Raw genomic sequence first — 288,358 nt, 5'->3', positions numbered from 1 at the left:
TGTGAGGAGCAGACTGACCTACAGGAATGGAAGTAACTGGTGGCCATTTTGAAGACCATCTACCACAACTGGGTTTTCAAAAATACTTTAAAAATCTACCTAACAAGACAACCATGAATCCTGGGAATCTGTCGCTATCATACTGAACATTTCTAATTATGTGAAATTTCTTTAAAATAGAATTACTGGCAACTGTTTTGTCTACTTCACAGGGTGTGGTAGCCATGGATGATTGTGGGAAGATCTCCCTTACTAAAATGGAAAAACTGCCAGGGGAGAGTGCAGTTAGCTAGCAGCTTCCAGATGCTGCATTTTGGCCATCTGTGATAGTATTCATTCTGGGACCACACCCTCCCCAGGCTCTTCCTAGCCAGTGATGGAGTATGGCAGTGGAGCTAGAACCATACCATTTCTGCTTTGTCACAGGATTCTCTAGCAAACACTCTGTTCAGGAGCTCCCCATCAGCCCAGTAGAGACATACCCAAAGCTACACTGCAGTCTGATCCTCTTCCTACTCATCTCTTTCCTCCTCTGGTCCTTCCAGGTCCTTCCAGGTCCTTCAGACCTGCATTGTACTTGAAGTCTCTCCCCGGCCACCACTGTTCTCTCTCCCCTTCGTCGTTCACAGGCATTCCCCTCAGTAAATCTCTCACACTTCTAATTTCATCTTGCCATCTGCTCCCAGGAGGACATGTCTTGACACACAGAATGCTGCGAGGATCAATGAGATCATGGAAGCAAATCGTCTTTGAAAACCATAGCAAGAGGACTAAGCATTAGGTATTATCACTTAAAAAAAAAAATACAGGGGCAAATTATTTTATACAACTCAATAGCCTTTTAGAACTCATTGCATCACTACTTCATTCATTTATTAATATTGATATTCTTTTTGTTGTTGTTCAAAGAATATTGATATTCTTAGTGATAGCACTCAGTTTAAAAAGATTAGATTTAATAGGCCCCATGTAAGAAAGCATCTAAATTTGTATTGAACTGAAAGAGATTCTCATCTAAAAGAGAATTTACTTCTTAAAGAGGTAAGTTTCAGTTATCTGGGATATTCATTCAAGGTCAGAAGCTAAGAGTCTTTCTGTGTTTGGTCCTCTCCCTGGGATGCCACCTTTTCTGGGGAATTGGGGACTTGCTGGCTACCCTGGATTAGTAACCTATGGCTGAAGCCCCAACCAGAAGTTCCCAAGATGATGAGGATCATTCCTCCTCTTTTTATTACAATAACCTGCAGAGCAGAAGTCCTCTATAACCAGCCTCTTCCCTGGATCTGCTCCTGTCCATTGTATTCTACACTTGGCAGCAAGGGTTATCATTCTTCTACTCGATATCCTTATTAACTTAACTAAGACTTTTAAGACTAAGTCAAAATGCCTTGGTCTGACCACAGGCTACCACTTGCTCACCTCACTCTGCTCCCTGCAACACACACACACATACACACACTACAGTCTGCTTCAGCCATATTTCATCATCCTTGGAGATGCACATTTTTTTTTTCACATCATAATACCCTTGAGGTTGGGATACATCTGAAAATCATTGTAAAACAGGAAAAGTTGTTAACTCATAGTTCTGGTCTTACATGCACAAGCATGAAAAGCACCAGTTTCAAAACTGTTAGAATGGGTGTTAGTTTGGAAGAAAATCCCAGAAACAACAGTGGACCACCCTTTTAACCCATAGGTACCAAATGTCATGAGGAGGTTGTGGGGGGGTGGTGAATCAGAGGCATTTAGCATCATTACCTAAGGAGAAATCAAAAGTAGGCTACTTCCAGATATGCAAACCCAGCTTAAGGGCCCAGCCCCAATGGCTCAGTTCTTCCATGAATTCTTTCAAGAAATGCTGTATCAGCAATGCTCTATCACCAATGTTCTTCACCATATTGTGTGCAAAAGCTTAGAGTCACTGCATCTGAATGAAAAACACCTTTCAAAAGGCTCTGACTACTCTAAAAGTGAAATTTTAGGAATACTGAGAGCAAAGTATTTTACATATATATTATTTTGCTATATTTGATAGAGTGTTATTTGGTAAAATGTATGTCCAATTAAGAACTAAAAAGACATGGAGCCTGGGAAGATGGTGGAGTAGAAGGGTCCTAAAAATTTTTTTTTTAAAAATGCTCTTTCAAATAGTATTTACCCTAAGTTATAAGAAAAGTTATGCCATATTTAACTGGCAGTATTTTTCTCTTTCTTGGGGGTATATAAAATAAGGGTTCATCTTAAAATCAATGGTGTCTCAAAGTATATGAGATACAGTAGAACCACTTTATTCTCTTGCTTTCTCTGATCTCTGGACTTTCATGTGTTCTGCTCTTACTTTCTAGAACACTCTCTTTGCCCAGTTAACTCCTACTCATCCTCTGGGTTTTAGCTTATCATTTCCATGAAGTCTTCCTTAACCTCCCCACCCCCACCCTCAAACTATTGAGTTCCCCCTGCTACACATGGGTCTCCAGCACTGACGCTGCAACTCTCCCAACAATTATCACCCTCACTGTCACTGATTGTATAATTTTCTGTCTCCCCCACAGGCTGAAAACTCCTTAAAAACAGGGAACTCCTCTGTCTTGCTCACTTTGCCTGGCATAGTTGGCACTCAATGAATATTCATTCATCAGAAAATAAATTAGCAAATGAATAAGTGCCTCCATTGCACAGCATATAAGTCAATTCATTCAATCTTAAATGGCGAAGCAACAAGAATTTTATCTCACAGATGGGGAAACTGAGGCACAGAGAGTAAGAGGATAGTTAGTGACGGAGCCAAAACTAAAATTTCCTAAAGCCCCATGTTATAGTGACACCTAATGTTTATTGGGCATTTACTATGCCCCGCACTGTTCTGACTTCTGTGTATGTAGAGTCTCACCTGACTCTCTCAAAAACTCTGTTAGATGGGAGTGATTAGTATCCTCATTTTATGGAGAGGGAAATTGAGGTGCGAAGTTGTCAATAAAATTTCCTCAGATAAAAGAGCTAATAAGTGGCACAATCCAGATACAAACCCAAGCAAACTCCAGAGGACTTTCCACAGCCTTAGAGGTGCTGGTAAATGGAATCAGAAAGGTAGCAATAGTAAACACTATTAGTTACCAGCAGATCAGTTCTTAAGAATGTGTTTTCAAGGGGCGCCTGGGTGGCTCAGTCCTTAAGCATCTGCCTTCGGCTCAGGTCATGGTCCCAGGGTCCTGGGATCGAGCCCGCATGGGGCTCCCTGCTTAGCGGGAAGCCTGCTTCTCCCTCTCCCACTCCCCCTGCTTATGTTCCCTCTCTCGCTGTCTCTGTCAAATAAATAAATAAAATCTTAAAAAAAAAGAAAAAAAAGGAATGTGTTTTCAAGCTAGTCCAAGACAAAAGCTTTATTTCAGTGGATATTGATACCAACAAAAACAATTAAGTCTAACATAGTTGAAAAGGCGCCCTCAGTTTGACACAGCCAACTCTTCAAGTAGCTCTGAAGTCCTAGATGAAGAAATTAAACAGTTTCTTTTCACTAGTTAAAAAGAAAAAAAAGGTGATTCAATGCAAATGAATGCTTAAAATCCTCTGATAGGGTCTGTCACTTTATCTCAAAGCAATTAACTGGTACACCAAGTGGGAGCAATCAGCCATGATTAGTACACTACGCCAAATATTGAATTCGAGGATGTAACTTAAACTCCAGTGTTTGTTCTACAAAATTCAAATAATGTTTGGCAAGGTGAAGGGCTCTTGATCCTCCTCCCAAAAGCACAGGTCTTTAATTCCAGACGTGGACTTCTTTTCCTTTCCTGCTATTGACAGTGTTTGCCTTCGCCGGGAGAGGGAAGCCCAGACTTGTGTGGACAGAGTTTGACTGGTGGGGAGAAGTACATACCTGGAGGGCTAATAGTGCTTAACAAGAAACAGGGCATCGGACTGACTCATTCAAAACGAGGCCTCCCTCACCGTTGCTTTGTTCCAACACTAGATCAGAGGCGCAGGCAGAGACTTGCTGAAGTTAAACACTATCAGAAACACTCCAGCCCAGCTATGCTGGGGAGGAAAATGAGATCCTCGCCAGGTGGGTGTTCGTGCCAAGGCTACTGAGAAGAGCTGGAGACACATGCCAGGGCTCCGGTGAGGAATCAGCCCACACTCTTCAGGGTCACACGGCTGCTGAAACCATATTGATAGTCATCCAAACCTTTGGGAAATGCTTTTCTGACAGGCAGTGGTACCCATTTTCTATTTCTTTTTTTCTTTTTCCTTTGGCTTTGTAGGGAGTAAAAGTCATTTTAAAGCTGCGGCTCCAAGGCTGTATTTCTCTTCCAAGGTATCCAATGTTTTCAGGCGTCATGATCGCACTTCGAGCTAGATAAATTTGGGTGAATCTCTCAACTTCTTTTTTTTTTTTTAAGATTTTATTTATTTATTTGACAGACAGAGACACAGCGAGAGAGGGAACACAAGCAGGGGGAGTGAGAGAGGGAGAAGCAGGCTTCCCGCTGAGCAGGGAGCCCGATGTGGGGCTCGATCCTGGGACCCTGGGATCATGACCTGAGCCGAAGGCAGATGCTTAAGAACTGAGCCACCCAGGCGCCCTGATCTCTCAACTTCTTAAAGGTTGAGTTCTCTTGCCTATAAGATGAAAATAATAGTGTCCACATTCGAGGATTCAATGAGATAACAAGTACACCTAACATATAGTGAGCTCAATAAGATGAGCTCTTTTGTGATTCCTTTCATGAAAGAGCACCTTCAGGTTAATCAGTTTTTGATCCTCCAAAACCAATCAAATTTTGGGAGGAAGGAAGCTCTTCTACTAAAAGATTTTCTAAAAGATTGTTTTCCTGTGGCTTAGGAAATACCTCTTGTTCACATAATTAGGACAAAAAAATTTTAATAGAGGGATACAAATATAGAGAAATTGCATTCCCAATTAAGGATGTATTCATTCAATAAGCATTTAAAAGCACCAGACTTTGAATAGGGTATTAATTACTTCCTTTTAAAGCACTTTTAGCTTACATTGTTTTTTTTTTACCAAGATTCTTTCATTTGATCCTTGACCATGCTCTGTGGGAATAGATGGGGATCCTTGTTTACCTCTTATAGGTGGGAGTGAAAGTCATAGACAGCACTAGCAGGAGTCCTATAAGATCAAAGTCCTTGATATCAGACAGACCTGGGTTTGAGGACTGGGTCTGTTACCACCTGTGTATCTCCTTGAGCAAGTTACCTTTCTGCATCTCATTCTCCTCCTCTGTGAAGCAGGAATAATACACCTATCTCATAGAACTGCCGTGAGGATTCAGTGAAGTAGAACATGTAAGGTACTTATTACATACAGTCCCTAACACACAGCTTAACACACTATCCGTTAGTGATCATCATGGTCTTATTACAGTTTTGTTTTTTGTTGTTGTAATTGCTCAAAGCCATCCAGCTGAAATAGCAGAATTGGCTCTAAAACCTTTGTTTGCTGACTTCCAATCCAATATTTTTTGCCATACCAATAGTTTCCAAACATCACAAAGCATGGAAATCCCTCTTTAGGGAAACAGGCACACGAGTATGTAAGAGGGCAGAACAGCTCTTGCAGGAGTTGGGGGGGGGTGGGGGCTGAAGTCTCTCTGCCCACTGCCACGGACAGAAGTCTCTCCCTAACCCCCACTCCATTACTACCAAGTGCGCTGCTTGCAGTCATCATGGCCTGAGCTCACCAGGGACTCAAAGAGTGAAGATGGCATTTGGATAACAATGTTTCCATTTGCCTTGTTAGTATCATCTGCGCCTCTTTCTACTTGTCTTGCCCTGCTCCTCATTTCCTATTTCCCTTGGTCCCTTGACCATCCCATTGTTCTGGCTCATGAACTCCATCAATTCTACCAGTTCCTGACTGTTTGCTAGGACCAGAGCCCCTCCCATTTTGTTCTGCCAACCAGCATCTGTGTCTGCCTGTTTGTGGAGGTTCATCCACCTCCCCCTGTGGAAGAGGGAATGTTTCTGTCCCTCTCCTCATGCCATGCAAACTTCTGCCACCCCCTTCTAGCTCCTCCCCTCACCTTTCAAGAGAGGATGAGTTACTAATCTGACTGATCAAAATTCTAGATCATTTTTCATGTCACATGTTCTTTGGGATCAGATTACTGTGTGTTAAAGGTACAAACCCATTACCTCCTCCATGTGGTTGGGAGCATACAACCAGGCAGATCAACTGTATCTCCATATGCATGCCTAAGCATGCTGGCCCTTGTCTCTCTAGATAATTGAGCTGGTCAGAAGGATTCAGACTCAACTCTATGAGACTAAAGGCCCAACTTAGTCTTCAAGCTAAAGTCAGTGCTTTCCCCAGAACTCCATGTTGAGGGTTACTGCGTACTCCCAGGGCTAATTAGATTCCTATTTAGCTGTTATTCCTTGACTCTATTTCCACTGGAAAATCAACTGGGAGGAGAAGTGACTGGTAGAGTAGATCTAAACTTTTCCAGGTCCCTGGACAAGAAACTATTAAAAAGCCCACCTTAATTCCTAACACCTCTGTGACCTTCCTTTTTTGTGCCTGGCCCCTTTCCTTTGCCCCCAGCCATTCACAGGTCCCTCACCTTATAGCCATCCTCTGGTGAAACAGAACATTGTAGACATCCCAGCCTATGCTCCCCCAGGCCCTGAGCCCAGAATGCCTTTCCTGGCTTTTTTCTGTCTAAATCCTACTATCCTTCAAGGCTGACCACAAATCCCTCCTCTACCTGAAGTCTTCCATTATCCTGTTGGAAAAAGTTCTCCCTCCTCTGGCTCACATAACACTTAATTTTTCATTCAGTTATAGCACTTACTTCATTCTGCCTCATATTCCAAAAAGTTGTTTACAACAGCTCAGTCTTTCCCACAAGACTGGAAGCAACTCAAAAGCAGGGAGGCTGATTTGGTCATTTCTGATACCATTCAGCCTCTATCACTGTGCTTTGCAAACCGCTAGTGCACAATAATACATTGCAGTGTGGGAACCCAATAATGTCCCAAGAAAACTGATCAGAACCTTAATTTATATTACTATATATATAATATAATAATACGTATTATATATATTGCATCTGTTGTTTGCAAAGAACAACTGTGTGTGTGTGTGTGTGCGTGTGTGTATTGCTTGACCAGTACATATATTGGTGATCAGGTTGAACTGTTAAAGAACCCAGTGTTAGAAATTCCAGGGGCATTGGACATCTTGTGGGCCTCTGAAGCATGAAGGGAAAACACTTTGCCAGGAGCAGGAAGGAACTCATCTTTGGCCTATTTGTGAGTTCACTTATTTTCCTGTTTTTTTTTCTCATTTTTAATTACGAACAAGCTGCCCCACGTGTTTCCCACTTCTGCTACCAGAATGCACTGTCCGTGGGCTTTGCGTGTTAGTCAGAACGCTGACGCAGGAAGTGCCAGCCATCAAGGCCGGGCCTTGGTGCCCCAGGCATGCTGAGGGATTTGGACCCCTCGCGCCAACAGTCAGACTTCCTTATGATTTCCTGCTTCTCTCAGAAGACGATCTGGGGGCTTCTGAGAGGCAGTGGAAAGGGCACAGAGTGTGGAGACTGAAGATTCCAATCCAGTTTTGGCGGGTCCCGGTTGTACAAGTTGCTTAACATCTCTGAACCTCAGTCTTCTCTTTTCTTTTTTTTTTTTAAGATTTTATTTATTTATTTATTTGAGAGAGAGAGAGAGAGAATGAGCAGGGGGAGAGACTGAGGGAGAGAGAGAGAAGCAGACTCCCCACTGAGCTGGAAGCCTGATGTGGGGCTGGCTCCATCTCAGGACACGGAGATCATGACCTGAGTAGAAGGCAGACACTTAACCGACTGAGCCACCCAGGCATCTCCGAACCTCAGTCTTTTCATTTGTAAGCTGGGACTGATGAGACTTGAATGAGTTTTTCTGCAAAGGCAGGTATGGAAATGTTTTGTAGGCTGGCTCTCTGGAAAACAAGGTGCTCTCGTTCTCATGAGTCAAACAACTGTGTCTGCTAAAGCAATGAATGTGTCTCTCCCATAGAGAAAGTTGTCAGAGCCCAGTCTGGGATGAAAGGTAAGTAATCACTACAAAAAGACAGCTGGGAAGAAGAGGTTGGATACTAAGTCTCCTCAGGGAACTCACCAAAAACGCAAGTGCTTAGTGACTGGAAAATATGCCCTTTTGTAAATAAGCTGTTGCTTCCATCCCCCTCTTCTCCAAGACTCTCTCCCATCATTAAATTGACTCTAAGGATAGAGACCCCCAGGAAAAAGAAGCCCTGCCCCTGGGTACCTCTGGAGAGACTGGCATGTTGCTGTTGGCTCCCCCGCCAAGGATCTTCCGTCGAGTTCAGTTAAGGAGGCCCAGGACAATGAAGCCGTGTTACCACCTGACATTTCCTCACTTGCTATCGGTAGGCAGGTCTGCGGAGCCAGCAGCCCACAGCTGGGTTTACAACCTCACATCACCCTCATTAATTAAGGAATTCTGAGCCTGTTGCTCACCTTGAAGAGATTTCTGTGGCATGAGATGGTGGCAGGTTATCCCTGCAGGAATGCCACACAGCATCTGGGCACTGTTAATTGGGGGCAGCGCAGGGAGTGTTGTGGGGATGGGTAAAAAGGGTGCTGAGAGAATGGAAAGCAAGCTTTATGCATGAGAGCTAACCATTGGCTTCTCCCATTCTGTACATGCTCATCAAGTTCAAAGAAGCCCTCAGCTTCAGTTTCCATGACTTGGAAAACATTGGCTCCCACATTACAAATGTACAGCACATTTCAGATCAAATGCCATACAAACTGTCCCACTTCCACTGAAATATCATTTATTCCCTGGATTGTAGAATGTCCCAATAAACCTGATCAGAAGGGTGTAAAGAAGCAGCTACCAGATCCCATGGTAGTTCCAAGGGAGAAAAGAAGGCTATCTCATTTTCTAAAAGTCTCGCTTCATAAGAGACGGTCCTTGGAAAGCGCTAAAATCAGAAGCAGGAAAACTGAACTAGAAAATGACCTCAGTTTTCATAGCTTTACTCTCTGAATATCTATTTGTGTAATTGTAATGGCAAATGAATTACATCCTCAAACCAGGTTGCTCTGTGTGACTAGAGTAAAAAACATGTTGGAGTAGAATGAGCACTGGGTGTTATATGTAACTAATGAATCGTTGAACACTACATCAAAAACTAATGATGTACTATAGGCTGGCTAATTGAATATAATAAAAAAATTAAAAAATAAATAAATTGAATTGAATTCCACACACACAAAAAATAAATTTCCTTCAAGAAACAAAAAAAATAAAATAAAAATTTAAAAATCAGCTGCGCTAAAATATATATATATATATATATATATATATATATATATATTCATCAAGTTTTAGAAGATTACCATAAACAGAAAAAAAAAAAAAACCTTGATTTTCATAAGAAAAGAGATTGTTTCTGTTGTTTGGAACATAATAGATCTAAAGAAGTCCTTGTGAGTACCTAATAGAACAAAAGCCCACAATCCCAGATACCTAATGTGCATAGTAGAACCCGAAGTTTTGCATTCTGGTTCTGGCACCAGCTCAGCCAGCTGTGTACCCTTGAACTATTCCCCTCTCTGTCCAGTCTTCGCCTTCTTCATCCACAAAAAGATAGCAACAACACCTGGCCTGACTCCTTCACTTCCCAAGGCCGGTGATTTCTAACAGAGGATGGATGGGAAACTCCTTTGCAAATACAAAGCATGAGTATGATGGCGGAAGATTCTACTCTAGGCAAGAGTTTCAAAAGTTTCATTGTTGTTTTTATTGTTGTTTTTCTCCTTTGAAGGAGCCTTTAGAGCTCTTTCTTTCAAAACGTATTTTGTTTCAAAACACATTTTTTAAAGAAATTGTTTGATTTTGTTCCACTTTGTAATGTTTGGTGGGATGGAGCAGATACGTACTTAAGGGTTCCATCCAAAACATGATTTACAAAGATAGTTATGGAATGCCATCCTTTAAAAATATTATTTTAAAAAGAAAAATAAAGGAGATATTAGCCTAATAAAGGGAATATGAATAAGCATTTTTTGAAGTAGAACAAATACCAAGTGATAATTTAACTCAAGACCATCAGGCTGAGTGTCTAGGAAGTAAACTCAGTACACGGTGTCACATTTGAAAGAGCACAGATATTAATATATTTATATATTCCTAGAATAATTGAGAATCTTAACCTTGATAATGAGAAATCTTTTTCTATGGAGTCACAGAATTTCATATTGTCTATATAGCTGGGAAACAAAGAAAGAAAAAAGCTACTAAAATGCAGTTAGTAAAGGCATGGTGAGTGAAAGAATCCAGTCTCAAAAGTTACACACAGGGGCACCTGGGGGGCTCAGTTGGTTAATCATCCAACTCTTGGTTTTGACTCAGGTCATAATCTCAGGATCATGAGATTGAGCCCCACATCAGGGTCTATGCTCAGCATGGAGTCTGCTTGTCCCTCTGCTCCTCACCCTGCTTACTCTCTCTCTCTCTCTCTCAAATAAATAAATAAAATCTTAAAAAAAAAAAAGTTACACATAGTATGGTTCCATTTATGTAACATTCTCGAAAAGACAAGCTACACATCTTCCTCAACTTAGGATGGGGTTACTTCCCAATAAACCCTTTGTAAGTTGAAGATATCATAGGTCAAAAATGTACTTAATGCACCTAACCTACCAAACACCATAGCTTCAACTAGCCTAACTTTAATGTGCTCAATGTACGTTAGCCTACAGTTGGAGACAGTCATCTAATATGAAGCCTATTTTATAACAAAGTGTGGAATATCTCAGGTAACTTATTGGATACCATACTGAAAGTGAAAAACAGAATGGTTGATGGGTACAGGATGGTTGTGAGTGCACTGATTGTTTACCCTCTTGATTACGGGGCTGACTGGAAGCTGAGGCTCATTGCCCTGCCTAGTTTCACCAGAGAAGACCATACTGCTTATCACTAGTCCAGGAAAAGATCCAAATTCAAATTTTGAAGTACAGTTTCTACTTAATGTCTTGCTTTCCCACCATCATGAAGTCAAAAAACTACCAAGTCGAAGCATCATAAGTTGGGGACCATCTGTATGGTGACAGAGATTAGACCAGTGGTCACTAGGGATTCAGGACGGGGGCAGAGAGGGCTTGTAGAGAACTAGCATGAGCAAGTTTTTTTATGATGACTGAATGGTACTGAGTCCTGACTGTGATGGTGGTTCATATAAAATTCATAGAACTGTACAGCAAAAATAAGTCAATTTTACTGTATGATCATTTGAAAATAAAATTTTTAAAAGGGGAGAAAAGAAAAAAAATCACAGCATGGAATCAATGCAGCAGAATGCAGGCTTTGTCCTCTGAAATGTCACATTTGCAAATGTATTTGTAAATAAGCTTTATAGCAGCACCTTTCTAACATTAATGGGCACACAAATCCCTTCAGGCTTTAATTACGATGAAGATTCTCCTTCAGTAGGTCTGGAAAGCGGCCTGAGTTTCTGCATTTCTGTGAAGCTCCCAAGAGACGCCCTTGCTTCTGTGCCTGCAGACAGCACTGTCGAATGTGTATGCTTTGGAGAATTTAGCTCAGTTGGAGCAATTATGGCAATTATGTGGCATCACACCAACCACCCCCATCCTTTACCCATAGTGGAGATCACTAATTGTTCAAACGCATTTTCCTCCTGAGCCTAGGTATGACCATTATGGGTAGAGCACAATACAGATGCTACTCCATAGGAATAATTATGTGAGATGAAGCCTATTGGTCACCCTTGAGCTTAAAAGTGCTGATGCGAGTCCCATCCACCAACATTACAAAGAAATCCACTTAGAAAACCCACGTCCTGTCTCAGGCCTTAGTGCCCTAGCTCCAAAACTGTGTGTCCTGGACAAATTAGCCACAGATCATTTATAGATGTATCTTTCCTTCCAGCCGAGATAAGCAAGCTTGTCTTTCCACCTAGGCTGTAAATGGCTTGAGGGCAGAGACAAATCATTTACTTCTTTTAGTAACACCCTTAATATCCTCTGAGCCTCAGTTTCTTCATCTACAAAATAAGGATAATTATACGATCTCATGAGGTTGCTGTGAGAATTAATAAGAAATAGACATGAAGCACTTAGAATAGTGCTCTGCAAAGAGCAAGACTCAGTAACTGAAAATTGTTATCATTATCCCTAATAATGCCCAAAACTGGGTCATGGCCAAGGCAAATGTTCAAGAATGACTGCTATAGGGAACCCAAGATGCAGAGAAGCGTGAGCACTGAACAGGGAGCCGAAAGATAGAGGCCACAATGCACACCTGTCCCTTTACCTCTTGAACTTCCTTTCTTGGGTGTAATGAAAACTTGGATACACTATTTTTATGATTAATTTCAGCTCTGACATTCTGGATATTGATAACATTACAATAACACTCATTCACAGCACTGTAGCATTTTAAAAATCTGTAGAGAATACTAAGTATCCAGTTGAGAGCAAAAAGAAAAGCATTATATAATACTTCACAAAATCTATTTTAGGCAAAAATTCCGTTCTCCATTTTCACTGAGTTACTGGTTTTCTACCACTGGAGGGCGTGCACTGCTTGGTTGTAAAATATCCTTCCGGGTTTTTTAGCTCTCTGGCTCACAACTTCAATTTCAGTCAATCAAATCGGAATCAGAGAATCAAAGAAATTGCCTCCTTCATATGACAGAGTTAACAGATGAAGGGCAGCTCGAAGAGATTATGTGAATTGGCAAAGTCAACAGAGAGAAAATTTTACTTAATCAGCCTGGTGCCATTTCTATTACCTTTTTCCCCCTTTAATATTAGCCCCAGACAAACCTTCACACCGCAACCTCTCAGCTCAGTTTTGAGCCCATCCTTTCTCCTCCTTATTCCTGCACATGGCTTCTCCAGCTTCCCTTGTCTTTTTCTCAAATCTCCAAAGAAACTAGATCTTGGTCCTTTTGAATATGTTGAACAGGTTTAGTTCACAGATAGTCCAAATCCATTCAATGACCTCTAAATGGTTTGCTTCATTCTTGATCTGGGATATGAATGGTGCAAAAGATGAAAGAAGGGTGCTTTCCAGCCAGCCAGTGTTTACTGAAACCCTAGTGTCCACTAAACACAAGGTATGGGTGGTACCAAGGAAATGAGACATAGTCCCATCCTTTAAAGAGCTCCCAAACTAACTAGGGTGATATATGGAATGGGAGGGAAGGCACATAAAGAATGACAAAACTTGAAGGAACTTGCAAAATAAAATAATAGAAGTATTATATTTTAAAAGATTTCCAAAGTTGTAGTCCACTCATCTTCACTACTGTATAGTATTCCATTGTATGAATGTACCACAATTTATTTATCCATTCTACTATTGATTAATACTTGAAGAATTTCCAGATTTTCATTGTTGTTGAGAATAATTCTATCATGAACATTTTTTGCATGTTTCCTGCTACAAGCATACAACAATTTCTCTAGAGCAGTAATTCTCAATAAGGACAAGTTTGCCTCTCAGGGGGCATTTGGCAATGTTTGGATACATTTTTTGTTGTCACAACCAGGGGGATGGGTGGAGGAAGTAGAGGCAGAAAGCTGATACTGGCTAGTGGATAGCAACTAAGAATGCTGATAAATAGCCTAAAATGCACAGTACAGCTCTGCACAAAAAAAGAATCATCTAGTCCCAAATGTCAATAGTATCAAGGTTGAAAACCCCTGTTCTAGAGGATATACTTAGAGTGAAGTTGCTGAATTATAAGTGTGCTCATCTACAAATTTTTAAGATAGCATCAGATTCTCTGCTAAAGCGGTTGCACCAATTTATACACCAATCAACAGTTTCTATGTCTCATTATTCCACATTTTATGCAACACTTGGTAGTTTGATTTTTTTAATATTGGCCAATCCAGTTGGAATAAAATGGATAGCATGTAGTATTGAATACTAATAAGACTGAGTATGACTGTTGGCCATCTATGTTTCCTCTTCTGTGAATTTCTTGTTCGTGTAATTTGCCCATTTTTTTTAACTATTTGTTCACATTCCCATGACCTTTTTAGTGCTTTGGTTCCTCTCCACACCCTTCAAGTTCAGGACCTCTCTCTCCATTCTGGCAAATATGCTCATGTCAAAGTGCTAGAGACTCACCACTCCCAACCCAAGAAACCCTGCTTTCTTGGAGGACTCCAGGAAGAAAAGGAAAAAATTATTTATAAATGGCAGAACGCCAGGCATGGATGGACGCACTGGAGATTTTTCAGGAGGGTTCACCCAGACCCACTCCAGAAAGAGTAGAGGCAGCTGCCTACTTGTAAGGAGAGAGACACATCTCTCCACACTTCTCGTGACTACAGAAGAGGCTGTGACAACTGAACCTATGGCTCCAGCTGCCCAGTTCTCAGTAGTTAGCCGTAGTAGCCAGAAGCAGAGATGGAAGTGAGGAGAGTGCTCAGGGGCATGCTGGAGTTGGTAGCACAGGCTCCAAACAGCCAATTGTGTACAACTTTTCCCCATTTGCATTCAGTGACATTAAACTTGGTAGCTTGAAATTGACCATTGTGGGGGAATATGCAGCATGCAATTGGTGAACACTAAACTCTAGGCTTCTCCTTCCTACCCAGAGCCAAGTGTTAATCATTTACCAGCGCACCACTGAAAATACAGCAACCCTACCCAGTTGTGGCCCTCGGTTAACAAATCCCCAGTGATTATCCCTGTCCCTGGGACAATCCCAAGTCCAAGTCAGTGTGTGAGTCTCTATTCAAACTTAGTCCCTTCAGGGAACAAAGTATAGTCATATTTTTCCCTTGAGCAAGTAGCACCCAGCTCTCAAGCTTTGTGTTTTCTTTGTTTCTACTTGCAAGGAGGGGCCTTACTATGGAATCCTGCTCTGGACCTTGCCTCCTTTAGCAATGGGATACTGTGATAAGGTATCCTATGCCTAGGAGCTTGGAATTATTCCCTCAGAAGAGGAAGTGGTTACCTATGAAATTCCTACAATCGTCCCAAGATAAATCTGGGCCATACTCCAACAGGGGTATATTTGTTTGCTTGTTTGCTTTGAAAGGAGCTTATTCAAATTTCTGTATATTGGCAGAAAGAATATCTAGGACAAAGGAGGTTCCCTGGCTTAGCCACTAGCTCCCTGTACAACCTTGAGGAAGTCTCTCTCTGTCTCTGAGCCTCAATTTTCTTAGCTGTCAAGTGTGGTTAGATTAGATTAGATTAATTGTTTCCCAATGATTTTTGGCATTGGAACCCTTTTATGAAATGCAACCTTGGGCCCAATTGCAACATATAAAAGAGATGAGTGGGGGGGTGCCATGGCTAAAGGTAAATTTGAGTTAAAGGGTGTTCCACTTGGGGGAATAAAGGGAATCTAAAAGGATGATTGTGAACGCTGGAAATGTAACAAGATGCAAAAACTGTTTTCCAGAATTCTTTCTGGCAGTATAGAGTGTTACTGGAAAAAGTATGGTAACCACATGAGATGGGAGTGAGACCTCCCCCACCCCCCACCACAAGGTGTACTTCCTTTAAATTAAGGGTTTAAAGTCATAAACTATTTCCTAAACTGTGTAGGGCCTGTGAGATAGAGTTTTCTTTGACTGAGCCACTTTGTAAGTGTGGGGCCAGAGCCGAATTGCTTTTGGTAACAGCGGAGAAGCTAAACATTGTAACCTCCTATATCACCCAAAAGGCAAGGCTCTCTCTCATCTCTATATGGTCAACAAAAATGTAAAGATACTCTCTTTAAAGGAATGCAACATTATCAGCCTGTCCAGGATGCCTCAGACCTTGATCAAGCCCTGGTTGGAAGGAAGGCCAGAGAGGTACAGACCTCCACCTGTCCAGTCCTCTGCTGGCCCTGACCAGCCCTGCTATCCTTCATCTGAACCCATGGCTTTACACATGCTGTGTTGAAAAGTCTGGACTCTAAGTCTTCCCCAGCTGAGATGCTCTATTCCAGTTCCTCCTTAGCTCAAGCTACCATAGCTTCTTTCTTGCCTGGATTTCTACAGCAATAGCTTCCTAATAGATTTCCATCTCCATGCTCTGTGTATCTCTGTCCATTCTCCTCATTATGTTCTTTTAAGCTAAACCATAATACTCCTTTGCTCAAACCCTTCAAGGGCTTCCCATTGCACTTGGAACAAAATCCAAGATGCTTATCATTGGTCCTCAAGCCCCTGATCAATCTATCCACTGCCTATTTCTCCAAACGTATTGTCTACCATTCTGCTCCCCCTCACTAAGCTCCAGCCACATGGACTTTCTTTTCCTTCTTCAAACTTACTGAGGTCTTTGCAGTTGCAGCTTTATGAGCCGGGTATGTTCCCTCCCCAGATCTGTATATGGCTGCTGCCTCCTTCTTATGTCAGTACAAATTTCATCTTTTCAGAGAAGTCTTCCTCGATCACACAGTCAAATTCCATCCATTCCACACACAGTTATTCTCCCCCAACAAGGCATTCACTCTCACAACATTCTGTTTTGTTTTCTTCCCATCCCTTATCACGAACTGAAATTATATTGTTTTCTGTTTGCTTGTTCCTTTTCTGTGTTTTCTTCCAGGCTGTAAGCACCATGAGGTCACCCTATCTGCTTCACTCTCACCTGTGTCTCTAGCATCCAGCATAATGCCTGGCACATGGTAGACACTCAATAAATACTTGTTGAACAAGTGAATTAATTTAATATTGTTGAATATCTTGATGTAAACGGTGGCACCAGAATCCAAACAGAGCTATCTTGGATGCTCATAAAAGCTACGTTTTTTCATTGTTCTTATGTTCCAGTGGGAGGGTTCTGCTTGGTACTTATACTCTTATCCCCTGAGGGAGATGTTAACTTCACCCTGAACTGACCAGAAGTTCAAAGAAACTCCAATGCTCTGTGCTACAAATAAAACCACCCATGCTCTTAACTCAATTCTTTTCCTTCCCACATGCATTATTTTCTTGACTTGAACGATGCTGGGAAAAGGTCTGGGACCTAATCAGAGAAACTATTTGGTCCTCCAAAATAAAGCTACTCTACAGGGAGGATCCCAGCATGTAGTCTCATTCTACCACTCCAGTGCTGTGCGAGTGCTCTCTGTGAGCTGTGCCCTATTCTGTCTCTCCAACTATGCATATGTGTCCCTCTGATTCTCTGCAGCGATTGCCAAAGATCTCTGAATCTCCTTTGGATATAATCTCCTGTTCTATTTTAGTCTTCAAGTTTTTTTTTTTTTTTCCAACCTCAAAGGAAGCCTAAATTGGGCAAAGCAGGTTTGCTCAGCTTATTTTCAAATTCGCCTGAAGGGAAATCTTGGTACCAATCATATAAGAAGATGATACTCTTCTTTTCTTGTTCTAAAGAGAATCCTAGCCTCTAATCTGGACCCCAAAAGCAAGATCTGGCCTTTAAAGCTTAATACAACCTTTGGTTTTCTCAAGATCCCCCTGTTGTATCTGCTCTCCAAAGAGTCTGTTAACCGAAGATGAAAAAAGTGACTAACAGCTCTGTTATGACCACAAAGACAATATACTCTACCCTGTCCACATTGCTCTAGGTTTTGCAAAGAACATTCCCTGAATTCACTCCTTTCCTTAATTATGACACATGTTGCTACTAAGAAATTTGTGTTCTGTATGAGTTGTCCATTAGGAGATTTCAATTTCAATTGGATAAGGAGTTCTGACTTTCCCTCGAGTCCTGCCCCCACCATATTAATAACCTAGCTATTTTGAAAAGTAATTTAAAACAACTTTTATACTCTAAGAGCTAAAGTAAACTCTTAATATTTGCCCAATATATGTCCTGAGACCTTTACCAATCTCTAATTTTGAGACTACTCATGGCATATGATTATTTTCCCTGGTAAATGTATATTTAACCTTGCAAAGCAATCCTCCTCTTACTTGATCCCAATTGATATAATTGACCACTCCCTCCTTTTTGAAATATTCTTCCTTTAGTTTCCATTCTGATAGCTCCCTCTCAGTTTCCTTTATTGGTTCTCCCTCCTCCACTAGACTGGTAATATTGGAGTCCTCAAAGCACAGGGCTGAGTCTTTTTCTTCTCACTTGACATTTTAATCGTAAGGGCTTTTATTTGGGGATGCCTGGGTGGCTCAGTCAGTAAGTGTCCAACTCTTGATTTTGGCTCAGGTCATGATCTCAGGATCTTCAAATCGAGCCCCGTATCGGGCTCTGTGCTGGGTGTGGAGCCTGCCTAGCATTCTCTCTCCCTCTGCCCCTCCCCCACTCTCTCCCTCTCTAAGAAATAAAAAAAAAATTTTAAATTAAAAATAAGGGTTTTTATTCATTCCCAAGGCTTCAAAGACCATCCATATGCCAACAACACTCCTATTTATCTCTCCATGTCAGATAGCTCCTTTGACCTTCTAATCCATTCCTCTAGCTGCTTCTTGCATGCCTGTGCTTAGATATCTGCTAAATGTATCCATATTGAACACTTGATTATCTCCTTCAGGCTTTTACTCTGGCAGTCTTCTCCATTTCAACAAATGTCACCATTATCTATCTAGTTGCCCAAGCCAGGAAACCTGAGTCATCCTTGACTCTTCTTTTTCCCTCACCATCCTATATCCAATCCATTGCCAAATCCCATAATTCCTACTTCTAAAATATTTCCAAAATCTCTTCACTTCTCTCCATCACCATTGTCACCCACCCACGTCTAAGATGCCATGGCCTCTTCTGTCCCCTTCCAATGCATTAACTATACAAATATTAATTACAAAAAGCAGCCAGGATTATCCCTTAAAATTATACATCAGCTCATGTCACTCTCTGGTTCTAATCTCTTTGGACTGTAATAAAACCCCAGATCCTTTGCAGGTCTCACAAAGCACACTATGATCTGGTCATCACTCCTCTCCTGCCTCATCTGCCATTCTCCTGGCACTCACTTTGCCCAGCCACACTGTCCTTTCTGTTCCTTGAAATGTATCAAATCAATACAGAGAAACCTTAATGAACTGGAGTGCCCTGGGTAAATTGAGGAATAAGCAAAACCAGTTTTGTGTTTCTTCTATTTTCGGTTGAAAGTCTTTCCAAAAAAGTATGAATCTACTGTGGTGCTCTGGAAGTCAAAGTTGGCAAAAATGACAGTAATGTTCTTCATAAACTGAAAATCTGACAGAGTATTGGCACTGTTTTTCACCAGTAATAACTCCACCAGTTACTCTTCACGGGAGTGGGTGAAGATGAAAAATATATAGAAATGAATCTTTGCTGTTTTCACAGAATACCAGGATTGGCTGTTTGCTATTATCAGTATTGTATTTTGGAGGGAAATTATGCTATTTACCTAGCAGTCTACTAATTGGCCTCTTGCTCTTAACCGTAAAGTAGAGAGAGAGAGGTTCTCCATTAACACACGTTGTTTATCAATCCCACTCAGTCAAGATCACCTTCATCTGTGTATGTATGAGTATTTGCATGTGCAGCTCTGGGTCATAGGAAAGTTATTTAAATTTTCTAGCCCTCAGTTTCCTTATCTGTGAAAGGGGATGATAAAATCAAGGTTGTTGTTAAGTCTATATGAAAGCATTTTGAATGGTAACCCCTAAGTTGGTGGTTATTATTGGCAAGTGTGGAGGGGGGGTGTATGCATAAGTAAATCTCCCTCTTTATATTTTACTTCATTTTCTCCCAAACCAAGACTATCTCCCTTTGCTATTACCAGTTGTTAAGATTTTAGGCTCACAAGTACTATATAATTTCCTTTCCCAGCAATATCTTTATACTTTCCAAAATAGACACCCCAGGGCTAGGCAGTGGTTAGGAAGACCCTATTCATGCCACAATGGCCATGCTTTGGCGCCTTGCAAATTCCTCTTTCTGGACATAGATGCTTTTGAAACAGTACATTGTTATCTCAAGGCCTTGCCCCTGTGTTTTAGATAAGCTGGGACTTTCCATCAATCTTCTTTCCTGCTCATGGTAAACATCAACTCTCTCAGAGTATGCCTTGTCTCTCTCGTAGGGCTCCGAACAAGTCAGATGTTCAAACAGAAGGCTCCTGACACTGCCATGAAGAACGATGGCTCTGGGAGTGGTTTTCTATGTTACACCAGATTTGAAGGCCAAAGGGTCAGCTTGGGCAACTTAAGTCCTCCATCAATAATTCCAGCCAGGACAGGATCATCAATTCCCTTCATCTCAACCAAGACCTATGATCACTCCATTGGAGGCTGAGCCAATGGCCCTGTATAATCTAACATTCGTTCCCTTACTATATTAGCCTCAAATAGAACATCATGGGCCTATCCAAAGCCAGCAAGATTTAAAGAAAGCTGGGGAGTTTCCAGCTCCACATAGAAAACAACAGCTTCACAGTATGGGAGATAAAAATGCAGGGCAGACCCGTACCTCTGAAACAATACATTGTATGTTTAAAAAAAAAAAAAAAAAAAGATAGTAGGAAGGGAAAAATTAAGGGGGGGAATCGGAGGGGAAGACGAACCATGAGAGACTATGGACTCTGAGAAACAAACTGAGGGTTCTAGAGGGGAAGGGGGTGGGGGATGGGTTAGCCTGGTGATGGGTATTAAGGAGGGCACATACTGCATGGAGCACTGGGTGTTATACACAAACAATGAATCATGGAACACTACATCAAAACTAATTATGTAATGTATGGTGATTAACATAACACAATAAAATAAAATTTAAAAAAATGCAGGGGAGAGGTAGATCTCTTTGGGAAAACTTACTGAACATTTTCTTAAGATTTATTTATTTATTTGAGAGAGAGAGAGAGAAAGGGAGAATTCTGGGGGGAGGGTCAAAGGGAGAAGGAGAGGGAGAGACAAAATCTCAGGCAGACTCCGCTGAGTGCAGAACCCGATGCGGGGCTCGATCTCACAACACTGAGATCATGACCTGAGCCGAAATCAGGAGTTGGACACTTAACCAACTGAGCCACTCAGGAGCCCCTACTGAACATTTTTAAGGAGTGAGGGTATAGGGATTCAAATGTCCAATGCAGGAGAAAAAGATCATATGGATATAATCTTTAAGCTCCATAATGAAGTTATACTGAAAATCTTTGTAAACAATTTAGTTATAAAACCACAAAATGTAAAAAATGGCCCTTCTATTTCTTTAAATAGGAGATACATGCTAGCAGATTAGAGACCACTGACCAAACACAATGCTGACTACTTCAGAAATTCTTGAATACAATGACTATGTCACTCCTGTTTTTATTAGTATTCATTTTTAAACAAAAAAGTCAATAAAACACCTGGTCAATGTGTAAGACACTGTAAGACCAATTAGTAAAAGCTGCATGTACCAGAAGGGTCATGGATATCCTCAGTTTCAGTTATTAAGGGAGGAAATGCACACATGTGAAACAAAAAAAGGATAGTCTGTAGCTCTAGAAGAATTGGAAACAGAGATATTTAAAGAAAACCAGTTGTCAACTGCATAGCAACATTGGTGCGATACATACTACTCTGGGATTCATTCTGGATTGGTGACAATGTGAAAGAGATATGATATGTCACCGGGAGATTTCTGTCCTGACAACAGATTACTGGGTCCCTGGATCTTGTATATGTGTCTCAGTTTGTTATGGTAAAGCAACCTAAAAGAGAACAATCATTTTTTAAAAGGTTTGTGTTTATAAGGAATTTTCTTTTTACCTTCCAGAAAGCTTCCGTATCTGTTATTTTCTGCCACCTTCCCTCCAGGGTCCAGGCAGAGAACTGCCTGTGAGCTGAAAGATAAGAGTGAGGCTCCAGGTTTTAGAGGGACCAGCTCTGGTCACATGTGACGTAGGAGGTCAAAGTTTTAAGACTCCTTGAGTTTCCTTCTACATGATGCCAAAGAATGCAATACAATACAGACACCAGAATTTAAGATAATTATAGGATTGCTATAATTTTTTTGTTTCTAACAGTTCATGCAGAAAGGTGAAAAATATGTTCAAAGGAGCCTTTGCTTCAGAAAAGGACTTGAAAAACCGTGCTCAAGCTTTCAATTTCCCTTCTTTCTCCTATCACTTCTTCCCCTTCTTTCCTTCCCTTCATTTGCTCTTTCTTCATGAATACCCATATCTTTAACTTGTTAGATTTTCAAATATAACATCCTTTGCAGAACTCAACAGACAGTTGATTTATCTTTAACCAGAATGCAATGCATAATATTTCATTTCCCAAAACAAAGTCAGACTATTATTATTCATTTAATATTTTAAATGGATGAATTTAAAATGTAAATAGAAAAATGTGAGTGTTTTTATTTTTAAAAAATCTAAATTAGGAAATTTTTTTTCCAGAATCAGTCACCTTTTTTTTTTTTTTTTTGGTCCAGAGCAGGGGAAAAAAAAAAAAAAAAGGAATATGCAATTAAGTTTGCATGATGAGGTCAACAACACTTCTGGCTGGCCCTCTGTTTTATCCTTAAGCTCCCTCAGGTTTCTATATGAATACCAACACAACAAGAAAATCCCTCTCTACCTATAACTTTTAATTTTAAGAAGTAAATAATGTATGCAGACACAAACAACCATGTACTGTCTCAACTCTCCCTTCTTGCTTCCTAAAGGAAGCAGGGACACAAGGTTGATTAAAGGGAGAGGGGCTAAAAGGAGAGAGAACCAGAGTGGTTTTCAAAAAAATCAAATCTACCCATAACATTCCCCTTCTCAAAAGCCTGCATGTCTATCAACAGCCAACAGAAGAGCCCAACCCCTTTGAGAGAAATTCAAGAGCCCCACTCTTATCCGTTCTCTGTCTCATCTCCCATTGTATGCTTCGCTCCAGCCACCCCAGTCTGCTAGCATTTCTCCACACACACTCTGCTCTTTCATGTCAATCCCCCAACATACAGTGGGGTTCCCACAGACAATGGCTAGTCTTCGTAGTATCTGTATTCTTGCCAGCTTGCAGAATGCCTCACTCATATTATTGTCCATGAGTGTTTATTAAATTGAAGTCTCCAACTTTGTCAGGTTTTTTTTTCACACTACTTCTTAGTAGGTTGAGCAGTCACTCTGCATGGGCTAAAGCCTTGGGGAAATGCACAGTCATGGATAAAATGTAAGTTAGTATAACTTTTCAGAAGAGGAACTGAAGCATGTATTTTCAGAAGTGGAGCTGTCACTCCTGGCCTGGCTTCCGAATATGTATTCTAAGAAGTAAGCCTATATACCTACAAGCAAGTTTATCACAGGAATGTGTATAAGATCAAAATGTCATAAAAAAACAAAATGCCCAACAATGAGAGATTCATGAGCTAAACTATGGCGCACTCATACTATGGAATGGAACAGAATCTAGCAACAGAAGAGTGTGTATGCAATGAAGGTGGGGCAGTGAAAGGTGAACGGAAAGGAAGCATTTGCAGCTTTGAATCGATGGCAATATTAAGAAATAAAAAAATGTAGTCTGCATGTTGTAATCACACTTTTTAAACAAAGAAATATAGTTTATCCATGGAAATGTCTAAAAGAACAACATATGATTATTTTTAATTAGTTGGGTAGCTATGAGCGTATTAAGTGAAAAAATAAGATACTTGATGTCAGGTAAACATTGCACCTTAATAGGAACATGTCAAAGCGCCCTATGCAAGCTTCCATCCGAATGAAGCAAGACAGAAAAAGGCCATTAGCATAATGTCTTCCAGCTTGCAAGCCACAGAAGAGTCTTAGCCATGTCAGTGGGACAGCATGGATATAAGCTAGAAGACTCCCCACTGGGGAAAGTGATAACACCCCCTTTACAGAAGCAATAACAGTCCTTCTATCAGCTCATGTATTTTTAAAAGAACTAAGAATTTTATTGCCTTTTTCCCCCAGAATCCTCCTTTTATTATTGCACCCATTTCACCGCCCACATGCTCAGCTCAATCACTTCATCAAAGCGGGAATGAAACGGTTTTCCTACATCCCACTACCCCCAATCCCATCTTAATCGGGTTAGCTTGAAACCCATTCATCACCCTGAAAAATCTCAGCTAGAACATCCTAAAAACACACAGAGAAAGATAAACAGAAAACCGAATTACACTTTCTTGGACATTTCAACCCCCAGTGGGTTTTCAAATTCCATTCTAGGTCATTATTGGGTAGCTGCATTGATTCACTACTAACCAGTCACCCTGATGGCTTAAAACAGAGCTCTCAGTCTGCAAAAATGAAGATGTTATCACCAAGAAAGTGAAGGGCTTAGGAGACAGCTGGTTGCCTTTACAGGAACTGACGTATCTGGAAGGAGACTCAGCTTGGCTTCTGAATATAAACAGGAATTAGTAAGGTAGAAGCAGAACAAATAAGCACAGTGATTGAGAGACCTTTTCCAAAGAGCAGGCCCCTGTGAAGGAGGGAAGAGGACCAGACACCCAAACTTTCCCTGAGGTTTCTGCCAGACTCAGAGTTAGGGGAAGGAGGACAGGCTTTGGAGTTGACAAAACCAATTGAGAATCCTGGCTCAGCCACCTCACAGTAGTACGTGCTGGGCAAGTTACAAAACTCTCGAAGCCTCAGTTTTCCTGCCAGGAAAATGGGTGCAATAACCCCCACCTCACAGAGTGGTTGGGAATAATTAGAGCTAATATAGGAACTCCTAATACCTGGCACGTGGTGAATACTAAATAAATGGTTGATTTTATTACTTGAGAAGGGGAAGAGAAGCCAGGAGAGATACAGGAAACATTTTGGGGGAAGAGAAGGTTTCCAAATATTCTCTTCTAATTTCAGATCAGCCCACATCCAACCAGAGTAGAAGGCACCAGCAGAACTCACTCTCTCCATTCAGCTAGAGGTCAGTGTTACTCCAGTCTCCCTGAGGAAGAAAGCAAGGATAGTACAGCTTGTTTTTAGAGAATCTGTCTGCCTTTCCAGCCTCAGGCTCTTTGGTGTCTTTTCCTACAATTTTCAGGATGGGTTCACCATCATCAGGAAGCGTCTCCATGTCATCAGAAAATTTAATCAAACCCCCAACTCGTGGCTGTGCTTTGAGGGATTTTGAGGCACAACTTAAAAAAATAAAGGGGGGGAAGGGATTAAACAGAAAAAGAGCTACCAGTTGCAACTGGCTTTCTTCACGGATGGTGCGTTTGAGTTATTGGAGTTTAATCATAAACCCATCATTTGGAAATGCAAAACTCATTGATGTTCAGGGGCCTGACATTTTGTGGCTTGCCTACTCCCTGCCAAATGAGATCTCACTTTCTTGAATGAGGCAAGAAGAGAGACCAAGGTCGTTTCCAGGGGCCTCCCTGGGTCATTTCCCATCACTTTGCATGCCAGCACAATCTCTTTCCGTCTGTCTCTGTTTCTCTCTCCCTCTGTCTGTCTCTTCCACTCTCTGTCTCTCCCTCTTTCCCTCACTCTGTCTCTCTATCTCTCTGTCTGTCTCTCTCATACACAGACACACACACACACACACAGACACACAGACACACACACACACACACAGAGTTCTCAATGAGAATGATAAAAGCAATGGCTAAAGCAAAGTGACAAATAGCCTTCCTGGAGCAAAAGACTCACTGGCCTGGAAGGAATCTCAGACATCATGTCCCCTATCTGTCTGATAAGATTTCATCTCAAACCCTTCCTGGCTGAATGGAGATCAGGCCAGTCTAAAAGATCACCATAACCTCGATCCTCTCACATTCATTCATTCATTCTCTCATGCATCCCAACAACAGACATTCATTAAACGCTAATATCATAAAAGTCTACAATTATTAAGCCCTTACTATGCATCAAGGATAATGGTGAGAAAAACAGGCAAAGTGCACAGAGCTAAAGGCCTTCCATAGGAGGATGATATTAAATAAATAACTACAAGTAAAACGTTATAATTACAACCTCTAGCAAAGAGCTGTGAAGGAAAGGTTCGGAGAGTTATAAGAGTGCCCAAGGTAGAGAACTGACTTCATCTGGAGAATACGTTGGTTTGTTCAGGGAATTGGTCATGTACTCAGAGCAAGTGGATCAAGAGTCCAGAGAGGGCAGGGGGCTGACAGTACCAGCCTCACGAAGCATAGAACGGATTGGTCTCAGGACGCGCTGGGGGGTCTCAGTCAGTAAAGCGTCTGTCTTCAGCTCAGGTCATGATCCTGGAGTCCCAGGACCAAGCCCCGATCAGTGGGGAGTCTGCTTCTCCCTCTGCCCCTCCCTCCTCTTGTGCTCTCTCTCTCTCTCTCACTCACTCTCTCTCAAATACATAGGATTGGTCTCTATCCTGAGCAGGGGGAAGACACTGAAGGATATCCATGGAATTATATCTTAAAATAAGGCAGACAGCATATGGCTAATTATATCCACTTCATCAGAGCTCAGAGCTCTGGAATCCAAGGCTATAGAGTTAGACCCCCTGAAAGTTAAACAGTGTCACAGAGAGATAACATTCTATTTGGATCCCCCATGTCAGCCACCATTTCTCAGAGGCCATTTGTGGCCTACAATCATTTGACTCTGACACACTTATTGAATTTCCCCTGACCTCCACCCCATGCCTGACCCTGTGTTGGCAGCTGGGGAGAGGTAAGTAGTCAAAATAAGACACAGATAAATAACCTAAATCCAAGGCAAAATAGTACAGGTGTTATAAAAGGGGTACTGAAATGGAGTCAATAAGGGAAGCAGAGTTTGACCAAAAGATGTAAGGTCTAGACCCTGGGTCCAAATTGTGAGTGTGCCATTTATTAGCCCGGTGACCCCAGACAGGTCACCTCTATGAATCTAAGTTATTTTGAGGCCCTGAGAGTGAGTTCTGTGTAGTGAAAAGGCTATTGAGAAAGTTATCTTGGATTTTTAAGTCAATTCATTTATTAAAGTTATACATGTGTTTTCTTCTTGGTTTTACATTTCATTTACAAATCTAATTTTTCTATTTAGAAGTGGAGCAAGTTTTCTCCTACTTTTTTTAGTCATTTCTTAAAGGTGGTTTTATTAAAGCACAGGAACAGGGCCTGGGGGCAGGAAGAGCTGCCTTTTTTTAGTCACTTTTAAAGAGCCTTTGACCAATGTTTGGTTAAGATTGCAAACACAAGTCACTGAATCTTTTCAAATAGTTTAAATTGCATTTATAAATTCAATTTTCATTTTTAAGCACATCAATTGTCTGATCAACAAATGTTCCCAAACATTTAATCTAATAAAGTCTGCTTCTAAATGTGAATGACATGAATTTCTACTTAAAGTTGTGAGTCTCAATAATTTGTTAGTTATACATTTTAAATTAGAATTATGAGTATCATTTAAATAGGCCAAATTTTCTTAAACATTGCAAGCTTATAGAATTATGAAATATGGCCTGACTCTTTAATACAAAAATATTTATACTATGGTTTTGATTATTTTAGACATGTATATATGTAATCTAAAACTTCCAGGAAATGTAATATGCTTACCCAGTAAAAAAGACAATCATCCCTGCTAACTGAAATTACCTTACACAGAGCTATTTGGCTGGAAATATGATCTGGAAATTCAGGCTTCCTGGGTGGTGCACTTTACAAAAACTAAGAAAACTATTAAATCATCTCAAGAAGTAGGGGGAGTTGCTATCTCAGCATTCCTGGGATTACTAGTGATCAGAGATTTTGGTAACCTTGATGTGACATCCTGAACTCTATTTTTAAAGGTTATGTCAATGATTCCGTAACTTCAAAGTGGGGCATGGTCACATCCTGGGACTCAAGTTATATGCACATGGTAATTCTACCTCATAAACATCTACTCACAAATGTCTACAGCTCAACTCAGCCTGGCCTCTTGATTAGACTATGCATTTTCTTTGGCTCTTAAGATCTCTGCATGTCTCTTCCATTGAATGTTATAGACTTTTGAATGTAATAGAATCTAAAGTTATGTGAATGTCTTTTCTAACTCTTAACAGAATGCTGCATTCTGGGGCACCTGGGTGGCTCAGTTGTTAAGCATCTGCCTTCAGCTCAGGTCATGGTCCCAGGGTCCTGGGATCGAGCCCCGCATCAGGCTTCCTGCTCAGCGGGAAGCCTGCTTCTCCCTCTCCCACTCCCCCTGCTTGTGTTCCCTCTCTCACTGTGTCTCTCTCTGTCAAATAAATAAAATCTTAAAAAAAAAAAAAAGAATGCTGCATTCTTTGGCTACTGAATTTTAGAGATCTCATAAGATTTTATCTGACTTGTAGTCACAATTTATGAAGCTAATCTACTAATGTCCTCATGTCTCTGGCCTCTGTGTTTCTGTTCTTGGTAGCATAGAGTTGCAAAGAATTAGATGAGTAAATGCACATGAATGTCACTTTGTGATCCATAAAGCACTGAACAAATATTAGTGCCCAGCAGAGATCAAAGCACAGGATAAATGATGATGATAGATAGATAGATAGATAGATAGATAGATAGATAGATAGACAGATAGATAGATAGATAGATAGATAGATGATAGATGAAAGAGAATGAATTAAGTGCAACATGAGAACATGGGGAAAGGAGTGATTACTCCCAACTGGACATTCAAGGAGAGCTTCACAGCTCTCAATGGAGCATTGAGATGGACCTTGATGAATGGATAGGATTTTCTTTAAAGATTTTATTTATTTATTTATTTGAGAGAGAGAGAGAGAAAGAGAAAGAGAGAGCACGAGCGGGGGGCAGAGAGAGGGAGAAGAAGGCTCCCCACTCAGCGGGGAGCCTGATGTGGGGCTCCATGAGGGGCTCCATCCCAGGACCCCGGGATCATGACCTGAGCCAAAGGCAGACACTTAACCGACTGAGCCATCCAGATGCCCCCAAATGGATAGGATTTTAGCTGACTGGTATAATGATGGGGAAGGCTGCAAAAGTCCATTTGGCAATCTTTACAAAAGGCATTCAGCATAAAGCTAGCACTGAGTTTCAGGAAAGAGTCAAGGCTTCTCTTGGCATGCAATATTCTTCCATCTACCACCTCTCTGATCCTCCTAGACTTCTCATTTTCTACACTTGAATGCAGTTTTAATTCCATGTCTTCATTACCTACAACTTCTCTTAACACGTCAAACATGCTCCGAAAGAACGCTGAGGGAGGCCCAATGTTCTCTCCTGAGTAGGCTGATAATGTCCATACCATTAGCTCTGTCCAACATGAGGGTTTTCCATGACCTCAGATATAAGGACTTCTTCTGAGTGATAAACTGGTAAAATTCATATGCAAGAAGAATGAGTAATAAGTGGGAATCCTCCAAGTAACTGCTGCAAATGCGTAATGATGCTTTTGGGAACATGCAAACTCCCATCCAGACGATTCAGGTATCCAGACCCTTTCCATGTCTTGAGGCTCATAGTAAATTTTTAAAAAGAAATGCCAAAATAGTTTTAAAAAAATTATCCTATGCATAAAATGTTTATATTTAACAAAGTTAGACTTTTAATCCTCAGTCAGTGGAGCATACGACTCTTGCTCTTGGAGTTGTGAGTTCAAACCCCATGTTTGGCCTAGAGCTTAGTTAAAAGATAAATAAAAATTAAAGTAAAATGTGATATCACTATGTTCTCCCAAGGTTAATTATAGGATTCATATATTAACTCATAGTATATAGGTACAGTGGTTCAGTATTGGAACATACGTGTAAAGATGTATACTGAACACCTTCCTCTTTTAATCCTATGTGTGCATTTCTAGATAATGTAAAAAACCCAACTTTGAAAGCTTTCAGGCTCTATGACACTCAAAGCTAAATGACCTCCCTAGCTCCCAAGGACCCTCCAACTCTGATAAACCCTAAGCAAAACTTTCATAGCCCAGGAATTTAATAAGCAGAAATATTATTCATGTGCATATGGTGCAAGCATTGTTCATACGTTTAGTGAAGCTTAATTAACTTCCATATTTACAAAGAAGGTGATCAATAGCTACTTGGGAGCTCTGTGTACCATAATGAGTCTGAAACTAGCAGTCTTCCCTTTGTCGTGATTAAGCAGCGAGCTACCATCATGCTGAGGGATCCCCTAAATTCCTCAAGAGGAAAGCCATTTGTCTAGGGCCATCCAAAGTCTTCAGAGAACAACACTTTAACTTGCTTGCCTTAGGCATGGATCACCAAGGGTCACAGTGCAAGCATGGACAGCCACCTATTCTGAATACAGACAGACTTACCATTAAATGCCTTGTTTTCAACACAATCTCTTACTCCTACTCCTTAAACTTTTTTTACTTCCTCATCCTTGCCCAGGTTCTGGAAGAAAGATGAGCCCCCTCCTCAGCTGAGGTGCCTGAACCATAGTTCCCTTTCTTTTGTATCTTCAGTCTGTCTTCCACCTTCCAGAGATGTGTTCTGCCTCACCAAGAATGCACATTCCCAGATATTTCATGACTAGTGCATTCTCAGCATTCAGGTCCTAGCTCAGATATCACCTCCTTGGAAAGGAAGGCCCCCTATCTAAAGTAGCTCTCCATCCCCAGCCCCCCTCCCTTGTCCCTCTGCCTTCTAGTCTTCACAAGGCATTTATCATTCTCTATAATTACCTCACTCATTTATTTATTGCTCTCTTTATCCCTCACCAGAATTCAAATTCCAGGAGAACTCAAATCTTGCCTGTCAAATTTTGAATTGTGTCATCAGATTTTAGGCCCCTGGCAAACAATTGGCATTCAGTAAATATCAGTTAAATGAATAAAATCACTCATTTCTTTACACAGCAAATGTTCATTAAAAGCATGTTAGGGAGGTTCCTGGGTGGGTCAGTCGGTTAAGCATCTGCCTTGGGCTCAGGTCATGATCCCAGAGTCCTGAGACTGAGCCCTGCTTCGGGCTCCCTGCTTAACTGGGAGTCTGCTTCTCCCTCTGCCCCTCACCCTACACACTCTCTCTCTCACTCTCATTCTCTCTCAAATAAATAAATAAGATATTTAAAAATTTTTTTAAAAATTAAAAAAGCATGTCAGGGGCGAGGAGTTGTGTCCATAAAGGAGAATTTCATCCATTTATGAAAAATGTCTCCTTGCTTCTCTACCACTTTCTGCCATACTCTCCCTCAACCCCCACAAATAGACACACACACAGACTGGGCTCTCCCTTTGTGCCTTGTGGCCCAAAGAAAAGAAACCCAAAGATAGGGTGACCCTGTCCCCGTGGCCAACTGCAATCAGAGCTGGCCCTGGCAGCTGGCCAGACAATGGAGGCCCAATGTTTCTTGGGCCCAGCCTAGTAAATATTCAGCGGCAATAAAAGCACGGTCCAGTGAGCAATTAGAGAAAGAGGCCCAGGTGTCCCTGAAGGAGCTGGTCCCCATTTACAAGAACGTACAGACGCTGGCTAGGACACAGCCCTCCTCCTCAGCCTTGACTTTATCCCAGCAAACAGGCCCGACCTAGAGCTTTCCTCCGGACCCTGGCAGCCGCCTGGAAAATGAGTGTGATAGTAAACACATGTTGCTTCGCCTGTGACCTGACAAATCAGATTACCTGCCTCAGACACACACACAGGAGCTCTACTGTGAGGCAAGCTGGAAATCCAGCTCTCTGAGTGTACACTAGTACAGTGCTGGTGTGTGTTGGGGGTCCGGAGTCACTCAGAATGCCTTGCAGTCACGTGGAACAAAAATATCTTCTATTTATTTAATGTCCCCTCTTCCAAAGGAGCTAACAACAGCCTTGTTCTTGTCAAGGAGCCCAAACATTCCCATTCAAAGACTGTATTTACAAACGAGGCCGAATGGCCATAAAACTGATGACCTTGCTGCTTCTGGAATCTCATAAAAAGTTTCCAAGCTGCTCCTCCCTGGAGCAAATAAGGGTGTTGCAGTTGCTAGTGCCCTGGCAGGGTTCCAGCTGGGGCTATTACATTCCTCCCTCATCAGTTTTCCTCCTAGCTCCAAATGCAGACTTGTCTGCTCGGCAGGGTGTTTAACTCTGGAGGTGCTGCTGCACTTGGAATATTCAAACCCAGACGTGGGGGCAACACAGAAAAAAAGAGAGAGAGAGAGAAGGGAGAAAAGAGGCAACATTAACTGAGAAGCAGTCACACGCCAGGCACTATGCAAAGGATTTCCCCATTCAAGCTAGCCGTCACCGGAAGCTTTGACCCATGTGCAGCGTATTGAAGACGTTTGCAGCAGACATTGCTCATTTTGTGGGGGTCGCTTGGATACTGTTTAATAAAATAGATATATATTTTCCAATGCCCTGTGCTGTCAAAGCAGCCAGGTGATTCAGATCAGATTCAGGTCAGTGGGAGGCGGTGGACATGTGTATGGGTGGGTTTCTGAAAAACTATTGTCTTATTGATAAAAGGAGTCACACTTAGCTGGTATGTGTCTTTTGCCCTTTCTCACTCTTCCTTCTTTGAATGAGGAGGTGACACTTAAAGAAGCAGCACCTATCTTATGATCAAAAAGATGAAAGATGATAAAACAGTAAGAAGTAAAGAGCCTGGGGTATGGATGGCAATATGGGAATGCTCCCTCATCCCCTATCTGTGTGTGCTCAGGCTTCTTGTTACCATGAAAAATTAGGCCCTTTCCTTGTGGTGGTGGACAGATTGGAAAGTGGTCCCCATGATCCCCATCTACTGGCGGGGGGGCATGTCTTTGTGTGATCCACTCCCTTTGAATATGAGTATGACTTGCTTTTAGCCAATAAAATATGGCAAAGGTGATGGGATGTCACTCCCACGATTACATTAGGTTATGTAAGGCTTCATCTTGTTAGCAGACTTGCTCTAGAGCCTCTCCTTGCTGAATTAGTAAAGTCGGCAGCCATGTTGGAAAAGCCCATATGGCAAAGAGCCACAGGTGGCCTCTCGTAACTGTGGGAAGTGCCTACAAACCGCAGGAGGCTTCTAGGAAATCTGAACAGCCTTTGGGGGCTGACAGTGGCCTCCGGCAGCAAAATCCAGGGCCCTCAGTCCTACAGCTATGAGGAAATATACCCTGCCAACAACCTGAATGAGCTGGGAAGTGGATTCTTCCCCAGCCAAGCCACCAGATGAGAATGCAGCCCAGCTAACACCTTCACTGCAGCCTTGTGAGACCCTAAGCAGAGGACCCAGGCGAGCCATGTCGAGATTCTTGATTCACAAAAACAATGAGATAATAAATGCATAAATTTGTGGCAGTTTGTTTTGCAGCAACAAATCACTAATACACTCATTTACACTGCTCTGGTCCGCTCTCTGTTACGTGCAGATACAGCTGGCAGAGACACAGACGAGCACTTAGGGACACTTTCTGAAAGTGTTGAGAGATGGGAGTTGATTTTTAGAGAAGGCTGAAGAGCAGGGATTGTTGGCAGAGGAAGAGAAAGCCAAGGTCCTAGATTATTCTTCAAATAGAACTGAGTCTTCTCATTTAAAAGGCTTTCTAGGGGCGCCTGGGTGGCTCAGTCGTTAAGCATCTGTCTTCTGCTCAGGTCATGGTCCCAGGGTCCTGGGATCGAGCCCTGCATCGGGCTCCCTGCTCCGCGGGAAGCCTGCTTCTCCCTCTGCCACTCCCCCTGCTTGTGTTCCCTCTCTAGCTGTGTCTCTCTGTCAAATAAATAAATAAAAGCTTTAAAAAAAAATAAAAGGCTTTTTAGCTGCTGACTATATAGCTGCTTTTCAAAGTATCACAGTGATTAAGGACTAGAAAAAAAGAACATTTGTTGAATAACCCTTTGGGATAAGTCTTTGAATTAAAGGCGGGAGAACAAACAATATATTCCTCTTCTGACCACTTTTAGTTTTCTTGGAGGTAGTTTTGTAATTGGAAAATAACAGCACCAACTACCATCCCTTGAGCACTTTCTGTGTACAAAGTGCTGTGCTGAGCCCTTCACCTGGATTACCTCTTTGTGCTCACAGCCATCCTACAAGCTAGGAATGATTATTACTCCCACATGACAGATGAGAACACTGAGATTCGGAGAGGTTAAGATAGGTCAGTAGGCAGTCTGGCTCCATACCCAGCATGCTTAAATACCATGCTAGTCATTCATTTGTAAAGGACGGAAAACAGAGAAAAAGTAAGAAGGCAAGGAACCCTATTTCCATTCTCCAGACACCTGGGAACAAGCATGAATAATTTTTTAATCTCTTTCCTAACAACACAGAGATTAGACTACATCTACAAATAAGGATGTATCCTGCATCCTTGTTATTTTAGTTAACATACTAGTCACAGTTTCTCATGTTATTCAAAGCTCCTTGTGAGTATAGGCTGCCTTATATTCCATTATCTGGATGTCATCATTTACTAAGTCTTTCCTTCTCCTAATACAGACAATTTGAAATGACTTCCACTTAGGACTATTATGAATAAGGCTGCAACTAGTATCTTTGTGCATAAAGTTTTTTCCATATTTTGAGTTTGGGGTAGAATCCTCCAAGTAGTGTGACTGGATCAGAAAGGATGAGCACACTTAGGGCAACTGACACTCCATGCCCAGTTGGCTCTAGCTCAAAGATGCCACCGTGAGACTTTGGAAACAAGAGAAGGGAGACATGTCTCTTGAGTAGGAATGGCCCCTCCCTTGAACATTCCTGTGGGTTAGTTTCTTCAAAAGTGACATGAGGGGCTATGTACCTTTAGAAGGCCAGATTTTTATTGTCATCAGGAATACAGTGCCTCTTCCAGAAGCTATAAAATTCAAGCCTGATATTTGGTAAACTTCCCTGGTGTTTATGTTTCATAAACTGTCTCATGGCCACAGTCTCAGCCCTTTTTATACGTTCCTAAATAAACACCAGGGCCCGCACACTATCCCTGGTGTGAGCAGACCCCCGTGATCTCCCAGCCTTTTCGTTCTCATTGGTACCCACCATGTTTCCCATTTTTTCCAGATGTTCAAAAGGACAAAATGTCTCTAACCCCAGAGGCACAAAAATATGCTTCGTTGCTGAGGAAAAATAACTGAAACTTTCAAAAAATTTCAGCATGGTGGCTAAATTACCCGAGAAACCAGTTTTTCATCCCATCTGCTGCAGACATGTTTTGAATTGAGGTGATGGACCAGATAGTGGAATGGAATGGAACCTTAGGCACCTACCTAATAATGAAAATAGCTAACATTTGCCAAACACTGACCACGCGCCAGGCACTGGGCTAAGCACTTTACATAGATTGTTTCCTTTAACCTCAGCACAACGCTATCAGGTTGGTAGACTTATTATCTCTATTTTGTGGATGGGAAAATGAAGGGACAGAGAAGTAATAACTTTCCAAGGTCACAGAGCTATTGAGCCACGTTGTTAAAGCAGAAGAGATCTCAGAGACCAGAGCAGTCTTAAATTCAGCTCTGGGTCTCCAGGGACAAGTGTGGGAGAAAGAGCTGACCAAGGAGGGAAAGCTAGAGAGAAAAGCTCCTACCCACCCCACTTTTCTCCCTGTTTCGTGGCAGGTAGAATAATGCCCCCCCAAAGATGTCAATGCTCTAACCTCCAGAGCCTGTTATATGTTGCCTTACATGACCAAAGGGACTTTACATGTGATTAAGTTAAGGACCCTGAGACAAGGAGATTACCCAGGATTATCCAAGGGGGTCCAATCCAATTGCCCAGGGCCCTAAAAATGAAGAACCATTCCCAGCTGTGTTCTGAGGGAGCTGTGCTTACAGAACGATGGTCAGAGAGATGCAATGTTGCTAGCTTTGAAGATGGAGGAAGGGCCATGAGCCAAGAACTGTGGCCTCTCAAAGCTGGAAGAGGTAGCAAAATGGATGTTCCCCTAGAGCCTCCAGAAAGGAATGCATCCCAGCCAACAGTTTGATTTTTGCCCAGTGAGACCCCTCGGACTTCTAATTCATGGAACTGTAACATAATAGATTCATGTTGCTTTAAACCACTAACTTTAAGGTAATTTGTTATGGCAGCAACAGAAATCTAGAATATCCCTGCTTCAGTCAGTCCCTCCACCATTACATTTTTTGTGATATTTCCATTCTCCTGTTAAAAGAAAAAAACAAGTTGAAAACTAATTCTTCTATCTCTTCTTTTTGTTTTATTTTAGAGGAAAAATGTCGGTGCCCAGAGAGAGACACATTTTGCCCTTGATCACACAGTGGCAGGGCAACTGGCCCATCCCCCCCTCAAGTGCTCAGAGATTTCCTCCTCTGGACAGGGCTGCAACTGTGGGCTTTGCCACATGACCCAGCACTAAATATGCGATGAAGAACATTTGTCACTCAGCCATTCAACAAGAATCTACCAGGATGGATCAGGCACTGTGGCGGCATTGGCAATGAAGAGGTGCACACACCCTGGTTCCCCCTCTGGGAAGCGCAGGAGTTACACTAAGTGACTATCACTCTGTGATAAGCAGAATGTGAAAAAGCACAGAGAAAGGCTGCCTTGCCCATCCTGGGGGCCAGGAAAGCGTTCCAGAGGAAATGACACCTAAGTGGGGGCCTGAAGGGTAAGTGAAATTTGGCCAGGCACCAAAGGGAAAGAAGAGTGTTCTGTGCAGAAGGACAGCAATGCAAAGGTGAGGAGAGAAGAAATGGCAGCTTCTACACTTTGAGAATGTATGAAAGTGGGATTCAATGAGAAGGGGTTGGGGGAGAGGTGAGACTAGAGAAGAAAGTCAGGATGAGTCCAAAGGACCTTGTGAGCTAAGTTAAAAATTCACCTGAGTTTACCTTCTGTGAACACTCATTACCCGTAGACAATGGGAAGCCATGGAAGATCTCCCTGATGCACACTGATACCAAGCATGGGCCAGGACAGAGCATGGATGCAGTTAATATCTATTGACTCTGAATGCAGTGTGGTGATTCATATAATCAAGGTGTGTGCAAAGTGCAATGGGAGCAAGAAGGAGGAACCATCTAGCTCTGCCTGTGGAGGATGGGAGGGTCACAGAGCCAGTGAAGACCTGGGACTTGAAGGATGAGCATTTTCTTTTGGCATCCACTGATTGTCTTTGGAATCTATCACATTCCAACAGACTTTCCTGCCTTGAAAATTCTGCAAATTCACACCTCCATCTCTGGGTTTTTAATTTTGTATTAATGATGTGCCTTCATAGTGTTATGCTTAACTAACATTCTAAGTGTATATGGCAGAAACCATTCCCTGCTCCCAATAAACTTCTCCATAGCCAGCAGAACATCAGTTTTATTCAAGACAGCAAGGTGTCCAGACCTGAGGGGGTTGAATCATAATGGGTCTAAGTCAGACATTGCTATTCCATCAACATTTGCCAGCCACTCACTTTCCCAGACTTCCTTGCAGCTAATGTGACCCGGTGCTGATTAATAATATTCTGGTGAATTACACTTAGTGTAAGTCAGCTGGGAAAGCTTCTGAGATATTTTTGTTCCTTCAGTGATAAAACAGCACAGTCATACCAGGAAAAGGATACTTTGCCACATCACACCCCTACCCCTGCCACCTTTCTACCTTTGAATAAGGGTGTGATGTCTGGAGGTGTGGCAGCCATCCTGCAGCCATGAGGCAACAAGCAGAAGAATCAATGACCTATATGCCTCAAGAGGATAGAAAAGTGCCTGGCATCTTGATGGCACTACTGAGCTTCTATTCTCATTTTAGACTACTTACCTCTAGACTTCCTATAATATGAGATAATCAAACATCTTTATGGCTCAGGCCACTATCAGTCCGATTTTTTGTTGCTTGTTGTCAAATATATCCTAAATTATAAAGTTGTTTCCAGAAAGAGGACCACCTTTCTTCTTACCAGAATTATGAAGCTCTGAGACTGTTAACAAAGTGATAGTCTGTGACCAACTAGCTACATGAAGATGTAAGAGAACATTTCTCCAATCCTAGAAGCAGAAAACTTTCTTCCTCCAATCCTCCCTTCCCAATGATTACTCTTCCTTGGCTAGGAGGATATGTTTGCTCTTCTGATTTTATGCCTCCAAATATTAACCATTGCTTTACTGCCATTTTCATTTGGCTAGGTCTGTGTTCAAGGTGGTCTCTCTGGAGGGTCTGGCTGGTTAGGAAAGTTGAACTTGTCAAAAAATCAGAGTCAGATTCTCCTTGGCAACTGTAAAGGTAAGCTGTCACCAGCCCTGTCAACAGTCACAGCAGAAAGAGAGCTATTTATTCATCTAAGACCTTCATGAGTCACAGTCTAAACATTCTATGAACCCTCCTCTGGCAAGTCATACCCTGCCCCAGTCTCTGGAGAGAGTGCTTCCCACCCAGCGCCACTTCAACACAACAGACTCTTGGCTTTTGACTGTTTAATCTTTGGGCTGCACAAGTGGTCATGTTATTAATGACTCTGAGTCATAATTTAGAACATTCCATCTGGAATGTGTGTGTAAAAAGTAGGAGGAGGATAGAGGTCTACTCTGTCCTGGGCAAGATATGAGTCTTCCTATGGCTATGCCCCTGCCTAACTGCATCCCCTTCAAAGTACAACCCATTCCTTATATGACAAGAATTCAAGTCTCTCTACTTTTTGGTGAACGCTTCTTTTAAATACTCTCTTGTTTGTCAGTGTCAATCAGGACTTGAAGAATTTAACCAGACCCAGGTAGGTCTGTCCAGGGCTGAGTGTGAGGGAGATGGAAGAGAGGAGCTCTGACCTTTTTAAATTTTAGACATGAGTCTTCAATTAGAATTTTTCAACTTTGTTTTGAACTTCTGCTCAGTCCCCACTTATACAGTGAATGTGACTATGCCTTTTGGAGTAAGGAAATGCTCAATACTTAATGACACAACTCATGGAATGCTTCACTCTTTACCAACTCCTCACATGTGTGGATACCATCTGGTTGTTACTTCTCTCAGGTAGTCTACCTTGATCTTGTTAAGTGGTGTTCCATTTATGAGTCCTTGCAACAGCTGCTACTTCCTTGATGGGAGTGCTTATCATACTGGCAATTGCCTATTCTCGTGTCAGTCACCTCCATGGAATTCTGAGGTTTGTGAAAGCAGGGTCTATCCCATGTCACCACCATATAGAACATTCCCTGACACAAAGTAGGCACCTCAAGTAATACATATTGAGCAGATAAGGTAGAGGGAAGGGACCATCTTCTGCAACTGGGCAGACACCAAAACTGGCTTTCAGGTCCCTGAACTTGGAAAGAAGGGATATGACCAAAGGGATATGTCAGATGTTCTATCCATCTGTGTTCAGGAATATATCAATACCGTGGGAACATGGACCAAGTCTTACACTCTTTTGCCCCAAAAAGGGGGGTTCTAATCTTCCTTCCCACCTCTAAGTGGTGATTAGAGCATTGCTTGAGGTGTTCTATTTGCATAACAACCTTGAGTAAAATGTTACAAGGACACCAGCACAGACAGACTTCCTCCAGAGCCCTGGGACAAACGCTGTAGAACATAGACGAATAGGCATCCACAGGGAAGACTTCTTGATGGGCAAGGACGCCATTCAATAGAAGGAGAAATTTAAAGTTCCAAGGTTCTGTCCTGAAATGCCATTAATTCTCAGTGGATTGGTCATATTTGTGAGGGACCCTGCATGGTGCTACTCAAGAGTCCTCTAACCTAAAATCTTGCCTGCACCTCCCTTGAAATCCCAACACTGGTCAGGGAAGCGCTCCTCAGGAGCAGGTGGCCAAAGTTAGTGGAGGGAGAGAATGCATACCAACTCTGTTAAGAACCCATAAGTGGGAGAAATGACAATAGCCAGCAAAATTTATGGCTACCACTCAGACCATAAGAGCTTTCCAGGACCCTGCCAGGGAAAAAGGGATGTGGAAGAGAAAGCTCAGGAGCCCAGAAAACATGCTAAGAGAGAAAGCCAAGGAGTCAGAAATCACTGGTCCAGCCCTCCTGTTTTCTAACTATTTGACCAACTAGTTAGTTACTCCATTTTCCTTAAACCGGGATTCTTCATCTATAAAATGGAGAAAATAAGTCCTAATATAACAGGCTTGCTGTAGACATTAAAAAGGATTACATGTTCACAGCTCCTGACCCACAGTAAGTGTTCAATACATGCAAACACTATTATCACCACCTATGCAGGGTCTGAGAACCCAAGTCAGTTTTCCTTCCTGTTACAATGTGATCCACTCCCCACCCCCCAACCTGAAAGTTTGCCCCCAGGCTGGTGTGGCCAGGGAATTCCAAATTTTATCTGGCTGCCTTCCAGTGCTGAATGTACTACCTGCACCCCATCTCCACCCTCTGTCTTTAACACCTGGCACTCTCACACCACCATGTACCTCCTTTTTCGTAAATTCAGGTCATATATCTCTAATTGGGCTTATCTGGAACCTTCCTCACTCGGATCTTAACCTTCTCCAGATTCAATGCAGCTTTTCAGTTTTTATGTATAATCCCTATCCCTCCTGACCTCATTGGACTTTGCTTCTGGACTCTCTGGAGAATGATTCCAAGTAGCCATCATGGACTCTGGCTTGGGCTTATCTTGCCAGCTCTTCTGGTTTCCTGCTTCCTTAATAGCAAGCCTTATCAGGTCCTCAAGTTCCCAAACCAAGGCCACAGCCAACCAAGCAGCTGGCTTCCTGGTTGAACAGCCAAAGCCCTTGGTTCAGAAAGCTGGCATAGAAATGGTGCCTAGGTACACAGAATCCAAGTATAAAGAATCCGATGGTCTCATGTTCATGTTCACTTATAGCTCATCACTGGAAGAGGGCTGAGACTCTACCTGCGACATGGCTAAAACCTCATAAAAAATGGTCATCGCCTCAGATCAAAGGACAAGGAAATTGCTCTTTGATAGACAAATATGAGTGTGGAAGTGAATCTGAAAACTATCAATTACCCTGACCTGAAAAAGACTTTCAACAAATAATGCAGCTTATCTGAAGAACCCAGAGAATAAACATATCCCAAACCAGCTTCAGGATGTGATTGAATTAATAAATTCAAGTGAGTGAATTGATTAAAATTGATTTAAGTTATTGATTAAGTTAAATAAATTCATCTTCTTGGGACCATGATAAAAAGGGGAGGAAAGAAACTCACTGAGTGCCCACTACGTGTCAGGCATTTTCTCATGTAATCCGTACAACAGTCTCTAACCTTGACAGTGCCATTTTTCCAGTGAGCTACGAAACTCAGATCAGATTAGAATAACTTACCCTGACAGTCATACATCAAGTAATCGAGTCTAGATTCAAATCCAATTCTGCCTCCAAGCCCAAATCCATCTCTGCACTCCCATTCCCCAATACTAGCCATAAACATGGAAGGCTCACCTTCCAACAGCACAGTTACCACAGAGATCTCATATCTCCCTGTGGCAGCCATTCTGCCCTCCTCCTTCCCCACTGAAGACTGTTGAAATCCTGGCCAGCTGGCAAGGAATGGGGTGTTTTATTCTTCTTAAAGCCTTCCCCAACCCATGCACTCCCTACCTGGAAAGAAAGTATAATATAGCATAGTCATTAACACTGATTCCAGAGCCAGGGAGACTGCGTTCGAATCCCAGCTCCGCCACTTAACATCCGTGTGACCCTGAGAGAGGCGTTTAGCTTTCCTGCATTTCAGTGTCCTCGTGCGTAAAATAGCGGCAATAATAGTAACCTATCTCATAGGCTGTTGCGGAGCTCATACAAGCACTGATACACAGTAAGGGCTCAGTAAGTTCTAGGGACTGTTACTACAAGTCAATGTGACAACACTTTGATGAGGTCTTATTCAATTTCATCGCACAAACAAAGGAACTGAGGCAGGGAACAGTTACTGTCATGCCCACGGTCACATCGCTCATTGGAGGCAAGGCTACGATGAGAAAGGAAGGTCTCCCGATTGCTCATCCAGGGCTCCTCCTGCTCACTGAACCGAGAGGCAGAAGAAGCAATTAAGCCATTGAGGCAAGGCGTAATCTCTCCCTGCAGTTCACCCTGTCACATGAACCGCGGTGAAGTCACCACAAACATCCATTTATTTATAAACCTACAACGTTAACCTCCTCACTTAAAAGCCTCTTGGAACCTGGCTGGTTAAAAGCATTTCAGATTCTGTCAGAGAAACTCACAGAGAAGCTCACACTGACATCTTGTCTCCATATGCCTTTAAAACCTGTTCAGAGCCCCCTAATCCCTTACCAAGAGACGTTCCCCCACACTCCATTCTTCTAAAGTTTCCACCGTTGGGTGTGGATATTCTCTGAAAACTCTCTTTTGAAAAATTCCCGTGCTTTGAGTCATGCCAAACTCTGAGGGAAGTGACTGTGGCCAGAGGTTTCAACATTTACATGAGCTCTTAATCAGCCCTCCAGTTCATTACCGTGTGATGTATCGATTACACTGCTGTCCAGGAGAGGGAACGGGGTCTCTGAGTCTGCTGTTTTGATTTAGAGAATGCAGAAGGGCCTTGGAAAATGGGGCTCTGTGAGTGGTGGTTGAACTTTAGGAACAGGTTCCAGCTTCTCCCTTTTTAAGAGTTTAATCTTGCACTGCATTCTTATTTATTCATTTAGTACATATTTATTGGTTTCTTATTATGGAAACCATACTTAGTGCCAGAGATACGATAATAAGTAAAATAGATATGACTTCTGGTTTCATGGATCTTATGCCCTAGATGGGGCGACAGGCAGTAAACAAAACGAAGAGTGGTATGAGACTGCGGGGGGCCGGGGGGGGTGCACATACCTGACCACATCTGGGTCAGGGGAGGCTTCCCCTAGTAAATGAGTTTCTTTTACCTGTGATCTGAAGGTTTGGGAGTGGAACCTCTAGACAGAGCACATACAAGCAGGATAGATGAAGTGAAGAGAGAGCAGGAAGGATGAAGACAGGAGATGAAGCCTATGAATTAAGCACATCTTTATTCTAGAGCAGTGGGAAGCCGCTGAGAGGCTGTAACCACTGTACCTAAGGGCATCACCATCCCAGTTATTAGAAGGTATTCTCCCTTATAATAGTTCTCTTTCATTTTATACCAACTGTGTTAATAGCTATCATTTTTCTAACCCTGTACCTTCTATGCTATTTACATTACATATATTATCTCAGATAACCCTCACCTTAACCCTATAAGGAATGGACTCTCATTATGCCCATTTTACAGGTAAGAAAAGTGAGGCTCCAAAAGGGCAAATCATTTGCCCAAGGTCACACAAATGAGATGAGATTGGAATCCTGGTCTCTCTGACTACAGGTCCAAGTTTTTAACAGCAAGGGAATATTGCAAGTTCCCTGCAGGCAGGAGCTGAGTCCTTCTGATTCTGCTTGGTCTGCTAGTGCCCGGCCCAGGATCGGAGCTCATTTCAAGCATGTGGAACTGCTCACTTCTCCCACCTTCCTGACCATCCCCCACCTAATCACAGCAGACACTTCTGTAATGCTAACTGCTCACCAGGTACACTTGATATGTATTAGCCCGTTTTCATTTTTATCACTACCTATGAAGTAGGTACTCTTATTTTCATCCTTTGCATTTTGCAGACAAGAAAAGTGAGTCACGGCAAGGTGAACAGCTTGGGCAGAGGACCCACAGTAAAAAGTGGCGTGGGCAGGCTGGACCATACCGACTGTGACCACTAGATGCTATTCTTCCTCCCACTCTCCAGCCATCAGGACCACCTTGATGTTTCTTGGAAAACATGCATTCTCCCACCCCCAGCCTTCACAGATGCTAACACCTCTTCCTATACACTCTCTCAGCCCACAGCCTGACTTCGTCTTCCCTTGGGCTCTGTCCTGTCCATCCGCCAGGACTCTTGGTCAGGAGTTGCTGTTCTTGCCCTTCACCGCCCTAAACTTCCCAGCACTCACCAAATAAACCGGGTAGTCAACTGCTGGTTCCCCCGTCTACCTCCCACATGGGGCAGGGCCCACGTTGCCGAGTCCTGGCCACATCCACAATGCTTGGAACTTGGCAGGAGTGCTATCATTATTATGAAATGAGTAGATAAATACATAACTTAATGAGTGAATGCTGAATAATTCCTTTCTATACCCCATTGTGCTTGGCACATAGCAGGTCTCATTCAATGCTGCTGAATGAACAACCAAATGCATAGTCTGATTCCAGAATTTATTTTTCCCTTTGGCCTCCCTGCCCTCTTTCTCCTTGTTTGTTTAAAAATCCCAAAGAAAGATGACAGTCCTACAGAGATCAAGGACGAGGCAGTTGGTTAAGAGGAAGGATAAAGAAAAGTGAGAATCCGGAATTTTTCCTCCAGCTTCAATGTGGGGGAAAAATATATATCCCAACGTGTGTTCTAGACTCTAGAGCCCTGCTCTTGCTGTCTGCCTGTCCCTGCCCAAAGCAGCAGACCCAGGGGCTCTGCCCAGAGTGCCTGAGGCCCTGCAAGGAGTGAGGAAGCTAGCTGAGCTGTGATTGTTCCTGAGCTGTGGGGACAGTGGCTGTTCTGGGCACTTCAGGAAGTACTTGCTCTAAGAGGCCCTTCCAGCTATTGTTGTTCAGCCAAGACTGCTGGGCTGGCACTGGGACAGGGTGCCCCTCCAGGCCAAAGGTCTGCCTGGGGCGCTGGGGGCGGGAAGGTGAAAGGCAGGGATTAGTACTTGAGCCAGGAAGGGGTCTTGGGCTCAAGCTTCTCTATTTTCGGGCTGTTAAATCCAGGAGCTGGGTGCCTCGACATGTCTTTGTGTCTCCTCTGGCCCTGCACGCTCTGATTAGATAAGCCAGATGCTGCGGGTGATAGGGTGGCCAGGCCAGCGAGAACTAGCTGGGGCCGGGGAAGAAGCATGGACTTGGGAGTAGGGGCTCCAGGCCTGAACGCTGGCTCCGCCCCTCCCTGCACCCTGGGACACTTCTGCATCTCCTCTTCCTCTGCCATAGAAGAGAAAGAATCACCAGCTTGAGAGGTCATGAGGATGAGCTGAGTACGATTGATGACCCTGTCAGGTACACAATAGCAGTGGGAAAAGGCTGGTTTCCTTCCTTCTCCTAAGCAGCGGGACAAGGGCGGGCCGTGTGGGGATGCGTTGGGCAGCAGATGTCACGTTTCACTACATTCCTCCCCGTTACAGGCTGCTGGCCTGGGCGCTGAGCCCGCTCCTGCCTGAATTCTCCCAACAGCTGCCCTACTTCTTTGCTTGGCCTTGCCCAAGGCTCCTGTTGGAACCAAAAGCCTCTGCTCTGCTCCAGTTGCAAAAAAAAACACAAAACAAAACAAAACAAAACAAAACAGGAATGACGTAATATGTGGCTCTCATGGCCACCAGCCACAGAGAAAGTCCAGGCTTCCAGATCTCTACCCCAAATTCATGCCAGGGTTGCAAATCAATGCTCTCTTGTTCCCGTGACTCCTGGGTAACTCCCATGCCACCACTCCACCCAGCAGCAGCTCTGCCACCCCCTTATCTCATGACAAAGGCCACCAACCCAGCCACTGAGGCACAAAATTGGCTGGGAGGGGGGGAGGCAGGGAAAGGGTTTGCAAGTACCTAATCCCTGCAACCTGACCCTTAATTATAATAGCAGCGACACTGATTGAAGACTATGCACCCAGCATCATTCTAAGCTCTATATTAACTCATTTCATCTTCACCAACAGATTTTGAGGTAGGTACAGTTTATATCTCCATTTTACAAAAGAGGAAACTGAGTCTCAGGGGGAGTGACGTCAGCACCATGGCAGCGTGAGACATTCCTCCATTCTCTCCCCCTTTTTCACAGCAAGTTAAACATCCGTTTGCAAACAAAGATGTCTCAGAGTGAGTTGTGGGAACCAGCACCATACACCAAGGGACCGAGGAGGACTCTCACCCACCCATGCATCCGAAAATAGGCAGACAGACCTTTTGGGAAGGGCTGTGGAAACCGTCTCAGAGGGTTCAGTGGCTGGCCCGCGGCCACAGAATTGACGTGTTGCAGGTAAGATTTAAACCCATTTCTGCAGCTGCCAAGTCTAGTGTCTTTTTCCCACCAGGCCACTGATTCCCAAACCAAACCAAACGAAACTGGCAGCCTGGACCCTTTCAGGGCAACACCGCAGAACAGAATTTCTCCCAAGCAAACCTAACTTGTCAAATCCCAAACTAAGTTTGATGAGCAAAGCAGGGGCCTGGGTGTTCCTCAGAGGGAGAGAAGGCAGTGATGCGGGCGGGGAGTGGGATCCTGGACCCGCCACTGTCCCCCTCTGATCTTCAGGACCCTCACCTATCCAAGGAGCGGATGAAATTAATTTGGCTTCAGACAAGCTCCCTCCCAACGCTGGCATTCCAGGATCCCATTTCCGCGGTGCCAAGCTGAGTATTTTATACAACCGGCAAATAATCAATCGCAGTTATTTGCCGGGCTCTGCTGTCAATACCTTCCCTGGTCTTCGCTCGTTCAATCCTCAGGACGGCCCCGAGACAGGCGTGACGATCTGCACCCCCTCCCAGGAAGCTGAGACTCGGAACAGTGATACACACTCACCCTGACTCACCCAGCCCGGCAGTGATGTTGGTGAGATTTGAACTCAACCTGTCTGCCTCCAAAACCCACGTTTGTCATCACAGGACTACTTGAGGCGCCTCCCCCACCTCAGCCAGGGACAGGTGCCAGGAACAGCGCTATTGTTTTTTGCTTATCCCACTGCCTGTCCATCTGCAGTTGCTATTTTTCCATTGCCATCATCAATCACGGCGTGACTGACGCGGGTCAGGGAGAGGGTCCTGCAGCTGCCCGTGTGTGGCTATGGGAGTCCGCTGCCCACAGTCCTTCCTGTTGGCTCCGTGGGGACATCTGCGGAAAGCCCTTTCTTTGAAAATAAACTGATCCAGTTGGGGGAGTGGTCCCTCTTATTTATTTAGTCACAGCCTCAAGGCTAAACTGGTGGCCCGGCAGCTCCGAGTATTTTCCCTGAGCTGGAAAGCCAACTCCAAGCACGGGTGAACAGGTTGGGAAACTGGAGAACAGCACAGACGTCGGGGGAAATTCCACGTGCGGTTGCCTGCGGTGGAAGGGCTGTGTGGCCCAGCGTTCCTTCTCCCCAGGGAAACTTGCAGGCTGCCCCCTGCTCTCCCCCACCAAACTAAGTGAGCAGAGAGACTCCAGGCCTGAGGGAGCCGGCTTCTCCAGGAAGACGGAGGGGAGGGTGCAGAGGCCCAGGGGCCGTTTGTCTCAGGGCACTGGGTCATTCAGAAGTCACTGACCTGCTCGCCGGGGGCAGATCTCTCTGGCTTGGGCACAAATCCCACTAATCCCCTGGGCTGGACTGCCCCAGCTGCCTGCGGACAGGAGCCAAGATGGGGTTCCTCCCAGTCAGAGGAAAGGTCTCTGGCATGACCTCATCAGGAGGGCTGCTGAGGTGCCGTTCTTGGAGGAGCCATCCAGAAGCCAGCAGAGTTTGAACTGAAGAAACTTCCAGTAAGAACGCCTTCCTGCGAAGGGCGCCTGGGTGGCTCAGTCGGATAAACACCCGACTCTCAACTTCGGTTCAGGTCATGATCTCAGGGTTGTGAGGTCCAGCCCGCATCCAGCCCCCGCGCACGCGCCAGGGCTCCGCACCCAGCGGGTAGTCTGCTTGGGATTCTCTCCCTCCCCCCTCGCTTGCATGTGTGCGCGCACACTCCCTCGCTCTCTTTAAAAAAAAAAAGAATGGCTTCCTGTGAGGTCACTCACTACCCCCAAGTTCACCACGTTGCACTGTGTTCTGCTCCCTGAAAACATTTTCTAACATTCATTTAGAGCTTTCTTTATTGTGTCACAGTTGAAATTGAAAACAAGCAAGCAGTCATCTCTGGAACAAAACCACTTTAGCAAACAATGTGGACATGGCAAGAATTCCATCTCTTGCCCAGGGGAGGACACGTCTTGACGCCAGACTGTATGTTTTGGTCACCAAGGGCTTGCTCCGCTGCACGACAATGTACCTGGACAGCACTCAGTCCGTGCCCGTTGGCCTTCAGTCACACTCGTGTAGTTTCATTCCTGGGCCCCAGAGAAAGAGAACAGGCTTTGGAGTCACAAGGGTCTGATTTCAAATTCCAGCTCCACCATTTTATTTCTTCATGATCCTAAACAAGTCACCTAGGCTTCCTGGCCTTGGTTTTCCCATCTGTGAAGTGGGGCCAGTGCAATCTATCTTGAAAAATTGTCATTAGGCTGAAAAGAGACAATGTTTGTAGAAAGCATCTGGCACATGGTAGGGTGCTCTATAAATTTAATTCCTTCCCCCTTCCTTCTCACACCAAGCAAAGGAAATACGATTAATAAAATATTTAAAAAGAAAAGTAAAAAGGAAGGAAGGAAAGAAAGAGGAAGAAAAGCCTTGCAGCCCAAGCCCCGCTCCCTTCAAGGTTGACTGTGATTCCACCTTCATTTCCTAATCTCACTGCCTGTGCCCTACACCCCCACACTCTGGTCCCTGTGCTAAGAAAATGTCTGAAAGTCTCCTCCTCCCCTATGTCTATCAGGACAGCTCGTAGGTGACACAAGAAGAAGGTTGGGGGTCTACACTGTCAAGTCCCTCCAAATGTTTTCAGCCACATGCACACGCCCTTGCTCCATCAGATGTCTCCGTGACTGGGGCTCTGCAGTGATGCCCCCACCCCCGGATACCAGAGCAATATCTGCCAACATCCCTCCTGGAAGGACCATTTCACGTTCTCTCAGAGAGAATCCCATCTATTCCTTCCCAACCCCACCCCCATCTTGAGAAAAGCTTTATCACCACAAAGAACAGTGTTCTTTTAGCAAAACTGATGAAGATTTCAGGATCTAAGGTGAAGCAGCCTCGGTTTGAACCTTGGCTCTGTCCCTCACCTGTGTGACCTTGGCCAGGTTACTTAACCACACCAAACAGAGTCACGCCATCTATGGGATGAGGACAGTACAGTGCATACCTCACTGGGCTACCATGACAACTCATTAAGATCATTTATTTAAAATATTTAGCATAGTACTTGGAACATAGTAAACGCACAGTATACAATTGTGTTTTTATGACCTCGCCATTAAAAATTTATAGACCACCTGCATTCCTAAAATTCCGATTTTGCAACTCTAACCAAAAAAATGTTGGGGAGAGGGGAAAGACAGGATAATAATATTTAGAAAAGAAAATTTTCTAAGACTTTTTTAAAGAAAAGTGAAGCATGTAGATTGGTCAGGATTTAGGCACTCTACATACCTTCTCACTCAACTCTTGTGATACCTTTTGGAGTAAACTGGAGGGGTAAGTGGAGGAATAGTTCAGAACAGACTGAGTCTGAACTCTGATTTGGCCACTTTGCTGTGTGACCTAAGGTAAGTGGCTTAACCTCTCTGGGCCAATTTCTCTATTCAGTAAAATGAGAATAATGATTACCTATAAGGTAGTCATGAGGACTGAATGAGTTAATGTATGCAAAGCAGTAAGAAGAGTGTAAAGCACATAGTAACCTTTTACTCATGACTGCTGTAACCTTTTAGAGAGCCTGAAAGAGAGGTTCAAGAAGGTTAATTAATTCACCCAAGCTCACATGCTGGTAAGTGCAGGAGCAGAATTCAAATCCAAGTCAAACTGATTCCAGAGCCAGTAGAATGCTTATCCCACTACTCTTTATCATATATACCTAGTAGGAAAATAGGACTTTCTCTGGGCAAAAAAGATAAGACCAAACAAAGGGGAGCCTGGGTGTTGGGGAGAGTGATGGTTCATTTCTAGCAGAAGTAACAAAGACAGAAAAAGGAAAGGTTTGGAGAGAAAGAGGGTCAATTATATTGTGACATCAGAAGCTAACTCTGCAAATTAAAAAAAAAAAAAAAACGTGTTTTAGGCCATATTGCCTCCTGTGAGTACAGCCGGCATTCCAACCAGTTTGAAAAAGCCCTTGTGGGAGAGTTCCAGACACTGTTTAAATTCTGATGCAGGGAGGGGAGCCCTGGTGGCTGTGTGTTTCTGCAGAGCTGGTTTTCCTGTGCACAGACCCTTCTCTGGGTCCAGCCCTCAGGGGGACATCGTTCCAAAGCACTGAACCAAATATGTTATGCCCCTCTGCTAGGCCCAATGCCCACAGTTCTCAGAACACGAAATCCTGGTGCATGGGGCCCGGCTGGGAGTGCTGGGCAGGGTGGGGCATTCAGAGACTCCGGGCGACTGTTGGCTGTAGGATTAGCAGTGATTAATTTTTCTTTTTAGCGTTTGCTTGAGCATTGAGCATATATGGCTTTGGTGACTAGAAAAGAAATTGTTGAAACAAAACAGTTAAAAAACCACATGTGGTCATCTCTGGGTTGTGGGATTACTGGTGATTTGTGTTTCTGCTTCTTTCCTTTGTGTTTTTTCTGTTTTACTTCATTTTCTGCTTTGAACATGTAATGCTTTAGGATTTAAAGGAAAAAAGAATAAACGTTATTAAAACTCAAATGAGAATGATTTCACGTGAGTGTGAGCTCCAACCACCTAGGCCTCCCTGGCTCCTGTCACAACATGTTGAAGGTGGAATTCCATAACGTCCTCCCTCAGCAAAGAGAAAAACCTGCCAAGAAGGGGTGACTGCTCTCCCGGGGTCCGGGGCTCAGAGAGCTCACTCCACCAGCACTACCACACTGAGCTGTGAGCGCCTCTTTTTTTTTTTTTTTAATCTTGTTACTGTTCAATTGACTTGTCTGATTATTTTTTTACCAAATGAAAAAAAAGTGTGTTTCCACCTGATCAAAATTCATGTTTTGTCCATTAGCTCCATTCTTTAAACTCGGAAGGAAATGTTCAAGTTTCCTAGACCTTTGAGGGTTGGTGATTCAAATGCAAATACATGTGAGCTCCTCAGGGATATACTTTCTGTCAGGAAAGAATAAAATGGGCCAAAGTCAGTGCTCTGGTGGTTTTTTGTGTTTCTTCTCTGGAAAGGAAAAAAAAAAAAAAAGAGGGGAAGGGGAGGGGAGAGAGAAAGAGAAAGAGAGATGGAAAGAAGAAAGAGGGAAGAAAGGGAGGAAGGAAGAAGAGAGGGAGGAATGAAGAAGGGAAGGAAAGAGAGAGGAAAGGAGGAAGGAAGAGGGAAGGAAGAGAAAGAATACAAAGAGAGAAGATATGGGGAGGAAGAGGGAGAGGGAAGGAGTGAGTTTAGAAACATCAAGGAGATCAGTGTTGACAATTAGAATGCAATGGGAATACCTTGAACAAAAGTGGCCTAAAAAACAATTCTTTCCACCCCTGTCATTTTCCATATGAGAAAGCTAGGCCCAGAGAATTCAGTAATTTACCCATTTCAAACACTTACATGATAATAGAAGCAAGATTACAAGCCAAATTTTCCCAATTCCAGACCTGGCCCACTTTCAATTCAACTCTGTGCACTCTGCCTTTAGGTGCAGGGAGGTATGTGTGACCTACCCAGCCTATTACAAAGGCCTTGACATTTAAAGGATTAAACATTTGGATGATGCCTTGGGAGTATTCCTTCAAAGACGGTTCTCTCAAAAGAGGTGGATCAAAGAAGACTGGTGGAAAGAGGGGTCTGTATCCGTTAGGGTGCTTTCAACTGCCAGCAACAGAGAATCTCACTCAAAGTGGCTTAAGCAATAAAGGGCATTTTGTTGAAAGCGCCACGGTATGGTGACCTTCAGAGGAGGCTTGTTCCCAGCAGCTAAATTAAATCACCAAAGATTCAAGTTTCTCTCCATCTTCTTGTTCTGCCTTTGGCAGCACCATCTTCCTCCTACAACTCACTCTCTCTGTGGCCCTAATGCAGGAACTCTCAGGCCTGGTCCCTTCCTTTCCCTTCCCTGCCTTGGACCTCAGTTCCCTGATCTGTCAATTGATGGGGCTGGTCACTGAACGAGCTCAAACTGCCCTTGCATCTCTAACGGATTTTCTCAAAAGGTGGTCCATGGGCCATTTGTATTAGAACTGTTGCTTAGCCTGTTTGTTTAACCAACCATACAGTTCCTACACTCTAGCCCAACGCCGCTAAACCATCATCTCTGAGGAACACAGGGCTCTGCGGCGTCAACAAGCTGGCCCAGAATATCCTTGTGCCCATTGAAGTTTGATAAATATTTGTTCCCAAGAGAACCTAGAACAGGGAGTAAACTATGACTGCTGAGCCAAATTCTGCCTGAGAGTTAAGATGGTTTTTACATTTTTAAAGGGTTGCCTTTAAAACAAACAAACAAACAAAAAAGGAGAAAAAAAACCAAACTCACGCAAAGAAGAATATGAAACAGACCTTCCATGTCTCCCAAAGTCTGACATATTTACTACCTGGCTCATGACAGAAAAACTTTGCCAACCCCTGGCCTAGAATAATGAGGTCATTGGATGGTGGAGAGAAAGGCAAGGGGTGGATCTGGACAGTTTATAGGGCTGATGAGGCCAAGAATTCCTGGGAGCAGGAGTTTGCAATGTTCCATCAGCTCCATGGAGAATCAAGCAAGTCAAAAATAAAATGTGCTCAAGTTCTGGAATTCAGTTTAAGAAATATCTTTTCCAGGAGACCTCCTGGAGTCTTTAGTTGGGCCACCCAATGTCGAATATTGACCTAAGGGCCAGGGCGGGGGGTACAGTAAAAGCTCAGGAAGGGATGATGTCAGCATGCAACCTCTTTGCTCTGACAGCCACCAGTCAGCGGTCTCCCATTACATGGGGAACATTTTGGGGTTAGCTTGTGTGACTCATTTCTATGCCTTACTTCCAATCACAGAGCAAACACTTATCAGCTAAGGATATGGTGCTCAAAGAGCCACCCCAAGTCAGGGAGGTAATTTCCCGGGGACCTGACCAGGAAAATATCCCAGTGCTTCTCGGACAATGGGCAAGCGATGCTCTATGTTAGGAGCAATAGCGGACAAACCCATGGTTTGGGAGTCAGGCAGACCTAGGGTCAAGTCCTGCCCCTGAACTTACCTGCTCTATGCATAATTTTAGACCCGCACTGTCTGAGATGGTAGCCAGTGGCCCCATCTGGCTACTTATATTTAAATTCATTAAAATTAAATAAAATGTAAAATTCAGTTCCTTGGTGACAGTAGTCACACTAGTAGTCACTAGTCAACTCACTAACTACATGTGGCTTGTGGCTATCGTATCAGACTGTGCAGATGCAGAACTTTACCACCATCACAGAAAGTTCATGGGGCAATGCTGCTGTAGGCAATCTTTTCTGGGGGGCAGCGGAGTTTATTTAAATTCCAGCTAGTTAACATACAGTGTAATATTAGTTTCAGGTATACAATTTAGTGATTTAACACTTACATAGAATACCAGGTGCTCAGCACAAGTGCACTCCTTAATCCCCATCATTATTTCACCCATCCCCCCCACCCAGCTCCCCTCTGGTAACCATCAGTTTGTTCTCTATAGGAGTCTGTTTCTTGGTTTGCCTCTTTCTTTTTTTTCCTCTATGATCATTTGTTTTGTTTCTTAAATTCCACATGTAGGCAATCTTTTTTTTTTTTTTTAAAGATTTTATTTATTTATTTGACAGAGAGAGAGACAGCGAGAGAGGGAGCACAAGCAGGGGGAGTGGGAGGGGGAGAAGCAGGCTCCCCACTGAGCAGGGAGCCCGATGTGGGGCCCAATCCTAGGACCCCAGGATCATGACCTGAGCCAAAGGCAGATGCTTAACAACTGAGCCACCCAGGCACCCCATGTAGGCAATCTTTTGACAATCATCTTTGAATCTATCCTCTGGCTTTCTTTCCACCACCCAATGGCCTCATTATTCTAGGTTCTATTGCTTTGGGGGAGAAATGGTTATCAAACTCCAACCCAAGTTTGCACATGCTCATTTATAAAACAGACATAATAGTATATCTACCTGTCAGGGTTGTTGTGAGGATTACAGGAGACAGAACAGATAGAGTGACTAGCACAACACCTGCCACAGAAAGAGTGCTCATCGAAGGGCTCTCGCTGGTATTGTGTGCAAAATCTCACGCTTGGTTACTACTAATACTCTCCCATCTTCCTCTAGACCAGTGGTTCTCAAACTCCAGCATGCATAAGACTCACAGTCTGCTGGGAGGGTCCTATCCCCAGAGTTCCTGATTCAGGAGGTTTGGGAGCCTGGTAATGTGCATTCTAACAAGTTCCTAAGTCTTGTTGATGCTGCAGCTCTGGGAACCACACGCTGAGAACTGCTGCTCTAGACAGTTCTTCTTCAGCCATTGCTGCCTCTTTCTGTTAGGGAGTTGTTACTTCTTTGTCATATTGTCCTTTCCTGAACATAACTTGCTAAGTTATGCACCTGCCTGCAACCAGGCTATTTATTCCCTCTATCCCTGAGAAACCTTTATCTGCATTTTCCAACCCCAATCCAGACTCTGATAAGCCTGGTCAATGGCTTCCCCCCCAGATCTCCACCCCCCGAGTTTGTCACTCATCCCTCTGTGCTGCCTCTTACATTTTGCTTATTGTTTGTTTGCTGTGACATAACGGTTATTTCCTTGTCCGTGTCTCCTAAAGTGTAAGGAGATGTTCCACTGCTGGTCCCCGAGACAAACTGTTGTGGCACATCAATAATTTTAGATGGTACACAGAGAAACAAACAACACTGAACCACAAAACAAGACAGTTCTTTCCAAACTCCCATTACATCTGGGAGAAAGCCTTGGTCTGGGGCTGATGTGTCTTCAGCCCCTTGCTAATAATGCTCCAGCTCAGAGCCCGAGTCAGATAACCCCATCACCATGCCGTCATCATCATCATCATCATCACACAATGGGGGCTTAAATCCATGTAGTGCTTTCTGGGTGCCTGCCAGTGTTGTAAGCTTTACACATGTTTACATAAATTAATTGAGTGAATCCTCGCAACCCTTTGAAGTAGAATAGAATCGTGATTTTCAGTTTAGAGATGAAGAAACTGAGGCACAGAGAAGTTATGTGGCTTCATCACAGTCATACAACTGGGAAGCAGGAGAACCAAGATTCCAACCTAAGCAGAGCACCCAGTGTAGTCTCCTAACCACAATAATCCTGGGGCAGAGTTTCACAAAGCTGTTGTTTTCTTACCCTGTCTTCTATCTTGGGCAAGTATATTCATTTTCTATTTGGCTGGCGATAAAAGCCTCTTTTTTACCTGAAGTAAAGTAGCTTACTAGGTGTGCGCTAGCGGTAAAGCCGGCTCTTGGATAGAGCAGCTGGGACATGGCATGCACCTGACTGATATTTGGGGTAACAAGTCTAAGCAGATGGTGAGCTTCTTGGGGGCAGGATCCTGTTAGTGTCAGTCAGGATCCAGCCAGAGAACAGATGGCACATGCAAAGACTTCACTGGAAAGAGCATCATGAAGGAGAGCTCTGGGATGTGGGCGAACAGGACAAGAGGATGGCAGAGGGTAGTGATGTACCAGGGACTAGCCATGGAGGGAGGCTGTTACGCCCCTGGAAGGAACAAGGGCAGAAAATGGCCTTACCAGATTATGTGAGAGCCATCCCCAACTGCAATAGTGGAAGAAGAGTCACCAGACAGAAACTGTGGCCAAAGGAGAACCAGCTAGGAGTAGGGAGGGGTGACCTATTTCTCCTCTAACCGTCTACTCTCCGTCCTGTGAGTCCTTGCCATAGATGGACTCCAACGGGAGCCCAGAGGGCAAGAGACCAGGGATGCTGGCAATAAAGGTGGCCTCCCAGGTGCAGACCAAGGCCGAGGAAAGCAGGGATGAGTATGAGGCAGCCCAGAGAATAATCTGCACAGCAGTAGGCACAGCATGGCACACAGAGCACCATGCACAGCGTGTGTGTCTAGGATATGCACAAGACACATTTGTTGCTTTAAACAGAACTGAACTGAATGGAGAAATTGGTTTCAAGTAAAAAAAAAAAATGCTGTGTGCTAAAAGCAACTGGACCCTGGGGGCACCTGGGTGGCTCAGTCGTTAAGCATCTGCCTTCGGCTCAGGTCATGATCCCAGGGTCCTGGGATTGAGCCCCACATCGGGCTCCCTGCTCCACGGGAAGCCTGCTTCTCCCTCCCCCACTCCCCCTGCTTGTGTTCCCTCTCTCACTGTGTCTCTCTCTGTCAAATAAATAAATAAAATCTTTAAAAAAAAAAGCAACTGGACCCTGGACCTCGAGGTTTCTACTTCCAGCTTATTTGGACGCACGAATCATGAGATGCCACTGACCTCTTGGAGCTTGAGTCACACACATGAGGAACTGGGTTACTGGTGCACAGAGTGTTTCAAGGTGTAATTACATCCTCCACCTCGTCAGGGTGTCTAGACTAGATTGTGAGACCTGGGGGAAGAAAAGACTACAGCTTTCTGTGGCCCTCGAACAAGTGGGAATTACTGGCAGAGTCCTTTTCCCAGAGTACACAGGAGCAAATCCCCGACAAGGCAGCAACCTTGGCCTGAAGGGTGAATATAAAAAGGGAAAAGAGGTACTGATGCACAAGTCTCAATAGGAAAGAGAGTCCTGGGGGCGCCTGGGGGGCTCAGTGGGTTAAGCATCTGACCTCTGCTCAGGTCATGATCCTGGGGTCGGGGGATCGAGTCCCGCCCTCGGGCTCCCTGCTCATCAAGGAGTCTGCTTGTCCCTCTCCCTCTCTCTCTCTTCCCCTCCCCCTGCTCATGCTCTCAGATAGAGCAAAACGTTGCTTAGTAAGGCAAAGAAAACACGGGTTTAGCTTAAGTGATTGAACATGTATTATGTACCTGCCACTGTCTGGTACTTAGATCAGGGCTGTGTATCACAGCAGCTGTCAAAGTGAGGTTCGTGGAACTCTGGATCCCAGAGCTTGACAGGGGACCCACAAGGTCAAAACAATATTCAGAACAACACCAAGACATTATTTTTTTCTTCCAATGTATTTACACATTGGTGAAAAGAAAAGGTGCAAAAAGCTGCCACCAAACTATGCTAGTGGTCATTGCATTCTCCAAAGTCACGCACTTACAGTAGGGAAAAAAAATGCCATTTCACTTAAGCATGTCTTTGATGAAGCAGAATAATTATTAATTTTATTAAATCTCAACCCTTGAGCACATGTCTTTTTAAGACTCTGCATGAGGGGTACCTGGGTGGCTCAGTAAGTTAAGTGACTGACTCTTGATTTTGGCTCAGGTTGTGATCTCCCAATCATGATCCCAGGGTTGTGAGATCGAGCCCCACATCGGGATCCACGCTGGGCTTGGAGCCTGCTTGAGATTCCCTCTCCCCCTCTCCCTCTGCCCCTCCCCCCACTTGAGCGCTTACTCAAAAGAAAAGGACTCTACATGGGGAAATGGGAAGATTGAATAATGTATTTCTACACATGTCCAAGTACCATGGTTGTCTCAAGGAAAGGCACCTGCTCAGTTGTTGGAGTTGCAATCCAAACTAAACTTTTTTCACGGATTACCATTTGTACATGAAGGAACAAATGGAAAACTATGGGCATTCAGACTTGAGTAATGGGCAGACATGTTCTCAAAAATTAAGTAAATGAGCCTGTTATGTAAAAGAAAACAACTGACAGTATTTGTTACCAATGGTAACATTCAAGCTTTGATGTGGAAATTAGGATTTTGGAAAATATATATGCCATCATTAACTTGCCAGCTTCCCAATACCTGAAGATTTTTCTGATGAGATCTGTGGTGGCATTAATGAAAGTGATATTTTGATGTCATATAAAGAAATGTGTCAACACCTGGATGATCTGCATAATTCAGTGAATCAATATTTTCCAAATGCCCAATACATCATATTGCAAAAGTACACACAGGCAAAACACTGATTTAAGTGCAAAATAGCCAATGGATTTTAAGGTAACATAGTATGAAAATTTCATTGATATGGTTTCAGATTCCACATTACAACCAACTTTGACGAAACTGGCAGTCAAGTTTTGACTTAGTATCAAAAAAGTCTATTAAAGTACCTTTCTCTTTCACAACTACATATCTGCAAGAGGCTACATTTTTTTTATACTGCAAGCAAAACAACATATGGCAACACATTGAATGCAGAAGAGGTTATGAGAATCTGTCTTCTATTAGGTCACACATTAAGGAGATTTGCAAAAATGTCACTTTCCCCACTGAAATTTTTTTGGAAAATATAATTATCACCAAAAATGTTAATTATGTAACTTTTAATCAGTTAGTTAATTATTATTTTAAAATAAATTGGTAGATAAATGATCTTTCAATTTCTCAGTTGTAATTTCTAATACAATAAATATTAGTAGATACAACCCACACTTAATAAAAAGGTTCTTTGGGGCCCTCAATAATTTTTAAGAGTGTAAAATGGTCCTGAAGCCAAAGTGTTTGAGAATTACTATTGTATAAGAATCTTACCAGTGCAATGAGATCCCAGAGGTAAGAGCTTCTAGGAGCCTAGAAAAATTATGAGACCCAGATAGAAAAACAGTTGTTGGCTCCAACTCTACAAAAGAAAACAATAAATGTAAAAATTAATAAATGCTTAATTAAATGTCTACAAAATGTACCAACATGCCAGCTTCATTCACTGTTAAATTAAGCATTCATAAGGATTTTATTCCATCAAATACAACTTATAGGTTCAGTTTTCTCACTTCACAAATTCCCCTATTCATAGTGGACACAGTAATTGTTGGGAACTCATAGCCAATCATAAATTAAATGAGTGACATGGCGCCAAATAATTTCTAAAGCACAAATATAAAAATCCTACAAAGATTCTTAAAACAAAAAAGCATATTTAATGTGGGATATGAGTGCAGCTGGTATATTTGATATTTTGTGTGGTGGGGACTCCAAAGTCAGAACATGCAGGGCTCATGAAGGTCCTACAGCATCGCGTTGTCTGTAAATCATAGCCCTCCCAAAACATTTCAGTGATCGGCGGTATCTTCACCGGGGAAAGGAGACATCTTCACCAGGTGAAATGCCTCCGCCTGACCTTTGGCAGGAATGGGAGAGAGAGACACATAATGAAAGTACAATAAACGGGTCAGCAGAGGAGCAAAATCACACGTGCTCTGTTGTTTGGGTCTGAGCAATGGCACAGCGGGCCAGGCCTCTGAATTCTGGGCAGGCATTAACACTGCCCTCACACCCAGACTTTCATCATTAGGTGTGAGCAAGGCAGGGCTGATGGTTTAGAAGAGCCCTGGGACATCTCACCAGAAAAGGACGAAGTCTGAAAGCAAAGGCTGGGGGCACTCTCTCAAGGTTAGGCAGCTTGAGGCAAGAAGTCACCCAATAATGGTCACCACTTCTGTTCCACGAGACCCTTGCCCCCTCACTGGCACCTCAGAATTACATGCCCTTGTCAAGGAGCGGTGTCCAGGGGCACCTTGGTGGCTCAGTCAGTTAAGCATCCAACTCTTGATCTCAGTTCAGGTCTTGATCTCAGCGTCATGAGTTCAAGCCCCATCTACTTAAAAAAAAATAAAGGAGCTGTGCCCAGTACTGCAGAGATGTCTCTCGACTTCACTCCCTTGAAAAGTGTCTTCCTTACCTTTCTGCCATGCTCAGCTCCATTAACTGGAGCAAGGCAGTGTTGGCCCTTCAGCCAACTTTGAGATATCATGAGTCTGAGACAATATGGAGATCTTAACAGGGATCTCCAGTGATGGGATTTCCTGCAGTACTGCAAGTAACTTATTTTCTTCCTCACTTTATTTTTTATAGTGTCTGCTATAATGAATTTACTTTAATTTTTTTTTTTTAATTTTAAAGGATATGGGTAAAGTAACTGGCTTATAATAGGTCTTTGATAAAGAGTAATCACTATTATTTGGGAATTAATCAGGGAGTGCCCTAACATTTCCTGCATTGAAATTGGGAGCTCTCCACTGTTAAGAGAGGACAGATTGACTTCCATTTTCTGGAGCTGCCTAGTTTAATAAAAAAGTAAAATAAAAATAGAAAAATGGAAAAACAGGAATATAAAACATATGATACATTTAAAATGTTTCACTTAACAAATCAATGTTTTAAACATACATACATATGCAAAACCACAATACAATAAAATCATGCAATTGACGATATATATCAAGATTTATGAAAAACAAATAATGCATGGAGCACACATTGCGTAGGCAATGTGGCCTGGGAAGGAGACCAAGATGTCAAGCTCTCCATGTACAAAGTCTTCTTTCAGTCATGTCAGTGAAGCTCTGCCACTCAATGGTATCATTTAGAGATAAAAACAAGTCTAAAGTTGAGTTTCATTGCCAAATTGCCTTCCTTGGGCACCTCTTCCCTTCACCAACACCACTAGATTCTGATTGCCATCAGCCTTTATTCCTTGTATTGATATCAGCATTTCTCAATGCAAATGTCTGAACTTCCCAACCACAGGGAAAGGGTCATATACTCTGCTGTGACTTTTCGTGCTTATAACAAACATGTAACCTACTAATCGAATTACTGATACTTTTTAAATATCAAGTTTTTTTAAGTGCTAACAGAAATATCCACTATAAATGCATATTTTTTATCTTCCAATTTGCACACACCCTGGAGATCTGCATCAACTCTCCAAGCCTACTCTATCATATTAAAAGATGAAACCTCAAGGGCGCCTGGGTGGCTCAGTTGGTTAAGCGACTGCCTTCGGCTCAGGTCATGATCCTGGAGTCCCTGGATCGAGTCCCGCATCGGGCTCCCTGCTCGGCAGGGAGTCTGCTTCTCCCTCTGACCCTCCCCCCTCTCATGTGCTTGCTCTCTCTCATTCTCTCTCTCAAATAAATAAATAAAAAATCTTTAAAAAAAAAAAAAAAGATGAAACCTCAAATCAATCTTTTTTTTTTTTTTTTTGGCTTTCTGTCCAACCCTTTTGAGCAAGGATACCACCCTTCCTCTGCCTCCCCTCCACGGAAGGCCAGCAAGGATCTCTTGGCAGCTGTTCCTTTCATCTCTCCAGGGTCAGACACCTCCTTGCATTGTTATTTCAGTTGATCCAGTTGTGACTAAGCCATCAAATGCACTTTCTCTGAACATTCAACTGCTGATCACTGAAAATCAAGAGGTTTGGATGATGGTCTCTGGCGTGAATCTTCTCCCATCTGGTTCTAGTTCAGGGCTGGCCTTTGGAGAGCCCTCTGTCTCACACCATGACTCTAAGTGGGTGTGGAGACTAGTTGGCTCTCTTGCAGTTTGAGTGGATCCAAGGAGAGCTATTTGTTTTTCTAAGCAAGAACAAGGAGGGATTTTTTGCATCATGTAGATGTAAGCTTATCACCAATTTCTTCATAACAGGTGTGTCTTATTTGACATAAAGGAAGATCTGTTATCAAACACAAAGGCCTTTTTCATTATGACTTTAAGGGAACAACGGTACTTTTAAAGATAGAAGCAACTGGTGTCTTCATATATCCGTTGAGGATATTACCAAAAGATCCATCCCATCCTTGCCACTTCCTCATTCCACTCCCTTTAATTGAAGCCATTACTTCTTGTCTAGAAAACAACAGCTCCGTGGTTGGTCTCCCTGCCTCCTCTCTTGCCCTTTGCCATCTTTCTTCTCTTTGCTGTAAGCACAAATTTTTTCAAACGCAAATATGAGCCTAACCACCCTCCTTGTTCAAATAACTGCAATAGCTCCCCCGTGCTTATAGGAGAAAACATACATTCCTTAGCAAGCACACAAGGCTATTTATAACAGAGGAAGATAAAACAATACAAACTTGTGAAAAGTGGGTTTTTTTTAATATATTTTTTTTCTCTTCAAAGAAGTTGAGCCACACCAGGCATAAATGTTATGTAATTTTGGTCCATGGTGACAAGTTTAAAATTCTGACTCTAGGTTGTCACTCATGCCACTCCCAGTGCCTAGAAGGACCTCAGTGCTGCTTGCCAATCTTGCCTCCTCACCTAGCTCAGTATATATCTCATAGAACTCAGTTCCAATGCGGTCTCTTCCAAGAATTTTCCTGGTAGTGAGTCGGGGTTAAATGTCCATCTTCTGGGCTCTTGGTCACCTCTGGTCCCTCGGTGACAGCAGTAACCACACTATTACCTGCCTGACACCGCTCTTCCCAGACTCCTCCATTAGACCAAGACTTCCTTGAGGACAGTGAATGTCTTACACCTCCTTGAGTAAGTACACAAAATGAATGCATATTATAGACATGTATTTTATCTAGCTAGGACCTCCTCTTCCCTGTTCTTGGAAATAGCAGCTACTACCCTCCTTTTTAAGGAACTGCCCCTTCTCTACTCCTTATGGTTCAGGCAAGGCTGTTAAACCAGAGGACTCCACCACTATCCTAGGGAGGGCTCATGACCCGAAATGGACCCATCAAATTCTTTTACCCAGGAATGGACAGGGCTCAAAAAGAATAAAAGGCAACTGGAACTATGTCATCTGCTGGCAGCTCTGTGGAGGAGCCACAGGTGACCCAGTTCCTGGATTCTATTCTTCTCAAGGCTTTTGTACTAGTGAGCTTTTGCTGTATAACAAATAATCCCCAAAATTAGCAGCATAAAATAATACCCATTTATTTATCTCAAGATTCTGGAGGTCAGCAATTTGCACTCAGCTAAGCTGGGCCTTTCTCCTGGTCTTGGAAGGATTCATACATCATCTGCAATCAGCCAGTGGTGAACTGGAAGCTGGCTGGTCTATGGTAACCTCAGGTGGAATTATCTCTTTCCTATATGGTGTCTCATCTTCCATTGAATTTATTCACAAGTAGCTGCGCAGAATTCCAGGAGAGGGAGTGGAAGCATGCAAGACTTGCTGAGGTCTAGGCTCAGACATGGCACACCATCACTTTCACTGCATTCCATCAGCCAAAGCAAGCCACAGGACCAAATTCAAGAGGGTGGGAGCTAAGACCTACTCCTTGGTGGAAGGAGCTGCAAAGTCACAATGCAAAGGGTGTGGATACAGAGAGGGGTATAAAAACATGGTCATATCAACAAACTACCACAACTTTGTTATTCAGTTCCCTGTTAATCTTCCAATATATCCCTTTTTATTTTTTTTTAATTTATTTATTTATTTGAGAGAGAGAACACAAGCAGGGGGAGCCCAATGTGGGGCTTGATCCCAGGACCCTGGGATCATGACCTGAGCCAAAGGCAGATGCTTAACTGACTGAGCCACTCAGGCACCCCTATCCCTTTTTAAATTAAGTTAGTCAAAGTTGGCTTCTGTGTTTGTGCTTTAAAAAAAAAATGTAACTTATACCTGCTTGGAAATGAATGAAAGGATGTGTTATAATGGGTCAAACTTTCATCCAGGGGAGAGTGATGAAGGGGGTGTAGGAAAGTGACAGACCATCATAGAGCTAAAGGAGTTGCAGAGTATACTATACACTGGTTGCCTATGGGCACCCCAGAAATTAGGATACCACTTTTCTTTTCCACCTTCCTAACTCACCCTGTAGCCACAGCCACCACTATCTTGAAATCTCTTTTTAAGAGTTAGACATGGAACAATAAGCCATTCGCTGGGAACTGCTCTCTTGTCACTTCCTAAATTGAATTGGCTGAGTGTTTGTTAGGTGACTATCTGCAGGTGTGTATTGATATAGCCACATGTTATACTTTGGATTGGCTTAAATATCGGACATAATTTTCTAAGGAAAAGATATTTCAAACAAAAGAAAAGTCTTAAGGCTGATAGGAGTCTTAGATACAGTCTAGTGTTCCCCAATCTAAGTCCTTCCCATCTCCACTCCACTCCTTTCCAATAAAATCTCCATTTCTTCTTCTTCTTCTTCTCCTTCTTCTTCTTCTTCTTCTTCTTCTTCTTCTCCTTCTCCTTCTTCTTCTTCTTCCTCTTCTTCTCTTCTTCTTCTTCTCCTCCTCCTCCTCCTCCTCTCCTTCTTCTCCTTCTTCTCCTCCTCCTCCTCTTCTCCTTCTTCTCCTTCTTCCTCTTCTTCCTCTTCCTCCTCTTCCTCCCCTTCCTCCCCTTCCTCCCCTTCCTCCCCTTCTTCTTCTTCTTCTTCTTCATAGGAGAGGCAGAGGGAGAGGGAGAGAAAGAGAATCTTAAGCAGGCTCCATGCCTAGCGCAGAGCCCAATGCAGGGCACAATCTCACAATCCTGAGATCATGACCTGAGCCCAAATCAAGAGTTGGACACTTAACCAACTGAGCCACCCCCATGTCCCAAAATTTCCATTTCTTTAGGTGCCGATCAGAAGGACATCAGGAAAAAAGCAAGTTACAGAATTAAACAACATCAAAGCATGAATGACTAATGTCTCATATGCATCAATTTGAAGGATAATATATAACGGTAGAGAAAAGACTTCTTAACTCAGAATATCTTTTGAAACTGAAATCCCAGGAAATATAAAGGAGACATTTTTAGGCGCTACAGGCAGTTTTGTTTTGTTTTGTTGGTTTTGTTGTGGTGGTGCTGGTGATGATGTAAATAATGAAAAAATAAGTGCCTGGGCTTAAAGATGACAGTGGACTTTTGTGATGTTTAGAATTTTCTCTCCTTTGCCAGATGGACATAACAGATAATGCAGAACATCCCATCCAAAAACAACAGAATACACATTCTTTTCAAGTGCACATGGAACATTCTCCAAGATAGATCCCATGTTAGGCCACAGAACAAGTCTCAATAAATTTAAGAAGACTGAAAACATAGCATTCAACTTTTCTGACCACAAAGGTATGAAACTAGAAATTAATAATAAGAAAAAAAAACTGGAGAAAAACACAAATATGTGGAAGCTAAACAACATGCTAGAATTTTCTCTCCTTTGAAAGACGTGGTTACCTTGGCCTTCAGAAGGTTCCAGAAGCTAATAATTATTGAAATTTATAATAAAGAAATACTGATGAAAATGGAAAATTCCTCAAAGTTTTTACAGCCTTAAACCCAATGTTTAGGGTTTAAATAGCACCCTCAGATGAAATGAGTGCTCCTTAGGTTCCATGAGTACTTCTCACCATCTGTAAACCACAAAACTGTCACTCATAGTGCCGAGATTTACATCTTTGTGGTTGAGACAAGGAGGAGCCATATCTGCTCTCACCAAGTCTCAGGCTCGGGACACGGGCCAGGGCAGCCAGACAGGATCTCTAAGGCTGAGTGAGATGGTGTGATGTTCTCTGTGTGGGAGGCCTCCCGGCGAGGCAGAGTGGTGACCTCACTGGGAAAATGAAAACAGTTCAATAAAAAATACTTATCTTGGAATGATCTGCCTGAACTTGAGACCAGTGAAGAGATTGTATTTCCAACACCCTTTCAAAGAGAAAAGCCATTTTCCATTAATCCTGTATAGGGAAGAAATCCTACAGTACTTCTTCTTGACTGAGATGATGATTCAGGCAAAAAGGAGCTCAACTCTAGCTCTACATAAAGACACAGTAAGAGAATCACCCTTACCCTTAAAAGAACCAATTATTAAGTTTTCCTTCTAAAACTAGGGCAGAGATGTGCTCCTTGGAAATTCAGCTTTGAGGAGGACTCAGCCACACAAGTAACCTCAACTTTTGGCCTCTAATATTTTCCTCCCCTTTAGGATTTCTCTCATGACATTTCCATTGCCATGTACAGAGACTCAGTATGTCCCTGTGTTTGAGGCTTAAATGCAAACAAAGGAACAAAGGTATGGACATTTTGAAAGGACCTCTGCCTAAAATGCAGAAACACAATAGGAAGATTTATCAAGAAAATGTTAAAACAATCTAGAAGCAACATCAGGCTGAGAGCAGCCTTCTGATTCCTCCATGTTTGACCTGCTCTGTTCTGAGCCCTGTTGCTTGCCTATAAGGCTTTCTTGGAAATCCTTAGTCCTATGGCCCTTGCGTGTGTATTATTCATGAAACTGGGAGTATCAGCTCTAGTGATAGGCAGTTTGGTGGGGATTTAATATTTTACCACCATTAGTACAACCTTATCACCTCTTCAAATGATATTTATAGAAAATTAACCCAGCCAAACACATTATAGCGGGCAACATCAGAGAACGATCTCTTCTATGTTTGGCTTATAGCAGGTTTAGACCCATGGCCTTGGTCTAATTAGAAAAGGGCTCTGGCTAGAAGCATCCAAGAGAAAATGTAGTTTGGCAAGAAAGCCTGAGAATCCTTGGTCCCACAGAACCCTAATCCCATAAATTTCTCAGCTTCTGAAGCTCCAAGCACTTCTGCCAACAATTTAACTAACATGTTTTGGCGGGGGTTTTTTTCCCCCAATTAAAAAAGAGACCCAAAGTCTGTGTATTTCAGAACTATCTCTGAAGATGACAAATCTTAGGAGTCCCCTAGTTCCCTCTTTGCTTCAAGAGCAAAAAGCACGTAGTCAAATTTGCCAGCCTCTCTTAGAAGTTGTGTAAGATTTTCAGGTATAAATTTCCAAGTCAAACTTTACCCCTGAATTCACTCTATCCTTACTTTTCTCTCTTAAATCTACCTCATTAACAATTTTTGCACTTTTTCCAACTATGTAGCTTTGTTAGATACCTCAAATTCATTTTACAACAACTCAGTATCAGAAAAATTATCTAAGACTTGCAAAGGAATTGCTGGATGTTCTCCCAATACAGTGCTCCTCTTGACAATCTATTGTCTGAGCTATTTTACAGCTCTGCTGGGGCAGAGGTTACCTTGTACACTTGTGTCGGGTTGAGATGGAAATAATTCCCTTCCCATGGAACACATAATCTCAGAATTTATGGTTTATGGCACTGTTAAAAAATAACCGTATTATATCTAATTAATATGTTTAATCTAATATTGGATACTTAGACTCTAAAATACTCTTTGGGAGCACTTGGGTGGCTCAGTTGGTTAAGTGGTTGACTCTTGATTTCAGCTCAGATCATGATCTCAGGGTCCTGGATTCAAGCCCCACAACGGGCTCCACGCTCAGTGGGGAGTCTGCTTGAGGATTCTAATAGTATTGCTCCCCCTGCTCGTGCACACTCTTTCACTCTAAATAAATAAATCTTTAAAAAATAAAAAAAATAAAATGCTCTTTGAACTGGTTTAAATATTTTACTGTTTCCTTCAGTGATTAATGAGTTAAATATAATCTTTGATACATCTTATATTTGTATAAAAGTAATTTAAGATAAGCATGGAAGGTTTTTCCATGTCTTTGTGCCTTCCTCAATTTCTTTCGTGAGTATTCTATAGTTTTCTGAGTACAGATCCTTTGCCTCTTTGGTTAGATTTATTCCTAGGTATCTTATGGTTTTGGGTGCAATTGTAAATGGGATTGACTCCTTAATTTCTCTTTCTTCTGTCTTGCTGTTGGTGTATAGAAATGCCACTGATTTCTGTGGATTGATTTTATATCCTGCCACTTCACTGAATTCCTGTATGAGTTCTAGCAGTTTTGGGGTGGAGTCTTTTGGGTTTTCCACATAAAGTATCATATGCATCTGCAAAGAGTGAGAGTTTGACTTCTTCTTTGATGACTTGGATGTATTTTATTTCTTTTTGTTGTTTGATTGCTCAGGCTAGAGCTTCTAGTACCATGTTGAATAGCAGTGGTGATAGTGGACATCCCTGCCGTGTTCCTGACCTTAAGGGAAAGGCTCTCAGTTTTTCCCCATTGGTGGGTATTTCACAGATGGCTTTTATGATAATGAGGTGTGTACCCTCTATCCCTACACTCTGAAGACTTTTAATCAAGAAAGTATGCTGTACTTTGCCAAATGCTTTTTCTGCATTTATTGAGAGTATCATAAGGTTCTTGTTCTTTCTTTTATTAATGTATTGTATCACATTGATATGCAGATGTTGAACCAAACTTGCAGCCCAGGAACAAATCCCACTTGGTCATGGTGAATAATCCTTTTAATGTACTGTTGAATCCTATTGGCTACTATTTTGGTGAGAATTTTGGCATCCATATTCATCAGGGATATTGGTCTGTAATTCTCCTTTCTGATGGGGTCTTTGTCTGGTTTGGGGATCAAGGTAATGCTGGCCTCATAAAATGAGTTTGGAAGTTTTCCTTCCATTTCTATTTTTTGGAACAGTTTCAGAAGAATAGGTATTCTTCTTTAAAAGTTTGGTAGAATTCCCCTGGGAATCCATCAGGCCCTGGGCTCTTGTTTGTTGGGAGATTTTTGATTACTGCTTCGATTTCCTTAGTGGTTATGGGTCTGTACACGTTTTCATATTGTGAAAATGCCTATGCTACCTACAGCAATCCACATATTTAATGCAATCCCTATCAAAATACCATCAACTTTTTTCAAAGAAATGGAACAAATAATCCTAAAATTTTATGGAACCAGAAAAGACCTCAAATAGCCAGAGGAATGTTGAAAAAGCAAAGCAAAGCTGGCGGCATCACAATTCCAGACTTCCAGCTCTATTACAAAGCTGTCATCATCAAGACAGTATGGTGCTGGCACAAAAACAGACACATAGATCAGTGGAACAGAATAGAGAGCCCAAAATGGACCCTCAACTCTATGGTCAACTAATCTGTGACAAAGCAGGAAAGAATGTCCAATGGAAAAAAGACAGTCTCTTCAACAAATGGTGTTGGCAAAATTGGACAGCCACATGCAGAAGAATGAAACTGGACCATTTCCTTACACCACACACAAAAATAGACTCAAAACGGATGAAAGACCTAAATGTGAGACGGGAATCCATCAAAATCCTTGAGGAGAACACAGGCAGCAACCTCTTCGACCTCAGCCGCAGCAACTTCTTCCTAGACACATCACCAAAGGTAAGGGAAGCAAGGGCAAAAATGAACTATTGGGACTTCATCAAGATAAAAAGCTTCTGCACAGCAAAGGAAACAGTCAACAGAACCAAAAGACAACCAACAGAATGGGAGAAGATATTTGCAAATGACATATCAGATAAAGGGCTAGTATCCAAAATCTATAAAGAACTTATCAAACTCAACACCAAAGAACAAATAATCCAATCAAGAAATGGGCAGAAGACATGAACAGACATTTCTGCAAAGAAGATATCCAAATGGCCAACAGACACATGAAAAAGTGCTCCACATCACTTGGCATAAGGAAAATCCAAATCAAAACCTCAATGAGATACCACCTCACACCAGTCAGAATGGCTAAAATTAACAAGTCAAGAAATGACAGACGTTGGCGAGGATGCGGAGAAAGGGGAACCCTCCTACACTGTTGGTGGGAATGCAAGCTGGTGCAGCCACTCTGGAAAACAGTATGGAGGTTCCTCAAAAAGTTGAAAATAGAGCTACCCTACGACCCAGCAATTGCACTACTGGGTATTTACCCCAAAGATACAAATGTAGTGATTCGAAGGGGCACCTGCACCCCAATGTTTATAGCAGCAATGTCCACAATAGCCAAACTGTGGAAAGAGCCTAGATGTTCATCAACAGATAAATGGATACAGAAGATGTGGTATATATACACAATGGAATATTATGCAGCCATCAAAAAAATGAAATCTTGCCTTTTGTAACGACGTGGATGGAACTAGAGGGTATTATGCTAAGCGAAACAAGTCAATCAGAGAAAGATAAGTATCATATGATCTCACTGATATGAGGAATTTGAGAAACAAGACAGATGATTATAGGGGAAGGGAGGGAAAAATGAAACAAGATGAAACCAGAGAGGGAGACAAACCATAAGAGATTCTTAATCTCAGGAAACAAATTCAGGGTTGCTGGAGTGGAGGGGGGTGGGAGGAAAGGGGTGGCTGGGTGATGAACACTGGGGAGGGTATGTACTATGGTGAGCGCTGTGAATTGTGTAAGACTGATGAATCACAGACCTGTACCCCTGAAATAAATAATACATTATATGTTAATAAAAAAATTAAAAAAATAAGTCAAAGTATAAAATAAATATCAAGTCCATACTAATATAAATGATTAAACAAATAAATGGGTGAGAAGACCAATTTTACATGCAAAAAAACTCCAAATAATGTATGCAGATATTCCACCCTCAAGGAGGTGGAGAATAACTCCACTCCTTAAAGATGGACTGTCCATAATGACTTTCTTATGAAGAGTACAGTATGGATGGGGGGAGTAACTTTATGGTGTAGAAACCTGACAAACACTACCTCAGCCTAGGTATCAAACTCAACATCAACAGTCATAAATTACGTGACAGTACACACCCTTTATATGATACAATAAGAATGGCACTTTACCTCTATAGTCTTTGCCTAAAAAGCCATAACCCCAGTCTAATTATGAGAAAAAAAATGTCAGACAAATCCCAACTGAGGGGCAGTGTACAAAATGTCTGTCGAGTACTCCTCAAAAGTATCAAGGTCATAAAAAACAAGGAAAGTCAGGGTGCCTGGGTGGCTCAGTGGGTTAAGCGTCTGCCTTCGGCTCAAGTCATGATCCTGGGGTCCTGGGATCGAGCCCTGCATCGGGCTCCCTGCTCAGCAGGGGGTCTGCTTCTCCTTCTGCCCCTCCCCTGCTTGTGCTCTCTCTCTAATAAATAAGTAAAATCTTTAAAACAACAACAACAACAATAAATAAAGTCTAAGAAACTGCCACACAGCAGAGGAGCCTAAGGGCACATGACAGCTAAATGTAATTTGGTATCCTGGATAGGATCCTGGAACAGAAAAATGACAGTAGGTCAAAGATAAGGAAATCTGAATAAACAATAGAGTTTAGTTAGTAATAATATATCAATATCAGTTTATTAATTATGAAAACATACCATCATAATGTAAGATATTAGTAATAAGAAAAATTGGGTGTGGGGTATTAGAACTGTTCTTTTTGATTTTTAGAAATCTTAAGCTACCACAAAATTAAAAAGTTATTTAAATAAATAGGGGTATCAGTCAAACCCAAATAGAAACAAATTCTGCAAAATATTTGTCAATGTCATGAAAAACAAAGAAAAACTCTGAAACTGCCACAGATCAGAGGAGACTAAGGAAACCTGACAATTTAAAACAATGTGAAATCCTGGGTTGGATCATGGAACCAAAAAAAAAAAAAAAAAAAAAGATACTAATGAAAAAACTGGTAAAATCCCCCCCCCCCCAAAGTCTATGGCTTTGTTACTACCATGGTATTGATGTTAATTTCTTAGTTTTGACAAATGTACCATGATTGTGTAAGATGTTAGGGAAAGTTGGGTGAAAGTATATGAGAACTACCTGTACTATCTTTGTAACTTTTCTGTTTCTTTTTTTTTTTTTAAATAGGTGAACCATGAGGAAAAACAGATATATGCTGACTAAAAGCAAGGTATACCACTTTCATTTGGCCAATAGAAATATAAAGTTGCCATCACTGGAACTCACATGTTTTCAAGAAGGAAATGATCGCTAAGAGCTTAAGGAAGACTGCCCAAATCAGTGATTCTCTAATGGAGATGGGGAAGTATAATAATCTGGATAATTAATGTTATGTTAGCATTTGTCTGGGGATAGTTCAGACCAAAGCTCAGGGAATTCTGATTTCCTTAGAACTCTTGGTGACAAAAACACCTCTCTTAACAATCTCAACAAGAGTGGTCTATTTCAGGCGTTGGTGTTAAAAATGGGAAACAACAGTTAATGAGATCTCTTTTCCTACATGATCCAGTGATCTGCTCTTTCCACACACAGGAGGCCTAGGAGCTATTCCCTCATGAACATAAGAAGAACAGGTCTTATCTTGCTGGCCATTTAGAAGGCTAGCCCCTGCAGGATACCCACAAACAGCCAAGATCCAGTGGGGACTGGGAAGAGTTTCTGATCCTTGCTTGGCTGAGCTACTTCTAATTTCCCAAGGTAGCTAGAAAGAGGTTTCCTGGAATTGTTTATTAGGATGCCAGGAGGTCAGCCAGAGTTCTCAGTCCCAAAAGTCATTCATTTCTCCTCCCTTCCTAGAGTAACAATACCATATGTTGCCCTCACAGAGCTGCTCACATACTAAACACCTGTCACTTGCTAGCTACAGTGCTGGATGCTGGGGAGGAGGGAGCAGATTCTGAAAAAAAATATAATAACAGTGATGAGAAGGAGAAGGACAACACTGATAACAAATTTGTGAGAGCACGTATTAATAACAGATCAAGTCTTACGATTTCATCCTTACAGTAACTCAGTAAGATAGGTTATATTGTCTCCATTTTACAGGTGAGAAAATGATTTCTTCCTCCAGGAAACTGATGATTAGAGTAGCTTGCCTAAAGTCAACCAGTAGTTAAAACCATCAAAGTAGTTTCCTGTAGACCTAGAATCAAAACCCAGTTCTGTCCCTTATTAGCTGTGTGACCTTGGACAACTAATGTCATCTCTTTGTCAAGTGGTCAATAAACAGAGGATAAAATCAGCACAAATTTATTGAGTGTGTTGGTCCATTAATGTTATCTGCCACCAGTGTGGGGGTGGGAGGGGCCTCATGTGTACTCAGAACTTGCCAAACTGCGCCAGGTGCCTTACAGGTATGAACTTATTTTTTCCTCCCAATGCAACATCAGATAAGGACTTATTGTTTTACTGATGAGGAAATGCATTCAAAGAGGTTCAATTAACTATCCAAAGGTCACCCGGCAAGTAAGTGGTCTAGCAGGAATTTGAGTTCAGCTCTATCTACCCTAGTACCCTGAGCCAACCATTCTGTCAACCAGCTGCCACCCACTCAACATTCCAGAAACTCCAGACAGCTCAGTTTCTTCTAGGTAACATATTTCTCATTTTAACTGAAGGCTTAACCCAAAAGACTCACTGTTAGTGGTATAAATTAATGGCTAAGGGAGTCTCAGTTGAAATAGGTGGGCCCTTTCATCACTGGTAGCAAGTACCTTGGAAAGCAGAGTCTTCCTTGGGAGGCCAGAGTGCACTCTGAGAAGAGGAAGTGTGGAAGTAGACAGGAGAGGGGAGAAAGAACGTATAAGATGTCTGAAGGCTCGGGAAGGAGCTTCTTTTGGATTCAGAAGCAAACCTACAATTTATCTAACTAACCTTGCCTTTGGCTGAGCCCTTACCAACAAAGCCATGCTTTCTGGGCCTCAAAGCAATTTAGGGTAAGGACAAGAATGCTAAGTGGATTCCAATCACTAAGCCAACCTCAAGTACTGTTAGTAGCTGCTGGGGAAGTTGTATTAAGGAGGATCATGGGATTACCCAGGCTCAGCTGACAGGGAGAAAAAAGTCTTGGTTCATTAGTAATTTCTGCCAAAAGTTTGGGAGTGGGAAAAGCCTCACATGTGCCCAGAATTTGCCATTCATGTTTTAGGGGATATTACAGCCTGGGCATACTCTGCAGAAGTTGACTGGGTTCAGGTCCAGGTAGGAAACCAAAATGTCCCAATGGCACCCTGCTTCCACCTACCTACCTCACAAACTATGGCAAAACAGCATTAGCAACAAGAAAGGATGTAATTTTAACTTTTGGTTTTAATTATTTTGAAAAGAGAAGCAGGCCACACATGCCAAGACCCCTTGGGAAGAACTAAAAACCAAAGAGATTCAGGCCAGCTAGAGGAGGGGGAGGGAGGGGTTCCAGCCAATTAGCCTTCCTTTGTGACATGGTCACCATTCACCCCACCCTCCAGATGCCTTAATAACACTCATGTGTGAATGGGACCTCAGGAGAGGGGAAAAAGTGGTGAGCCAAACCTCAAGAGTGAAGAAGAAGGAAAAAAAAAAAAAAAGCAAAATATGGAATTTCAGCTCAAAGCTCAACCATTGAATGTCTTAACTGCTGTCGTTATTTTTTGTAGAGCCCTCACTGGGCTTTCCTGACCACCAGGAACTTGGCCTCAGAGCTTCAGGGCCCATGTTTTCTATCTGAGGCCTTGCTACTGCCTTGCCAAACAGGTTCAACGTACTGTCTCAAAGTCTAAAATCTTCCACCTCCAACCTCCCCAAGTGGGTCAAACTTTCCATGGCTAGACTATAAAAGGGGAAGCAGTCCTACTGTTTCCTTTAATAAGCCATTTTTACAGGGTGCCAAGTGCCCTTTAAGGAGCCCAGAAGCCCAAGCAGTCCCCTGGGTTCCAGAAACTCCAGCCTAGCCCAGAAGTTGCAGAAGGCAGAGACCCAGACCTAGACCCAGTAAAATTAGTCTACAGGGAATCTGCTTGGTTCAGGCTATCAGGAGAGGTGTGGGATGCTGGATTACTGTTAGCATTGATTTAAGGCTCTGCTAGGTCCTTGCAGGAATGAGCCCAGTCTCTCCAGGGTGGTGGCCCTAGAGAGGAAATTTCTATCATCTGTCTTCTAAGAAAGGTGGAATCTGTAATATAGAGAGCCCTTTCGCTCTATTGAGCATCTTGATGGTTTTGGATTCACAAAGGTGAACATGAAGCAGAGTTTGAAGTGGAAGAAAACTGAATGGCCCTATTTAATAGAAGAAGAAAAATGTGGAGTTTGGGAAACAATCCAGAACAGACGGTGAAAGGGGCCAGAAAAGGAGATGACCTGCAGCTAGCGCAAAGCACCCAGTGCCCAGTCCTGGGGCTTGGGGGAAGAGTGATATCATCTGATGTTCAATTTGAAGTTATTTGCTTTTTGACGATGTAAACTGTACTTCTATCCCCCAACCACATCTCAATAATTTCAGTAAAATCTAGTAAATATATACACAGCTTTACGTAAGTGAGGCTTTTGTGCAAACACAGGGAAGTCCAGAGTTCCACTACTCATTCAATGAGGAAAAGAGATAGCTTGCGTGTGTTGGCAAACTCAGGTTGCAGGGGTTAAGGACCAAGGTGACACTGGGTTCAAACCCTAAGAATTGATTAAATGTTACAGTGTTTTCTCCACTTTATTCTAAGTAGAAAGTAAATTGGATTGATAGTCTTCTACTTTTCCAATTTTCTTGACCACTTGTGAGGTGATATTGTAGTTTTGATTTGAATTTTCCTGATGATTAGTGACATTGAGTACCTTTTCATGTACCTCCTGGCCATTTGGATGTATTCTCTGGGAAAGTCAATTCAGTTCCTGTGCCCATTTTTGAACTGGATTGGTCTTTTTGCTATTGACTTGTATGTGTTCCTTATATATTTTGGATACTAACCTTATCAGATAAATGGTTTGTAAATATTTTCTCCCATTCAGTTGGTTGCATTTTTATTTTGTTTATCATTTACTTTGCTGTGCAGCAGCATTTTTTTCAATGTAGTCTCGCTTATTTATTTTGCTTTTGTTCCTTGTACTTTTGGTGTCACATCCAAAACATTGTTGCCAAGACCAATGTCAATGAGATTTCTTCCTATGTTTTCTTCTGAGAGTTTTATGGTTTGAGGTCTTACATTGAAGTCTTCTATCCATTTTTGAGTTAATTTTTGTGAATGGTGTAAGATAAGGGTCCCAATTTCATTCATCTGCATGTGATTATCATTCTCCCAAAACCATTTATTAAAGAGACTATCCCTTCCCCATTGAATATTCTCGGCTCCCTTGTCAAATATTAGTTCACAATATCTGGGCTCTCATTTCTGTTCCACTGGAACAGAATGCCAGCACCATACAGTTTTGATTACTATAACTTCGCAATATAGTTTGAAATAAGAAGTATGATGCCTCCAGCTTTGTTCTTCTTTCTCAGGATTCCTTTAGTTATTCAGGGTCTTTTGTGATTCCATATGAATTTTAGGATTTTTTTTTATTTCTGTGAAAAATGAGATTGGAATTTTGACAGGTATTGCATTAAATCTATGGATGGCTTTGGGTAGTATGGATATTTCAACAATATTAATCCTCCTGCATGGGATGAGGGAGAAATGAGCCTCTTTGGTAGTGTTCTGCACAGTTGGGGAAGCAGTGTGCTCACTTACACACTCTCATTTTCTCCCAAAGGAGAAGTTATAACTGAGAAGGTCTTTCTTGGCACTGAGCTGCGCTGCTTTGGAAGAAGGGTGACATGAGTAAAGTTGAACTGTTCCTCATACCCTCTCCAATATATCCAAATGCATATATATATACATATATATATATATATATATATATATTTTTTTTTCCCCCAGTGGTGTGCTGGAACTTCTCCACTAGACTCTTGAGCATCCACAAAGACTCTCTTGTCCATGAGTCTAAGAAAGTGTTTTCCAGGGCTCCAGACCATGGCCAATAGGGAATGGAGTCAGTTCATGGGACACTGCATGATCCTCAGATGGGACTGAGTTCTGTATGCCTATTACCCAGTGCACAGGTGGGTGATACTTTTCCTAGGTTTCTTGGCATATGGTGCTGGATCCCCCAGTTCCCACAAAGGCATTTTTGTCTGTGGATAGATGCCAAATTGTCGAGGGGGGATATGAATGAAGGACATCTTAATTCAGCCATTTGCTGACACACAGAACCATCGTTCTGGACCTCTGGCCAATCTCCTTCCTGACACACACACTGCACTTCCTCCTCTGGTCCAGCTGCCCCAGAGGGGATGGTTGAATAAAACTTGGTACACAGTTTACCGGGTTATCTTTGTCTGGGGCCCACCATTTTGTTTTCAGTCTGAAAGATAATACCTCCCCCAAGCTGCAGAAGCCAAAAGGAATGTATTTCCTCCAAAAGAAGTTTCAGGAGATGCTGCATCAGCGGCTTAGACAAATCCAATTTGATTACATTATCTCCTTGTCTCCCCTTACACAACAGTCAGGGTTTTAAATGAGGGTTTAATGTGAAACTTGGTCTTCCCAGTTTCACTTTTCCACACTACTTTAAGTACAAAAACCCTACCTTTGAAAATGAGAGTGAGAATTGTCTCGTTAATCATAAGATTTCAGATCTTTGAATAAAGGTGGAGCCAATAAAAAAGATGAAAAATAGTTATTTTAGCAGAGTCAAGGCTTGAAAACACAAAAGCATACTAAAAGGGAAAGTTTCCTGTGGCCATAGGGGGGAAAAAGTCAATTGGCTCAAAAAACTAAAAATGTAAGTGACAAACCTTGTTTGATGCAAAAAATAAAAATTTTTAAAAATTAAAATAAAAAAGCCCTATTTCATGCCATGATTGGTATAGCATAGATAAATGTTCTTTTTACTGTCCAAAGTCACTTCTAGGTGATCAGTTTCTTTAAAAACAAATCTATGAGTATTTCAGCATGCTTTTTGCTAGCTACTAATTCTACTATTTATTCTCTCCCCTTTAACTAAGTGGGAAATCTCATTTTGTGCAATGAGATGAAAAATAGCTTCCATATCTGACTTGGATTTTGAATCACAACTCTATTATCTAAACTTCTCTAGGTCTTAGTTTTTCCCTATGTAAAATAGGGAAAATAATACCTACATTATAGAGTAATTTTAAGGCTTCGATGAGAAATTTTATTTATCATTACTATAATAAGTAATATACTTATTATTACTATATTATTTATTATATGCAAAGTACTTTATATATATAAATTTGCTTAACCCCTCAACAGTCAATTCCATGTTATATATACCAATACAAACCCCATTTTACAGATAGAAAAATGGAGGCACAAAACAAGTAACTTGCACAAAGTCACTCACTGTAATAATCAATCAGAGAGGTGAGCATATTCAAAGGGGAAACAGAATGTTTAATAAAGGTGAAGGCAGAATTAAGGGAACTAGTATAATGATGGATCCAGGGACTACCCAACAGAAAGTCATTATCACCTCTAGGCCTAAAGGGACAAGAGAAGAAATTGATGTGGCGGAAACCAGGTGAGAGCTGCACATGGGGGAGAGAGGGCCATAGATAGTGAAACCCAGCCATGCCCAAACCACAGCCTGGCAGGAAAGGATATCCTGATCTCCCTTCTTTCCCATTCTCTCTAATTTTCTGTCAGCATCCCTTCCCACTGGTCAAACTCAGATGGAAGTCAGAGGTCAGGGGAGTGCAGGGGGCATAGAACACAGAGGTCAGCTGCCCAGGGTACAGAATAAAGCTAGGAATAGATCAGGAAGGGCAAGTAGAGAAAAACTAAAACATGGCAGAGCTAGGATTCAAATCCTTACTCTAAACTCATTTTATTGCCTCTTGAGCATAAACCAGTGGTTAGTTTTTCTCCTCCCCACCTGCAAAATCTGAGTGTGTCACCTCCACATCCACGTTGAAGCCAAGCAGCCGTTTCACTGGAAATCATGACTCATAATCTTAATAACAATTTGTCAGTAGAGGACTCACAGCATAAAGAGCACAAGCGGTTCACTTGAAAGAGTCCCTCCTCCTGGTTTTATTCATGGGTGCCTCTTCCCTCACCCTCTATATACAGCAGTTTTTGGACCCTCCATCTTCTCCCTTTTATCCCCACTTGCTAACACCAAGAGCTCTCCTTATTTTTAAACCTGGCACCACCACCCCCGACCCCAGAGGCTTCCTTCCACATTTCCGTGGGTTGAAGAAATTTTTCTACAAAAGATGTCTCTCTCCACAAAACATTCTTCCATCATCTACTAAGAAAACCTGTGTTCTTTATCACTGCATATGTATGTATAGGGCTTGGCACCAAAGACGACTCAACATAGGACGTGGTAATAGCAGTAGTAGTGGTACTAGAATTGTCACTTTGCCCAAATGAGGTTAAATAAAAAGCTTACAGTGACTGTAGAGAATGGGAGAAATGCAGAAGAGCCAAGTTCTAGGCAAGGAAGGCAACACTTTCGTGAGAGCATCCTGAGATGCTTCCCAGAAGACACACAGCAACCTCTCACACCATAATGGTTTTTGGCAACATTCTTTGGACTATTCTTCTCCAGAATCACTCTCCTAGGCACCTTCATCCATAAGGAGATTTTTCAAAACAAGTTACAGATGTTCTTTTCCTGAGAAACACACCAATGCATATTATTTTTCAAAATGTTGAGTTTCATGCCATGAACATTTTATTCCTGGTCTTGGGTTAGCATGATATAAGAAACTTAAATAACCATGACCAGTGGAGGGATAATCTTTTGTTTTTCAATCTTTAAACAGACATTTTAAAAAATTGTGCATAAGTCTTCTACCCTTTTAGACATTTGTCTAAAGTGCATTTTTCTGTCCAAATATATAGCAAGTTCAACTTTGTTCCCACTACATCACCTTTGTTTGCCTCTACAATCTATCAAATGTGTTAAACACAGAAGACATATAGGGCGAAAGAGACTTGTTTGCAGATTACTAAATCTTCATTCATCAATTTCTTTGTGTTAAATGGTAAACTTTGATGCCTACAGAATGGGTAGCTGTGTGAGTGGGAATGAGAGGAAGACTATGAAGTGGAAATATAACATCACAGATACAAGGTGGGGTGAGATGAGCAGTCTGTTTCTGTGAAGATATAGGCGTTTCTATTCCGATGCAAATTTTCACTAAGTAATTTGGATACAATCAATCCATGGATCTGTCCACATGTCACCACCTCGCTACTGCCATCCAAAGCCAAGTTCCCACCATCTCTACTGCACAAGCGTCTCTTATCAGGTGCCTCTGGACTATACCTGTCTTCGTTAGGCGTCAGCTGCTCCACAGCTCTTGCTTCTGTGGGAACTCTCACTTGGAATGTTTGGGATGACTGCAGGAACTACTAGTCATTCTGCCTCATGCCCAAACCTGGCAGCGCAGGGGGGTTAACACTCCAATGGGTGACCCTGGGCCAAAGGGGTCAGAGCTGAACAATTCAGAGGTGTATTCCCACCTGGCCTTTTAGAGGTGCCTGGTGACTATAGAATTGTCTATAGAATTTATCAGCATCTTCCATGTAACTGGACTGATTTTGCCTTCTTTCCCACCTAACACTTCCTAGTCTTCCACTTATGTTCCTTGGATCACTTTCCAAGACAAACTACTAACACACAAGCCCTTGCCTCAGACTCAGATTTATAGAGGAAACCAGATTATGCAAGAGCCTCCTAATTTTCCCCAACTATCCCCTTTAACCTTCAATAACCTGTTCTACAGCAGCCAGAGCAGGTCTCCTAAAATATCAAGCATCCTATGTCATCCCTCTGCTCAAAAACTTCTAATGGTTTCCATCACACTCAGCATAAAATCCAAAGTCCTTTCAATGTCTCCCAAGGCTCTGCATGATCCAGACACTGGTCCCTCTCTCACTCTATTTTATTTTTCTCCATACCATTTACATCACATGACATTATACTGTGTATTTATCTGTTTATGGACCATCTCCTCGATTGGAATGCAAGCTCCATGGCAACAGGGACTTGTCTCTCACGCTTACCACTATATCCCCAGTGCCTTGTTCAGTGCCTCACCATGTAGGCAACAAGCAAAAATACTTGTTGAATAAATAACGGGACACATGATTTTCATTATGCACATGGTTGTAATGCTAGAACTAACATTATCTCAAAGAGAAAAAAAATTGCTGTCAGCTGCTTTGTTTGAGTGACTTCAGGATATGTTTATCCAACAATGGGTGAAGAATGTGATAAAAATGGCTAAGAAGCCTTGTGCCAATGATAGTCTTGGTGAGGACTAAAAAACAAAGGCCATTCCTCTTGATCAAAAGCTAGATGTAATCAAGGCTGGATTTTCCCAGGGATGGTTAGCTTTATAACTATAGACTTAAAGCTATAAAAACACCAGTATTATTGAAATGCCTGCAGGCAAAATTACTCTATTATTATGAGTCTGAATGCTCCAGCCCCAAATCCCATATTTGCTTTCCGAAATAATTATTTTTAAAGTGATTTTTTTAATAAAAAGTGACTTCTTAGGAATGCAACTATAACACTATAGCACAGATCATATCCCTTCCCCAATGAAGACAGAAAAGCTAAATCTAATCTTTAAGCTTTCCTTAACACATAAAGGGGAATCTTACAGCAAAGCCCTCAGAAATCACAACTATAATCTTAAAAGAAGATAGGCACCCAAAGAAAATGTTACCTATTAAAGCCATAATTAGTAAAATTAAACACGGCTGACAACTCCAGAAGTCAATCGGGCATTTAGTTGGCAGCCACTAGGGTAACCAGCCCTCAGGAATAGCCCCAGATTTAATACTATCTAGTGACGTGAGCCTGAATAAATCACTTAACCTTTGTGTCAAATGCTGTTGAGGGCAAATACTGTATCATTCACGATAGATCCTGGCATCTACCTCACACCTGGCACACAGAGGAAGTGCCCAATAGATAAGAGCTGAATGAGTAAGTCTGTAGAACTAGGTGAGGCATAATCTGTACTCTTAAAGGCCTCATGTAACTTTTAGCAAGAATTAGTATGAATTATGTCTCTATTCCTTCTGAAGATATCCATTTGCCTTTTTGCCAGCACTTTACTCCCTGGGCTAAATTAGCTACAAATTTCCACGGACAACATCACTCTCATGAGGTATCTAAATTATCATTTCAAATTAGAAAATAACCATGTCCAGTCAACAGAGATTATTGTGTAAGTAGATAAAAAGTGTTATGTATAATTTGAACATTATGACATGATTTTGGTTAAAAATTCCGTTTGAGCAGAAGACATGAACAGACATTTCTCCAAAGAAGACATCCAGGTGGCCAACAGACACATGAAAAGATGCTCAACATCATTCATCATCAGGGAAATGCAAATCAAAACCACAATGAGATATCACCTCACACCTGTCAGAATGGCTAAAATCAAAAACACAAGAAACAACAAGTGTTGGCGAGGATGTGCAGAAAAATGAACCCTCTTGCATGGCTGCTGGGAAGGCAAAATGGTACAGCCACTCTGAAAAACAAAACAAAACAAATCTGGAGATTCCAAAACATTAAAAATAGAATTACCCTATAATCCAGTAATCACACTACTAGGAATCTACCCCCAAAATACCAAAACACTAATTCAAAAGGATACATCCACCCCCATATTTATAGCAGCATTATCTACAATAGCCAAAGTATGGAATCAACCCAAGTGTCCATCAAGAGATGAATGGATAGGGATGCTTGGGTGGCTCAGTTAGTTAAGCATCCAACTCTTGATTTCGGCTCAGGTCATGATCTCAGGGTTGTGAGATCAAGCCTCATGTCAGGCTCTGTGCTGGGTGTGGAACCTACTTAAGATTCTTTCTCTCTCTCTCTTCCCCTGCCCCTCCCCTTCCCCCTCGTATGTGCATGTGTTCTTGCTCTCTCTAAAAAAAAAAAAGAGAGAGAGAGAAATAAAGAAGATGTGCTATACACATACAATGGAATATTATTCAGCCATAAAAAAAGAATGAAATCTTGCAACAACATGAATGGAGCTAGACAGTATAATGCTAAGTGAAATAAGGGAGTCAGAGAAAGACAAATATCATTATGATTTCACTCATATGTGGAATTTAAGAAACAAAACAAACGAGCAAAGGAAAAAAGAGGGGGGCACCAAGAAATAGACTTTTAACTATAGAGAACAAACTGATGGCTCCAGAGGGGAGGTGGCAATGGGGATTAAGGAGGGCACTTGTCATGATGAGCACCAGGTAATGTATGGAATTGTTGTTTCACTACATTGTGCACCTGAATCTACTATAACACTGTGTGTTAACTACATTGGAATTAAAATTGTTAAAAATTCCCTTTGAAACTAAAGATATTCCAATGGCTCTTCATGGAAGGAATATTAGATGCTGAATCAGGAGGCCTAGATAAGTTACTTATGCTCTCTGAGCCTCAGTATTGCATTTGTAAAATGAAGACATCTGAGGAGATTAAAAAAAAAAAATCTCTTCCCAGGCTAAACAAGGGCTGATCATTGTGAACACACCAATTTATTTTTTAGATATATATCAAGGGATACTTCCATTTGGTCAGCCCATGGGTCCTGGAGGAAGGGAAGAAAAAAACTATGTATCCATTATCTACTGTTACATAAAGGACCCACCCCAAATTTAACGGCTTAAAATAACAATGTATTATTACCTTTCACAAGTCTGTGGGTTGACTGGGCTAAAGTGGAAGGTTTAGATAAAGACCCCTTAGAGTGTTGTGGAGGTCACTCAAGTGCTGCTTTCAGCTGAGGTGGGAATGTCTAAATTGGCTCTTATCCTTCAGGGTCTTTCCAAATGGCCTCTCAGCATTCAGTGGTCTATCTTGAGCTTCTTTAAAACACAGAGCCTAGATTCTAAGAGGAAGTATTCTTATGCTCCCATGTGCAGTGTTTATCAAGCCTCTGCTTGCATCACATTTATTAATATCCCATTGGCCAAAGCAAGTCACTTGGCCAAGCCCAGAATTAAGGTGGGGGATGCGGGTTACACAAGAGCATGAATGCCAGGAAGTATGGCTCATTGTAAGAGAAAGAAGTACAAAATGGAGACAGGAATTCGTAGATTCTATTTCTGCACCAAGCCACTGGAGGTCATTGCTTCTGGCTGGGGCAGATCAACCTCTTAAAAATCATGAAACATTTTCTCCCCAGAAATACACCCATGACATAAATGGCAATTTCAGCATGACAGGAGTTATCTGGTGTTCATCACACATGAAACATTTTTGCCACCATTAATCAGATTCATTCAATAATCCAGCAAATATTGAAGGAGGCTGTATGATTTGAAGGGCTAGAAGAATGAAAGGAATATATTTTAATTTTGCCTTTGGAAGGGTACAGCAACAAACATTTATTGAGGCCTTAAAATATATTCAGACAGGTGCTGAGCAATGAGATTGTGACAATAGAGAAGTATGATAAAAATTTCATTAGACCAAAATACAACTAGAAGGAGACTTAATCTACTAGCATTGCATTCTAACAACAATAATAATGATTATTATGGGGATTACTGATGCTATGGCTATTTTACTTTTTAAAAATCACTATACTCTTACAATTTACATGCATTAGTTCATTGAATCCTCACAGCAACTCTATAAGGAAATTACTATCACCCCCATTTTAGAGATGACAAAACTGTGACTTAGGGAGGTCAAGCAGCTTTTCCAAGGTCACTCAAGAAATTAGAGGCAAAGGCAGGGTTCAAATCCATGTGCTAATTTATCTAGCCACCAAATATTTATTGAATTCTTCCTATGTGCCAGACTCTGAATCTTTATTCTACATTTTCACCCATTACATGTTCAACAATAGCTTCTTAATCACATGCCCAAAGGAGTTCAAAAGAGAATGAATGAATAGATGTTGAAAAAGAAAAAGAAAAAGAAAAAGAAAAATTCAGTGAGATGAGTTTCCCCTTAGTTTAAGAATTGAGTCTCTGGGACCCAGCACTACAATGCACCACCCAAACTGTGCATTATGAAAGGTTGCATGTAATTTACTCTCTTCCTTGGAAGCTCAATGCATTGGCCTTCTTGATCTGGAGCTGTTGCCATACTATCCCTCCTGATCACAGGAGGAGGTCCTGCCATGACTTTGAGATGCTCTTGCCTCACTGACATCATCTTTCATCATCACTTTCATTTTCAACTTGGACACCTTGTATGCGGTTGATGACTAAAGGTCAAGTTTTGGGAATAAGGCATGAGGGAAGTGATGTAAACTTGAATCTTATATTCTTGCTTCAACAGTTCAATTTTGGCAATAAGAACCCTTTCCAAAGTGCCGAAACTGCAAGTACTTCAAAAAGTATTGGCAAATCTCAGATATTCTCTAGTCTTTATTATGGAGACATGAAAGAAGACTCAAGTTGTTTTGGATATATTCTTGGGGAGAAAAATTCTGATTAATCGTAATACATTTACAGTAAAATGCACCAGCCCTGAAGTCCTCAAGCATTCTGATTAAATGAAATTTTCCTGTGTAAGGCATAGATTTGGCCCTTGGATTCATGTCTGGATGAAAGGCGGGCCTTCTTTATAAGGAACAACTAAAGAAAAATACAAGGCTGGAAAAAGGCAAGTAGAAGAGACAATAAAATATAATAGGAATTCAGAGAAGACTGAGACTAGCTGGGTGGCCTGTCCCTAATAAACATCACTGGGAATTGGAGAGCTGCCTAGGAGTGGGAAGTGAGGACTGAGATGAGTAACTGAAGGAAGAAATAGGGGAAGAGTATTAAGTTGCATCTTCTCCACATGGGATCTTGAGGAGAAGGGATGCATTTCCAAGAAGGTGGAATAAGCGGCTGCCTTGCTGGTTTCATTGGAAGAAAGCTAAGAAAATGCTCTGGCAGCTCCATGAGAGTAAATAAAATGTCCACCAATAAGCCACTCCTTGAAATTCAGGAGTATGAAGACTAGTTAGTTTAGAATGAAAAAGAATAACCACAGGGGAAGAAGGGACTAAGGCATTACCACCCACAAACTCTTTAAACCAAATAGATTTCTAATATATGTTTTTGTTAAATAGAGGGGTTTTCTCTGGGTGTTTGAGCAGTAAGTGATGGTCTTCTTTATATTTTTCTGACCTTTATAGATTAGTATAATAATTATATTACTTTTGGAGTCAAGGATATAACCATAATGGGATAGTGATGGGATATGTATGGAAATAGTACTCAAGATAGCTAAGGTAAGCTTCAGTGTAGGTCAGGAGAGCTGAAGATGGGGTCTGAACTTAAAGGGGTGGCTGTCACGGTGGGGACAGTATAAAGTCATTACCTGAGGACAGAGAAAAGGTAAAGGAAAAGAGGAATTTTAAAAACTTTATCCATTTCATATTTTTTCCTAAAAATAAGCTTCATAGGAAAACAGCATCAGTACCATTCAAAAGACAGAAAGCCACTAACTTAGAAAATGAGAGACAAACATATTTTTAAACCTTTTGGGTGATGAAGATAGAAAAGGCTTGATTCTTCCAATCCCAAAAAGATTGTATGCCTTCTATTACTTACAGGACATCTCCTAATTCTTATTCCTGTGAGAATGAGAGGTTCCTTAATAGAAAGCACTGATTTTTAGAACAGTAATGTAAGTGAAGTCTTTGTATAAATGTATGTTTTTCATTATAAATGTAAAAACCACATATTTTGAAATGGAGAAGAAAATTTGCTCATAATATAACTTTGCATTGTGCTTTTTCCATTTGCTGTATATCACATAGCTTAATCATTATCTTATGTTTCTTATAGTCTTCAAAACCACCATATAAATGGCCAACTATTATATATCATAATTAATAAATTTCTTTTCAAATAGGTTGAGTATATAAAGGCAACAACACATCCAGTTGGAATGTCATTTAGAAAGCTATAGAAAAATGTGTTTCTTGGTTGAAGCATTCAACTCTTTGCTTTCTATATAATGCAAGAGTCTCTAATTTTTTCCATGGGCTCATTAAGTTATCAGTGCCTAAAGAAAGGATTCTCTCTAGGGACAATCAACATATTTGCTTGTGAGTTGGAAAAGGACTTAGCTAGCATATTTATCGAATGTGTAAGTGGCCCATGAGATGGAGGCATAACAACTATAATAAATGACTGATTCTGAATCCAAAAAGAATTTGGTAGGCTGAAAAAATAACAGGATGAAATCAAACACGATGGCATTTCATAGAGTGAGAGTTAAACTGACTAAGAGTGTTTCTACTAGAGAAAAGAAGCCTTAGAATGAACAAGATAATGGTCTGAAATATCTGGGGCCAGGTTTGGGGGGGGGGTCTTTATTATGAAAAGGGAATTTCAAATAGAACTGTAATAAAAGATAACCATGACTGTAAGGCCCAAATTAAAAATATTACCTCACAACAAATTGAGCTGTTAAATAAAAACAAAGCTGTCAAACAAAAATAATTCACTGTCATTTAATTCTTTCCATAAATATTTTTTAAAGATTTTATTATATTATTTGAGAGAGAGAGAGAGCAAGCACAGTGCGGGGGGGGAGGGCAAAGGGAGAGGGAGAAGCAGACTCCCCACTGAGCAGGGAGCCCAAAGCGGGGTTAGATCCCAGGACCCTGATATCATGGCCCGAGCCGAAGGCAGACGCTTAAGCAACTGAGCCACCCAGGCGCCCCTCCATAAATATTTATTGAGCACACCTACTAGGTGCTAGCATCTTGCTAGGCGCTGAGGGTATGGCAGTGAAGGAGGCAAACAGGATCCCCACCCTCAGGGTAGCCCTAAGGGCACCAGAGAGGCAGGATGAAACAAAACAATCAAATAAGCTAAAAGGAAAGTTATAAACTATGTGTTATAAACAATAAAAGGGCCTAAGATAAAGATTAGTAAGAGGGATGCACTGTAAACAGATGGCCAAGAAAAACCTTTCCATGTACTTGACACTTCAACGGAGACCTAAAGAATGAGCAGGAGCCAGTTACATAAACAGTAATGGAAAGAGTGTTCCAGGCAACGGCTCTGAGGCAAAAGAGTGTGTGTGTCTGAAAAAAACAAAAGAAGGCAAATGGTGCTAGAGCCTAGTGTGTAAGGAGGGGGGATGATGAGTGAGAAGCTTGGAGAAATAGGCAGCCAACAGACTTTGTGGGCATTGTAAAAAGAGTGGGTTTTAACCAAAAGGCAATGAGAAGTCATTGGAGAGCCTTAAGCAGGGACTGCCTTGACCAAGTTTTGTTGTTACAAGAGCACTCTGACTGCAGTGTGGAGCACAGGTTAGGGAGAGGCCGAAGTGGAAGCAGCAGGCCAGTTAGGAAACTACTGCAGTGGTCTAGGGGAGAGAAGATGGGGGCTCAGCCCAGAGTGGTGGACATGCAGATGGAGAGAAGTGAGCAAAACCAGGACAGCATCCTCAGAGGGAGTGTGCACAAGGTCCCTGGAAGACTTTGTAGCTGGGATGACCCCTCCTCAATAGGCCATAGAAGGGATTCTGATCTTGTAAAGCCCCTTCCAACTCTGCAACTCTTCAAGAGACAGATTCTAGAAGAGACATTGGCATGTGAACAAAGCATCTTGTGGATTCAAGACCTTGTTCCTATTGATTTACATGCACAGGCCCTGTTTTTATGAAAATTTTAGCAATGAAAGACAGTAGGTTGGGCCCAATTCCTCCGAAGAGTTAATTACTGGCCTGTCCCTAGGAGGATCAGAATAAAACGGGAGCATGTGGAAGGCATCAAGCTTACAATGTGAACATGAGCAGCACTAATGGGAACACTCCATTGCCAGGCACCGTCCTCATAATTCTACAAATTAGCCCGAGCCTCTGGAATCCCAGTTCTGCAGCTGCTGCACAGATGTGTGCTGAGCACTGGGATGGGAGCAGAGAAAGGAGGCTGGAGCAGAAAGATGATTTATCCAAATCAAACCAGGGCTCTTGGCATTTAAGGAAATGACTACCATTCCTGTCTATACAGGGTACCCAGAAAGATCTTCTAGAAATGCAAATCTGATCATGTCCTCATTTCATCCCAACCTTAAAGGCTGCTTAGCATCGCTTTTAGGATGAAGACCAAAATCCCTAGCATGGTCTTGAAGTAAGGGGAGCACATGTCCTGCTTTGCCCAGGATAGTTGGAACTTATGACTATTGTGGTCATTATCGATAACCCTTCATCTTACTCTCACCAGTGTTTCCATTTGGACAATAAATTATGTGTTTCCCCCCTACCTACAAGGTCCCATATGCTCTTTTCATCCTCATTTCTTGCCATGCTCTGAGACACAGCCACACTGGCCTTCTTTCTGTTCCCCCAACTCTCCTGCATCTCTTCTGCTATAGAGGCTTTACATAAGCTGCCCTTTCTAGCTGGAAAACTCCTACACTCCCCTCCCTTTCACCAGATCACTTTGACTCCCCCTCAGACCTTCCCTGAGCAGGAGAATTGTCCTTTAGCATCTCTCTAAGCTCCACCTATGTTTCTCTCCTCCTCAGCACTTATCATAGTGGGTCTCATTTTGTTTACATTTATTTGGGTGGTTCTTTGATTAATGTTCAACTATTGCTCCCATTTGAATGAGGGTAGTGACCATGTCTTCTTTACCACTGAAAGTCAAATGCCAACCAGATTTTAACTGAATGAACGAATGGATGGATTAATTTATTAATAAATCAGTTAGCAAACAAACTACTGGTTCCTTACTGGCTACTCCTGCCAAAACCAACAAATAAAAACAACAAATAAACAAAAACTGTGTATTAATACACTAGGAAAATGGTAAAAGATGACTTGAGATCTTTGGTATAGATTTATTGCTCTGTGTGTGTATTCCAAATAACTATTGACTTCCATACTGATCTCTTAGAAGCTGGACCCTTATCCCAAAGACATGGCAATAATTCAGTGAATTACTAAAACTCCTCTTTGGAACTTGCCTGAAAAGTCTCAGTATATTCTAGTGGATCTCCTCAATAATGGCAAAACTACAACCTTCAGAGGGAAGTTTTGATTGTTGGAAAAGCCAACTGGCATTTCGTACCAAGTCTGTTAAACGAGCCAGGAGACTAAGCCAGACAGGGGTGATTAGGTAAAAAATGAGGTGAAACTTCACAGAGACAAAATCTCTAATGTGTCTCCAAAACTGGCTCAGAAGGTAATTTCAAACATTTTGGCAGCAAATGGGGAAGAAGGAAATAAGCTTCCAATGGGACCTTTTTGAAAGATAAGCCCTGTTTTGTCATTTGAAAACATGTAAAAATCAACCTCCACAAACAAATTTCTCAGAATGACAATCCCTCCTCCAAACTGTGTGGTGCTTTTGAGCTTGTAACGTGCTTTCCCCAAGTTATCCTTTCAACAAGTGACCACTCTAAGAGATTTTGCTTAGTTCATTTTGAAGAGCAAGGCAAATAGGGTTGAGGAGGTAGGGAGTGGAATCTGAGCTCTCCTGGGGTCATGAGTCATGAAGGCTTTAAAGAAATCTAACACCTCCCAGGACTAAGCATGACTGTAAAAACAAATACCATCTCCCCGAGACAGCATCACAATACGTTCCAGCCAAGTATGGACACCCCTCAGAGCCCACCTGTTTATGCTCCTTCACCCCAGATCTGCTAGGGCCTGCCCAGGACTGACAAACAAAACTCAGCTCTGAAATTCCATTGGCACCACCAGAATGTTTGCCTAGCAGCTTCTGGATGGAACAGGAGGGGAAAAAGCATTTTCTGAGCCCCACCTTAAATATGAAGGAGCCAAGTGCAAAGAAGAGTTACAGAGCCTAGAGCTTTGGATCTGCTTTATGTGACCTACTTTATGGCCCTTGCAATGCATCAGGAAGAATTGAGAATTAGTATGTTGGGGAGTCCTAGTAAGCCTATGTCTTGATAGCTCTCCATCTTCCCACATTTAACCATCTAGTGTCAAATCTAGTTTTAGTTCCAGAACTTCAATGAAATAAATTGGTCCAAAAATGTTCTGCCTCCTTGCTGCCACTAATACATTAGCCTTCTATTTCCAATCCAGAGTGCAAGGAATTTCATCTATTTGGAGCATGATCTCCTCTATCCTAAATATGAGTCAGGAGACATAAAGACAAAAGAAGTCATCTAAGATTCACAGAAATGCACTCTTCATTGTGTCGTGGGTGGCAACAGAAGGTCAAGGAAGTAAAAAACAACATGATCTGGTCCCAGGTCAAGGGAGCATAACCAGAAAGACAACCAAGACTGGACAAGTCAAAGTTTAGACCAAGCTGACAAAGGATAATCTTGGAACTAGCACCAATCTGGGAACTGCTCAAAACATTCCAGGTGACAAAATGCCCTCAAATATCTAGTGTCCGGGCCATTGATTGAGGGGAAATCTTTTTCCTGGCCTCACGCCTTGGCAACAAATAGAATATCTAGGGTGTTTATCTCTTCAGCTTGTTGGATTCATTTTTACCAGTCCTTAGGAAATGTCTGCTTCCCCCTAGACTCTATTATAATCAGTGAGACCACAATTTAGTGTTCAAATTGAGACACACTTAGTGAAAGTGGACACTATTAATTTTTCTGGGAAGCAGGTATTAACCTGGGATGGTCCCAGAAAATCCAGAACTTGCCACCCTTCTTATAACAGATGCATTCTCAGTGGATGACCTCCAACTCACTCTTTTCCCAGAGAAAGAAAACAAGTAGAATGATGCCCCTTTCTGAGCCAACTAAAACCAACCAACATGTCCTCCAGCTGGTGTCTAATGACATATAACAGGTCCTGAAACCACAAACCACATCACCTAGCATTCCTTAACAAGGAATAGCTTGATATTTATCAGGACAGCCAGATATTTGCCCCCATGACAAAACACATCATGTCCAGAGTCCCAGGGAAAGCCACCCCCCGCCTCCCTGTATCCAGGCATCCAAGCCCTCACATATCTACACCAGCCCCACCCCTAACCCCATCTATTTTCCAAGGGAGAGGAGCACCTTCCACGATCATGTTGATGACAGATTTTTCAAAGGGTTGTTTGATTTAAGATGATCAATGCAATAGCAGTGCTTCTCATACTTGCATGTTCATAAGAAGGACATAGGGTCTTGTTAAAATGCAGTGAGTCTGGGGCAGGGCCTGAGATTCTACAGTCTAAAAAGCTCCCAGGTGATGCTGAGGCTGCTGGCCAATGGGCCACATTTTGAGTATGAAAGGCCTACAGCATTTATTTTAAAGGCTTAATGATATCTTAGATGTCTTTAGTGCTGATATGAGGGAAAAATCCCAATTAAATCGGTACCCAAAAAGCAACATGGGGAAAGGAAAAGTAGAAAAAGGGGGGGAAATCAAGGAAAAAATAAATGGGGATAGACTGAGAGGAAAGTGGGAGGGGAAAGAAAGAAAGAAGGAAGAAAGGGAAGGAGGAAAAAGAAAAGAAGAGAGGGATAAGAAGGGAAGAATAAAAACACTAAGTTAGGCTAGGGAAGAAAAAAATAAGGGTTCGATGGCTTTCTTTCGCATAAGTGGGAAGCAGCAGCTCCACCCCCATTGCCTGTAGCACCAGAAAGTTGTTTCCATTCCAAAGTCATCCACTGCAATAAATATCTCAAATTCCTTTATTTTCACAACTGTTGGTCAATTACTCACAGACCTGTTACAGAGTCCTCTAGTCCAGTCCAGTGACTTTCAAACTTATCATAGCTCACCCCAAAATACACACACATACACACACACACACACACACACACACACACACACACACACACACTGAGCAGGCGGATTCGGGTCCTGGTGAGAACCACTTCCTGACTTGCTGGAGGCAGCCTTCTCACTTTGTCTGCACATGGCAGAGAGACAGAATGAGCTCTGGTCTCTCATCTTCTTCTTCTAAGGACACTAATCCCATCATGGGGGCCTTGTCTTCATTACCTCATCTAAACCTAATTACTACCCAAAGGCCCCACTCCTAATGCCATCATAATGCGGGTTACGACTTCAACATAATGAATGGGGGGTGGACACAGTCAGTCCATAACACTATTTAACAAATCATCCTAAAACTTAGTGCCTCAAAATATTAGTTATTAACTCTCTTGGTTCTATGAGTTGACTGGCATCAGATGGGTGGTTCTTATTTGGGATCTCTCATGCAGTTGTCATGTGTTAGCTGGATGTCCAAGATGGCCCATTTGCATGCTGACAGCTGATGACAACCATCAGCTGGGAGCGCAGCTGGAGCTGTCAACCGAAGTGAATACATGTAGCTTCTCCATGTGATTTGAGCTTCTCATAGCATGGCAGCTGGATTCCAAGACAGAGTGACCCAAGAACACGCATTCCAAAGGCCCAGTTGACAGTTTAAGTGATCTCTACATTACCTGTACATTGGTAATTAGGTACTGAATCTTGATGAGATTCAGCTTCTATCTTTTTGGTAAGAGTATTTCCTGGGTGACACTTCTATTAGGAGGGATATAACACCTGGTTGTTTGTCTTTTCATGATAATAGTCATTGATGCCTAGATAAAATAATTTATCAAGAGTTCAAACTTGCATTTTTCAAAGATCATTCTGGCTATAGTGCAAGTTATCTTTAAAAGGAATAAATGTAACAGTTATGTGCAGCTTCATGAAAATAACAATCAAAACCAAATCAGAATGATAGGAAGATTTGGGGGTACTTCATCCTGGCTGGGTCATATTAATAGTCTATAAAAATAAATAAGTTCAGTTCTAGTAATTTGGGGGTGGAGTCTTTTGGGTTTTTCACATAAAGTATCATGTCATCTGCGAAGAGAGAGAGTTTGACTCTTGTTTGCCAATTTGAATACCTTTTATTTCTTTTTGTTGTCTGATTGCTGATGCTGGGACTTCTAGTACTATATTGAACAGTAGTGGCGAGAGTGGGCATCCTTGTCGTGTTCCTGATCTTAAGGGAAAGGCTCTCAGCTTTTCCCCATTGAGTATGATATTCGCTGTGGGCTTTTCATAGATGGTTTTTATGAAATTGAAGAATGTTCCCTCTATCCCTACATTCTGGAGAGTTTTAATCAGGAAAGGATGCTGTATTTTGTCAAATGCTTTTTCTGCATCAATTGAGAGGATCATATGGTTCTTGTCTCTTCTCTTATTAATGTGTTCTATCACATTGATTGATTTATGAATGTTGAACCAGCCTTGCATCCCAGGAAAAAATCCTACCTGGTCGTGATGGATAATCCTTTTAATTACTGTTGGATCCTATTAGCTAGGATTTTCTTGAGAATTTTGGCATCCATACTCATCTGGGATATTGGTCTGTAATTCTCCTTTTTGATGGGGTCTTTGCCTGGTTTTCAGATCCAGGTAATGTTGGCCTCATAGAATGAGTTTGGAAGTTTTCCTTCTGTTTCTATTTTTTGAAACAGCTTCAGAAGAATAGGTATTATTTCTTCTTTGAATGTTTGGTAGCATTCCCCGGGGAATCCATCAGGCCCTGGACTCTTGTTTTTTGGGAGGTTTTTGATCAGTGTTTCAATTTCATTACTGGTTATTGGTCTATTCAGATTGTCAATTTCTTCCTGTTTCAGTCTTGGTAGTTTATAGGTTTCCAGGAAGGCAGCCATTTCTTCCAGATTGCTTAATTTATTGGCATATAGTTGTTGATAATAATTTCTAATAATTGTTTCTATTTCCTTGGTGTTAGCCGTGATCTCTCCCCTTTCATACATAATTTTATTAATTTGGGTCCTTTCTCTTTTCTTTTGGATAAGTCTGGCCAGTGGTTTATCAATCTTATTAATTCTTTCAAAGAACCAGCTTCTAGTTTCGTTGATCTGCTCTACTGTATTTCTGGTTTCTAATTCATTGATCTCTGCTCTAATCTTAATTATTTCTCTTCTCCTGCTTGGCTTAGGCTTTATTTGTTGTTCTTTCACTTATATGTGGAATATAAGGAATAGTATGGAGGACATTAGGAGAAGGAAGAGAAAAATGAAGGGGGGGAAATCAGAGGGGGAGGTGAACCACGAGAGACTATGGACTATGGGAAACAAACTGAGGGTTTCAGAGGGGAGGGGTTGGGAGGGATGGGTTAGCCCAGTGATGGGTATTAAGGAGGGCACGTATTGCATGGAGCACTGGGTGTTATACGCAAACAATGAATCATGGAACACTACCTCAAAAACTAATGATGTATTGTATGGTGACTAACATAACATAATAAAATAAATAAATAAATAAATAAATAAATAAATAAATAAATTCAAAGGGAAAAATAAAAGGAATAAATTGTTTTGGCACACCCTTTGACTGATAAGATTGCCATTTTAAAAATTTGAAATAAAACATAAAACATCTACCCTTGAAGATTAACTAAAAAAATGCATATACTTCAAACTAGGATGGATATGTGTACTATTAAACATTTGGTTTCTTCAAATGCTTGCTTCTTCTCTCCCTTCTCCTTCTATCTTTCTTTCCTTTCTTTACTCTTACCCTTCTACCCTCCTTCCCCCTCTTTCTTTCTCTCTTAGTTTTTTTTTTTTTTTTCAGGTAAGGAAATATCTTGAGCTTTTTTTAAAAATAAAGGCAGCAAGTAAAAATGTAACAAGATTACAAATACTGTGATAAAAGCTGCTTTTACAAGACGTTTTCTCAACTGAGGAGTACATACCTCACTGTAGGAGCCATGGTCAGAATTCTTACTGGAAGGTGAGATTGCATTTCAGCAATAAACCAAACCCTACCTGCATCACCTGAGAGGGGACAGGGCAGCAGAGAGGACAGAACACGAGCAGTGGCATCTGAAACCTCAACTGGATCCCCAGCTCCACCACATACTATGTCATCACTGCTACCAGTCCAAGCAGCCTGGTGCTTCTCATGCTTTCACAGGCCTTCCACCCACCTATGGATGGTGTTAGAATGCAGAATCTGATTCAGTTAGTGCTGGCATGGGGCCTGAGAGTCTGCACTTCTGACGAGCTCCCAGGTGACACCTATGCTGCTAGGCTGTGGACCACACATGGAGAAGGAGGCTCTAGAATCCATGGGAGCCACTGTCTCTTCACTGAAAGCCAATCCTTTGTAAGTTTTCCCTACGTGGAACAGTATTTTCCCTATTGGATCATGAGCATATCAAGTGACATCGTCACTGCCTTAATGATCCCTATTAGTTGAAAATGTTTCCCGAATCACTTTATAATAAATGGTATTACTTACTCCTTGACCACAGGGTATTTATGGTAACCTACTTCAAGTAATGCTACATGTGATAAAAGAGATCCAGCACTGCCCTATGCAAAGAGCAGACAGCAAGGCGGTATGGAAGCCCACCAAGAAGCAATACTCTTGTCTCTGTCCAAGAGAAGCCAAGATTTTACCACAGGGCTGAAGTCTGGGTGGCCCTTTGGGTTTCCAGTCTACATCAGAAGCACACACCGAAAAATGACTTTATGATAATTAGCCTCCACGACATGCTTTAAAGGGAGGCATTATTAGACCCATATTAGAGGTGGAGAAACTATAGACATGGGGAAGTTATTTTCCCACCCAAGGCCACCCAAGGTGTCAGGGATGAAAATGAGGTCAAGAACCAAAACCTATGGTTCATCAGTCCTCAGTCTAAGCCATGAGACATTTTCTATGAAGAATGTTTATGCTCTGGTTTAGAAGTCTGTATTAAAAGTGAAGGATAGAAGAGCACAAAAGAGCTCTAGATAAAATATTTTGTTATTTGTCGCAATTTGTGATGATTTTGAATTTATTCATTGCCAAAAGCTTTTTTCACAGTCCTCATTTCTTGTTTGTCTTTCATTATTATGCCTGTCCTGTGTGACTTAGACACATTATTTAACCTCTGTGTCCCCCTTTCCTCACCTGTGAAAAATTGGAGCTCAAAGAGGATGAGATGAGATAATGCACGCAGGGAACGTTAGCAGTCTGGCATGTGGTAGGCATTACGTAAGTGTTAGTTATTCCTACACAGATAGCACAGTACATCTCCTCAATCATAATGCAGGTTGGCCCCTGGCAGGAGCCACGAGCTGCTCTACTTTGTGCTCCTTGAGGCCAGAGTGGTGCTAAACTTAGACCAGGCTTAAAAAATGATTTCCTGGGCACCTGGGTGGCTCAGATGGTTAAGTGTCTGCCTTCAGCTCAGGTCATGATCCCAGGGTCCTGGGATCAAGTCCCGCATCGGGCTTCCTGCTCCTTGGGAGCCTGCTTCTCCTTCTGCCTCTCTCTCTCTCTCTCTGTCTCTCATGAATAAATAAATAAAATCTTTAAAAAAAAAATTATTTCCTGTCTGAATCCCAAAGACCAAGAGCTTCTCTATGTGACTCAATTCCCTTGCCAAGTTTCATACTGTATTAGACATAGCCCTCTAACTTTCCCAGAATATTTACCATAATGTACATGAGATATCCAGTTTCCAAGAACATTTTTTAAGTTACCGTGATTTTCTCCATGTTTTATAATCTTCAAAGTGATTTCACAAACACTACCCTCTCACTTAAACCTTTTAACAGATACTATGAAAAAGGCAAAATCTTAATGTGTCCATTTTACAGATGGGGAAACTGAGACCTTCTGAAGTGAAGTAATTCCCTTAAGGTCATACTGATTATTGGTAATAATAATAATAATAATAATAATAATAGTTACTACTACTGACATCTTTGAAGACTTAATATTAGATTAAACACATGAGATTGCTGATATTCTACCATTTTTAACCTACACAAAAAAAGGTAACCTCATACTGTTGAACCTAAATGATAAGTGTATCGTGTCATTCAAGTCTCACATCAATCCTATAAGGTAAGAGCAAACCTCTATTTTAACAATAAGGGGAATGAAGCCCTGGGCATAAATATGCTTACCTGAGGTCAAGCAGTGGAGCTCGGATTCAAACCTAGACTGGTAGCTCTCCCACACCACCCCTCTAGCACACAGCTAGGAAATGGTGGAGCTTGCAGTGCTAGCTGGAGCTCTATTGATCCACTTTTTTTTTTTTTTTGGTATTAAAAACGTAGGATGTTTATACTGATAAGGAAAATCTGTGTCCTAAGATGGCCAACCGAGCCAGTGAGAGAGTCCCAGTCCTTGCCCCGGGGCTCTTCCGGGTTATTCTCTCTGCTCTGCTTCCCGCGCGCACCAATCCAGGTTCTTCTCCCTGCCCTGCTTCACGCACACGCCAAAAGTGCCAAGTATGCGGAAGCAGAAGTGTATAAATTGCCCCCTTTGTGCTCAGGGCTCAGACCTTTGGAGACCACTCTCCTCTGAGCCCACCGGTGTTAAATAAACCTCCGATCTTCCAAGATCTCCGGGTGCCCACTTGATTCTTCCATTGGGCGATCCAGTCCAGGTTCTGTAACAATACTAAATCTCCACAACAACCACATAAGGGAAAAAAGACCATCCTCATACTACAGATGAGAAAGCCGAGGCTCAGAAAGTTTTCCTGGCTTGGTCAGTCACACAGCTACTAAATGTTGGAGCTGGGACTCGACTAAGAGCTGTACACCTTCAAAGTTGGGGCTCTTCACCACCACATCAGTGGTTCCCAAATCACCTGGGGACCTTTTAAATTTTCCAATGTCCAGGTGACTCTGCAGACCAACGGAAGCACAGCCCCTTGAGGTGGAACACAGGTTGTGAGAAGTTTTTGGAACTCCTAAGGTGAGCCCAACGTGCAGACAAACTTGAGAACTACTGCACACGACGCTCCATCCCTTCCCACCCCTGCCTCGTACCTCTTCTACCACACGGCACCTACTGGCTGATAAAATCTGACCCTGAGGTCTCTGCCATCAGTGCAACCACACAGTAGTGATCTTTATCGTGCTTTGTACAGTGAATGCCTATTTCCCGGACACATTCTGCAGAGAGCTCCAAGCAGAAACCAAAACAAGCCACAGCAAAGGGCCAATGACAGTACCTTCCCACTGACAACAATCAGCTGCCACCAAGGCTGAAGTAGAAAACACTTTATCTGGGGAGGCCCTGCACTCTCCTGAGAGCTTAGCTTTGGCTTCAGTAGACAGTCTGAACTGGGACAGCTGAACTTCACTGGTGTCTGGCTGGGGAGAGAGGGGGAGGCACTGGTCAGCCTTGCTGAGTGGGACAGCCCTCTGCCTTCCCCATTACTCACATTCGCCGTATGCAGGGTCAGGGCCGTGCTACCGAAGGTAACCCTGGAGGCGTGCATTCCCTCCCACTGTGTCCAGCCACAACCAGTTCAGAATACTTCATCTTTATGAACTTCGCTTATTCTTAAAAATATGCTTCTTTGATTCCTGCAAGCCAAGTCCATGGAAAAATAACGGAAACCAAATGCCAGGGAAATGGCGCCAAGGCAAACACATGTGAGCCCTGAAATAACAGGAGATACTGTGGTCACGTCTGACCTTCTGAACTGTGCTACGGGTTCAAGCAAAAACAGCTCTCCCTGCTGCCGAAGGGGTGCATGGTAATACTTTATTTGTAATGCAGAAGAGCTTGGTTTTTAAAGAGATGGCCTTTGAAACTGTAGGGACTCAGCCAAGGGGCCAGAAATAATATTTTGAGGAATGACTTTTTTTTAAAGGCCACACTTCACTTTCCATAAGCTCAGAATCTTCTGATTTTTATCTGTCAATGATGAATATGCAAGACCTCCAGAATTTATACAAGTGTTTGTCTTTTGATTATACCAATATTTGGGTACAGTCTAACAGAGAAGTAGAAATGCAAGTTCACTTGTTTATTTTAGCAGCCTGCAAGAGATAAATGTGGAAGGACCTAGATGGAAAAGAAAAATGGGGGGTGCCTGGGTGGTGCAGTCAGTTAAACATCTGACTCTTGGTTTCGACTCAGGTCATGATCTCAGGGTCGTGAGATCAAGCCCTACATCCAGCTCTGCACTCAGCGCAGAGTCTGCTTGGGATCCTCTCTCCATTTCCCCCTGCCCCTCCCACCACGCTGCTCGCTCTCTGTCTCAAATAAATAAATAAATCTTAAAAAAAAAAAAAAAGTAAAGTAAAGTAAAATGACCCAGGGTCAAAAATGAATACAGAGAAGTCTCTTGGTGTCCACGCTAACCAGTTTGGTCCCCAGCAGCAGGCAGTCTCAGCGCTGCTGGGTGCGTGCTGCAAACCGTTACATTCCTATGAGATGCCAGGAACTGCATTCTTGGGCACACAACACAAGTCACCAGGAGGAATCTGCTCTATGTTAGCATTACCAAGAAAAGACCACAAGCTACAGAGTTTATGCAAATGAAGATTGGTTCCCATGGAAAAGATTCCTGTATTAAAATAATAGCCAAGTTTGTCTAGGAGTGAAATACTTATTTTCATATTGTTTTTCAGATAATAGTCTTTTCCTTTAGTTACATTATTTGCTGCGTATCTAGAAGATGTCTGTCTTAAAGAGAAAAAATACATGGTAAGACTAGCTTTATTGCAATTAGTGTGGGGCAAAATACTCTATAAAGGAAATAATAATAGCAAATACTTTGTAGAGCTTACTATATGTTCAGGCACACGGTAAAGCTGACCTGCTTTTCATGTATTAATAGATTTAATCCTCACAAACAGTGATTGCTGTTGTGTCCAGAAGTTTTATTTTTATTTTAATGGATCATATTTATCAATCTTTTCATCTGTCATTTAGAAATCAAAAAATCAAAACATTAAGAACAGAAAAAAATTCCCCAATCATAGAAATATTTCTCCTGTATTTTCTTCTACAAGGTTTAACTATTCAGTTTTGATATTCGAATTTATAATTTATCTGGAATTTATTTTGGATTAAAACACGAGGTAGGACTAGAATATATATTTTTTCCCAACAGATAAGCACTCCTCCTAGCATCACTTATCCCCAATACTACCATCTTTTCCAAACTGATGATGTCACATTCCTCATATGCTGAGTTTACACATCTTTGTGAGTTGGGCTATGGGCTCTGTTGTCTATTCCTGTCACAACACCACACAACCTTAATTTCTTACAGTTTTACAATAAGTTTACATCTGGTAGAACAATTCCAATACCCTTCCCCACCCATCTTGTCTTTTTTTTTTTTTTTTTTGATAGTGACCTCTGCCCTTTCATATCAAGTTTACAATTACCTGATTAAGTTCTAGGAAAAACTCTATTGAGATTTTTGTTGTAATTTCTAAGTTAACTTGGGAGAATTGATATCTGCTTAATACTAAGTCATCACCTCAATGGAGATGGTATCGTTTCTCTATTTCTATAGCCTTTCTCCCCCGCCCCTCGCCATTGACAGAAGGAGTCTTTGTCTTATTCCTGATTCTTAAGAAAAATATTTTAACAGTTCCTCCTTAAAAATATCTACTTAGGTCTTTAGTAGACACCCTTCATTAATTAAGCAAGGTTCCTCTATTCCTATTTTGCTAAGAGTTGGCTAAGAGAGTTTTTAATTGTAAATAGGTATTAAATTTTATCAAATGTTATTGAGACAATTCCACAATTCCATGGTTTTTCTCCTTTAATCTTTTTAATGTCAAATCATCTTTGCATTCCTTTGATAAATCCAATTTTTTTTCCTTAATCCCCTTGATCCATTTCACCCATACCCTCACCCACCTCCGCTCTGGCAGCCACCAGTTTGCTCTCTGTACTTAAGAGTCTGTTTGTCTCTTCTTTCTTTGTTTATTCATTTGTTTTGTTTCTTAAATTCCATATATGAGTGAAATCACATGGTATTTGTCTTTCTCTCACTTATTTTCTTAGCATTATATCTTCTAGGTTCATCTATGTTATTATAAATGGCAAGATCTCATTCTTTTTTATGGCTGAGTAATATTCATTACTCCAATATTTTTATGCCACATCTTTATCCACTTATCTATGGACATGGGTTGCTTCCATATCTTGGCTATTGTAAATAATGCTGCAATAAACATAGGAGTGCATGTATCTTTTTGAACTCGAGTTTTTGTTTTCTTTGGGTAAAAAGTCAGTGGTAGAATTACTGAATCATATGGTAATTCTATTTTTAACTTTTTGAGGAACCTCCATACTAATTTCCACAGGGGCTGCACCAGTTTGCATTCCCACCAACAGTGCATGAGAATTCCTTTGTCTCCACATCCTCACCAACACTTGTTTCTTGTCTGTTTAATTTTAGCCATTCTGACCAGTATGAGGTGATATCTCATTGTGGTTTTGATTTGCATTTCCCTGGATGATTAGGGATGTTGAGCATCTAGTATTTTGCTTATTTATACACATATATTTATAAACGTGGCTGGTTCATAATCTTTCCTTCTTGCAGTCTCCTTGTATCAGTTGGAAAATGTTCCCTATCTTCCACTCTTTAATAAAATTGGCATTAGCATGTGATTATCTGTTCCTCGAATGTTTAGCCAAACTCATCTTGTCCTATGGAAGTGCAGGGGGTATTAACAACTGATTCCATTTCTTTAATGATAAAGATTGTACTATTTATTTCCATTTCTTCTTGGGATAGTTTTCGTAAGTCACATTTTTCTAGGACATTGATCATTTCTGTCTTTTTAAATCTATTGGCATAACACTATCTTCTTTACAATCCGTAGTTACGAATCCTTTTTCATTTCTAATATTGTTTGTGAATGCCGAGTCTTTAAAAAAGAAAAAGTTTTGCTAAATGTTTGTCTATATTATTAGTTTTTTTTTTTTTAATCAATTGGAGTGGACACTGTGCTCCACCCAGATTCCCTAGGGTTCCTTTACCCCTCACCAGATTCAGGGTGGTTTTGCTTCCAATGGCCAACACCTAAAACTCTTCTTCAGAGGACTGTCCTCACTCAAGCTACTAGAGCCACTTTGCCCAAGAGAGACCAAAGTGTCTGGAAATTCCCATCTGCTCCAGTTAACCCTTGGCCAATAACTGGCAGCTGTGGGAGCATGGAAGCCCCCAAGTGGAACAGCTTCTTTATCCCTAATAATGTATTTTATCTTAAAACCTATTTGTCAGAGTGTATTTGCTTCAGCCAGGTGTTCCAAAGTTATCACTGTCTAGGATATCATTGGCCTGAGGTAACTTTTTATATTGTTTGCTGGGGAGGTGTGGCAGGCAGTTCCAGAACTATGCACATAAGATAAATTCAAATTCCAAACCCATGCTGGAAGCAGCATTTTGACATCGTTTTATTCTCTTTGACCCAAAAGGAGACTTTCATGGTGATATTCTTTCCAAAAAAAAAAAAAAAATGTAACAAATCCAAGGCTGACACTATAGGGCAACTCCACTTCCTACTTCTTGAAGGTGATGAACCATCTTGCTTTCTCAGAAATAGCAGAGATACCTCAGTCATCCAACTCCTATTAAACCATCTCATGCTCCTTGTGCCAAGAAGAATTCTTGCTGGAATTGTTCTTCTCAAAAACAAAATAAAAACAAAAACAAACAGAACAAAAAACCCACACATACTCAGGAACACAGCTATTTTTAATTAGCCGTGGATGGAATGTGTTAGTATCCCTCCCTCCATAATAAATCCTTGTAACTAAATAACAAACACTTGCTATTCTTGTGCATGCAGAAGCCAGAAGTTTTTCTCAGCATAGAGAAGTGATAGAGGTGAGAGCGGAGAGGATAGGGATGAACAAGGTGTAGGGTTTTTAGACAAGTGAAGGAGGAAGGCTATGTTTAAGGTGGACACAGCAGGGCTTGTCTGAGGAATCTCATGGATCTTAGGTTTCTGCTCTGTTTGCTGATCAGAGAAAAGGAGGCTGCATGGTTAAGAGCAGAGGCCTCAGTCAGATAGACATTGGTTTAAGCCCTATCTCTGCAATGCAGTAGCTGTGTGATGCTTGGCAAATTGCCTAACCTCTCTGAACTACAGTTTGCTCATCAGTAACGTGAATAATTCTTCCTACACTACAGGGTTTTTGTGAACACTAAATGAGAAACCTGTTAAGCCCTAGTCACGGTACCTAGAACAAAGTAAGTAGCTATAATTAATAACCCAATGCAGTAAGACCTATTGTTCTTACTGTTTATGGAGAACAGAACTAGTACCATATAATGAGGATATGCAGTTATGCTAAGGGGCCCTCCATTTATTATGGAGGGAAGGATACTAACACATCCTACCTAGGGCCAATTAAAAAGAACTGTGTTCCTGAGTGTGTGTGTGTGTTTGGTTTGTTTTGTTCAGGAGAGGAACAGTTTCAGCAACTCTGGCAGAAGAAACATAGCATGTTCTAATGGGAGTTGGGTGACTGAGGCACCTTGCTGCTATTTCTGAGAAAGCAAGATAGTTGTACTAAGGGACCCAAAACAATTTCTCGTGTGTGATCTTATCATGAGGTCTATCCCTCCCCACTAAAAAGCTACCACCTAGGGGCCATTGGGAGACATGTGTTTGACTGGATTAAGGAATTATGGTGCTGAGACAGGAAGATAAACAAGAGCTATCTTACACATTACTAAGTGTTGTTAAGGGACAAAAACACATTAAGAGCCAGGGTCACATTGGATAAAACCAGCTACTGAGAGAATCAGACACTGGACAGGTAGGTTTTGGTGAGGAAAAGGGGGAGGGAAGAGGTAGTGAAGGGCCCAAGACACAGGTTGATCCTGCCCTGGGGGAAGCCTTGGAGATCAGGTCACCCATGGAGCATCAAATAGGAAGGGTAGAATGGTCCTGAAAGGGGCATAGGAGAGGAAGACTGGAGTCCAACTTTGCCAGTTTTAAATTTTGCTTTAGGTGAGAACTAAAGAAAAGATAAATATTTTGGAAATTGGAACCACTTCTAAGATTCCTATCCAATGATGTGCTTGTGTGAAAATTCATGAGTACTCATGAATCCTTATCCTGCCTTTCGTTGAAGGCTTAAGTCAGTCTGAATATAAGAAAGAAATGCAGGAAATCTTAAGCTCCTGGAATGAAGCAGCATAAAGGACTTATGGGCAGTGACTGTCCTGCCTTCCCCTGACTCACGCTCTGGCTGGCAGTGCAGCTCTGAGCCTCGCCAGGTTTATTCCTCAAGCCAGATGTTGAAGACAACCCTGCTGCACGAGGAACGCCAAAGGTACTGGGAACCCCCAAGGGCTGGGCCTGAACAAATCAGTCACTCAACAACATGTCTTATGTCCATATTCTATTCAAGACAAAGGAATTGCCCCCCATGAGTAAAACCAGGCTAGTGGGCAAAAGCCAGAGAGAGACAATTGTTGATCCAAAATTAGGAAAGACTCCTAACAGAGCTGTTCAAGGATAGAATGTAAAATACTAAAATCCCCATCACTAAATGTGTTTCAAGCAGAGGATGGCTTGCAGAAATTCAGATATTAAGGAGGAGATTGGACCTGACAAGTTTACAATTCACTTCCATTTTCCAGTCCTATAAAATAGAAGAAATGACCACCAGTTACAATGAATTGACAGTTTAATCAAGAAAACAGAAATTGTGGAAATAATAGCAGATCCAAAGCAACATATAATAAAACAAACTAAAGGTTCAAAACCTCAGTACAGAAATACCAAAAATAGCTGGCCTGAGAAAACTCAGGAGAGACCCCAAATTTCTTCATACCAAGGAAGATTCATCCCTTTGCATAAGCAATAATTAGATGGGGTTTCTGGTAGTGAAGATAAAAGTGAAGTACACAGATGATTCAGAGCCAGAAGAATTGGTACACAAGTTCTCATGTAGTCCCCACCAGATTCCTACTTACATGCAGTAGAGAACATGATGCTTGCCAATAAATAATAATAATGACCTTAAATAAACAATTGCTTTGCCATATCATGAGAAAAAGCCGATCCGCTTGAATTCTGTTCTCTGCATTTGTGCACACTACAGGTCTTTTCTCAATATTTTGCTTTGCAATATGTTAGAATTCAAAGTCATGGCTTACCAAACTTAACTGTTAATTCAGAAGATAGAAGCCATGACCTCATGATTTCCCATGGGCTTATTATCATTACTTATTCATTCTTCACTTCTGACAGTGCCTGCAGAATCAGATTAGAGAGGGTATTCTTAATCCTACTAACATGAGTCAGCCTGAAACAGGAAAGAGAGATAAAAATTAATGAGGGCCTTGCTACTCGGTGTGGTCCAAAGACCAGTTGCAACGTTACCACCTAGGAGCTCCACAGCAAAGCAGAACCTCAGCTCTTTCCACCCCGCTCCCAGATTTGCTGAATCATAATCTGCATTTTAACAAGATTCCACCATGAAACAAAAGCAAAAATGAACTATTGGTACTTCATCAACATAAAAAGCTTTTAGGGGCTCCTGGGTGGCTCAGTTGGTTAATTATCCAACTCTTGGTTTCTGCTCAGGTCATGATCTCAGGATCGTGAGATTGAGCCCTGGGTCAGGCTCTGCACTCTGCACAGAATCTGCTTAAGACTCTCTTCCCCTCTCCCGCTGCCCCTTCTCCTCTCTCTCTCTCTCGAATAAATAAATCTTAAAAAAACAAAGCTTCTACACAGCAAAGGAAACAATCAACAATACTAAAAGGCAATCTACAGAATGGGAGAAGATATTTGCAAATGACATATCTGATAAAAGGATAGTATCCAAAATCTATAAAGAGCTTATCAAACTCAACAGCCCCCCAAAAAATAATCCAGTTAAGAAATGGGCAGAAGACATGAATAGACATTTTCCCAAAGAAGGCATCCAGATGGCTAACAGACACATGAAAAGATGCTCAACATCACTCATCATCAGGGAAATACAAATCAAAACCATGATGAGATACTACCTCATACCTGTCAGAATGGCTAAAATTAACAACACAAGAAACAACAGATGTTGGCAAGGATGTGGAGAAAGGGGAACCCTCCTACACTGTTGGTGGGAATGCAAGCTGGTGCAGCCACTCTGGAAAACAGTACAGAGGTTCCTCAAAAAGTTAAAAATATCTTAAATTACAAATTCCTCAAAATTCCTCAAAAAAGTTAAAAATACTACCCTATGACCCAGCAATTGCACTACTAGGCATTTATCCAGGATACAAAAATACTGATTCAAAATGGCTTATGCACCCCAATGTTTATAGCAGCATTATCTACAATAGCCCAATTACGGAAAGAGCCCAAACATTCATCAACTGATGGATGGATAAAGAAGATGTGGGGTGTATATATATATATATATATATATATATATATATATGCAATGGAATATTACTCAGCCATCAAAAAGAATGAAATCTTGTCATTTGCAACAACATGACTGGATCTAGAGTGTATTACGCTAAGCAAAATAAGTCATTCAGAGAAAGACAAATACTATATGATTTCACTCGTATGTGGAATTTAAGAACCAAAACAGACGAACCTAGGGGAAGGGGGAAAAAAGAGAGATGGAGAGGCAAACCATAAGAGACTCTTAACCATAGAGAACTAACTGAGGGCTGCTGGGGGGGAGGTGGGGGATTGGCTAAATGGGTGATGGGTATTAAGGAGGGCACTTGTGATGAGCACTGGATGTTATATGTAAATGATGAATCACTGACTTCTACTCCTGAAACCAATATTACACTGTATGTGAATTAGAATTTAAAACAAAAACTTAAAAAATTAAACAAGATTCCCCCATGATTCATATGTACCTTAAAATTTGAGAAGTCCTAAACTAGGGAACAATGATTCTGTTGCCCACCTTCTGACCTTCACCCCCTGAAAGCTTTAGGAAGCAAAAGTAGCTTCTGGAAAAAAAAAAAATAGAGAAAATTACACAGACTGTAATCATTAATGAAATCATTGATCAAGTGTTTGCATCGTTTTAGAAAATTTCCTATTGCTAACATAGCTATGCTTAAAATGGGCTGGCAGACCCTCTGGCTTGTTCTGACCTGAGTCAGCTGATGAGCCTCAGTTAATCATTAGACGTCAGGGAAAAGGAGGGGAAAGACTTCCACAAGTGCCCGTACATGGAGGGGCAGTCTCATAAGCTGCCGTGAACAAGCCTAGCAGGACCTCATCCTTTATAACCTGCAACCTCCTGCCTCTTTGTCCACGGAGGCAAATCCTTTCTGCTGGGGTGACTTCTGAGACACCCATAGCCCCAAAGAGGGCACGGGTGTGGCAGTGGAGGGAACTTTTTCAGCATCCAGATGTGAGAAATGCATAAAACAAAAATAAAGTATTTCCTAGAATACTTCCTCAATTCAAAAAGGCCACTGATTACAGGAAACAACCTAGATTTAAAATAGCTTTTCAGGAGGGGTGGTCTACAGTTCTTTAAATAAATCACAGACGTGACCCCGTTTTTAAAAAGTAAAATTGAGTAGGGCAGGGTTTGTGAGAGTATATCCTAGAATCAAGAAAATTTGGTACATCTGTGCTTGATAGTCTCATTGGCCAGTTTTGCTAGCAGGTATTAGCAATTAAGTCTTCACAAGTACATGCAAATGCACGTGAAAAAAAATGATGATAGCTGTTTTCTGCAGTTATCTGTTTCACTGCAGGACTGAAATCCAACCCACAGGGCAACAAGGAAGAGAAATATCAAGACTCCACCTTTACCAAATACATTTGTATTGAAAATCATATAGATACAAGAGCTTTGTGCTCCTACAAAACTGTGCCTAGCATGATGTGGGGCCTGAATCTGGTCACCTAATGTCCCCTATTTCATGAAGAAAAACCATCTGACCATGGGTGTATATATATGCATGGGCTACAGGGGATATGGTATTGGTCAGAAGCAGAGAGAGAAACTGAGGTCCTAAAAGGGGACAAAAATTTCTCCAAAACACATTGTGAGTCAGCGAGATTCTGAGTCCCTAATGTGCAAGGTTAGTTTCTTTCCATCCCTGACACCGCCTCTTTTAAACTGTTCTGGGTCCTCTGGTGTAACAGCCACACTCTTTTCAATAGGGAAGCTCTAACAGGAGAAAATGCCATCAGGAAATCCAAAGTAACAGTTCTAACTGCACACCAAAGGTAGACAATGGACTTCCCCATCCTGCCTGGGTATGAATATCCTCAAATCACCATTGCCATGTGTCATAGAATTTATAATGAATCGTCTTTGCTGATGGAAAAGTGCTTTCTTCCTATAGCCTTTTGGAAAGTTGTTGTATACCTTTTTTTAACCATAGAGAAACTCAGGAAGAAAAATCTCATAGGTTAATGGGTGGGAAAATCTGTCACAAGGAACTGTGTTTATGTTTGCTTTTATAGATCTTTCTTGGAAAAAAAAAAAACAAAGAAAAACCTAAATGGATACTTATAAAATGCAAAAGTTTTTTTTTAAAGAATTCGTCATAGAGACTTTAAGTTTTCAAGGAGAGACACCACGGGCTTATCTCTCCCCTGAATCCTAAAGCTCCCTCTAGTGACCAAGAACTTAACACCACTACAGGTATAGATCATAAACATGTTCTAAAGCCTCTTGTTTTTAGATAGCACCCTGAAGTTTCTATAGCATTTTCATATCAGTCTGATCATTCAACACAGAAACCTAAAAAACAAAAGTATCCTTTCTCCCATTTAGTGTACAAGAAACTGAGGCTCAAATGGGCCAAGACTCGTAGAGTCACGTGGCTGTAACAAGAGACTGGAACTGGAGGCCCGGTCTCCCATGTCCTGCTGCGCTGCCTCATGATCTGTGGCAATTGGGAAAAGTCATCCATGACTATTCTCATAAAAAGCACTCATGGGGGCGCCTGGGTGGCTCAGTCGTTAAGCGTCTGCCTTCGGCTCAGGTCATGATTCCAGGTCCTGGGATCGAGCCCCGCATCGGGCTCCCTGCTCCGCGGGAAGCCTGCTTCTCCCTCTCCCACTCCCCCTGCTTGTGTTCCCTCTCTCGCTGTGTCTCTCTCTGTCAAATAAATAAATAAAATCTTTAAAAAAAAAAAAAAAAAGCACTCATGGAAGAATTTTTAAGGGATCTACAGAAGTGATTGTTGACTTTCAGGGGGTCCCTTTGAGAATCTGATGAGAGTTGTGGCCCATACGTATACATTTTTCCATATAGCCTCAGGAAATACATGGATCACCCTGAAGGGTGTCTACTAACCCTCTAGATCTCCAAGGACCCCACACTAAAAAGTTACTGACATCTACTGGATATAATCTTGAGATATCAAGAACTCAAAGAATATGAACTTTGAAGTCCTTTACTCTTTCCTTTAATTATGATGTTTTCCATGCTTATCCAGTTACCTCTTTATCCCATTGTTCAGAGTATTTACAAGGATTGAACAAATTAGTATATATTTGCTAACATTTAAGGAAAAGCCTGTGAATACTGCCATCAAGGCATTCTAGCTTTCCCACAGGCATGCCTGGGATTAGTGGCAAACTGAGATGTTTCTAGGAAAGTAGTAATTTGAAAGCATTTTTTCAAATGTAAGAGCATACCACAGTCTCCCCAGCTGGCTCTGTAGAGAATCTAAAGAAGCAACATAGTGAATATATAGAGGACTTTTTTCAGTGAACAAAAACCAGTATTGCCTCTAAATTCTCAGCTCTTTTCATCCCAGCATTTCCAATGGCTTTGGAAAAGCCCAAATCAACAGTGATGGTTTGCTAGTTCACGTATGTCTCTTCCACATAGGCTCCATGAGGGTAGGGACCATATCTATATGAATCAGCTGTATTCCCAACATCCAACAAAGCCCCCAGCACTATAATATACTCAACAGATATTTGACGAATGACTATGTGAATGGTCATCTTTGAGTGAGCCCCTCGGGGAAACTACTCATTTCCCTCCCTAATTAACCAGTGGCCTCTGGTAACACTCCACACAGGCAACCTCAGGTTCCAGATCCTTGGCTGCTCTGATGAAAAGTTCTGTCCTCTATTCTGTGACCTACACCCACAGTCTACACTGGGTTGTAAACAAACCTAAGCAATGATCACAGCTTCCTGCCTTAGCCCTCCCAGAAAGGATGGCACAGTTTAAAAGGGATGTATTAACCTTCAAGTAAAATGCAGCACTCCAGTGACTAGACCATCCAGCCATTAAGGCTACTAGGAAGGAGTGAGGAAGGTATTTCTGGATCATCTCACACAACCTCTACTCATCACAACCTTCCATCCCTCTGAGCTTTCATAGTGTAACTTCCCTCAGCTTCTCATCAACCCTGCTTAGCTGCTGACATGTCACCCCAAAGATGTCTTCAGCTGTGGTGGTTAACAACTCTCACCTTTTCCATAGCAGAGTTCAGAACTTTATGACCACTCTAGTTTCCTTAAATTATATGTTGTTGTCCCCTCCTCTTGCATATGCAGCGAGACCAGCAAGAGGGGTAGGAGTTGCTCAATTCAAGAATTAACTACAGGGAGAGGGAGGGGGGAGAGAACTGGAGAGATGACAGCAGGGGAAGGACTCAGCTGACATTGCTGACTTTGAAGCTGACTTTGAAGATAGAAGGGGCCATGAGCCAAGAAATGCAGGCAACCTCTAGAAGCTGAAAAGGCGAGGAGATGGATTCTCCCCTGGTGCTCCCAGAAAAGAAGACAGCCTGGCCAACACCTCGATCCCAGCCCAGTGAGATCCATGTCAGACTTCTGGCCTCCAGAATTGCAGAATAATACATTTATGTTGTTTTAAGCTCCCCCCCCAAAAAAGTTGACTCTTTCACCCTCCAGTTTATATTGCTTACCTTGATTCTAGCAAATCCAATTTTTTAAGCAGTTACTGACACATCCCAATGAAAGCACAGGAGCTTCTCAATAAAGAATTACTGTCTGAGTCACAGCAAAGCTGTGATTTCACGGGCAGGTGGAGTCTCAGCATAGCACTGACTTTTCCCAGCTGCCCTGTTGGGTATCATATTTAAATCAAAGTTTGTCAAAATTTTGAGCACCACCTTTGGGATTTTTGTTATATCAAAGTAGCACCTGAGCTAATATTTACTGAATACCCTTCTCTGAGTTAACTCAACTTTAAAACAGCATTTTGCTTTATAAGTAACATCCATCAAATATTAGGTGTGGTGTGCTAATTGTTTGTTTCTAATATACATCAAAATAAAAACAAAACTATAAAATGGAAAAATCTTTACATTAAAATAAATTCAAAACTATCAAAATTTAAAAACAACTTTGCCTAATGTGCCCAGGAAAATTGCCTCCAGGTATCATCAGTGATGTGCCTGTTCCACTTTATGAAATACTTTTCTAACATTTCGCTCTCACCCTCCCCATGCTTCTACCCAAGCTTACCTTTTCACTCTCAGCAGCCTAGGTGAATACACAACATGTCCCAAAATGGGAACTCACTTGACTTCTCCGTTCTCTGCCCCTGCTTCCTGTCCCACTGAACCCCTATTCCAAAATTCTCCTAGGAGAGCTAGTGGGCTTTGCTAGATGTCCTTGGAAGCTGAGTCTGGGTTTTTGTGAGAGAAAAAGTTTCCACCTATTTGTTGACCTCAAAGGGAGTTCTCCCCAGCCATTTTGCCTAGTGATGGGGATCTCAGAGTTTGCTATCCAAAGATCAGGAAGATCAGTTCACTGAAGTGCTAGAATGGAGATCTCCAATATGTAGTTTCTAGTCTCACATGGTTATTTGAATTTAAATTAACAGAAGTGAAATAAAATGAAAAATTCAGTTCTTCAGAGATATTAGGCACATTACAAACACTTATTCAGGGGCGCCTGGGTGGCTCAGTTGGTTAAGCGACTGCCTTCGGCTCAGGTCATGATCCTGGAGTCCCTGGATCGAGTCCCACATCGGGCTCCCTGCTCGGCAGGGAGTCTGCTTCTCCCTCTGACCCTCCCCCCTCTCATGTGCTCTCTCTCAAATAAATAAACAAAATCTTAAAAAAACAAAAAACAAAACAAAAAAAAAAACAAACACTTATTCACCACATGTGGCTATGGCTGCCATATTGAACAACTCAGAGACGGAGCATTTTCATCATTGTTACATTAGGCAAAACTGTTTTCAAATAATATTAATGATATTTTTAGAAAGAGCCCATCAGACTTTAAATCCATCAAGCTTTTCACTGTATCTTCTCACTCCATACTTCTACCTGAAAGCATACCTACAACCACTCTCATCCTTTTGCTTTCTGCGCTGCTCTCAGAATAGGGGGTCACCCTTCTTTCTCCTCAAGAAATGTCTGTTCACTTGTGCTCTGAAGCCCACCTGATGCATTGCCTCAAGGATCTTACTCCATGAATTAAGATCTCTCTAGCTTGTTTCTACCTTAATTATTTTAAGTTGTGAAATTCACCATGCATACAAGAACATATAAGCATATCTGTTTGGGTTAAATAATAGTAATACAAACACATGTGTGCCCATCACCCAGGTTAATAGAGCACTGTTAGTACCTTCAAATGGGGATACTTTGTTTACACCCCCATTGTATCTCCCTCCCACTCAAGAGTAAGCTCTGGCCTTTCATTATAGTTTTAACACCTATGTATGTAGACTTAAGCAACATACTGTTTAGTTTTAAATTTCACGTAAATGAAATTATACCAGTTATATTTTATGAGTCATTTCTTTTACTCAATATTATGCTTTTGAGATTTACCTGTTTTGGTGTGCATAGTGGCAGTTCCTTTATTTTCACTTCTGTTGAGTATTTCATTTCATAACTAATGCACAAGTTTCCTTCACTTTTATTTCTGTACAATATTCTATTACATGACTAATCTACAATTTATTTATCATGTTACTATTGTTGGATATCTGTACTGTTTTCAGCTTGTTGTTATCATAAGCAATACCATTTAGACATTCCTGTAGTTGTGGCTTAGTGCATATTAAGGATTTCTTTAGGGAAATGGCTTTCAAAAATTTTTTAACACAACTCATAACAAGAAATATGTTTTACAACATAACCCAACATTAATAGAATACAAAATCTTACTATTAGCAATCCAAAAAATTAACAAAATAATACATAACCTTATCATCAGCAATGCATCCTGATATTTTCTATTTCTATTCTGTTCTGTTTAATTCTATCATATCCTGGTCTACATTTATTGTTTTTGTTTTTAAGGCTGATTCACCCACCAGTGTGATATGACCATAATCAAGAAAAATTAAAATGGCTTTAGGACATAATCCTAAGAGTAACATTGTTAGTTGCAAAGCATGTACAGTTTTAACTGTCCTAGGTAATGATAAACCATGTTCCAATGGCACTCTCTCAGTTTATACTCCCATCACCAGGACATATAAGTTACAATGTTCCATGGCCTTGCTAACTTGGTGACAAATGAAATTTTAAAATTTTTTCTAATTTGTTGATATTACATGGTAGCTCATTGTAGCTGCATTTCCATGGTTACTAATAAGATGGAGCATATTTTCCTGTTTACAGACCATTTGTGTTTCCTCCTCCCTGAAATGCCTGTTTATATATTTTGGCCATTATTCTATTAGGATATCTACATCTTATATATTCATAGAAGTCCTTTAAATTTTTGAGGTGCTGATCCTTTTTGGAAATGAGTTACAAATATTATCTCCCACTTCATGGCTTGTCTTTTGACTCCTTCAGTGTGGGTTTTGATGAACTGAAGTTATGTGTAATATAGTTGAATTTATAAGTCTTTTCCCCTATGATTTGCATTTTGTTTGTTCTTTAACGTCTTAAAAACTCCTTCTGTATCAGAAGGTTGTATTAAACTACATAGTCTTCTAAAAGCTTTACGCTTATGCTTTCACAGGTCAGTCTTTCACCCATCAAAAATTGATTTTTATGTATGGTACAAGGTAGGGATGCAATTTTGTTTTTTTAATCTACATGAATCTTGCCAGCACCATTTATTACATGGTTGATCTTTTCTTCAGTGATCTGCAATGACTTCATCATGAATCAAGCTTGCCTGCATTATTGGGATCTGATCCATGGATCCAGCTGTCTACCTCTGGATCAATACAATGTCTCATTATAGCTTTATAATTAGTCCTAAATCTTGGAAAGGCAAGCCCCTCCGCACCTTGCTCTTCGTAAGTTTCTGGTCTACTTTTGAACTTTCCTTGTGTCTTTTTTTAATTTTAAGACACAATTGAAGTACAGTTGAGATTCAATAAACTGTACATATTTAAGATGTATAATCTGATAAATTTTGACATATGTATACATCTGTAAAACATCACCACAGTCAAAATAATGGACATATGCATTGTTGCATATGTCCTCTCCTCCCCCCCCCAAATTTTCTCCTAGCTTTTTGTGAATAATCCCTAAACTTCCTTGCCAATCCCAACACCCCGTCCTCAAGCAACCACCACTTTTTGTCAGTATAGATTAGCTTGCATTTTCTAGAAATTTACATAAATGAAATTATATAGTATACATTCTTTTTAGTCTAGCTCCTTTTACTAAGTATACAATTACACTGAGGTTCATCCATATTGTATGTCTACAGTACATTATTTATTTAAATTGCTTAACAGTATTCCATTGTATAATACAACTATTTGTTTATCATACAATGATGGACATTGAGTTGTTTCCGGGTTTTGGCTATTCAATATCCTTAAGCCTTCTTCTACAGTGCAATTAAGCTACTTGGAAACTATTTGATTCTGTTGGTCTTGCTGTTAAGCCTTGTTACGTGGGAGAATGAAAGCATTTATTCTCACACTAATTTTGTCCCACTACTGAGGCAAAATTCTTCTGAGTACTCTACTGGATGGCTATGATTATGAGGTTTTGGACTCTGGCTGGTAAAAGCAGGACTCTGGCTGGTGGAAGCAGGAACCATCACTATATGGGCCTTGGGAATTGTTTCTTGCAATCCTTCTGGGTGTTTCTTTCCCCAGCCTCAGGTAATTTCCTCACAGGTATGCACTGATCAGTACTTAGCTGAAAACTTGAGTGGGACTCTGCAGATCTCCAGAGTCCTCTTTTTGTTCAGTTCTACCCTCTCTGGTATGCTTCCCTGCAATGTCTGTCACCTTGGCTTCCCCAGATTTCCAGCTCCAGCTCTTTAACTCAGGCCTGGGTTCCATTCCCTTGCACATGAGCTGAAAAGTCTCTCCAGGCAATAAACTAGAGCAATTGTAGGGCTCATCTAGCTTGTTTCCCATCACTTGGAGATCATTGTTCTTCCTTGCCTGATTTCCAAAGTCTGAAAAGTTGTTGTTTCGTGTATTTTTTCCTATTTTTTTTTAGTTATTCCAGGTGGCAGGATATATCCGGTCCCTGTCACTCCACTCCCTCTTGGCTGGAAGCAAAAGTCTTGAACAGTGTCCTTGTATATTTTGTGACTTTTAACTGTAAGCTGCAAATTTTCCCTAGGACTTTGGGGGTAATTCTTTGAAGCTTCATCTAGAGTTGATTTCCTTGAGAAAGGATTTATATTTGCTTTTGTCAGTGACTTGAAAACTCTTATCAGTTAAGGACCACTTTAAAATTAAATTCTTTACTTGAGTTGTGCAAACAAGAAATTTTCAAGCGGCATTCCCTGTCTTCACTCAACACCATTGTCGAGACAGGAAAGCTTTCCTACTACCTCCTTCTGCATGACAAAGTTCATTTCTTAGTCACCTTTATACAGAGCCTTGGGAGTCCCAACTTTGTGCACGTTTCCTCTATTCAAAATACTACATGGGCAGGACCTACATGCTATGTCTTGTCTCCCTCACTCCACGCAACCAGCAAAAGAAAAGCTCATCCTCTCCACAGTTCAGACACGCTATTCTGCTGTGCTGACAGAATGAGGATTTCATCTGTACCTCTTCTTTTCTACTAACTCCCTCTCAGCAGCCAATAACACATTATCTATCACCATTAACTACTCACTTGATTATGGATCCTCTCTTGGCTACAGCCTTCTTTCACACGGGCCAGGTTTTTATAAGGTGCTGTCTACAGTTATCTGTTTTCTAATCCTTAATTCATGCTCTAACCTATTGTAGTCTGTATCTTCCTCTAGGTCTCCAATAAAACTGGTCTTTAGAAAACCAACAATGATGACTTCCTTCTACCAAATCCAGTGGACACTTATTCTCTATCTTACTTAAATAATCTGTAATATCCAGCACTTTTGATCACTCTTTTCTCTTTGGCTTCTTCTACATCATTCTTTCTAATCCTACTTCTGCCTCCAATTTCTTCTCATGGGATCCTCTTCTTTTGTTCATTTCTCCTCAACGCTCTATAAAGATTTTCCCCTGATTTTCTCTTTGTGGCATTATCTTTCACCAACTCTCATGAACCATGTACTACCAGTTGCCAAACCTGGAACCATTCATCCTCTCTTTCTCCCTCCTTAGTCAAAAACCTCATTTTTTATTGGCACAATGCTGCCCAGAATGACTTACTCCCCAGACTTCCTAGCATTTAAATAGAGCCACGTGACTAAGTTATGGCCAGCAATGTAGAGATGTTATATGGGGTTTTCAGGAAGACTACCTAAAGGAAGCTGATTCAGCTGTGAATGGCCCTTCGTGCTTCTGTCTTTCTTCTATCTTCTGTCCTGCAACGTGGACAAAATGATAACTGGAGATCCAGCATCCATCTTGAACAAGAGGTGACTTTGAAGCTGGAAGCTATGCAGTCAGATGATAAAGCAGAAAGATAGGAGCATGGTTCTCTACTGACCCCATGGAGCCATATCAGCCTAAGCCACCTACCTCTGGACTTCTTTTATGGGAGAGAAGTTAACCTCTGTGTTTAAGCCTCTGTTATTCTGGAGGACAGGGGAGGGTTATAAACAGCAAGTCTAGGCTGAAGTAACACATCTGCCAACTCTGGGAACTCAGTCATACTAGATTCTTTTTTCTTCCTTGCCTCCCTCATCAAATAAATCCTGCTGACTTTGACCCCTAAATATCTCTTAAATCTTCCCTTACCTCTCATTTCATGCTACCCAAGCTTCCTTCAAGATCTCAATGTTTTTTGTTTAGACTAACACAGTGACCATTGAAGCAGGTTTTCTTTATTTTTTTTTTAAGATTTTATATATTTGAGAGAGAGCACGAGTCGCGGGGGAGGGAGGGGCAGAGGGAGAAGCAGGCTCCCTGCAGGGACCCCAGGATCATGACCTGAGTCAAAGACAGATGCTTAACCAACTGAGCCATCCAGGTGCCCCTGAAGCAGGTTTTCTAAAACATAAACCTATCTTGTCTCTCAACCATTTAAAACCTATAACACTCATTACCTACAGAATAAAGTCTAAACCCCTTAGCATTGCTTCCTTGGCCCTTCCCTATCAGATACCTACCTTCTTTTCCTTCTCTTCCATTTCAAATCTTACTGCTAATAATATATGTTAAATGATGGGGTTTTATTTATTAAACATACCAAGTAGTTTCATGCTTCTGTGCCTTTGCACATATTGCCTGTTTTCCACAGATGTCTTTCTTTTATTCATCTCTTTTTGTCCTTTAACTTCCTATTCACATATCAGCTCATTAAGCTAGTCTTCTTTCATGCACCCGATCCCTCCCCCGTTTCTTTCACTCTGCCATCTCTATATCTTGCACATATTTACATCACCCAGTTTATTATGCAATAATTTTTGTTTACATTTTTGCCTTCCCTCCTACAGAATGAGCTCTGAGGATGGGAAATACCCCACTGATCTCTGCATGCCCAGCAAATAGTGTAAGTGGAGTTCCTAGCTAATTACATATGTGTAAAACTATGTACTGAATAAATAAAATTGTTTTATGAATATTATGCATAAATTAATAAGTGAGGCATAATAATCATGATGATTTTCAAGAAAGACTGTTTTCTCTAAAAACTGAAGAGTTGGGTAACAGAGTTTTAACAAATCTGAGACGGATCAAAAGTCACCAGAAAAAGGAGTATAACAGTAATATCCACCCAGTGGTGGTATTGAACAAATTCTGCAAGCTTGTTCTCATAAAGGGCTTAGTTAATAAGGTGCTTGGAACATAGTTCAATCCCCACTAGTCTCAGTTATCATTATTGTGATTATTATTAATGTGTAATTGTGTCACAGAGCACCCCCAAGAAAGTTATGGCTGATGTTACAGAAATCCTCATGTGGTAGGAAGACATCCAAACACTTTTAAAGACTCTGCTGGGAAATTAGTTTCACAAAAGTAAAAAATAAGGGGTTTCCTTGCTAAAAGAGAGTTCACTACACAGCTTCCTGAAGTGGTAGTTATTGCTTGGGAGTGGAAGATGGCCATTTATTTGCATGAGACCATTTGGTCGCTGAAATTGGAGCCATAAAGCTAGCCGTGTGACCCGCCTTTTTTTAAACCTGCATGAAGAGCCAAAAATCTGAATCTCCTTCAAGAACTCAAACCAGATTTCCAAGAAGTTGAGCTTAGGTATTTGCTTGCATTTTATATAAATGTATAAACAAAGCAATGTTTTAGCAGGATCTGGGAGGAGTGTGCGTGGGAATTGAAACAACAGACACATTGTCTAGGTTTTCTCTGGTATAAGAGATTAAAGGAATGATCGTAGCTTCACACATACTGCATGTTTGTGCAGTGATTATGCTTTACAATTGGTTCTGGTTTCTCCATTAATGCCAAAGATTCTTTTTTAGAATGTGAGAAATCTTTTTGGCTCCAGCATACCAGTTACAAACATTCCTTGGTCTTTTTATGCTTAATGATAGTGTTTTAAAAGCTATACTTTGTATAACTCTGTGTGTGTGTGTGTGTGTGTGTGTGTGTGTGTGTAAGTGTTGGGGCCATGGACAGGGCTGGGATATAGAAGAAAAGAGAAAGTGGGGTTTGTTTTAGAAGTAACTCACATGGCAACCATTCACAGTCAAAAAAAGACAACAAAATGTCAAAAGAAAAACAGTCCCAAAACATAAGTTAGAATTTACTGACTAAATTCATTTAGGTGACAACAAAACCTCCTTACACACAAACATGGGATATATATCTAGCTATAATTACCTACTGTTCTTCCTGCTTTGCCTAAGCACATCCACTTGACTGGCCCCAATGATGAAAAAGTAGCAGCATTGTTTTAGTGTATCCCATGCAACAGAGTGGAAATTGAATTTGCTAATTATTAGTTTATTCCTTTTTTATTTCATTCTGATGCATAGGTTTAGATCACTCTAAATAGGCCCTATGACTCTGGCATTTTTCCTACCTTTGTCCTTTTCCAATATTTATTAGTAAAGGTATCATGAAAAAAGGGAAGAATTACTATTATTCTGATATATTTCCCTTTTTAAAATTTATTTTTTTTTTAGAGGGAGAGAAGAAGAGAGAGAGAGAGGAAAGGGAGGAGGCAGAGGGAGAGGGAGAAAGAATCTTTTTTTTTAAGATTTTTTTTTTATTGGAGAGAGACAGAACGCTGAGCTAAGGAGAGAGATCACAAGCTGCTGGGAGAGGCAGAGGGAGAGGGAGAAGCAGACTCCCCACTGAGCAGGGAGCCTGACACAGGGCTCGAATTCAGGACCCTGGGATCATGACCTGAGCCAAAGGCAGACAGTTAACCAACTGAGCTACCCAGGCACCCTGGGAGAGAGAGAACCTTAAGCAGGCTCCACACCTAGCACACAGCCCAGCGCAGAGCCCAATGCGGGGCTCAGTCTCATGACCCTGAGATCATGACCTGAACTGAATGAAATCAAGAGTTGGACGCCTAACCGACTGAGCCACCCAGCCACCCCTCCTTTTCTTTAGGTACCAATAACATAGTTACTATTATCGATGCCTATTATATGTCAGGTGTTATGCTAGGTATTTTGAAATGCAGTTCTATTACTAACTAGCAAATTATCTTCTCTACACTAATATTTTCTTTTTCTTTATTTTTTAGTCAAGTATAATTAACATACAGTGCCATATTAGTTTCAGGTGTACAATTCTATATATTTCTCAACGGTCATCAAGATAAGTATACTCTTAGGGGCGCCTGGGTGGCTCAATCATTAAGCGTCTGCCTTCGGCTCAGGTCATGATCCCAGGGTCCTGGGATCGAGCCCCATGTCCGGCTCCCTGCTCAGCGGGAAGCCTGCTTCTTCCTCTCCCACTCCCCCGCTTGTGTTCCCTCTCTCGCTGTCTCTCTCTCAGTCAAAAAATAAATGAAATCTTTAAAAAAAAAAAAAAAGGTAAGTATACTCTTAATTCCCTTTATCTATTTCACCCGTCCCCCACCCACCTCCCCTCTGGAAACCACCAGTTTTTTCTCTGACTTTAAGAGTCTGGTTTTTTGTCTGTCTCTTTTTTTCTTTGTTTGTTCATTTGTTTCTTAAATTCCACATATGGATGAAATCATTTGATATCTGTCTTTCTCTGACTTATTTCACTTAGCATTTTACCTCTAGGTCCATCCATGTTGTTGTAAATGGCATGATTTCATTCTTTTTATGGCTGAGTAATATTCCATTATACATACACACATACACACACACATCTGTACTCATCCAACTGTGGATGGGTACTTGGGTTGCTTCCATATTTTGGCTATTGTAAATAATGCTTCAAATAAACATAGGGGTGCTTATATCTTTTTGAATTAGTGTTCTGTTTTCTTCCAATACCCAGTAGTGGAATTACTGGATCATATGGTAATTCTATTTTTAAGTTTTTGAGAAACCTCCATACCATTTTCCACAGTGGCTGCACCAATTTGTATTCCCACCAACAGTACACAAGGGTTCCTTTTCCTCTGCATTCTTGCCAACACTTGTTATTTCTCGTCTTTTTAATTTTAGTCATTCTGACAGGTGTAAAGTGATACCTCATTATGGTTTTAATTTGCATTTCCCTGATAATTAGTAATGTTGAGCATTGTTTCATTTTTCTCTTGGCTATCAGAATGTCTTCTTTGGAAAAATGTCTATTCAGGTCCTCTGCCAATTTTAATTGGATTATTAGGTTTTTTTGGTGTTGAGTTGTATAAGTTCTTTATATGTTTTGCATATTAACCCCTTTTTGGATACATTATTTGCAAATATCATCTCCCATTCAGTAGGCTGCTTTTTTGTTGATGGTTTCCTTCTCTATGCAGAAGCTTTTTATTTTGGTGAAGTCCAAGTAGTTTAATTTTGCTTATTTCCCTTGCCAGAGAGACATCTAGAAAAATGTTTCTATGGCCAATGCCAAAGAAATTACTATGTTTTCTTCCAAGAATTTTATGATTTCAGGTCTCTCACTTAGGTCTTTAATCTGTTTTGAATTTTTTTTGCGTATGGTGTAAGAAAGTGGTCCAGTGTCATTCTTTTGCATGTAGCTGTCCAGCTTTCCCTGCACCATTTGTTGAAGAGCCTTTTTCTCATTGCATATTCTTCCTCCTTTGTCATAGATTAATTGACCATAAAAAGGTGGGTTTGTTTCTGGACTCTCTATTCTGTTCCACTGATCTATTTTTGTGCCAGTACCATACTGTTTTGACTTACATTAATGTTTCCTTGAGAATAAGAATCTATATAATAAAAGTACATACATAATGGAGTTGTAAAAATTAGAATAATAAGCCTGGCACATAATAAACACTCAGTAAATGTTCAGTATTATTATTATTTACTATTATTTAAATTAATCCTCAATAATACATAATAAACACTCAGTAAATGTTCTGTATTATTATTTACTATTATTTAAATTAATCCTCAAAACCACCCTTTGAAACAGATATTATAATCCCATTATACAGATGAGAACATTGAGGCTCAGAGGCTAAGAAAGTGCTCAAAGTTACCCAGCTAATAAGTGTCACAGCTGGAATTTGGAATTTCTGCATGTCTTTGTAGGCCATGCTCTACATTATGCCTCTGTTTCCTCATCTATAAAATGGAAATAATAATAGTGCCTACTTCCCAGGGTTGTTAGAGTAAGCACTCAAATAAATATTATTATTCCGATGTTTGTCCCAGCAATGACATTGCTTTCTAAAACTTAGGGTTACCTTGAGACCTCCTACACAAGTTAAGGAAAAAAAAACAAAAAAAACCCAAAAAAACCATGACTGGCTACACAGTAAAGTGATGACCAATTTTAACCTCATCTTTCACCCAGTGACATGATTATTATACTAAAGGTCCTTTTAATCTGCTTAACATTTTATTCCTGAATTTCTCTTTGAACCTCTCTTGGAAGAACCTTAACATCTTTATGTAAAAATAACAGACTCAAACCACCTGAAATAACAAAAGTGGGGATTTTTTTAAAGGGGATCTGTTTGTTCTGGAATACCATGAAAGAAGTCTGCTAATTCAGCACATTACTAGCTTCAAAGCAGTTCAACTTGACCAACTTGGAAGCCAAAACAGTCCTCATGGTCAGCATACAAATGTGAATGTAACAACTAGCCTGACAAGTGCATTATAAAAGTTGTACGTAAGAGAAAAGAATAAAGTAGGGGCCAGGGAAAGAGTGATTCTCCATTGTAATGGGAGCCTAGTTTATGATTGCAAATTTGTTATATCAAAAGCCATAATTAATATTTTATGTTGTCCAATCTGGCTTAAGTTCTCACTCCCAGTTGGACTTTTTTTTTTTTTCCTTTTCATAAATAGCTAAGTATTTCAAATGACATTCTAAAATTCAGACAACTGAACAGGGCATTCTTCAAAAATAGGTGTGTCAAAACTAAAACTTGGAAAAACAAAACTGAACTCCTACAAGGAATTATACATCAAATCTTCCATTAAAGGATTGCTTATCATGTGTGGCATCATCAGTTCTTGATTATACACATTAGTGGAGGGGGACCAATGACCCAGATAACCCAAAAATCATTTACATCATTTTGAAATAAATGTGTTTTGGTATTTGCATTTGGTCCTGGGTATATCTGGAGTTCTTAGGATTGGAAATGGAAACAACATGAGATCACAGTGTTTCACTTAAAGAACTAGGTAAAACAATCCAGATTCTTGATCTGGAACTTGTCCCCAGTTCTTTCTGCTTTCAGTTTTACCAGGAGTTAAGATTTCCTTTGCCAGACTACCAATCTAAGTAGACCTTTCCCTTTTTCAGTCAGCAGTGTTTGTGGCTTATATCTTCCATTAAGTTAGGAAAAAAATTGCACCTTTCTAGTGCCAACAGGACCACACAATGTATGAAATGAGAAAAAACAAACAGACATTGGATGATCTTTTTTTTTTTTTTAAAGATTTTATTTATTTATTTGACAGAGGCAGACAGTGAGAGAGGGAACACAAGCAGGGGGAGTGGGAGAGGGAGAAGCAGGCCTCCTGCGGTGCAGGGAGCCCGATGCGGGGCTCGATCCCAGGGCCCTGGGATCATGACCTGAGCCGAAGGCAGACGCTTAATGACTGAGCCACCCAGGCGCCCCTAGACATTGGATGATCTTAAATAAGTTACTGCACTCTGTCCTCTCATTTTCCTTTCTGCACAAGCTGATTCCAGTGAGGTTAAATGTGATGTGTGACAGAGCATCAGTCTCGTCCTTGGTACATATTTAGTTCCGTATAAATGACAGTTCTATTTTATTAGCTTGAGGTTGAGAAAAGCTCTGCTTCTGCCAAGTCACACAGTGAATTATCAATCTATAGAGAGATTTAAATATAATCCCACAACAAAAATATATTGTTGACATCTTTGCAGAATAAATGAAAAACACCATTGCCCCACTAACCAATCAGGGCCTACAAAAAGTGATAAATTTAAGAAGTGCAAGACGTCAAAAGGTCAAGACAGAGAAAAGCATTGTAATGTGGATGAAAAACACAGCCCCCAAACTCCTGACTTTTCTAACAAAAAGCCTTCACTCAATTGCCAGCCATTATTCCCTTATATTACCTAAAATATAACAAACATGTTTCATTTCAATTACTTGCTACCAGCAAGCAATGTACTGCGTCACTTTCGTTTGGTGATTGTTTCATTATACTGCTGGATTACTTATTAATGCTTTGTTTATTTAACTCCTACAACACAAAAGTCTGTATTATCTGAATGCAATACCTTAAAAAGCCTCTGCTCAACACATTCCAGAACTTTTTCATAATAGCAATAAATGATGCAGGATTTTAAAAATATCTGTAAACACTAACTATAATTTGGAGGGTGTCATGCAGTAATTATTTTTCAACTGCATTTGCAGCTTTTGGATGAAGGAGTAGCATTTTGTTATATAATTATGTCCTAGGAGTAACTTAAGTGTGAATCATACACAGTTGTGTTTTTAAATGATTTCATTCTGTTTCACCTCAGCAATTCTCAGGTTAGCTGGGATTTGTTAAGTTTCTAGGATTTTAATTCCATGCCATTAAAACTATGCAACATCAATAACATTCATTTGTAAACTCATGTCAAGAAAATTAGCTTCCCAAATATTGAATCAAAATTTTAGTTCATTTAAATAGGTGATGAGAATTAAGAGTACACTTACTGTGATGACCACTGAGTAATATATAGAATTGTTCAATCACTATATATTTTTTTAAAGATTTTATTTATTTATTTATTTGACAGAGAGAGAGAGAGAGAGCACAAGCAGGGAGAGGGGCAGGCAGAGGGAGAGGGAGAAGCAGGCCTCCCACTGAGCAAGGAGCCCGATGCGGGGCTCGATCCCAGGACCCTGGGATCATGACCTGAGCCGAAGGCAGACGCTTAATGACTGAGCCACCCAGGCACCCCTCAATCACTATATATTGTACACCGGAAACTAATAAAACACCGTATGTTAAAAAAAAAAAAGTATGGTTTGGCAGACAGACACACACATGTCAGTGAAACAGAACAGAAAACCCAGAATAGACCCACACAAGCATGGCCAACTGGTTTTTGACAAAGGAGCAAAGGCAATTCAATAAAGGATTGTCTTCTCAACAAACGGCACAGGATCAGTTGGATAACCATAAGCAAAAAACAAAAAAACAAAAAAAAAAGAACCCTGACCTAAACCTCACACCTACACCAAAATTAACTCAAAATGGATCATAGATATAAATGCAAGGTTATGAAACTTTTGAAAGAAGACATGGGAGAAAACCTTCAGGAACTAAGTTTGGTGAAGAGTTCTTAGATATATACCAAAAGCAGGATACAGAAAATTAAAAATTGGCAAATGAGACTTTATGAGAACCCAAATCTTTTTTTCTGTGAAAGATCCTGTTAAGAGGATGGAAAAATAAGCTACAGACAGGGAAAATATTTGCAAACAACATGCCCAAAAAAGGACCTGTATCTCATACAGATAAAGAACTCTCAAAACAATACCAATTAGAAAAAGGACAAACTATATGAACAGACATTTCAATGAAGAGCACATATACATAGCACATAAGCACATGAAAAGATGTTCAACATCACTAGACATTAGGGAAATGGAAATTAAAACCATGCTGAGATGTCACTATACACCTACTTGAACAACTAAAATAAAAAAATAATGACAACACGAAGTGCTGGCAAAGATGTGGAGAAGCTGGATCTCTCCCACACTGCTGGTGCAAATGTAAAATGTATGGCCACTTTGGTAAAGAGTTTGGCAGTTTCTTAAAAAAAAAAAAAAAAATGACATACCACATGACCCAGCAAATGCACTCCTGGGCATTTATTCCAGGTAGCTATGCTTATCATAATGAGCACTGAGTAATATACAGAACTGTTGAATTGATGTGTTGTACATCTGAAACTAATATAACACTGTATGTTAATTATACTTCAGTTTAAAAAAAGACACACAAAAATGAATTTGAACACTTTTAAACTTGTTCAACTTAATAATACTGAGTAGTTAGGTATACTTAAAAAGGCATTGTTTTTCTTTTTTTGGTTTGGTGAGTCACTAATGCAAGTATTTATTGCACGCCTGTTATACATGCTCTGCACTGAAGCATATAAAAAATAAACACAACTAGGGTCTGTTCAGCAGAGCTTTATAATCTAGTTAGGGAGGCAAGATACAACCATAAAGAAGTTAAGTCATATTACTTAGAGTGAATGATTAAATGGCAAATAAGGGCAAATCAGAAGAGGAGCAGATAGGGATTGAAGTGAAAGAGGCCCTCCCAGGAGTTCAGCGGCAGGGAGAGGGAGGTAAGATAGACCTTGAGGCCAGGTTAAAGAAAACCAGAGGAGTGACTTTACATTTGAGTGATTATACTCTTAGACTGCCAGAAACACATGACATGTCAGCAATGCATAATTTCCCTCAGAGTTCAGAGATGCCAACTATAATTAAACCCAGATGCATATATAAAGGCACTGCTTACTATAAAAGGGGCAAAGCTCTATCCCCAATTTTAGATCTTCTAAAACTGTCCGATTTTTAACGTGAAAAATAGAGGAAAATAGAACAATCCTTAACCACAATCAATATTTACCAGACAATGATCAAAGCTGAGGAAGAAAAGACAAAGAAATCTAGTGTAGAGGTACATTAAAAAAAAAAAAAAAAAAAAAAAAAAAACGAAGAAAGGTTTTCATTAATTAGTTCAAGTTCTGGGCTGGAAGAAAGTATGGAAATGGAGGAAATGCATGTGCCCGCCCCCATTACATACCAGAAAACAGAAATACAAAAGCCAATGGAAACAGGATGAGAAAGCAAGTAAATAAAACAGACCAGGATGGGAGGCAATAGGCAATGCAAGAAGTGTGACGGAAACAACATTAATATCCATAGAAAATATTAAAAATATGATATTTATTCAAACAAAACCCTGTACACAGATGTTGATGGCAGCACTATGCATAATACTCAAAAGTTAGAAACAACCAATTGTCCACAACCTATGAATGGATAAACAAACTGTGGTATGTACCCAAAACAGTGGAATATTATTTGGCCATAAAAGGAAAGAAGTACTGGTAAGTGCTCTAACACTGATGAACCTTGAAAACATTATGCTAAATGAAAAGAAGTTAGGCACAAAAGGTCACACATTATATGAAATACCCAGGACAAGTAAATCCAAAGAGACAGAGAGCAGAGAGGTGGGTGCCAGGCGCTACCAGGAGCAGGGAATGGGGAGTGACTGCTTACTTAGAATGGAGTTTCTTCTGGGATGATGAAAAGTTTTGGAACTACAGGCAATGGTTGCACAACATTGCAAAGATACTAAATATCACTGAATTGTTCACTTTGAAATAGTTTTCTGTTATGTGAATTTCACTTCAACTTTTAAAAATCTATATACAATAACAACAAAGGAAATGTGGCAAACTAGAAAGGGCACACCTTAGAACAGGCACCCATCAGCCAGTCCTTACCAAGGGCCACCATGGCAGAATGGATGCACAGTGTTGTCAGATCTTACTGTTTGAGAGAGAATGAAAACTCAGGTTTTTATGTGAAAACTCATACTGGCAAGGGGCGCCTGGGTGGCGCAGTCTGTTAAGCGTCTCTTGGTTTCGGCTCAGGTTGTGATCTCAGAGTCATGAGATTGAGCCCCGGGTCAATCTTAAGAGGGAGTGTGCTTGAGATACTCTCTCCTTCTCCCTCTGCTCCCCCTACTCATGCTCTCACACTCTCTCTCTTCTCTAAGTAAATCATACATACATACATACATACATACATACATACATACATACATACATACTGACAACTAATTCAAAAAATTTAAACTGTGGCAGCCAATGAAAATATACCCAGGGCTAAATGCAGCCCACAGCCCATGGAATTTGCAACTTCTGGCATAGCCCATTCCAATTTAAATCAGACTATTTTTTAATAGTCTATAAGCTCACTATATTGTTTCATTATTTCAAATTACTAGAGATAGATTAATCAAAAGGACAATTTGGTTTGCCTAAATACATATATATATATTATATATACACAAATATAGAAGATGCTACGACAAGAAAAAGACTGTTTCTCTCCCCCAATGACACCATGAAATTAGTTTCCTTTCATGTATTTAATTCGAAATTATGCATTTTTCTCTGTGAATGATACTCTGTTGAAAATATTCCAAACACAAGTTCTTCTCTCCTCAGCAAAAGCCTTATATTGAATGCAATGTAGCTGTCTGTGCACATTCATAACCTGACTTGCTTTAGTCTTGATCATTATTCACTTTGACTTTATTCTGTTTTTAAGACCTATAATAAAGTGGACTAAAGCCCTTACTTTAAATAAATTCCAGGTATTAATAACTACATTTAAATGCTCTTCTACCAAATGACAAGTTATCATGTTAGAAGAGAAAAATAGCAAAATACATGGTATTTATAAAAACAAAACAAAAAGGGCGCCTGGGTGGCTCAGTCGTCAAGCGGCTGCCTTCGGCTCAGGTCATGATCCCAGGGTCCTGGGATTGAGCCCCGCATCGGGCTCCCTGATCCGCGGGAAGCCTGCTTCTCCCTCTCCCACTCCCCCTGCTTGTGTTCCCTCTCTTGCTGTCTCTCTCTGTCAAAAAATAAATAAAATCTTAAAAAAACTAAAATAAACAACAAAAAAAACCAAAGGCTCTGAATTTGTAAATATGAATTTCAGGAGCAGCATTTTTTTTTAACTTTTTATATTAAAGTAACTTTAGATTTACAAAAAAATTGAAAAACATAGTATTAAGAGTTTCCATATACCTTTCACTCATCTTTCCCTTAGCTATAACCATGGTATATTTATACAACCATTTATAAACATTTGTATAACCATGGTACATATATCAAAACTTAGAAATTAACATTGGTACAATACTATTAACTACACTGTAGAATTTATTCAGGTTCCTGTTCCAGGGACCAATCCAGGGTACTTTATTGCATTTAGTTTTTTCTGTAGGTTCAATCTGTAATGGCTTCGCAGCCTTTCCTCATCTTTTATAACTTCGACTTGAAGAGTAGTGGTTAGGTTTTTTGTACCATGTCTCTCCGTTCAGGTTTGTCTGATGTTTTCTCATGATTAGACTGAGTTTATGGGCTTGAGGGAAGAACCCATAGAGGTGAAGTTGCAGTTCCAGTTGCATCGTATCAGGAAGTCTATATATCAACCTGTAATATTAACCTTGATCACTCGGTTCAGGTGCCTGTCTGCCAAATTTCTCTACATTCACTTCCCTAGAAGTGAGACACTAAGTACAGACCACAGTTAATGGGAAAGGAATTAATTTCCACCTCCTGGAAGGGAGAATATCAAAACATTTATAACTATGTGAAAACCACTACAGCAGTGAATGATAGTTAGAGGGGAGACAGTTTGAACCTATGCAAATACTCTATCGTCAAAGCTTCATTGGCTGACTTTGGCATTCATCAAGGGATCTTGCCTGTAGCAGTTACTACCACGGTGTTCTAATGGTGATTTCTACTGATTCCTATTTCCCTCATTCCTTGTAGATAAGATTTGTCCCTCCCCACCCTGTACATTTATTTATTTACTTATTTACTCAATCTTTATGGACATGAATCTATGGATATTTATTTTATCTTTTAGATTATAATCCAATGGCTTTATTTTATTACTCAAATTGTTCCAGCTTTGGCCATTAGCAGCTTCTTTTGGTTGGTCCCTGTGTCCTTCTGACATGCCTTCATCCCCTCTTCCCCCACCTCTTTACTTTCTGATACTATAAGACACTCCACGTTCATTTGTCTCTTTCCTGTCCCAGTCCTAAAAACAATCAGCCATTTGTCCAAGGAATCCTGGCTCCTTCTTTCGAAGACTAGCATTAAGAAAACAAGATCTTGGGTGTGCTTGTCACTACTGGGTGCCATTGCTTCTCAGCCCTTCCAAGGAACAGAGCTGGGAAATATGTACATTATAGTAGCCACTGCAAATACACATATCAATATTTATATCTGTACCGACCTGTTCATATAGGAAACCCTAGCCCCCACCCCATCCCACGTTATTTACCTTTTTTTCTTTGACAATAAAGAACCTGGCACCAGATTCTTATCATCTACAATATATTTACATATTTGTTCAACCCTGGCAAATATGTAAAATGGTGTCAGAATTGCTAAACCGTAACTCTGAGAGAAACAAATTTGCCAGTGGTTTTGTACAGTGCTTTTTGCCTTTATCCCTACAGAATCTACGCAAAACACTGTTTTCCTTAGTTATTTGGGTCAACTCTTTTCTTTCCCATCCCCTTCAGGGAGACTATGCTCTATATTTGTAATATAGCTAGGTTCATTTGTCACAGTCTGCATTCCATCCTGAATTTCCCTGACATCCTGGGTGTTTTGTTTTTTTGCAGGCAGTAAAAGCTATTCTTATGGTATACAATTCTATGAGTTTTGAAAAATGTAGAGAGTTATGTAATTCAACACCACAGGACCATACAGACCAGGCCCATCACCCTAAAAATCTCATTGTGCAGGGGGGCAGCATTTTTAATTACTTATCCAGACTCATGCCCCTTTAAAAATCCAATATACAATTGACTAAAATAATCATTTCTAGACTAATATTTTTTCACACTATTTTTACTTTTTTTCATCCAAAGTTCATGTTCCACTTTAAGAAATCGCTATTATTTATCAAACTCTAAAATTCTCTCTTGAATAGATATCCAGTTCCCATTACTAACAACAAGTATGGATCAAACAAAGTACATGTGGTATCCCAGGGCAATTTCCCAACATGTCCACTTCCATTCTCCATCTAGTTATTGTGAAAACATTTCTCTCTTTTTTTCAAGATTTTATTTATTTGAGAGCAGGTGGAGGGGCAGAGGGAGAGGAAGAAGCAGACTCCTCACTGAGCAGTGAGCCCAATGCAGGGCTTGATCCCAGGACCCTGAGATCATGACCTGAGCCGAAGTCAGATGCTTAACCAACTGAGCCACTCAGGCCTCCGCTAGTTATTGTGAAAACATTTCTAAGAAAAGCAGAAAAAACAGGTACAGAAATAACTTCCATAATATAAATCACAAATTTAGTATTTTTAAATTGTCCAATGCTTTGAATTTTCCATGTCACTGCAATCCTATTGGGCTGAGATTGGTAAAGGTTGACTGTAACTCTGCTCCCTTTCCCATAAAAATTTAAACAACAATTTTTCCATTTCTGCAAGCCAGAATGTTTTCATTGCCTCTCTGAATTCCTTAATTTGAAAAGGGAATAAATGAGGGTGAGTCATTTAAAAGAAGTGGAAGTCAGAAGCCAGCCAGGTGGAAATAAGGTAAGTCATGGTCGCTGGTTAAAATTCAGAAGGAGGCCTTTTCAAAAGCCAAGGTACAGTGGCTAGCAAGCCTAAATGAGTGACATGATTAGTCAACAGACAAGAATCCAGGAAAATGGACAATCTGCAGATTGGGCAGTCTTGGAAGCACCTAGGAATACCTCTACTCAGTCTAGTGCTCCTTAGAAGGGAAAAGCAAAACAGAATTTCTAAGACCTCTACAGGTTTTGTTCACCTCAGATTTGAGCAGGGGGAAATAGTTCTTAATCCTCAAATATATCACCTGTCATCATCACCCAAGTACCTGACAGCAGAACAATGTCTGTTAATGTGGGGTTCCATGGAGAAGCTTGAGTAGGGATAGTTTGGGGTAGGTAATAGAATGAACTATGAGAAATTGTACATAAAATTGTATGTGTATGTGCACTTATATGCATTTTTCTGAGGACAGAGTCAGTAGATTTTATCCAATTGTCAAAAGTCTCTGAGTCCCAAAGAAAGGGCAAGAACTACTTAGGTTTAGATTCTGGCAGAAGAGGTAAATTTGTCCAGTCTGATTTCTTGGAGGTTCATATTCTTCCTCAGTAGATATTGCTTCCTAGGAGCAGGCATCATATCTGAAAGGAACTTTATAGGACCCCTGCTATCTGAGCCTCTCAGAGTACTGGCCCCACAGTCACTCCCTGCTTCTTAAAATACTCCTTTCTCTGGTTTTTGTAACACCACACTGGTTCTCCTACAAATCTTCTGTCTTCTGAACTGGCATCTCTTAATCACTTCATGTTTTCTGAAGGCAAGTGTTGTCCAATGATGGGTCATCTGTCCTTTGTTTTCTGTCTATACTCTTTCCCTTGGAGGCTTCATCCACCCTTTTCTGCTGATTTCTCCAGCATGTATTATAATTTTGTATTCCCAAAATATGCAGGGATATTTCCATTTGGATAAATAGCATCCTCCTCAAATTTATTAAATGTAAAACAAACAAAACTTTTGTGATTGAACAAAATTACCTTTAAAATTCCCTTCGAATATTGATATTTTATGATTCTAGCTTCTGTTAATCATAATGCCCTGCTCCAAATTACGTGGGTTCAAAATCTCACAGTAAATGAAATAAAATAATTACAAAAATTGTAATTCTAGAAAAAGAGAACAGTGAATCTAGATCCCTTAAAACAGCTAATGCCAGTACAACATTGCAAAATTAATAAAATAAGTACACAGGGTTCTTGATAAGGAAAGAAGGGTCCCACCCTGGCTGGAGTAGTGAGTCAGAGAAGGCTTTGCCGAGGTAACCACAGAGTTGAGACTTAATGGTTGCTTTTAAAACTTCAAGTTAGTTTAAAAGGGAAAGCACTGCTGGAGAAGCTAAAGGCGAGGCATTCCAGAAAGAGGGGATAGAAATAATTAAAGGCATAAAAGATGGGAACAACATGGTTTATACCAAGAACTTTCAAAAGTTGGGAACATAAGTACTTACGTACTTACTTATGTACTACTCACCTTTTTTTTTTTTTTTTTTTAAAGATTTTATTTATTTATTTGACAGAGAGACAGCGAGAGAGGGAACACAAGCAGGGGGAGTGGGAGAGGGAGAAGCAGGCTTCCCGCAGAGCAGGGAGCCCGATGCGGGGCTCGATCCCAGGACCTGGAATCACGACCCGAGCTGAAGGCAGACGCTTAACGACTGAGCCACCCAGGCGCCCCTATGTACTACTCACCTTAAGTAACAGGTGAAAGATGGGATCAGGGAGATAGGACCAGATCAAAAGGTGGTCTTGTATTCCATATTAAGGTTTAAGCCCCTTAGCAGGAGAGCACACATCAGGAATGGGGGAAGGGGGTAGGGAAGAAAAGGGGTGGTGGAGAAAGTGTTTTTCAAGTTGCCCAGACTATGAGTCCTCCAATGTTCAGACACACCTTCCTGAGGGGGAACATAACATGTCCAAATAGGTTGAAAATCACCATGTATAATACTCATTGAGGACGTGTGTTATGCTGGTGGATGCTGTGGAAGCAGGGGGAGGAAAGGGTTGAGAAGCAATGCTTTAGATGTGAGGGGCTGTGGGAGAGCTGGAAACAGAATAGTGACACAGTAAGATGTACATTTCTGGGAGGTCAATAGGTTTCTGTGGATAGGATACATATGAGGGGGAGAAGATTAGAAGCACAGAGACTAAATAGGAAGCTGGTCAGTCATCCAAGTGAGGAATGACTAAGGCCATGGTAGTTGGGATGGAGACAAGTCAGGTTTGGAAATAAGACATCGGTTTCCAAACTTGTCTGGAATCATTTGGGAAGCTTAAAAAAAAAAAAAAAAGCTTGTGATTTAATTAATCTGGATATGGCCTGGCCTTTGGAATTTTTAAAAGATCCCCAGATGATTCTAAAGTGCAGACACGTGGAAGGAGTCACTGGTTTAGGGAGTGAAATCAGCAGAACTCAGTTGCTGACTGGCTGGAGTTGAACATGTAGAAGAGGGATGTTGAGGATGGATGAAGCCCGTGTTTCTAACACTGGACAAATCCATCAGGTGTATCTCAATGCAGCATTACATGTTTCTTTTTGATCATTTTGTGACACTAATACTTGAGGAAAACATTAACTAGGTAGGTCATAAAGCTTTGTAACATGGGCTATGGAAGTACGTGAAAGTGTGGAGGCCATGTAAATGGGCCTGTCAGATTTACTGTCAGAAGCATAATTGACCAAGGGCCCCAGATGCAGTGCTCTGAATCTACCACTGAGTTCTAACCAAGGCCACTCTTCTCACACATGGCTCCCAGCCCATGACTGAGTAGCAGAGACTCTAAGCCAGATCCGTAACTACAAGATGTGGACTCTCTGATGGGCAACATGGTTTGGGGGCCTCATCAGCTGTGCTGAATTTTTCTTAGAACTTCACTGCAACCTAAGCCTCTTTCTTCCAGGCTTTCTTCTTTCCTTCTGTCCTCCACATGTAGGTCAGACCTACATCATGGTCTGATAGCTCTCCTGGCTCCTCTGGCTCCATCCCCATTTCTCTTACAGGCTACTCCTCAAACAATCTCTTAAATGACTAATCCTGTCTTGGTGTCTGTTTTTCAGAGGATCCAAACTAACATACAAGGTTTTAACTTTTTTTAAATTAATTTTCCTATTTGATTCTTATGAAATATGGGAAACAACTCTCCATAATTTCAGCCAAAGATAACTTAAATGAGCTTCCAAGAAGCATATTAGCAAAGCTTCAAATTGAAAGTCAAAATATGCCTGAATTTCCCGCATCAAATTCATATGGAAGATTTCTACACAATCTTAACAAAGAAACCCTTTACATTAAAAACTCCCATAAAGCATACACCTATCTGAACACTACAACTACTTTCAAAGGCCAAATGTTTTATGAAAAAATTACAAATTGGCATCATGACGAAGAAAACATGATAGTAGCATGAGTAAGTAATTCTCCTTAATTGTACACTTGTTGGGAAATGTGTATCCTTATTTACTCTACTGTCAGGAAGTAAAAACTACTTCCATTATAAAAAGATACATAAAATATTATATAAAGCATCTTCTATGTGTCACACATTGTGCTGGGTACTTTACATGGTATATTCATGTTTGCAACCATCTTCTGGAGAAAGTATTATTAAGTCCGTTTTTTAGAAGAATAAACCAAGGCTTAGAGAGGTAGAGACTTGTCTAATTCCCACAGCATAGGGAGCAGAGCTTATATTCAAACTCAGGGAGTCTACTACTCCCCTAAGCCAGGCTGCCTCCTGGCAGAACCTGAGCATGGACCAAAGGAAGGCTTCCTCAAGTCAGTCGTGTTCGTCACAATCTAAGAGGGAGATGTTGTTGCCCTCACCATCCTTACTAGGGATAAGCAGTGACCAAGTCCTCATTCTACAAATGCAAAAATGAACCACACAGAATAAGAGAAACAGTGCAGAAAGGGACCTTCATGATCGTCTAGTCTCATGTCTTCACTGGACAGCTAAATAATGGGGTGCCTGGGTGGCTCAGTAGGTTAGGTGTCAGATTCTTGGTCAGATCTTGTCTTGGGGTGATGAGTTCAAGCCCCACGCTGGGCTTCACACTGGGCACGGAACCTACTTAAAAAAAAAAAAAAAATCCAATCTGGACAGCTAAATAAATTGGTGAGAACTTCCTCTATTTTAACATACACTTTTAACATTTGCCTTTTAGATTTACCTATGTGGGCACTTTGCATCTCAGCCCACACCAACAGAGGAAAGCTCTGGGCTGAGGGAGTAGGAGTCATAGACAGGTAGGCGCTGTATGGTTGTTTTGGTAAATTTATTCAAACTAAAGTTGAAAACATTCCACTCCCACGGCACCAAAGAGAAACAAAGATTGCTTCCATCTCCCTCTGGCCCTCAGGTGGTTCCCAGGACCATGAAGCTGGTGGGAAGGGAGAGGCTCCTCCTTTTTTTCCAAGTTCATGTGCTAGTTCCATCAGCTTAGAGCAGGTGAATGAGAAAGGGAAAGGAGGAGGCTCTGTGGTTTCTGGGAAAGAAAAGGGCAGTGTTCCTTGCCAACTTTTTTCTCCCGCACATAAGGTACAACTTTCTCCCTATTGACAGATAATTATTTTATTTTCCCTTTCAAGTGTTCCTCCTACCCCCTTCCAATTTTAAGAGGAAATTCAAGACACTACTGCCCTTTCTGAAAAATTTTCTCTCTCAGGCAGACTGCCATTAACAACAGTAGGTAAATATTCACTGCAAAGGAAATTCATGTGTTTTATTTTTTCTCCAGCCCACATACGAATTTAATTTAGAATACTAATGGTCATGGTAAACACTTGAATATTATTTGCTATGTTTCCTTTTTTGAAAAAAGAAAAATTAGTTTTTAGTTTAAGTCATAAAGTGCAATTTGTTAGTGTAATGTAAACTACTCTATACTTTGTTCTTCACCTGGGCCCTGGGTATCACACTAAGCAAGTCTGTGAGAGTCCAACCTCTGAATTGCTAATTAGATCACTAGCAATTCATTTTTTAAATAAATAGTCCATCTGTAATACTTCAGACCCTGAAGCCACAGATGGTCTATTTTTAATCATCAAACTTCAAGGTTTACTTTCCCATGGAATATTTTAAGATTTTTCTGTAGAAATGGCTAAAATTCTAGAAATTTCCCTTGTAATGTTGTCGAGTGTGTCAATGTATACAATCCATCTGAAAGGCCCTTTGATTTTCAAAAGCTGTCGTATAACCTATCCTTCGTCTTTGAAAGAAAGGTTACATGTGAGGGGCGCCTGGGTGGCTCAGTCAGTTAGACATCCGCCTTTGGTTCAGGTCATGATCCCTGGGATCCTGGGATCAAGTCCCACATCTCGTTGGGCTCCCTGCTCAGCGGGGAGTCTGCCTCTCCCTCTCCCTCTGCCCGCTGCTCCCCCTTTTTGTACTCTCTCTCTCTGCCAAATAAATAAATAAAATCTTAAGAAAAAAAGAAAGAAAGAAAGAAAGGTTACATGTGGAATCATTCCTGTTCTAGGCCCATTCCTTCCTCTCCAGGCTCCAAAATGATTAAATGCTAAGTTTTGTTTATTCAGGGACTCAAAACTGGGTCCCAGATTAATCACTTCCACTTGGAAGTGTTTCCTGACCCCCAACAAAGTTAGCTCCCTCCTGATGTGCCCGCATAGCTCATGCTTTAAGGTTGGTCCTGGTTTAACTCTACCTTCACTAGAATGTAAGCTCTAACAGATCTAAGATCAGGTCAGTCTTGTTGACCATTCTACCCCAGAATCTAGCACTGTGCTAGAAATTCAATAAATACGAATGGAATAATCAAATAGAAGGCTTCCTTCATTCCATCTGAACCCTTATGGAGCACTTTATATGATGGAAAACGTCTGTGCTCCCTTCCCTAAAATTCCTTCCCCCGTGGAAGCACTCTCCTCTCATCCCCTTCCAACCTTTCCCATTGCTCTTCCAGTGGCTTCTTTCCCACTACCTTATCTTTATGTCAGTTCCCTACATTCCAGCCTAGCCCATCTTCTCCCTGCCAGCACATGATAGGCACTTAATAAGTATATGCTGAATGAATGAATGCCATGCTTCAAACTTTCCTGGGGAAATGTTATGGCTTTGATAATTATGTTAAACTGAGGAGGTCTAAATACCTATCGCTAAACTAAATTTCTCACCTGGGCAACAAACCGGTGTCTCCACAAGAACGCTTACGTCAACATGCTCACATCTAAATTTAGGATTTCCAATTAAACAGCAGATTAATCAAACGCAATTACCTCTGTTCCCTCCCCAACCTCCGCTAAAATGATGGCAAAGGAATTTCTTTAAGCAAAAAGAAAAAGGTACAAATCCACAAGCGCAAGGAGAACAGAAGGGAATACAGTAGCTAACTACAGATTTCAGTGTATTGTTAGAAGGCAGAAAGTGGATGGAGGCAAAATAACCCAGTTAGGACAGTATGGATGTGGCGTTTTTTAAATTACTTCTAAGAATACTAATGATAGCTGCATTTTTTTTCTTCTTTTCAAATTGGCTGTTCCCTCCAGGTACCTTTTTTCCTTTTCTCTTTTACTGTTTAAAGGTTTCCAAAAGCTGAAATAGATACTGCTGGGGGGCGGGGGGGTGGCTACAGAAATTGCACATGGAGACCCCGGGTACCAAGGAGAGCTCATGCCCTAGCTGGGCTGAAACACCCTGAAGTGGTAGTTCACATAATGAACGAGGATATGCAGAGCCGCCTTCCCAAACTCTACTCAGGAAAACTGGCAGCTGGCTTATATCCCCCAGGAAGATTAGAAGATTCTTCTCTTAGAAACTGAATACCCTAAGGAGAAGACTTCCAAGTATTTGGAGGTTTCCTCAACAGCAAATAAAATCCACCATCAACAAGCCCTGCCTGTACCCACACAGCTTCCACACAGCCTTTTTAATGCCCTATTCTTAAGTCTGAACAGATTCATAGTATGAACATAAATGTCAGACAGGGATTAACAACCATTTGAGGACTGAAAAAGAGAAAATGAAGGGAAAAAAGGCACCCGGAGGAAACAGCCAATTAAGAAGGGGAAAAATGCAATTAATGTCCTTAGAGATGAGAAAAGATATTACATCCATAAAATAAGTATAGGATGCTATGAAAAAGAATAAACAGAAGAAAGAGAGCATGCTTGGAATTTAAAATGAGGTAGCCATAAAAAACTTACCCAAGAGTTAGAAGATGACATCAAAGAAATCTTGGTCCCTTTCCTGGAGGGGGTGGGGGGTGGGGCGGGACAGAGATTCAAGGGAAAAAAAACCTTAAAAAAAGATTAGAGAATTGATTCAGGAACACTAACAACTGCCTAAACAAACTGCAGAAAAAAGGAACAGAGAATGTTGTGGGGAGGAAATTATCAAAGAATAATACAAGTAAATATTCCCCCAGGGACAGGACCATGAAGGTAGTGAGAAGTGAGACAAAACAGTTTTCCATCAAAAAACTTTTAGTACTATTAGATTTTTTTTTTTTTTTTTGAGAAGGGGTGGAGGGGCAGAGGGAGAGAATCTTCAAGCAGACTCCCCGCTAAGTGCGGAGCCTGACACAGGTCTGATCCCTCGACCTTGAGATCATGACCTAAATCGAAATCAAGAGTCAGACACTTAACCGACTGAGCCACCCAGGTGCCCCAGTACTATTTAATTTTTAAACCATGTGTATATATTACCTTCATTATCAAGTTAGTAGGAGGAAAAAATCCTCCATTTCTTACCCCTACATCTATCCTACCTTTCCATATTCCCTTTCTCCACTAATATTATCAACATCAGTTAGCTCTGAAACAACCCTTTCCAATTCTACTCTGGATAGATTTTTCACACACTCCTCCTCTCTATACCTACTGTCCTCATCTGATCCTGTCACCTCTCTGGGGACTGGTTCCACAATATCATTACTGGTGGCTCTGTCTTTGGTCTCTACTCCCTGCCCACCCTGCCCAAACCATCCTGGTATTGCCATGCTTTTAAAAGCTTTGCATGCCTGCAGTGGACTGATAATGCTCTCTCTTTACAGCACCCCCCCCCTTTCAGGGTACACCTCAAGGCTTGGAGTCAATGGGTAGGTGTTTTCCCTACCTACCCTAATCCCCGATGCCACTTTCAAACCACTTTATCTCCTAACCCCTTCAAAACTCCCAGCTCTTCTGAATATGTCATCTGAACACACTAGCCAATACTGCTCTTTTTGACTGTCATATGGTTAAGTTACCCTAGTTACTGAAATCCCAGCACCCAGCTCACTATCTTCTCTCTACCATTACTGTCATAATTCCTGGCAATTTGAATATCCATATAAAAAAAGTCTCCCAAAATCCTGGCCTGTTGTTTTCTTAATTTTCTCAATTCCATCAATATACTCCATGTGGGCCACCCACTGCCATGGTCATAGTCAAGATCTTGTCACCACCATCATCTGACTACAAGCTCCTACCTCTCCAGCTTCCCTCAAGAACCTCCAACCCAACATTCTGCAAGAGCACTGGAAACACTCATCAACTGAAAACCTCTTCCTCACCATCCACCATCCATGGTTAAATACCATGTTTCGGTGCTATAATCACTCCCTGGAAAACACTCTTTAAATGCTTTGTTCTTTCTCCCTCCATTCTATTTGCCGTACTTGTCCAACCCTAATAAAGTCTTACTCTGCTCCTAATCCCAAGTAGCTAAACTTCTCCCTAGAAATGGAATAAAATAGACAGAGTTCTGCTAATTGGTCCAATTTTGGACCAAAAATATCAAATGGCAAACAACACTGCCCATCAAGTCCCACTAATTTCTCTGGTACATTTGTTCTCCCCTTGGCAAGATGCTCATTCTCTATTACCTCTCCGTTATCTCTCCTACTTGAGGTAACTTCTTGTATCCCTCTACTTGCTTCCCTTTCATACTTGATTGAGAACCCAGAAGCTATCAGAGAAGAACTACCTCTCTCACCCTCCTACCACCAATGCATTAATCCAGCTACATATGAACCAATACACTGTGTTTTCTCTGGTCAACAGGGAGGAAAATTCCTTGCTTCCACATAAGCCATTTAAGAACTGCATTCCTAAAACCATCCTTGATCTCTCCTTACTCTTCAAGCCCCCTCTTTTACCCGGATCATCAACATCAGCACAGAAACATGTTTAAGATCACCCATCTTAAGCAAAACAATGTCCTTGACCTATGTTCTCTGCCAGCTCCCATCCCATTTATCTCCTCTCCACAAAACTTCTCTCAAGAGTTGTCTTGACATATAATCTACACATTCTCACTTGCCATTCTCTCAACTTACTTTGATTGTGGTTTCATACTACTTTTTCTTATCATACATATTATATAGGAGGGAAACAGAATATGGTTGTTGGACTTCGACCTCCTGAGTTCCAATCCCTGTTCTGTGACTCACTAGGTAAAAAAGCAGCATAACTTGTCTGTCTCAATTTCCTCAGCTATAAAATGGGGATAACAAAAGTAACTGTCTCATAGGGTTGTTGTGAGGACTAAAAGTTAGCACACATAAAAGCACACAGAATACTGTTAGCAATACACAAAGTTTTCAATACTGAGGTCAATAATGGCCTTCCTTCATCTTACCACGGCCATTTATGAAGGCTCTTTCCAGCTCTTCCTTATCTCTCAAGCAGCACTCAACAGACTTCGTAGCTCCTTGCTTCAAACACTTCCCATGTCTTTTGGGACATCATACCCCACTGGGTTTCCTTCGACTTCACCGAATGCTCCTTTGCAGGATCCTTGCTGGCTGTTCAATTTCTAAATATTGGGATACTGAGCCCTCTCTTTTTACTACCTAAACCCTCCCTAGGTAACCTCCTATGCTTTTAAATACCACCTACGTACTGATGTTGCTTAAATTTATATCTCCAATCCTGGCTGCCCCCTGAGCATCAGGCACAAATATCTAACTGCCATCTCCACCAGGTTATTAAGTTGGTACTGTAAACCAGTCAGAATCCTTAAGGACTCCTCTCTCCTCATCTCAGCCATGCATCTGCTCCTACCACATCTTCTGATTTCTATAATAGTTATCATCATTCACCCAGTTATCAGGCCTAAAAACTAGAAGTCGTATCTGATTTTTCCTCCTTCCCTCAACCTGACATCCAAATGTTAGCAGTCCTGCTTATCCCACTGCCAAAATATATCCCAAATCCATCTCTACTTCCTACCATGCTGCTGCTGCCACCTTACTCCAAACTATCATGATTTTTTCCTGGATACTGCAAAATCCTCCCCATGAGTTTCCCTGCCTTGATTGTTTGTCCCCAACAAGCTAATTTCCTCACAGCAGCCAGAGTAATCTCCAAGTATAAATCAGATCACATCAATTCCCTCCTTAAAACCTTCCAGATGCTTCTCAATACAATTTGAATAAAATTTGAACTAGTGAACTCAGGATATGTGATCTGACCCTCCAACCTTAACTCCTACGATTTTCCCCATCACTTGCTCCACGCCAGGCACACTGGCCTTTTTTCAAACATAGCAAATTCATTTCTTTCTTTCTTTTTTCTTTATAGATTTATTTGAGACAGAGAACACAAGGAGGGGGGAGGGTGTGAGGGGTGGGCAAAGGGAGAAGCAGACTCCCTGCTGAGCAGAGAGCCCATTGTGGGGCCCAATCCCAGGACCCCAAGATCACAACCTGAGCTGAAGGCAGATGCCCAACCGACTGAGCCACCCAGGTGCCCTGCAAATTCGTTTCTGCTTGAGGGCCTCTCTACTGGCTGTTCCCTCTGACAGGGAATCTCTTTCCCCAGATTTTAGCAAGGCTAAGCTGCAGGTTACCACCTCAGAGAAGCCCATCCATCTAAAGTAGCACTTCCTCCTCCACCCAGTTACAATTTAGCCCAATATTCTGTCTTATTTTCTTTATAGCATCCAGAGCCAAATAAAATGCTGTTTGTTTACATGTTTAATATGTTTCCTATCACTGTCACATAAGATCCCATGAGGGTGAAGGGGGCCCTCTTATTCACAGATGAACTCCAGCACCTAGCCCATAGTAGGTATTCAGTAAGTATTAATTGAATCAATCTGAAGAAAACGAAAACAGTATTCACTTTTTACTTTTAGCCCAGGGGTAAATGAGCACTGACAAGTACTGACAAGTTAACTTACTGTTGGTATATCCTCAGTCAAGACCAGTACATTAACCGTACATTAACCGAAGTCAGTTATTATATAAATCGATTATCACTAAAGAAAAAGAATATTGGTACATCTTATCAGAATTATCATACAAAAAAGAAACAAACTTGCATTTTTAGGTACTTCCACTTACTATTTTGTAACCCCATGTTAAGTTTTAAATTAGATAAGGTATTGAACACTGAAAAAAAACAAGGCATCTTCCAGACACGTATATACAGCCAGGACTCACAGACTCAGATCTACAATACCTGTGTTCTTTCTAGCAGATCATGATTTTGTTGACATTATAGGCTATCCAGATATTTCAGAGCACTTCCAATCACAGTGGTAGTAGAAGTCAGAGATATTTTAAAAACCTCAACAGAAATTTCAAATGTTATGGTTTGTAATGCCTAAAATATCAAGTACCCTGATATCAAGAAAAATGGATTCAGGTTTAAAACACTAATCTCCTGGTAATCAGGTATGTTGATGGAAGTTTTTGATTAATAAAATGGGATTTTAATAATAAATGAGTTTGGTAGTCAAAATCTTTTTATAATGGATCACTGGAGTAGTAAAACAGGACATCACACATCCATAAGATCAAGTCCAAATTCTGCAGCATACACAGAGCCTTTTTACTCTGACCCCCACTCTCTCCCAGCTACTTCTCTCTGCATGTCCATGAGTATGGTCAGCCTCATGATCATTTGGAAAATCCCTGTCTATATTTTATGAGCTCAAATGTCACCTCCTCTTTGTAGACGTTCTTAATCCCTTCACAGGCTGAACTCTCTCTCCTCTATGTTCCCAGATGAACTTTGAACTTGATTTTAAGCTTCCTATTATAGTATTTAGTCTGTTACAGGTTTTCCTGGCTAGGCTGTAAATGTTGACTGAATTAAAGAAATATGCCATTTAAATTCCTAAATCAATATGCAAAACATCTGTCACAGAGTAAATGTTCGATTATAGTAGTCCCCCCCCCTTATCTGTGGGGATACGTTCCAAGGCCCCTCTCTGGTGGATGCCTGAAACCACAGAGAGTACCAAACCCTATATATACTGTTTTTCCCTATACATACACACCTATGATGAAGTTTAATTTCTAAATTAAGCACAGTAAGAGATTAACAATATAGAACAATTATAATAATATACTGTAATAAGTTATGTGAATGTGGTCTCTCTCTCTCAAAATACTTATTGTACTGTACTTACCCTTCTTTGGGACTATGGTTGACCACAGGTAACTAAATCCACAGAAATCAAAACCACAGATAAGGGGGGACTATTGTAATATTGGTCAAACTAATTAATTACTGACTGGACAAAAAGTCTGATTAGAATTAGGGTTATAGTTAAAAGTTGCCTAAATGACTTAATCTGTGTGTAAAATTGAAGGTTTCTTAAATACAAACATATATAAAACCTCCAGGAATTCAGGCCTATGTATGCTTTGTTTTTAACCAAGTTTATTGCTACTCTGGCTAACTGTACATTTTCCCTACACAGGTGAATTTGTTCAAGGGAATGATCACCTGGAAATATCATTGTGTCTAAGAGGTTCTGAGAAGGATGGTCAAGCCTCTAAATCTCACCGATATTCTGACCCAATGAACCCTACTGACTCCTCCCAAACTGTTCTCTGCTTAGAAGTGAATTTTCCTAGATCTCTGATGACATGAATACCCTTCAAAGATCCTACTGCTGTTTCTTTGTGTTGGTCGTCACCACTGTACATTCATCACCAGAAACTAGACAGATGACAAACCTAGCAGAAATATGGAATATGCTCTACACAGGTATCATTTTTAAATGAACTTACTGAACTTTATATTGCCACAACAAATCTTCATTTCTTGATGGTTCCTAAAAAAAGATACAGACTTTTAAAATTTAGTAAAAAGTGCTGTTATTTTAGTAATCCTTTGAACTACTTTCCTTAATATGTATTTACTAATAAGATCTCAGCTTCAATAAAACACCATTGAACCTTGAACATTAAAAAATAATGTACTGATAATCTTAATTTCAAAATTAACCATCTAATTGTACAAAGTTTAGCAAAATATTATTAGTGTCTCAAGATTGCTACATACCAATCTAAGATCCAGAGCATATAACAATGTTTTAAAATTTCCCTTTCAAAAACTCAACCCTCATTTCTTTGTTATAAAACATGCCTCTAGTTATTTAAAAATATTTACAAAGGAAAAATACACCAAAAGTTATCAACAAAGACTGTTTTTGATTTCTGTAGGAGTCTAACCCATATAAATTCTTCTAAGAGTTATCTTGAGTATGTAGTTTAGAAATGCTTGTTTGAACAATTTAAGCTTAATCTTACTATGTTCATAAACACAAACACAGAGTATGAAAGAACACAACACAAATTGTTGGTTTTATTGGTATTACAATGTAGTTTTAATACAAGCTAAATATAAACACAATTGTTAGATATTCAGTCACTTATCCTGTGAAACAAAATGCCAAGATCAACCTTGAAGGACTTATAAAAATGAAAATGTATAAAGCATTTTCTTCAATTAGCTCTAAGGACAACATATACGAATGCAAAAATGTGAAAGTGTCAATAATCACATCAAATGTTGAGCTGTTGACTGAGGAGTAAAAAATGATTCTACTTTTAAAATTAAATAGCTTCAGGTAAAAGCATGAAATTTCCCACACCCACTATCTTTGTATTCTGCACAGAGTTCCAAGGCAAAGATTGCTTCTGGCTTTCTGAACCACCAGAGAGGATGATGACCTGCGTGGCTGACTTATCACAGGCCTTTTAGTCTTCTTTCCTGATAGGTCCTTAGCTTCTTTGGAAGGAGGCATATGAATGGGTTTCCATGGAATTGGATTATAAAAGGCTGGTTCTGGATAAGAATTTCCACTGTAAAAATCTAAAATTATTAAAAAGTCAGAACAAAACAAAACAAGAAAAAACTTCTTGAGATCAAAGAAACTACTTATTTTTAAATTCCTAGAAAAATGTTATAGTATCAAAAGGGCAAAATATCACTGACAAGCCAATTTAATCCATTTAAAATTTGAACTCTAACATATTTTCAAACAAGTAACACATTTTTCAAATACAGTAAGTATTGCAGTAAAAATTAAAACATAAATGATAATTCTATAAGTCCAAAGAGTGTTGTCAAAATCTATATAAATAAAAACTCATATAAAATTTTTATTAAGAAATTACTTTTAGAACCCTTAAACTGGGACGCCTGGGTGGCTCAGTCATTAAGCGTCTGCCTTTGGCTCAGGTCATGATCCCAGGGTCCTGGGATCAAGCCCCACATCGGGCTCCCTGCTCAGCAGGAAGCCTGCTTCTCCCTCTCCCACTCCCCCTGCTTCTGTTCCCTCTCTCGCTGCGTCTCTCTCTGTCAAATAAATAAATAAAATCTTTAAAAAAAAAGAACCCTTAAACTGATTAAAATCTTCATTTTCTTAACTCAATCTAGGAAACCACTGATTGTGTACTAGTTTTCCCTAGTCAGACACTGAACTTTAGAGAAAAAAAAGATACACTGCATTATAGCTAAAGTGAATCAAAACTCTTGTTCAGAATCACTGGAATTCTAAATTATTATCAATCAAATTAATCAATTTCATAATATCACTGTAATTTTGATTATTAAGAGCAGTAGAGCATTTGCAGATAAATGTTTATTAGAACAAAACTCATTAAAAATGCAAAAAACTTAATAAAACAATCCATTATTGTAGCAAAAAACTTCTAGTCACTATGTATCTTCCCACCTAATGTTTTAACTTTACTAATCAATTGTTTGGTTAAAACCACCGCTTATTCCTCTTTTTTTCCAAACAGAAAAAGAGAAGAGAAAGGAGCAGACCATGCCTAGTGCCTAGTAGCTGTAATGGATGACTTTTGTGACACGTAGGAGAGGCCTAAACCCTGACAGCAGGAATGTCGTTCAACACTGGCAACCCACTTTGACTGCATAGATATGTCAACACACACTTCACCAAGATGGTCAAAACAAAGTCTGGAATATGTTCTATTGTGTGAACAGAACAGAATGGGAGTATTTTTAATAATAAATCACTTAAACAAGTGAAGGCAGCTGTCAGCAAGGTATGAGCTTCCAACATGAAGTACAAAGAAAAACATGCACTGCCATTTATAATCAGAGCAAGCCTAAAGGCCAACCGGTTTTTTGTCGGGTTCATGTGCTGCCTAGTATTCCACCCAGCAAAAGGAATGTGCCAAAGACATCGGAAGCTCTGCCTAAGAGATGGTTAGAAGAAGGGGAGGAAGAATGACCTCTTAAATATATCCTCATTAAGGCTTCAAAAACCAAAACCATAAGAAAGTTCTATGTTTTCTTAATGGCAGAAATCATTACTTTGCAGTTTTGCAACTACTGCCTTTAAAATATATCTGATTTATAAAAGTATGACAAAAAATTTGTAGTATCTCTAGAGGAATACAGTGTGTTACCATCTTCCAGAAAATAGTAATTTGAAAGAAAAATGATTTACACATTTCTATTTCTGTCAAAAGGAAACATAATGTATAATATTTGCTCCTGCAAGCCATATTTATGTAAGCCACATAACATAAAAACCAACCTGTAAGTTTTCCATTGGCATAACCATAGCTCTTTGCAGCTGGACGAGGTTTATTTTTTGCGTTTTCCAACCATTCCTTAAACCTTTTCTCTGCTATTTCCTTTTTTTCCTGTAATTCAGCTTGCCGTTGTTTTTCTTTTTCCTTAAAATGACAAGACCAAAAAATCTCTAGTGATGTTCTATAACCAAAAATTCTATTCTAATTCCACTGACTCTTTTCCCCAATAGCTTCCCACCCCAATGCCTTACTAATCATAAATACTAAATCATATTTCTATAATTTGATAACAAAATTAAACATGATCAGGGATGTAATCTAAAGGTGGCTGCTTCTAAACAACGATAAGACATCAAACCCAAGAAGAAAAAAAGCAATTCACTGTTTTAAAATAGACAGTAATTTACAATGTAATAAGACTTTCATAAAAGTGCATCAAAAGATATTTAAAAGCATAAACCATGAAAAAAAGTTTGAACCTGACTGAAAATATATCAACAGGCTTATAAATATTTCTCAACCTAAGAAAACCACAAATGCATATTCATTTCTGAAACTTCCACATAGTATAAATAAGTAGGGATAGCTTCATGTATTTATTTTATGCTAAGGTGGTGCCAATTTTCTATTAGAAACTTTTTATACAATATAGTTGGCACATATGAACACTAAAGCCATATATTCCAACTGGTCACTTAATAAAAATACCTTTTCTTTCTTCTTCTTTTCACATTCTTCAGCATTTTTCTTCTTTAACCATTCTTGGTATTTTTCTTTTGCCTTTTCTTGCAAATGTTCTTTCTCCAATTCCTTTGCTGCTTTTTCCTCCATTTCCTTATTAATTTTTTGTTCCCTTTCCTTTCTTTTCTTAAATAAAAAATGAAGGAATTTTAATTGGTATATCTGTAATTATGCCCATATAAGCAAGGAGTATTATATGCAGCAATTTTCTATACTTCAGCTATTTCTTAAAAAAGGTGGTAACATAGTGGTTGACACAATGTAGCTTATGAAAATATATAACATACCTGCAATCCCCTGGTCAATTTTAGTCTACCAGCTTTGCTGTAAGTTTCATGATGACAGTAACAAAGACCTTGCCCACCAAAGTATACTCAGAGCCTGTGCCACTGCTAAGTAAACAGTAGGTGCTCCATAAAGATTTGCTGATTAATGAACAGAAATTACAACCTGTTAGATTGTTCTGAATCTTGTATTTTTTAGTAGATGTTTACCTTCACTCTAAAATAGGAGCCATACATTTCCTGACAGTTTGCCAATACAAATACTTAGATACAATCTTTGCCATCTGTGAGCTACAGAGGACAAAAAAATAACATTTTGGACCATTAAATACTGTTATAAGGGCACATACAGACAAATCTCTAGTTATAATTCTTATAAGTCCTACATAGACCAGAGGTTGGCAAACTATGGTCCCCAGACCAAATATGGTCCTGTATTTGTAAATAAAGTTTTATTGAAATGTGGCCAAATCCATTTATTTATAGATTTGTTGTCTATGGCTGTTTTTGCACCACAACAGCAAAGTTGAAGAGCTACAACAGAGACTGTATGGCCTGCAAAGCCTAAACTATTTATCTGGCCCTTTACAGAAAAAATTTGTCTATGGTTCGATGTTTTTTTCCTTTTCATTCAGAAGATAATTTACCAACCCAGCTACATTCTAAATAAACCAATAACATGGCTTACTCTCCTTATCAAAGGTTTAGAAAATAATCTGCAAGGCATAAGTGTAAGCAGTACAAATGCCAGATGCGTTACCCTTCACGGAGCAAAAGAAATATGACCGAAGAAAAAAATTCCTCCCCTGAAAGCATCTTGTAGAATATTTCATATAAGCAATTCAAGTAACACCCAAGTAATAAACATCAGTTACATACAATATACGTCAGATGCTATGCAGGAAAGACAGGTCTTAAAATTCAAAGCCCAGGGCGCCTGGGTGGCTCAGTCAGTTGAGCGACCAACTCTTAGTTTCGGCTCAGGTCATGATCTCAGGGTCGTGAGATCGAGCCCCATATGGGGCTCCGCTGCTTCTCTCCCTCTCCCTCTGCCCCTACCCCCTGCTCTCTCTCTTGCGTGCAATCTCTCTCTCTCTCTAAAATAAATAAATCTTAAAAAAAAAACATCAAGGCCAAGTCGGTCCCCAAGATGCTATGTGTACTTCTGTCTTGCTGGGCAGCCAACAGCTACAAAAAGGAATCCTTTCTTGCTGAGAACCCAATCCATTAAAACAATACTGGATTTTACTTCATACTGTCAGAAAAGCTACAAGATTAAAAAGGATCTTGTAGTACATCTTGCTCACTGTCTGACTCATGAGACTCCTTCACAACCTCATCAACAAGGAGTCATCCAGTCCCTACGTCGTCTTCAATTATAACAGCTAACATTTATTGAGTGCTGACTCTTTCTATTACTTCTGTATATACTTTATACATGTGTACCAAGTCAATTCTTATAACCACAATATGAGGTAGGCACTATTATAATCTCAATTTACAAACGAGGAAATGAGGCACAAAGAAGTTAAGTCATTTGCCTAAAGTCACACAGATTTGGTAAGTGGCAGATCAAAGATCATACAGACACTGAAATGAATGTTAAAAATAATTTTATGTCGGGGCACCTGGGCGGCTCAGTCGTTAAGCGGCTGCCTTTGGCTCAGGTCATGATCCCAGGGTCCTGGGATCAAACCCCACATTGGGCTCCCTGCTCAGCGGGAAGCCTGCTTCTCCCTCTCCTACTCCCCCTGCTTGTGCTCCCTCTCTCACTGTCTCTCTGTCAAATAAATAAATAAAATATTTAAAAAAAAATTTTATGGCAATTAATTCAATTTAAATAAAATTAAATTAATAAAATTCCTTAAAATATATTTTTCCAAAACTGATTCAAAAAAGAAAATAGAGTATCTGAATAACCCTCTACTTGTAAAGATAATTCAGAAATTAAAACTTTCCCACAAAGAAAACCCCAGGCTCTAATAGCTTCACTGCCAGATTTCATCACATATTTAAGAAATAATACCAATTACTACACAAGGTATTTCAGAAAATACAGAAAAAAGGAACACATCCAAACTCATTTTAAGAGCCCAGTATTATTCTGATATCAAAACCAGGCATGGAAGTCATAATATACTAACAGGAATAACGCAAGATAACTGTTCTCATCATCAAAAACATGAAATTCTTAGGGATCCATTTAACAAAAGATGTATAATACCACTGTACCTTGAAAACTAAAAAACATTACTGAGAGAAATTAAACATGACCTAAATAAATAGAAAGAAAAATCATGTTCATAGATTTAAAATTTGATATTACTAAGATAGCAATTTTCTCCAAAATGATCTATATATTTAATGAAATCACAATAGTGTCAGGCATTATTAAAGCAAACATGATCAGAGAAATTCATAAGCTGATTCTAAATTGTATATGGAAAGACACAGAGTAACTAAAAACAATTCTGAAATAGAAGAAAAAAATGGAAGATTTATACTATCTAATTAGAAGAATTATAAATTCAATAATTATAAAGCTATAGTAACAGGTTAGTGTGGTACTGGCACAGGACTAGATCAGAGGGAGAAAAAAGAGTCCAGAAATAGACCCATACTTATACGGTCAATTGATGTTAAACAAAAGTGCCAAGGTAATTAAATAGGGAAAAGATTATCTTTTCAACAAACAGTGTTAGAACAACTGGACATCCATATGCCAAAAAAAAAAAAGAAAAAAATGAACCTTGACCCTTAACTCATACCACACATTAAAATTAACTCCAAATACACATACAGGTAAAAACTGAAGTTTTACAACTTCCCGAAGAAAACAATGGAGAATATTTTTACACATATGGTGTAGGCAAATGTTTCTTAAATAGGACACAAAACTCACAAGCTACAAACAAAATTTTTAAATATGGAACTTTATCAAAATTTAAAACTTCTCTTTAAAAAAATTACCATTAAGGAAAATTAAATGGGAAGAAATACTTGCAATACATACATGTGATAGGACTTAAAGGAATATATAAAGAAATCGTACAACTTATGAATAAGACATACAATTCTTCCACAAAATGGGCAAAAATTTAAGCACAAAACAAAACAGGAAATGAGATGTAGAAATGGTTGATAGTGTTATAGACAGAATCGTGTTGCCCAAAATTCTTATGTTGAAGCCTTAACCCTCAAAGTGACTATATTTGGAGAGAGGACCTTTAAAGAGGTAATGAAGGTGATTAAAATCATAAGGGTAGGGCCCTAATCCCATAGGACTGGTGTCCTTGTAAGAGGAAGAAGAGACATCGGGGATATTCATGCAGAGAGAAGGACATGTGAGGGTATGGAGAGAAGGCATCCATCTTGCAAGCCAAAAAGAGAGGCCTCAGGAGAAACCTTCGCTGATAACCAGCATTTTAGACTTCTGGCCTCCAAAACTATAAGAAAATAAATTTCTGTTGTTTAAGCCACCCATTCTGTGGTGTTTTGTTATGGCAGCCCTAGTAGATTAATACAACAAGCTTATGAAAAGATGCTAAATATCATTAGATCTCAGGGAAATGAAAATTAAAACAGCAATGACATACCACCACATAGTCACTAGAATGACTTAAACTGGAAAAGACTTGACAATATCAAGTTTGGCAAGGATGTGGTGCAACTGGAACTTTCATACAATAGTGGTGAAAATGTAAAATGATACAAGCACATTAAAAAACAGTTTGGCAGTTTCTTTTAAACACATACTTACCATACAACCTGGCAATTCAGTTCCTAAGCATTTACCCAAGAAATGAAAACAAATGTCCACAGCACGACTTGTACATAAGTGGTCATAAAATTTTATTCGTAATACCCCAAAACTGAAAACAACCATTTTTCCAACAACTGGTAAATGGATATACAATTTGTGGTACTGCACAGAATAGAATACTACTCAACAATAAAAAGGTTCAGTCTTAACACTAGGAAATTTTAAAAACAAAAGAGGCCCAACTCAAAAGAATATATATTGTACGATTCCATTTATATGAAATTCTAGAAAAGGTAAATCTAATCCACAGAAACAGAAAGCAGACTAATGGTTTCCTTGGAGCTGGGGACTAGTTGGGGGTAGGGAACAGGGGTTGAATGCCAAGGGACACAGGGAAGTTTTTGGAGTGACAGAAATATTCTGTATCTTGACTGTGGTGCTGTTTATTACATAGGTACATAACTTTGTCAAACCTCATCCAAATTAAGATAGGTTTATTTTATTATATGTAAATTATAGCTCAATGAAGTTTCTTTTAAAACATCAAAAAGACTTTCTGTAGAATTCAAGCTGGAGAAGAGAGAACGGAATGCCTTTAGTTAGCACAAGGAGAAGAGAGCAGGCACTCAGAGGGATGCACTAAGAAAGAACGGACAGCTACTAAGTGGCTTCAGATTTTCTGGCACTCCAGTTCTATACCACACAGAGCACAACAATAAATCTTCCTTTTTTTAAGATGGGGCCCTGATAGAACCTTTGTTTCTTGCAACTGAAGGAAACTAACAAAATAACTGGCTACTTAAAGTTTCTGAACTTCTATTTTGGTTCCTTCAGTAGTATCTGGAACATAGTAAAAGTGTTGAATGCGTGAATGATGCATTGGGTAACAGTGTTATCATATGCTTTATCAATCTGAATTAATTTTTTACACTGAAAAATCAGTTCCATGTTTTGAGAATTAAAAGTAATTTTATTTTTAACTATTTTTTAAAACAATGAAGGTAAATAAGGCCTTTTCACAACACGTGTGATAACACACTGTAAAAAAAAAAAAAGAATTAGTATGGCCACACAAATGTAAGAGTACCAGATGAGATAAGCCATTTATTTGAAAAGGATTTAACAATTTAGCGTCAGAAGAAACCAACTTTGCTAATGGATACATAAATTCTTTTTGTCTGATTTTTTGATAGAACACAGCGAAAATGACTTAGAGAAAATTATGTGCCAGATATAGCTAAAATGTGAATGAAGCGAGAGGCAGCAGGGACCACACACCATGAAATGTAAACAGAGATGCCAGACGGGAAGAGAAGAACCAGGAGAGCAGTCTTTACAAAGAGAGGTAAATCTAACTGAGACTGAAAGAAGAAATCTGATAGGTCTGAAAGAAAAAAAACATAGAGTAATCAATTATTCCTTAACTTGTACAAGAGTTCTGCAGAATAAATAAATTTAATTTCTCAGAGCTTATTTTTGAACCATTCTCATACTTATGGAATCTTGCTTTCAATAATTGGTGATTTATGTCAGGACAAACCATTTCCGTCCAAAAGAAAAAAAGTTTTTTTTCTCAAATAACTGGAGTAGATCTACTGACACTAATTAAAATAGAGACTATATCATCTCTCAGCAGTATCTTACATTCTTAGACAAATAACAACTATGTTTGACTGGCATGGTAAAATGAGCTTAATGGAGTTAGAAGATAAGAGAAGCTTTTAGAGGAGAGAGCATACTATTCTGTACATGTAAAACTGTTTTGTTTTATAGCTATAAACTACACAAAATATCACACAGACCTTGCAAATAGTCACACAGACTTATTCTGATTTGGGCACTGATTCACAAAGAACTTTCTTATTGTATTATGGAATGAAGCAAACTTAAAAATAATAATGATTTACTTGTGAAATTAAGAACAATTACATTTATGGTTATAACACACATCTGTCCAGCCAATTTTCTTCTTACAATACCTGGATGACAGAAGCTATGTCATCTTCAACTTACTGAAATTATTGACCAGGTACTCTTACTAATGCCACTGAGCATTAGATTCAGTAATAGTTAAAGACAATTAGAATTAAAAATTTAAAACTCTGTCTTATAATCTAAACATCTGACTAAACTCATAAAATTGGATCAAATAATAAAAGCAGTAGCATTCTAAATATGTGAAAATTACAATAGAAAACAGATAAAAAGATAGGTATTTTCAAAATTTCTAATTTATAATCCAATAAAAGAATGTATTAAAACTGAAAGATAACAGATTTATTCATTCATTCCAATAACAAATGCTTACTGATCTTATAATAGAGAAAAGTAATATAAAAAATAATTCTTACCCTTAACTGTCTTAAAATTACAAGGAAGTAAAGACATACGCATAAACCAAAATAGCCACAAAACATATACAAAATACAAAGTGATATAAATTGAACCAGGATTCAGAGAAGGAAAGAGTTTCTATTTCTAGCATGTGATCAGTGAATGATTCATGTAGAAAATATTTTGAGTTGGATAATAAAGGGAAAGGTAAGGTGGACGATATGATGAGATTCCATGCTGATGAAGTAGAATATAAAAAAATAAGGAAGTGAGAAACAAAATGGAAATGTTCTCAAAATTTCTCATGACTACATATCCTGGGGAGTGGGGAGCACAGTCTACTGCTTGGGATTTCTCTGAAATCTACTGTGTATCTTAAAAATAATATAAAATTTATATTCTATCCCCATTAAATATCTATGCTTGCTTTAACATGAAAATAACATTTTTCCTCCCAAAAATTTTCATTAAAACTAATACTCTAAGAAGATGGACCATGATTATCCTATGTGTGCTCCCAAAAGAATGCCAGTAAGAAGCAAGAGTGTAAGATGAAGAGAACCACAGGTGGAAGAAGACATGGCTGAGAGAGCAGACTAGTAGATCTTTAACCAGCCAGGCTAGAATTGTTAAAACATTATTTAGAGGACAGTAGGGAATCATAAAAAATATATTTTGAATTGGGGAATGACATTGGACTTTTTCAGCAAGATCAGTCTGGCAAAGCCACAGAGGATGGATTCATTCACTCAACAAATATTTTTGGGCATCTCCTATGTGTCAGGCACTGATCCAGCTGCTGGAGAACTGAATAAAAGAGACAAAACTCTCTGGTCTTATGGAGCTTACATCCAGTATGGGGAAATAAACAGTAAATAAGTTGAAAGATGTAATGAGACCAGACAGGAAGAGACTGCAAACAGGAGAGTGGTGACAACAGAGGAAAGGTGATGTCAGGGGAAGCCACAAACAACAGAATAACTCTGATTATGCCTAGGTGACTGAGATGACAGTAGTACTAATAACAGAAATCAAAGGAGAATGGGCAAAAATGGGTTGTTATAGATTTGCAGGCTCAGAGGTGCCTGCCAACCTAAGAGATGGAAGTCCAAGACCCCAGGAAGTCAGGCCGAGATACAGACTCCGCGACTACCTGCAGCAAGATGCAAGGAAGCCACGTGAGGGAAAAGGGAGAGAAGCAGAGAACAAAGGGTAGAAGACTGAGACTTGATAAATGTCCATGAAGGCAGGGGAAAAAAAAATCAGGTCAAAGAATGAATCTCAGAGAAAATAACAAAAACCTAGGTTACGAGGAGTAGATGAAAAGAAGACTTTGCAAAAGAGCTGTCAGTATGTGGGTGCAGATTTTTTTTCCTCCTTACCTGTTCATTCTTTTTCTGAACCCATTCCTTGTGCTTTTCTTCAGCAATTACCTTTCTTTTTTCACGTTCTTCCATTTCTTTTCTTTTTTCTAGCTGTTGATTTAATTCCTATGGATTTTTATTCAAACAAAGGCAGCATTTAATAGAAGTACTCAAATCACATATTAAAAACAAGGCTGACATTAACCAAATTAAACAAGAATATAATTTCCTTTATAGAAAATACACCATTAGTGACAATAACTTACTTACTTAAGTAACTAGTCTATGATGAAAAGAAAGCATTGGTAAAAACTATAAGTCATTTTTTAGAAATGCAAATAATTGCTTGGCAGCAAAACACTAGTTTCTTAGACTAAACTTCAGCTAAATTACCCTCATTGAAATCAACTTTCCCACACATAAATTTTGGCATCACTGTACACTATTGGCAGAAGCTCAAGAGAATTGCAACTTTTTTTAGTTATAAAAAGCTTCTAGATTCTTAATGCAGATAAAGGGTAGGAGTTAAATAATCCCTAAATTAAAATTTTGATTTAGAGTTACCAAAGAAGAAATGCAAAGAAACGATTCAATTTTCTTAAAGGAAAAAAAAAGAATCCAGATTTTTCTTCACTGATTTTATAGCTGCTGGAGTGTACCAAAACCACATTCATATCCCAGATTATTTAACTGCCTTGCTGTCACTCGAATCTACACGTTTGGGCATTTCCTCAAGAGAAAGAATGTAGAAGGTATGGCCAAATAAAACTTCGAACTGAATGCCACCACTCTGTCACTCATCAGTTAAATTACTGCACTAGTTGAGAATGCTGTTCAAACTAGACTCCTAGGACTCTACTGCCATAATTACTGGTTATTTTTCTTCTCTCTCCTTAGATACTAATAATCAGACACTTTTAAATATCTTTCATTGGACCTCACTCCTCCTCCCCATCCCTCCCTTTCCTGAAGACCTACCTACCTGAGTGTGGGTGCTAGTGGGAAAGCCAATTTTTCAACTTTCAGATAATTCCAGTGTGTTAAATGAAATGAAGATAAAACTTGACACCAAGAACATATCTTTTGGACTTTAGAACAACTGGTCACAGGATGACCTCTCATGTCTTCCATGACCTCTCATCCTAAAATTCTGCTGCACAGAAAACAGCTGCCCTCACTCATTCAGAAAGTCTTCCAACTTTTAAACACTATATACCCCTCAGCCCCTCACAAAGTAAAATATCCATCTGGTTTTTAAAGGGATTTTTCATGACCTCTGCAGAGGTTATGCCTTGATTATTCACTTAATGCTTTTTTGATGCAGTGTCTATTGCAAAGATAGCAAGAACTAGATACAGATGAAATTCCAGACATCTCCAATCTAATGTGATTCTACATACACAAAAGAATTAAGGCACTGCATTGTGAGGAGCTGTGTATAACAGTTCCAAAAAGGGAAGGGAAGGGAAGATGAGATGAGAAACAGTGTGGACCAGGGCAGTCAGAAATGAGTACCACAGAAAGACAGTGAGGAGACTGCTTGACTAGATGAGGGAGTGGAGGGGGACAACTAGAAAATTAGAGTGTAGTACTAACTAGATGGGAAAAAGGTCTTTTGAGACAGGCAGAGTAAATTGAACACTATGAAGCAGGAATACATGGCAAAGGCGATGATTCTGAACCCTTAAAGGCTGCAGACTATATTTGAAGGAAGGAGAACATCTCTGAGGGAGCTGACTAGGAGGTTTCCACAGTGCAGGAGTTGTGAGGGGAAGAAGGTCTGAGGAGAAGTGTGTGTATGACAGGCTAGATACAGATCTGACAACCATATATCCAAAATTTTCTAAAACAGTCTTATTTTATTTTCAAGGGAAGTAATTATTTAAACATACAACTAATAATATGATTGATTTTATTTATGTACCCTTTTAAGATTCGTCACATAATTAAATTCAAAAATCAGGGGGAAAAAAAGGAGACTGTGTTCACAAATTTTAGTTCATATAAGAATTAAAGATGAAGAGTCAAAGTACCTAGAAAATGCAAAACTGACCCAAACTGTGCTCTACTCTCACGATGTCTGGTCAAGTAATTTGCTACCCCAGAATACATCCCTTTCTGAGACACAACCCCCACCCCCAAACACACACACAAGGCAGCCCCTCTCAGAATTCCCAGCCTGAGTGCCTCCACCTGTTTACCACCAGGGTACGCCTCTTCCGGACACAGCCAGTGTCCTCTCCCACAAGGCCCCTAGAATGTCTTCTGGGAGACCACTGAGTTTCAACAGGATTATTGCTATTTTCCCAAACAGTGAATACTTGATTATGAAAAACCAAAATCCAAAGAGGATCCTAAACATACATTTTTATTTCAATAACTTTTGCTGACTTTCAAAGAACTTTTTACCACTGAGGGTAACAATCAGGAAAAGTGACAGCATTGAGTTTCACCAACTCTAAACCCTGCCCTATTTCTTTGTTAAGGGCTGAAATGGCCATAGGCAGGATGGGAGAAAAAAAGAAAAAAGCACCTGGATTATTCACAACCTACATCATTTTTTATAATTTACAACAGATTGTATTAAAATGTTGAAGTAAATGTTAAAAATTAGAATTAACCAAAGGTTATAGAGAATTTATAGCAGTCTGCCAGAGAATTTTTTTAAATAATAGAAATTTAAATATAGGTGGCTCAGTCGTTAAGCGTCTGCCTTCGGCTCAGGTCATGATCCCAGGGTCCTGGGATCGAGCCCCGCATTGGGCTCCCTGCTCCGCGGGAGGCCTGCTTCTCTCTCTCCCACTCCCCCGCTTGTGTTCCTGCTCTCGCTATCTCTCTGTCAAATGAATAAATAAAATCTTAAAAAAAAAAAGAAATTTAAATATAAAATGTGTATGTTCTACAAAACCAATATGCTAGTTTTTGTAATACTAATGTTCAACATTTACTATATTTGTCATTCAACATTAGTTACAGATGTAAAAAATTTTGTAAGCAGGTAATTTTGATGGATTAAAATAATTAAAAAAAATTTTTTTTTTAATTTTCTAAAATAGGAGCGCCTGGGTGGCTCAGTCGTTAAGCGTCTGCCTTCAGCTCAGGTCATGATCTCAGGGTCCTGGGATCGAGCCCCGCATCGGGCTCCCTGCTTGGCAGGAAGCCTGCTTCTCCCTCTTCCACTCCCCCTTGCTAGTGTTCCCTCTCTCACTGTCTCTCTCTCTCTGTCAAAAAATAAAAATAAACAATGAAGGGGGGGAAATCGGAGGGGGAGACGAACCATGAGAGACTATGGACTCTGAGAAACAAACTGAGAGTTCTAGAGGGGAGAGGGGTGGGGGATGGGTTAGCCTGGTGATGGGTATTAAAGAGGACACGTACTGCATGGAGCACTGGGTGTTATACACAAACAATGAATCATGGAACACTACATAAAACTAATGATGTAATGTATGCTGATTAACATAACATAATAATAAAAAGAAGAAAGAAAAAAAAATAAAGAACCTGAAAATTGAAAAATAAATAAATAAATTTTTTAAAATGCTTTTTTAACTAAATCTTACAGAGATGTCTGAAACAAATGTCTAAATGTCTGTTGCTGAAATAAAATTTATGAGAAGAGATGATCTTTTTAAGGACCCAATTATCCTTTACATTTTCCTTTAAGTTTTCTAGGAAGAAAATGAGACCCCAGGGGTAAGTTCAAAATTAAATACTAAGTCTGACCCATTTATTTCTACAATACATCTTGATATTACGGAAAAAACATTTATTACATTGGAAGTTGAAAGAACCAGGACCCAGTCCCAGCTTTGCCATGAAATGAAATGTTGGCAAAGTTACTTTCTGGCCCTCAAAAGGAATCTGAGATGAATCGTTCTTTACGGTTAATAATCTATGCTTTTAATGATATGATTTACAAACAAATTAGAGAATGCAGTAAATTAGGACAGAAGAATAAGAAAAGCATCACTGAGAAAATAAAACAAGGAAAAGGCATGAAAAAAATGTGAATACCACAACAGCACAAAATAAACTTATAAAGTGAGTAGTTGGCCTGTATGTTATGATATCCCTGGCATGACTGATATGCTAAGATTTATGCTAAAATATTTTAATTGCTTTAGAGTTAAGTAATGATGTAGCCATAAGAAATTTCAAACTACTAAATACATGAAGAGATTTTCATCTTTCAACTAATTATACTCTGCTATATGCTTAATCATTGTGGTAGGGACTTTATATTCATTATTTTAATCTGTTCTCAAAATATATCTTTAGTAGTTATTATTGCCATCTGCTTTAACATGTAACAACAATGAACTTTCATTGAATGTTTCCTATATACTAGGCTGTAACCTTATGTTCACTTAGCCCTCATTAACAACACTATGAGGTGAATATTATTCTCCCCCCTTTCATTGATAAAGAAATTGAGGCACAGCGAGGTTAAGGATATGCCCAAGATCCAAGTTTTGAATCCAGGAAGTACAGCCTAAGAATTTCTGCTTTTAGCCGCTTTAGGATTGCCTCTCTAACATCTGGTTTATAAAGAGACTAGGGGCTCAGAGATGTTGGGTAACTTTCCCAAGGTCACAGAATGGCAAGGCTAAAATTTCAGCCTTGTTCTGTGTGACTCCAAAGCCCAGGCTCCCTTACAAATTTTTTTGTAATTTAATTAACTTCTTTTATTGTATGCTGACTCAAAAACTGACTTGAAGTGGTCCTCCTTTCCTTAACGTAACAAGTGAATTCTAGTGAGGTTAGAGCTAAAGTTAAATACCATAAACTGAACTCCACTTTACCAGTGGCTCACTAGGATCAGTGTTTTCCAAACTGTGAGTCCAAAATCAATTTAGTGGGTTATGAGTGGCCTTTAAAAACAAAACAAAACAAAAAAACAAAAAGAAAAAGAGAATAGCATACCAAGTTTTGCACAAAATTAAGAGATCATTTCAGATACGTACATGTATGGATTTGTGTGTGACATGAAGCAAAGCAGATTTCTCACCATGAACAAAATATTTTGAAAGCCACTGCACTAAATAATGGAATTAGTAATGTTAAAACTTGAGGCTGAGATAAGAGTCTGGGGTCTCAATAATACACACTCATTCTGAAAATAAATGAAAAACCTTTAAGAAGGCTATGAATAGCAATGTTATCAGTAATAACACTAATAAAACACCACCAGTCACCACATTTTGTCTCATTTAAACCTCACAAAAGTCGTGTGACATAGTTATTATTTTTATTCTTATTGTACAGACAGGAAATTGAAGCAAAAAAGTTTAAACAAGCCTGCCTGGCATCAAATCTTAAGGTCTTTCTCAAGCCCTCTGCCCTTGTAAGAGGAAACAAGTAGTACTGTGTACTTTTCCAAGAATAAATTTATTTTTTAGAATACAAATATCATGCAATAGGGAAACAGAATGCACCGGTTTCTACAGTCATTTGAATCATGCCAAGCTTCCTGAATATGTGACTGCGTATCTGGTTCAAAATCCATCGCAGAAATAATTAGTTTCAAAACTGATACGGGAAATCTATTCCAAGGAAGATCATGGAGGGCAATGCTTTAGATCCAAGGATTTTTATGACAACATAGTTACTAATAGATTAAACTTAAATATATGACAACAATGAACCAATTAACTATATTCTAATATATATCTAATACTTATTTTAAAGATTTTATTTATTTATTTGAGAGAGAGAGCACGCATGCACATGTGCACATGGTGGGAGGGGCAGACAGAGAGGGAGAGAGAGTCTCAAGCAGACTCCACTCCCAGCACACAGCATGACATGGGACTTGATCTCACAACCCTGAGATTCTGACCTGAGGCAAAATCAAGAGTAGGACACTTAACTGACCAAGCCACCCAGGCACCCTATGTCTAATACATTTAAAATATATTTTAATAATCTTAGCCAGCCATTGAGAAATGATGTTGTAAAAATATTTAATGATATAGAAATATATTAACAGTGTAACAGGCAGAAAAAAGGTTACAAAAAAGTTTGATCCTGTTTCTTTAGAAACAAGACATACCCCTCCCCATTCAAATCTACTTGGTTTCTGTGATCAGATAGGGAGAGTTCAGATAGTGAGTCTGGATACTAGGGGATGCCAAATCATCCAAATCTCTTTAGTTGCTAGTTTCTCAACAGCAAATAGTAAGAGTTAAAAAAATGAAGGATTCATGTGAAAATGTATCTCACACTACTTTTTGAGTTTGGAAACTGAGAGTTTAGAGACAATCACAAACACAGAGATGTCCATAAGCGAGGCAGGGCAGCACAGAGAACTGAAAAACCCTGAAAGCCCAGCAAATTGCCATCTCCCCACATGCACTCACTCTAGGGCACATGCTCTGAGTAATATGGGGGTAGATTCTGGTCTCTATTTCAATTTTGGTTTCTCTTTCTTAAAAATTTTACCAAGTAAATACAGTTCCATTTACTTTAGTTAAATGTATATACAGTGAAGCTCCATTGTATGTGTCTTTATTTAAACATTTCTAGATTTTTTTTTTAAATATACACTCAAGAAAATCTGGAAGTCTATATGCAATAATATTAACCATGGTACCTTCAGGTGGTGAAATTAGAAATTTTAATGTTCTTAATTATGCTTAGCTGTATTTTCCAAATGTTCTTAGAGTGAACATGTATTATTTTTACAATAAGAGTTATTAAAATGGATATAGCAAACTGATACAAACAAATGGAAAAATTTTGTTCTGAGGGATATCAACATAAACATTTTAATTTTGAGAGCAGCTCTAATTTGTTAACTCATAGATTAAGCAAAAAGGATACTGTCTAGTTTTACCTCCAGAGCTTTCTGTTGCAAACGGTCACGTTCTACTTTTTCTTTGCCAACAAACCACACTTCCCATGGTGTCAGGCGGCTTTCTGGTAGGTGCATCTGTTTCTGTTCTTCTTGGTTATCTTCTGATTCAGCCACACTATTCCAAAGAGAGAACACATAGCACTTGTACTCAAAACTCTTTGGCTTCACATTCAAAATCACTTAACTATACAGCGAAAGCAGAATTTAATAATATATTTACAATACTGTGATTTTTATAAATGCATATATATGAATTAATTATATATAAATATACACTTGAAAAATCATGAACAGAAAGTCCAATATTTGAATTAGTTTATCTATCAAACTGCCTTGGAATTCCTTCATCTCCTAAAATCACACTATTTAAAAACCCATTGGGATAACTCACACCCAGTCTGTTTGCCTCAATGACAATTTTTTCTTAAAAATCTCTTGTCTGGACAACTAATTACAAGACATGATCCTAATCATATCCTGGAGCAGACTTTTCCCTTTTCATCCCTTAAATAGTTCAGGGGAAAAAAAGAACATGTATATATATGCAGAGAGAATGATAAAGCAAATGTGTTAACAATTAAGGATTCTGGGTGAAAGGTGAACAGAAATTCTTTTTTTTCTTAAGATTTTTTTTTTTTTTTTTAAGATTTTATTTATTTATTTGACAGAGAGAGACACAGCGAGAGAGGGAACACAAGCAGGGGGAGTGGGAGAGGGAGAAGCAGGCTTCCCGCAGAGCAGGGAGCCCGATGTGGGGCTCGATCCCAGGACCCTGGGATCATGACCTGAGCCGAAGGCAGACGCTTAATGACTGAGCCACCAAGGCGCCCCGAGATTTTATTTTTAAGTAATCTCTACATCCAACATGGGGCTTGAATTTACAACCCCGAGATTAAGAATTCCAAGCTCTACTGACTACGCCAGCCAGGTGCCCCAGAAATTCTCAACTTCTGTAAGTTTGAAATTGTCTTGAAATAAAGTTACAAAAAATATATATGGCTCTTGTGTTCTTTAATGTTTTAGTTCTACTCCCTTTTATCAATTCTTCAGACAGGGTGTCTACGATTCTCCATTTTGGTTACTGCATCTCCCATATGCACCTCTGTTAGTCTGACTCGTCTAGGTACATGGAAAAGTAACTACTCAAGCTCAAGAGAAGCAGGGTGGGGAAATACTGGGCCTCAGCCAGATACACAAGCCTCAGATAACTGAGCAAAAGCAGAACCATTAGGACCCAAGGAAAGAAAGGTTGTTCAGGACCCAAGGCAGCTCTAAAGACTAGGTGTTAACTGTTTATCTTTGGGTGGTATCTGGGTGGCAGAATATAAGTAATTCTGTATTTTAAACTTTCATATTTTCCAAATTTTCTGCAATGCACACATATGCACTACTTTTGTAAATGGACAGAAATTTTTATAATTCTCAATATAAAATAAAGAGTAAAAGATTTCCAGAAATAAATTTCAACATATTTCTAAAAAAAAAAATAAATAAAGACTAGTTGTTTATAGACTCAGCTCCTCTGTCTCTTTAACATTCCTGCTTCAGGCCACCAAATGCCTCTCCCACCACTCTGCACAACCTTTTCTACCTCATAGCTTCAGCTTACTCATTTTTTTCTGCTGCTTTCTTCATTCATCCATGCCCTCCTGCAATCTGCATTCTGGTGGGAAAGAGACACTGCTGATGTGTTGTTTATTTCACATATGTATCTTTCCTTCTCCAGACTTTATCTGCTCCCACAGTCTCAACTATCACTAGGTGCTGATGATCAGTCATTCCAGGCTAGATCTTTCTTCTGAGCTCCAGACTTCTTTCCAACCATCTGATAGACAGCTCCACTTAACTATCAATCAGCGACAACCAAGTCTAATCATCTTTTACCCTCTATCCACTACCCTCTCCACCAAGAAAAATTTTACTCCTCCTTTATAATCCTATGCCAGTGAAGAGTACCAATACCCACCCAACTAGTCATGCCAGCAACTCAGACCTGTGACTCCTCCAGTGCCCTCTGTCTAGATTTCCTCCCCCGACCACCCACACCCACATAATTGCCTAGTCATGTCTTTTCTACTTCTTTCCATTTTCTCAAGCCATTCTCCTCTTCTCCAACCTTACAACCACTGTCTGGACATAACTGGCCTTTCTCCCTGTTGCAAACCATTTTCCACAACTGTTGCCACATTCATCCTTCAAATGCATCCTTCCATCATGTCACTCCCTACCTCAAAGTTCTTCTGTGGCTCCTTTGCCCAAAAGATGAAATCCAAACTCCACAGCCTGACACCCATGAATTAGCTGCTGCCTGTCTTCCCAGACTCTTCTTATGCCAATGGCTGATCTGGACTATTTTGGTTTTGTTGAACTTAAGCAGACTGATGAATGTACCACGCGCTTGTGCTCTGCAGTTTTGTCTAAAACTGAAATGCCTCCATCTCCACAGGTAGCCATGCAAGAGCTTAGATTTGGGAATGAAACATTTGGGGTGAATCTCTACCTGCTTCCTCCTGGCTAAGTACATTTCTTAACCTATTCAACCCTCCATTCTTACCTGTAAAATGGAAATAGCGGCAGAGGCTACCTCACAGGCACTACTGAATGAGACAATCTATGCTAAAGCGCGCAGATTCTGTGCACTCAGTAAGCATTTGACACACGTCATTTAGTAGAAGGAGGAGTATGGCTAATTCCTATTCTCCCTTTAAGAGTCAGCCCAGGCATTAATCTTTATTGCCTCACAGTGAAACTCTGCAAAAAATCTGAACTAAGTACCTTGGGCTTTCTGTCACTTGTCCATCTCTGCCATAGGCTATGAATTCCTTACAAACAGAAAGCATGTGTTAACTCATTTTTTATTTCAAGAGTCTAGCGTGGGGCCTAGAATATAGTAACCTCCTAAGAAATGTTTGTTGAGGGCCGCCTGGGTGGCTCAGTCGGTTTAAGCGTCTGCCTTCAGCTCGGGTCATGATCCCAGGGTCCTGCATCAGGCTCCCTGCTCAGCAGAGAGCCTGCTTCTCTCCCTCTGCTGCTCCCCCTGCTTGTGTGCTCACTCTCTCTCTCTGTCAAATAAATAAGTAAAATCTGAAAGAAAGAAAGAAAGAAAAAAAGAAAAAGAAAGGAAAGAAAGAAAGAGAAAGAAAGAAGAAATGTTTGTTGGAAGAGCACGGTATTTTTTTATTTTATTTTATTTTTTTAAATGACATTTTAGGGGCACCTGGGTGGCTCAGTCGGTTAAGTGTCTGCCTTTGGCTCAGGTCATTATCTCGGGGTCCTGGGATCAAGCCCTGCATCAGGATCCCTGCTCAGCGGGGAGTCTATTTCTCCCTCCCTCTGCCCCACCCCCCGTTCATGCTCTAATAAATAAAATCTTTTTAAAAAATGACATTTTAAATATTAAATTCCTTGCCTTAACATTTTTAACAAATGATAGCGTATACACTACAAAATGTATAGCATATACACTACAGCGTTACCCATAATCGAGAGGCTCGATAAGCAGCTTTTTATGACTAAGATATGTATTAAGGCATGGTTTTCCTAATGGATAGAGTGATATAAAAAGCAGGATAGAGCTGGATAAACAGAAGGCTCAAGGCATAAGACTCCAGGAAAATACCTGGCATCATCTTGTCTGAAGTAAGCTATGAGCTTCATCTCAGTCCTGTCCAACACATTTGAAGGCCCATGCATCCTCCAAGCATGGCTCTGTGTACACCTAAAATAACTGGAGCTCATATCACCATGCACACCTGATACCTGAGTCTATCTCTGTGTCTGATGAACAATGGACAAAAGGCATAAAATCCCACACAGCTATGGGTTTACTTCCTGGTCCATGGAGAGAATGCTCACTGCCTGGGACTGGGACTATATACAGGTCAGACTACCTGCTCTCCTCCCCTCATTACCCCCAAACTGTCCAGGACACCAACTAAAGGTTAGAGGTATGGAGGATGACTGATGAAATTCTGTAAACATTTCTCTCTCCTGAAAGGAAATGCTAAGTTTTCTGAAGCATTTGAAGATAACCGCTATATCTATCTGTTCTCCAGGAGTGGGAATTAAGCATTCATTCAGCACACATTTACTGAACACCTAATATGCATCTGACACTTGCCACACACAAGGCCTGTCAACTCCTACATTCTTTCCAGGCCATATCCTATCCCTTTGATTTATAGGGAATGACCTGTGATAAGGTCATGATAAGGAAGGCAGCCTTAACCCTGGGATGCTACCAGCTCATTTGGGCTTTGGCTAAAGTGAGACAAAAAACATGTCTGGCTCTTCTCCTGAGCTCTATTTGGTTAGGGCTTTGGCTCTTGGAAGCTCATGCAAGGTCTCAGTATCTGAGCTGTGGTTTTGACAGCCATCATTCTATAGGTTGCTAAACTGTATCTACATTGCTCAGTCCTGTTGATTAGACTCAAAGGTATTTTCCAAAGCCTTAAAATTATTTTAAAAATCTTTGGGACCAACTCAATCCTGAAGAATGCTTACAAAGACCCACATGAAAATGGACTCCTGAAACTCTATCATCAAGTTCTACTATCAGGTTCATCAGAGGCCTGCAGTTGCCACAACCAGTATGGACAAGTGGCTTGCCTGGTTACTCTTACTGATCTCCATTCCCATCAACGTGCTTACTTTTACTTTTCATTCTTAAGAGACTCACTGCTGTAACTGTGTATGAGTCATTTCATATGGTTCCATATTCCATTCATTCACTCTGGGTATGAATGCTTTACACTAAAGGGGGCTATGTTGCTGCTTACACATAAAGCACAGGTTCTCTGGTCTGTTTCCGAGATCTCCTGTACTGTGCTGTACACAGCCTGACAATCAGAAACTTGTAAATCTTCCTGAAGATGACGTATGAGTCTATTCCAGAAGGGGCCTACATTACTAAGTCTGTCTCAGAAAGTTATTCCTACAGGGATAGGCCCTTTGTTCTTATATACCCAATAACAGCCATGTAGCATAGGGAAGAGAGAACATGATCTGTATACCTCGATACTAAGGCCAGCTCTGCTAATAACTAGGTATAGGCCTCCGAATCAGACTTTTTATTTGCATCCTGAGCCAGTTTTGTTACCTGTAAAATGAGTAGCTTAATTTTGGCTTTAATTTCATGAGTACAGGCCATGTCTATCTTGTTTATGGTCCCCAGTATCTAAACTAGTATATGGCACAAACTAGATGTTTGCTGAGTAACTGTAGAAATAAAAAACTTCAGATGATTTTAATAATATCTTTGGTTCTAACATTCTCTGATTCAATGATTTCTATTCTACTGTTAATTGAGGACGCAGACCAGATTCCACCTTGTCTGTGGATGCTGAGGTTGACATTGCTAAGCTGGGCTTCAGCTCCTCATTTATGACCCAAAATGTATACATACTGCTTACTACAACCTACTTCACCAGCAATCAGGTTTTTTCAAAACAACTACAGGTACTACTCAGGTGCAATAAACAATTTTGGTGTTAAGGGTTTGAACAAGAGTTCTGGTGTCCACAATCTGACTTTTGAATATTCACAAAACTCCCGAAATGGTAGCAAAATTTTGTGTTTTTGAGACTACGTACGTTTTTCTGGGGAGTGAGACTGTGGCAATCATATTCTCAGGAAAAAAAGATTAAGAATCTTCGAAAATCTGAAGGCATGCGTGAGCACTGGCCCACAGCTCTTTCTGCGCAAAAAGGAGCAGCACCTCAGGAGGGAGGTGCCTGCAGAGCCTCTGAGGCGAGGCCAGGAGGGGGTTGGGCCACCAGAAGAACGTACTTAGAAGGGTCTGAGGAACCTTGAGAGGGGCTGTTTCGGCCGGCGGCCTCGGGTTTACCTGGCGCACCCCTGTAACTCCACTCCTCTCAGGCTCGCCACCTTAGCCTGTGAATCATGAGCACCTTCTTCCACGTCTTCCTCATCCTCCCCGTCACCATCGTCGTAGTCAAACGGGAAGCTCTGGTGGCCGAGGGGAGACAACAGCGACATGGTGGAATTGCTGCAGCTCAGCGGCGGCGACGGCGAGCACACCGTCACCGGCTCCAGCCCCTGCCCCGGGGCGCCCGCCATGAGGACGGAGAAGGAGCCGGAGGAGGGCCGAGACCTGGACCCGCAGCCGGCGGAGGACCGAGCGTCGGAAGGTGGCGAATCAGCCCCCCACAGCCCGGCCGCCCACATCGGGCCCGCCAAGTTCAAACCGGCGGAGCGGCGGCGGGGACGTGCGCTCCCAGCAGGCCCCGCGCGCGCCGGGCCGGCCTATCCGGTCGGGCACAGACCCCGCGCTGCCATGGCGACGCGTGGAGGCCGCGAGGGCTTTGTCCGGGCCTGCCGCGGCTGGCTGCGCCCGGGCCTCTCTCGGCCGGCCCTCCCCCCGCCCCGCCCGGCCGGCCGCTGCTGCGGAGAGCTTAACTCCGCATCTCCGCTCACCGGCTGACAGCTCGGAGGGCACGTGCCCCTTGTCTGCTGTGGCGCAGCAGGTCTTGTGCTAGAAATGCGCTGTCACTGAGCAAGAGGCGGAAGGCAAAAATACCCCCGTATCTTACGGGTCAGGGTTATAAGGATCAGTCGTGAGTTCTCTCAGCACACAGCCATATTTTATTGGGGAGAGGAGAGCGCACTTTGTCCAAGTTTCCAAGTGTATCCAAGAATGCACTTTTAGGACAAGCTTCCGTTGTTTGGTAGCACCTTGTTTGCCTGGCATCTTAAGGTAACTAGTTTGTCTATGCGTGTACATTTTGAGGTCTTTTTGAGCCTCTAGTTTACTGGGGCCTGTGCTAAGCACTACAGTTAGAGGAGTAAAAGCCCTACCGCCACACGTTCCTCATTCTTTTGTGGTGTAGCATAATACCATTAAAATATTCTGTGATATGCATTTTATTCATAACAAAAATTTTTTGTGGGACCTCGGAAAGAGCACTGACCTCTCAGGGATTGGGAATAGGGATGAAGGTAGCAAGGAAAAGGTGATAGACAGTAAAGCTGGATGATTTTATTCCTGCTGACAAAACTGTGTACACTTGTAAATAAATAGGGCTTTGTCCCCCTCATAATGCATATTACTAGTAGAAATATCAGAGTGAAAACTGACAAAGGCCAAAATAGCGCACAAAATTTGTTATTGACCAGAGCGATAGAAAATCCTTGGTGAAATTTAGATCTGCAAAAGTTGACACAGGAGAATTAGATATGGTAGAAATAATAGCAACAAAGCGCAATTCAGAAGGCAGTAGCTATAATTAATAAAATATGACATGGTTAAAACTGTTTTAAGGCAATGCTAGTTTTTGTTAATTTTGTTAAAATTTTCAGTAAAAACAAAATGAAAATGGAAGAAAATTGGACCAGTCTGAGTAATAAAATTAATCAAGAAATAAAACTGGCTTAGTGGTTTATATTCTCTACCCCAACTATTCAATTTTGGCATATCTGGTTAAAACCACTTATGAGAACCTCCCTAGAATCAGTAACAGCATCAAAAGGCCTAGGGCCACTTTAGGGCTTCATAGGAGGCAAACTTGAGCTATTCCCAGCAGACATCATCTGACATACCTGAAGCAAAGTAGGAAAAAGCACAAGTCTTAGTAAAAAAGGAACCTGGATTTGAATCAGTGATTTTTTTTCTTCCTCACTTGGTTTCCTTAAACAAACTGGTTGGCTTTTGTAAATCCTAACTTACTCCTTTGTAACATAGGGAAATAACCTACCTCCCAGTCATATTATCTCATTAGTAATAAAGTTTCTGGCACAGGACCTGACAAAGAAAACAGTAAACGATAAATTTTGTCATTTAAACTCCCAAGCTTTCCTACTTGAACCTTTTGGTATAGGAAGCTAAAATGTCATACACTTCTCTGCCTCCTCAAAATGTTTAATGAAACAAATTATGTCCTTTCCTTGATGCCTCAGAATCCTGATAATAATGACCAACTACTGCATTATGCTGTAGCAACACTGGAAATAATGAAGCAAAGAGATGCATGACACAGGTGCTGCTACGTGAACATAATTGAGTCCCGTGCTCTCCTTTCTTAGTGTCTTGTCACTGCTGAGACTGAGAAGCCATAATCAAGTTTGGTAGAATTTTTTTAAGATTTTTTTTTTTGAGAGAGAGAGAGTAGGAGCAGGGGTGGGGAGGGGGAGAAAGAGAGGGAGAAGCAGACTCCCCACTGAGCAGGGAGCCAGCCCATGGGGCTAGATCCCAGGACCCTGAGATCATGACCTGGGCTGAAGGCAGATGCTTAACGACTGAGCCACTCAGGCACCCCTCAAGTTCAGTAGAAATATATATAAATGTATAAATAAGCTCAAAAGAAGGTCTCTCCCCTTAAGTTTTTGGGTATTAACTTAGTAACTTCTTACTACTCATTTATTTTCACTTTCATGGTATACATTTGAGATAAATTTTATTTTTTGCTGGCATTGTAACCTTGTTGTAAGATTAACTTTTGTTTAAAAATCCCTGACTTTGTTACCAAAATAACATCATTGCCAGTTAGCCTTGTAGCAATATATTAGGCAACTTTAAAAAATTTACCCCTGGACATATTGGAATATTTACAGATGAAACGTCTGAGATTCACTTCAAAATAATCCAAGGGGCAGGTGTCCCTGGGTGGCGCAATTAGTCCTGTGTCAGCTCTTAGTTTTGGCTCAGATGATGGTGTCAAAGTCGTGGGATTGGGCCTACTTTGGGCTTCATGCTTAGCACGGAGTCTGCTTAAAACTCTCTCTCTGAAATAAATAAATAAGTCTTAAATAAATAATACTAATCCAAGAGGCAGATGGATTAGAGGGAGTTAGTGAATGGGTGAATGGGGTGGAGATAAAAGGAGATTTACCATGTGCTCTTGATAATTGCCACATTTGGGTGATGTAGGTACCTGGGCTGAAGGCTGAAGGGATGGGAGGAGTAATTATACAATTCTACTTTTTGTTATGGAAATTCCAGACATATACTTAAGTTTAAAACAAATGAACAAAACCCAAAAAACTATGTGTCAGATTAAGAGGAACTGGGTGCTTGTTTGGTTTCTAATTTGTTGTGTGTGACTCAGGTATTCACTTAAATTTCATCAAGACCTCTATTTTCTCATCTGTAAAATGAGGGCTTCATGACTGTGAATATTTATATTTAATCATCTGGGCAATTTGACGACATTTGGTATCATGCAGGATTTTAAATCATTTGCTTTTATTTATTTAAGCAATCTTTACATTAAACGTGGGGCTTGAACTTACAACCCTGAGATCAAGAGTCACATGCTCCACCTACTAAGCCAGCCAGGAGCCCCAGTCATTTGCCTTTTCTTTTTTAAAGATTTTATTCCTAAGTAATCTCTATACCCAATGTAGGGCTCAAACTCACCACCCTGAGATCAAGAGTCACACGCACCATCTACTGGGCCAGCCAGGCGCCCCCACCAATCATTTGCTTTTAAATAAAGATCTAATTCATGGTATTCTCTTAAATTTCACAATTTGTTTTCCATGAGTATGGTTCAGACTTAAGATAGAATAAAATCTTACTTCTAAATACCAGCAAAGTGTTATTCAAACATTTATTCTAATACTCTTCACTTAAAAAATAGTTTAATTTGCTTACTTTAACATTAAGCAAATTTATTAATGTACCTAGTTACAAATTAAGGCAAAATAGATTGCTAGATTTCTAGAACTTTAAGAATTCAAAACACTGCATACAATAGTGTATTTCCCACTAGACATATCGCACAATTTACCACATATTTTAGATATCTGCTATTCTATATTTTAAATCAACGCAAAGTTTTCAGTGACTTGAATTTTGGAGAAAAAAAAACTTTTAGCTACGTTTTTTTTACCAAGTTATGATTTAATATTTATCAGATGTGTAAATATACAAACATGATAGCAACTTTAAAAACTTGTGAATAGTTGGCCTTACAAAATTACAACACACTGTAAATAAATCCCTCCCGCATTTTATACAAACTACATGATTTTGATATACAAAGATTCTGTTTTTATTACACTGACAATGTACAACCAAGACTATTTACAATGCAAAAAAAGTATATAAACCACAATTTAACATTCTGCTACTGGCAGCCACTATAGTTTAGGAGGTAGCTTTAATTAAACGAAATGAACAGAAGCCACATTTCCCAACTTGTGTTCTAAAAATAATTTACATAAGATAAAAATTCATTATATGCACAGTATATACAGTTTAATTATTAAACTGCAATCTAGCTTAGTGTTTTTTAGTATATCCTGAATAACTAATATGGCAGTGGGTCTGCTATTGATTTAGCATATTGTTCAAAAAACATACTAAACATTTATAACTTTAAGACTCCACATAGTGACATGTCAAAAGTCCATAGATAAGAATCAAGTAAAATTTTTAATTGTTAAAGACCTAGGCCTAAGCCTTATTCCTTTTTCTTTTTCTTTAATGACACATTTGTTTTGTCTCACAAGAACACAGTATCTGAACTGTTGCATAGGCTCTTTTGTGTTTAAATCACAGTAAGGGGGAAATGTATGGAAGCTACCATATTAACAGCACAGGTTTAGGAGAATCCGGCTCACTAAGAAACCATTATAAGTGCTTTGTATCAATAATTACTCCCAATTTTTTCCACCTTGACACAATAATTTACCACTGTTTATCTTCTGTATAATTCAAACTATACGTAGGTAATATACCAACAAAACTGGAAAATGTTGGTACAGCCAATGATATTAAGAACTGTTTATGAATGAGAACATTCCACGGAGCCATCAAATCCCTCAGATGCTATTAAAATCCCATATTAGTTAGTAGTTTATCCAAATCTACCAAACCCACACAACAATTAGTCCTTTACTTTTTCCTAGTGTGGTCACAAGACATTGAGGGAAAAAAAAAATCACTGTGAGCGCACCAAAGAGATGCGTAATGTCTGAAAACAAATGTTCAGCTATTCTTTTAAAATCTAACAGTTGTTAATATTGTTTTAAAAACATCTTCAGGTTTTAGATTTGTAAGTCACTTAAACAAAATTTATGATTCTATTATGTCAGAGATGGGACCCGAAAATGCAACAGGGTGATGATGCCTACCCTTCTACCCTCACAGTTCTACCTGGGAGACAATCCCTTTTTTGGCCCTGCAGTAAGTTGTCCTGAGATTAATGATGCAACATTAGGTAAAATTAGCAAGACTTTTTCTTCGTTACATAAAATCACATTTTAAAATATTCTTAAAAAAATATTAACAGCTGTTCTTCATCTTGTGCTTAATTCAGAAACAGGTATAAATTTGCTTCTTAGGGATCAGGAAAGCCTAACGTTATATTGCTATGATATACATAAATTCTTTTTCAAGTTATAAATTTGTCCCCAATAGACCACACATTGCTTGGACATTGCATTTTTCATCGACTGACAGTTTAGGCACTTGTTCTCTAAAAATGTCTGGTTTAAGAAATAAACTGCCACCTTCTCCTCCTTCTAAGTGACACATCAGGCAGTGATCACAGAAGTGCTTCCCAGACGAAAGAGCAGACTAGGGTTCAGTCTATAGACGCTGTGATTTTGGTTGATGGGGGAAACAGTTACAAACACATCAATTCAGTCTTTAACTCTTGGTAGATTGTAAGCATAGCGCACCAAAGGGAATCCTCGACTCTGATAGAAGCAGGCTCGTCCGCAGGCCTGCACCTGCTCAGAACTGTCGGAGACAAAGGAATCTTCTTCATCTGCATAATCAGAGTGGGCCGACTGCGTGCCACAGTCGGACCAATAGCTGTCTGGTCTTTGGCAAGAACCCACTGCCAATGCAGGACAGCTATGTGATTTTATTAAGTGTTTGCATGACACTGGCTTTGTCAAAAGAAAAGATTCACAGCAGTCACACACAGTCAGGTTGCCCTGCAAATGTGAGTACATGCCACAGTCATAGTAGAAATCCTGTTCCACACAGCCGGCTTGGCTACTAATGGAAACCGAAACCGACCCGCTTTTCTTGGTCATGTGTCGCTTCAGTAACTTCCAGTCTTCTTTAAACTTTGGGTTGAAGAAAACGTATAGGACCGGATTCAGGCAAGCGGGCAACGGGAAAAATATCAGAGTAACGGACTTCATTATTTCAGGGCTGATGGAGATTGCAGTGATCAGTGGCGCAAATGAGAAAAATGCAACGGGGCAGAAAAAGATGCAATTGGTGAAGATGAGCCATGCAACGTGCTTAATCATGCTAGAGTGTGAGTTCTCTGAAAGGTCCTCTTTTTCCAAGTTGCAGTAAAGTTTTGTATAGATAATGGCCATTAACAAAAATGCTAATGAGTTTAATAGCACTAAGGTTACAGTAAATCCTAATGATGGCGTTTCTCCTGTGGGGAATGGCAAGCATAGGGGTGATGCAGAATATTCCCCTCTATGGAAAAGTGGAAAACAGCCTGCCACAGCCGCTCCCAGAAAAGCCAAAAGGGCAGCAATCCGGAACTGTTTGAGAGGATTGCTTTTCCCATTTTTCATTATATCTTTTGCAGATAAGCTTCTTTCAACAGCTGCCAACATTAATAAAAATATGGCACTTTCTGAGGAGAAGATAGCAAGAAACCCAGCTATTCTGCACCCACTGCCGATCTCCCACCAAATGCCAAATTCAGCAAATCTGCCCCAGGACACAGCATCCAGAAAAGTTAAGATGCCGGTATAAGCTCCCATGAATAAGTTGGATACAGAAATCAGGCCTATGAACAATTTGGAGGAAGGCAGTGACGAACAAGACGCAAATGTTGTTAAAATGACAAGCAGGTTAAAAAACAACGCAACCAAGAAAATGAACCACACAGTAAGACGGATCATCCAACTTCCCAGTAAATATTCGCAGGGCTTAAAAGCACCTAAAACAAGAGAGAGAAATAAAAGACAATTTAGAAAACACCGTATTCCCGTATGCTATGGATTCAGAGAAAAACTAAAGATGGTTAATCTAGGATAATTAAATCTGCTACCAAAATTGAATTGAACCAAATTGAAAAGACTACTATTTCTTAGCTATTTTAGTCATTGGACTAGGCTATTTTAAAAATAACTGACTTTAATTTCTTTTATTAAATATTTGGTAAAGCCATACAGTGATATGCATATATATATAGTACAGTATCTTATATATGAAAAGTACCTGATATACTGAAGGCTTGGAATCAGATAAACTAGGGTTTTAATTTAGGGTTCATAACTTGTTGTTCTTCCTTGAGAAAGCAGCTTAAACCTGTATAAATTTCATTTTCTCGCCTGTGGATAATAATGCCTATTTCGTAGCATGGTGTAGCTTAAGTAAAATTATATACAAGAGGTACCTAAGCAGGTTACTAAGTACATAGTTGGACTTCAATAAATATGAGGTCCTTTCCTTCCTCCTTCCTAGTCCTAATTCAGCTTTTAAAAATTATATATGTACATGTATGTATGTATACATCTAGTTTTCCCCACATTTCTTATGGCTTTCAAGGGCAACCTGATGAAGCAGGTTAAGACAGGTATAATTATACCCACTTTTCATTCAGAGAAATTGAGATGTCAAAGTGTTTGATTGACCTGACAAAGGTTATTCAGTAAGACAGTGAAGCGAGAGCAAAACCACATGGATGTTAAATACATACAAACCTATACCCAATAAAACCCTGTGAAACTTACCCTAGGATCGCAACAACTAATTTAGTAACTAAATTGTATGTTCTAGTAACCGGCTTTGACAGGCTAGTTATGTCACAAATGACAACTATTTTATTTTAAAATTAGTAAAGAAAAACGAAATGTTGTTTACAGAGCACAAGAAAACTATGTATTACAGTTGCCTAAAACACATGTTCTGATTTATCCTTCTGAACTGTCATGAAGTTTGATACATCTCATAAAGCATTTTAAATCACTGAGACATTCACAGACCTAACAATCCATCTCTGTAACATTTATGTCTTGTGATATCCCAAATATCACAAGAAACTTTAAAAAACATTCTTAATTAAGTAATTAACTATTTTTATCCGCCCCCCCCTCCCCGCACCCTCCCCAGGGAGTGTTAAGAGGAAGCTTTCACCTTTATCTCTGTATCTGAACTCATCCTCCTTTCAAGGAAGAGGGAGTAGTAGCTCATCTGACCTGAGAGAACAGTTCACCCTTTTGGAAGGTGGAGGTACTTTCCCTCAAAAGCCTGGGAAGCAGGCTCCACCCAGTCTGTCTTTGAACACCTGCTGCCTCCTCCAGTTCTAACAGAAGGACCCCACTCTCTGCTACCTCCTGCTTCTGAGTGAGCACATGGGTGTCTGTGTGTTCCTACAACTGAGTGGGGAGGCAGACCTGCAGTGTATCTCTACTGCAGCCTGGAGAGATGAGTTCAGACCAACGTTCCTCCTGGCCGACTAAGGTTTAAATTCAGTGTGGAGGACACAGAATCCCTGCCTGGTCAGGTCTAGTCTCCCCTTTAATAAAGCTGTTCCCTTCTCATTGGGTTGTCAGCTCCTTATGTACATCCTCCAGCACAAGGACCCCAGTAAGGCCAGTGAGCAAGCTGCACCCTCTTAACTCCCAACAATTTATTCGAAACTAGACAAAATACATTGCCTAAACTGAAATGATTCTTGCCAATTCCATTCTCTCATCTGGTCACTTTAAGCTCATTCGCTACATAGGCACTGTACTAAGTATTAAAAGAATACAAACACAGCCCCTTAAAAAGCTCACAATTTGGGGCACCTGGGTGGCTCAGTCGGTTAAGCTTCTGCCTTCAGCTCAGGTCATGATCCCAGGGTCCTGGGATCGAGCCCCACAATGGGCTCCCTGCTTAGTAGAGAGTCTGCTTCTCCTTCTCCCTCTGGCCCTCTCCCCTGCTGTGCTCTCTCTCTCTCAAATGAATAAATAAAAAATCTTTAAAAAGGGGGCACCTGGGTGGCTCAGGCAGTTAAGCGGCTGCCTTTTGGCTCAGGTCATGATCCCAGGGTCCTCAGATCAAGCCCCACATCAGACTCCCTCTTCAATGGGGAGTCTGCTTCTCCTCTCCCACTCCCCCTGTTTGTGCTTTCTCGCTTCTCTCTCTCTCTAATAAGTAAATAAAATCTTAAAAAAAAAACCTACTTCACAGCATACAAGTTAGCCAATTATTTGTTTTTCCTTTTACAGTAAAATTCCAAATCCATCTTCCCTCGTAGATGAGGCCTAATCCAACATTACCTCACAACTAAATATGTGGTCTCATTTAGGTAACTTTCCCAAGTCTACTAAAGTTTGGTGAAATGAAGTAGAAAGAAAAGGAAAAGCAAGGTTGCATTTAAGAAAAAAAAAGGATAACACTAAAAATCCTTGCAGATCAGTAACTTCTAGAACTAGTCCTAGAGTTAAAGAAGTGCTCAGTTTTGCCTCTCAATTTTGAATGCACATAACCCTCTGGGAAGCTTGTTAACACCAAGACTCCAAGTAATGAGTCTGGGACTGAAATTCTGTAAGAGATGCCTAAGCTCCTGGTACACAGACCACACTTTAAGGCAGAAGGCCTTATGACATCATCTAGTCCCACTCCTATTACGAAAAATCCTATCTTTCCCCCACACATTTCAGATATATTTGCCTAATGTTCATTTAAAGCAAGAACCTGCAGCAAAATGTGTTGGGCATACCTGTGGAGGGTGTACAGTGGATAATTATTTGACTATGTTCTTCATTTTCCGCACTGCTTGTGACACCTGCTACATCAGTGGGACCTGAATATATAACATAAACTGTGTTTAATTCAAGCTTTATGCAATTGAAAAGAACCACACTTTTCTGCAATCTTCTCTCTTGTACAGGATGTAAGTTCAGCTTGCATGAGGCTTCCTAACAAAGATGCCAGTAACACAGTAAATGCCATTTTCTCACATATTTCATATTTATCCTTCACAAATGATCACAATAGCAGAGACTTGAATTAATGCCATCAAAAGTGTTCTATTTTAGAAGTACATGCGCTCACCTTTATCCTTTGCCACACGGTGGTCTTGGAGGCTAGTATCTTCCGTGTTTGAATGTGCATACGAGTCACAACCCCAAAATGCACAGCACTGATAAGCATATGGTACTGATAAAGACCTGGAAAAAATGGTAAAATCTACATTGAATAACAACTCCACAGACATGCTTTTGTTTTGTAAAAAGTATTTCCATCTTTAAGAGCCCCAGGAGTCAAAAGACCTGACTGTCACATGCTTTAAAAGCTGGTCATTAGCCTCAGTTTCTTCATCTGTGAAAAGAACTCTCCTATCAGATGACACCATGACTTTCTCTTTTCATATAAGATATACTTTTAAAAACTGAATTTAAAACAAACCATATTTAAAATCTAGCACTAATAACTGCAATTCAAAGTGAAATCTTATCAGACCCCTTTTATACATGAATTAACCATGCCCAATTTATCATATGATACTGGTAGTTTCACTTAAAAATCAATGTCCCAGATGCTTTGCCACTGTATACCGCTAAATGAATGTACTTTGTTCACATAAGTATAGTAAGCGTATTTATTCTCTTCTCCCACAGTACTATCCCCAAGCCCTATCTCTACTGTATCAAATGTCTTTATGAAGTATTAGAGCATTGTGTCAATTTTCTGTAGGTTCACACTTACGTGGTTCCTGCCACATTTTTAATGACAAATCTGCTATATAAAAAGCTAGTCTGATGAACGGCTATGTTCTCTCTCTGACAGTCTCAAGGCTCCAATTCATATTCTCAGAAACTATGGAATAATGCTCATGTTCTATTTTTTACCAAATTTGTGAGGACTGAGGTAGAAAATACTCTTAAATTATAGCCTCCCAGAGAATCTGGGAACCACAGCAAAAAACTAGCATACTCTATAATTTAGGGGGCCACCATAACTTCAACAAAAAAGAAAAATAAGCAAAAACACACCTGAGATTAACAAAATCTTTTGCTGCTAAGGCCTCTTTTAGCTTGAAGTTGCCAACAAGTTTCAGTTGATTTAGCCCATTCAGGCCTTCCGTAGGAAATGAAGTTAATTCATTGAAACTTATATCTCTGAAATGTGAATGAGACTTCCAGTTAACTCCTAGGATGCAAGTTACACAAAACATCCGTACATGTATAAATACTATAAATATTAGAGCTCTACGGGGAAGTTCGGGTGTGCTGAAACAATAAATCTGGTATTCATCTTGCCATCTAAGAAGGCATTAACGATATGAATGCAACTTAGCATTTACACAAGGGAGCAACTGAACAGAAAAATATTTCCAAAGTACAATGCTAAAACACAAGTTTCTGTAGACTATTCATTTCTTTCATGGTATTACTGCATAAAATCATCAACTTACAGGTTAGTTATTGACCCAAGCTTGGCAAAAGCTCTGTTGTGAATTTCATGGATCAGGTTTCTACTCAGATCTCTGCAATTACAAGAGGAGCATGTTAATCTTTTCAAATAAACTCAAATTGGAGTTACTTTGACCACACTGTGGAATCCGAGGTAGTCACAGTAGCTCTGATAAGATAACGAATCTTACTCATCTTGCCCAACAACAACTTGATGTTTATGTTGAATCCCTCCCCTTCACAAAAATCTATTTCTTGGAATGGGTTCCATGGAGCAGTAATTCTAGTTGGCATCTGTTTCAAAACAGTTGTGAATTTTCTCCACCTTATCATTCTGGTACCAGTTCAAAAACATAAATGATACGATATAACCTTTGGTACTATTTAGTAGGCGAGGAAAAACTCAGCTCCTGACAAAGCTGAAAATAAAAACAGGTTTCATACTATTTGCCTTCTCAAAGGTCAGTGATAAGGCCCCGAGGGAAGACAAAATAATCAATATGTAAACAAGAGCATTCCAGAAGGGCTTCAGATATCATTCTTTCCCAAGCAGGAAATAAAAATCCTATCAACACCAAAGCTGTACCATATTCAGAAACACACCCTGAGAAATTCTGATCTTGCAGAATTAATAAGAACAGAAATAATCTGCAACCACACAACCACACTTAAACTGAGCGTTCATGGAAATTTAAAGGCTGGATAAATTCATTCCATTACACGTCTCCCAGATCACAGAACCACGGACAAACCTGGTTCCAAATCATGAAAAGGCCAACTTTTCATTGTTGTCACTTACCAGTGCTCTAGAAGTGATGGCAGCTAGGAGCCAGTCCCCTTCCTCGCTACTGCCCAGACCCCCCACCCAGTAAGACTGTCAGACACTAGGAAAGACCCCAACCTCCAATAACATATTCCCTAGGAGAAAGCAGGAAAGATCCCAACCTCCAATAACATATTCCCTAGTAGAAAGCATTTTCAGTTTCTTACTGGGGATCTACTGGAAGATAGGATTCAATATATGTAATTTCACTTCACCTTCAATTTTCTAATTTTCTCTGTATTTTAAAAATGGTCACTATTTTAGCATATTGTGTTTTCTGCACTCAAGTTCTGTGAAGGCGGGGACAAGGCCTGTCTTAGCCACCTCTCTATCCCCAAGTGCTTAAGAGAGTATTTGGCACAAATACACACTCAAATACAAATACATTTTTTCCAGTGAGTGCTTCTGCTGCATATTAGCTATATTTGTGACGATACATACCGCAGCACAAGGGTCAGCACATTTTTTCTGTAGAGGGCCAGATAGTAAATATTTTCACCTCTAGGTCATATGGTCTCTACTCCCAGCTACTCAACTCCGCCATAGTATGGTGAAAGCAGCTTTAGACAACACTTACACAAAAAGGCATGGCTGTGTTCCAGGAAAACCTAATTTATAAAAATTGGAGGCAGGCTGGACCTGGCCCACAGGCTAGAGTTTGCCTACCTCTGCCCTAATGGATTGGCAAACCTCATCAGTATGACAAGAAAACAAACAAGCTCCATCTCTCAGGTTATACACATTATGCTTTTTCACTACCAACATACAATATCATAAATCAGCTAAGGTAAAAGATACTAAATAAAAAGCTAAGGTAAAAAAAATACTGAAAGTGGATTATCGATAAAGTACCATGTGGTAAAATTTGAACAATATTTACACATAATAAATTGTATCTTTATCTATCATGGGAATTGTAATGATATATTAATTTATAACTGGACAAAAACTGTATTTGTTTCTAATAATCAGAAAGAAACTTACAGAATCCTCAGAGATATCAGGCCTTGAAAAGTACCTTCTTTTATTTGGTGGATCTGATTACGTTGCAAAGAACTAAAAAAAAAAAAAGAAAAATGAAAGAAAAAAGAGGAAAAAAAGAAAATTATTTTTGATTTTGAAAGATAACATTTCTTCAACTTTTTCTAAGTTTAAATACTCATTCATAAGTAACACTGATTGATCTTATTGAAAGTAAAGAGAGCTGCTACTTCCTCGTCTATAACACCAAAGGGTTAGACTAATTGGTATCCATCCCAAATTATACTGGGAATTAATGTATACTATCTAAATTCCTTAACAACCCCACTCAGGAGAGCTGGAAGACAACATGGTAAAAAAGGATCCAGGACAACACAACCATACCAAGTACTGTAGAAAAAAGGCTAGAGGAAGAAAGGGATCAGGAACGGGAGAATTAACGTCTTCCTCTCCCTTCTCCCAACCAACTGCCACCAGAGCTTATAGGTACACAGCAGGCATCCATGTTTAGTTTCCCTCAATAGCCAAGAACAGTTTTTGTTTGTTTTTTGTATATACAGCCCTCCCCCTATAATGTCTCCCAAAATGCCTCATAAGTACCTAAGAAATGCTGGTTGCATGACCATGCTGAGTGCAATTTGACATTCATTCACAGGAACACCTGATTATATGCATCTATTTCCTTAATGTTTCTAATTTCTTAATATTAAAGCCATTATTTAAAATAGGAAACGTTCAGTGAATCAACAATAAACCACAGCAAAAAGAGTAAGTCAAAGACCAACTTACATTTCTTCCAGAGCATGGCAACCATTAAAGCTTGGAAGGTCTTTTATATTGTTGTAAGACAAGTCCCTTAAAACAACAAAAAATTAACAAATTAATTTCTATGTCATCAGAACACTAAGTTAGAAGAGCTATACTCAGAAGGACTGAAAGCAGCACTAAGATCTGTAATAAAGAGAGAGCTGAAGAAAAGCCACTATTTTTTTCTAAGACTTGTAAGCTTCTAGAGTACCTCAGGGATACGGCAGGCTTACGATTTGCAAACTTCAAGTACATAGTGTTGAGTATAGACAATATAAAATATATTTAAAACATTTAAATGTTTTTTCAATTTTTAAGTAAAATTATTAAAAACATTAAGCATATAAAATTAAATATAAAAATATGGAAAATATATAAAATTACATCTAAGTGGTAGATTATGTGGTTTTTTACATTTTTATAATATTTATATTATAAACAATTTCTATGTTGTTATTTAATTATAACGCTGTGAGAGGTGGTATGCATAGCTCACATTTTCAAAAAAAATTATATTAAATCAAATACGGGGACTCAATAACTCTCAGTTAATCCCACTGCAGTGCTTCCTCAGTAGTGGTCACTATGTTTGATACTCTACAACATTTAATGATTTACTTCATCAATCAGTCACTTATTTTGTTACTATCTCTCTCCACTGAATACTTATTAACAGCTTAGTAACTTAATTGTTTGTTCTTGTGACATTTTTACATCCTTTATTTACTTTTAATTTCCAGGATAGTTTAAAGTTTTTGGAAAGCTCTATGCTTAGCTGGTTCCTGACCCAAGAAAGATTTGGGCTCTGCTTAGGTTATGGATGAAAGAGAAAGACATGGAGAGCTGACACTCCTGGGGAGTCCAGATAAGAAAAATACCAAGGAAGAGCCTAGTCTGGTTTTACTTTGTTCAAAGTAAAAGTCCCAAGATATGTGACATATATATCACCCTAAAACCAAATTGAAATAAACATTACCTACCCCGATCATGAAAACACCTGCTCATTTCCATAAAGGGAACAAATAAGACATAATTCTACCCTAAAATCAGCTAATGCAAATAGCTTATCAAAAATAAAACAATATATGTGACGCTCATAAAAGAAAAAGTATAAAAAGGGAAAAGGGACCCAACTTACAAAGTCCTAAGCATCTTTTGTTCTTGGCACAAGTTACTGGATATGCTGCTTATCTTTGTGCCTGTCAAGGTCCTGTGGAAAAACAATGTTCATCTAAGAAATGGTTCAAGCTGAGATGGTAAACAAAATGCTATTCTCACATGGAAAAAGAAACAGAAATTTGCCTATGAACTAAAGTCTGTGTATCCCACTGCCTACTTACTCCTTCAAGTCAGGCATGTAGGAAAATGGGTTAAGCTTCCATTATGGATTTCATTTTCACAGTAAGGCAGAAAAGCTTGTGACACGAGATGTTAATATTGTCCAGACAATGAGGCTGATTTCTCATGTGGACCAACAGAAAAACACTAATCCACAGCCACAGCCTGACTATAATCACCTGCAAAACCACCTCATACCCAAAACGTGCAAAGCCAACTTGGCATCCTGCCTCCCAAACCTAGCCAACCTAACTCACCATTCTGAAATGTTCTCTTCCTCCCTCCCTTTCCATGTTCCTGTCTGCAGTCAATACCAATTCCTGTGCTCTCCTCCTTTGTGGTGTGTCCAGCATATGACCCTCTCCTCATTTTTACTGCTATTATGCAGATCACGCATGGAATGCTGCAGAGAGGGGTGGAGGAATAGCAGGCCACCCAGAGGAACGCCAGTGGTGTTAAAGGTATTCATTTAGCAAGGGGATTATTCCCAGGGCCTCCTTGTGGTCCTTCCCATCTCTAGTCTCTCTCACCTTCCTCATACCACCTGCTGCCATGTACTAGACACATCCAAACTACCTTAACAGTCAAGTTTAAACTCCTGAGCCCAGTGCTTCCTGATCCCTTTTTCCTGACATCTTGGCACATGTGAAAATCATAACATTTATGTGACCTACTCTGGTAAGGCTCCTTGTGGCTGGAGACCCTTAGCCACCTCAGGCTCTTTCTGGCTATCTGGAGGGCTGAGGTCAGCAAAAGCTTGGATCCATCTGTACCCCATTCACAAACCATCCACTGGGAAGATTTGCCATAACCAAAAGTTCAGTGTTTAATGGCTGCCATTTTAAAACTGTGACCCAAATGATTTTCCAAATTTCTCCATATCACACCGCATTCCATTAAACACATGGAATTCTAGCTATATATGAGCATCTGTATGCCATCCCTGAGGAAATTTTCAGTATTCCCCATTTTACTAAATCCTGCCTTTCTAAATAAAAGCCCCAGCTCTGGGAAACCTGACAGTATTCAATTTTGAAAACATTACACCGCCTCCCTAAAGCTTTCTCCAATACTCTGTATCAACTGCCCCACTTCTGAATTCCTAAAGCACTGCTTCGCATTTGGCATTTACTTACTGCCTTATATTTTCAGTGAACTTTTCAGATAAAATATCCATATACTAGGCCATCCTCTACCTGAGCTGACTGAGCCCAAACCCAATATATATATCCATCTCCATGCATGCTATTGACAAAGAGAGATTACGGGAATCAACACAAACCCAGCATCATGGCCAAAAAGCACTGGCACCCTGCCGACAGGCCCACACGTTATATTTACACTATCCCTCTTCAAAGATCTGCACTTACAGACTCTCCAGATGGATGGTTCCAGTCAGATTGGGGAACTGCTGTACCATGCTTGCACCTCGAATGACTCTTTAAGAAATTGGGAGAGAAAACAATTTAAAATAAAAAATTTTCATGGATAATATTTTCATTTTATTTTTTAAATACTTTAAAATTAGTACTACTATACGTAAAAATAAAATCAGCTTCACTTCTTGAATGTACCTGAAACTGTGATAATTAAGCCAAGTATTCACATAAATAAGAACCATCATAAATCTTCAGAATTGTCCTTTGGACTTTCGCCCAAGGGAAAAAAAAAAAATAGAAGATTTTTGTCTTCTGGAGCTACAATAATATATTCTAGTTTTCTATTAAAGCAACTGCATAAATATTCAGGTATGTTTTAAAATTTGTATAATACTAAAAAAAATGAGTAAAAATTAAAAAATAAAATGTGTATAATACTTACAAGGAATGCAGATCAGATAAATTGTGAAATGCTGAGTTCCCCACAAAAGACAGAGGATTATCATACAAATGTCTGTAAAAATACCCAAAAAAGTAAAGTTTTCCTATGTTCACAACCCATCCAACACTACATCTATGTTCACAAAGTCCATATATCTAAAATTTCCATTCTTCATCGAGATGTCTGGCATCATACAGACATGCTTTATATGATTCTATATTAAAACAAACCTTCAGGGGTGCCTGGGTGGCTCAGTTGGTTAAGCGACTGCCTTCAGCTCAGGTCATGATCCTGGAGTCTCAGGATCGAGTCCCACATCGGGCTCCCTGCTCAGTGGGGAGTCTGCTTCTCCCTCTGACCCTCCCCCCTCTTATGCTCTCTCTCATTCTCTCTCTCTCTCTCAAATAAATAGAAAATCTTAAAAAAAAAAAAAACATTCAAAACTACTTACATAGTTCTTAAGAGTGGATTGCCATCAAATGCTCCGTCAGGGATAACAGAAATAGAATTACTATGAAATAACCTAAAGAGGGAGGAGAAAAATATTTTGAAACGCATGTCCCCTTGTGAAATAAGTTAAAACCTGAATATCTAGCCTTGTTCAGTATTCTGTGAAACACAACTGATAACAACTACATGAAAATTCCGAAAGTGTGAGGAAACTGAAGTTTCAATTCCATCTCATCCTTTCCAGGACCATTTCCTAATTCTTCTTAAACCCATGGCTTAACCTGATATCTCTCAGGTCTCTCATACACGCTGAGCGGTTGCTTTGTCAACAAAGAACTTTAGACCATGAGTGAGAATCATAAGGTGTTTTAACCTCCATATTCCTGTCACCTGCATTTAGTCCTTAAGCAATGTATTTCAGAGTATTTACTGTCAAGACATGACAGACCAGCCCCGTGATGCCATGTACATTCCTATCTCTGCCCTTGACAAAGCCAACATCTCAAATGCTCCCTTAGCAATTTCATTTATTTAAATATTTCCACCCTTTTGGGTGCCTGGGTGGCTCAGCTGGTTAAGTGATCTCAGGGTTGTGAGCCTGGGTGGCTCAGGTCATGATCTCAGGGTTGTGAGATCGAGCCCCGCATCAGGCTCTGCACTGGGCGTGGAGTCTGCTTGAGATTCTCTCTCTCCCTCTGCCCCTCCCCCGACTCATGTGCATGCGCTCTCTCTCTCTCTCTCAAATAAAATCTTTACAATAAATACACACACACACACACACACATCTACCCTTTTAACTCCAGTCAAATTCTTTCTCTTTAGCACTACCTTTTCTAATGACCCCAATTCTCAGTGAGGTCTTTTTCTGGAATGATTCATTTACCCTCTTCATTTAGCACTTATTTCTACCTAGCAATTGCTCTCTGTCTTACGTGGTCAGCCTCCCCAGTGCCACTAAGTCTCCAAGCTCCTAACTGGCAAGGACCATACATTATGGCTCTTGTTTCAGCAGTATGGAGCCGAGTACAGATATCCAGGCTCAAAACTGTCTGCGCTAACTAACATAATCCAGTCTGTATAATCAGATGTGTGTCTGTGTATTGTGATATATGCAGTGGAGCAAAGAAGTTTTCAAATCTCACTGTTGGAACATTAAGTGGTGAGTTCGAAGGATACTAAGGCATTGAGAGAGCAAAACAATACTCACAGCTCTTTTAGGCTTGGAAGGGCTTTAATAGCCTGAGGAAATTCCCCCAAGTTATTATAATTCAAGTCCCTAGAAAAAAAAGGGGGAAACATGTAAGAACACTAAAGAGTACTCACAATTTATAAGGCATTTTGGTACAAATGTATTCCTAAAAAATTATATCCTCTGGATGGGAATCTCTCCTCACCAACCATAGGGCCATTTAAAACCCTGTGGTTTACCTTACACCTTTTCATAGAATACTGAATAGAAAAAAAGAATCATAATTCATCTATGACTGTTTTAAGTTCATTTTACAAGGTTAAGGAATTCTCAATCACATATTATTGGTGCATTAAATAAACAAGTCATCTGAATGACGTTTCTCGGGAAATTCACCATAAAACAGAATTTATGGAATATCCATTTATGAATGACAATAGCCTGAAACCAAGGTTTCTGTTTGGGGTTTGGAGTGACTTCCTGAAATTCTGGCATGAGGGCAGCTGACCTCAGCCCTACTATCAGGTGGATGACCGGAGATAAGTATGAACAAGGGGAAGGACCAGGATGGCTTCCCACAATTATTGTCTTGAAGCAGGTTATAATTTGTTGAAAATGTTACATTAATTAGGAGAGAGAAAAGCCTGATCTGTACTAAAAAGTCTTAATTTTGAGTGTTTAAGTTTTAATTTCTTTTATAACCTAAATAGCATGTTGGCATATGATTATCATGGTTGATTTCAGAATGAGAGTAACATAAAATCAAAGACCCAGCTCTTTAGGCACCTATTTTGTTTTTCTTTTCTACATAGAAAGAAAAATGGCAAATAAAAATTTAGCTGGGAAGAAGAGGTTTCATTTTCATATAATTGGAAGAGTATACATAGTCTAGTATCAGAAGATCCGTCTAGTCTTCTGGTACACTGGTATTTATATACTTAGTAAAGGGGAACTGAGCTGGGAACTATCTTCCTCAAGAGCTTCAACCTTCAAATAGCCATTGATGTTCCCTATCCTTTGGTTGTCTAGACAAGAAAGTAGATTAATAAAGAACTAAAAGATTTTAAGTCTTCTCATTAACTGACAGCTAACCAGAATAGTCACTTCAACAAAATATTACAAACCCTGAGCATTCCCAAATATTACTAACCCAACTAATTAATTGGGACATTTTCTGAATTATTTATTATACCACAATAGCAAATACTATAAATCTTCTAATAAAGAGCCTACTCTTAATTACACGTAGCTGCATGATGTCTTTTGCTCAGTGGTGCCATGTGCAGTTGAAACAGCCAGTATTCCCAAATACTTTAAGTAGTAGAAATAACAATAAAAGTATCCTAGGCAAAATGGAAAAGTTTATTTCATTTAGCATATAAGAATGCAGAGAAAATATTTAAACCTAGGGTTAATAATTCGGTAAGGCAAATGAAATCATGGAAAAAAACAAAAAAAGATTTTTTTCCCCAGAATTAATTTTATAAGGCTCAATGTTCCAAAACTGTCTGTCATACATTTTAACAATACCAAAATTTTTGAGAAAGTAGACAGACAGCCCGGCAGATCGAGCCGCATTTTACACGTACTTTTGAAAGAAATATGAAGTCTAAACTTGTGCACAATTTTTAGCCATAAACCGAGATTAGTATTCCCAACTGTGTTATTTGATGGCAAGAATTTAGTCATGTATTTAAGCCAAATAATAGTGAATTGAACTCAAGACCATTATTTTTCCCTTTTCTGCAAGGAAATACAAAATTGCATCAATATCACAACGTAACCATCTGAAATACAAATCAACTTACAAGGTCTCCAGGTTATCTAGTCCATCGAAACAGTGCTGACCCAAGTTTTTAATTTTATTGTTATGAAGATGCCTATGGAAAAAAGCATCGAAATGACTTTTATATCACCCAACAGCAACTATTATAATGTTTTATGTGTCTAAATTGTCTTTTAAAGGAACCATGTAGTTAAACATTTCAGCCTTTAGACTAATGGACAACAAATAGCACGTATCTCTTGATCTAGGCTACACAGACTCGGATTCACTGGACATGGAATGCCAACGGAAAAGGAAAGGATCTCTCGTGGAAAAATGGTATGCACATTGAAGATTCTTTACTATTTACCCATATCAGAAGAAAAGCTCTGGTGAGCCTTTCACTCTGTGAAGTGACATTTTTGGTGAGCTCCCCCTATGAGGAGGTGAGGGAACCAGCATGGAGGGAAGCGCATCACCTTATACCAGTGAGAGTGAGTAACAGATTTTAAAAGAAATGCCATTTTTTTATGTCCAAGTTTTCAAAGATTAAAACACAGAGAATCATATACTCTTTGAGCAGACAAATTGGTCAAAACATGAAATATCACTGAAACTTATTCTCTGTGAGCTCCTAAAACAATGCCCCTTCTTTTAACACCGAATGCATTGCTGGTACACAAGTAAAAGCTGTCCAAATATTTGCTGAGTGTCCCAATTTCTTCTTATGATTACAAAAGGCCACATATCTTAGAAAGATTCAACAGTGATTGGATGTTAATTTTTTAATTATCCTATCTTGTATTTTAAAAAGTCAGCACATTTAATTTTGTTAAAAAAAAAAAAAAGGCAACTCCCCCAAACAGGTATCTCTTCGGAAGCATAATCAAAAGTGTGGTACTTTCATAATAATTTGTCACAAGAAATCTGCTTTTGCCCTCTAATTCACACAGATATATGGTATTTAAAGGGACGGATACTTACAGAACTACCAGGCTTGAAAGATTGGTAAATGCATAGTCAGGGATGCTTGAGATTTTGTTGAGAGCCAAGGTCAGCGCCTGCAGAGTCGGCAGATTGCTAAGGGGGTGCACGGGCACCTCCGTCAAGCTGTTGTCATCCAGCCACAGATGTCGTAACTGAGCGAGCCCCTCAAAACTGTCCTCGGGGACTGAGGTAATATGGTTGGCATCCAAACGCCTGACAGAAACAGAAACAACCATGTTCAGGAACGAATTCTAGCAGAATGAGCCAAATCACACACAACTCTCAGTTTTCAAAACAGAAAGGAGTTACAAAAATAACCAGTCATGGCAGTCCTTATGTCTTCAATTTCTCTAGAAAGTCTCATAAACTCTAACAACTTTACTAAGATCATAGTGTGGAAGTCCGTTCTTTCCCTTCCTACATAACAAAGGGATGAATGCAAATCTCAATCTCTCAAGAATCTTTGACTAAGAGTAACTATAGCAAAACGATTTTTTTTTTTTTAAAAAAAGAAAACTCTCAGAAAGTTCAAGCTAGAATTTTATGTTTCAGAATCTATTTAAATCAAAAGTACAAAACAAGAGAAGAAACTAAGCTGAGTAAATAAGCTACTGTCCTTAAAATTTTACATCACAACTAATATCTGATATTAAATTTAACCGCTATTTTGACTTGGAACTGAAGGGGAAAAAATAAGGAAATATTTACCCCCAAAAACTGTTTACAGCAAGAGATTATTAACAATCCTTCTTACACCACCAGGCAAGTTAAAACTATAGGTGTCATGTACTGGTCAAATAACCTTCTCCTCTTCTCTTAGCACCAAGTTCAAAATTAACAGTTACTAAGAAAAGACAAACTGTCCACAGGAAAAACTAAACAGCTACTCTGGTCAATGTTATTGTGGCCTTAGGGTTTCTTTTAATTTTTCCCAAAATTCTGGAATTAAAGACACCTTGCTAATAGGATTACTCATACTTAAAATTAAGTCCCCATCTAAAAATCTGGAAAATCATGTCCTAAGTATTATTGTCGGTGTAATTGGGCATAATTGTTGGAATAATCCCTTTTTGACACAAAAACAACCTGATATCAATATGATGAAGGCCAGGCAAATCACAACTGTCTTCATGAATCCCTTGATGATATAGCTTCACTACTTAAATTCAAACCTTCCAGGTGTGGACTTCTTTGGTGAAAATCAGGGAACACAAAAAACGTGAAAAGTCAAAATGACAGCATATTTTTAAAGACATGGATTTTGGCAGCTGTCGAGTTCAGGAATTTCTGACTTTTAGAGGGGTGCTTATGCCTTCTGCTGCCTTATGCGGCTCCAGCTTCAGGCCTGCCATAATTGCCCCTTTCCCCTCCAGGCAAATGCTGAGCCCTGCACCCAACCACCTGCTCCAGCCTCAGATTAGCAGGGGTTAAAGACCCTTGGTCCTGGTGAGAATCTGATGGTAGCTTCTTTTTGATAAAGTCGAGATAAGCACTAAAAAGGACGGCACAGGGAACTGAGCAGCTAACTTAAGAATTCATTTAGGAACAGACATTTTTAGGCTGTTTATTCCTTAGACTCTCTAGCACCCACCCCTGAGAAGAGACAGGCATCCTTTATATACAGACTGGCAAAGTCCTGGCTATGGAGCTGCTTAGGAGATTTGCTTTAATGTGTGGATAGTATTCTCTCTCTCTCCCTCCTCTCTCTCTCTCTCTCTCTCTTTCACAAACACACACACACATGCATACAATTCACAATCTTGAGGAACTTCCACTCAGGGAAAGAGAGACACTGGACATATCATCAACCATATAATGTAACTAAATGTTTAATGCAATTAAATTCTACTTGTAGTTGATTTAATTATCTGCAATTTATTCAACACATCTAAACTGAGCATCTTGTTAGGCACAAAAGATAAAAATGGTGAACACATACATGTGGCCTATCCTCATGAGACTGACATTCTAATGGAGAATGACCCACAATATAATACACTTTAAAAGTGATTAACACATGAACTTAAGAAGTGCTATGAAATAAACAGGGTCCTGAGATAAAGACTAACAGGGACTAAGGGGGAAGGGTAGCTACTTAAAATGCACTGGTCAGGAAAAGCATCTCTAAAAAGCTGCTATTCAAACTGAAATCCAGAGGGCAGAGATTCAACAGAAACCAGTGCGGTGTGGTCCCAGCAACTCCCAGAAGATCAGAGTGATCAGAACACAGGAGGAAGGTGTGGAGGGTCCAGGGAGACATAGGGGATGCAAATAGGGACCAAGTTATATAGACCTGGTAGTCCAGGCAAGGGGTTTGGATTTGTACCTTAATTGTACAAATTGAAGTTCCTTTCCAGTTTCTCAGCATTAGAGCAGTTCAAAAGTTTAAATTGCTTATGTTATCTTATTGATGATAATGTGCATTCATATTCAACAAAATAATGAGCAAGGCTCACCCACATATGCACACAAAACTCTACTGAAATTAAGCCCTCTCTATAAAAGTGTTTCATTAAGATGTGGTAAAATACTATAAAGATAGCCATCTGTACCTTTTAAGCATAATTTCAGTATTATATACACCACTTATGCTCCTGCAGAATTCTGTACCATGTACTCATAGAAAAGAGATGGCCTTAGATTAGGGCAAGATATCCAGGCAAGTTTTGAGCTAAGATAGTAATGAAACTATCTTCTATGCAAAATAGTAATACAACAATAAACACACAATTTCCCCTGTGCTAAAAATTTTCCCAAATTGTAAAGTCACCCATAAGTAAGAGATCAAAAGGAAGAACTCTGGAAAAATGAGACACTTAAATAAGAAGCTAAATGAGGCAAAGGATTTGTGGTGACTCAGTGGTTAATCCTTACACCTCAATTCACATGCGGATGTTGGGGGCACACTCACAAATGTAAAGAGTTTGCCCCTACACCAAGATGAATGTTTCACGGAGAAACTGTCTTAGAATTACGGCTTTGTACCAATAACCTACACATTTAATATTCATCCTAACTAAGAGACCAAGAAAATACTATCACTGGTTCAGTAGATGCATGAATAGCATCAGATACCTCACATGTGGGTAGATAACGTGGGCTTGTTTAATGTAATGTACCCTTGAAATGCCACCCGGCAAGAAAGAACTATTACTTTAAGTGTACTTTAGTTGTTAAAGGCTAACATTGTATTAACTGAATTCCCTTACTATTTTTGTCTTTAAAATGTGCTTCTATTCCCTATTCTCAAAAGCCTGTTTTATATCTTACTGAGACTCAAGATACTTTTTTTCTTGCCCTAAATGAAATTACAATAACAAATAATCCCATATGCAGATTTTACTGATGAATGTCTGTTATCAACATGTTCTATTCTGTGTAATCAAAAGCTTTCCCTTTTTCTCTCTACTTCTAACTTACCAGTAATGTATACATAATAGTGTTATATTTTGTTACCAGTATAAATTGTTAAGATAATACATTATTGTGGAAAACCTAGGAAATTTAGTCTTTGAAATAGTCCTTTACCATTCAATAGAAGTGTGATCTAATTTAAGGGAAAAAGAATCCAGTGGAGCAAATCCTGACATGTCATTTTAATAGCCTGTTCAGATAATGCTTTAGCCATTTTCGTGGCTTTGTGGAAGGCTGTTGTGCTACCTTTGTACTAACATTGACAATTCACTTTCAGGTTTTATAGTCATCCTCACACACTTGGCATCAAACCACTTCTGGTCAATTTCAACCCCAAACGAACTTTGCTCCTTATAAGCACTACTTCAGAACCACAAGGAAATCTTTCTTGTAATTCGGGTCTGAAGATCAGATTTGCAAACTGAACTCAAGTGCCGATAAGACTGTTTTACACCTTGACAGAATTTCAACTGTATCTAACTTGACTGCTACACCCACTATGCTAACAAACCCATGTACATTTCCTTCTTAAGCAAAACAGGCCTGACACTTAGCTCCTTGTGTTTCTGATGCAGATAAAAACATCCCAATGCCCTTTTTAAAAAAAATGGTTTGCTTTGACTCCTCTCAACCCCCATCCCCACCCCCATCCCAATTTTGGAGGTAATTTAAACTATGCAATTCGCTCCATGAGTGATGAGCACAACATGCTTTTTTAAAATATTATGTAAGAGGGAGAAACCTGTGAAAAACACTTTAAATCATCTGAATTATCAATAAATGTCATGTGGACTTTAATGTGCTTATTGACCACAATCTATTTGTATGTTTTCTTGGTAGTTTTTCTGTTCTAAAACTCAAAGATTTTAGCTTTGTTTTTTCAACCTTCCAACTAGACAAAAGGACTGAATATTTTGATCATTTTAGTCTTGGGAAATGAGAACAATTCTGTACTAAGTTCTTGAAGTAAAATGAATTCTGAAGAAGCACAAGAAAATGACTATTTAAAATATCTAATGAATTTGGCTCTGAGAGAGGTAAAATGGCTCCCTCTGTGTACATCTGTCCAAGGTCAGAAAGTGTGTAGAGGTGACACAGTCACATGTCTGTGAAGGAACTCATTCCAGTTGATACACTGAAGGAGTCTACTCAGAGTCTACTCAAATAGTTACGGCAAATAATGAATCCTATGTTCCACAACTTGGCATTGTGGCAAAATTAGCTATTTATAATATATTTCTACCTTAAATTAAACTTCTATTTAAACTAGAAATTAGGGACTTCTGGGTGGCTCAGTCAGTTAAGCATCTGCCTTTGGCTCAGGTCATGATCCCAGAGTCCCAGGATTGAGCCCTGCATCTGGCTCCTCACTCAGCGGAGAGCCTGCTTCTCCCTCTGCCACTCCCCCTGCTTGTGCTCTCTCTGTCAAATAAATAAATAAAATCTTTAAAAAAATGGTTTTAGGGGCGCCTGGGTGGCTCAGTCGTTAGGCATCTGCCTTCAGCTCAGGTCATGGTCCCAGGGTCCTGGGATCAAGCCCCGCATCGGGCTCCATGGGAAGCCTGCTTCTCCCTCTCCCACTCCCTCTGCATGTGTTCCCTCTCTCGCCGTCTCTCTCTGTCAAATAAATAAATAAAACCTTTAAAAAAAATGGTTTTATATCAGCAAGCAGAGACAAGCAATTCAACCATTTTCAATCAAGTTTTCTACTATAGGCGTTTCCTACAAAAGCATACATTTAAAGTTATTTCAAAGGGCAATAAAAAAAAAAAACATATGGGACAGATTAGATTACACAGCTACATGATATAGTTAAAACCTAATTTTGTAATCCAGAACATATACATGTGCTAACTATTACAATTTTTTATTCAGAGTGATTCTCAAAATTTTCATGCACATGAGAATTTCCTGGGGAAATTTTTAAAAATATAGCTTGCTAGATCTTCCCTTTACAGAGAAAATACCATTACTTCTAGGATATGGCCTACGGGTCTGCATTGCAGGTGGTCAAAGTGCCACACATTCACAAACTACACCTTCCTCCCCCTGTATTTGGAATTAGGACATGAGCTGAAACAATATACATTGGTATTTGTTATTCTAGTAGAATGACAAACTAACCAAGTTCCTTGTTTTAAAGAATGCTTTTTCAAAAAAAGTAAAATAAAAGAAAGAATACTTTTTCATTACTTTCAAACATTCCCATCACCTAGTTATGTAAATTGGGTAAACTAAAAATCAGAAGAAAGCACTGATAAAATATATCATTATTACTATTAGTAGATTCCACAAATGTTTCTTGAACACCTACTGCATGTCAGATATTGTTACAAGTGCTTTTCATGCATTCAAGTATATGGCAAGTAATGAGCATACTACTGTATGGAGAATTTTAAATAACTTGAACGACTTCACACAGCTAGGAAGTGGCAAAGTGGGGATCCCAAACCAGACAAGCCTGATAAATACGCTAACAGTGTTTCTTAATCTTGGCAAAAAGCAAATTGTAATAACCACATGCATCAGTTCAGTGCTTCTTACTCTTTTTCCGGAAGAGACAGAGGAACTGGATCTTCCAATCCCAAAGATGAGAAAAACTAAAGTTGTAGTCCTAACAGCACTAGTTTATAACATTCATTCTAGTCATTAACAAATATGTTTATTTAATATAAAAATTGGTTGTTTCTTCAAAATCTTCCATGGATTTTTCATGGCCCCGGTGATAGCACCGGCCCCGCCGGAGGGGGAAGGGAGGTATGGGGTTTGTGTATCAAAACAGTGGAAGCAGTGACCACTGTCCTCCAGGTTCATATACACGCATATACACACACACACACACACACACACACACACACACGAAAGAATGCAAAAAAGGACAAAGTGAAGTGATATATGAAAAACTTTTGGGGTGCTTGGGTGGCTCAGTTGGTTGAGCGTATGACTCTTGATTTCGGCTCAGGTCACGATCTGCAGGTTGTGAGACGGAGCCTCTTGTAGGGCTCCGGGCTCAGTGGAGAGTCCACTTGGGCTTCTCTCTCTCCCTCTCCCTCTGCCTCTGCCCCTCCCCCTACTCACTCTCACTGCTCGCCCTCTCTCTCTCTTCCTAAAATAAATAAATCTTAAAAAAAAAAACACCTTTTGAAATTAATAAAAACCAAGCATCTGAACATGGTAAAAACCAAGAATTGAAATCTTGAACACTCCACATAAAACCAAACTCTCCTCAAAAAGAAAAACTTGGGAAGAAGGCAGTACAAGAGACCAAGTTACCACCCCCACTGTGAGTTCAAGGTCCACAGATGAGGAATTATAATCACTCTGTTCTGATTATCATTACCGCCTAATCAGAAACCTCTCTGTAACTGTGACCATCATGGCATAAGACACTAGAACTTCTGTACACACATAACTCTGGTTCTAAAGAGGTGAAGATCACCTGCCATATAAAAGCTCCTGGAATTATACCTAGCCGTGTATGCTTGTGACTTTTCTCCCAGCATCTGAGACAAGAGAGGGAGTAAACTGAACCACCTCCTTCTCTCTCACCAAAGGGCATTTTGATAACAGCACCTGGCCATCTCCAATTTTATCCCAGATGAGAGATTAAATCTCCCCTTTTCCTGGGCTTCCAGTTCTTTACACATTTAGCAGCCAGAGTGGTCTACTAATGATTCAAGAATACAGAAAACCAAAAAGCTACTTACAAAGACTGCAAAGCACTCAGTCCTCGAATGGCTTCACTGGGTACTGTTTTCAACTGATTGTTTTGCAGGGTTCTGGAAGGAAATTTTTGGTTAGTGAATAACAAGCAATTGTTACTATTTTTTCTTAGAAGAATTCAGAGCCATTTCTATCCAAAAAATATTTCCAATGGCAGGAAAGGGGGAGAGATCAAGGTGGAGAGCACCCAAGGAAAGAAAACTGCAAAAAAGCAAGAAGCATTTGCTATAAATCCAGAAATGAAACCTAAGCTGCTATCCCTAAGCCATCTCTTCACACAGACCTCCTGGTAATGTACATTTCCAGGGGTGTTTCACTCTCAGGAATTAAGGCACCCTAATTAATGTTCGTCACCCTAGGGACTGTTAATTAGGAAGCATAGCAAGTTAACTGAGAGGTATAACAAGCAAACCTGTTGGAATCCCTAGTGCCTTTTCAAATTGGAATAAAGCAGAGCCCAGAAATATGGGCATTAGGCGAGCCAATTCTTCCAAGAAGACAGCAGACCCTGAGGTCTTAAGGAGCAGCGGACATGCCCTCAGTGAATGGAGGGGCAGAGCAGAAAGGAGCTGTAGAACAGAGGCATAGATCAGTACTAAAAATGAAATCTTTATTATTTTTGCCTAAAGCCATTTCTAGTCATATTAATAAAATGACTTCTTGACATGAATCATAACCACAGAATGGAGTGGTAAAAGCCACGTATAACTCCCTGACCCAGAGAAGTCTGGTGACTTGCAGAGGGTTACCCAGCAAAGTAGTGGCAGAAATGGGGCTGGCAGTCAGTTTACCTGTTCCCCTAATCTGCCATAGTCCAAACCCCTAAACCACTGCCAGGAATTTATTTCCTGGTCCCTCACAGATTCTCTAAATTATAGGCATCTTAATTTCTTTTAGCTTTAAAATGATTTTAACATTTTGAGCTTTTGTAAGCCTTTTTTCCCTTTAAATCAGCTAATTCGAAGTTCTTACAGCTATACAATAAGTAGAAACAAAACTCTACCAGTAGAGCTTAAATATGATTTTGATTCAATCCATTAGCCCCACAAAAAGCCTAATACATTCAACTGTAATGCACTGAAGGTCAGAACACCTATTATTTAGAGTTTTAACTTTTGTTATCTAGACCCAAGGTTGCCTAAATCAACCCTCGCCTCCCACACTACCCATTGGCCACTCCTTAAATCTTTTTAATCCTGAACTAAAAGAAACTGTGCTTACCCTAGCTCCAAGCATGTTGACTATGCAAAAAGAAAATACACAGCCAGCTGTGAAACTCTAAAATTGCATTACTTACAGAACTTTGAGTTCTTTCAACCCAGACAAGGCCTTTGGGTGGATAAAAGAAAGGTCGTTGCCAGCCAATCGTCTAGGGGGAAAAAAAGTAGCAAGAAAAAAAAAAAAAAGTAATTTAGGCTCTTAAAAATTCAGAACTCACAATAAACTAATCTGTGATTAAGGATCTATGTTAAACATTTCTCAAGTCTATCTGACATTAAACATGGACTTAAACCTTTGCTAAAGCAATCCCAAGATTCTTCCAATGAGATAAATGTCTCTAGAATTTTTTTTTAAACTCCCAATACAATAATTCAAACAGGCACATTTTTATTCTGGTGAGGTCAAGCAAGCCAAAACACATTAAACCAAATTAAGTTTGCTATTCATGGTCACTCTCTGCAGCTTGCAGTGTTTTCCAAGTGCCTCATAAATACAGACCACTGGTCAGCAGGCAGGAGTGTTTATACCGTTCAGAGCAAACCAGTCTGTTAAGGAGGAATGCCTTCTGGAGGCAAGTCAGCCTGTTATCTCTCCATTACCAAGGGCGGCATTTTCTGTGCAAAAGGGAAGCAAAAAGTGAAAGTCACTGTAAGCATAATTTTCCAAGCAAAGGCATGTGTGTGTATATACACACACACATACATATACATGTGTATATATATGCACACACACACACACACACATATACAAACAGGTGAACTGAAGGAAGGTTTCCAAGCACTGACGCAGAAATGACAGCTGTGTGCCCATATGTTAAACACAGGACTGTCCCAGTTTCCTGGTTTCACCAGGGGTACTCTCTCAAGCAACAAGATTTTGTATCTGTAATTTTTTTTTAATGCTCTCTCCCTCCTTGTTTCTTAGGATTGCATAGTCATCAAGTCATATTAATTCCTCCTTTAAAGGTTCTTTTTTCATCCCTTTCTCTTCTCTCTGCAAGTACCCTGCACCCTGGAGCCTTATTCATCAATTCACTCATTCACTAAAAGTTTCATTCATTCATTAACAAATAGGAGTGTCTACTAAGCGCCAGGCATAGGACATCCTCTTCTTAGACTTCTGCTCCCCACCCCACCTTCCTCTTATTACGCTCCTCTTATACACCCTGATTTTAGGGACACAAGGAAAGCTCCTTCATTTGAAGTCACTGAGGTCTGAAACTCTACCATTCAGATGCATCATTTTCTCTGGAACTCTTTGTCCCAGTTAAAATGCAAATAGCCCTGGAAAGGACAATATTTGATCCTTACCTATCATTAACATAGAAATGTGCCCTGAAGGTGTGTATGGGAGGGGGGATGTAGGATGCAGGTGGAGAACCAGAGGACTCAGAAACCAAGAATGAGTATATAGAATTATTTCTTCAGTAGCAAAGATCACAACACTGACTTCTCAGGCAACACCACAGGTGTAACACAGGGTTTATGCCCCTAAATGAAATTCCTCCTAAAAAGCCCTCTCACCACACACTTTGATCTCACAAGGCACCCTAACACCTTTCAAGCCTTCCCAAAATCCGGCCTCAAAATAGCTTACTTTGTACCACCAGTCTCTTGGCTTTTTACCTCCTAGGGCTCACCATATGTAAAATGAGGGATTGGAAAAGGCAGTTTTAATACCTCCTGAGGGTTAAAAATATTTAAAACTATTTCTCCTTAGCGATCCTCTAGGTTCTAGACTAGACAGTGTCACCACTTGTCTTTAAATGCTTCACCTCACAACCTCACCTTCACTCCTTGAATACTCAACTCCAGCATTACTTCCCATGAAGACTTCAGTTCTCATGAACATGCCTCATGTGTAAATTACTAGAACTCATAATTAACCACAGGCTACATTCTATTAGTTGTTTCTTGCGCATTAGTCTTGTAGGTCAAGTACAAACAGTGCCCAGAACAGGGCATGCATCTCACAACTCTGTTATTACCCACCAACGTGTCAACTCATTAGTCAGAAACTTTTTTCTCACAATTTCCCCCTCGAAAATGCTCGCCATTCCAATGCCATAGCATCCCACAGTCTACCTTAGTGCAGGCTCGGTGCAAGCTCTCTCAGGGGCCTTTCTATGCCAGATTCACTAAGATTCAATTGATAATGCTGACAGCTGAAATGGGAGTGTTTAAAAGATCACATTTTAAAAAATCAAATTGTTAAAAAAAAAAATCGAATTCTACCATAAGGGGCAATAGCCCTCTCCCCCGCAGGGCTGCAAGTAATCAGGTGACTATGACTGTTCTTCCAAGTTATCTGAAAGATGTGCCTTAAAGTCTAGGGTGCCTGGCTGGTTCAGTCGGTAGAGCATGTGATTCTTGATCTCTGGGTTATAAGTTCTAGGCCCCTGATGGGTGTAGAGATTACTCAAAAATAAAATCTTAAAAGAAAAGGGGGAGGGTACCTGGCTGGCTCAGTTGGAAGGGCAAGCAACTCTTGATCTCAGGGTTGTAAGTTTGAGCCCCACATTGGACGTAGAGATTACTTAAAAAGAAAATCTTTTAAAAAAGAAGGATTAAAAAAAAGCGCTCAGGTCTACTAAAAGACAAACACTATAAACAGACTGAAATTGTTGTAGGATTCTTTTTTTTTTTTTTAATTTAGTTATTTGTCAGAGAGATAGAGAGAGAGCACAAGCAGGGGGAGCAGCAGGCAGAGGGAGAAGCAGACTCCCTGCTGAGCAAGAAGCCCGATGCGGGGCTTGATCCCAGGACCCTGCGATCATGACCTGAGCCAAAGGCAGACGCTTAACCGACTGAGCCACCCAGGCATCCCTTGTTGTAGGATTCTTAATTTTTTGTCTCTAATATTAGTTTTTAATGTCCCCATATCTATGGGCTTTCCTTGAGGAGTTCAATTTATTATACTAGGGCTCATGAAAGAAGAGTATTTTATAAAATAACAAAGGAAGTGACAAAATGTAGAGCGCCTGATTACCTATACTTGTCAACAGAAGAGAGTGTTTAACCACATTAGCCAAGATATATTTGCTGCCTTTTCCCAAATCTCTGCCCCCTTTATAAGCCAAGGGAAAACTAAAGTAACCTAACTTCAAAAAGTATCCTCTCTTTCTCCACTACTTATTGTTCATAGAAATAACCAAATGAGCTCTCTGCATACAATTTCTCCTGAAATACAAGCCCACTATCTGGAGAAATAAACACTTGGAGGATGCAGCGGATGGTGATAATGCAGAGTAAGAAGGCACACTACCATACACTACTGCGATTATTTCGTTTCTTACTAGAATAAACATATCATGTGGAGCCTTTAGGAATGCATCAACCCATGCTTCCCAAGCTGCTGTGTTCATGATTAATAAACACAACAGCTTGGAAAAGGCTCTACAGATCCAGCAATCGCACGGCCCAAAGTCTCATCCCATTTTGCTTCTTACATGAACCTGTATTTCTTATTGGAGATGCTGGGGATGCTTCACATCCAAAACCTCAGATCCAGAAGAGAGCAAAGTGAATAAGTAACAGGGTTAGGGACAAAGTTCCAAAAACTCTGAAAGAAAAGAAACCTATGTAATGAGCCCGCAGTAGTTGCAGGCACCGAGATACATGGTTTACAGACCTTCTTCCATTTTAATCATCTCGTTGCTACGGCCCCGCTTCTCTGAGTCCCTGAGAGGCTGGGTGGCATAAGGCACACAGAAGGGAAATGGAGGAGCCAAAATTCCAGTTCTTGCCTGGCTAGCTTCAATGCTTATTCACGTCAGTGCCTCTGGTGTGTCACCAAGAGGCTGGGAAATAATTCCCAGAGAGGTGGAACAGAGTGGACTTGGGCAATAGCCTTGTTCTGAGTACCAACAGCTCCCCCCGAGTAGACTGGAGCTCACAAGCAGGGACAATGGCATTAGGAGCTCAGAACTGCAACTATGGAGGAATTTCCAACAGACCAACAGTGCCATCCTTTTCCACAGTAGTGGGAAAGGGGGTAAGGATGGGATCCCTGAGTGCCCCCAGGGTGAGGGCAGGCCCTAAACCACTGGGACTTTACTTAGGACATAGAGTATTCTTGGTTGTGCTTCTTTTAAAGCATCTCTCATGGAAAAAGAGGTGGCTGGTCCTGAGGAAGGGTCCCCAGTTGTCCTCTACTAGCAAAGACCAGCCACTTCCAATTTTATACCTGGGTTTGGCTGTGCTAGACCCAACAGTTTTCTCAGTCTCACTTCATGAGGATGTACTGGCTGGCCCCAGAAAACCTTTTCATTTTGCTAAATGAGGATATATAGATATCTACTATTACTGTTCTTCCAATGGCTGTGAAGACCTAAGGGGGAAATAATCATTAGTGTAAGAACAGAAAGGTGAACAAGGTATAACTTCCTGTGTGCTAAGGGTACAGGGTCCCAGGCATCACTTCTTTCTCATCTATACCCTGTAGTTCCTGTCTCCAAAGACCAAGAGCCTCCTTGCAAGGTTTCAACCCATTCAATCTTTTGCTCTTCCTGCTGTCACCTGAGCTTAAGCCCTCAATTCCCCTCCACCTTCCACCGGCTTACTGCCATGAACCTCCACAAGACTCCTGCCTCAACCACTTAATTATAATACTATAAGAGCTAAATCTTAAAAAAGCACAACCCTGAGCATTTTCCCAAAGCTTTTTTCCACTGCTGACTTAGCTGGAACTTCATTACGGATCCTCTCTTCCTTTCTTACCTGATTCCGCAACGTTCCCTGTGTCCTACAGTTTAGCACACCATGCTTTTCCACCGTTCTTTGCTCATAACACTTCCTTCGCCTGAAATACTCTGACTCCAGTCTCTGCCAAGTGAATCATTACTCATCATTACTATCCAAGTTGGATACTACCACAAGTATGAAACCATCATGGTATCAGCTTCCTCTGATTCCACTGGTACTTAGACAAAGCTCTCATCGGGCACATCTTCTTTTGCCTCTAGTCACTACAAACTTGTCACATCTCCTTAAGTTGTATGATATGTCCCTTATGGGCAGAGACCAAGTCATATTCATTTTGTATTCTCTTGCGTGGGACCTTATGTATAGCAGACACTTGGTATTTGCTGTAATGCCTCAGCTAAGCCCTGGTAGGAGTCTGGATTCGACTGCTACTAAAAGAGTGGGGAAAGCTTACTGTTTATCTCTTCTTTTCTGCATGTTTTCTCCTCTTGTTTCATTTCTGCTCCCCTACTGCCCTTCACTCTCCTAACAAGAAAGAACTACTTGGCTAGATCTTAAAGTGCTATGGCAACAATTTTCTTTCTTAACATCTGCCGAGAGTACATTTTCTTAGGGAAGGGTAGGGGGTGGACCTTAAACACGGGAACACCAATCCACTGGTCAACAGTATTATCGCAACACACTCTGGGTTGTGCACATGATCACACAAAATTAAAACAAGTCTAGCAGGACTTCAAATGGGGACACAGTCTACCTCAAGGCAACTCCTATTTATTCTGCTTGTTACAACAGTCTCGGAAGCAGAGAGAGCAAAGACAGGGAGGGGAGAGACAGAGAGCGGGTGGAGGAGAGGGAAAGGGCAAGCCATTAGACTTCCGCTCTCCCACTGGATCTGGAACCCTTCCAGGAGACAGGATACAAGTGGCTCAGTGTGTAAGGTCTTTATGAATCTGTTTTGTGCACATTTATTATTCATAAGGTCCATGGATTCACATTAGCGGCTCTTTCCGGGTAAGCTAGAGTTTTCAATTATATCCTCTCTTCTTAATGCATATGCTACATGATATTTTCGATCTGCCATCCGTCCCAGAAGGGGGAAGCAGGAACAGCGCTGGTTAAACGAGCACTGGTCAATGGTGGGTATGAACAAGTAGGCCACATTTCAGTATGTAATTCGCGCTAGAGGGTGCATGCTTTCATGAAATGCGCTGAATTAGACTGAGATTTCTTCACTTGGGAAGCAATTTTAAGAAACGAGAGAGGCAAGTATGAAACAGATAATAAAACAGTTGGTGTTACTTCTCTAAGAAAGGCCTGGATTTAGGTTTCTTCTGGCCTATTACAGAAATTTCATTGTAGCCATTTGGCTGGAATTCTGGCCAAGAACCAGTGGACTAAGGACTACAATCCACACCCTGACTAGACATATGTACCAAGCCGGGAGGAGGGCAGATGAGGGTTCAGTAGCTTCCAGCAGCTGTCGTGAGGAGCCTGGCGTGGAGAAAGCAGGAGCTGAAGGAACTGCAGCAGTCAGGCCCAAGCCGGAAGCACGCGTGCACACAGACAATAGAGAGCTGTACTCAGGGCAATTTCTCTAGCGTACTACGGAGAGGTCGGGGAGTAGAGGACAAAACCCCCCATCCATTCGTGTGCCTACCTTCCTTTTGCAGAGGTGGTTACCAGATGCGCTGGCCCTATGCTATTGTCAAGGTCTGACATAAAAGTACTTGGCACACCACCCTTCCCTTCTGAGCTATATTCATCGACCCCTTCCATGATGTCTTCTCTCCTCCCTCACCACTTCTTTCTACACCTACGTTTCCCCACCTGACAGATCTTCATTTGAAGCCACACATAGGAACTATCACAGATTGCACCCAAACACGTCCAGGCTGCCTCTCCTGCACCATTAAATTCTCTCATGTAGGTGGGTCAGCACAGCATCATGCATGCTACATGCATCAAAACTGAACTGGGCAAGTATGGCCACAGGAAACCGTCTAACGGGAGGTGAGTGGCATTCTCTTAATATACGTAATTTGAAATCTGCAGGTTCTAAAATGTTGGCAACCATTTTAAAGTAAAAGCAAAAAACACTGCAACACATACCTCTAACAGAAGTCCTCAACCATATATTTATTTATGTATTAAGGTCCTACTATGTGCTTGGAACTCTGCTGCCTCCTGTGAAAAATAAAGACCTCAAGAGGTGCACTGGTTTCCAGTGATGGATATTTAGTATCAATATATATTGCCAAAAAGTTGGGGCGCCTGGGTGGCTCAGTTTGCTGAACGTTCAACTCTTGGTTTTGGCTCCAGTCATGATCTTAGGGTCATGAGCTCGAGCCCTGTGTCAGGCTCTGTGCTCAGCGGGGAGTCTGCTTGAGTCTCTCCCTCTCCCTCCCCGCTCTGCCCCTCCTGTGTGCTCTCTCTGTATATATACAAAATATTTCTTTAAAAAATATATATATGTGTGTATTGACAAAAAGTAGCATAACTGTAGCACGTCTTCATTTTCATTATCCTACTATACTGGCCCTCATTATCACCATCTCCCTATTGTTTTTTTTAAACCAAACAAAGTGCCTCTGTTTCCTTTGTGCCTTGCCCAAGGTCCTATACCACAGCTAAATAATGTAAATCCTAGAAATAAAACAAGGTAAATAAGGTAAAATAATGTAAATTCCAGAAACAGAACAATGCTGTTTTGTGTATTTTCTATGAATGGCTTTAAGAGAACCAAAGGATGTAGTTATTTTCTTAGTAAACAGAAGGGCTAACAACTAAATAGCCCCCTTTGGACATTCTTCCTATCAAGGTTAAATAAACTTCATCTGACAGTGTTTTACTCACCCTATTTCTTCACATACCAGGAAGAGTTTTACATCTTCATATAATTTTATGTAAGTGCATGTAAAAATTGAATATGTTTTAAGGACATGCATTAAGAACCCTTATTAGAGAAATTCCCAAGGTTTTTAAAGTAGATTTCCTTCACAGAGAAGAGGAAAATTATTTCATATATCTATTTGAATATACCTACATATATCATAGGTAAAAGCAATAAAACCCTGGCAATGGTCACATTTCCTGAGCAGAATTATCCTCACAACCTCTGGCAATAAACACACGCAATATCCACCCATATGAGGAAATATGTTATAGCTTTTAAAAAGTTTTACAACTCACATCTAAAAGCAAATATTGACTTTCGACTACAGGCCAAGCACCATAGGTTTGGCAAAATAAGTACTGAGTTTTCCCAAGACACCTCTCATTTCATTTCTTTTAAATAGGGGTAATTCATTAAACATAAAACTTTAGTGGAATTTAGTTTTTATGTAGTCTGATATAGTCTCTGACATCAATAAACTCAAAGTAAGAAAAAATCCTTTGTCTTAACATTCCCCCATCATTTTCAAGCTCAAAAATGTGGTTACCTTCCCCAGGTCATACGGAAGTGTGTGACAACAGGCCCTGCCCTTAGAGAAAAGTCAGAGGAGCTGGAGAGACAAGTGCACACTGACACCTTGAGCACAAAATAACAGGGCACTCAAGCCAGCACTTCGTGGAGAGGAACAAAGAAAGTGCAAGAGGAACTTGGAAAAGAAAGACCAGGGAAGGCTTCCGATGGCAGAAAGGGCTCAAAATGGACCCGTATGGAATGGGTAAGGTGTGAAGAGGAGAGAGAGGAACCACACCTATCAAATACTCATTCATGCCTTCCTGGCAGAGCCTGGTTTGTTCAAATATCACCTCCTTCACATGACGCAGCTCCGTGAGTAAATCTCGATTGGTTTTAACCAATCATACTGATCCCATTCCAGTGACTTGGTTTAGGGCTGGACCTGTGAGCCCAGCTCTGGTTACAGAAAGTCTGCTGGGGGTTTCTGGGAAAGGTAGCTTTCTTCCTAAATGGGATGCAATAGAAGGGATGACTCTCTTCTCTTTCTGGATGCTATCATGTCTAAATATACTATGTGAAGTACCGCAACCATGGCGCTACCCTTACCGGAGGAGCAGAGTAGGAAGACAGAGAGAAACTGGGTTCTTGAGGATGTGACCTAACTCCATTAACCAACCCTAGAAGAGTTCTACCATATGCAGGTCTTCTCGTTATGCAAGATAATACATTCCCTTACCGTTGAAACTACTTTGAATTGAATTTGTTTCTTGCAGCCAGAAGTACTTTAACTAATTGCCCAACCAATAACCATTCTTCCCTTCTTACCTAGTAATAGAACCCTGATTTTGGTCTAGACAACAATATGCCCAGTTCAAAAACCATACTTCCCAGCATCCCACTGTGAAGTGTGCCCATGTGACTAAGTTCTAGCCAGTGAGATGTGAGCAGAAGTATTATATGGGAGGCTTAAGATGGCTTCTTGAAGCTGACTACTGGGAAATATCCCCCTCTTTCTTTCCTCCTTCATCTTTCCTGTTGTTGAGAACTGGGTCATGATGGCTACAGCTTAGGTAGACAGTTATTTTGTGATCCTGACATGGTAGCTATACAATGAGAAGTGCAGAGTATCAGATCCTACATCCCTGCTGACTTTGTGATATACCATAATAGTTCCCTAGATATGTGTGTATATGTGTATGTGTGTGCGCGTGCACCTTACATATTTAAGCCACTGTCGTTTGAGATAATGGGTGCTTAGTTTTTCTTCTGTTATCTACCTTATCTTTCTAGGCATCCAGATTTTAAAAATCGAGTATCCTTTAATTTTATGATCATTTTCTTGAAAAGTTAAGTGTGTCTGTGATACAGACTTTTTAGCACCTCCAACATTATCTTCTTTGATATAAACATATAGTCCGAACTAAGAGGTAGTGAAAATACCTATTAGGGGAAAATAATAAACAAATTCTGAACTAAAGGTTCTACTAAAGCATATAATACTATGTTAAACAAGCCTGGATTGACAAAGAATGGACAATATATGGAAGAAATGACTTAGCCTATTTCCTTGCTGGAAATTATATTATGCTAGTAGAAAGTCAAACACATATTCACTTACTTGAAGTCACTACTATTTTTAGTCAAAGAACAAATAATCAGCTTTGATTAAAATACATAAATAAACCAGCAAACTGTGGTTTCAGTTGCTTGTCTACACTTTCTGAATCCCATGCCAAACCTTTTAAACAATGAACTGCTTGATTCTCCTGCTTGATTTCCCCTGAGTACCCTATGAAGTCCTGACTTATCAAACCCAAAATTTGAGTACACCCCATGTTTCATCACCTCTACTTCTAAACTGCAATGTACAAGACAAAGTTACAGAACCTGCTGGTTCCACTATAAATATTACCTAGGCTTTAACTGAGACCTTTCTATATTCTTCATTGATCCTTTGTTCATTTCAGATTGACGCAATTAAACAAACATTCCCTACAATGTGTCTAGTTACTAGACTCTAATAGGTCGAGATAACTATGGTTTCTTTCTGCCAGTCTTTCTTCCTCCTTCTGCTTCCTTTCAGGGGGATTGTCCACCTGCAGCCCCAGTGGGTGGGGATGAATTCATAGGCCAGATTGGACCATGCCATCCCAAACAAAGTAACTGGTTCAAGGACAAGCACATGAGGTAAGTCTGGCTAACTGAAGTCCTCCTAAGAGTTTTCTGCTGAAAGCAGCGAGGAAGACTTTAGATACTCATTTGGGATCTCAAGATGTAAAGATGTGCTCGGGGATACCAAAGGTTTGATTTCCCACCATTTGGAGACAGGCTATTTGCAACAGGAAAGAATGAAGCCAAAATACAACATTAGAGATAATCAAAGTTAAAAAATGGAGAGCATGAGAAAACTCTCATAACTTTTAAACCTTGAGATCGAGTACCATCTGAAGCCAACTCCACCTCTGGACTTTCTAGTTCTACATGAAACAATAAATCCTCTATTATGCCTCAGCTGGGTTGCTGTCTCTTAACCCCTCGGGACTCCTGTCAAATACAGTACATATTCCAAGCTTTAGCTACTCTCCCCAAACCAGAAACCACCTATAGCAGTCCCCACATGCCAGCCTCTTGATGCACTTCTTGACCCCAAAGTCAATCTCACAACTCCACTGAAATGATTCTTTAAAAAACTTAAATTCAAGGCCTTTTCTCAATATCTGGCCACAGGAACCTTTCTCCAGCCTGTCAATGTTGATCCTTCATTTCTTGTGAAAAATCCCTCCTCCCACAGCTCCTGGGGCACAGTTCTGCCCTAGTTCTCCTGCTTCTCTGGCACTTGGTCTTCTTCCCACACCCGGATTCAAGTGTTTCCCAAGGAGTTGTCTTTGGCTTCCTTCCCTTTTCTTTTGCCCTCTCTCGGCAAGCTCTTTTCATCTCATGTTTCCAGTAATCACCTTAAAATAAAAGACTCCCAGATATATACCCATAGTACCCTAATTCTATAATCTATACCCATGAATCTCCATCCTGGACTCCACGCCTAAATTTCCAGAGACCCCTACTCATATCCCATCTAAATTCTATATGTATATTCAAGAATAATAGCTTCTCTTCCAAAACAATTTCTCGTTCTGTATTGTCTGTATGTCTGTATCCTTATCAAAGCACACCAGACTTCTGGTACTCCTAAATGAAAGTGTTACACATGTCACCCCCATCACCCTAGCTGAGACATCCTCTTGATTCTACTTCCATGCAGAGGTTCCCTCCTCTGTCTTATTGCCTCTCATCTGCCCTAGTTCAGATTCCCATAATTCTCACCTGGACTATTGCCATCAGCATCTTCATTTGTCTCCCTGTACTGTCTCAGTCACAAACATCCTCCTGTCTACAATGAGATTACCTTCACCGAAGGTCATATCTGGTCAAGTCATTTCTTAGCTCAAAAAACTTCAATAGTCACTCAAAAGTAGAAGCTCCTCACTCATCTGCCAGGAAAGAGGCACAAGACTGGAGCTTCAGTCTGGCCCCAAACTCCTTTCTAGGTTTCTTTCCCATAACTTCCTTTCAGGAACTCAGCACTACAACAAAACCAAACAACACATCATTCCGAACACCTGTACCAGTCTCTATATCTTTTCTCACACTCCTTCTTCCACATCTCCTTATGAATTAACTCCTACCATCCCTCAAGATTCTCCAGAAATACTAACTCTTGGATGAGGTCTTCCTTAATCTTTCTTAATGAGTAGAAATTTCTTTCTCCTTTGAACTCTCTAAACTCTAATGCACCACCCATCTGTCTTGAAGGCAAGGATCCCATTTAATTCAACACTGAACACAGAGCTTTACCTAACAAATTTTGTTGAATTAACAAATTGTCTTACAAGTCTTTCCCCATCCTCTCCACATCTACAGGGGCATAGCCTGGGATGAAAGCCAGGTCCATTAATAACATGCTATGTAACCTCGGGCAAGTTACTTAACCTCTCTGAGGAAAACCTCAGCTTCCTCATCAGCAAAACGGGACTGAATATGTAGTTCAGCATTTTATGAATTAAAACAAAACAATGTCTATTCGGGGAGGGGGGCTATCCGATACATAGCAGGTTCAATTAGTACAAGCTCTCTTCCCATTTTTCTTTTTACACCCTTACTCCTTAATCTGACAGCTTTCCAAATAACACATAGGAATTAAGATGAACCAGACAAGCCATGTCCCTCTGTGAACTCACTGTGTACTTCCAAACAGTAAGGGCAGTGATCTTTGCTACCAAATCATCCCAACAGAGCACTAGAAAGTGCAAGAGAATGCACCTAAGAATAGAGTATTTTTAACTATCAAACATCACCAGAGCAACGAGAAACTCTTTTACATTCTCTGGGGGAAGAAAAACAGTTTTTGAAATTTAAAATAAATTATCAAGACACAGCAACCAGATACAACTTGTGGTTCTAGACTGTATGCTGAACCAGAATTTTATTTTTCTTTTGCTATAGAGAATTATCTATGGAACAGCTGTCAAATTTGAATAAGAATTACAGATCAGACAATAACATATATCAACACTATTTTTCTGAGCGTGGCAACTGTACTGCAGTTATTTAAATGAATATCTTTGTGTTTGGAAGAACAATGCAATATTTAGTGGTAAAGGGGAATTATGACTGCAACTTACTCTCAACTGGTTCAGGGAAAAAATGTACATATACTTTAGATCTCCTATTGTGTGCATGTATATGGAAATAGAATATTAACATTTGGGGAATCTGACTAAATGGTATGTGTGAAAATTCTTTATGCTTGCAACATTTCATAAGTCTGAAATGTTATGTACGTGTGTGTGTGTGTGTGTGTGTGTATACATGTTCTATATTTAAGTTTTGGCCAAATTGAACTATTTAGTTTTGATCCACTATTTGTATCTGATTCAAAATCTCCCTGTTCAAATTATTCACTAGTCCTCTTTTGCAAAGTAATGCCTTAATTTAGAATTAATTGTCCTACAGATGAAAAAAACAAGCGAGCTTGAATCGTACTCAGAGATCTAAGTTTTACTTTAGCACTGTGATTCTTCCAAAGTCAAAGTACATTTTGAAACAAATGGAATTATACTCATAATATACTCATATTAAACAATAAACCGTACAAGTGCCAGAGCTGGCAATGGTTTCTGCCTGCTATTGCAACATCTAAACTCAAAGTAACATCCATGGACTTTTTTGGTGGCAGCCTATGGAAAAGCAGTTGGATATTCCCTCTGCTGTTTCTAATTAAATCATTTTCACAACTCCACATTTCAGCCATTCCCCAAATGCCTATCAATGCCCTGCAGGTCTCAATGAAAGCCAAAATTAGCTGTGCCAGCATCACATCAGACTAGATTCTGTGGATGCTGAGTATTTTCTAAGAATTCTGGCTTTCCTTCGACATTTCTAATAGAAACCTATATTGACCCATTCCAGCTTCCATTCCCAAGCAAAATAACCTCTCCCTGAAATACTTCAAGAAAGACTAATATTTACGAGGATTGGTGAAATTTACCTCACTCCTGTGGACATAGCATTTTATGGCCACAAAGCACTTTTACATAAATTATTCCAGTTTCCCTTTACAATACTACTGTGAGGAGCTCCATGTTAAAGAGTGGGAAACCAAGGTGCAAAAATCAAGAGACTGTCCCAAATTTTCAGATGTATGTATTGAATTGAATGTTTTTGTATTCCCAGAGAGAGGGGGGAAAAAAATCAGTGAATGGCATCTAGTCGTTAGGGCAAAAATCCTAGTCTCCTCCCTACTGCTGCTCACCCTCATATCCAATTCAGCTCCTTCAGGATTAAGTCTAAATTGTTTAGCTTAAAAAGTCCCTTTATGATCTGGCCTCATATACTGATACTTCTCCATCTTTCAATATTTCAAATTTCTCTATATTTCATTAGGAATAACTGTTACTAAAACAGAAGTGTTTTAACACTTCTGAAATGCCTACCTCTATGTCTTTGCACATGTTAAAAAGTTCTTCCTGGAGCACCCATACTTATACCCATCTGATAATCCCCAGGTGTCCTTCAAGACTCTGCTGAAGCTATTCTAGGAAGCCTTTCCCAAATCCTAGAATCTCAAGTAAATATATTACTTTAGGCTTTCACCGACCTTACACACACTTCTCTGGCAGTCTTCATCATGCTGTACCAAGTGATAGGTCTGTACCTTTCTCCAGACCCATGTTGTACAACTGAACTTTCTTCGAATACAATAGCCCCTAGCCACAGGTGGCTACCGAATACTTGAAAGATGGCTAGTTTAACTAAGGAACTGGATTTTTTATTTAATTTTAATTGTTTTAAATGTAAAACTAAATAGCCACCTGGAGCTAACGGCTATGGTATTAGCACAGCTACAGACAGACTGTCACCTCCAAGGACAAAGACCATATTTACTTGTCTCTGTACCCCTGGCACCTACTACAGAGGCACAGAGCAGGATTCAGTGCTTGTTCAAAGAATAAGTAAATGTTTAAGTATCTATAAACACTTCTTATGTATTGCTGGGAAGTGATTCCACCCAATACTCCAAGCACTCTGGATCATCATATAAAATTTGGCCAACCCGGTTATATCTTGTAAAGTGCACCTCATTAACTATAAACTAAAAAAAAAAAAAAAAACCTCAGCAAATCATTCATTTTGACTCAGGGCACTTGAGCTTCACAATCACTCTTAAATGACTTCCAGATGACTTCTGGATAAATGGTTACACTGTTTATGAAATATTACAATAGTCATGGCAGCATCATTTTGGAATGTCAAAATCAACTACAGTGTTTTATTTAAAAAATGGGCTTTTTACCATGCTTTTATTAACATGGAAAAAAATTCCTTTAAATGCCTGAAGTATTCCCAGAGTATGAAAGACTATTCTGAAGTATTCTTTAAAAATACCCGTCAGCTCTCCTAACTGAATTCATTTTTGAAATCCCATCCAATATTTGGAGAAGATGTGCTGGCTTGATTTGATGGGCTCCATCACTGACAAAGCAGAATATAGAGGGAATGTAACCTATCTACAAAGAACTAACAGTCAAATGCAATTTGGTTCCAATGAAAAGTCTCAATTGACAGAATTCATGAGCTTGACATCAGAGATTTTAAGAAATCCAAGATATGAACTTCACAAAGCAGAGACTAAGCATGTTTGACTCCATATTCAGGCCCTCACTGCACAATCCCTATCCCTTAAGAGTGGTGCTGGCAATCCAAGGCATCAATGAAGGTGGTCTGCACCCAATCACCCCACCCAGAGCTAGGAGAGCCTCTCCATCTCCTATCTGGTGCATCACACACCCCACAGTAGTTATACAATGGATGAACAACACTTGTAAATGTCCTTTCATTGTATAATTACTTCTGTAAAGGTAGACTAATCCTAACATCTAAAACTTTATAAATAAATATATTTATATATTTATAAATATATAAATAATAAACAAGAATAAATAGGTAAAGCATCTTAAAAGCTTGACTGGTGGGAATCAGGAAGTAGGGGCTTCAAACACATAATTCACTTTTTTAATTTAAATTTTAATTAAAAAATGAACAATTAAGGGGTAGGGTAGGCAAAATGGGTGAAGAGAGTCAAAAGGAACCAACTTCCAGTTATAAAATAAGTAAGTCATGGGGATGTAAGGTACAGCACACTGACTATAGTTAATAATACTGTATTGCCTATCTGAAAGTTGTTGAGAGTAAATCTTAAAAGTCCTCATCACAAGAAAAAATGTGTAACTTATGGTGATGAATGTTAACTAGACTTATTGTGGTGATCATTTCATAATATATACAAATATTGAATCATGTTGAACACCTGAGGCTAGTATGTTATTAGTCAATTGTATCTCAATAAAAAAATGAATACCATTTATTACAAAATAATTAATGTTCACTATAGGAAAAAAGAGAGGCAAAAATAAAATATACATTTAATTTTTTTTACCCAAAGATAACATTTAGTATTCCACTTTTTTTTCTTGCGCACTTTTAAAATAGTAAGATAAATACTAGCTACTATTTACAGAACACTTGCTCTGTTTCATGCACTGTCCTAAGCATTTAATATCTATCAATTCATTCTGTCTTCACCAGAATACTATGAGGGAAACTGTTGCTATCTGTACCTTATAGACAAAGAAACTGAGCAGAGGGAGGTTAAGTTACTTGACCCAGTTCACAAGCTTAGAAGTGGCAAATAATCTCTGTTCAATTTTTGCTGTGGGAACATTGTGTTCAGCTAAGTAGTGTGGGAAGAAAAATTTCACCTAAACTTTATTAAATCCTTAACTGCTATTTCAATGCTCTTGTCAGAAGCAAGAGAGCACATATAACCTACCTGGCTTATATTTGATTCCTGTTCCTCATGTTGGGGGAGAGGCTGACCTAAGATAGGAGACATTCGCTGATTTGGATCTAATACTCAACAGCTGGGCTGTAGGATACAATCTGTAATATGAATTTAGATTCCTTCAGGGCTATATCTCTTTGATGTTCTTAGTATCAAACTGTCGCCTTCTTACCTACATGTATTACATAATCCATTAGCCTGGCCATTAAAAACCTATATTTAACTTGATTTAAGTCTGATTTTATTTTTTTTTTCACCTGGATTCTTAATATAATGTATAGTTTCCAATTACTTTAAAATGTAATCGTGCCTATTTTGATCATAAACTTCAAAAAAGTGTGGAAAGCAAAATGAAATGGAGGTTAAAACAGATGGAAAGAACTTCTCCACAATGTAAACTGTTAAACTGGAAGTGTGAGCTGCAACTGACAAGTCCAGAAACATCCTTAAAGGTGTTCTAAGAGACTGGGATGATGTTCTATGCCTTCTCCCAATCCCCAAAAGTCATGTGTAAATGTTCCAGGGGACCTACACTCAGTTTTCTGCTCACTTGCAACATTACTGTCTCCTGCATCATGACCCTAAAATTCCTTGTATTATTTTTTATGGTTGTGTTACCCACACAGCAACTCCTTTGGCAACAATGGTAATTACCCTAGCCTTGTTATCTCAGGATAACACTGTAATTAACTTGTGTCATTGTAGCATTCATGGTTATAATAATTGTAGCAAAAAATTCCAATGAAAGTAACATTTTTAGTTCTGGCATTCAAAAATAACTTCAGCAATTACACTGCTTAAAAAAATCAAGTTTCCCCCAAAAAACCATGATTTCCGGGGCACCTGGGTGGCTCAGTCAGTTAAGCATCTGCCTCCGGCTCAGGTCATGATCCCAGGGTCTTGGGATCAAGCCCTGCATCGGGCTCCCTGCTCAGCAGGAAGTCTGCTTCTCCCTCTCCCTCTGCCCCTCCCCACTGCTCACTCTCTGTCTGTCTCTCTCTCTCTCTCTCAAATAAATAAAATCTTTTTAAAAAAGAAAAAAAGACATCATCTCCTCCGTACAAAACTCACTGAAACTAAGCTGTCTGAGTGCCCCCTGAGAAACATTAGACTATCTCTTTTGTAAGAGCTTCCAAAGAGAATGGGGAAACAAACACACAAATAAAACACATTTTTCAAAATATTACTTACAGCTCCTCTAGAAAAGGAAAGTTCTTAAATGCATCTTCTGGTAATTGAGTAATGTTGTTCATACTGATATCCCTGGAAAACATAAAGTTAAGATTTTTGACTAGGTGATATTAGACTAAAAGAACTTAATTCAACAGAAAAATAATTAGGTGCTCGCATTCTGTAAAGAAGTGAGAAAAATGAGCACAACAAGTCAGACAGAGGGATAGCCACAATTTGGCTTCCAAATGCAAAGTTAAATCTTTTATATAAATTATGTTCCATAATTTAGAAACGAACATAGAAATGTACCCAGATCCTGGGTACCCACTTCCCACTTTAAGTACTCTTGAAAAAAAAAAGAAAGAAAGAAGGAAAGAAAGAAAAATGTCTCAAACTTCCTACAACGAGTGGGCCAGTTTGATTTCCCAGGGCTCTGGTATTTAAAGTGCTGTACCTGATAAAAATAAACAAATGAATACCCCGGGGCATGATAAAAGATTTGCAGGCAAGGGTGGCTTAAGTCACTGTCAGGGACAATAAAACAGGTTGTAGCTGTATTCCAGTCATATTTTCTGCAAAACCTATAAAAGTCCTCCAGGTAATAGTTGTAAGGGGATTTCATTTTTAGCCTAGGAACAGATGCAGCCTAGAGACATGTGCATACATGACGGGTATGCTGTCCATTTCCAGCTTTTCCTTAGAGAAGCAGCAGGAAGGAGAGAACTCACTTGCTGATATAACTTGACAATTAACTAGTTCAAACAGTTAAAAAAAAAATTTATTAACCACTTCCTTCTTCCCTGGCAACTGCCTCCTCAACTGGTTTTCTCTTTCACACTGTGTGACACGGACCCCGTGCGCGGCAGGTTAAGGCAGCCTCAGAGGGAAAGTCCCAGTGTGCACTGGGCCATTGCCTCACTCAGGGTCCTCTGCCTCTAGCCTGCGGCTGTGCCCTCGGCTCTCTGGTTCTAAGAATCACCAAGAAAATTCACAACTGGGACCGCCCCGTCACATAGGAAGATAGAAGAGAAATCAGCTAACAATAAAACACCAAAATCAGCTAAGAATAAAAACACTGTGATTTTTGTTAATTTGGTCAGGTGAAATTTTCTTTTAAAAGAGCCGACGTCTTCAGTACCAAGTAGGTGAATCCCTTCTCCCTACCTTTGCCATTCACTAGAATTTAGAAACGGAATGTGCACCCCTCTTCATGAGCCCTTCCCAAGGCAAGTCTGGAAACATTCCTGGCTCGGGAATAACAGTAAAAGCAGGCACAAAACCAGCAAGAGCAGTGTGGCTGCTAATGTGCAGACAATACGGACACCGTGGTTAAGACCGCACGTACGATCTCCCCTTACAGATGGGAAAACTGGGGCTTTCTGAGGTACAGAACCTCCCCCAAGGCCACCCAACAGATGGTGTCACAGGAAATGTGACCTCCAGAGTCCATGACTTTAACTGCAACACTGAGTCTTCCCAAGGTATCGTGTGAATCCTGTTCCTTCTCTCCGGTGATTGTCAAAGATACAAAGCAAACCCACGGTCCTACCAAGGGTAAAAGTGAGAGGGATACTGCCCCTGAGACCTTGGTACAATCATCGGTGAATCCTGGGGAGAGCACTTTTGCTTGACAATTTAAAAAAAAGAACTATAAATAGCTTTAGAATTTGAGGAACCAAAGTTCATTATGAATTTGAGCATGAAACTGTTCTAGAGATGAATCCTATGTCCATAGAGATTCCCATGCATTCCAAAATTTTATCATTGAAAATAACTCAAAATCTATTAAAGATGATTTATAAGAAAAACAAAATTAATATGCGTCTCAAGGGATTATCTTTTTTTTCGGAATTATTTTTAAACACAGGCGCTGATGGTACTTTAGTCAGTGATTGATATCCTTGGGCAGGGAAAGGCAAACCCTCTGTTTTTCATAAACACTCAAGCAAGATACTGGAGAAATAGCAGCAAAATCAGGGTCTGAAGAAGCAGGCTCGACTCCTGCTATTGCCACCTAGCCACTGTGTAATCCTGGGCCTCAGTTTACTCATCTGTAAAATGAGAGCACTGAACTGACTGGTTGAGGGGCTTCCCAGCCTGAAATTGTATACTTCTATGATTCAGCTTTTCCTGCAGTTTTCATGGAGGGGCCCCTCCTCCCTGATGAAAATATATGCGGTTCATTTTGTAGAAAAGGCATGTTTCTGAAAAATTTACCATAACACAAAATTTAAAGACTATTAGTTTGCCATTAGAAAACCACTGAGTCATTCCCGCTGGAAACCCATTTGCCCTTAACCAATAAAATCATTCTTAATCATACAACAAAACGTTTAGTCACACTGAAATGCAAAATAATAATCTGAGTAAGCAGTGATTCTGTAAAATGTCACACAACGTTGATGCTCTTTAGCCATTCCAATAAATGGAGAGAGAAGGACATGCACAGTTTATTACTTTACAAAAGGAGGCACTCCATACTGTTTTCCCTGAATTCAGGCGAATATCACAGTAACAGAAAAACTGATTACTTGCCTCACCATAAAAAGAGACATAATTAGAAATTACACCACACTATTCTCTGCATTCCAATTTTTTAAAACCCATACACCTATATAATTCTCTCATTTTTTCCCCTCAGAGTAACAAGACATGACAAGTAGTTCTGCTGTAAGCTATAAATGCAATTAGTAGGACTCCATATTTATAAACTAATATGTTTTAAACATGTGGTGAGGTTTTGTTTCAAAGCTTCAGATTCAGGAGCAACACTTGTTTCCAAAATGTTCTGAATTTCACATATCTAGAGAGGTTCTATCTTTATAGGTATTTTCCCTCCCATTTTCTGGGTTTTAGTTAAACAAAACATTTGAGAATAGGAAGGGAAAAAAAAAAAAAAAAAAAAGAAGGGGGAGCCTATAAGATGTTATCTCCAGAGAAGCTCTGGAAACATGTGGTTACAGATTATAAGGTGGGTGGGTACTCATTTAAAATAATGAGGGCTAATGGTGATAAACAACCTACAGACAAGTCTTAGAGAAGATTCCAGACCTGACATCACCAACACCGACAACGGAGCTTATGGTTGGAAAGGATGCTGGGGATGGTAAGTTAACCGTAACAATTTACGAATGGAAGCCCTATGCCATAATTACAAACATCTCAGGCTCACAAGCCATATGAATCATTAAAACGCGTAAGTTAAAAAAATTTATATAGAAAATGTTCAGCTAAAAGGTAAACCTTGGGATCAGTGGTTTGACATTCATATGAGCAACACAATCTTAGTAGTAACCTCTAATATTAAACCCACTGACTTGCCATCCTGGGTCCCTGTGAAGAAAATAAATATAACATAGAAAACAAAAAAAAAAATCGTGCGCCTGGGTGGCTCAGCCGGTTAAGCGTCTGCCTTCGTCTCTGGTCATGATCCCAGGGGCCTGGGATTGAGTCCGGCATCGGGCTCCCTGCTCAGCGGGGAGTCTGCTTCTCCCTCTTCCTCTGCCTGCCACTCCCCCTGCTTGTGCTCTCTCTCTCCCCCTATCAAATAAATAAATAAAATCTTAAAAAAGAAAAAACAAAACAAGGAAAAAAAAAAACAAAGAAATCATACAAGGTCAGAACACCACCAACTCACAAACGCCCCCCGAGGGCAAGTTTAAGAGAGCTGATGGCCTTCCTTGGAGTTAGCCTAGTATATAGTTGGAAGTACACAGGCTTAGCACCACAAAGACCAAGATCTACCTATGAATTTACTAGCTGTGTGATCTTGGGCAAGCTGTTCATCTTTTCTGAGCCCTAGCTTCTTCATTTGGAAAAAAAAGAGGCAGGAATAACTAAACCTTGTAGACTGCTGATGATCAGAAAATGTCAAGTTATACACAAGAAGCTAAGTTAGTAATAAGGTATTAGCTTACTATCATCCATATTTTTGCTGCTCCTGGAAACTGAGTCCAATGTGGTGAAAGCTAGCAGGCCAAGCATCACACCACCTTTGGTGGTCTTCCTCCCCAGAAAGAAACCAGTTTTACACAAGAGAAACACTCAATGATGCAGAAGACCTAGTATCTGGAGTCATTCCAACTACAAAACTAGACTCTAAACTCCAGAACTCCAAGAGTCAAAGATTTTTAAGCTAGAAGAGCCCTTTGAAGTCAAATACCTCATTTTATTTTTTTAGAAGATTTTATTTATTTATTTGACAGAGAGAGCACAAGCAGGGGGAGGACCAGAGGGAGAGGGAGAAGCAGGCTCCCTGCTGAGCAGAGAGCCCGACGTGGGGCTCGATCCCAGGACCCTGAGATCATGACCTGAGTTGAAGGCAGATGCTTAACCAATTGAGCCACCCAGGCGCCCCAAATACTTCATTTTAAAAGAAAAAAGTTGAGGCCCAGGTGTTGACAGAGTCAAGCACTGGAAAGATAGGGGAAGGAAGAGGAACGTGCAGAGAGAAGGGAAGGAAATTATATTCTTATAGGAAATTTTTGGAAGGACAAGGGAAGACAAGAGCCATTTTCAAAAGATTAGGAGGGCTTCACACAGTTTAGTGATAAGAAGGGAACAGAACCCAGAACTTTAATGGGGTGCTTGACTATATTTTTTCTACACGTATTTGTCCCAAAACAGACTTCTTCATACTTAGTTCTCTCAAAGTACACCAACCGAAACAGAACATATGTCTGCATATTATACCAACACAAGGCAATACTCCCAAATTTTTACCACAGAGATCAGAATTACAAAAAGCACATTACCTCACTAGAAAAATAAAGCTGATTGCTCAAACACCAGCAGTCACTGGTTGCAAAATTAAAATTTAAAGGGTACAATTGTTTAATTGAAACTGCAAAATCTCCCCAGTGGTTAAACTCTCATCTTTTTTCCCCTCATAAAATTCACTACTTCTAAAGTATCTACAGAGTAAAGAGGAACATCATGTTTCAACAAGGTACCTTTTTAAAATCCCCGTAAAATGCTCCAGAAGCAAGCCTAACCTGTTTGCTGATGGCCAAGCGTGTACCACCATAGACTCCGCCATTGTACGCTCGCTGGGTCTGGGCCTCCTGCCATAGAATTATTTAATTTTCAGTATACTGTGATTGACCCAATGTTACCTAAATTTGAATAAGCCCTCCTATTTGTAGTAGATAAAACCGTAGTGCTACTACCACACTGCTGATTGTATCTCAAATACTACCCAGCCATTTCGAGTCACTAAATGACGTACAGGTGCTGGAGAACACAGGGTTCTCTGATGTAGTCTCTAGGAAATTGTTGTGTCTTTTTTTTTTTTTTTAAGATTTTATTTATTTATTTGAGAGAGAGAATGAGATAGAGAGAGCATGAGAGGGAGGAGGGTCAGAGGGAGAAGCAGACTCCCCGCCGAGCAGGGAGCCCGATGCGGGACTCGATCCCGGGACTCCAGGATCATGACCCGAGCCGAAGGCAGTTGCTTAACCAACTGAGCCACCCAGGCGCCCCCTGTTGTGTCTTTAAACTCAACAAACATATGTTAAAAGTGAATACTATATCCCAATGACTTTTCTAAGGTCTTTTGTAATTAGCCAAAAATTTCAGGTCAATCTCCCATTCACAGATGTCTACAGTACGAACAAAAATGAAAAGCTAAAACTACATTGGAAAAATGCTTCTGGTGGAACAAATTTGAAGGGAGGGTCTCTCTCGTCCACCAGCAGTGCCGACACACGTAGAACACCAGAGTGCTAATCAAAGCCCATGAAGAGTTCACTTCTTTTCCGACAAGGATTCCCTATCTTTAGGCAAGCGATCTCTTTTTCTCCCTCTTTCTTTCTTTTTAGAACAAAAGTGATCTATGTGTATCAGTTTTTTTAAAACTGAAATACAGGGGCGCCCAATTGGTTAAGTGTCTGCCTTTGGCTCAGGTCATGATCCCAGGGTCCTGGGATCAAGCCCCACGGGGGACTCCTTGCTCAGCAGGGAGCCTGCTTCTCTCTCCCCCTCTGCCTGCCGCTCCCCCTGCTTGTGCTCTCTCTCTCTCTCTCAAATAAATGAATAAAATTTTTTAAAAAAATGATTAAAAAAAAAAAAACACCCTGAAATACAAAGAAAACCATCCACAATATCAATTCATAGAAATAACCACTGTCCTATTTCATGGGTGTCATTACAGATTTTTTTTTCTATGTACAGTGTATATTTTTACAAATGTGAAATCATATAGTTCTGAACATGTTTATCTATTGGCCCCTAAGATTCTTCATTTTCAAGAGAAATAAAAACATCTCTGAAAATATATTTGAAAAAAAATACAAATATTACCATCTAATATATCCTGATGCTCTTTTTGGCAAGCCATACAGCATGGGGTGACAAAGTCCTTGTTAGTGAAAGCCACTATGCTAAAGGGAAAAGAAGTGAATTAGGGACTTTTCTGTAAAAGGAGATATCGTGTCACCCATTTAACACTCGCCACATATGTGCAAGGCAGCATGCTAGGATGGTGAGGCTCCTGTGTCAGAAGATGTGCCCACAGTTATTTCCTTTTTTAATTAAAATCCATCACTCCACTCTATTCTCCACTTACTATCACTATATATTTTTGCAACATCCAATTAAGTTTAACTTTTAAAATATGCATTATTGCATTTTGAAAGCAACCAGAGCAGCCATGTCTTTGTGAAGATGCTGCCCTTTATACTGCAGAAATGAGGCCAAAACAGTTTATATGCCATTTCACTCAGATTTTGCTCCCAAGATATTTTCCTGACCTTACATGTTTTAGCACTCCTAGAGTCCAACTAGATGTCACAACAGACACCCCTCTAATGCCATGTGCAACATTTCTACTACAGTTTTAGGCAGCAGGAGAAACTGGCTCCATATGATCTGGAGCATTCCTTGGTGTTTCAGACACAAAGATGCAGTGCTTTCCAGAGGAAAGAATCCAAAACTTGCTTCCCTGCAGGCTTGCAGTCCTTAAGAAGGTATCTGCTACAAGCCACCATAATGATACTTAAAAATAAATTTTAATTACTGCAGTGAAAAGTTATCACCTTGTAAAGTCATTATCTATTTAAAGTACTTGAATATCCTAGTATATAATCTTCCTAACAATACAGAAAGTCTAGAGAAAATGCCAACTTCAAATCTTAAAAAATGAAAACTTTTTTTGCTATAGGAGATATAGAGAAGAATGTTTAATTCATTTTACGATCATCTACTCTAGTGGATTAAAACCTCTACTTCAGGGGCGCCTGGGTGGCTCGGTCGTCATTAAGCGTCTGCCTTCGGCTCAGGTCATGATCTCAGGGTCCTGGGATCGAGCCCTCCATTGGGCTCCCTGCTCGGCGGGAAGCCTGCTTCTCCCTCTCCCACTCCCCTGGTTTGTGTTCCCTTTCTCTCTGTCAAATAAATAAATAAAATCTTTAAAAAAACAAAACAAAACAAAAAAAAAACCCTCTACTTCAGGCCCTTTTAGAATTTTTCTATTAATGACTATATTGCCATTGCTAAGAAAATGAAAAGACATGAAACAGACTGGAAGAAAATATTTGCAAAACACGTAAGAAAAAGGAATAGTATCTATAATATAGAAAGAACTCTCAAAACTCAATAAGAAAATAAACCTGATTTTTAAGTGGGCAAAAAGATTTGAACAGACACTTCACTAAAGATTATACAAACGGCAGAAAGCACATAAAAAGATGTTCAACATTAGCCAGTGGGGAAATGCAAAATAAATCATAAGATACCACACCATACAACTATAAGAATGGCTAAAATGTGACAAAAAAAAAAAAAAAAAGCTGAAAATGCCAAGTCCTGACGAGGATATGGAGCAGCACGAACTCTCATACACTGCTGGTGGGAATGCAAAATGGTACCACCACTTTGGAAAGCAGTTTGGCAGTTTCTTATAAAATTAAACATGTGCTTATGACCATATGACTTAGCAATGCAAGGTATAAATCACTTTCAAAAACTGGAAATAACCCAAACACCCTTCAACTGATGAAGGGATAAAGAATCTTTGGTGTATCTATACAATGGAATAATATCCAGCAACAAAAAGAAGACTACTGATACAAGCAGTAGCATGGATGAATCTCAAATACCTTATGCTACGTCAAAGCCTGACTCAAAAGGCTACCCACCATACTCCATTTATATGACATACTGGAAATGGCAAACTTTTAGAGACAGAAAACTGACCGGTGGTGGCCAACAGCCGGGGGGATGGAGTGGGAGAAAAGGTGGCTACACAGGGGCACGGGAGAACTTTTTCATGTGATGGAAATGCTCTATATCTTGATTTTGATGATGGTTATATGATTATAGGTATCCAAACTCTTAGAACTGTATATTAAAAAGTGAGAGTTTTACTGCATGTAAATTAAACCTCAACACCAGCCTTTTCTAAATAAGAGCATACATATTACCTCCTCACGTTTCTCCCACAGGAAAAATAATTAATCCTATGGCTAGAGGTTCTCTTTCCCAGCTTTACCCAACACCAAATGATGTCACACACAGCTATGCACTTACAGCAGGACATCGGGCCAAGCCTCTTCATTCTCTCTTTACTAAGCACCTACTAGGTTTGTGCCTGTGTGCTGGGCACTGGGTATACAAAAACAAGTAAGACAGTGTTTACCTGAAGAGCATTCTGAGACAGTGGAAAGGCGATAATAAACAACAAGTAAACATTGTGATATGTGTGGCACAGCAAGGGAAGATGATCATCCAAACTTGGAACTGGAGAAAGACTTCCAAAGGCAAGGCTGTTGTACCAAGGTGTAAAGGACAGATATTACTTTATAGAGGGCTGCTATTTCAATCTGTGCGCTCACTCATTAGGTTGGCACTGTTTCTCAGCAGAGACACAATTGGCATGTTGAGCAGGATAATTCTTCATTATTCCAGACAACCTTGCTCACTATAGGGCACTTGGCATCCCTGTTCCCACCAGCACACTAATTAGTGCAACTAAAGACATTCCTCAAACACTTCCTACCTCCCCAAACCAAGTTGGTAGCACAGAGAGGGAGATGAAATCTATTTAACAAGTAGAACATGGCATTTTTAAAAATATATATAATAAAGAGCTAATATCAAAGTTAAGTACATCACATAGAAAAAGAACCAGCAGGACACCTGGATGGCTCAGTCGGTTAAGCGTCTGCCTTCAGCTCAGGTCATGATCCCAGGGTCCTGGGTTCTAGTCCCGCATTGGGCTCCTTGCTCAGCAGGGAGCCTGCATCTCCCTCTGCCTGTCACTTCCCCTGCTTGTGTTCCCTCTCTCTCTCTCTGACATATAAATAAATAAATAAATAAATAAATAAATAAATAAATAAATAAATAAAATCTTAAAAAAAAAAAAGAACCAATATTGTTTCACAGCAATTGTTTAGATTTTTGCATATATACTGGTTCATGATGTAAAATGTAGTCCTCATTGGATTCATGGGGAAAAAAAATTGAAAGACTCTGAACGAGATAACTTGTTTGTTTGGGTGGGGGTTGCCTCCAGGCACAGGGACTATCACCTGCGAAAGCACCGTTGAATGAGATAAAACCAGAGTGGTCAAAGAGAGAAAACTATCCAGGAACTTGAACATTACAAGCCAGCATGGCTACAGGTGGCGAGAGAAGCTACCAAGATTAGCAGAATGTACATCCCCAAAAGCCTTGTTAATTTGACCTCTAGAAATAGGAGCTGCCAGGGACGCCTGGGTGGCTCAGTCGGTTAAGCATCTGCCTTCGGCTCAGGTCATGATCCCAGGGTCCTGGGATCGAGTCCCCGCATCGGGCTCCTTGCCCAGCAGGGAGCCTGCTTCTCCCTCTGCCTGCTGCTCCCCCTGCTTGTGCTCTCTCTCTCTTTCTCTGATAAATAAGTAAATAAAATCTTTAAAAAAAAATTTAAAAAGAAATCAGAGCTGCCTGCGGAAGTTTAAGCATGGCAAGTTTGCTGCAGAAAGATCATTCTGGCAACCATTCTGGAGGAAAGGAGGGAAAGAAGAAATTCAGACCTTCTGGAAGGCAGCTTCCCTGACTGCAAAATATTGTGTACTTGCTACTTCTCAGGTCCTTTCCAAATCTATCATTATGACTCCTATTTTGGCATTCCTGATTCTGCACATTCCATGCATAATTAGTAGAAAATAAGCAACTCTTAGATTCATGTTTTTCCTATATGCGCAGACACATTTGCTTGTGTTAGCAAGTGTGTGAATGAGCACAGACTTTTAAAACATACCCCCTTCAGTATTACAAGGGTTCAGCAATTAAGAAAGACGCATGACTTCATTTCCAAAGGTAATATTTTATGCTGTAATTGTTTATGCTCTCAATGAAGCAATACAGCCTAGGAGACATTTAAGGGTGTGTTCTTCAAGGAGATGCTAACCCAACAAGTTAGTAAAGGAACAGAACAAAACACTGGTGTGAAAATACCCTACCACAAGGAAGGCAGGAGTGGTTGAAATTATACATCCTTAAAGGGGTACCTTTAAAAAATAAAAGTAGTCAAGCTAATTCAATATTTTCCAATATTGAAACAAGTTCCACTTGTTTCTGGAGTTTTTTTGTTTTTGTCTTTTTAAAACAGAGTCTAGTTGTCAAGTGTGGAATGTGCTCTAACGAGAAAAATATAAAATGCTTGAAATCTGGAGTAATGTTTACTAAACGGCAAAGAAAAAAAATGAATGCCAAAGAGAAAAAGAACATTACTTTTCTTTCTATAGTTTGATCAAGTACCCTAGCATCTGGCATCACATGGAACAGACAAGGGTTAAACTCTAATATTCCTTGTTTTCTTGCTACTTAACGGGTGTTCTCAGGCATTCTTTGGGTGTCAACAGCTGTTCTGGTAACCCTAACGATGACAAAACAGTGCTCATTACCAGCCAAGACACACAGACAGAATGGTATTTCAATAGTCCATTTAACATCAACAAGAAGTATTGTAAGGATTGTCAGCTGGGCAGACTGGAAACACTCAATTACTTCATCCTCGCAGACAAAATGCACTATTCATAAAGAAATCAATCCAACAGCATTTATTATGGTAAATATTCTAATTAACTAAACGGTTTATGTTTTATTATGGCTACACTTATTAACACCACTGATAGGAAAACATTACTTCATGGTCCTGCCTTCAAACACGCACACCCACGAAAACTTCTGTTTAGACGCGCATTTTTTTTAAACTTCAACTCACAACCAATTAATGGGTTATGAAATCATTTTAATGGGTCACAGCCAACTTTTTTTTTTTTAATTTAAATGGGAAAGAATAGAATAAAATAGAAAAAAATCAGAAAACATGAAACGTAGTAACAGTATTGTTTCGGGGAATTTTGGTTCAGCGTATGTGTGTTTCTGTCTTACTGACTGCAAAGTCTCAAGTTCGTATACATCGTCTGTGAAATATAGTCAGAACCACGAATTCAAGGGTTTGGCTATTAAAGCCAAATATCTCTTATTCTTCCCCCCTGGATGGAGTCCCAACTGCAGCTGCTTTCTCAGCACAAGGTTGGCTCAATGCATTTAGTAACCTTGAAAGTCTTCCTTCATCTATAAACTTCCCTTTTGGAATTTCCTTGCTGCACCCCATAGATTTTGGACCACTGTGTTTTTGTTTTCATTGGTCTCAAGGTACTTTTTTTTTTTAATTTCTTGTTTGATCCCTTCATTGACCCACTGGTTGTTCAACAGCACGCTGTTTAGTCTCTACGTGTTTGTGTCTTTTCCAGTTTTCCTCTTATAATCTATTTCTAGTTTCATTCTGTTGTGACCTAAAATGTGATCTATCCTGGAAAATGTTTCATGTACACGTAAGAAGAATGTGTATTTTGCTTTTGAATGGAATGTTTTGTATATATCTATTAAGTCCATCTGTGGTAAGGCCAATGTTTCCTTATTAAATTTGTCTGGATGATCTATCCATTGATGTAAGTGGGGTGTTAAAGTCCCAGTTATTGTTATCGTACTACTGTCAATTTCTCCCTCTGTATCCATTAATATTGCTTTATGTATATGTTGGGTCCATATTAACAAGTGTTATATATTCTTGTTGAATTAGCCCTTTTATCATTATGTAATGCCCTTTGTTGTCTCTTGCTATTGCCTTTGTTTCAAAGTCTATTTTGTCTGATACAAGTATTAGTATCCCAGCTTTACTTTTGTTTCCAATTACATGAAATATCTTTTTCCATCCCTTCACTTTCAGTCTGTGTGTGTCTTTAGACTTCGGGTGAGTCTCTGGAAGGCAGCATATTCAATATTTTCCAATATTGAAACAAGTTCTTTTTTTTTATCCATTCAGCCACCTTATGTCTTTTGATTAAAGCATTTAGTCCATTTATAATAAATAAATAAATTAAAATAAAATAAAGGGCACCTGGCTGGCTCAGCTGGAAGAGCATGAGATCTTGATCTCCTGATCTCAGAGTCATGAGTTTGAGCCACACATAGGGCATAGAGATTAAAAATAAATAAATACATAAATACATAAATAAACTTTTTGTAAAAAGGCATTTAGTCCACTTATTTTTTTTAAGAGAGAGAAAAAGAGAGAGAGAGAGAGAGCATACACATGAGCGAGGAAAGGGCAGAGAAAGAATCTTAGGCAGGTTCCACACTCAGCGTGGAGCCCGATGCAGGGCTTGATCTCACGACCCTCAGATCATGACCTCAGCCAAAATTGAGAGTTGGATATCAACTGACTGAGCCACCCAGGCACCCCTAGTCCACTTATATTTAAAGTAATTATTGATAGGGATGCATACACATTTTTGTTTTCGACAGCATATTTTAAACCTTTTTTATTTCGTGTCTCCCTTAAAAACTTATTGTGATTACAGTTGATTTTACTATTTTTGTCATTTATACTTCATACTAACTTTGTAAGTAGCTGATCCACTACCTTTGCTATATATTTGCTTTACCAATGAGATTATTTTCTTTCATACATTTTCTTATTTCTATATATGGCCTTTTCTTTTCCACTTAAAGAAATCCCTTTTGATATTTCTTGTAAAGCTGGGTTAGTAGTGATGAACTCCTTTAGCTTTTGCTTGTCTGGGAAACTCTTTCTCTCTCCTACTCTGAATGATAGCCTTGCTTGGTAGAGTATTCCTGGCTGTAAGTTATTTCCTTTCAGCACTTTGAATATATCATGCCACTCCCTTCTGGCCTGCAGTTTCTGCTGAAAAACTGGCTGATAGTCTATGGGGTTCGGTTCCCTTAAACATAACTAACTGCTTTCTCTTGATGCCTTTAAGACTCTTTAGTTTTTTCACATTTTAATTATAATGTATTCTGGTGTATATCTCTTTGAGTTCATCTTGTTTGGGATTCTTTGCACTTCCTGGACCCGAATGTCTGTTTCCTTCCCCCAATTAAGGAAGTTTTCAGAGCTACTACTTCTCCAAATAAGTTTTCTACCCCTTTCTCTCTCTCTCTTCTCCTTCTGGGCGCCTATGATATGAATGTTAGTATGCTTCATGTTGTCCAAGAAGTCTCTTAAACTATCCTCATTTTTTAAAATTCTTTTTTCTTTTTGAAGTATAGTTTGGGTGATTTCCACTACCCTGTCTTCCAGATCATTAATCCCAGCTTCTGTATAATCTAACCAGCTGTTTATTCCCTCTAGGGTCTTTTTCGCCTCTGTTATTGTATTCTTCAGCTCTCATTTGCACATTCTTATATTGTCTAGCTCTTTCTTGAAGTTCTGTGTTCATCCATTCTTCTCTCTTTGGGGGTTCCTAGTAGTACATGATAAATAACTGTACATCCAATAATCATCCTAAGCAAGAAAAGCTCCAATTTCTAAGACACTGAAGCACTGACCTCATTATAGAGAGATAAGAAGAAAATTCTAAATGGTAAGGTCTAGGCCTAAACTCAGAGACAGGATGAAATTTCACCAACATTTTAATGCAGGCTTTGTGGACCAATTGCTTCCCTTCAGGTTATGAGGCACGTGGTACCCCTCCCAAACACACATACCACACACTCTCCCTTCTCCCCTCTGATGGGCATTTTTAAAAAGGCTTATAAAACATATTCTATCCTTAAAGGAATGACTCAAAATTGTAACTAAGATGACTCAATCATTTCTGTTGATTATAAGATAACAGACATTGATAATGATGGTTCATAAAAAGTCACTCAAGATATTCCCTTGGTAATGACTTGAAGCTATGCAATCAAATCTGAGATAGTCCTGAATCTTTGAGCAAAAATTCTCAAATTTGGTTCTGTAATACTTCTGGACAGCTCCATTTATAGCAAGTCTTTAAGTTCTAAGAAGTCCTGGAAACAATACTAATTCCTTTTAATTTCTGCAATCAACATGGGTCATATGGTCTTTTATTTCTTACCTTGGACAGAAAACAATGGGCTACCCTGAAATTTGGTTATTAAAAAAAGAAAGAGAGACACAGATGCACTCTAGGAACTCCAAAATATGTTCCGAGTTATTGCTTTAGGTTGTTTATCTAAGAAAATCTCTCAGTTCTGGAGTTGACAATGTTTGTTGGAGCAGTTTTCTTATTAATTGGTAAGCAGAGAAGAAACAATATCTTAGAAAATAAACTCCTGGGGCGTTTGGGTGGCTCAGTCATTAAGTGTCTGCCCTCGGCTCAGGTCATGATCCCAGGGTCCTGCGATCAAGCCCCATGTTGTGCCGGGCTCCCTGCTCAGAGGGGAGCCTACTTCTCCCTCTCCCTCTGATGCTCCCCCTGCTCATAACCTCTCGTGCTCGCTCTCTCTCTCTCTGTCAAATAAATAAAATCTTTCAAAAAAAGAAAAGAAAAGAAACTTCTAAAAGAAAGAGAATGCTTAATACCTTAACACCCAGTGAAACCAGATACACACTCCTAACTCTCACACACACACACACACTCCAAAAAGAGCTTAGCCTATAATTAAAGATTGTACGATTGGAAGGTCAATTCAGATACCACTAAGCAGGATGCCACTAAACCCCAGTCTGCCTGAGACAACCCCAGTTTACATCTATTGTCTCGGCAAATTATTAATGGTGCTCCTTTTCCCTCTCAGAGGTACAGTCATTGGAATGATAAATGACAGCAGTAGGTTTGACTGAATGATGTTGAATGAGTTGTGATGGGAAGAAGTGGAAATCTTGGTTTGGATTGCCTTGGGGAAGGTCTGAATAAAAGGCTAATTCCATCTGTATTACTATATGGACAATAATAATATGATCGGTAGAGTTTGTAAATATCGCTTTGATCAATTTCCTGTTCCTCCAGCTGGACCATAAACTCCATTAGGGTGGGGCGTGTGTTTTGCTCACTACTGTGTCCCAAGCCTGTGGCATACTGTGTGGCCACACTTGAGTGAATGGCATGCCAGACACTGTTAAATGCTTTAAAGGTCATGGTAGCAAATACACACTTAGCATTTCCAAAAAAATAAATTTAAAAAAAGGCTTAATTTTCCAGTTATCTAAAGGAAGTCAATGGCCTGGTTGTGGGAGGAAAGAAAAAATAGGGCACAGAAACTATCCTCTTTTTTACAAATTTTTATAATTGACCTGATTATGGAACAGACAGTGAGGAACACAATATTTCTTATGGATAGCAAAGAGTGTTAATGACAGATTTCCTCCCAAAGTCTATTGCTATAACCAAATAAAAACTCTACACACAAACACATTTGGGGAAAAGCAAGAAAGAGAGCAAAGCGTTCATTTAAATACAAGTTCCTGGATTTAAAAATAGCTTGGGAGGAATGATGTAAATTTGGATTTCAGTAAAACTAATTTTTCTTCCTCAAAATTTTAAAATACAGGCTTTGTCCTAAAAATAGCATCTCATAGAACCACTAAACTAGAAAGCATAGTTGTTAAATGCTTCCCCCAGAAGCCAAACCAAATGCCTTGGGTTTGAATACAGCTCTGCTCACTCATCAGCTATAAAACCCTGGACAAGTCCCTTAATCTCTATGTGCCTCGGTTTCCTCATTCAAAATGGGGATAAGACTTCTGACTTCAGAACATCACTGTTAGGGTTAGATGATGTGACTTCCAGCTGGTACGCAGCCCAGCACCTAGCCCACAGCGAAAACTCAACCAAACTCTGCAATTATTATTTTACTGTTATCATCAGCTGATCACCATCTAATCTCACCATTTCATTTTAATAATGAGGCAACTGGGGCCCAGGGGAGTTAAATAATTAATTAATTAAAGAACCAAGGTCAGAATCAAAAAGATAAATCCCAAGGGCGCCTGGGTGGCTCAGTCAGTTGAGCGTCCAGCTCTTGATATCAGCTCAGGTCATGATCTCAGGATCCTGGGATCGAGCCCATGTTGGGCTCCACACTCAGCTGGGTGGGGGAGGGTCTGATTGGGATTCTCTCTTTCCCTTCCCCTCCGCCCATCATCCTGCTCACGAGCTCACACTCTCTTCTCTCTCTCTAAAATAAATAAGTAAAGGGCGCCTGCGTGGCTCAGTCGGTTAAGCGTCTGCCGTCGGCTCAGGTCATGATCCCGGGGTCCTGGGATCGAGGCCCGCATCGGGCTCCCTGCTCAGCGGGGAGCCTGCTTCTCCCTCCCCCACTCCCCCTGTTTGTGTTCCCTCTCTCGCTGTCTCTCTCTCTCTGTCAAATAAATCAATAAAAAATAAATAAATAAAAATAAAATAAAATAAATAAGTAAATAAATCTTAAAAAAAAAAAAAGGATAAATCCAAGTCCAGGGATCTTTCTACTATCCTCAAATGGAGCGTGTGGTAATAATGTTTTTTGCAATATGCTTTGGAACTTGGGAAAACAACTTCCCCAGGAGCAATGTGTTAAATGGTGCTTAGATTCTGAGGTTAATGGGTAAGCGGTTGGCAGAGCCCCTCACTATAGTTCAACTAATGAACAAATGCTACAACCAAAACATGGAAACAGATAAACCAATACTACCTGTACTCAACCAGGTAAACAGATGAAAAGTCTCTTCTCACTTACTAAGAATACTGGTCCTTGAAGTTTAAAATGAGGCAAAATTGCTAACGTGCAATTCTGGACACCTTTATAAGAGGTGATGCACTGATGGTGATATGTCAGTTGTACTTAAAGAATTTATACCTTTGGCTGTTGTTGTTCGACAAACCTTTATTGGCAGGATGAGTAAACTATTCCCTCTGATCTTAAAAAAAAGGTAGAGAAAGAGAAGGGTCTCCAAAGCTAAAAGAACAGCCTGCATGCAGGTGGATTCTAGAGGATGGAACCAGTCAGGAAACTGCAAGCAGGCTGGCCTGGCTGGGACGTGGAGTTCAGGTGAGGGGCAAAGCTAGAATGACTGCAGAGGCTCAGATTACTGAGGACACGGGTTGTCCATGTAAGAAAGTGTTTGAGGACAGAAACAAGAGGCTCTGGAAGATTTTTTAAAAGAAACATGAAGAAGGCTGATTTGCAAAAAATAAATAAATAAATAATAAAAAATTCTGGTGGGTGGGCACAGTTTTTACATTCTCTATGCCTCTACAACTACGTTCGTTGAAATTGCATGAGGGCACTCTGCTACTGGCCTCCGACACCAATGGCGGAAGCAGCAGCCCCATGAAACTGACTGCCAGGGACACTGTAAGAATGTGGTGGGGTTATGATTTGTGAAGCTACACAGTATTCCCTTTACCAGTGCCCTGGGGGAAAGTTCTCTCTGACCTCAGTTCCAAGAACAGCTGCGTTTCTCCTGCACAATGTGTCCTTTTTTGTCTTATGGACAAGATGGAATCTCTCCCCCTTCCTGTGGGGTACTAAGATTCTCCAAGCTCAAACTGTAACCCACCCCCTTCCACTAATGTATACCTTCGGTGCATAGCTTCAGTAATTCCTGTCTGCAAGTGATCTTTTCTTGTCCTAATTTAAGTCTGGGATGGTGCTAAACTGCTCATCCACTTATTCTGTATTTTATGTTACACGTTTTCGTAAGCTATCCTAAATTCTTTTAGGGATAAGGTGGAATATGCCAGCATTTTGTGAGCACTCCCCGGGTGCCTGGCATACGCCAACAAATGTACAAACACATCTGGTGGTGGTCTGAAAGGGTGACTGTAGAGGCAGGAAGGTTGAGGTGGAGAGCAACTGTGAAGGATAAGGAGATCTAGAACCAAAACCAGCAGCACAAGGGACACAGAGGAAAAGAAAGAAGAGCCGTCTCCGAACTTCATGATTAGAGGCCGAGAAAAAAGGGTGACCCTTACAGAGGACACTGGTGGTTTGTCCAGAGCTGGGACAGTGATGCTGCCATGAGCTGGGGACATAACAGGAGGGATATTTGCACTGGGTCTGTTCGGTTGTGTGGCATTATCAGCAAGTGGTTGTAAATTCAAGCCCAGGACCGAGGACATGTCAGGGAGTGGGTAAAGGTGTAGGGGTCGGCAATATGGAGAATTAAAACTGCAGCAGCAAATGGCATCCCCCAGAGAGGATGTGCACAACAAGAAAGAAAGTGCCTGAGAAAAAAATTTTAGACACAAACTCAATTTGAGAGACAAAGAGTAAGGGAATGATCAGGAAGGTTAGTGAAGAATCTGAAGGAAAAGCTTCAAGGAGATGAAGTACTAAGCTGTCAAATGCTGCCAAGTAATCAGTAACTATATTAGCCACGGGATTGGGTAATTAGATCATTTGTCAATAGGTTTATCACAGCATGAATCTCATGAATATTAACCATAACTAGAATTTTTTTTTCCCTTTTATTTTGGCTCTGGGAAGAGAACAAAGCAAGGGAGAGAATTTCCTGAGGTAACTGGGCAAGATTTAAAAGAGAAAAGGAAAAGTAACACAAGGTTTAAAGAGGATGTGTGTAAACATGTGAGGAAGAGCCTGCCGGAGGTGAACTGCCTGGGCTCGGATCCTGACAGACAGGGAAAGGGGGACCTACACTGTGCCTCTTCCTCCTGCAGGGGCCGGAAAGGGCAGGGGCAGGAGGGTGGGTTCCACCTTCAGTCAGCAGCTGAGGCTACCAGCTGAGCACACCTCCTGAGGCGGCCCTGGTGTCCACAGAGGCCCAGATGTCTGTGACTGTGAGTACCTGGCATCGACTCCATTCTCTACGTCCAGGGGCATGTATTCTCGGCTCACTCTCACTTTGAATGTATTCCTTCCACCCCTACATCACAACTCTCTATTTTGTTCCTAATGTGTTTTCTCAGCTCTTGCTCAGCTATGGTAATTAATTCAAATACACCATCACTTAAGTGCCAATCAAAGCGCCATCGAGATCTAAGAAGAACAATAGTGTGCTTATATGCACAGTCTATTAATTTAAATTACCAGTTGAGTCACTACATGCCAACAATTAAGCAATGACACACACACAGATTATACTCCACATTAATATAGCTAAACCAGACCTCTCAGAGAACGCGTTGTCCTGGATAGCCGAGTTTTCCAGATAGCTGAGGGTTCACCCTCAGGGGAACGGAGGGGCAGGCATTCAAATAACTTGATAACAGCTATTTTTCTAAAACGCTCTTTGCACTTCTCTGCTTTCTAAAACCGCACATATAATATATAATTTAACTGTTTCCTGGGCCCCTATGAGGAGCTTCCAATGTTGTGATAAACACCAGAAAAACAGCTCTATCCTTTCTCTCCACCCTTTCTCTCCATGGATGGACCACTGTAGTAGCCTCCAAGCTGGTCTCCTTGCTTCCATGCTTATCCCTCTCCAATGCAACCTGCACTTAGCACCCAAAGCAATTTTTTCAAAATAAGGTAGAGTCCATTCCACTCCTCTCCTTAGGATTCCATTTGCTTCATACATGTGGGCTGTTAAACATCATGTCCATGTCCTATTGCCTATTAGCCCCAGGTCTTGGGCAAACTCTTAGTCATGGTAGTTCAGGACCAAAATGCTGTTCTATATAGCAAAGCAATGTCACTCTCTCATGGACAAACAAAAAGGCATTCCATATATCAGGAGCATAGATCCCACTTTAGATGGACTGTCTTTACAGTTCCCTAAATGCCCCTTTCCACAGAGCCTTTTCCAGCTAAACACCGTCTCTCTCCCCAGTCCCCATCTTTGACCTTGCTTTCCAATGCTCAGAAACAAAACAAGTACAGTTGACCCTTAAACAACACAGGGGTTAGGGGCACTGACCACCCCAACTACTGCCCACACAGTCAAAAATCCAAGTACAACTTTTGACTCCCCACTTAACGGCTAATAGCTTACTGTTGACCAGAAGCTTTACCAATAACATAAATAGTCAAGGATCACATAGTTTGTATGTTATATGTATTATATACTGTATTCTTACAATAAAGTAGGCTAGAGAAAAGAAAATCTTATTGGGGGAGGGAGTTGAGGGACAGAGGGAGAGGGAGAGAGGGATAATCTTAAGCACAGAGCCCAACTCGGGGCTCCATCTCACAACCCTGAGATCCTGACCTGAGCCGAAATCAAGAGTCGGCCGGATACTTAGCCACCTGAGCCACCCAGGCGCCCTGGAAAGAAAACATTATTAAGAAAATCATAAGGAAGAGAAAATACATTTTCATGAAAATACAACCAGTGTTGTTCAAGGATCAACTGTTTAAAAAGTTACAAGTTTTCTGGGGCACCTGAGTGGCTCAGTTGCTAAGCATCTGCCTTCGGCTCAGGTCATGATCCCAGGGTCCTGGGATCGAGCCCTGCATCAGGCTCCCTGCTCTGTGGGAAGCCTGCTTCTTCCTCTCCCACTCCCCCTGCTTGTGTTCCCTCTCTCGCTGTGTCTCTGTCAAATAAATAAATAAAATCTCAAAAAAAAAAAAAAAAGTTACAAGTTTTCTGGAAGACACCTGCAGCTGAATGCAACTGCCCAGAAGGTGGGAAAGCAACAGGAGAGGTAGTGTGGGGGAATGGCCACCCTGCTCTCGACAAAAGTATCCATCCCAGACAAGGCCCAACAGCAAATACAAGGCAGCCGTTTCTGCTACTTGAATGATATAAATAAAGGAAAATGAAGAAAGACAGAAATCATGTTAGAGTAGCTGACATAAAACAAAGGAGTTTTAGACATACACAGAGCTTACAGCAGCAAGTATCTCTAATATCCAAGACCATCCTACAGCATGGCACTGACAAATCAATTCCCTTTCTCAAGTACCTGCAGGGGCTCTCCATTGCTCATGGTGCCAAATTTAAGCTCCCCTTCCCCCTCGAAGTTGAGATACTCTCTCAGTCAATACCACCTTAACTCTCTTTTTCTTCCCAGGCTTCTCCTACACTCTCCTGCTCTGGCAAGGTCGGCTTCCCTCAGACCACCTGTGCCCCATCCCCTCCCTGCCACCACAGCCCACCTTCTCCCACTTTTGTTCACACTAGACCAGCGCTACTCAAAACATGGAGCCAGTCCATAAACTGTTAACATGCCATCATGAGACCAGCAGAGATATTGAAAGTTCACATCCTAGCAAATAGGTAAAATCATTTTATGCCAAAAATCGAATAATAAAAACTTTAGGTTGGTATTTTTCCATTGTATTTTTTTTTCTTTTTCTATTTTATTTTTCTAAAAGTTCATCTTTATGGGCGCCTGGGTGGCTCAGTTGGTTAAGCAACTGCCTTCGGCTCAGGTAATGATCCCAGGGTCCTGGGATCGAGCCCCGCATTGGGCTCCCTGCTCAGCCGGGAGCCTGCTTCTCCCTCTGCCTCTGCCTGCCACTCCCCCTGCCTGTGCTCTCTCTCACTCTCTCTCTCTGTCAAATAAATAAAATCTTTAAAAAAAAAATAAATTAAAAAAATAAAAGTTCATCTTTATTATGTTTTATAAAAGTATCAAACCACACTGGATCCAAAATTAAACAAAACTGGCCCATCACCACAGATATTTTAAGGAACACTGCCCTAGACCCCTCACATGGGACACCCCGCTACTGTCCCCCCCTCAACCAAATCTAATTTTCTTCAAGGTCACTACAAAATATCCTTCCTGAACAATCACACTCAATGTGGACCTTCTTCCCAAAATGTGTACCCATCATTACTTCGGCTGCTGAGATTTTTTTTTTTAAGGAACTAAACAGATTATTTGTCCTATTCCTGTGCAAATTCCTTATGTTAAAAAGCCCTGTTTTATTTGCTTAATGCTTCTCTTCCCCCACTGCACAACACAGAGACAGCACAGTGCAGTGGTTCAACTTCTGGACTAAAACCAGACTTCAAAATGAAGTCTAATTTCCCAGGGCTCTGGCCAAACTCTGGCCATCAGGCCTGAGACAAGTCCCCTGACTCTTCTGAGCTTCCAGTTTCTCTTCTGGGACACGAGGCTGGCGTGGTATGCAGTCTTCCCAATTCTAAAATTAAATGATGTTTGTCTATTAGAAAGGTTCTCAGGCTCCTCATGGGCAAATGGGAGGACATCTGCTCTGCCACAGGTCTGGCGAGATAGGAAGGCGTTTTTCAAACTACAGAGCCCTCTGTGAACTTGAGGTATTATTACTCCTACTGTGCACATAGTAGGTGCCCATATAGAAGGCTTGGCACACAGAGAATTCGAGTAGTCTGCCTCAAAAACTGAAGGCTGGGAAGCCGAGGGACCTCAAAATGCTGAGTAGGGGAGCCACTAAAAATACAGGCGATCCGATCTGGAGAAGATGAGCCTGAAGGAAGGAACCGAAGCTCTCGTGTGGATCAGGGAAGATGCATCCTTTGCTGTCGGTGAGAGAATTAGGCACGATGAACAGATGCTATAAATGGGAAAGGAAGACGGAAGGAAATGAACAATTCCTAAGAGTCCAATACATGCTCAGTGTTTACATCTGTGTCCCCTTTCAACAGTTAGAACTCTGGCCTCCATATCCAAAGAACAGTAATATTTACAGTAGAAGCCTAAGGTCTTTCTGCTACACTGAATGAGGAGGCAGAATATGTCACAAAATATAACAGAAAAGAACACCGTCAATGCCTTGGAGCTGTTCAGTTAGAAGTCACTACCTCGTCACCAGAGATTCTTAGGCAGTGGCTAGAAGGCCTGAGACAAGATTCCTATGATGGACGGGACTTTCAGAATTCTGGTACCATATATCAGTAGAGCACCGAATCCCCAGCCCCAGGCCCACACAACTGGGAAAACCAGTGCAGGACTGACAATTCTTTGACATGTGAGAACATTTACAATACATCCATCAGCTTATTTTAAAAGGGAGCAGGAGGGATTTAATACCAAAATAAGCCAAAAGGGCATAATCTTAGAATAAAAGATGGCCCATTACCTCTAGTTTTCATATTTCACCATGCAGTCCATCACACAAGCAGGTGGGAACCAACACCCTTACATCAGATGGCTTTTCTGACTAAAAATTTAACTCAGAGATCATGATGCTCCAACTGGATACAAACTCCTTCAGTTTCTCGTAAATGATCGAATTCCGTAACAGCATTATCCTTTCTAGATAACATTTATTTGACCAAGTGCCACTCTGCTAATCAACACTACTTTCAAAAACAAAAAGAGCTGGCTTTTAGTACCAGGCACTGTAGCAAATGATTCACATGCCTTATCCTCTCAACAACCAGAAGAGATAGACACCATTTGCTTTTCTCATTTTACAGAACTGTAAAATGGAACTGCTTCAAAATGACCTCGCAGAAGTGGCAAGCCAGAATTCAAACACCCAGGCAGCCTGTCTCCAAACCCTGTCTCCATACTCACTGCACCATAATGCTTTAAAAAACAAAACCAAAGAATTGTCAGGCACTAACAAATTATTTTAAGAAATGTTCTAAAACCATCTACGTACCCAGGAAATTTATCCTATAAGAATGGGAGTTTCACCATAAGAGACTCTTAATCGCAGGAAACAAAATGAGGGTTGCTGGAGGGGAGGGGGTAGGGGGATGGGGTACTGGGTGATGGGCATTAAGGAGGGCACGTGATGTAATGAGCGCTGGGTATTATATACAACTGATGAATCACTAACCTCTACCTCTGAAACTAATACATTATATGTTAATTAATTGAATTTAAATTTAAAAAGGTATAAAAAAGTTAAAAAAAAAAAGAATGGGAGTTTCATTTGGTTTGGTGGAAAGAGAAGCCATTTATATAACTAAAACATGTATTGCAGTTTTTCCTCCATAATTTTTCATCATGTATGTGGGAGAAAAAAAAAAGAAAAGAAAATCTCAGGAAAATGTCTGATAGCAGTAAAGATGTTTCCTAAGAGCCCTACAATTTTGTAATTATAGTTTACAACAAGGTAGTGAAAATCACTACTAGGCCACCTACCCTTGTCACAGGTGTTAACTTAGTATCATTTGTTCCCAGTGTTATCTTGCAACTATCACACACTTGCAAGTAAGTATCATAAACATCCAGGCCTAAATACGATGTGTTTGCAAATCCTTTATCTGTATGACGGGCCTCTTGCTTGGCTGTACCTTAGCCAGCCAGTCTCTGCACTGTAACCAGGAGAAGGGCTAATGGGGGGGGGGGGGGGAAGGGGAGGAGAGGCATTGAAGGGAGGTTGAGGGGGAAATACTAAAAAAATCTGGCATACATCTGCCTGTTGGGTTACTAACTAGATTTAATTTCAAATACCAACCCCCCCCCCCATTTTATTTTGGTTCTTCTGCTGTTTCCACCCAATTATTTAGGCAGCAACATGAGCCATAAAAGTTGGAATGGATCTAAAATTTGGGGGATGGCAAGGCTAAAATGTTGGCCCAGAGTGCAAACTGCCACTTATGTGGCTGAGCCAGGACAACCAATGTAAACATGTAAGTTAGTCCAAATATACACACACTCGTTTTTATTTTAAACCTTATTTTGCATCTTAGTAATTTCTTCCTTAAAAATAGCCAAGGAACCCTACTGTTTTGGCCAATTTTTTTTTTTTTTTATAAATTGCTGTTTTGAAAAGAAATAATTATCCATGCATGGTGGACAGACCAATGTGACATGGTATTTTCTAGCATTGAAGAAAGTTTCAAAATGGTACCTAGGACCAATCATTAAAACCAAAGTATCTCCATAAAATGCACTTTCTACAGAGTGCTTTATTAATAAACAGTGAGTTAAAACTGAGAAAGAGTGTCTATTTTTACTGAATGTCACCTGGTCAGGTATTTCCTGCAAAGAACAGGGATTAGGTCTGTCCTTCTAATCCTTGTCACGCTAAGCATGGAAAAAAGATGCTTCTACTTCTAAAGTCTATGGATTTTTACCTGAATCTCATCTGAGTCAGATGTTTGTGTGTGTTGATGCAAATGAAGCCACAGAGATGATCTAGTTCATCCAACCCCACCCCTGCCCCCAGAGCTTGTACTGATGAGTAAATCTAAGGCCCAAAATGGGACAATTGCTTTTTTTAAAGCCACACCACCAGAATCAAAACCAGAATCTAGGTGTCAGCATTTCCTGCATTCCTCCCAATACAAACTGGGAATTAATGTGTATCACATAAAAAATCTAAATCTAAAAAATTCAAGAAAGATTGCAAAACAAATGCAAATCTACAAAGACTATTTTTCCTTACCTAAGAACTGAAGAATGTATAGCAATGGTTCTCAACCAAGGGTAATTTTGTCCCCTGGGGAGACATTTGGCAATGTCTGGAGGTATTTTTAGTTGTCACAACTGGAGAGGTGGGGGTTGATACTGGTATTTAGTGATTAGAGGCAAGGGATGATGCTAAACCTCCTACAATGCACAGACAGGCCCTGTGATGGTTAATTGTATGTGTCAATGTGACTGGGCTACAGGGTACCCAGATAGTTAAACATTATTCTGAATGTGTCTGTGAGGGTGTTTCTGGATGAGATTAACACTTGAATCTGCAGACTGAGTGAAGTTGATTGCTCTTCCCAGTGTGGGTGGGCCTCACCTTAACTGTTGAAGGCCTGCATAGAATAAAAAGGTAGAGTAAGGGGAAACTGTTCCCTCTGCCCATCTTCAGACTGGGACATCAGTCTTCTCCTGCCTGGCAATCCAGACTCGAACTGGAATTATACTATCGGCTCTCCTGGGTCTCTAGCTTGCCAACTGCAGCTCTTGGGACTTCTCAGCCTCTATAAGAGTCAATCTCTTATTTATATCCTACTGAGTTCTGTTTCTCTGGAGAACTCAGATAATACAGACCCCCCATAATAAAGAATTACCCAGTTCAAACTGTCAATGCTAAGGCTGAAAAACTCAGACAAGAATACTGACATTTTCATACTAAAGATGTGATGTTATATTTAACATAAAATTTATTATTTTAACCATTTTAAGTATATAGTTCAGTGGCATTAAGCATATTCCCACTGTTGGGCAACCATCACCTCCATCTATCCACAAAACTTTTTTTCATCTTTAAAAAACTGAAACTCCATACCCATTAAACAATAATTCTCCATTCCCCACTACTCACCAACCCCACCCCCCACCAGCCCCTGACAACCACCATTCTACTCTGTCTCTATGAATCTCAGATGGTTAAACATCTGCCTTCGGCTCAGATCATGATCCCAGGGTCCTGGGATGGAGCCCTGCATCAGGCTCCCTGCTTGGCAGGGGGCCTGCTTCTCCCTCTCCCTCTGCTGCTCCCCCTGCTTGTACTCTTTCACTCTGTCAAATACATAAATAAAATCTTTTAAAAAAATTTATTAAAAAAAAAAACCCTCATATGAATGGAATCATACGTATTTGTCCTTTTGTGATTGGCTTATTTCACTTAACATAATGTCTTCAAAGTTCATCCATGCTATAGGACATGTCAGGATATCTTTCCTTTTTTTTTTTCCCCCTGATGAATACTTTTTACTTTATTTAAATGTCTTTTAGTAGCAATCCCAGAAGAAAATGCTATTTGTAGGAGTATGTGTAACTGAAAAAACTCTTTTTTTTTTTTTAAATTATGTTTAGGCAATTATTCTTTTGAAGAAAGGTAAGCCCGCATCACGTATCTCATACTTAAGCACAGATTCCAAACCACAGTTTGTAGCTTTTTTGGATATCTTTCCTTTTTAAGGCTGAATGCTATTCCACTGTGCATATGTACCACATTTTGTTTATCCATCTACATCGATGGACACTTTGGTGGCTTCTGCTTTTGACTACTGTGAATAAGGCTGCTATGAACATGTGTCCAAATATCTCCTCAAGACTCTGCCTTCAAATCTCTGGGGTATATACTCAGGAGAATTGCTGGATCATATGGTTCATTTTTAAATTTTTGAGGAACTACCATACTGTTTTCCATAGTAGCTACACCATTTTATATTCCTTCAAGTGCATTCTGAATTGGCAAGACCACCCATTTCTGACGTTTTCTTCTGTCTACCTCTCTCTGCTCTACTTCCTTCCTATACCCTGGCCCTTTCATGAAGCAGGTAGTGAACCAATACTTTTAAAATTGGAGTACCCTTAAAGAAACCCTAGGGAATGATTTTTCTTAAATATGAATAGTCACCCTCTATTTTCCTTGAGGTACAATTTCTATAATGCTTCTTTACCAGGGTGAAGGGGTGTGAAGAGCATGAAAAACATACAAAGAAATACACCTGCATACCCAGGAGATGACCCTTCCCCAAATTCATTTTTTTAAGACTTTAAGTAATCTCGGGGCACCTGGTTGCTCCATTGGTTAAGCGTCTGCTTTCGACTCAGGTCATGATCCCAGGGTCCTGGGATGGAGCCCCGCATCGGGCTCCTTTGCTCAGTGGGGAGTCTGCTTCTCCCTCTGCCTCCCCTGCTTGTGCTCTCGCTCTCAAATAAATAAATAAAATCTTTGGGAAAAAAAAGATTTTAAGTAATCTCTACACCCAACATGGAGCTTGAACTTACAACCCCAAGACCAAGACTCGCATGCTCTACCGCCTGAGCCAGCCAGGCACGCTACCCTCCAAATCCATTCTGAAAGGCACCTCTGACTCCAGTCTGTGAAACCTGATAGAGATTATTCCCATATAACTTTGAGTTTTCCATGTGGCACCTTCTTTGAGAAAAAGAGTCTTAGGATTTTTGCGATCTCATATTTATTAAAAAGGTTCTGGAAAAAAAAAAAGGATTCTGGTTTTATAGGGCACACAGTACTACTATTGAGTATTCAGTCCAAATTCAGTCATTTCCAGGAGTTAATTCTTGGAGAAATGTAGCTGGACATACTTACCTATGGGACAATAGGTCCAAGATGTTCAAAAAGAGTTTGAATTCCAATTAATGTGTAACTTTGGTCCCACAAAGACCTTTAGGCTTGTCCTGATTTTTAACTAAGAAGTATGCTTAACACAGCTACATAAAACTGCGTGAAAGGGTAATGAGGTAATCTTTCACGGACCTAGGACTCCTGAAAACAGTGGTTCTCAAAGTGTGCTCTCAGGATGAGCAGCATCAGCATCATCTCGGAATTTATTAGAAATACAAATTATTAGAAATGCAAGTAAGAAATGCCTACTCCTGGTCTACTGAATCAAAAACTTGGGGAGGGGGCGGCTATCTGAGTTTTACTTAGCCCTCCTCCTGGTGATTCAAATACACATTACAGGGAGACAACTGCCTGCAGACCTTACAAAGCACTTTTATCCTCCTGCTATCCAGTGATCTTGTGAAGCAGGCAGAGCTAGGGAGTGTCCCTTTTTAAAAATGAGGAAACTGAGGCCCAGATCACCTGACTTGTCTAAAGTGACATAGCTAAGGAAATGGAGAATTAGAACAAATTAGTTTTAGTATTATGTAACGTGTAGGGCTAGAAAAAAAATTGGGTATCACATAGCCAAGCAGTCTCATTATAGAGATGAGGCAGCCAGAAGCCCAGAAGGCTACATGATCTGAATAAGACCACACAGCATCATAATGGAAAGCTCATTCTCCAACAAACCACTTCTCTAACTAACAGTAAATACCTCCTTAAACGATGAGTCGATGAGTCGCTTTTTATTTCCCTGAGGCGTGGGTGGTAGGTACTTAGTTTGGGACCTACTAGGTATTTCACCAAAAAAGCAGCAAAGATGACTAAGTAGCTCTCATCATTAAACAAAAAGAGATCTCTGAAAAGACAACAGGATAAGAAGGTTAAGGATACTGGCGAGAGACTAAAGGAATGGACAGCAGACCTTAATTTGGCCAGAGAAAGAAATGAATACATGGAGAGAAAGTAAAAGAATCAAGGGACCTGAGGATATAATGAGGTTGAAAACTTTGCCTAATGAAAGGCATGGAGAAACTGAGCTAACAACAACAATAACGGGTATTTAGCAGTTTGGGGTGCTAGCAAGGTCTAGAATATGGCCATGAGAAATGGCTGAAGTGGAAGTGAACCAGGCCTCCCCAGTATGATGGAAAGAAGGGAAGTGAGAGGTAAGAGCATTGAGAGGATTATCCATGTGGGGTAAATAATACAACTTATGGTAGCGTAGCGTAGCAGGAATGAGAGGACCACAAGCTCAGCACCTAATTCTTTTTCTTTTTAAAGATTTATTTATTTATTTTTGAGAGAGAGAGAGTGTGCATGAGTGGGGGGGGGGCAGAGGGAGAGACAGAATTCCCAAGCAGACTCCTCACTGAGCGAGGAGCCTCACATGGGGCTCAATCCCAGGACCCGGAGATGATGACCTGAACCGAAATCAAGAATCAGATGCTCAACCGACTGAGCCACCTAGGCAGCCGCTAAGGCTTTCCTAATGGGGACCAACAGAGAAGCCAGTAGATGCAGTACCAGTGAGGTGTCGGAACCGAAGGTCATGCCCCACAGGAGGAAGAGAGGTTATGAGTGAAGAGGGAAACTCAGTGGCCTACAGGCAGCAGTGAGGAGTGGCAAGAACTTCAACGCTAAGATCTTAATGGTGTGGGAAGATGAGCAACACATAACCAAAAGGTTGCAGGGAAGCAGCATCCTCAAGGAAGAACCGGTGAAGAGGCTGTGGGGGTAGGACAGAGTATAAACCTGGGGAGAGTCTCAGGGAACGTGGGGCAAGGATTTGGGATGGAGAGGAGGAATGGGAAATCACACTGAGGGGTCAGAAGTACAAAACCCAGCTCCAACACCACGTCTTCTGGGAAGCCTACAATCATAGCAAAACTACTCACTTTCTCATGGGGATAAAAATGCTTCCGAAGATTCCAGTAGCTAACAAATTGAACAGCATGTTCAACTGAAACTGAATCCCATGCAGCTACACAATAAGTTGCCCTGCTTGTTACAAAAATTTATTTTGTTTTACAATTTGGGGGGCCTCACCTTTCCATTTTAATGTAGTGGCTTCTATAAAGTTCTTTAAAACTGCCTGTGATGTAATCATCTCCAAAACATACCTGAGAGCAGGTAATGAGTTAAGTGTTATTACTGCTTTGTTGCCAATAAACACAGAAGTTGAACTTTCCCAGGATTATGGAGGAAGACAGAGCCAGGCCTGGGAAGACTCTTAAATGAATTTTAACAATGGCTCTCAAAGACCGAGTCAGTATTCCAGGCTGTTGGCAGATGCTCTACAATGCAGAGAGGGGTCATGATGGTTCTGTCCTAGGCCAGTGAAGAAGAGAAAGCTGCAGAGGGAAACCATTTATTCTCATTAAATTATCCCCGGAAACTCAACCCTCTGCTACTTGAAAATCTCGTAAGAAAAAAACTAATTGGATAAGAAACCAAGTTGCTAGATTCTTGCCCCTTGGCTTCAGATTTCGGTATTAGGAGCCACCCAGCAAAAGAGAAAGGGAATTCACACAGATCAAATATTTTCTGCGTGCCAGGCACTGTGCTAGACACATACACACTCAATCATTTAATCCTCACAACCACTCTGAAAGACAGGTATTTTAAACTCCAACTAAGAGAATAAGCTAAGAAAGGTAAAGAAACCTGCCCAAGGAGACTGGACAGGGTGCTTTGTCCAATGTACCAGCATGCCGCGAAAGATAAAAAGGATAATGTAGAGCCTTACGGAAGGAAATCATGGCTGACTCCTGGGACCCCAAAACCCCTCCTCCTGCCTCACTATCTAAGAGCATATCAGAGTAGGGTGGATCTGAGAGCTGACCCCTGTGCCCCTCCCTCAGCTACATCCCATTATTACACGTTCATTTAATACCAAGGCACATGGGAGAGTCCTCTCAAGTTACATTCCTACCACCGAATGCTGGAGAGGCCAGAAGTCTGCACTAATGGGTAGGTGGTCTCTGAGACCCATTTGTCCCACCTAACTAGTCTGTATATCGAAACAGCTAGAGACTCAGGCAACACCACTCTGTCTTCCACTAATTACTCTGCAACTTTAACAAGTCATGGGGGTGGGGTGTGCTTAAAATTGGGGAAAAGTTGAAGCAGCTTACAAATGTACTTAACAAACATATAACTTTAGCATTGGAACCCCATACGTAAAAGCTGTTTAAAACGTGTACATATACGTATTACCCGTTTACACACACACACATAGATGTTATTAGTAAAAAGAGAACTGTGGTACAGCTAAAACATTAAAATCGCCCTTTCATGATAAATTCCAGGGCATATTCATAACAGGAGTCAGACAGATTTTGTTTTCCACCACATAGTTCTATAAAAATAAACTGTCATCACAACATCCTTGTGGTAGTAAAAGGCCATATTTGCCTGCAGTTAAATCCAACAGCAGCTGCTCTATGGAAAAAGACGGCCCAATAATTGGCTTCTTTCACCTCTGTTAATCACGAACAAAAGTGTCATTCAGTTTCAAAATGGACAAAATGCTCCAATGGATGGTCAGCTAGCTGAGCCAATGGGGTGGAATAACAATAACCCTGTAGCATTTTCCTTTTTCCTTTTGTTTGGTCTTTCAAAGCCCTTAATTAAGACCTGCACAAAGCACCCCTACAGGCTTTTTTCAATGAGGCATTACACGCCTGTTTTCTTGTATTTAAAGAAAAAAAATAGCAGGGATTTTCTGAAACACATTAAACAGAATACACAATTTCCATTTATTTGCAACTGAAATACTGTTAAAATTTTAGAGCTTAAATATTATCATCAGTAACAAAGCAAGTTCTTTCCATTTCAGGCTTGGGGAGTGGACAGTGAATAAGGGGTCGTTCAGAAGAGAGGTGGGGAAAGCGGAGCCACGGGAGGAGAGGAGAGTGCCGACTCGAAGAAGCATCGCAAAACCATTTCCCCAGAAATAAAACTGATAGCAGACATAATTTAGAAAGATCTAGACTGGGCTCTCAAACCTTTCAATAGCTTAACATACACTGAAAGAAACAGCAAAACACGTGAGACATTATTCGAGCAAACAACTGGACCACAGAGATAAAGGGTAACGCTAGTCATAAGTGAATCTGCTTCTTACGCATTCCTTAAAAATCGCGTAGAAAAAGATCAAGTATTTTTACAATTAAACAATCTCTATAAGAACTTTGTACAGTTCTATAATTGATTTCTGCCTCTAAGTTTTTCCCCCCCATTTTGGACTTCACAAAGCTTCACGTAATTATAGTGGATAAGAATCAGAATGTCTAGCTTTAAAAATATCCATAGCCTAATTAAGTTTTCATTATTCAATTTTCTTTTTGCACAACTTAAAAAAGGCTGTTGTGTTCATGTTCAAATGTTCTGAAATACAATCTTTCCGGGTTTTAGACTGTTCTGAAAATATCTAGTTCTGCCCATAATTTGTTCTTCCCTCCCCCTCTCGCAAATATCCTGAGTGACAGCTTAATGTGACAGCTTTCTTGCCACAATTCACCAAAGGGGAGTGGCAGGTAGGGTTCTTGGAGAATAAATACCTAACAAAGCCATCATTCTGGGGAGTTACTTCCAAACTGTCAATCCAATCCATCAAGTGGAATGCGCTCTACTATTCTCTTGTAAATGTGCTTATTTCAAACAGGGCAGAACTCTCCGGCAGCTGCCCCACAGAAGACTGAATGACCCAGCTCAAATGTCACCTCTGCTGCGAAGGCTTCCAGCTCCCTGAAGCAGAGTAAGTTCCTTTCCTCTTTGCTCCCACAGCCTTTGTTCATCCTTCCTTATGGCACTCCCACACTGTATTTTGTGTTTATCTCCGTCTTCTCCACCAAAGCAGATCACCCATGGAAGCTTGTGAGCCAGCGTGGTGGAGTGGAGGGTAACATAGGCTCTGGAGTAAGACAATCTAGGGTCCAATCCTGGTTAGAGATTATAAAACATACGACCTTGGACCTGTTACTTACATTTTGTGCCTCAGTGCTGTCAGCTTAAAATGAAAATAAAGAGAAAGCAACAGTGTAAATGTAAAGCTCTTTGCCCAATGCCTGGTACACATCAAGAGTATGACTAATGTTGGGGCGCCTGGGTGGCTCGATCAGTTGAGCATCTGACTCTTGATTTCACTCAGGTCCTGTTCGCAGAGTCCTGAGATCAAGCCAGGCCTCTGGCTCCGCACTCAGCAAAGAGTCGGCTTGAGTTTCTCGCCCTCTGCCCCTTCTCCCACTTGTGCAAGCACAAACACTCATGCGTGCTCTCTCTCAAATAAGTAAATAAATCTTTTAAAAAAAAAAACAGTATGACCAATGTTAAAAAAGGAAGCAGAGTCCATATCTTCTCTCCCCCAGTGAATACAGTAGCACAGCTGGATAACAGGTAGGTACTCCATGTTCATGGAAACAACTTTTGCTAAGCAAGTTTATTTATTAATAAAAAGTCACGAGTAAAATACAATTCCCAAAGGTAATCTTTCCACATCCTTCAATTTATTCAACACTTAAGAGTATGTTTCATGCAAGGGGCACCTGGGTGGCTCAGTCAGTTAAGCATCTGACTCGATTTTGGCTCTGGTCATGATCTCAGGGTGGTGACATAAAACCCCAATTCAGTCTCCATGCTGGGTGTGGAACCTGCTTAAGATTCTCTCTCTCCAGGGCACCTGGGTGGCTCAGTTGGTTAAGCATCTGCCTTCAGCTCAGGTCATGATCTCAAGGTCCTGTGACGGAGCCCTGCGCTGGGCGGGAGTCTGCTTCTCCCTCTCCCTCTGCCCCTCCTCCCTGCTTGTGCTCTCTCTCTCTAATAAATTCAGAAAAATCTTTAAAAAAAAAAAAAGATTCCCTCTCCCTCTGCTCCCTTCCACCCCCTCCCTCTCAAATAAATAAATAAATAAACAAACAAATGTATGTTTCATGCAAAGCACAAATACAGGCAAGGGAATAGCTAAAAACATATTGAGCGAGATCTGATCCCTACCCTCAATGAGCTTACAAGCAATTCTGAGCATGAGGCATCTAGAAATATATGCCGAGTACATTCATGGCTGATTGTGGTTCACAATACATTTGACTAATGTGCATTTTCTCAACAGTGTATTAAACCATCAAATATTTAAAAGACTATGAACAACCAATGTGTCTCATTTAGCTAAGGGAAGTAAGAGTTTAAGGATGTTATATTTTACATACTTCAATGAACCCTGTAATTCTTACTAATGCTCCATGTTACTATAGTGCATGCGTTGGTTCCAGGTCCATGCCCTCTGGTTCTATGAGAACAGTTATTGCTGTCTGGAGCACTGTAAGAGTCAAAACTACTTAGGCATGAAATTTTAAAATCTGGGTCATGAACAAATGTGTAGCAAAATCATTGTTTCCATTATGCTCTTTTCAAAGACTTTATCATTAAGTACAGAATCATTTGTTTAAATGATGCAATTTTAGTAGGACCTACTTTAATGAAATCATTACGAATTTAAAACCCTTACTGAATTAAAATAAAATTATCCAGAGTTTTCAGTTGTTCATTAGTTGGCAAGAATGTTATGGAACCAAAATGATTTTGCTAGACATTTGTTTATGACCCAAATCCTTTTGTCATAAAACACTAATTTCATGAGAATCTGAATAATGCATTAAAGCGATCTATACCTGTTTGCATTTGACAACATCAAGGCAGATTTCCTGCATCCCACTCTCTTTAGAGGAGAGTAGCCACAGACCAACACAAACGGGCTCCTCAAGCCAACAGCCAGAACAAGCCCCCTGAAGGCAAGCAGGGGCACCGCCTCTTACCTCCTCTTACCAGACTAGACCACCAACAAACATCTTTTCTCACACTCTCATGGATATTTCAAATTCAAACAAAACTAAGAAAACGCCCCATGATAAATTTTGGTTGCTTTTCTTATTTTCCCATGAAAGTATACAGACAGAGGGGGGAAATCTCACCTAGGTGACAATATCTAATGATCGTAAGTTAACTACACTGTAACAACAAATCAGTCTATGTCAAGAGTCTGATTATCTTCATCCAAGAGAGAGTGGTATCCATCCTCTTAACACTGTCCAGATACTTACTAGCTGTAAAATAATCAATGCCTACTTAAATATACTGAATCTTTAAACCATCTCTGAGAGTTTAAAAAGGATAATATTGAATTTATTATATCAGAATAAAGCTTAGCAAATCTATTTCATTCATTGTGTGAAATTTTGAAAGTATCATTTATGAGCGAAATTCTGTTACTTGAGACAATACTTAGAGAAATCAAATGGCAAATTTCTGGATTATGTTGAGTATTTTAAACTCTAAAAATACTTTAGGAAATATATTCCAGAAGGGCTTCAATTGTTTCTGCTGTGCTTCCTGACTAATTTTTCAACAACTGCAACTGTTTTACTACCTACATCTCTTCAGTAAGTATTCCTTTGATTTATTTCTTCTGTTAACAAAATGAGTTGTTCTCCTAAAAACTGATCATTTAAGGCAAAAATGGCTTGTAAAGCACGGATATTGAAAAGCAGAACCTGGCTACATAACACACCTCCTGTAAAAACATTCTTAATTAGTGTGATGAAGATGATATTTTACTTTCTAATGAATTAGCTGTACCTCCAACAACAGAATGGCATGGAAGTATTTTTATTGTAGAATATCCAATTACCCTATGATGCCATTGTTATTCTAGACCTTCTCTGAGAGAAATGGAGCGGTTAATATTGTTTAAGGAATGGAAAGGGATAGAATGTTGACGCTGGGTGACAGAGGCCTTAGGAGTAAAGCGCTGAAACTATGCTGTCCCGTTTACCACTGCCCCCCACCCCACCCCAATAATTTTAAATAAGCCTTATAAATTGCCTATAGAGACATGGGAATTTTACTCTACTTGAAACAAAGCCCTGGGCAGAATTAATACTTTCAACTCCTCCTGGCAGAATATTTTCAATTCCTTGCAGAAAATAGACACTTTCAATTCCACAAACCTCCACTTGGAAAATGAAACAGAACTTCCCGTAATGTTGTTGCTGTGAAATAAAAAATACTCTCACGGAAAATTTTTCTCTCATCTCCATTCCCTGCTTTAGGGCTCTAGATGCAACGAAGCCTACAGTAAAAACTAACCAAGCTAAAACAAAGACATCTCTTTGCCAACCCTACTTAAACCCTTCCGTTTCATCCAGCAAGTCGGAGCCCCATGTTGACAGTGACCCCTTCTCCAGGGATCTCTTCTACACTAGGACTGCATGGGGCTGCCTTACAAAAACACTTCTTTCAAACACTAACGCTTTTTTTTTTTTTTTTAAGAATCTAATGCTATTTGCGAAGTTGGCATAACTGTTCAGTTAAAATAAGGAAATGTTAAATTGAGAGAGAGGGAGACCACAAGAGAACTCTTTAGTACCGTTCAGTCATGAGCTTTTTTTCCTGCAACTTCACACACACGTATCACCCCACTGCTCTAACGAAGAGCATCCACCAGGCACACCGCTCAAGCACTGAGGCCTAAGTCACGATGTCAAAGGTATAAATTATGGGCCCAAAGACAGCTCCAGGCACTGCTGGGCATGGAAATGCTTTCTGAGCAACCATGTTGTTCCAAACAAACTAAATGCTTAAGAGGCTAAAGGACAGTGGAGGCAATTATTGGAAGGAAATTTCTCACTAGGCCAGAAAGGAATAATTAAGTCTTTGCACGCTAAATCACATCACTGGGGTTAACAATGAAGTAATCAAGTGTAAATGGTGACAAAGCCCATCTATAGGACTCATGAAAGGAAATTAAGGTTGTGGGTAATCTAGACTATTGTTGCTTAAATACCACAAAAATTAGTCCCTAAAACTTCATTCATTTACCCTCTCTTTACACAAATGTGTGTGCTTTTTGTGGGAGGCAAGAAATTGGTTAATCCAGCAATTAAGGCAAATATACTGAATCATCAGAAGTAAAACACCACTCAGCTACTAATTCACAGGCAGAGATCCAACATCATCCCCATGCTACTTAGACTGTACCAAGTGCTTAGAAACAAAATCCCTCCATAATAAAAGGCATAGGGGTTTTATTCAAATATATGGCTAAAACCATTTAAATGATAAACTCAATGCATACTTTATATCTTACACTTTTCTATGCTGCAGGTCACAGAAGAGAATTCTCACACACACACACACACACACACCCACACACACACACGGAGGAGACTTAAGGAAGGAAGCTGGGGAGAAAGATGGAGGACACATGCCTAATCTCCCAACAACTGCTCAATATCAATTAAAACTGGTTATGTTCTAAGGGAGCAAAATAATGTTGACCTGAAAGTTAAAAAGTTTAGATTCACTTACCATCTGCAATGATGTGGATGGAGCTAGAGTGTATTATGCTAAGTGAAATAAGTCAGTCAGAGAAAGACAAATACCATATGATCTCACTCATATGTGGAATTTAAGAAAGAAAACAGATGAACATATGGGAAGGGGAAAAGAAAAAAAGGAGAGGGAAAGAAGCCATAAGACTCTTCACGACAGAGAACAAACTGATGATGGAGGGAGGTGGGTGGGGGATGGGCTAGATGGGTGACCGGTATTAAGGAGGGCACTCGTGATGAGCACTGGGTGTTGTATGTAAGGGATGAATCACTGAATTCTACTCCGGAAACCAATACTGTACTGTATGTTCACTAACAAAATTTAAGTTAAAAAAATAAGTAAATAAAAATAAAAAGTCTAGATTCAGACTTTGGCTCTCCAATCTCAGTTTATCATCTCACCTCAGAGACTCAGTTTCTCCATCTTATTTAAGGGGTGAGGCCAAAACAAAGATTTCTCAAGACCCTAAATTGATTTGGTGTATCTGTTTTTGTTGTTTTTAAATAACTTCAGACTCATCAAAATTTGCAAAAATAGCACAGAGTTCCTATGCATCCTTCACCCAGCTTTTCCAAACGGCAGCATCTTACATAAGCATAATACATTAGCTAAACCAGGAAATTCACTGTGGTGCACTATTAACTACAGACCCTACTCAGATTTCACTACTTTTTATATGCACTCATTTTTTAATCACATGTACGGATTCATGCAGTCACCACTACAATCATAAGGAACTGCTCTGTTACCACAAAAAAAAAAAAAAAAAAAAAAAAACTGGCATATTACTGTACCTGAAATGAAGCCCTAGGTGGAATTAATGCATCCAATTCCTCCTGGCAGAATATTTTCAATTCCTTGGAAAAAAAAATTGGCATTTCCTTTTTTTTTTTTTTTAAGATTTTATTTATTTATTTGACAGAGAGAGAGAGAGAGACAGCAGGAACACAAGCAAGGGGAATGGGAGAGGGAGAAGCAGGCTTCCCGCCGAGCAGGGAGCCCGATGCGGGGCTCAATCCCAGGACCCTGGGATCATGACCTGAGCTGAAGGCAGACGCTTAACGACTGAGCCACCCAGGTGCCCCAAAAGAGACACTTTCAATTCTACAAATTTCCACTTGGAAAAGGAAAAAGAACTTCCCATGATGTGTTTCTGGGAAATAAAAAAAAAAATACCCTCAAGGAAATTTTGTTCTCACCTCCATTCCTTGCTTTAGGCTCCAGATCTACTCCACCTATATTAAAAACGAAGCAAAATAAAACAAAGACATCCCTTTGACATCACTAGTCCATCACTCCCTCCTGCTCCCCCTTTAAAGTCACACTGCAGTCTTCCCACCTGTAACCCTAGCAATCACTGACCTGTTCTCCATTTCTAGTGTTTTAAATGGAATCATACAGCATATGTAACCTACTAAGATTGGTTTTTTCACTCAGCATAATACCCTTGTGGATCCATCCAATTTGTTGCATGTATCAATAATTCGATCTTTTATTGCTGGGTACTATTCCCCTGCATTGATATACCAGGTTATGATGGCACATTGATTTTATTCTTTTTATGTTTTAATTATCACTATGGGGTGAGGAAGAACTTTTAAGTCTTGCTTTGCCATTGCTTAAGATGGTTCATATTCGATAGATGCTATCTTAATCAGTAATTATCTTAATCACCCAATTCAAGCCTTCTCTGCCCTATTTAAATAGTGAGCCCCCTTCCCCCTGCTTTATTATTTTTTTTAAAGATTTTATTTATTTATTTGACAGAGAGAGACACAGCGAGAGAGGGAACACAAGCAGGGGGAGTGGGAGAGGGAGAAGCAGGCTTCCCGCGGGATCATGACCTGAGCCGAAGGCAGATGCTTAATGACTGAGCCACCCAGGCGCCCCCTGCTTTATTTTTTTCACAGTACTTAATATTACCTGACTTCATATGTTTATTGTATTTATTTTTTAACTGTCTACCACCACCGGTACCCCATCCCATGCCATGTGAATTACATGAAGGCAGGGATGCTGTCTGATAACTGTCTCCAGCACCAAGAACAGTTCCTAACACATAAAGCACTCACTAAATGTTAAATGAATTAATTTTTTGAGTATTGACATATTCTCTCAATAATGATTATTTTGAAGTTGAAAGACCATTGATTCCATGAGCCATTATACAAATACTAGTGGCTCTCAAAAAATGGTTTTGAACTGATAAAATTATTTGTGTAAAACCTTTTCACTCACCTGCACGAAACAACTATCGCCTACAATTTCAACAAAGTACTGGGCCCATGAAAGACTGTACAAAACACAAGGAAAAAGCACAGAAAATTTTACCATCTGACAAGCTTAAGGCACAAGCAACTCAAGTCAAAAGTCTTTTTAGGGGAACCCTCCTACACTGCTGGTGGGAATGCAAGTTGGTGCACCCACTCTGGAAAACAGTATGGAGGTTCCTCAAAAAGTTGAAAATAGAGCTGCCCTACGACCCAGCAATTGCACTACTGGGTATTTACCCCAAAGATACAAATGTAGGGATCCGAAGGGGTACGTGCACCCCGATGTTCATAGCAGCAATGTCCACAATAGCCAAACTCTGGAAAGAGCCAAGATGTCCATCAACAGATGAATGGATAAAGAAGATGTGGTGTGTGTGTGTTTTGTTTTTAACATACTCTGGAGGGCTACCAATGATTCTGGGCAAGTCACACAACTAAATGTATACACGTATACACACACACACACACACACACACACACACACACACACTGGAATATTATGCAGCCATCAAAAAAATGAAATCTTGCCATTTGCAACGACGTGGATGGAACTAGAGGGTATTAAGCTAAGCGAAATAAGTCAATCAGAGAAAGACAAGTATCATATGATCTCACTGAGAAACAAGACAGAGGATCATCGGGGAAGGGAGTGAAAAATGAAACAAGATGAAACCAGAGAGGGAGACAAACCATAAGAGACTCTTAATCTCAGGAAACAAACTGTGGGTTGCTGGAGTGGAGGGGGGTGGGAGGGATGGGGTGGCTGGGTGATGGACATTGGCGAGGGTATGTACTATGGTGAGCGTTGTAAATTGTGTAAGACTGATGAATCACAGACCTGTACCCCTGAAACAAATAATACATTGTATGTTAAAAAAAAAAAAAAGAAAGAAAAACAGGTTTCCTTTAAAAAAAAAAAAGTCTTTTTAAATGTTAAAGGTTTATATAATCAAAGAAAAGACCATCTTTTCTGATAATGTGCTTTATTCTCCTTTGTTTTGTTTTTAACATACTCTGGAGGGCTACCAATGATTCTGGGCAAGTCACACAACTAAATGTAAGTGGACTTCCGCCCTGTTAAATGGAGAATTTAAACCAGATCAACTGTTTTTGACTAGTCTTTTTTTCTTTTTAAAGATTTTATTTATTTATTTGAGAGAGAGAGAGAGCACAAGCAGGGGGGACCAGCAGGCAGAGGAAGAGAGATAAGCAGACTCCCTGCTGAGCAGGGAGCCTGACAAGGGGCTCGATTCCAGGACCCTCGGATCATGACCTGAGCCAAAGGTGGATGCTTAACCCACTGAGCCACCCTGGGGCCCTGTTTTTAACTAGTCTTAAAAGAACTGGACTGAGGAGGGAGGGAAGTTCTGAAAAATGTAAGCAAAAATTTGGTGTTACGATTTATGTAATTGAAAGGTTTAGCAACTAACAGATATCAGGCCCATAAACATACAGATGTATGTCCTGGGGGAGGGGGAGGAATGGACTTTTTGTTTCCCAAATGGAAAGAAAGACCTAGTCTCTTTGAGGAGTGGTCCGTAACACACAGAAGAGTGTTAGCACCACTGTACTAGATGACCTTTAAGGTTTAGAAGTGTCCCAGTCTATATTCCAAGGGGCTGAGAACTCTTCAAGCAGAGAACAAAATGGATCTAACATCTCTGGAACTAACTCCTCATCTATAAAATAAGCAGTTCATGATATCCTCAACACCAAGACAGACGGATGCCTACATCTAGAAGGAACACCAAAGGACTGGCATACCACCCATTCAGCCGAATAACCCTGGTCTGAAAAACCGAGATCCGATACCCCATCTACGAAACCTCATTCATTACCTGTATGCCCTCTCCCCTGTAGTTTCTTCATCTCTAAAACACAGTGAACAACAGCATGTGTTTTAGAGGGCTATTAAGAATAATAAATAAATAATAAAAATAAATTTTTTTTTAAAAAGAGTATTAATAGACAACATGTAAAGCTCTTCCCGTATAATAACTGGTGCTCAATAACATTTATTATTATTAGCGTCTAAGTTAATAACAAGATGATGATGATGGTTATCTGAATGGAAAGACAGACCATAAAGAAGACCAAGACTGCAATGTGAATTAAATGAAAAAGGAAAATGCTTCCAGGAGAAAACCTTTAGAGTCACCAAATAACGGTCCGGCATGGAGCTGGCTGTCACCCCATTCAAAGTCAACACTGCGGCCCCAGATTCAATCATGAGCAGCCCTGCTGCTAAAGAAAAGGGCACACAGATCCAAAGAGGAGCCCATCCAGTCTGTAAAATATTAACAGCTTAATAAACATCAGCTCACACAATCAACGAACACAGTGTTCAAGTCAACGAAAGAGTACCAACTAAATTAATCCCAAGTTGACTAAATGAAATGCCTTGGGGGGAAAAAGGCTCATGGGTGATTCACTTTTATGTTGACTTCCCTATAAAAACATCTTCAACAGGAGAGTCAGGAAATTCCAGTGAGTGAAAGGGAGCGGCTATATGGAAACCATCATGGTGCACACTTCGCTTGTTCATCTACTTCAGCGTTTTGGTTCAAAGGAGCACATTCAGAAATGCGCGCTTTAAGAAGCAGAAAAGTGAGCATGCTAACGGATCCTCATATACCATCTAAGTGAATTCCACAAAAGAAAGAAAAGGCAAGCCAAAAAGCACACAACTGATACTTATTTTGTTGACACAGAAAAACACTATTAAAATAGAAAATGTGAAAGCTTACAAACAAAGAATTACAAAAAGCAAAGAGACTGAGACATACTTTTCCAAAAAATTCGGCTGTAAATAAAAGATCACTTAATTTTACATAGTAAATTGATTTTTTCATGTAAGTTACTCCTAAATCAAGTCAGTCTCTCCAACTACACGTACATATCTAGAGGTCTGTATGCGTTTGCGGGATGCTTTATTTTCCGTTCTGATCTTTATTCCCCGGTAAAAACCTGTAGCTTCTCACCATTTCGTTTTTCATTTTACCTTCCCCTTTTCTTTTTTTTTTTTTTTTTAAAGATTTTATTTATTTATTTGAGAGAGAGAGAATGAGAGAGAGCACATGAGAGGGGGGAGGGTCAGAGGGAGAAGCAGACTCCCTGACGAGCAGGGAGCCCGATGCGGGACTCGATCCAGGGACTCCAGGATCATGACCTGAGCCGAAGGCAGTCGCCCAACCAACTGAGCCACCCAGGCGCCCAGTTACCTTCCCCTTTTCTAATAAACTGTCAACTATCCAAGCAAACTACAGGAGGTACAAACAAATAGCAAACACCTGAGCTTCACAAACTACCACCCACTACCTGTGGGACGTTTGAGCAAGTTATTGAACCCTTTCAAATCTCCGTCTACGCAGCTATAAAATGGGAACCGTGCCAGGGACCTAGAATGATTACCATGGAAATTACAGTTAACACATGTAACACGCCTGATACACAAGTAGGCCCAGCAACTTCTCACCAAATTTCCATTTTTTGAATCAGACTTTCCAAACATGGACATACTAAAAATTCAAACTTTTGTCACTATATGCAAAATGTTCCACATTGGAGGCATTACTCCACAAGTCTCTTCTCCACAAGTCCTCCACAAGGGGTATCCTAGTAACTGTCAGATACCAAAAAGGGAGCTAAGTATTCTCTTTCGGGGTGCCTGGCTGGCTAAGTTTGTAGAACATGCCACGCTTGATCTCGGAGTTGTGAGTTTAAGCCCCACGTTGAATGTAGAGCTTACTTAAAAAACTAATAATTCTACTCCTTTAAAAAGTACATGCATTGAAACAAAATCAGTTTTTAACAGCGTTCGCTATTACTACATACATACCATGCTAAGAATATATGGAGGCTATAACTAATTGGTAACATCAAACCTTACTACAGCTCTAAGACATTAAAACCTAGGCCAACGTTTTATTAACATACACCTACCATTGGAACCAGGATCTCACTCCTGAGTATTTACAAAAGTGAAATGAAAACCTATGTTCACACAAAACCTGTACGTGAATATTTATATTGGCTTTATTTATAATTGCCAAAACCTGGAAACAAGGAAAGCGTTTCTCAACTGGAGAATGGACAAATACACTGTGGCACGCGAATACTGGGAGAGCCGGAGACTAAAAAAAAGGTACATTTTAGAATTGAGAGATCTGGGAGCATTTTCCTATGATATGAATTCAAAGTTATGAAAGTTAGTTAAGTAGTCAAAGAAGAAAGATGGAACAGCCAAGACTAAACTAGTTATTTTAGGATAAAAATATGAAGGCACAAAAGAAAGGGGAGGACCTCAAATAGAACTCATTTGTGAAGAACCACAAAACCTAAGCTTTTGAAATTGTAACCTCCCGAGAGAAAAAAAAATTAAAGGAAATCTATGATAATCAAAAATTTAAAAAAGGAATTACACTTATAAGAAAATGTGAAAGGCAGTAATTTCTCTTAGCACATTGTTTTTACAGCTTATGTTCGGTAATGATACCAAGAACCATCAGAAATACCTTCTAGATAAGATATACATATACATTTAAATATTTGGCTATATCGGGGATAACGTAGGAGCTCATTTCCTTTTCAGTAAATCCACTCCTGTCAAAACCAGCCCACATGTCCAGGAAACAATGAAACTAGAATTTCAGGCTGGGGTAACTTGGGTGGAAAGGACCCTGATGAAATATATGTCATATTCTCCTCCACCAAAGTCATGAATCTTCTCATCTTGGGATGTCATAGGTTTTGTTTTTGTTTTTTCTCCTTCTGGAATGCCACCTCAGCCAGAGTTGCGCCAAGGGCAAATTCTTTTAACACCGAAGACCTGAAAAAGACAACAATTGACTTACCCCTCTTTTTCACGTTCTTGGCCTCTCCTGCCACACCTGCTCACCAGCCTCCACACTGTGGGTTCAGATGCCACAAAGCAAAGCCGTTAACGCTAGCTGAACTGAAACAGAGTCCCCAAGTAGAAGGCTGGTCCTATGCAACAGAAACCTTTAAGGGTCAATGCAGCAGTATTTGGCTAGTAGAGAATGATCAATTAGCCTTCAACTGACAAGAAGATAAACATGGAGGCAGACAGTCCTCGAGGCATGTTCTATTGGGAATCAAGCATCCTCATTCCCAACTTGTGTATCCATTAAACACACACCACATATCAAACCTGGGGGAACAGCACCCAAATGCCCTGCATACACACACACACACACACACGCACACACACGCACGCGCACGCGCACACAAGTTCCCGCTGGTGAAATATATGATTAAGTCAGAAACCCACCATGGAAGCAGGTCATACAAATTTAATTCAAACTGGTATTAGAAATTGATTTCTCCAAAACACAACATTCCTTTTTCAAGAATGTAACGGGGCTTTGGAAAATACAGTTTGATTGCGAGTAGCAGGGCCTGCGGTTAGCACACAAACTTGCCAACCTACCATGAAGTATGAAGCCCTCTGCTGCATGCCCTCACAGCCCCAGACTGTTTGCAAAGGACAGGAATGAAATATTCCATATGTTTTCTTTGTCAGTGACATGGCTATTGAAAGCAAGGCCACGGTAGTCTCCCTGCTGAGGGACTGGGTCAAGCTATTCATGTGTAACCAGGCAGATGTCAAGATGGTAATGGGAAAAACATCTCAAACATTTATTTTTTTTTTTTTAAAGAAAGAGACCCAGGGTAGAAAATGCACAACTGTATTTGAAACACTCAGCCAATCTAAATCGGTTGTGAGCAATGCTGCGTATGTTCGCTGCTGTTCCTGCTTTATCATTCATTTTCAAATCAGGTCTGAATCAAAACCCAGAAAAGTGTTTAAAGTTTCTGAGAACGATTCAACTGTGCTTAACAAGAATGCCATGTAACTTTCTAGAAATACAGAAGATCTTAAAGAATGGATTTTAGTTCTAAAATGACTTTATTCACAAAACTTGAGCATTAATCTCAAACGTAAAAAAAGAAGACAGAGTTATCCAAATATCCAATAAAATATCACTTCTAAAGTACTTAAAAGAAAAAGTTCTCTCATAATCTGACTATTTCTAGAAACAAAGCGATGGGAAGAAACAAGAATGCAGCTAAACTATCAATCCTGAGTAAATCTTATCCATCCCCAAAATGGAAAATGATCTGAGAAACTACAGTAGGCAGTCATTGGCATGAGGCTTCCCAAAGAGTTAGGCACGGCCAGGGGCGCCTGGGTGGCTCAGTTGGTTAAGCGACTGCCTTCGGCTCAGGTCATGATCCTGGAGTCCCTGGATCGAGTCCCGCATCGGGCTCCCTGCTCGGCAGGGAGCCTGCTTCTCCCTCTGACCCTCCCCCCTCTCATGTGCTCTCTCTCTCATTCTCTCTGTCTCAAATAAATAAATAAAATCTTTAAAAAAAAAAAAAAAAAAAAAAGAGTTAGGCACGGCTTAATGAAAATCTCCAGTGTTCCGAAATCTGGAAGTAGGAAATTCGTACCTAAAGATCACACCAACAGGGCGCCTGGGTGCCTCTGATCATTGAGCGTCAGACTCTTGATTTCGGCTCAGGTGGTGATCTCTGGGTCGTGAGATCGAGCCCCTTGTAGGGCTCAGCTCAGAGTCGGCTTGGGATTCTCTCTCCTTCTTCCTCTGCCCCCCCCCCCTCCCCACCAAATAAAATAAAAAATTTTTAAAGATCACACTGACACTGCCTAAGGTCACATGCCTTTTTGCTATGGGGAGATACACTGTGTCCCCTGTTAGGATAGCACCTTTCTACTGACCACCCATCTCAGGAAAGCAGCGCCAATCACAGAGACCCAGGGGAGCAAACATGATGTCCCCTGAGCTCTTTCCTCCAGGGAAACTATAACTAAACAATCCTCTCCCCCCAAATTGGGCTTTCCTGTTAAAAGGGGAGTAGTACCACCTATGAGAAGGTATCTTGATAAAAGTGTATATATACTCTTTCTCCACCTGGATCTTTATGGTTTTCTGAATGAAAAAAATCTGCCAGGTAAGTGGACTTTTCCCTGTTAGCACAATGGCTCACTGTGAAGTCTGCAACAGGCTTTGGACCTAGTATACATTCAAAGAACCAGAGAAATAGGGTTCAAATACACACATGCAACTGCTTAGTCACTCCCAGAAGAAATGACAACAAATCAGGTCCTTGCTGTCACTCAAACAGGTCATACTGAAGTTTCCTAGGTGTGACCCTCAGAGACAAAGTGAAGTTACCTCTTTTTGCAGATAGAAAAGTCAATGTTCAAAGTGGTTATGTGACATGCCCACGCTGATTTGGGAACTCAGGGGTCTTGATTCTTCATGCCATACTCTCAAAAACAAAACCATTTTTGAAGGCCTGCTCATAAAGACAGGCCTATAAAAAGAAGACTCAAGAACAGTGACATAAAAAGCTGGATTACATGACCATGGACTCAAAATGACCTTGAAAAGAACAGAAGGCCAACAAGAAAATTTTCCTTTGTTACAAAGAAAGGAAAATATTAAGATTAAAAAACTAATCAAATGAGATGAACTAGCAGAAGTTGCACAGAAAGTTTGAAAAGTGAGATTAGGAGAAACTGCTAAATGTCAGTAAACTCGTGTAATTTTTAAAACATGATACTAAAATATTTGAAGTGTATTAAGTTCACTTAATATTCCCTTAGTTCTGATCATATTGTATAAGAATTCTGTCTATGCTTCAATTTATGTGAGATAAGGAGAGTTTGAAGAGGACCAAAGGGCAATTACCACTTTGGAAAATGCAAAGACTGGATGAATCGAGTACCAAAACATGAGAGCATATGAACAGTCTTCAAGAACATTAAGGAGGGGCGCCTGGGTGGCTCAGTTGGTTAAGCGACTGCCTTCGGCTCAGGTCATGATCCTGGAGTCCCTGGATCGAGTCCCGCATCGGGCTCCCTGCTCGGCGAGGAGCCTGCTTCTCCCTCTAACCCTCCCCCCTCTCATGTACTCTCTCTCTCTCTCATTCTCGCTCTCTCAAATAAATAAATAAATCTTTAAAAAAAAAAAAAAAAAAAAAAAAAAGAACATTAAGGAACCTAAAGTTTAGTAGACATCTTTTTCTCTCCCCCCAACTCAAAAAAGAGTCAGTAGACTTCTTTTTTTTTAAAGCAAACTCTATGCCCAACATGGGGCTTGAACCCACAACCCTGAGATCAAGGGCTACGTGCTCTACCAACTAGGCCAGAAAGGCACCCCAAGAGTTGGTAGACTTCAGAACAGAGTTCCTAAGGTCTAAAGTATTCAAGGGCTTGTGATCTTCTCTGGAGAATTCTCCTGCAGCCCTCTGAGATGGTTTCCACACAAGAAAGGTGACAATCTAGAACAGCGCGGCGACCATGGGTCTCCTCTCTCCTGGGAAAATCTGGTCTGCCAAGCCCTTCTCCTATGATCCATGTAGTTTCTCCAAAGGTCTCTTAGCATTTTCTCTTAGGAAAATGGGGAAAACCCAGAAGTTCATCAACAACACAGCCCAATCCCTAGAGTTTCAGTGAAAAGCCTGCCAACTTGGAAGTACACCCCCTATCCTGCACCTTTAGAACAAGAACCATGGGACACCTGAGTGGCTCAGTTGGTTAAGCAACAGACTCTTGATTTTGGCTCAGGTCATGATTGCAGGGTTGTGAGATCAAGCCCCCCATCGGGCTCTGTGCTCAGCAGGGTGTCTGCTTGAGATTCTCTATCTCCCTCTCCCCCTGCCCTCCCCCCGCCATGCTTGCTAGTGTTCTCTCTCTCTCCAGTAAAAAATAAATCTTTAAAAATAACAAGAACCAGGCGCCTGGGTGGCTCAGTGGGTTAAGCGACTGCCTTTGGCTCAGGTCATGATCCCAGAGTCCTGGGATCGAGTCCCACATCAGGCTCCCAGCTCAGCGGGGAGCCTGCTTCTCCCTCTGACCCTTTCCCCTCTCATGCTGTTTCTCTCTCTCTCTCTCAAATAAATAAATAAATAAAATCTTAAAAAAATAAAAAATAAAAAATAACAAGAACCATGACAAGAGTGAGAATTGGGACATCTACCTATCTTCCTAGGAAAACAGTTCTAATCAAGTTCTTCAGGGAGGTTTTGATGTCACCCACTTGTACTAAGTTACTGTCTACAGTTTGTACTAGGAGCTACCTGTGAGAACTTCACAGCCTGAGGGCGAATGGAGAAGTGAGACCAGAAGCAACATGGGCTCATTCCTCAGCCCTGCCCTAATACAGCGCCAAGGTAAAGGTACTATCTCTCAGCCAAATTTATGTCACTCTTCTTAGGAGGGACAATTTCCCCAAATAAAACCTTAAAAATGTACAGTCCTGGGGAGAATTTACCTCATGAATTTTCTGAATGAGGTTCTGAAATCTGATTCAAGCATCAAAAGTATTTTGTTGTCAGGGTGCGCTAAGATTTTCATTCTTTCGATGGTCAACTTTATATTTAAAACTTCGTTAAAAAAATAAAAGGCTACATTCTATTGTAAAAATAGAGGAAAAGAAAAAACTAGCTAAAGGGGCTTACATAACCTTTTCTCTTGATTTTTAATACTTAAATACTTAAATACAAAGGATAAAGCATCATTAAATAACTTGAAATATATTACATATGCTTCCCCCACAAGTTTCTCACTAGCAGAGACATCAGACCAGCCTGGAATCGAAATGGCCCAGCTGCCTCCCAAAATATCTATGGTTTACATTTCCTTACAAGGCTATTCTTACATTCTTATGGGCCAACATGTTGCCACAGGGGGGGTGATTCAATGCCTTCCCCATAAGGTCTTTCAGTACAGAAAAGCTAGGAAAACCAGAAAAATATATTTTTTAAAGATGTTCACTTCTTGGACCCGGACTGTTAGAAGGGCATTCCTGTTCCTCAATCACTTGCATCTAAAAAAAGAGATGCCCAATGCCAAATCTTGCTGTCAACTTAGTGCAGAGGGGGAGAACGTGGCTACTGTTTGGCAATTAAAATATATAATGCTTTAGAGACTGAAAACAACCATCCCAAACATTCAGTTTTAACTGCTTGTACATGACACAACATATTTCACTACACTTTAAGAACCTTGCTAAAAACAGTGCCAGCCATATATATATATATATATATATATATATATATATATATATATATACACTAAAACAAATACTTGGGGGCACCTGGGTGGCTCAGTGGGTTAAGTGTCTGCCTTTGGCTCAGGTCATGATCCCAGGGTCCTGGGATCAAGCCCCACATAGGGCTCCCTGCTCAGAGGGAGTCTGCTTCTCCTTCTCCCTCTCCCTCTGTGTGTTCTCTCATTCTCTCACCCAAATAAATAAATATTTAAAAAAAAGAACAAATACTTTTCGGCGGGGGGGGGGGGGGGGCAGTCCAGAGTATACTACTGCATAATTACATCTTGCCATCTAAAACAGGTATTTGAGTACAAACTTGCTGCAGTCTTTAGAAATTGAGGTTATTCAATGTATATGAACTATAAAGTCACGATCTGTCTCTTGCTAAGACTGATTTCTAAACTCAGTTTGGAACTCACCCAATTTTAGACCATTGAGGTGCTACCTGGCCTGCAGTTTGACCATCAAGTAGTTAAACACAAAAGAAATGCCTGGGAAGGCAGACAAATTAGCCATTTGTGTAAGGGTAATGATTTGCTAAATGCCCTAGCATTTTTTTCTTCCCTGGCAGAACTTTAAAATAGAGCATTTTATCATCTTAATGAAGATCTGAAAAAAAAAACACTAAAGTTCACTTAACAAAGTTGGGGGAAAAAAAGGAAAAAGTTATCCATATTCTTTTATATACAAGAAAAGCTGTTGGCATTGCCAGAAACTTGAAGGCTGCCTAAGACAGTTAAAGGCAAGCTGGATAACACCCTTCTAAAGCCAAATCCCTGAGATCTAGCTTTAAAAATTAAAAGAATAAAGCTGTCTTATCTAGAACACTCTGAGGTATATTAGTTACATTTTTCAGAGTGAAAGGCACATCTGGCAGGGCTTAATTTTTAACCCAAGTGCACCAACAAATATCGTACTTTTATGGAAATTTTTATCTTTTTTATAGAGAAACGGTGAGAGACAGTCTTAGGAAAAATTTCAATGAATCACTAAAGGATTCTGAGAACTTTACTTGCTTAACAGTTTACACAGGTTCAGAGAAATTCAAAGCAGTGAGAGACATTTGCCATCATCTACTCCAATATCCATCATTTATTGATGAGAAAAATTGGGAATGAAGGGATAGGCACAAACAGGGAGACCAGAAACCAAAATCCAAACTTGCAGGCTGTCAGTACTTTCACTATTATAAAGATGACTAAAATAAGAATTTGAGAGATAGACTGAGAGAGGCCAAGAAAATGCCTAAACTTGCCTGGATCCACCTCCCAGTACAAAACTTTGATCTTCCCTAAGAGATTAAGTTGTCAAATGTTACCTTACAATTCTAATGTTAAGAGCCAAGTGCCTGGACATTAAATGCTTGCAATACCATAACTGTCACGAGCATTTAGTTCGACTGGAAATCATAAAACATTAGTGGTTACTGCAAAACCTTAGGGAGCCCTGAATAAGAGAATTACAGGTTCAAGTCCTGAGGGTTCAAGTCCTGAGTATCGTTCAGACCACACCCAGCACATTGTTTCCTTGTGAGCAGTGAGCTCCCCATTCAATGGAAATATTCCAGTAGAGCTGGACAACTGGAGAAGTTTCCTGGGTGGGTGAGAGATTCCATGATTTAGAGAACTATACTTCCTTCAACCAATGGAGAGGATACAAGAAATGTATTTAAAAGAAAAAAATTTCAAGAGAAAGAAAACTCTTGGCAGTAAGAGTTGTTTACCTCCTTGTATTATAGGTGGAGAAACCAAGGCCCTGAGGGGTTAAGCATGTCACCCACTCAAGGTCACTAGCGTGATTTATTGACAGGTCTGGAAACCAGCTCTCCATATTCCCAGCAGAATGCTCTTTCTTCTCTTGTATTTAAAGAGAACCCAGTAGTTTAGCTGGTTTGTAAAAGAAAAGATCTAAACTCAAAGATATTCATATACTGGCCTTTTTTAACACAAAGTTCACTTGTATGTGATATTAATGCATCTCTAGGAAGACACACTACACAAACTAAACATTGAAACTTATAGATCCTAAGGCAGAAATCAAGAGATACGAAACTCTACCATCAAAAAAGGTATAAACCTTTAGCCACTGATGACTACCCGCCAGAGAATACAGGAGATATGGGAGAAAGCAGAAGAAAATACTTTCAAATGATACTATTAAAAGAAGAAAGGTGTTTGGTGTAGTGATAAAACATACATCTTAAGGAAGAATCTGAGATGATGCTTCTAAAAGAAGAAAAAACAATAGATTATTTTTAAAAACACTTCAAAGCCTCTCAGGTAACCATCAATTCTATATAGAAAGCTATAACCTGCCCAATGTACAGGATACGCACACCATGAAGGTTGGAGAGATTATGACTAATTATATGGAAGTGAGGACGTTGAGTAACTTTTTGTACAGTATCCAAATTACTGAAACAGAATGATTTTATTTTCCGAGTGTTAAGCCATACCCACAGGAAACAAGCAGGGCTATTCTACCCTAGCAAAGCGCCTTAGCTAGTCATGCATTCTGCAACAAGTCTCCATGGCAAATTTCCTAACACACACTTCTAAACACAAAGAACTCCTCCTCCAAGTGAGTGGTAACGAAGAGCCTTGTGCAACTTCACCCAGAACGAAATCCTGCTGCTCCTGGGATCTTTTACGAGAGGATCGTAACATTATCGTCACCTTGCCATCCTAAAATTATGTTAGAATTATAAAATCATAGAACTTCTGGAAGCTACAGTCAAGCCTTAGAAATAATCTAGTGAATCCAACTACTTCATTTTTCAGATGAGAAAATTGTTACCCTTCCCCCTCCCCCCACCCCGCCTCAAAAAAAGGAGAATGACTTGCCCAAGGCCACAAAATTACTTAGCAGCAAGGTAAGGACTACCACCAAGGGCTCAGACCCATCAGTGTCTCCATGAAGCCACAGAAACGGCCTGTATCATCTTAAAACTGGTCACCAGACATAATCTAGGATGTGGAGACCTGTGCTCTGAGTCTATGGCACCCAAACATTGAGGCAGTAACACATAAACCAGGGGACACACGTGCACAAACTTCTCCCCGGCACCACTGGGACTTCATCTCTTTCTCTCAACCTCTGGGAGTGTAGGTGATTAAGAGTGACCTATTACCATTACTATAGGAATAACCTTGAATCCCTTTGATAAAATAAACTTTGGAATTTTAATACCAGTAAGATGACTTCCTTTAAAACACCTCAGGGTGAATTGTGACAAGCCAGTGTATTGTGACACAGGATTGAGAACTGCTCTTGCAAAATATAAATAACCAGTACAGGTGCAGCAAACAGTGTGAACACAGGAATCCCATCAACAATACTGAGGATTACGTCTGACTCTGCCCCCAGACTCGGATAAAGCAGCTTTCAGCAGGAAATAGGCACTGTTGGACGGAACAAGTTTAAACGAGCCTGAAGGAGAGGCAGCAGTATCCTCTCTCTGGGGCTTTCTCAAATCTGGACAAAAGACTAAATGCTGAGAATGCTGAATTTGGCAATCCTGTGTGGGAATGATGTCTGAATTCCAAGCCCCGAGTCTGCCTTCGGTGTTGGCCTTAAGTTATTCTCTCTTCACTGCAACATTTTTAAGTGCCTCCTGTGTACCAAGATTTGTGTACTCCAAGTTGAGTAAAATAAAATCTCTGCTCTTTGTCCGTCCCAGGGTCTCCAAAGTGGGACGCACACGATACCACATATACCATTGAGCCGTGAGAATAAAAGAACTTTGATTAATCGGCCTCATCTTTTTAACTTGTATCTGTGTTTGTAATTTTCTGTGTAATATACATGGGTACACGTGCTCCAGAAATTAGGAAGAGGTGAGCAAAAGTTTGGGACCATGGATCTAATCCCTCGGTATGTAACTGTGGCTCACTAAAGCTATAACAGGACAGCAGATCAGAAGTACTTGGAAAAAGATCCCAGGTGATCCCAAATCAATTGGACTGTGCAAACCCGCAGCACCTGCCCATCCTCAACATGGCTTTTGAGATTCACTGAACTAGCCGGTTTCTCAAAATGCAAACACACTGCCCTTGAAATGCCCTTTAAGTGGGGTAGTCACATAAATATATACTTCTGAGGATGAAATGAAGAGACCAGGATGAAATAAGGAGTTATCAGGAGGTCCGATCACTCTAGCTACAGGTCACAAGTGGAAGAGGAAAATGTAGCACATTTGTTCACCTCAGCAGCTCAAAAGTGCCACGACGGTGCTAGTTTAGGCAACCTAATCTGGACAGTTGCCAATGATTTTTGTTTCCCAAGCCTCGAACAGTGAGTTCTGTACGGCTCCAAGTTGAGAATATGGCATTTTACTACCTCCAGTGAGTTCTAAAGGACAATGCTCTACAGACAGGAGCGTGCTCACATAAAAATGTGATATTTCTTTGTGGTTTTAGGTACTAATGTAAAATAGCCCTTTTCCTTATAGGACAAGTCTACTCATCAAAACTGGAGGAATCTACTAAACAAGGTCTCTACCACTGGTCAAAATAGCAAAAACATGCTTTTCTATGAATAGAGAGGCTTGAGAAGTGTCAGGGAGAGGCACCTCGCCTGCATGAATTCCCTAAATTTCAAAAGAACAGGAAAAAAAAGAGCCCCATCTCCTCTACCCAGTCTTCTTTCCCTCACTCCCACTCAAACCTGCCCACTTAATGTACCTTTTTGCGGGCAAATTGCTCTTCACTGCAAAATGATTTTTTTTTTCAGTAAAAAAGTTAAATTTCACTGTGCTGGAGGAAAATTATTTCAAATACATAACTAACACGTGAGACAGGAAAAATAAGGAGGGGGAGCTGGGGGCCAAAGAATGAGACAGATTCCAAGGCAACACGCTGCAATACTCAATAAAACCCCATTGGCAGAGAGCAAGCTGAACACCTCCCACTACCCACCTGGAAACACAGCAATGCTCTGGCCTGCATAGAAAGGATTTCTTCACAGGGTCAGTTACTCCTTTAAAATTATTTATTTCTAAGAGGTCCCCTTCCTTGGCTATAAGGTAAAAGGAAATTCCCTTCACCCAAGGACCTCTCAGAATCCCTTCCTCTCGCCAACAGTTCTTTCACTGTTCTTGATTTAATCACTCGACTGGCCACACAACGCAAGAACAAGCGCATACACCAAGCCCTGCATTCAATTACCCTCTTCTTTATTGGTCGTACTTACCAATACCACCTACAACACCTATGTCAGATTCCTCTTCTTTTCTGAAGGGAATGTCTAAAGCCTCAGGACTCCCTTTGAGGAGGGAGATTTCAGAAGTCAGAACCATCTGAGTGACTTGCCCAGCCCCAGGCAGCTCAAAAGTTCTGTGGATTAAGGTACAGCAGAAAATTGCTGCCCTCCATTCTAGAAGGTTGAGCAGAGAATATGCTCTGGGACTTTGATTTTCTTCCAACATCCTGTACTTCAGGTCAGCATTCCTGCTTTAAAAGGCCTACTTGGGTAGGAAGAGTCTTTTCACCAAAAGAAACCTGCAATTTCCCTCCTCCTTCCGTCTTGTTTTTGCCCGGCTCCCCCGCGCGCTCCAGAACCCTGGGCGTTTCTCGGTGAGTCCAGAGTGCAACTGGACGGAAGAGCCAGGTCGCTCTACCTGGATGAGGCCAAACTGGAAGGGGATTCACTCTGACTGAGGCACAGGTGTTTCTTCTCCCCACACGCTGGAACCCAGAAAGCTCCAGGTGTTTCCCCACGAAACGTGCCTAGGTCTGCAGACCCAGGCCAAGTTCTAGGCGCCCTCAGCCTACGGATTATGAAGCTCTTGCCAGCTGAGCCGGGGCCCGCGTGAGAAGGGAAGGTCTCCTGAAAAGGCTGCCAGGGGCAAGCGTTTCCAGATTCCTTCCTCCTGCTTGGCCCCAGATGCACTTGCGAGGGGTGGAAGGGTTAACTGTGCCCCAAAAGTCTGGGGAAAAAAGCTGCTCGCGGCTCGGACCCGGACTGGCAAAGTCTGGAAAGCCCGCCGCGCGGGAGTGGGTGCCGAGCACCCCACGCACAGGTGACCCGCGCCCGCTCCTCGGGACACTGGTAGGTGGCGTGGGATTGACCACCGGCTCTACCCGCCCAGCACCCCTTGTCCCCCCACCCCCACCGCCGGCGCCCTCACCCCGGTACTCACAGCGCTTGGGTGAAGGCGCTGAGCCCCTCGGGCACAGCAGTCAGCCCCTTCCCGGAGCAGTCCACCCGACGGTCGCCGTCGCAGCTGCAGGGCGCCGCGCAGAGAGGCGGCGCTGCGCCGCTGGGCTCGGCCGAGCCGCGCAGCCCCAGGGCGAGGAAGCAGAGTAGACCCAGCGGGCCCGGCATTGCTGCGGCCGCCTCCCGCGCCGGCCTCTCCCGCGGCGTCGCTCGCTCGGCGCGCCTCCGCTGCCCTCCGACGCCCCCCGCCGCCCCGGGGCGGCCGGCCTGCGGGCTGGGGCGGGGGCTCTCCTCTCTCGGCGGTCGCGCGGGCTCGGCCCCTTCAACAGTCCACGGCAGCAGTGCAGGGACGCGGCGCTCCGGAGTTTCGCCCTTCCCGCTGCTCCATGGAAGCGCAGAGGCAGCCCCGCTCCTCCGGCGGCTCAGGCCAGCCGGCCCGGCCGTGCGCAGCTACCGGGGCCGCGCTCTGCCATCGCACCCGCCTCCCCGTCCCCGGCCTCCCGCCGCAGCCTCTCTTCAAGGTTGCGGAGCGCAGCCTTCAGCCATGCCGGCCCCTCGCCCCAGCCCCCGCCCGGCTCTCGTACAAACACCCAGGCTCCTGCTCGCTCTCTCGCCGCCTCAGCTCAATCTCCTCCCGTCCTTTTCCCTTCTAGGGTTGCACGCTCGGGTTCCCAAGCCCCCAGCCGCTGGGTTATGCAAATCACTTAGGTACATGCAAAACTAACCCTTCTCCTGGAGCGCCATTGGCCCGCGGAGGTCTCGAGCTCATTACTATGCAAGAAGGGGAGCCGCCACTGGCCAAGAGTAGGACCAGAGGGGCGTGTTTATCGGGCGTGAGTGACAAGGTGGTGGTGGTGCTGGTGGTGGTGGTGGTTCAAGGCAAAATCCCCGACTTGGCTCGATTTGCGTGGCAGACTGTGGATGGAAGGTGGACGTCTCAGAAGAAGAAGAGTCTGGTTTTGTTTTGTTTTGTTTTCCCCCTCCCCCACCCGTCTTCTTCCCTCTGCAGAAACTGGATCTCCTAAATTGGATGACCTGAAAAGTAGAACTTGCCTCCAGCATTCAGTTAAGTTTCAAATGACTCTCCACTGTTCCAAAGGGTGAGGACTTTGCCAGCTGTGCAAATGGAAAAAAGATTTTGAGGAGGAGGGGGAAAGCCTCCCTTCATCTGACATAAATATTTAGGTTTTGGCTATATACTGAATTAAAGCAGCGTACCCCCCACAAGCCTCTCAGTGCATCTGAGATCTTTACACCTATTTTTATATGCACTGGGTAGCTAAGTCTTAGCAGTTAACCACCAATGATACCAAGCTTTGGTGATCTCAATTCAGACTGCTTTCTCACGTTCTTTAAAATCCTGAAACATAGGAATCTTGTAAGGGGCAAGAGAGGTGATGTTTCTGAATACTGGAAAATTTCTCCAGACAAGAGAACATTTGAGTGCTAGGTAACTACCACTGAGAAGTCAAACAGCAACTTTGGCAGTCCTTCCTCTTGTGGACTTCTGTGGCTTAATAGACCCCATAGAATCATTATTTACACCAAATACTGCTTTATGGGCACCTCTTTTCTTACTTTTGTTACTTTCCACTACGCCTTTGGGTTGTTTTACTATCATTATTAGACAGTTTTCATGAATACTTTAAGGCAGACAGTGTTAAAAATATCACTATCATAAAGTTTCCACTCATGTCACCTTAGTAAAATTAAGGAAAATGGAAATAAACTGATACAGACCTAAGAAGTTTAAAATGAAACATTGCCATCATCTTTGCATTTGAGAGTTTATCTTTAAAAATAATGCCCAGTTGGGCACATGACTAATATACAGTAAATTGATTTATATGCTAGAGAGTCAATAAATACAAACATGCCTTGACTTCAAGTTTTTAAGAATGACCTATTTCCTCTAACTGTGGATCTGAAAGAGAACTCAAAGCTATATGGACAACCCTCTGGTTTTATAGATGAGAAATCTGAAGCCCTCGGTATTGTGTGCTGCCCAAGATCATCACAGAGCAACTCCTGGTCTCCCGGCTCCTTGTCTCGTGCCCTTGGAGCCTTCCCTAAATTGGTGCCCATTGTCTAAATCATTTCCATTATTTTCTAGCAACTCTCATGAGAAAGTGAAGTGAGGAAAAACTGTAAATTGGGTTTCTTTAACTGATTCTTTTAAGACCACTCTTTTATAACAACACTGAAAGATGACAGAATTTCTCCTGCCAAGGTATCACTTTCTTATGCTGTTTTATTTTTATTTTTTGAAGATTTTATTTATTTGACAGAGGGAGACACAGCAAGAGAGGGAACACAAGCAGGGGGAGTGGGAGAGGGAGAAGCAGGCCTCCCGTGGAGCAGGGAGCCTGATGCAGGGCTCGATCCCAGGACCCTGGGATCATGACCTGAGCCGAAGGCAGATGCCTAACGACTGAGCCACTCAGGCGCCCCTTGTGCTGTTTTAAAAGGAGAATTATATATTATACTGATTGATTTTTTTTTGCCCAAATAACTCATTTCCTTTCTTCTAAAGTAGTGGTTTTTAAACTTCAGTAAGCATAAGAATTGCATGCAAAGCTGGATTAAAAACAGAAAGTGATTTAATAGACTCAGGTGGAGCCCAGGAATCAGCATTTTGATACACATCACATGAAAGTGATATAGGGAGTTCATAAACCACATTATCCTTTGCTTCCAAGGAATAAAATATTAGGGCTGGCAACTTAGGTGAAAGGAGAGATTCAGATTTTGGAGAAAGGAGAGATGTAGATTTTATTGAAGGATAAATTCCTATTGTCTATCAGGTGAAGAAGGTAAGAAAGGAGGATTCCAATTTGCAGCGTGTCCAAGAAGACACAATTTCAAGAGCAACAGACTTGGGTAAGGAAGAAAAGAGGTAATATCTGTAAAAGTGTTAATATCTCTTATAGTCCCTATAGTATATGTGCTTTACATTAAAGATAAATTGGCCAATTAGTCTTCACCTCTAGGATAAGATGTCCTAAGAGAGCAAAACAAATTAATTTTTCAGATTCTATCCCAGAGAGGTGCCTGGGTGGCTCAGTCAGTTAAGTGTCTGCCTTTTTTACATAAATAAATACAATCTTAAAAAAAGAAAGAAAGAAACAATGTTACAAATGTATTTGAAGCTCCCTTTGTACCTCTCTCCAATCTTTTTCAACTTGGGAAGTCAGCCCTTACCTAAATTTTATAATTAATTTCCATGCATATTTTCAGTATTTTCATGCTGTGTATCCCTGAGTAATATATAGCCTTGCTTTGCAAATATAAATAATATCATTCTGTACTCCTGTGCAACTTGCTTTTTTCACTCAACCTGTGAGCTTTATGAAATTTGTGTTCATGAAATATGTGGTCATTGTAAATTCATCTTTATTATTATATAGTATTCTATTTAAAGAACGTACCCAGTATTTATCCATTTTATTGTTAATATTAAACTTATTTCTATTTTTTCTAACAATGGTACCATGGATATTCTTGTACAAGTCCCCTTGTTCATGCATGCAAGAGTTTCTCTAACATGTTTCCTTTATATACGTGTATGTATGTGTGTGTGTGTGTGTGTGTGTCTAGGAGTGGCTTATTTGCACTCACCATTATTGGATGTTGTAAAATTGCTTTCAAAAGTGATTGCACTTACTTGTGCTTCTCGCGGCAGAGAATAAAAATTCCCATTTCTCTATATTCTACCAACACCTGATATTGTAAGACTTAAATATTCATAAATCTGATGCATATGAAATGCAATCTCAGTGTAGTTTAAATTTGAATTTCCCTGATTTACAGCAGCATCTCTTCTCTATTTATTGGACATTCCAGGGTGCTCCTCTGTGCATTTGCATTGCCTATTCATTTCCTTTGCCTGTTTGTTTTCTATTGGGTTGTTCATATTTGTTTTTATTGTTTAGGGCCAGATAGTAAATACTTTGGGCTTTGTCAGCCATATGGTCTCTGTCACAACTATTCAACTCTGCCATTGTAGCATCAAAGCAACCATAAATAATACATAAACAAATAGATGAGGCTGTGTTCCAGTAAAACTTTTTGGGCAAAACTAGATGTTGGACTAGTTCTGGCCCATGGGCCATAGTTTCCCAGCCCTGTTTTATAGGTGTTAATCCCTTACTGAAGTCTGATTATTTTTGAAAACCATTTGCAGGATTATGTGAAATTCATAGGGACATACCTCAAAGGTGATCATCTTTTTTTACAAGTTGAGATAGAGCACTTTCAAATTTCTGGTCTCTGTGGTGAGCTCATGCTGAAGATTATATTGCAGAATGAACTAAGAAGAGCCAATTGCAAGCCAAAAAATGCCCCTCTTTCTGGGAATGAATGGTCCAGAAAGAGTCCTGGGCACTCATGGTTTACCTTATTTTCCATCCAAAAATCACCCCAATGTTTTTGACCTGAGACAATCCCATGACCTATGAAAAGTGGCTATTGACTTTATAAAAGCATGGGTGCCAAACCTGCCACTCAAAGTTAGAAGCTGAATATGTATATTAAAAATATATGTTTATATTTATATTAGTATGCTTATATATATAAACACACATACGTATAAATGGGTATCTATATGTACATATACATACATAAACATTTCAAAACATGAGAGAGTCAGGGAATAAAGAAAGAATATCACACCCATCAGGTATCTGGTATGTATCTAATAGTTGAATCCTCAAGAGAGATGCTATTGTTTCTAAGCTATGAGTCCTCCACAGTTGCATTTAGGGCTGGCAGAGCTCCCACACTGGTTCAGAGGCTTGCAGTCATGCTATCATGGTCTTAAATAGGTGCTTTCACCCACTTGTCCTTTTCTTCTGTGTCTCAATGTCCCTAGAGTGGTCCTGTTGTGCACAGGACCTATTGTTTAGGGATAATTTACAATGAAAACAATCACTTTGAAGCACACAAAATAACAATGTAAAATTGTTGACATATTAAAAGTTGTCCTGTGCCTGGATTTGGGCTTCTGGGCCCATTTTCCTCTACTACCACATGCGCAGAACTGATAGATCTTGGGAAGTGAGGACTGGCACCTTCTAGTGTGACTCACTGAAGTCCAATCTTGACACCAGCTCTTTTCAAGACATCACTGAAGAGTTCTTAAGTTTCCTGACCTGGTTGGACATCCTGGGGTCAGAGACCCTTTTCAGTAGTTCTGAAGACCCATATTGACCCCAAATTTCAAAACATTTAGATAAATATCAGAAATATTTTCCTATTCATGCCTAATCCTTTCTAAATCCGATTTTCTTATCCTGATCTTTCCCTTTCAAATCTAACCCAAGAGAAGAATGACATTCAAGGGAACAATCTCTGAATGACAGAACCACATGTGGAAACCAAGGCCCGAGTGCATAAACTACTAGAGAGGAACAGAACTAGGCACAGGTAAATAAGCATTATAGAAGCCAGGCATTGTAACAGATCGAACAGTAAAGGTAAAAAAAATAAAATCAGAATAGAAATCTAGAAAGATTATCACCTAGTCACGCTGAGAATTTGTTAGGACCAAAGTACTAACACAAAATTCAGTCACAGAATTGGGTTCCTTTTTACTCTCTTGGAATTCCAAATAAAAGTTTGAACGTTTTAGGAAGACCACAGCATAAAGACAAGATTTCAAAGAACTACATGCAAAATGTCAGCATCCCACAAAACAAGTGCATACAGAAGACCAGCGCTTGGGGTAGTTTTTACCTGGAGGCTGAAATATCCCGGAAAGCTCTTCTTTGTCTACATGAACATATTTGGAAAGGAATCTAGAAAAGAAGGCAGTAAGAGAATTTAAACTCAAAGAGAAGCTGTGGGAAGATGGAGAGAGAAGACATCACATTCTGTAGATTCTTTCTATTCCTGACTTAGACACCTAATATCGTGTCAAGAAGGACACTATTGAATACCTCATGGGTAATTTCAAAACCTTTCTTTTTGTCTAGTGACAGTAGTTACCACGACTCTCTTCAAAATAAGGAGTGGCAATCACAATGAAAACTTTAATAATCCTAGGACTTTTGAAAATGTTTTTAAAATCTTTTTTTGAAATGAAAAAATCAGAGACAATGCTTTTATGAAATACAGGCAAACTATCAACCTGAGCAAAGAAAACTATGGAGACTAGATCAATGGTGTTGGACATTAGAATGATGCCAAAAATGCTATTCTTGGAGTCTGGTTGGCAAACTCTTAGTACTATTTATTAAACTCTTCTTTGCCTCGTGTTAGTGTTAAAATGTATGGATTCAGTTCATATAATGCGATGAGGAAAGTTAAAAAAAATTTCAATATAAAAGTGAATGGAGAACCTTGAGGTGATAGAGAAATATATATATATTTATCTTTTTTTTAGTGAGCTCTACACCAACGTGGGGCTCGAACTCATGACCCTGTGATCAGGAGTCACATGTTCTACCTACTGAGCCAGCCAGGCGCCCCGAGGTGATAAACAGATTATAATAACTTTGCCAGCTTCCTCCTTTTATTTCAAAATAACACAAACTTGTAAAGATTTCCAACATTTTCTGGATTTTTTTTCAAGGAATTTTTACCATGTATTTACTCCTCAGAATCTACTCTGCCAGGGAGTAGAGTTTAGATTAATGTAGGCCAATCTATATGTAAATCACCTGGGAAAGATGTTTAAAAACTCCCCCTCCATTGATTCTGATGTCACAGTCCTGGGATGGAGCCCTGGATTCTCAATATTTAAAAGTTCCTGACTCTGATGTAGTCTCCGACCCAAATTTATGACTTTCTGCTAGAAGATTTTGCAAGTTTGGGTCCTTTGAGAAGCAAACACCAATAATAGGATTGCTCATGCCAGAAATTCATTAGGGGAAATGTTTCTGAGGAAAAATGGGGAGGGGTTGGACAGAGGGAGACCTTTTAGAGCCATTAGACCAAGACACAGGTTTGACTCCAGGTTGGGAGAGAGGGAAGGACAAGAGGTTGGGTGAGTCTTAGAAGTCCAGTTCTATCAAGGTTTGGCAAGACCAGTGGGGAGACCCCAAGAGAAAATCACCATCAGAAGAGTCCCTTATCTCCTGAGTAAGCCTGCCTTAGGGTCTTTGCTGCTGTGCTCGGTCCCTGATTGGGTCCAGCCCAGTAATATGAATAAAAAATGTAGTGAAGGATTTCCCAGCAGGACTGTGAGCCAGTTAGCCTCCCTATAGTCAGAGGTACATTTCCATGGCAGCTTCACCAAAGAAGGTATGGCAAGGAGTCCCTCCCTTCAAGCAGCTTCCAGTCCAACTTAATTTATGGAATTTAGAAAACCTAGGATTAAGAAAGGACCTTAAAGAAAGTGTTCAATCACCTGTCTGAGGTTGAAGAATGTGCAACAGTATCTCTGTCACTCTTGGATACATCATATTCACATCCCCACTGGTAGCAGAGTCCATCTTTGAGCAGTTTGGACTGTTAGGAAGTTCCATCCTCTGTGGTGCCAAACTCTTTCTCCTTGATACTTTAAAATACTCAGAAATACAAAGAAATGTGGAGATCATATGTAAAATCCCCTCATTTAACAGTGAGAAATCAGACCCACAGAGGGTAGCTAAATTACCCCCAGCAACATACCTGGTGAATGGCAGATCTGGAGCTAATATCTAGGTCAATTGCTCTTTACACTCTATAATTGGTTTAATTTGTGTTTTTAATTTAGAGGGAAAAGAGAAAAATTTTCACAAATGTAGTGTCATACAAAGCAAGTTAATCGCAATGCCTCAGATGGTCTTTGGTTTATTTAAGGAACGTGCCATGTCCTCTCTGAAAGGACTTTTCTCTTGATCAAACATCCTGTTTGGGCTCGGGTGAAGATAACGAAGAGGCAGAAAGCCAAAGATAATTTCCAGTTAACTAAAGTTGTTCATCAGAAGCCCTACAGTAATATTCTATGAATCCTCCTTCTGCGCAATCCCTGACAACTTATATACTGAATGGTAGGCAGATATTCACCTAAGTTGGTTATTTGTATAGGTTTGTTCTGTTTTCTTTTAGGGTGTATTTGAGTTTCCTCATTTACGATGTTTTGACTTTTATAAAATACATTTAAATATTAATTTTGCATTTAAAAGAAAAGATTGGGTACATTCCCCCCAGAGTCCCCCCCAACAAGAGAAGAGAAAGTCTGCAGAGAGGTCAGGCCTCAGGGCAGGTTGATTTAGCCACTCAGTGATGTCATCAAGAACCTGAAGTTCTTTCCATTTCTTCTCTGTGCTCTCTTCAGTATTGACTTCATCCTCCGGCAAGCACATGACTGCAGCAGCAGCAGTTAGGTTCCAGAAAGGGAGACGTCACATGTCACACAGCGTCACAGGGAAAAACATCAGGGTGGTCCAGAGGCAGAAGACCTCAGCAAGCCGAGGGCTTGGGCCACAGTTAGATTCTAGAACTCAGAACAGCCAGGCAGAAGACACACAGAGGGCACCATTTGGGGGCGTGGAGATTCCATGCCTTCCTTCTCCAGGGGTGCCGCTCTCCTCCTACTTCCCCACCTGTTCACTGACCCCAGAGCCAGATGGGATACATTTTTAAATCTTTGGCCTGATCTTTAGTCAGCAAGAACTGCTAGAAATTTCTAAAATAGAAACAATAGCACTTTGGTGCCATCTTGTGGTAAAATATGAAAAGGTAGGAGGAAAAAGATTATCCACATACAGTATAATAAATCTTTGAGGTTCTGTGCATTTACAGAAAGGTGGGAAAGAAGGTGTGTGTGTGTGTGTGTGTGCTATTGCCTCCTTCCCTCCTTAATAAGATTTAAAATGAAAATATTTATAATAAAATTCCAACGTTTCCAATATTTGCAAATTTTAAAAATGGTTTAAATGATGGTTTAAAATCTTGTGTTTTGTTTCCAACCGTTCTTCTCACACAGTTATTTATATGTTCATGATTTTACCTTGCTGTGGGGACATCACACTTTCTAGGGTTAAATTCTCAGTGTCTACTTCTGCTTCTACCCATGGAAGCATTCACTCTATGAGAGATGGCGTGATGATCCAAGTTGTAATCTGGGAAGAAGAAAGAGGCATTTATGTCTTGGCTCTGCCCATATCCATCTAGGGAGCGAGTGAGCTCTGCCCCTGCAGGATGGAAAGATGAGAGCTGAGTCATGGTCCAGACTAGGTAGGTCAGTCTGGCTAATTTGAAGAAGCATATTTGCTTCTCAAGCCTGAGGTATGTGCACTTGCCCAGTCTTTAATAGAAAGTAAGCTCTATGAGGCAAGGGCTTTATTTTGTTCTCTACTGTATCCCTATCCCCTAGAACATAATTGCCACATGGTAGATATTCAACAAATATTTGTAATATGAATAAAAAATAAAGGGGATATTTTGGTACCCATCTGCCAACTCATTTGTCTTACTTCCTGCCATATTCAGAGCCACAGTGGGGGGAGAGCGATACTGTTTATTGGGCCCTGTCAAAAACTCAACTTCCCAGATATTCACATGGGTAGCTTCTGCAGTTCACACCATTCAGGTTTCTCTTCTAATGTCCATCTCCTCAGAGAGACCTTCCCTGGCCTCACTTGCTAAAATAGCATTCTTTCATATTGTTCTCAACAAATACCGCCTGCTGTCTGCCAGGTACTGTTCTCAGCTCTGGATATATGGCAGCGAACAAAACAGAGTCCTGCCTGCCCTCGACATTTATGATCTTGGGGAGGGAGCGGGCTTACAAAATAGACAAATACAGATCAGCAGAGGGTGAAGGAGTGTACAACAGCAAGTGTAAAGGCTTGTCACGTTTGGAGACATGAGAAGAGTGGCAAAAGAGGGAGTTAAAGTAACTTTCTTTGTTGTCTTCCACGAACAGGACGCAAGCACGTCAGTGGAGTGAGGTAATAAAAGATTGACGCAGATGTTATCCCTATAGTATCATGGTCCTTTCTGGACTTTTTGTTTTGACATCAAGATCAGCTGACAAACTGTTGCTGTTTTAATATGGTTCCAATATAAGTTCTTGATCTACCTGGAATTATGGGAAGTAAGCCGATTCAACGAGGTAGAACAAATCACAATACTGTTTCAGGCACCATATGCTAGGTGATAGGGGTACCAATGTAAATGACAGAGTGGTGATCCTTCTTGCTGTCATGGAACTAAAGTTCTAATGGGAAAAACAGAATTAAGTGCATAATATAAACAAGGCATTGCCACATTAACAGAGGATGAGGAATGTGTATTTAGGCGGAGCGAACAGAAGCCTTAACAGAGGTGGTAGCTCCAGTTTACACCTGAATGAGGAGCGGCAACCAGTGGGAAAACCAGAGGGAGAACCTTCCAGCAAGCGGCATTTGGTGTTGGGTAGAGCCAGTGGAGCAGGGGGAGGAGAGGAGGCTTGAGAGGGAGTAGGGAATGGAGCATGCAGAACCTTTTCAATCCCGGCAAGTTGTTCAGACTCTATCCTAAGTACCCTGAAGAGTTTTCAGGACGGAACAACACAACTGGTTCAGGCTGCATTCATGCCTTCCAATCAGGCATGTGGACGCTAAGGAGCCCGCACAAACCGTGAAATCCCCCTGGCCAAGGGCAAACTCTCATCACGTTCCAATTGGGACAAGGGCAACTATACGAAGTTTCTCCTCAGTGCTAAATCTTCTACTGCTGCCAACTCCTACAAAGTCCTTGAATTGAGAAAGATGCAGCCAGGCAACAACTGGCAGCCTTAAAGGAAGGAAAAACAAAGTTCGGAGGGGTGCTTCAGATGGCCCTTTGGAGGTACAAGCTCAACAGAGCTGCAGAGGTGTCTAAGGAAGCGTTTCAAGCAAAGACAAAGAACCCAGCATTCCCCCGCACCCGAAGGCGAGGAATCTCATTCTCCTAGTCAAAACCACTTCTACTGACACCTTTTTATCACACATGGGGGAAGTCCTATTTAATTTTGCTTCTGTACCTATTTTTGGTAATTGAGGCCATCAAAACATGGATCTCTTGTAGATGAGTTTTCTAGGGTTGCTGTAACGAAGTAAGACAAGCTGGGTGGCTTAAGTAAGAGAAATTTATTCTCATGGTTCTGGAAACTAAAGTCCGAGATCAAGGTGTGTCCGCAGGTTTTTCTCCTTCTAAGGACTGTGAGGGAGAAATCTGTTCATGCCTTTCTGCTGGCTTCTGGTGGTTGGCTGGCAAATTTTTGGTGTTCTTTGGCCTGTAGAAGCATCACCCCATTCATCCTCCCATGGTGTTCCCCGTGTCTGCGTTCACATTTCCCCTGATTAGAATTACTTTCCATAACTGCCAAATAAGGGCCGAATAAGGGGAACTTATCAGCAACTAATGGCTAAATTTTCTTTTTATCCCATTGGTTACAACAATTCTGGACATTGTAACAAATTAGATTTCTTCCATACTTCCTCCCCTAAAGAAAACATAAAAAAAAAAAAAAAAAAGCCTTTTTATAGGACCAAATCTTGACAGTCCAAAATATACTTCTGCAGTTGATGAGACTTAGGAAAGCTCTCACCCGTATCTTGTTATATAAAGCATGCTTTTTTTTTTAAAAATTAGAATTGAAGGAATAAAATTTACTAATGGGTTCTGTACGAATTTACCTTTTACTTACCATATAAAGTAAATCTTAAAAATTCCATCAGGTGGAGGTTATCTGCCACCAAATAAATAAGTGTACAAAAAACTGGGTCACCACTTCATTAGTTAAAATGAGAGTAATTAACAACAGTGAATATTACAAAACCAGAATTGAAAGATTTAGAGAATGGGTATTCCGGCTTACTAATATTTTGAAGAAACTGAATGCTAACAATAAATCCTTTTTGTTGTACTCCTCGTGGCTTGATACATCTTCATGCATTTTAAAAATTCACAATGCTGAATTATGCCTTTTATTTGTCTGACACCCATCCCAGCAACCCATTTTCTCTAGAGCTAGGTCATATCCTTCCTAAAAATTGCTTTTCTGATTGAACAAATCCCTTACTTGAACTTAGTATGATTTTCATTCTGAATGTGGCCTCAATCCTCCACCCCCAAAACCCCACTAATTTTAGAATTCCATTAGCTTCTTTGATCTGAGTGGACAGAAATCTGAAAATTGCTTATGAATCTTATTCCTTAGGGAGTTTTCAAGCATAATTTTTATTTATTATCTTTTTTAAGATTTTAAGAGAGAAAGCACAAGAGTGGGGGAAGGGTCAGAGGGGGAAGCAGGCTCCCCGCTGAGCAAGGAGCCTGATGTGGGACTGGATCCCAGGATGCCGGGATCATGACCTGAGTGGAAGGCAGATGCCCAACCGACTGAGCCACCCAGGTGCACTTCAAGCATAATTTAAAGGCTATTTCCTTGGCATCAAAATTAAGAACTTGCTAATTTTAATTATGTGGCCACATGTCCCTGAAGCTTTTACATGCAAATAATAGCAAACACAAATAGCACTCACTATGCCAGGCACCTTTCCAAGGGCTTTACAGATAATGACCAGTTACAGGCATTCTTATTACAAATGACAGATGAGGGAACTAAGGCACAGAGAAGTAACGTATGTAAGATTACACAGTAATGGTGGTTCTAGGATTCACACCAGGGTAGTCAGCCCACAGATGCTGTGCCGTCAATCACATGCCATACTGCCTCTCTCAAAATAACACAAGAGAATTTTTTCTGTAGTTATATTTTATGAAAGACAAAACAAAATATAGGAATTCAAAGGTTCACTCCAGTAACCACCATACATTACGCTTTTCACCTTATTTAAAAGTTATGTTATACAGAGCTTTCAGAAACACATTTATTGTGTAGTTATACCAATTTTTTTTCAAATCCAAATAACAAGAACATAATACAAATTTGTTTTAAATAAACCTTAGAATCAGAACTTGGTAAATTAAGTCATCTCTTGAAAAAGTGTTAAATCCATTTGGGGTTTATTTCTTTGCCTCCAACTAAAGAATTTAAAGTAGAAGCATACTGTTTGTTGATATTTTTAAAAACTATGTCCAAATACAAATTAGTTTGGAAGTTCTTGAAAATTAATGAGCAAGCAATTTGGTTTTCTCCACTATTTAACCATTACAGAACTACAACAACTGTTGAAGAAACACTATTGGAATTCTGGACAATAGAAAGTATAAAACCAGATTGTTAGAAGAGACAACAAAATGTAAGTTAGAAAATTCATAAACATACATTTATTCAGGAAATACAATTACCAGAGTCCTGGATATTTCAGTGATCATTCCACATTATAAAATATTCACAACATGTATTCTTTTAAGTCTACACCAAGTCATGCTGATGTTCTTTTCAGAGAAGCCATAGCCATTTCTTCTATTAAATGCTATAATATCCATTTAAATTGTAAACAAAGTACTTGAGCCAAACACTTAAGTACTTGAGCAAAATAACTAAAAAATTTAGAAGAGGAAGACAGTGATTTTTTAAAACACATCTGAATTATCAAACCCCAAACCAGGCCATTATAATCTAGTATACTATTGGATAAAGTGGCCATATGAAGACAGCACATAATTATCAATGACAGTATTTCTCATCTGCAGCTTTTAAACATGCTTTCTCAACAAATAAACATTTATTTTTGTTAAGTTTTAAAGGCAAAAGGGGCAGAAAGATGACAGACATTAAAATTTTACATTTAAACTACTGGCAGATTAAAAAAAAAAAAAGATAAAAGATAAACTGTAATTACTTCCCAAATAAGGAATGCCAAATATCTTTTATTCCTAAAGAAATTACTAAGGAAGATAATCAATTATTGTATTTGCAGCTACTTAACAGTAGCTGTAATTTGAGTTATTCTATTCTGGTACTTCCAAACAGAGTCCAGTGTAATTAGAACATTTTATAAAGGGGAAAACAAGTGGTTCTCTACCCTAGATGTCCTTTAGAACCACCTGGAAACTTTAAAAAAATAAGTATCTGGCCCCACCCTCGGAGATTCTGAACTTCCTTGGTATGGAATGGGACTCCTGTAGTACTATTTCTTAAAGCTCTGCAGGGTGTTCTAATGTGCAGCGAAGGCTGAGAATCACTGAATCCACCCATTTTGAAATACCAAGAAAATAGATGGAAATTGGGTAGTTTATAATTTACAAATAAAAAACTTATTTACTTATAATGTGCTTACATTCATGAATCATACATTTATTTATAAGATGACAACTCCCTCATTCCCTCACTATACTAGACCACTACTGTACATCTTTGCCACTGAATGACTGTATTTTTCTGTGGTCAAGATTTAAAATTCTGGGATACACTGTGAAAACTCCATTAACAAAAACAAACTACTGCTACTCATGCTCAACAGTAGCAAGCAAAACTACTGTATTTGGCTCCTTTAAGCTATCTTTATTTTAAGAATTATAAATAAGTGCCAACCCACACAACGAACAGATTGTGGATTACTGTAGAAGAAAAAAAAAATAGCTTACTCAACTTACTAAGTTTCAACACCAAAAAAGATTGAACTTGGCTGAAAGTTCTGAAACAGCTGAGATACTGAACCAGGAAGCTATAATTTATAATGAAACGCTGACACGCCCTTAAAAGCTACTACAGCTGTAGCTATACTAAAATAAGATTTTTCAGGATTTACTTACCCTGTAATGCAATACGAGCATAATAATATTACTGTTTTTATATGCACCAATATCTCTCTTTAATATGTAAAGCTCTACAACAAATACCTCTAATAATTTTACAATTAAATTAAAGTAAGTCCATAATTCTTCTACACTACTTTGGTCTCAACATTTTAAAAACATCAATTAATTTTGAAAATACACAGTTTAACAACATGATCCTATCAATACAAGCACGTTTTATAGTGGACTAAAGACACATTCAACCATGCAATGCAATCCAGTGTTCAATACCTAAATGATAAATAACAATGCTGATTGACTTTTATTCTGAAAATCATTGAAAACTGGAATAATCTTGTAAGACTCACAGTGCTCACAAACATGCAGAAAAAGGTATACATTTCTATTCTTCCTGAAGGAATGTTACAAAATGCCCACTTTTTACACAGGGTCAGTAATTAGGATAAATTCCTTATACATTTCAACCCATTATCTTCTTTTTAGCATCTGTCACTTAAAATTCTTAAAATCCGTACAAATTTTCCTATAAGTTGTGACTGAAAATGAACTTCAACTCTCAATTTCCATCTTGAAAAAGACCTCAGTCATAGTCCTACACTACTAGCTGCCTTTCAGTAAGAGTGACATCCAGTGGACAAATGAAAGTATCTCTCAGAATTCCCATCATTTGAATCAAAGATCAAATCTCTAAATTCAACCATCTCAGTATGAATGAGTTCCTACTCATTTTGACTTAAGAGTCTGCAGATTCTTATGAATATATCACCTCATAATTTCTATGTATCTTAAGTATATACTTCTATCTTCTTCCTATTTAAAATCAATTATTTTAAGTTGAGCTAGTTAAGAGTGTGTAACTCTTGAGGCTAGTGAGGTTAAAAGTATTACTTTTTTGTCTTTGCTTCTGCTATTTACCAGCACAAACTAACTGGCTCATCTCTAGGAATGGAAAAACCAAAATATACGAAATATATTTAAATAAAAATGAACAGCATTAAAAAAATTTGCAAAAGATGAAACCTGAACCTGTTTTTGCATTTGTAATTTATGATATATTGTTGAACATAAATAATCAGTAATGCCAACAACCAAATTACATCCTCTTGCCTCACTGCTCAAATATTATGAAAGAATATATATTTTAGCATTGATTGTTTCAGTGTTTAAAAACTTTTATAAATCAGTATAAATGAATATTCATTATACATTATGTTTAAATAAAAGTAAAAAACTTCCACTCTGCTGCGTTATGATTTACCACTGATTATATATATTATGCATGTGTTCAAAGTACAAAATGCAGCAGTGGTGTTAACACTGATAGTGTAATGAACTGCTGTAGCTGAGACTGTTACGTTTAATTTCTTGGAAACCGTAAAGAAATTTTACAGGTTAAAAAAAATAGAGTAAGCAAAAAAAGAATTGGAGAACTGTTATTTTTAAATAAGCAGCCAAATGAAGAAAACTTTTTTTTCTAAAAAAAGATTAAGAATGTAAAAGTACATTTTAATATTAAAAAAGCATTTTTAAAAATCTATAACAACTTTATGACAAAATCTGCATTTGAAAAAGGCCTGTAAAAACAGCAGGACAGAATTGCCCTCATCACCTTTCACTTTTTCTTGTCAGAAAAAAGTGTATGCATCTCTGGAACCATAAACAATGTTAAAATAGGTGTTTATAAAATGGCAAGGAGGATTTCACGGGAAGTTTCTGTTTCTTTTTTACAATCATTGGCATTGCGGCCATCAGTAGGTCACAAGTAAAACTTTCCTAGCTAAAAGCAAAATGGAATATAAAGTTTTGAATTGCATTAGGTCTGTTGCCTGCGTTTCGCTGATCTCATTTTTTCAAAGCGTGACTCCATTTCTTCTAGGACCTTGGGTGTATATCGTACTACTAATTTAACCTTTCCCTGAGCTGCTTTCAGCAGTTCTACAGCTTTTTCATGATGTTCTCCTTCAACGCTCTAGGAAAAAAAACAGACATGAACACACACACAATTAATATTCAGGTTTTGTTAGGTAACTCAAAATACAAAAATGTTTAAAATACATATAAGTAAAAAAGTTTTAATGTTTTATTATCACAACACTACAAACCTATGAGATAATCTGGCTTTGTCATTTTAATCAGTGTGAAATTCTCTGCTAAATCATATTCTGTTTATAGTCCAGGAACTGATTTTTAAGTTCCAAATAATTACTCCGAATACCAATCAATTTGCCCTATTATTTCACTAAGTCAGAAGTAAATTAAGCAACTGCTATTCTGTAAGACTAAAATGAGGGCAGACTTCTAATTTAAGGTACTTCCTTAACTACTGGAGAGCTTAATTACTTCATAACAATCACACTAAGCATTGCTAATTTACAATGGAAAAGAAGCAAAACACACTTAAAATGCCTTAAAAAGTATCACTGTCCTAAAGAGTACTGCCCAGGATTCCCCCAAGGGATTTCTTTATTTTTTTTAATTAATTATTTATTTTTATTAACACATAATGTATTATTTGTTTCAGGGGTA

General features: G+C 40.3%; 3 protein-coding genes across 6 annotated transcripts in view; all 3 read right to left on the bottom strand.

Moving 5' to 3' along the window:
• Nucleotides 1–47,521: 47,521 nt before the first annotated feature.
• Nucleotides 47,522–168,016, bottom strand: CCDC34 (coiled-coil domain containing 34). Of its 4 annotated transcripts, XR_013442384.1 has the most exons (9): nucleotides 167,482–168,015; nucleotides 161,616–161,751; nucleotides 154,796–154,903; nucleotides 147,000–147,158; nucleotides 146,294–146,435; nucleotides 143,508–143,551; nucleotides 141,665–141,742; nucleotides 58,010–58,097; nucleotides 47,522–47,729 (listed from the first exon to the last, which is right to left on the bottom strand). XR_013442384.1 is itself a non-coding variant. In XM_078058284.1 (7 exons), the coding sequence occupies exons 1-6, from the start codon at nucleotides 167,820–167,822 to the stop codon at nucleotides 143,535–143,537; spliced, it is 903 nt and encodes a 300-aa protein (XP_077914410.1). In that variant the 5' UTR covers nucleotides 167,823–168,015; the 3' UTR covers nucleotides 141,337–141,742; nucleotides 143,508–143,534. The 4 variants fall into 4 exon arrangements, 2 of the variants coding, with proteins under 2 accessions (XP_077914410.1, XP_035965381.1); XR_013442385.1 differs by lacking the exon at nucleotides 141,665–141,742 and having other exon boundaries at nucleotides 47,524–47,729; nucleotides 167,482–168,016; XM_078058284.1 differs by lacking the exons at nucleotides 47,522–47,729; nucleotides 58,010–58,097 and having other exon boundaries at nucleotides 141,337–141,742.
• Nucleotides 168,017–171,474: 3,458 nt separating this feature from the next.
• LGR4 (leucine rich repeat containing G protein-coupled receptor 4) lies at nucleotides 171,475–271,887 on the bottom strand. The gene is made up of 18 exons (XM_036109490.2): nucleotides 271,197–271,887; nucleotides 215,203–215,274; nucleotides 197,581–197,652; nucleotides 196,268–196,339; nucleotides 189,144–189,359; nucleotides 188,203–188,274; nucleotides 186,413–186,481; nucleotides 185,207–185,278; nucleotides 184,756–184,827; nucleotides 184,305–184,373; nucleotides 182,735–182,806; nucleotides 181,579–181,644; nucleotides 180,793–180,864; nucleotides 178,988–179,059; nucleotides 178,566–178,691; nucleotides 177,625–177,740; nucleotides 177,290–177,373; nucleotides 171,475–174,517 (listed from the first exon to the last, which is right to left on the bottom strand). Exons 1-18 carry the CDS (start codon nucleotides 271,379–271,381, stop codon nucleotides 173,241–173,243), a joined length of 2,856 nt encoding a protein of 951 aa, XP_035965383.2. The 5' UTR covers nucleotides 271,382–271,887; the 3' UTR covers nucleotides 171,475–173,240.
• Nucleotides 271,888–284,368: 12,481 nt separating this feature from the next.
• LIN7C (lin-7 cell polarity scaffold C) overlaps nucleotides 284,369–288,358 on the bottom strand; it is a 10,760-nt gene continuing 6,770 nt past the window's right edge. Inside the window, exon 5 of the mRNA XM_036109491.2 lies at nucleotides 284,369–287,801. Coding sequence (XP_035965384.1) covers nucleotides 287,646–287,801 — 156 coding nt within the window. The 3' untranslated portion in view covers nucleotides 284,369–287,645. The remainder of the gene's footprint in view (nucleotides 287,802–288,358) is intronic.

The sequence above is a fragment of the Halichoerus grypus genome, chromosome 11 (assembly GCF_964656455.1).
Source record: "Halichoerus grypus chromosome 11, mHalGry1.hap1.1, whole genome shotgun sequence".
Classification (NCBI taxonomy): Eukaryota; Metazoa; Chordata; class Mammalia; order Carnivora; family Phocidae; genus Halichoerus; species Halichoerus grypus.
This window is presented reverse-complemented; position numbering and strand designations above follow the sequence as displayed.

Coding starts and splice junctions, on each gene's coding strand:
- CCDC34 (XM_036109488.2), bottom strand. CDS start 167,822: ATGTGGGCGGCCGGGCTGTGGGGGGCTGATTCGCCACCTTCCGACGCT. Junction 147,159..154,795: donor TTCAGAAAAAGAATGAACAG/GTAAGGAGGAAA, acceptor TTTTTATTTAAG/AAAAGAAAGGAAAGGGAACA. Junction 144,595..146,293: donor TGCCAATGGAAAACTTACAG/GTTGGTTTTTAT, acceptor TAATAATTTTAG/ATTTTTACAGTGGAAATTCT.
- LGR4 (XM_036109490.2), bottom strand. CDS start 271,381: ATGCCGGGCCCGCTGGGTCTACTCTGCTTCCTCGCCCTGGGGCTGCGC. Junction 188,275..189,143: donor CTTTCAAGCCTGGTAGTTCT/GTAAGTATCCGT, acceptor TTTTTTCCATAG/GCATCTTCATAACAATAAAA. Junction 184,374..184,755: donor TTATCTGATCTGCATTCCTT/GTAAGTATTATA, acceptor AATTTCTTAAAG/AGTCATTCGAGGTGCAAGCA.